Below are 288,358 nucleotides of genomic sequence, written 5' to 3' on the forward strand. Positions count from 1 at the left end.
TGAGAATTCCAGGTATTAACTTGAGGCTAAAAAACAAAACACTTGCTTAGTTTAAAGCCCCCGTTCAGAAGAAAAAAAAATCGTTTGAAAAGTTAACCAACTACTGAAGTAAAAGAACAAACCTTTCGGGCGTTATGTTTGAGTTGACCACAAGATGGGAGCATTCGACAGGTAGTTCCTTCTTTAGTCTGTAGACTGGCAAATGCAATTGATACAAGAACATGTTGGTGCAGGCAGGCGTCTGGATGAATGAATGGACGGACGGACAGAGACAGACAGACAGATAGATAGCAATGGTGTCATTTTTGGTTTCTTTTATTTGAGAAAGAAAGAAGGCACATTGGTAAACCACATGATGATACAATGGCATCTCATATATGAGACAAAGCACAATATTTAAAAGTACAGCAAAACGCTACATCAAGAACTGTGTCATGTTATCAACTCAATGTCAACTGATTCAACATTCCCTGTGCCTACACAAATTACAGTGCAGCAAAACGTAAGGCTCCATCATCCTCATCATCATCAGTGCCCAGGCAGACGAGTTTCTCAGACAGGCCTGCAGCCAGCCTGGTGAAAGGGGTGGTTCTTTTTTCTCAAAAGGTGGACCTTTTTAAAGTTATTTGCTTCATTTTCTATGTAAATTTGTATAATTATAATATATTTTACTTTAATTTTTCTATTAAATACTGCATTTTAGTGACGTTTAAGCATTATTTTTTGCTGGATTAGCCTGTCAGAAAGTCATCATAACCATAGTTTTTGATGTAACAAAAAACAGCAGTCTGTAAAGTTTCAAATTAAAAACTGTTAACAAACTGGCCACATTCAACCTTCCACAGTCTGAATTTGGCCACTTGAATAATAAATTAAATAAGTCAATTTGTTAAGCCATGATTGACAACAATAGTCTAATTGGTAATTAAATAAAAAAAAACTTTAATGTGGGACGCTTTTGGTGCTTCAAACATTTTTATTGGTCTTAAAGTCTTCTTTGATGGGTTATTATTATAAATTTATGATGGCATAGCAGTCAAAATAGGATAAATGTACTTATGTTTGGGACAAATTCTGGAGCTTTGTCAGTGGGAGGTGGGTCTTTTGAACCACCCGAACCCCCCTTGGCTACAGGTCTGTCAGACCCAGACTTTGCTTGAGGAATCTCTCCGAGGATGTTGATCCACACAGTCCTGCATTCAGACTTGAGTTCCTCAAATTCAACGCTTTCGTGTACTTCTTTTTCTGCTGCTCTCAAGTGCCAAGCTGCATCTGAAGTCTATAGAGAGCAGATCTGACTGAGGCAGTGCTCATAGATCCCGACAGGAAGAGGACAGTTAGCGGGACGGTTCCCTTTCCTCATCTGCATATTTTGGGTTTGGCTGAAGCCTGCCGATAAAGAGAGAGATGCTGCAGAACTGAAGCAAAGATGGAGGTGAGGAGACACTGACATACACGAACACTTACCAGAGGATCTCACACACGCCAAAGGAAACCCATTTTGCTCAAAGCTTTGCATATCATCTCGTCCATCATTGGAAATCTGCTCAACGTGATTAAAAGTGGCCTGAAAAACTAGACAAAGACACCAAATCAGCTAAACACATTTTATTTGCCTTGTTTTCTTCATAATGGTTGATATAGCCTCAATAATAAAAAAAGAACAAGCATGTTTTTACAATTAAATCACCTCAATATTTAATTAAGGGATTTATGGAGCATCCTAAAATATTCACTTTTTGTTTACAAAAGGGTCTAATCATCTTCTTTCCTGCCTCGTCCTGCTGTTAACGCACACATGGATCTGATAAAAGGATCTAATTTAGTGGTTTTCGAGCTGTCGCTGAACACTGATTTAACAGAGCCAGATTTAAATCATTACCACTTGTTATTACAAACTAACCACGCAGACAATGGGAAACAAGCAAATGCAACTATAAATCTTTAACAGCAACAAAAAAAAAAAACGCACTTCATGAAATGCTCTGTGTTCCCGTAAATGAAGGCCTTCCTGAAACAGGCTGTAAAATCAGATGAAGGCGGTATTTGTCCCAGAATTGCTTTGCTGACTAACGCTGCTGCGTTCGGTAAAGTTAATGCATATTCCAGCATTAGTGCCAACAATTTGTCAGTATGCGGAAATATTGGGAGTGTAAAACCAGCAGATTGACGAATATCAGTTACCATATTTTACAGTAATGAACGTGAAACAGAACAAGCTTTCTTACCGTTGTGATTTATTGGCACTTCATTAAACTGGTTGAGATTTTGATGTGAGTTCAGGAAGGAGCTGTGTATTTCTGAGACAGACTGGACTTCATTGGTACCACTGGCCAGGTTGATTCCACAAACAAGTCTGAAAAACCCAAAAATAATAATTAAGTTCATTCATTCATTCATTTTCTTTTCAGTTTAGTCCCTTTATTACTCAGGGTTCCCCACAGTGGAATGAACCACCAACTTATCCAGCATATGTTTTATGCAGCGGATGCCCTTCCAGCCACAACCCAACACTGGGAAACACCCATACACTCTTGCATTCACAAACATACACTACGGCTAATTTAGCTTACCCAATTCACCTGTACCCCATATCTTCAGACTCTGGGGGAAACTGGAGCACCCAGAGGAAGCCCAAGCCAATATGGGGAGAACATAAAAAACTCCACACAGGAATGCCAACTGACCCAGCCGGGGCTCAAACCAGCGATCTTCTTGCTGTGAGGCAATTGTGCTACATACTGCGCCACCGTGACTCCCTAATTATCAAATTACTTAAAAATAAATAAATAAATAAATAAATACTTAAGGGTGTAGTTCACCCTCCCCAAAAATTCTGTCATTAATTAATTACGTTAATGTGTTCCAAAACACTAAGACCTATGTTCATCTTCATAACACAAATTCCAATATTTTGGATGAAATTCGAGAGACTAAGGGTCTCAGACCCTAAAGGTCCTGAAACATTCAAATCCCACAAAGATAAAGATTAAAACACTCCATTTGTCTTCGGTGGTCTTCAATCATTCATTCATTAATTTTCCTTAGGGTTAGTCTATAATATATCAGGGATCGCCACAGCGGAATGAACCTCCAACTATTCTATTAAAAATATATTATAAGAATATATTTGTGCACAAAACAGAAGAAAAATAAGAACTTGATTAAGCAGTTTCTTCTCCTCAGCTTTAGTTCAGGGTGTGCATCTACGAGAGAACTGATGGTAAAGGCAAGGCAAGGCAAACTTTATTTATAGAGCACAATTTTACACAACCGTAGTTGATCCAAAGTGCTTTACAATAAAATAAAACAAAACCCTGGCATTAAAAATACAAGAAAAGGAAATATATATAATATTAAAATACAGATAAAAATACATGCATGTCTCATTCAAAGGCAAGAGACTAAAAAAATAAGTCTTTAAGTTAGATTTAAAGCCTCCAATGTAGGAGAAATCCTGATATTAAGAGGGGGACTGTTCCAGAGCCTTGGAGCTGCAACACAGAAAGCTCGATCACCTTTTGATTTGCAGCGAGACCGAGGGACAGACAAAAGAAACTGGTCATGGGATTTTAACGGTCTACAAGCTTAATATGGCCTAATATATGGCCAGGGCAGGTTTGTGCAATGCTTTATATGTGAAAAGATTTTAAAATCAACTCAAGGACAAGGACAGGGGAGATATGATCTCTTTTCTTAGTTTCTGTTATTAATCTGGCGGCTGCATTCTGGTCCAACTGTAACCGATAGATTGTTGACTGGGGTAGACCAATGTACAAAGAGTTGTAGTAGTCTAACTGACAGGAGATTAAAGCATGTGTTACAATTTCTAAATCTTTTTTAGAAAAAAAAAAAAAAAAAAGGTTTAACTTTTGCCACCAATCTAAGCTGAAAAAAAACTGCTCTTCTCAAGTGCATTTACATGTTTATCAAACTGTAAGAGCGGATCAAAGATAACTCTGAGATTCTGGGCGTGATTGTGCAGATTGTCATTTAGGAATCCTAGCTGAGTTTTAATTGAATCGCTGGTAGCAGCAGGACCTAATAATAACACTTCTGTTTTATTTTAATTTAGTTGCAGAGAGTTATTGATCATCCAGGTCTTAATGTCGGTTAGGCATAAGAAAAGGTGTTTTATTGAAAAATCTTTTCCTAGTTTGATAGGAAAATATAGTTGGAGATCATCAGTAAAGAGAAGAAGACAAGTAGTTTATACAGTTTTATTTTGTGCACAAAGGCATTAATGTGGTTAGTTAAAATGACAATTAAACTAGAACCACTAAAGACACATGGACTGTTTACTTTTCTGAGCTTTGAAAATTTTAGAACCCTCGCCATCTATTCAGGAGAGCTATTCTGAGAGCTAATCGAAAATGTGTTAATTTGAGTTCCAATGATGAACGAAGGTCTTATGGATTTGAAAGGACGTGAGTTTGATTCTTTCTAAAGAACTTTAAAATGTTCATTTATGTTCAAAGAGTCACACAAGATAAGAAATTTGAACTGAAGTTGAGAATGTTTGAAGTGGAAAACTTCTCAAGAAGCTGCAAATTGGTCATGCTATATAAAAATAATATTTGCTGTATTTTAAGACACATTCTATGGACACCAGAGTGTTACATTACATGTTGGTAAAAGTGGCATAATGGTCTCCTGTAAATCATCACTAGTTGGTTTGGTAATGGCTTATAACGCTTCAACAAGAAAATTTTATCGAAACATTTCTTACAGAACCTGCACTGTTTAAAAAACGTGGACGTGACTAATGGTCTTTCTAAAAACATTAGAAAATATGGTCTCACAAAAAACAAATAGTTTACATGCAGTACTTAAGCGTTATGGACAAGTGCAATTTCAGAGATTAAAACTGATACACAAATGTTTTTGACTCAAAGTAGGAGTAAAAGTGAGCCCTTTTAAAAGTACTCAAGAGTAGTGAGTAGTAAATATTACACTGTGAAGAGTTGATGCGTTTACATTCTGTAGTGCATTTAGTTATCTTCCTTCCCTCCTTTCTTCCTTCCATTGTTTTTTCGTTCTGTCCTTCTTTCATTCATTTGTTTGTTAGTTTTTTCCTTCATTCATTTGTTTCTTTCTTCATTCATTCGCTCGTTTATTCTTTTGTTCCTTCCTTCATAAGGTCCTTCGTTCATTCATTCATTTGTTCGTTCATTCGATCCTTGCTTCGTTTGTTCATATCTTCCTTGAATCCTTCCTTCATTCATTTGGTCCTTCCTTCCTTCATTAGTTCGGTCTTTCCTTCCTTTCCTCCATTTCTTGTTTGGCCCTTCCTTCTATTCTTCTTTGGTTCCATTTAGTGATTGTTAACGGCTGTTTGGTGATTTCAGTCATCATACAGTCGACATCCTTCATTTTCTCATCAGTTTCTCATCAGGTTTTGGACATCTTCTTGGACATTTATAATGCTTCCAAAAAGTTTGGTGCATTTATAAAGCGCCCATGTCTTGAGGTTGTTCATGATGAGATTTACTTTCTATGTGCGATTTGGACATGAATCAAAGGACTGATTTTTCTACTTTAGCCAATCACCATAGACAAGAAAGTGATGAAGTAATGAATGCAGGTTGAAGGAAAATAGTGGAGTAAAAGTACCGATACGGCACTAAAAATATACTCAAGGGGAAGTAAAAGTACACATTTTTAAAACTACTTATCAAATTACAAGTTCTGTGAAAAATTACTCACAGTAATTGGAGTATTTGTAATTTGATACTTCACACCACTGTGTCCCACAACGTAGTTTAGTGTGTGTGTGTGTATGTGTGTGTGTGTGTGCGTATGTGTTTGAAAGCCCTGCAGTGCTGCCATGTATGTGTTGAGCAAAGGGCCGAGTCCCAGCAGATCTGCTGTCAGCACAAAACTCTGAAAACAGCTCCACTCTTCATATTTTTCCAGCAAGTCTCTCTATACGCTGTAATGGCAGCCAGCTGCTGAACGCACCCTTAGGCTGGAATGAGAGGAATCTTACATGCAGCGTTTCAAAATCCCAATTTGCCCATCACACTGATCTTGCGCTTAGTTGACAGTGTGTTATTTTTCAGTCAGTACACTTTAGTGAAAGACTTACTGAAAGACATTTTGGTAAGACGTCCTGAAATGTTTGAGGAGGTGATTAAATTAGTGAATGAAATGACTTAACTTCACAGCACAGAAACTTTCATGTCGGAAAATATTTAATGGAGGCAACAGTCCCTTTTTTAAAGATGCATGTAGAGCAGAAGTTCTTACTGCTACTGAAGGAGCTCTAAAAGCAAATCAATGTCTTGTTAAGAGAATGTTATTTAATAAACCAGCAGGTGTAAGCAATGAGAGTGTAAGTCAATTGGGTTAATGGGTTGGTACAAGAAATATCATGCATAACTTGTCTATCAAGAGTTTAGACTAATGTTAAGTTTATATACACTACCAACCAAAAGTGTTAGGTCAGTGGGTAGCACAATCAGCTGGGTCAATTGGTGTTTCTGTAAGGAGTTTGCATGTTCTCCCTGTGTTTGTGTGGGTTTCCTCCGGGTGCTCCGGTTTCCCCCTCAAGTCCAAAGACATGCGTTATAGGTGAATTGAATAAGCTAAATTGTCCATAGTGTATGTGTGTAAATAATGGTGTGTGGATGTTTTCCAGTGATGGGTTGTAGCTTGAAGGGCATCCACTGCGTAAAATATATGCTGGATAAGTTAGTGGTTCATTCTGCTGTGGTGAACCAGATTAATAAAGGGACTAAGCCGTAAGAATGAAAAACATGAATGAACATTAGAAGGTATTAAAAGAAACAGTATCTTCTGCCTTTCATATTTTCTGCATCTGTGTTTTAACTGTAAAACAGCAGAAATAAAAAGCCAACCTGTTACATTTACAGAGAGGGGCGTTTTGCAGAATATATCCACTACGAATAATATTCGTTCCATAATCCACTATGAGAAATCTGGTCAACCAAATCCACAAGCAAATTCACACAAAAATGAACCACAAGTCACTTAAAAGCTCACATTTCACAACAGGGTTTTGAAACGACAACAATGCTCAGTAAGCAAAGTCTCCTAAATGCTTATTTTCAGCCAAACAAAATATTTAGCAATGGCCTCAAATTCTGATGAAATGAGTTAGGAAAGATAATTCAGTTTAGAATGTATAATATCATTTAAAACCCATTTGGGGTTAAAAAAGGAGGGAAAGAGAGTTTTCTGTTTTGGGACCACAAACCTACTTCATTATTTCTCTCTCGCAATCAGTCTGGTAGAATATCTGGCATTCGCTAGTGTGTGTGAAGTGTTAAGGAGGTTCTGCTGATATGCTTTGTTATTTGATAAAAACACACTTCCTGTTTACGGCCGACAGAGTTTGTTGCAGTTTTTTTTTCTCGCATCACCTCAAGAATGATTGTTGTTTATGCAAAGTGCGTCATGGCATGTGTTCCTTTTCCGGACATGTCTGAATAAACGTTCAGAAACAAACACCGCCTGTTTGTGGCAAGCGACAGTATAACAAAATGCTTCTTTAACAACAACAATAAATTAAAATGAAATAATGAGAACAGCCATTGCTAAAGTTGCGCAACACCTAGTAGTGACCACAACTTCAATCCCTATGATCTCCAAATTGTCCATATGGCAATACGATTGGATAAACATCATAATGCAAGACATCCAGATCTGATCAAATCCCTTTTTGCATATTTGTGACAGAGCAACAGTAATCCAGAGAGAACTGGTCATGGTTTTTCTTTTCATTTTAATTTTACTGAAGAAACACGTGTTGCCACACTTCCTAATGTCTTGCTTCTCAGGCTAGAGAAGATTTGCTGCCATCTCGTCATTTGTTGCTTTTTTAATGTTTTACATCATAAGCACATGTTGCTAACTGCTGTAGTCGACGCACATACAGTATATGTGCCGCAGATGGAGTCCTCTAGTTAGTGACAAATAGCCAATTAGACTTCAGTAAAATCGTATGGACCATACACAGTAAAATCCTTTGAGTAAAATTTACTGAGTTCAGAGTGTATATAGTCCCTCTCTAAACTGAGTAAAGGTTACTCAGAAGCAAAGATAGTTAATGGAACAGTGAAGGAATTAATTACGCAATGATTGAGTACAGATAATGAACACCTGCTGTTAATAAGCAGAAATCGAAAAGAAACACAAAACTGCATCTACCTTCAGTCACAGCCTCAGATGAAATAAACTGAAATAAAACACAGAAGAAACTCCACAAACAGCAGCTTTACTTATTACCAACCTGTTTGGCCTTATTTCTGCCAGACTCTACAAAATTCCATATAGTGATATTAAGGAGAAATAACTGATTAAGTTATTTTTACACCAACATTAAAAAAACACTTTTTGTTTTAAGATGTCACCATTGAGAAGAAGAGTAGTTGCTTTAATTGGGCACTTTGATTTGTTTTCTAATGTTTGTCTTTTTGCTTGACAAATAGTGTGTTATGGCAAGAACTACACAAAGAGACCAAATGTGACTAGGATAATTGATTCTGTTATGATTTAATTACTGGTCAAACCAGTAGGGTTGGTCTATTATGTTCGAAAGTAACTCTGTGTGTCAAGAAAATGGAACTCCGCAATACTTGTATCAAGTTATAAAACGAACTTAATATCAGTGCTCAGCAATCACTTAATTAATCCTTTCATTGTCTCATTAACTTTAACTCTGATGCTGAGTTACTTTTACTCAATTTAGAGAGGGACCAAATACTCTCTGAACTGAGTAAATTTCCCTCAGAGGACTTTGCTTTGACCTGTCCATGCTTTGTTAGCTAAAAATTAAAGTTATGCTACATTTTGAAGCAGTGGCATTAATACAATTCTATCCTGGGGAAGATAAATGATACATTTTTTTTTACACTTTTTTTTTTTATTCGTGAAAAAGTAGTAATTGAATGTTGACTTTTTTCCTGTACTTGAGAGTTCTTATGTCAGAATTGAAACAGTGACATTTGGGAATTTATAGGTGACTTTATTTATCAAAATTCAGAGTTTATATCTTGTAATTCTGACTTTTTTATCAGAATTGTTACGTTATTTCTTACAATGGAAGTTTTAAATGCAAACACGCAATTCTGAATTCACATTTTGTCGTTCTGAGTTTATATCTTATATCATTATATATTTGTATTTAAAGAAAATCTCAGAACTTTATTTGTGCAACTAAATGCACATCTTAAATTTTTTATGTAGATCTTGTAATTCTGAATCTAAATCATTCTGTTATTTTTTTGAGTTTTTACTGTATTCTCAAATTATAAGTTTATGACTTGAAATTCTGTTTATCTCTTCTTTTCAGATCAGTTCATTATATTTATTTTTTGCATTTTCTAGCTAACAGGTGATCTCACAATCCTGCATTTGTTTTTGTGTTTTTGCTTTTTTAATTATAACTGCAAGTTTATGACACAATTCTGCCTTCCCCCCTAAAAACTCTGAAATATAAATCCAGCTGAAGGAAACATAAAAAGATAAAACATTGCAAATGCCTTTTTAATTAATTTATTCTCTGGTGGAAACAAGCTTACATAGCAACTCATGTCAAAAAATTATTCTTTTAAGGACTTATTTCTGAAAGGAAAGCCAAAACTGAATGTTTCCTCCATGGCTTTGTTTTGCTGTGACCTTTCTCAGCAAGCATACTTTGTTTTTAAAATATCTAATAGATGTTTTATAGATGTCTAAACAGAGTCATCTTGGCTAAAACAAGGCTAAACTTAGGCTGTCAGTGAAAATCTAATAGGCGTCTAACAATAGACCAAAACATCAAATTAACAGAAATGAATGACTACACATATAAAGTCCATCTATTTGGTGACTACTCTAGGTTTGACCTATTCTTAGATGTCTATTAGATTTTCACTGACAGCCCAAGTTTAGCCTTGTTTTAGCCAAGCTGTCTACGTTTAGATGTCTATTAGACTTCTATTAAACACAAAATTGTTTGCTGGGTTGTTTTTTTATTTATTCTTTATTAAGTACAGTAAAAAATGACTGTTATAAATAAATAGTCAGCACAGATGTCTGCTTGTAAAACATATACAGTATTTCTGTAAAGTATGGTCAGACTGCTGACCCTCACCTCGGCTGGCTGTTGATGGTGTTATTGTGCAGGCGGTTGTGAAGACTGATGCTGCTGTGTCTGCTGAGCTGCTCCAGAGACACACTGGAGGATCCTGATAAAGCTCTGCTGCAGGATTCATCCTCCTCTGAGTATACTGTAAAAACAAAAACAGATAGATTACATCCTCTCCCAGACAACAATGCAATTAGAGAGCAAATTGAGACTTTAGGTCTCTTATCATGTAAGATTTATTTAAAATACATAATGATAAATTCAATTATTGTGATAATTTTTTTTACAGAATTTTTACTCAGTCAGTCACTCACTTTCCTAGTTCTTTTTTTAAAGTTTTTATTTCATCTTTATTGAATAGGACAGTAGGGTTGAGACAGGGAAGTGTGGGGAGCAGAGAAAGGAAAATAAGATCAGCGAGGGACCTGAAGCCGGAAGTCAAACTCAGGTTGCCGTGAGCACCTTACCGCTATATGTCAACACACTTAACCACTAGGCTATTGATGCCGACTTATTCTCTTCTTTTATTAGTGGTCACTGCAGCAGAATGAACCACCAATAACTCTGGCACGTTTTATCATCATATACTGAATTTTTATGAAATAATATTTTAATTAATAAAAACTTGACCTGGGAAAAAGCAATATACAGTTGAAGTCAGAATTATTAGTCCCCGTTTATTTTTTTCCTTAATTTCTGTTTAACAAAGAGAAGATTTTTTCAACACATTTCTAAACATTATAGTTTTAATAACTCATTTCTAATAACTGATTTATTTTTTCTTTGCCATGATGACAGTAAATAATATTTCACTAGATATTTTTCATGATACTTCTATACAGCTTAAAGTAACATTTAAAGGCTTAAACAGGTTAATTAGGTCAACTAGGCAGGATAGTGTAATTATTGTATAATGATGGTTTGTTCTTTAGACTGTTTAAAAATATATAGCTTAAAGGGGCTAATGATTTTGATCTTAAAATGATGATAAAAATATTAAAAACTGTTTTTATTCTAGCCGAAATAAAACAAATAAGACTTTCTCTAGAAGAAAAAATATTATCAGACACACTGTGAAAAATTCCTTGCTCTGTTAAACATCATTTAGGAAATATTTAAAAAAGAAAAACCAATTCAAAGAGGGGCTAATAATTCTGACTTCAACTGTATGTGACCCTGGACCTGAACCTGAACCACGAGGTTGAGTAAATAAATAAGCTTCCCATTGATGTATGGTTTATTAGTATAAGATTGTGATTTTTTGCTTTAAAACAAAACAAAAAAACTACCAAAGAAAATCAAATTATTTAGAAAATCACCTTTAATGTTTTTAACAAATCACATTACCAATGAAAAATGTTTTAATATTTAAAGAAGGAATTGCAAGGTGATTATTTCAACCATGTTTTTTTTTTATTATTCCTACAAAAATTGGCATTGGCGTTGGAAAAATTGTTGCAGAAAAATAAAATCACTGGGTTCAAAAGGAGAATTTCAACTAGTTAATTTGCTTTAAAATGTAAGAAAAATGAACGTACCCAAAAGCAGGATGGTGGCTCAGTGGTTAGCACCGTGACCTCACAGCAAGAAGGTTGCTAGTTCGGTTTACCCTAAAGTCCAAAGCTATACGTAGGGCCAGACGGAATCTGCGGACGTTTTTTGCTATTTCTGCAGAGAATTTTGATAAAAGTCTGCGTATTTCTGCAGAATTATTTTGGAAGTATCGTAACTAAAACCTTATTATATGAAATGAAAAATAATATCTTTTTTACTTTTATTTAATGTTTAAAATGCAAATCCAATTAGATTCACTTTATTTGGTAAATAAAGCAAGTTTTTCATATTATATATCTAGTAAAAGACAGAAAATAATACTGCATTGTACGTAAATCAGATGAAATTTTTCATATTAGTCAATAATATTTCTGAAATTAATTAAAAAACTGAATATAGATGTACACACATTAACTCAAGTGAATAAGCACAATTAATGATGGGATAAAAATCTGCGGAATTTTGCGCATGCAGATTCCGGGTGGGCCTATAGCTATACGCTATAGGTGAATTGAATGAACTAAATTGGCCATAGTGTATGAGTGTGTGTGTGAATGTGAGAGTATATGGGTGTTTCCAAGTACTGGGTTGCAGTTGGAAGTGCATCTACTGCGTAAAACATATGCTGGAATAGTTGGTGGTTCATTCCACTGTGGCAGCCTCTGTAATAGAGACTAAGCTGAAGGAAAACAAATAAATAAACCCATAGATTTCTCCCCTGCTAAGGATACCAATGGCTACTGATTACTGAAAAAACTTCTTTTGCGCTCAACTGGAACTTGCATCCACTTGAAGGCTAGTAAATTTTCTTTTTGGTGTGAACTATCCCTATAATGCGAGGCAGTGGCGCAGTAGGTAGTGCTGTCGCCTCACAACAAGAACTGGTTCGAACCTCGGCTCAGTTGGCGTTTCTGTGTGGAGTTTGCATGCTCTCCCTGCCTTCGTGTGGGTTTCCTCTGGGTGCTCCGGTTTCTCCAAAAGTCCAAAGACATGCTGTACAGGTGAATTGGGTAGGCTAAATTGTCCGTAGTGTATGAGTGTGTGTGTGTGTGTGTGTGAATGTGTGTGGATGTTTCCCAGAGATGGGTTGCGGCTATAAGGGCATCCTCTGCGTAGAAACTTGCTGGATAAGTTGGCAATTCATTCATAAACAAAAAAAAGTTGGCAAAATTAATAATTAAGGGACTAAGCCGACAAGAAAATGAATGAATGTATCCCTATAACTTCAAATGTTTCTGATCAAAGTCAGATTAATCCTGCATGTAGTCTGATGTTGATGTTAAACATCTCTTAAAGTCAACCTTCACTCAAAACACAGACGTATTTCTTTCATGCTCATCAGAACGAGATGACAGAAATCTCTGCGGCTTCAATCGCCTACCACTACTCTTAGTGAGCAGTCTCGGTCAATTAGTGCGGACTGGCCTTGTGGATTTTCACTTCAGGTGTTGACTAAAGCAGCTGTGTGCTCTCTGACAGCTTCTTGACTCCGTCTCAAGCATCTGAAGGAAAGGCAGCTGGAATGGAAAAGGCTGAGGAGTGTGAGAGACATGCGTGAGGTGGCCGTTTGCCCAGTGACTGGGCAAACACTGCTCTTTTGAGGCCGTCGGAGCAGCTGATGTCAGAAATAGTGCGTAGTGTAAATGATGGGTATAGGGACATGAGGAAGGGAGTGGACTGGACTGAACACTTTCTGCCCTGGACACATCTGTAATGCTAAATGGCATGTTCATATAAACATTTTTTTCTTTCTTTTGTGCACTGGTTAAAATAGACAGTGGATGAAATTATGTCTGTGTGTGGGGAGTTACATAGCTTTATCCATCATTTGCATTGGGTTGGTTTATATACTGCTGTTAAGAAATATTGGGACAGTACAATATTTGTATTCAGCGAGGACGCATTAAATTAATAAGGTGTTTATATGATACAATAAGTTTCTATTTTTAAGAAATGCTGTCTTTAAAAAAAAGTATCAAAGTGTACACAAAAATAATATAAAGTTCTTCTTAAATTAATAATACTAAGAAATAATTAAACAGCACCCAAGATACAGAAAATTCAGCTTTGACATCACAGAACATCACATGCTAAAATATATTAGGATGTAAAACATATATAAACACAACAGTTCTGTCTGGTTCTTAAATCTGACTGGCTGATAGCCATGCAATATTCTGCAAATAACAGCACTCGTACAGCCTCTTCACCCTTGTGATTTACTCCACCCACATACAGCGAAAATACAGTTTCACAAATACTGCAGCTGTTGGACAACATAATGTACTTTTGAGGCTTTTTTTAAGTCTATGATGTAGTTGTTTAGATTGCAACTATGGAGTTTATTTATCAGGATCGTGCCTATTTTTTTTTTTTTTTTGAAAAAAATTAATTTCTGAGAGGTCATTAGCCTGTCATTGAGCATAGCAAAGATGGTTGATGTTGTCCATCCATAAAATGGGGACAGAGACTGTACAATAAACCCTTAGAAGAAAACAAAAGCAGAATTTCTAACTACAGCTGATCAAATCATTATTAAACTGGTAAAGGACTTTCTAAGTTGATCTCTCTCTTTTTTATGTTTCAGTGCTGTATTTATAACATTGTAATTTTAGTTTATTGAGTGTGAGATGGGACTCGCATATCAGGAATGTGTCTATTTTGTGTTGGCCACTCTTTGTATAACCCTGAGTTACTTTTTGGTCGGCCATCTGTTTGTTTCTAATGAGTCTCCTGTTTATGTTACTGCAGACTAGTTCAGTAAACAAAAAGAAAGAAGAAATGCCCACATGTGTTTAAGATTTTTCCTTATCACAAACACAACAGCAATCTGGTAGTGTTTGTGCTGCTTTGGCTTTTTTGAGGTTAATTATTGTAATATCCTGATTGCAACAGAGAAATACTGGGAAATCTCTGTAGACTTAAGGCATTTCATGCCATTCAGCCTTATAATCTTAAAATGTGAGCAAAATCACCTGTTTTATCATCACTTTAGACATTATGCTAAAGAATCATTCAAATATTAGCTTTAAAGTGGCGTTGGTGAAGTAGCAATGGTTTCTGCTGTTCTGATGTCAGTGAATAATTAGCGGAAGAAAGTAGTTCCTCAAAAAAAAAACTAACATTTTTGAGACTCGCTGTGTTTGATTTTCTTTTTGTACACACACGATTATGCTGTCGAACTGTTGTATAAATGCAATATCACGCTTGTAGCAGTGCGATATGGCTGTATATCATCACTGGTGGGACACTAAGGCATGCCTCCCACCAGTGCCGATATATATAGCTACAGTGCACTGCTACTCGTGTGATATTGCTCATATTTTTCCATACTGGGATTGGCTGCTGCTATTATCCGTTGTGCGTGCGTATTAGCCTCAATGTACAGTACATACTTGGAACTTTAACTAGTGCACAGTTGGCAGCTTGTCATAACTTTTCCGTGCAACAGAAATGCGGCTTAGAGAAGCCTTTACGATTTATTTACTGTGACAAATTAAAGCGCAGTTAATAGTGAAATCAGCTAATCGTTGCATCCCTATTAATTATTACAGTGCATTGTACAAAAAGCATTTTCTACAAAACATATCAAAATGTTTTCGGCTGTCCGCACCACTCGCTTATGGTAACTCACGCTCTGCGCAGCCTCTGCAGTTCATACTGAATTGAACAGACAACCGTCACTTCATAGCTATAGCTGCCTTTTTTGACTGAAATAAATTTATTTCTATGTCTTGGTCACACTATTTGGAGGGCCAGAACAAATTGCCTCGGGGGCCGGGTTCGGTCTGCGGGCCGCCAATTGAATAGCCCTGGACCACAGTCTTGCATTTTTTCAGCACCGAGATAGATGGTTTATTTATGTTTACTTAAGTACAAATATGTTTATTTGAAATGGCCAATTTATCTTTAGTAACTTCACATGTATGTTTATTTTCAAGATTTTATGTGTTCCCCATTTTGAGATTTCACTGTTTATTTTTTATACAATACACTAGGAACTAGTGTACTTTACTTGGCTTTTAAGTAAAACAGAATGAGTATTGTAATAAATCGCTTTTATTTTTTTTCTCCTTAACCTCTTGCTGTTGTTTAGAGAATTTTTAAACAATGCAATTAGTAAAGTAATATTTTCTGTATTTTCAGATGTATTATATGAGAGACTTACTATAGCTTTGTTTAGCAAACAAGTGATTCAAATTGAAATAAAAGTTGAGAAGTTATTTTATTTTTATTTTATGTGTAAGGTTTTCAGCTTCAAAATCATTTCACATTAATCTGTGATTTTTATTTACAAAATTCTGCATAAAAAAGAAATAAAAAAGCTGTCAGATTCTGTCTGGCCCTAAAAATGGCCTTTAGATTTAAATGGCAGTGCTTATATATTATATATATTATGCTGTACATTTTAGCTTATTTTGCCTGATATGATTCATTTTATACTAAATTGGAAAATGTAGTTCAAAGTTATTTTGTATTGTATTTTTTGTTGCATTTTTAGATTTGTATTCTTTTTTTTTATCGTTTTTGAGGTGAAACTAGCTATTAAATTTAGAGAATTACAGCAAGTTTTCTAAACAACAAAAAAAAAATAATTGAAATTATCATTTCAAACTGAACAAAAACTAGACAATAATTATATAGTTTTTTTAAACAGCAAGGCTCAAAATCGGTCAAATAATCGTGTTAGAAGAAAAACTTGGAATCTTCATAAAAATATTTATATGCATAAAAGAGCTGCTAAAATGTGTGTGAATTTCTAACCAGATGCTGTACTCTTTTTGATGAAGCTGGTTAGTTATAATGCCAAGATGCAGCATCAAAAACACAACATGCTGGTTATTTCCATCTGGCCCACATTCCTTCCTCCAATTTTACAGCAGAAACTGGCAAAATGTCTCTCATTCCTTTCATAGTCAATAACTCAGTTCAGGATAGACACCCAAATGTCAGGAATACACATACCACTGAAGCCGTCCTGATGGATCTCAGTGAGAGAGATGGGACACCTGTGCTCAGGGCTGCACACTGAAGGACTAGAGCCTTGAAGATGCTGCAAGTCCACAACATCCTGCTCCACTGGACTGTGCAGCTGGACCTAGCAAGTTGCAGAAAACAAGCTAAATTCTCACTGTTAATAACTAAACACTGTAGAATATTTTTATTGATCAATAAAAATGAGTTATCCTCAATTTAAGAAACAAAACATTCTCCAAGATCTTTTGATTGTGTATTGACTGGGTTTAACAACTGGGTGCTTAGAATATTTACAAAGCTAAAACAGATGTACATGCCAAATTCATAAAAAAAAAAACAAGTTAACAGCTAGAAATAAGCCATCAAGTAGTGTTCAGAACTTTATAAGGTAAACACCACAAGACAAATGACATGGAAACTGGCAGCCTACATGGTTGCTTCAGCGAGAACATCTTGGCTTTGTTGTGCACAATAAAATCAACACCTTTTCTGAGCAAGTTATTTTAATCAAGAATTATCTACAACAACAACAACAGAAGGTTATTGACCAAATTTAGCCTTTCATCTATAAGACTATAATCTATCCTGTGACAGCATTTGGAACTAAAGTCAAAAATGTGCATTAGGCAACATAAACACCGATGATATTCACTGCATCTATGTTTATTACAAAATTAAAGATACAATGCACCCATAAACTATTCATGGCGCTTCACTTTTTCCACATTTTTTTATGTTACAGCCTTAATCTAAAATTGATTAAGTTCTTTTATTTCTTCAAAATTTGACACACAGTACCCCTTAAGGACAAAGTGAAAAAACGCTTTTTTGAAATTGTTGCTAATTTATTAAAAATAAAAAAAGCTGAAAAATCACATGTAGAGAAGTATTCACAGCCTTTGCTCTCTAAATTGATTTCAGGTACATTCTGTTTTCACTGATCATTCTTTAGATGTTTCAGCAGCTTAGTTGGAGTTCACCTGTGGTAAATTCAGTTGATTGGACATGATTTGAAAAGGCATACACTTGTCTATATAAGGTCCCAGGGTTGACAGTGCATGTCTAAGCACAAACCAAGTATGAAGACAAAGGAATTGTCTGTAGACCTCCAAGACTGTAGACCTCTGAGGATTGTCACAAAGCACAAGGCTGGGGAAGGTTACAGAACAATTTCTGCTGCTCTGAAAGTTCCACTGAGCACAGTGGCCTCCATCATCCGTAAGTGGAAGATGTTTGGAACCACCAGGACTCTTACTAGAGATGGCTCCCTTAGTCAGGGAGGTGGTCAATAACCCGATTGTCACTCTTTCTGAGCTCCAGGGTTCTGTGGAGAGAGAAGAACCTTACAGAAAGACAACAGCAATCCACCAATCAGGTCTGTATGGAAGAGTGGCCAGACAGAAGCCACTCCCCTCCTGGAATTTGCCAAAAGACATCTGAAGGACTCTCAGACCATAAGAAACAAAATTCTGTGGTCTGATGAGACTGAAATTGAACATTTTGGAGGCGTCACATTTGAAAAAAAAAAACAGGCACCGCTCATTACCAGGCTAATACAACCCATGCAGTGAAACATGGTGGCAGCATCATGCTGTGGGGATGTTTTTCAGAAGCAGAAACTGGAAGACTAGTCAGGATAGAGGGAAAGATGAATGCAGCAATGTACAGAGACATTCTAAATGAAAACTTGCTTCAGAGTGTTCTTGACCTCAGACTGGGGGGACAGTTCATCTTCCAGCAGGACAATGACCCAAAGCACACCCCCAAAATATCAATGGAGTGGCTTCACAACAACTCAGTGAATGTCCTTAGTGGCCCAGCCAGAGCCCAAACCAAAATCCTATTGAACATCTCTGGAGAGATCCGAAAATGGCTGTACACCATCGCTTCCCATCCAACCTGATAGAGCTGAAGAGGTACTGCAATGAGGAATGGCCAAATATTCCCAAAGACAGGTGTGCCAAGCTTGTGGTATCATATTCAAAAAGACTTGAGGCTGTAATTGCTGCCAAAGGTGCATCAACAAAGTATTGAGCAAAGGCTGTGAATACTGATGTACATATGATTTTTAAGCTTTTTTATTTTTTCAATAAATTTGCAACAAATAAAAAAAAACTTTTTCATGTTGTCATTATGGGCTTTTGTGTGTAGAATTCTGAGGAAATAAATGAATTTAATCCATTTTGGGATAAGGCTGTAACATAAAAAAGGTGGAAAAAGTGAAGCGCTATGAAAACTTACCGAATGCACTGCATGTGGACACATTTTCTGATGATTTTAACTCTATGTTTATTAAAGAAAATGAATTATGACAGAAAGTATAAATCTATACAAGTTTACTCAAAGTTTTTTTAGAGTTTTTAGAAATAAATAAATGCTGCTTTTCCACTATTAAGCCAAACGGTTCTCTTTACTAACTGTTTCTTTCTGTGCGGATCTACACCAGTCACTGGATACGGTTTTATTTTACACTGTGCTACTGATAACTGGGCTCTCTGTTATAAAAATGCACCTGCCATTGCTTTAGTTATGGAAATGAAATGTAAACATAAACAGTGATACTTCTGTTTTTGGGAGTCTGTTATTTATACTTTCTTATTTACTGTTGAATAACAGGAAAAAAAAGAAATGGTTTCTGCTTAGCCAGCTATAGAAAACCTGGCAGCCAGGAAACAGAGTGGCTATGTCATATTCACATGCACTCTACCAGCACAGCTCAGTTATCTAACAGTGACTAGAAGTCAGAGCAGAGAACGAGTTGTAATTATGGCTTGCAATTTAACTGGTAATGTACCTGTTCTTAGTGGCTACAAAGCAAACAATTAGGTCAAGCGTGCAAAAATCAATAGTAAATTTTATTCAGTTAAAGCAGAAAAATTAAAAACTCACTGGTTGGGTTAAGGTGCATTATGGCATACCTGGCCATTTCAAGTCACAAATTTTAATCATTATTTTGAACAAAATTTTGAAAAAAAAACAAAACAAAAACAAAGCAATGTTTTAACAATAATTGTGTCGCCACCTACTGGCGTAATGTTGTAATTGATCAAACATCTCTATCCCTTGAGGAAAAGTGTGTTCCTGTACAACTGGAGAGGCTGCAGTTTTAGGACCACATTTCTATGACCTTTTAAATTATGGCCCTACCCCATCCCTGCCCTAAACACAACCACTCTCTACTGGACAGATAAGGATGACACACATGATTCAGTGGCGATCCAAACACCAAATTTAAAAGATTTATTCACCCAAAAATAAAACAATTCTGTTTTCAATTATTCATTTTCATTTCATTTCAACCCCTGAGACATTTGTTCATCTTTTAGAAACAAATTCAGATATTTTAGATGAAGACTGAGAGCTCCCTCATCCTCCATAAACGTTCAATGATCACGACACATTCAAAGTCTACAAAATAAACTTAAGACGCTGTCTAAGCTGTCCTTGTCACATCAGTTAATCAACTTTAATCATACAGCTCTTCAAGAACCTTTTGTGCACCAAAAATTAGGTAAATTTGATTTTCATAACCTATATCTTCTGCGACAAGTCAGAGTTGACCATGTATTGCCACTAGAGTAAGCATAATGCAGGAGACATAGGAATATTTACAGTATTTACAGTCATATTTACAGTTATTGGTTTATGAAAGGAAGTTTTGACAAGGTTTTAGTTCATTTTCTCCACTTTGAACGTCTTGTGTTCATTGCTGTCTATGGAGGGTCAGAGAGCTCCCGGATTTCATCTAAAATCTCTTAATTTGTGATCTGGAAATGAACGAAGATCTCAGGGGATTGAAACACCATGTAGATGAGGCAGCTTTAGTCATCTTTTAATGTTAAGCTGATCATCGAGATTACGGTTATAGTAATAGGTGCAGCCCAGATTAACTTTTCTTCATTGAGGCTGACTCAACCTTCTGAAGTTGACTCATCTGAGCGTCAGCAGAGCTGGTGAGCATGTTTGTTATTTGCATGTCACATCTGGCCTCTTGAGGAATAGCACTGCTCTGCTTATTAACTGTATTACTGGAACACATGTGTTCCTGCTTAGACTGCCAAAACCATGGGAATACACAAAGATCTCCTTCATTCTCCTTTGTTTGGAAAGCATGAACAGCCCATAAAACAATAGGCCTTTTCATCAAAGATCTCCGGGATGAAGATTACCGATGGAGTTACTGCACTAAATGATATGGCTTCATTTACCAGGTCATTAAGATCATTTAATTAGTTGCATGTTGTGTGTGGGTTAGTTTAGGTTATTATGTTACAGAGTGATGCTGAGCTTGTTATAAGAGTCTCAAAACTAACTAACAGTTGAAAGTGTTACCTTGTCTTGTGCCTGCAGTGCTTTGCTGGAGTGGACTTTGACGTGTTTGCGCAGTGAGCTGGGATCAGTGTAACGTTTGGTGCATCCTGGAAGCTGACAGGCATATGGTTTCTATAAAGAGTGTTGAATAAAATAATAAAGCAAGAGACAAAGAAAAAGCCACGAGGGTAATTAGTTTTTGAAATGCATAACTTAATGATTTAGAAACAATAGACTGAAGATGAATGACAATGTAAATATATAAGAAATGCTATTAAAATATTATTTTGTATAAAAAATATATATTTTAAAAAATTGGAGTGGTCAAACATGACATTTTACAACCTGAACTAACCTTTGCCATTTCATAAAGTAAAAGCACCAATTATTAAAACCTTGGAAGACCAAAAAAATCTAAACTGAACTAATAATGTAGGACTTAATTAAGGATACATATTAAATCAAGTAATTTAAAATGTTAAATCAAATGTTATTTGTAAAACCTATATTCAGTGTTCGCTGGCTAATAATAAACACAAATCAGCCAACATTATATCTTTTTAAAATTAGTGTAAAGATTTTCCATGTGAAAATTTATAATTTGAACTGGTGACCAAATACACTTTTTTTATTGAGCATATAATAAATATTTCTTTTTGCAGTTTTTATGTATGTTCAACTGTTTTGTATCAATTTGTTTTTTAAACTGCGTCACATTTAATTTGATGAAAACATTTCAAACATATATGTTCTTCAACAACAAACACTTCCGATCTGGTTTTACAATCAGGGCTGAGATTGAAGCTGCGGTCACACTGGACCTTTCTCCCCATAGTCTTTCGTTCATATGCAAGTGAGTGTAGCAGACCGGAAATGCAAGTTCGAGCGACAAGTTTCACAGTTCACTGCGTTGCAAAGTTCAAGCTTGGTGAACTTGCTGAAATCGCATCACTTGACTTTGTGAGTACTCTTCAAATGATTCTTCATCATCAAATCAGCAAGACCTATTTCTGAATGATAACAATGATACTGAAGGTGAATACAGGATATTCAGCTTTGCTCTCACAGGAGCACATTTTACTTTAAAATATATTTAAAAATAGAAGAAAACTTTTTTCAATTATAATCTTAAAATATTGTAAAACCTCAAAATAATTAAGGTTTACTCGTTAAGATTTGTTTTAAATTTATGTTTTTTTTGTTCATTATAATAATAGTTCAACAACATGTTCTTCTTGTTTTTAGCTTTATATGCCAAACAACATCTAAATTCAATTTAATTCCAACATGAAAAACATCCTCGAAACACGTTACGAAGATGAAGAAATATTTAACCTTTTAAACTGAAAGTCTTTAACTTTTCAAAGGTTTCACATGGCAGCATTACACAAACCCTTCAGCGGATGTTCTGCAGGTGCAGAGTAATACACACACAAAGAGGCTTGGTAAATATTATGACACCGTCGCATCTGTCCATTCTAATATTAATCACATGTGTCACCCTCAGCTACACAACTTTGAAAACAGCACGGACTAATCAATAATGTCATCTCTCCAGCTATGCGCTCCTTACATCACACGTTTCAGCTGCGCGTTTAAAAAGGGCGAGGAGGAAAAGTCACTGCTTTATTGGATAACTTTCCCAGGGACTGCATTAAAAACACAGAGGGACACAATGATATCACTTACACAGATGTGCTCCAAACATCTACATAATGAATTGTGATATTTGCATGGTTAACAATTAGAAGTGCTAAAAAAACTTACTGATTGGGTAAAACAGTTATGGGTGAGCTGGATTTAGCAAATAAATGCAACAAATTTCAGATTTTACTTAGATTACATACAAAAATTGCCTCACAGCAAGAAGGTCGCTAGTTCGAGCCTTGGCTGGGTTAGTTGGCATTTTTGTGTGGAGTTTGCATGTTCTTCCTGTGTTGGTGTGGGTTTCCTCCGGGTTCTCCAGTTTCCCCCATAAATCCAACGACATGTGGTACAGGAGAATTGGGTTAGCGAAATTGTCCGTAGTGTGTGTAAATGAGTGTTTATGGGTGTTTCCCAGTGATGGGTTGCAGCTGGAAGGGAATCTGCTGTGTAAAACATGTGCTGGATAATTTGGCGGTTTATTCCGCTGTGGCGACTCCAGAATAATAAAGGAACTAATCTGTAAAGAAAATGAATGAATAAATTATGCTACTTTAAAGGGGACCTACTATGCCCATTTTCACAAGATAAAAAGTAAAATGTAAATTAAGTTTTTAGTCAGTGAAATTCAGAGAATTTAATAGCTCTTGCTTGAAGCCTGTGCATCTCTTTCTCCATTCACCATGCTGGAGAGGAACATACTGCGCAACAGGAGCGCAGAGTGGGTTTCATTGAATATAGCTCTCATCTGATTGGCTGAAAGGGTACGAGTTGCCTGCTTCTGCCAGGACAGTCAAAAATACACACACACATATCCAGGGGGAGTCGTACGTTTTTGTGAATATAAATGAATATTTTACGCACATGAATTTGGCTATGCATGTGTACATCCAGACTTTTGCGTGAATTTCTTTTAAATCTTATCTGACTCCATATTTCAGAATCACTTAGCGACAAATTTTCAAAAAAGTGACTAGCGACAAATCTAGGGACTTTTTGGGTGTTACCGGAGATTTCTTTAGACTCTCATGTGTCCATACTGTACCGTTCCTAGTCTTCTCAATGACCTGCGGGTAATGCCGTTGGCCCCTCCCCCACCTCAGAGCACTCACAGGCTACCCAGTCCCTGTACAGCAGTCTCTCCCACCTGCAGCCTGAGAGCAGATCACTCCTCTGCGTACCGATGGCAAATGATTTAGCACTGCGAGCGTGAGATATTTCCCTTGTATGGTCAAACCGATCTGCTTCTCCTTTAATTTAAATTTAACAATTTAGTTTGACCATTTATTCATTTCTTGTTCACAATCACAGATATTTTAGTGACAGTTTCGGATCTTGTTTATTATGTCTGGGAGATTACTGCAAATTCACTACACATCTATTTTTAAAATACATTTTCGCTGCTCAATGTGTGCAAAACAACAATCACCAACCAATGAGAGTGATTGTAAACATAAGAAAGCTTATTGGCTGAAAATATTGTTGAGAGCTAATAGTTTTGCTTTAACTTGCGAATGGTGAATACTATCCTGTGTGCACACAAAATCCACACAGCTTTTGCTTGCATTCAAATTCTCTCTCTCGCTCTCTCTCTCTCTCTCTCTCTCTCTCTCTCAATTCAAATAAAAAATTGCTTTATTGGCATGGCACGTTACAAATGTATTGCCAAAGCGGTAATAAAGTTACATAAAAATAAAAAATATACATATTTAATAAAAAAAACTGTAAACAGTAATAGCAGTAAAAAAAGAAAAAATATATAAACATATTATAATTAAATAAAAATATAAATAATATATAATATTATTCAATATATCATATTATTATATCCGCGCACAAGTTAATGCCGAATCCATTAAAATAAATACCAGAACAAAATGCGAATATCGGACATTTTTGAGAACAGGATCTAGCAAGATCCGGCTCAAATTAAGCACTGGATTAACTGTATTCAAACAGCAATAAATGTAGTTAAATTGGCATGCATACAGAAAGCATAGTGCAAATATACATACCCCTTTATTAACCATAGGCTGTTGAACAAACAGAAACGGTTGGACGAGATGATGTCAGTAATATGCAAATTGACGTATGACGTTTAGTGACTTTTTGAGCAGAGCGTAGCGCCTTTTCATTGAAAATAGTTGGGAACACTGCTCCCAGCCCTCATTTAAAAAGGTGGGGCTACAAACGCCTGTGTGTCAGCATAGCAGCAGATTTAAAACAAGACTAATGTTATCTCTGTGAAAAACTGAAAATGTCAAAGAAAGTCGTCTATTGAGAATAAAGTGTTCATTTGTGGATCCTAATACTCAATTATGCTGCCTCTTATTTGCTGACATTACCTTCAGCAGGTATGATGTGAAAACTCTAATGGCGGACGGCTGCCTCTCACTCAGGACTGTCTATGCTAATGAGGAAGAGATGGGCAGGGCTTTTCCCCTCTGATGACATGTACAAAGGGAGAATGTCAGTGTGTTTCTGTTTTGATCAAGTGAAAAAAAAATGATTACTAAAATGTTTACCTTTAGAGGCTGGCTATGTTTACACACTGTTGCCACACAACTGTGTTTAAACCCCTTAAAAGTGATTTTTGCATAATAGGTCCCTTTTAATACCATATTCTCATGATCTCTTACAATCTTTAATGCTATTTGCTTATTTACTTTCCTCCCCTTCACTTTCAGAATTCCTATGCTTAATTGTTTTGTTATGTTTATAAAATAGTCTGTGTAACATGTGTCTGTAAGTGAAAGTAGAAATGTTTGCAATAAAAATCTAAATGAAAAAGACAATTATAAATGTTATGTCTGTCATCAGTAAATGAAACTGCTTTAAAGAATACATATTATGAAAATCTGAATTTATTTTACAAGTTTAAATGCTATAATCGGGTCCTTGTGCATTTGTTAACCAAGAAAATATGTAAAAGGACAATTTAGTAACTTTGCTTTCCAAGGGTTTCTTTGCATGCATGTGGAAAGATGAGCTGTCTAAATTTTGCTCTCCTAGTAACATGGGCAGGAGATTTTGTTATATACCAGCCTTTAATCTGATGGTTGTTGCTTCACAGGCTGGCATGAGCAAGAGCCACTGCGGGCAGAGCTTGTAAGTGCTGAACTGCTTCTCTTTTTTTTCTGAAGTCATTAAAGTGAAAGAAGATCTTCAGACAGATCCAGACTATAATTCCTTACTCTCAATTTAGTGTAAATAAAACCGTGTTATTGTACAGGACCACAATGTCTGGGAAAAAGTGACAAGTAAGCTTCCCCTGCCTTGTTTGTTTTCATTAGTGGTGCACCAGTAAAAAATCTGTGAGTGTATTTAAAGGGATAGTTCACCCAAAAATGAAAATTCTGTCATCATGTATTCACTCTTCACGCGTTTCTAACCTTTAGGAGTTTCTTTTTTTTTTTTAACACAAAATAAGCTCTTTTGAAAAAATCTGAAAACCTGTGACCATTGACTTTTATCACTGTAAAAAAGTTGGGTTCCACACAATCGATTTGGGACAATTTTATACTGTTTATACTGTAATTGTTATTTTGTTATATTTTAATATTACATCTACAGTGCATCCGGAAAGTATTCATAGCGCTTCACTTTTTCCACATTTTTTATGTTACAGTCTTATTTCAAAAGGGATTCAATTTGTGAAAATTCTATTAAAATTTTACACACAATACCCCATAATGACAATCTGACAAAAGTTTTTGAAATTGTTGCAAATTTATTAAAAATAAAACACCTGAAAAATCAAATGAACATCAGTATTCACAGCCTTTGCTCAATACTTTGCTGATGCACCTTTGGCAGCAATTACAGACTTAAGTCTTTTTGAATATGATGCCACATGTTTGGCACACCTGTCTTTGGGAATTTTTGCCCATTCCTCTTTGCAGTACCCCTCAAGCTCTATCAGGTTGGATGTGAAGTGACGGGGTACAGACATTTTTAGATCTCTCCAGAGATGTTCAATAGGATTTAGGTCTGGGCTCTGGCTGGACCACTCAACGACATTCACAGAGTTGTTGTGAAGCCACTCCATTGATAGTTTGGCATTGATATTTTGGCCATCGTTCAAGAACCGTCGCCCTAGTCTGAGGTCAAGAACACTCTGAAGCAAGTTTTCATTAAGGATGTCTCTGTACATTATGGCATTCATCTTTCCCTTTATCCTGATTAGTCTTCTAGTTCCTTCTGCTGAAAAACATCCCCACAGCATGATGCTGCCACCACCATGCTTCATTGTAGGGATGGTATTAGCCTGGTGATGAGCGGTGCCTGTTTTTTTCTAAATGTAACTTCTGGCATTCAGTCCAAAGAGTTCAATTTTAGTCTCATCAGACCGGAGAGTTTAGTTTCTTATGGTCTGAGAGTCCTTTAGATGCCTTTTGGCAAATTCCAGGTGGGGAGTGGCTTCCGTCTGGCCACTCTACCATACAGGCCTGATTGGTGGGTTGCTGCACAGATGGTTGTCCTTTAGTAAGGTTCTCCTTTCTCCACAGAAGAATGCTGGAGCTCAGAAAGAGTAACCATCGGATTATTGATCACCTCCCTGACTAAGGCCTCCCCTCCCCCCACTCCCCATCAATAAGCTTAGATGGCCGGCCAGCTCTAGGAACAGCTCGAGTGGTTCCAAACATCTTCCACTTATGGATGATGGAGGCCACTGTGCTTCCCCAGCCTTGCGCATCGAAACCATCCGACCTCGGAGGTCTACAGACAGTTCCTTTGTCTTCATGCTTGGTTTGTGCTTTGACATGCAGTCTCAACCCTGGACCTTATATAGATAGGTGTATGCCCTTTTAAATCATGTCCAACCAGCTGAATTTACCACAGGTGAACTCCAATTAAGCTGCTGGAACATCTCAAGAATGATCAGTGGAAACAGAATTTACCTGAGCTCAATTTAGAGCTTCACGGCAAAGGCTGTGAATCCTTCTGTACATGTGATTTTTCAGCTTTTTTATTTATAATAAATTTGAAATAAATTAATTTAATCCATTTTGGAATAAGGCTTTAAGATAAAAAATGTGGAAAAAGTAAAGCGGTATGAATACTTTCCGAATGCATTGTAGCGATATGTGTACACATGTATACACCTTTATTCTCTATTATATATATAATTAATTAACCAGATTATTTTTTAAATATTAAATTACTAAATGAATAAATTTTATTACAATTCTAAATATATATATATATGTAATAAAGTTTACGGCCCTTTGGCCGCCGGGAAGAAGGAGGCGGAGAACCGACGCAGTTTTTAAAATATTTATTAATAACAGTGACGGCAGCTCCGTCTAAACCAAATCAAACGGACGGCAGCTCCTCACTGCGCTACAGCACCCGCGAGACCTATATGAGACGGGCCGAGAGAAAAGGAGATGGAAAAAAAGGAGGAAAGACAGAGTTGGGGTTCGGTTCTCCAGACACGCTGCCACTCGGTCCTCCACCAGCTGAGAGATGCGACGATGTGCTGGGAGCCCTGTGGAGGAATCTATCCACCCGTCCATCTTCTGGCGTCCGGCGGCGGTTTTCCTGGCTGGCTGGCGGCATTTCTGGTCTCCTGCTCCGCTCCCGCTTCGGTGGACGGATGCAGGCTCTGGCATCATGGCGGATCGCGGCAACTCCCCCGGGTTCTGTGGGATGGCTCCCTTCAGCACTTTCCCTTCCGGTGGTGAGCCCTGCGTCCCCTGCTCCTCCCCATGCTGGGAGACGGCAGCAGGCAGATCCTTTCCTCGCCAGCCTCAGGCCGCCTCACGGAGACTACCGTCTAAACCAAAACAAACGGACGGCAGCTCCTCACGGAGACTTCCGTCAAATTGAAAGCAAAAGTAAAATACAGTATGTCCGGGCCCGGTCCTCTCTCGGCTTCCTCTGCCATCGGTCCTCCTTTTATGGTCCAGAGCTCCTTCCGTGGGAACCGAGGCAGGTGCACACCGCAGGTGTATCCACTTACGCGGTGACCTCACCCCGTTCCACCGGCTCTCGGCCACGCCCCCTCGCCACAATATATTTTTATTTAAAAAATATTAAATATATATAAATTATTATATAATTGTTTTATTTTTTACTTTTTTTTACTATTTACTATTTTTTACTCTAAAATACTATTTATTTAAATTTTATTATAGAGAAATAATACAAATGATTGTTTTTCAGTTTTTTTGTATGTTTTTTTGAGAATGGTCGTACATACCGTGTCCAGATGTGTGCGCTGATGTTTAGCTCGATCGCTAGAATTGCTGAAGGCCTTCAGACAGCCAGGATGCTGACAAATGTAGGGCTTCTCTCCAGTATGGCTGCGCAGGTGGATCTTCAGGTTCTCCAGACGTGAAAATGCCTTATTGCAGCCTTCAAACTACAAGACATCATCAAAACACATTGGAATATTAAAACAAGTAATCACAAAATTTGAGTAAGTATACATATGCATGCAAATAATCTCTTCTGCTGTTGTAGTGTAAGCAGGGATTAATACATGCCATTCCAGTTAATATGGAGATTTTAAAGAGAAAGCACAAGGTTTTGCTTAAACTGTTTGGTCAAACTATTACTTACTGTTACTTGATCTCTGAAGTCAGTTTTTGTAGAGGATGTAAAAAATAGTAGCATGGAAATTGAATTGAATGCACAAAAATGACACTATGAAACAGGATGTTTTTACAGCAACAGCTTTAAAGGGTTAGCTTAAGCAAAAATGAAAATTCTGTTAATTAGTTATTTATGCTTATACCATTTGATACCTCTAAAATCTTTGTTCATATCCGGCACACAAATCAAATATTTTACCGGATTTCACCTAAAAAGGATTTTAGATGAAATCCAAGGGCTCTCTGACTCTCCGCAGACAACAACAGTCCCAATATGTTCTAAAAGTAGAGAAAAGGAACCAAAAGCATTGTCAAAACATTCCATGTGACTTCTGTGGTTCAAATGTAATCATACAAATCTCCAAGGAGCCTCTAAAATGCCATGTAAAATTATTTTATTTATGTTATATAATATTATGTGCTTGTGTCTTCCACATCAAATTGGGGTGCACGTTTATACAGACAATTCTAGCATGCCCACAGTAAACACGCACCCTAACCTGACACAGGAAACATGGATGAATTTTTTTTCTGTTTTGGTGTACAAAACAGTTCTTGGAGCTTCATGTTATTATAGTTGAACCACAAAGTCTGACGGAATGTTTTGACAATGTTTTTAATTCTTTTTCTGGACTTTTTAGGATCGTTGCCGTCTATGGAAGGCCAAAGAACTCTTGGATTTTGTCTAAAATATCTCAATTTGTGTTGTGAACATGAACAACGGTTTTAGGGGAAGGGGTAAGTAATTAATAACTGTACTTTGATCTATAGGTGAACTAACCCCTTAAGCCCTTAAAAAAAAAAATCTTAGAAAATTATAGATATCAAACCACGTAAAAACTGTTCAAGCTCCTTTAGCTGTAAACTGCAAGTGCTGTTTGTGTTGTCAGTTCATGCACATTTATATGAGGCCAGTTGTGAAGATCTGCGCAGACACACATGCCACCCGGCGGAGTTTATTAAACAGACATGTTCAAAGCTGGTTCCTGTTAGAAAAAGGCTCTGCTAAGATGTTTGAGTTGGAGAAAGGCCAGCGAGGGAGTCAGTAACAAGCCCAGCTGATTCAAGGTGGCAGCCGCGGTCATGCAGACTTTTGGTTGGAGCAATTCTGCAAAATTATAAAACACATTTTGGCCGTCACAGGTGTGATGTCATGATGAGGTTATATGAAAAATAAATAGGGTTTCAGTAATCATCCTCACAAATATGAATTTATGACTGTAAGCTTTAAACTAAGTATGATGATGTTTACTTTTGTTCATTTAGCAGACATATTCATCCAAATTAAATATAATGTCAAAATACTACAAATTAGTTATGAATGTGAATGAATAACATCCATATTAGTCTTATATATAATATAATATAATAATCTTAAATAAATAAATTATAGCATAATTTTTATAAGAACTTCAACAGTTAAAAACTTTTTACAAAGTGTATGTATGCATTAAAGATGTACAATACCAAAAATGATACTAATACAGATATTTGAGGGTACATTAAAGGATCAAACCAACAATATCTCCCAAATAATAGTCCACCACACTATAAAGTAAAAATAATAAAGAAAACAAGCAAATACACTCACCGGCCACTTTAATAGGTACACCTGTCCAATTGCTTGTTAACTCAAATTTCTAATTAGCCAATATCACATGACAGCAACTCAATGCATTTAGGTATGTAGACTGGTGTTGGAGATCAAACCGAGCATCAGAATGAGGAAAAACGGTGATTTAAGTGACTTGGAGCGTGGCATGGTAGTTGGTGCCAGACAGGCTGGTCTGAATATTTTAGAGACTGCTACTGGGATTTTCACGCACAACCATCTCCAGGGCTAACAGAAAATGGTCAGAAAAAAGAGAAACTATCCAGTGAGCGGCTGTTCTGTGGGCACAAATGCCTTCCTGATGCCAAAGGTCAGAGGAGAATGGCCAGACTGGTTTGACCTTATAGAAAGGCAACAGTAACTCAAATAACCTCTCTTTAAAACTAAGGTATGTTGAAGAGCATCTCTGAACGCACAACACATCAAACCTTGAGGCGGATGAGCTACAGCAGCAGAAGACCACATCGGGTCCCACTCCTGTCAGCTAAGAACAGGAGACTGAGGCTACAATTTACACAGGCTCACCAAAATTGGACAATAGAAGATTGGAAAAATGTTCCCTGGTCTGATGAGTCTTAATTTCTGTTGCAACATTCCGATGGTAGGGTCAGAATTTGGCGTCAACAACATTAAATCATGGATCTACCCTGCCTTGTATCAATGGTTCAGGCTGGTGATGGTGGTGGAATGGTGTAGGGTATATTATCTTGGCACACTTTGGGTCCATTAGTACCAATCGAGCATTGTGACAATGCCACAGCCTACCTGAGCATTGTTGCTGACCATGTCCATCCCTTTATGACCACAGTGTGCGCATCTTCTGATGGCTGATTCCAGCAGGATAACACGCCATGTCATAAAGCGTGAATCATCTCAGACTGGTTTCTTGAACATGACAATAAGTTCACTGTACTCAAATGGCCTCCACAGCCACCAGATTTCAATCAAATAGAGCACCTTTGTGCAGCAACTGTGTGATACAATCATGTCAATATGGACCAAAATTTCTGAGGAATATTTCCAGTACCTTGTTGAATCTATGCCACAAAGGATAAAGGCAGTTCCGAAGACAAAAGGGGGTCCAACCTGGTACTACTAAGGTGTACCTAATAAAGTGGCCAGTGAGTGTAGATCAAATAATATATTGCATCACTAAAAAGAAACACATTTCTTATTTTTATTTGGCTTGTTGTGAAGGAAATGAAACACAACTCCATTAACGTATTAAATGATTATAGTTGCAAAACACGATTATCTCTGCCTACAGTAATATCTTTGAGCATGTTTTAGTAATAAGTGCTGACAGATTTTCTATTCTGCATCATATTATTATTATTAAATAAATAATTTTTGCCTTTCCCTCACATTGCACAAGGATACTTAAAATCATGGTTGTTGAATACCTAAAGAACAAAAAATTAAAGTTGCCTTGGAAAGAGGTGATCAAATTTATCTTTGCATAATATTTATATCCGAGCAACTCTCACGGAGGCAATTTGTAACGGAACTATAAACAACTAAAATGTCTAAATCTCTCAAATCTGCAATTCATCCATCTCTGGAGGTGAAGAGAGATTGAGTCCACATGTCAGTCTTTCTCTACTTTCCCATGTCTTACTTCAAAGAATTGGCATGGCTTAAAAGAAAACTCTTGTGTTTTTACTGATTAATACTTACTACATGTATTAGCTAAATAACAGCTCAGGGTCAGGTTGTTGTGCAGCTCAGGAAAAAATTCTGGCATACCAACTGAATCTAAAACTGTGTTTGACACTTTGATGTTCATTAACTATATTTCCACCCAAACATGCCAATTAAACGTGTGTGCAAAACTGGAATGTAAGATTTTTTTTTCAAATAAAGCACCTTTTCCATGCTTCGAATCAAAGAGAACTAAATCAACACTTCCAGATGAATTGGCGGCAAATATCGGCAGGTAATATGAAATTTCCTGCAATATGAGAAGCCACTGTGAATCTTTCTTCTTAAATAATAAATTACTTGCGCCTCAGTGAGACAGTGAACACATAGTGGCTGTGTTTCGAAGTTTCAGACCGTTCTTTGGACATACATTTACACAACAGTGAAATTTTAAAACTGCTTAATTTTATGAAAACCAATTTAATATTGTTTTCATGTAAACTACAAAAATGTGATATTTTGAAAACTGTGACATCAGATTCATGAGTATTATGTGTTCAGTCTATTGACACATGTACTTGAACACCAAAACAACAATTGTAATCTACAGGATCTTATGTGCACAGACGTGAACCGTTTCTCTATAAGAGCAATTCCAGCGTTATGGATGTGCAGTAAAATCTCCTAACATAAATTCACATAGAAAGTATAGGTTAGCATTATATTGAAACATGGTTTATATTTTCCAAAACAATTAACCACTGAATTATGAGATCAGAAAAAATATCAATCATTTTTATATTTTAAATGAGAAAAATAAACATGCATTATGGATGTGACACCCATAAGAAGATAATAAAGTCAGCTGAAAGGTCCGTTGGTGTCAAAATGACATCTATTGAGGAACTGTATCAACAATGTTGTCTGTCTAGGGTAAATAGCATTTTAGGGTTCCAAACCACCCTGGCCATAGTCTGCTCACGCTCATGATGTCAGGCAGGCGTTACAGAAGCCTGAGGAGCAAATCAGTGCGGTTTCATGATAGTTTTTATCCTGTCAGTATAAAACTTTTGAATAACACTGTATCTTAAATAATATTGAAAAGCAAGTATGTAATAATAAATCAATAAATAGTTAAATTAGCACAAAATGTTAATATTTTAACTATTATAGCAAACTCTGCAATAGTAACTTACGTATTAATTTATTCCCTTCTGTGTTTTTTTTTAATTGGGTTACATTTTATATAGCACTATTTTGAATATTTATGAAATTATAAAAGCTTATTTATTATGTTAGGTTTTATAGTGTTGGATGTTTTTATGTTCTTGTTGGGTCTGATGCAACGTAATTTCGATCTGCATTACAATTTATTGTGATGTTTTGAATGACAAACGTAAAGAAAACAAAAAATTTGCGAGTTTACGGTATACAACATACTTTGTTAAAAATGTGAATTAAACTGCACGACCCAAAAGAAATAATGCTAATCAAAAGGATAAAAGTTGGCTCTCTATAGACTAAAAAATATTTTTTAATTTTTTTTTTTTTTTTCCATTGTTATGGATGTGACAGATGTGTAAATGCAACTTTTGTGACTTTGGTAAATCTAACATAACTGTTTGAAAACACTGATAGAGACATTTTGGACTATTGTAACAGTACTGGAAAATACAATCCTACACAAGTTTCACTATCTTGGTGAAAATTACCTTTTTTTGTTATGGCATGGTTGACATTTGCATGGAATTGCTCATAAGTGACACCACTTACTGGCCTGGCATGCAAATAACAGCATTTTTAGTCATTTATGTGGATTTTTGTTATGTGGTTTTTATAATGCCCATATCTATACTTAAAATGTTGTTGTTTATTAAAACTTTGCTGTACATGTTGAGGTGTAAACATTACATTAATTTGTAGTTGATCATAACCTCAAATGTTCCATGTTCATTCTTTGTTTTTGTTTCTTTACAATAACAAACTGTAGTTTTTACTGCATTTTTCAATCTAGAATGTTCAACCCTCTTATATAGAAAAGTGTTAAACATTCTAAATAGACAACATTTACATTTAGTCATTTAGCTAGCAGACGCTTTTGTCCAAAGCGACTTACAATTGAGCATGCAGACAAGTGTGGTTAAAAATAATTTGTGCAAATACTGAAAAATGAAATTAGTTTATTTACTCATAATTCTCTTCTATTCTCTTCTAAATTGTTGTTTTTAAAAGATGACTCATAGATGTATAAACATAGAGGTCTTGACTAAAACAAGGCTACATTTGGGGTGTGAGTGGAAATCTAATGCCCATCTAACAATAGTCCAAAACAACAAGATTAAACAGAGTTCACATGTGTAGTTAATGATTCTTGACTAGTCTAGTTTTTGACTATTTTTAGACGTCTAATAAACGACAGCCCAAATTTAGCCTGTTTTTAGCAAAGAAAAATGTTTGGACGTCTATTAGACGTGTTTTAAACACCAAAAAATTGTATGCTGAAATGTGTGTCAAATGATAACACAAGTGTGAGGAACTTTGTTTGACCCGTTTTTGCAATAACACCACATATAAAACTTCCTAAAGATGACATCAGGACAGCGTTATGTTAACAATACACACCCATACACACACACAAACACAAAACCTGAACTTACCATGCATTTGTTGGGCTTCTCACCAGAATGCACTCTCATGTGAATGAGCAGTTTGTACCGAGCGTTAAAGGGCTTGTGTCGACGAACACATCCTGCCCAAAAGCAGGTAAATTCCTCCCCTTTCCGCTGATCTATGTGGATCTTCTCGATGTGCCTCACCAGTTCTTCTCTCTGTCCATAGGTAGCCCTACAATCCATCCATTTGCAAGGCTGCTGTTCACTTAGATGCCCGTTCATTCCCTCAACTCCACTCAATGCCAAACTATTCTTGAACTGCTCTTTTGTCTGAAAATGGTGAAAGTTAAGATGCTCCTTGCAGTCACTGCTGCGATACTGGAAAAGTTCTTCCTTGTCTAGAAGCTTCTTGCTACAAAGATGAAACTCAGCAGTTGGTTCTTGCTTAGGTGATTTTGGATACAGGTGTTGCTCTGGAGGCTGTGCTGTGCAACTGTAGAGAAGCTCCTGGGTCTCAGGTGGACCACAGAGGGCTGAAAGCGATGGAGAAGTCAAGCACAGCTCTGACATGGAGCCTGAAGAGTGACTGGAGGAAGGGGATGAGAAGGATGGAGAAAAGGCACTGAAAGATGAGGGGGACGGGGAAAGGGAGAATAAGCTAGGGGATAGTGTATCGCCAGTGTGCGAAAAGTTACAGGATGAGTCAGTCTTTATGCCACTGATGTACGATAAAATGGCTCTTTCTGTGGAACAGACCAAATCCAGATCATCTGTTGCTATTGATGCAGGAGATTCAGACAAGCTGCACATCTTCAGGCCTTCCCTATGAATAGTTTGGTTCAAGGAGGACAGGTATTTTTCATCGTTGCCAGACTGTTCAGGCTGTGCAACCGCTGGGCTGAGAACTGCAGACCTCATCACATTGCTGCAGCTGCTTCTCTCCCTCTGAATGTGGATCATCAGACAGCCAAAAATTTATTTAGGGGTATCGCAGACACTTTCAGTAGTGATACAGCTCTGATTATTCCCAAAGTACCTGGAAAAAATGTTTTAAAAGGGTTGAAGAATTTGGACAGTAAATTCAAATGAAAGCTATCAGATGACGTGTGTTTGCGGGTGACCTTTTGAGGAACTGATTGACTGCATTCATCATCTAAATTGTTCCAGAATGCAAATTTCTGTTCTTTCTCCCATCGCTGCTTACTGCAAAAGGAAAGAAAATAATAAAATAAATAGGCTAATAATTACAACTATAAATAGTTTCATAATAAAAAGTAGAACAAGAAAATGAAGTAGCCTCTTACACTACTATTCAAAATTTTTACATTATATTATTCAATTTATTCATCAAGCATGCATGGAATTGCTAAACATGTTACATGTGACAGTAAAAGACAAATTTCACAACCAAAAATATATTTTAAATAAAGGCTGTTAGGTCAAACTTTCTATTCATCAAATGGTCATAAAATCACATCAGGATTGAAAAAAAATTCTCCAAAGATAGACTACTAAGATCACTAAACTACAAATGCATACGAAAATAAATAAATAATGTATTAAATAAATATAAAAATAAACAAACACACAAATAAATAAATAATTTAATAAATAAATGATATATTAAATAAATATAAAAATAAAAACACATAAATAAATAAATCAATAAATAAATAAATAAATAAATGATGTATTAAATAAGACGCCGTGGCGCAGTGGGTAGCACGTTCGCCTCACAGCAAGAAGGTCGCGGAGTTTGCATGTTCTCCCTGCGTTCGCGTGGGTTTCCTCCGGGTGCTCCGGTTTCCCCCACAGTCCAAAGACAGGTACAGGTGAATTGGGGAGGCTAAAATTGTCTGTAGTGTGTGTGGATGTTACCCAGAGATGGGTTGCAGCTGGAAGGGCATCCGCTGCGTAAAAACTTGCTGGATAAGTTGGTGGTTCATTCCGCTGTGGCGACCCCAGATAAATAAAGGGACTAAGAAAATGAATGTATTAAATAAATATAAAATAAATAAATGGACAAACAAATAAAATATAAAGCAAAAATACATGCAAAAAATAATAAAGGAAAAATATAAACCAATTAATTTGGGCTTAAACTTAAATAAAATACAAATAAAAACTTTTTTTAAATAATTTATTACTTTATTTTTCTATTTTTGTTGTACATTAATTTATATATTTATGCATTTATTTATTATTATAATTTATTTATTTATTTTTTGCAGGTTTGGTCCTCCATAGACTGAGTTCAAAAGAACAACAAAATTGAGAAACCCATATGATTCCATTTAAGGATTTTTTTTTTTTTCGTTTTAATATCACCACAGACTGCCAAACACAGCTCTGTAATCTGACTGGGAAATGAGTACTTATTTAGTAATAAATATACTTGTCTTCATTTCCAGGGCACTTCTATTCATTATAAACACATTATGGTCATATTATGAAATCTGCCATGGCGAGACTCTATTTTGGAAAAAAAAAGATGTCTTCATATGTTTGTGTGTGTATTAAGCTGCGTAATGCTGTGGGCCAGACTTGTGGCTGGCATATTTATTGTCTCCAGAACGGGTATGAAAAGGTGACATAAACAAATCTGCTTTGTAACTGAGCTGATTTATTAGCTCGTAGCAGGTGTCTGGCAGCTGTTAACCGAGCAAAGGGAAAAGATGTAATTAACTGTGATGTTTAGGTTGACAAAGTCTTGTGTCATTTTCAACTCTGCCACTTTCAACAAGCCAGACATCTTTGAAGTGCGTTCAAGCTAAACTAGCAGGACTATCCATCTCTCCTTACTGCTCATAAAATAATTAATGATGAGACACGTGGCCTTGAAAAGGGAGAAATAGTATCGCTAACAAAATGTACTTGTGGTCATACAGCAGATGCTTTTATTCAGAGAGACTTACAAATGATGAATGGGAGTACTAGTTTAAGATACAAGAGCCAACAACGATGACAAGAGCCAATTAAATATGACAAAAAAAGATTATGCTACAGCTTTTTACAACTTTTTACTCTAAAATATTTTGTACTCAGGGGGTGTTCTTAAGACTGTCATAAAACTTTATAATTATGACACATGAATGTAATGTTATGCATGCTTAACACAACTGTTATTAAGTGTCATTTGCTCAGTTATATCATTTTAGATTATATTGTTTGATATGACAACTTGACAAACATACATCACAACCTGTTTTTCTCTGTAATGACGACTTGATGTTACCAAGAATACATAAAAACTTGTCATAAATCTGTCATTAACATGATTGTCATGAAGCCATTATATCAAGCTTAAATATATATATATATATACACACACACACACACACACACACACACACACACACACACACACACACACACACACACACACACACACACACACACATTTACATTTACATTTAGTCATTTAGCAGACGCTTTTATCCAAAGCAACTTACAAATGAGGACAAGGAAGCAATTTACACAACTACAAGAGCAACAATGAATAAGTGCTATAGGCAAGTTTCAGGTCTGTAAAGTCTAAGAAGGAAAGTATTAGCAGTATTAGTTTTTTTTTTTTTTTTGGGTACAGTTAGTGTGATATTCAGAGAGGCAATTGCAGATTAGGAAGTGAAGTGGAGACTAAATAGTTGAGTTTTTAGTCGTTCCTTGAAAATAGCGAGTGACTCTGCTGTTCTGATGCAGTTAGGGAGTTCATTCCACCAACTGGGCAGATTGAGCGTGAGCTTTCGCGAAAGTGATTTCTTCCCTCTTTGGGATGGAACCACGAGGCGACGTTCATTCACAGAACGCAAGTTTCTGGAGGGCACATAGATCTGCAGAAGTGAGAGCAGATAAGAAGGAGCAAGGCCAGAAGTCACTTTGTAGGCAAACATCAGAGTTTTGAATTTGATGCGAGCAGCAACTGGCAGCCAGTGCAAACGGACTAGCAGCAGAGTGACATGTGCTCGTTTAGGTTCATTGAAGACCACTCGTGCTGCTGCGTTCTGGAGCAGTTGAAGAGGCTTGATAGAGTTAGCTGGAAGCCCAGCTAGTAGAGAGTTGCAGTAATCCAGTTTGGAGAGAACAAGAGCTTGAACAAGGAGTTGAGCTGCATGTTCAGATAAGAAGGGTCGGATCTTTCTGATGTTATAGAGTGCGAATCTGCACGATCGAGCAGTTCTAGAAATGTTGAAACACACATATACTCACACACATACAGTAGAAGTCAGAAATATTAGCCCCTTGAATTATTAGCCCCCCGTTTAATTTTTCCCCAATTTCTGTTTAATGGAGAGAAGATAGTTTCAACACATTTCTACACAAAATAGTTTTAATAACTAATTTCTAATAAATTATTTATTTTATCTTTGCCATAATGACAGTGAATAATTTTTAAAAATATTTTTCAAGAAACTTCTATACAGCTTAAAGTGACATATAAAGGCTAAACTAGGTTAATTAGGTTAACTTCGCAAGTCAGGGTAATTAGGCAAGTTATTATAAGGATGGTTTGTTCTGTAGACTATCAAAAAAAGAATTAGCTTTAAGGGGCTAATAATTTTGTCCAAAAAATGGCCTTTAAAAAATTGAAAACTGCTTTATTCTAGCCGAAATAAAACAAATAAGACTTTTTCCAGAAGACAAAATATTATCAGACATGCTGTAAAAATTGCCGTGCTCTGTCAAGTGATGTTTACTTATAAACAAATTTCGAGAGGATCACGTGCTTATGATTTATCATGGCTGATCTCACATTAACTAATTACGATCATATGATTCCCCATTTACTTAAATAACCACAATTTCAGCCCAGAGTTATCTTCGTATGGAAGAAACCCTCCTTTCCATAGATTGGACGGCACAGGGGCCCAGTGATTAGCACTGTTGCCCCACAGCAAGAACACTGCTAGCTCTGGTCCTTGCCCGGCTGGTGGAAGTTTCTGTGCAGAGTTTGTGTGTTCTCCCTGTGTCCGCGTGAGTTTCCCCGGGGTCCTCCGATTTCCTCCCACCATCCAAAGATTTACATAATTCACAACAGATTAAGCAATTCAGGCTATCGTCTACTCCCTTCCTCCTCAAGTGTTTCCTTATAGCTACCGCAGCCGAGAGTTAGCAATCTACCTAAGCTCAAGCTTCCCTCTCGCTCTACGATCAGGAGGGAGCCTGGGCTCAAGGACACCTTAAGCTCAGAGCTCTCTTCTAGGACAGCATGCCAAACAAGCTTATATTAAATAACCAGCTAAGTGTGAACTCATAAAACATTATTTGGGAAATATTTAAAAAAAAAAAGAAATTTCAAAGGAGGTCTAATAATTCTGACTTATTACCACAACTACAGTGGTACAAGCTAAATTTGTCATTAAAATGTAATTAAATATGACACTAAAAAATTGTTTGACAGAGTAATGACAAATTTAAGATTACATTTTAATGACAAATACAGTTTGTTCCACTGAAAAAGTTATTAGAATAGTTAAGACAAAAAAGCAATGGCCTAACGACAATTATGTTTATGACAGATTTATGACAAGTTTGTTGTCTTGGTAATGTCAGTTTGTCACAACCTTGACAAAAACAGGTTGTAGTGTATTAGTTGTCATAAAGTCATCTTTGCACCAAATGCATAACATCTTATTCAGATTCATAACAAGTGTCAGTCTTATGAACACCTCCTTTAAGAAAAGTGTTACCAAATGTATATATATATATATATATTTTACTCAAACAACAATGGGGTTAAGTTTATACTCCTCACTAATCCTCACATTTTTTTTAATCCAGCACTGCAAAAGATAACATTGAGTAAAAAATAAATAAATACTGAATCTGCACATTTACACTGCAGGGTGTTTTGGCACTAAAAGTAATCCTGGCAATGTGAAATTAATGGTTAATAACATACAAATAAGTATTGATCAAATGTTGTTATAAATAAAGTTCTTGTCAGTCCTGTTCCTTTAATTCAGTATTTACTTAGTATTATGTTCTCTCTTCTGTAAAAATACAACTAAAATGGAAAAGCCATTTTATAACAACATGCAAGTATTCATTATTTTAAATTACCTACACTGTATGTTTAAACTGATCAAATCCAGACAGTTATTTTGTTCAATATAAACTATCAGTTACACTCTCACCCCTGGAAACGGTCATGATACTCTTGCAAAGCATTAGTTACACCAAATAGTACTGCCATAAAACGGGATGCACAAAATGAATGCCTACATCGCCAAGTGAGAATGGAAATCACAACTTTGAAATGTTAAAAACAAATTATATAGAAACTGATGTTCATAACATTGGTTTATAACTGATTCAATTGGCATTGGTTATCAAACAGCCCCAAATCAGAAAAAGTTGGGACAGTATGGAAAATGCAAATAGAAAAACTAAATTAGTGATTTCTAAAATGACTTTGACTTGTAATCTTTAAAGACAATACAACAAACACTATGTGTTTCTCATTATTTTTATTGTTTTGTTTTTTCAAAATAAACACATATTCCAATATTGGTTCTTCAACAAACACCAGTGGAAACTATTTTAACAGTGTCCAGAAGTGTCATTGACTTCACTGGGCTCTGCAACATCTGGGATAGACCCTCACACAGTGGAAACGTGTACTGTTCTCAGATGAATCAGTATTTCAGGTATTTTTTGAGAGAAATGGACACTGTGTGGTATGGACCAAAGAACAAAAGGATCATCTAGACCAGGGGTGCTCAATCCTGTTCCTGGAGATCTACCCTCCTGGAGATTTCAGTTGCTACCCATATCAAACACACCTGAACTAATTAATTAGGACCTGAACACCACTTAATAATTACAGGCAGGTGTGTTTGATATGGGTAGCAACTGAAATCTGCAGGAAGGTAGATGCCCAGGAACAGGATTGACCAACCCTGATCTAGACTGTTTCAAGCAATAAGTGTAAAAGTCAGGGTCTGTCATGGTCAAGTGCCTTTATGCACTTCTGTGATGGCACCATTAATGATAAAAAGTACATATACATTTTGTATAAGCTGCCTTTTACAATGCAGCCCGACTACAATATTAAACCTTAAAGATCTCTTTTGCACAATATTCACCTTTAATACCTCTCTTGCACAATATCCACCATTGTTCAGTCTCATGTGAAAGTACTTGAATAGCCTGTCTTATGTGTATATTTGAGTATCTTATAGTATATGTTAGTTATTCATAGGCTTTTAAAATAGCTCTTAAGTGCTGTGTTGTTTTTATTTATGATTCGTTTATGCAGCACCGTTGTCCTGCGAGACACAACATTTCATTACTCTGTATGTCAACACATGTAGCAGAATGACAATACAGCTCTACTTTTCCAGGGACACCCATGCATATTTCAACAAGACATTACATTCTGACGTGCAAAATGGCACAATGAAGATCCCATACAGTTGCCGGCTTTAAGACTTGTTTGCTGGAAGAATGGGACAAAAAGGGTATGTTCACTCCCTAAACATCGTTTAGGTTTTGTGAAAAGAAATGGCAACATTACAAAGTAGTACATGCTGTACTGTTGCCACTTTTTTAAATGTGTTGCAAGTACCAAAATTAGAATGTGTTTTTATTTTGAAAATAAAAACAACAACAATAAAAATCATGAGGAACACATTAAATAATGCTTGTTGTAAATAATGTTTTTTTTTTATTTGCGTTTTCCATACTGTCCCAACGTTTTTAGATTTTGGGTTGTATTAGAGATAATAAAATAACATAATTTATGTACTGAAAACCTATTGACATGTGTTGCTCGTTTTCTACGTGTAATTTTGGTGTCTACATCATAAATGTAAAAAGTTCATTTAAAGCAAGTGTCTCAAATATGGGTCACTCCATTACCATAAATTAAATGTCAATATAGACATATTGTTGTTGTTTTTTCATACCGATTAAAGATGCCTGGATATGTGGACTATACTGTCTCATTGAGAATATAAACGAACAATAAAAAAGGATCCTGGTGCCTCAACGTTAGCGGCTGTTAGTAAAGCGCTGACAGAAGGATGCACCATTGGAGAACTGAAGCGACCGCACCGGCACCCTGTCAGTCCAAACATTTACAAGCAAGTGCAAATCTGTGAGAAAACTCAGCTGAACTCTGAAGCCAGGAAATTCCACTAAAATGACAGTGGTTGAATCCAAACCACCAGACATGGACATCCAGCTTGTCTGCTGACGATGGAGGACGGACGGACGGTACACGGAGCCAGTACTTCCACACTGCTAACATCTGCCAACAGACCAGACCAGACCCCTTTAAATTACATGCAGTTAATTGGCTTTGACTGGTATTCCTTATTCCAATAAAACTATTCTAGTTCTGGTCTAGTAAATGTCTGTGATTATGGATTTACAAAAGGAAACGATTTCAGTGAAAAGGAACTTGAGATCTGATGAGAAACAATGTAATCAAACTGATTTAATAAAATGCAATACACCAGGTGAAATGTGAGTTAAACTGTAAAACATAATGTATGGGGGGATTTGCGGAGGAACTCATCTGTGCCTTGTTTTAAAATAGGGTTTGTACGCTCAGATTTGTGTACACTTAAATAAGCAGGTCAGGTGAACAGTTTTTCATCTGGCAAAATCGTAGTACTGCAATATCTAATAAAAGTACTGTACATGCACCAAATCCACAAACAACAAAGATGGAGTGTAAAAAATAAATTTTGCATTGTATTCAGATTTTTTTAATGAGTGTATTTGCAAGTTAAACTGACCTTTTAATAGTCTAATCTTGATAGAATGCTACAGTCCACTGATATTATAAACTGACACTACACTAACTGACAAAAATCTTGTTGATCCCAGCTGTAACTTCTAGTTGATCATTTGGAAAAGTGGCAGGAGGAATCTATTGAACTGCATTCCAATCATCACTAATACTTCAGAGGACCTATTGAAACCCACATTGACCCAAGATTCTCACAAAAATCTGTCACGTTTAGTGAAGGAAAAATCATGGTTTGGGGTTACATTCAGTATAGGGACATGCGAGAGATCTGCAAAGTGGATGGCAACCTCAACAGCCTGAGGTATCAAGACATTGATGCTGCCCATTCCATTATAAACCAGAGGAAAGGGAACATTCTTCAGCAGGATAGCACTCCTCATACTTTAGCCTCCACATCAAAGTTCATAAAAGCAAAGAAGTTAAAGATTCTCCAGTATTGGCATGCCCAATAACCAGACATGAACATTATTGAGCATGTCTGGGGTAAGATGAAGGAGGCATTAAAGAAGAATCCAAAGAATTTTGCAAAAAAGTCCTGCAAGGAAGGTTTCTTTGCCATTCCAGATGACTTTATTAATAAGTTATTTGAGTCATTGGGGAGATGGATCCAGTCCTCCAAGCTCATGGAAGTCATACACTAGATTAATTATTTTTCTGCTGCACCATGACTTTATATTCTATACTGTACATTTGATCTGTTAAGTGACAAGACTTTTGCCTGAGCAAAGTCAGACCTTACTGTCCTAATTAAATCATTAAAAATCAAGGCATGATCATATTTTATTTTGGTAGAATAAGCGTAATCTAGAGGCCTTTGCCTTTCATTTAAGCCACTTCTGTTACCAAACGATCAACTAGAAGTCAAGCTATTATTTGCTGTTCCTAAATCTTGGATAGGAGACAAGACTTTTGCCAGGTAGTTTATAAATCCAAGATACATAATCATCTGCTGCTGCTGTGAAAATGAAAAAAGGCATCACCCTTAAACCCATTTACATCAGTTTTTATGCACATCGCATCATATTCACACACGTTTGCTAAATTACCTGAGACCAAATTTGTAATGGTCTCTATGCAACATTTTTATAAAAAGACCCCTGGCAACTGGCCTACCATATACCCTGTCCTCAAGCCAACACTTGATGCTCATGCTTATGTTATGCTTTTGGTTTTTGTTAAGTGATACTTATCTTTTTTTGATGTTAATGTAATGTACGTATCAAGTATCCACAGAGAATAATGCTTTATCTCCAAATCAAAGACCAATTTTTATCTCCAAATCAAAATTTTATTTTGTTTTTCTCCTCTTATGTAGTCTTGCCTCTCCATTTAAGCCCCACATCCATATAAAACCCCCTCCTGTGTTTCCAAGCCTCAGTTCCTTTAAATTTGCCTAATGTAAATAATTCTTTGAAATATGATAAGCCTTTCCCACTGAAGTGAAGGAAGAAAAGTGAATAAAAAGACAAAACTGTGTAAAATACACACGCAAATAAAACAGTGTTCCGAAGACAGGCATTTTTGGGCTTGTTGCTGTAAAAAGATCCAATGGTCCCCCACAGTGCTCTTGTTGGTCTCAGACCATATTTCCCAACATTCCATAAAAGTTTATGGAATCTTGGTTTTTATGCACGATGGCCCAATATGTGAGGTCGGCTCTTTTTAAACGGTTTAAGCTGCAGTCAGCAGGAACGCTAAAGTCCTGTTTTACGGTCCCTGTCAACACGGTCGTGATCACATTCAATTAAGTTTGAGAGCGAACCCAAACCACAGCAATACAAATAGCCTGAGTGGAATAAAGCGTTCAAGACATTTACAGGGACATGAAAATGGATTTGACAGTCACTGCAGTACTTGTTTAAAAAGACAACTTTTTGGAGTATTAAATGGCAAAAAAATAAGACATGTCACTGTAGTGATTTACAACACTGTAACAATAATTTACCACAAAATCACCACAGAAAATATAGATTATAAGACCTGTGAAAAAGCTGCTAGACTGCGATAGATGAAGCTGGATCAGTTACGTACAAGGCACAAAATATTTTAGTCAGATAAACTTATCACCCAATAAAAGTCTCTAAAATTGTGTTGCTAAGAAAATAGTTTTCTTTAAGAGATAAGGTGTAGTACTCTGTGTTCTGTGTATGAGGAAAATACAAAACCTCTGTTAAATGACAGGTTATTATACCAATGCAGTGCTCATGAATACGAGCTCTATGGACACTGATTTCGTTTTGTTTTACGAACTAACAAAAGTATATTTTCATTGCTTGATACGATTGAACCACCCAAGGCATTTAGTCTTAGATTTTACCTATAATATCTTAAAAAAGATGAACAAAGGTCTTAGGGGTTTGAAATGACATGAGGTTGAGTAATTCATAAAGAAATTTTAATTTTTGGGTGAACTAACCCTTTAATTAATTCCCTGGTAATCATTGTGTTGCAAGCATCTCTTCAGCCAAAAATTTTTTAGAAACTCTGTATCATCTTGATACGGGAAAAAGACATGCTTTTCTTTTCTTTTGTAGACATTGTTTTGACTCACTTTACTGTCAAAATTAAGAATCATTTTATAATTCATTTTTTTGTTACATAACTAAAACCAACAGTGTAACAATCAATCTGTTTGTCCATTTTATATCATGACGTGTCAGTTTAAAGCTCAGTAGATATCCAATAAATAAAATCCTGTAATAAATAAATGTACAGTGAAAGAAAAATCCAAGAGGGAAAACTTAATTGCAAAAAAATGGCAATTGCATCTACATTTAGTTCTGCATAAACTGCAACCCAAACAAAGGTGGAAAAGAAACCAAATCCATTCACAAACTCAGCGATATTAGGACTTTTAAAGTAAAAGTTTACAGATTATAACCAGGAATAACACGTATCTTCACGTGGAAACCTTAGTTTTTCACTTTTCTCAAACATCTTGTCAAATATACGTTAAAGTGCACTGTTCTTCACTGACCACCTCACTTTAATATTGTATAATACAGATTTTTAAGTTATCCTAAACTTTTATTTGAAGTAACAGCTAAAGATCAACACAAAAACATGAACAAGGAGGAAGTTAACGTTATAACTAAAGAAATTCAAAGTGTAGGTTAACACCAATGAACGAACATGAATGTTAAAAAAATGACTTGGGGTGCTTTCACACCTGTGAATCGATTCAGTTGTTCCGAAACAGAGATTACAATTGTTACATTGTTGCTCTTTGCTCTTGGAGCGGTTCGCTTTCACACTGCAAAGTTTCTAATCGGACCAAAAGAGCTAAAACAAGTCACGTGCGAGTAAACTCTCCTTACATTGGTCAGAGTGTCAGGGTTTATTTTGCAGCTTCCAGCTCAGCTGTCAGGAGAGGTGGTGGTTAGGTGGTGATTGACAGGGTGCGCGCGACGTGTCTGAGGAGAGACACGGTGGGGAGGGGTGAGAAGGGTGCGCGACGATGCCTATTTGAGGACTGGGAGAGAGACGCGAGATTACCGGGAGATCATCACTCGTTTGCGGGCATCCGGAGACTCGCGAAACTTCCCGCCCTACTCATAATTCTCTCTTCATATAGCCGTAAGCTTATTACATATCCATAAAACACTGTGGTATAACCGCGCTCGGATCGGATCGCTTTCTCACTACAATCGAACCGCTCCAGGGTTCGTTTCAATCGAGCCGAGACCACCTCATTCAAGCGATCTCGGAGCGATTACTTTGGCGCGGAACAGAGCGCGATTGCCCTGTTCACATATGCCAATCGAACCGCGCTAACTGGGCAAACGAGATACGTTCCGAAACAAAAGTGTAGGTGTGAAAGCACCCTTGGACTAAAAAATATCACACTGCTAACGTTAGCGATATCTCTGTCCGAAAGCACAGCCACATTTAATCACAATGTTGGATCAAACATAATTTATCAAAATAAATGATAAAAATTAAACAATAAAACGAACACTATTTTTGTACGGTATGATACGAAGGAAAAAAGTCGTAAGTTCACGTTAGCATCTGCAGCAAACAGTTTAGTTTAGGCTATGCTATATACATTTTTGACGAAATAGCATTAAAATGTTTTATCTAACATTCATACAACAAATATGATGGCTAATTATGGATGTCTGATAATGAGGGATCACAACAAATAAATTACAACTTCAGAGATATAATAATCCTGCAACTTAAGGTTAACTTATACTGTAACGTTAGTAAACTGTCATTATAAACTCACCCGTTGTTTGGAGCACCGTTAGTCCACTGATGGGACTTGGAAACAACACTGGAGTAACTCATCCATCCTTCAGTCCTCCTCAGCGTACTGAAGACCAAACCAATAATCCAACAGCTGCTTCATCTCTTCCTCTTAAAAACCGACACAGTAAAACATAACCGCCTTCTCTTGTAAACCGGTAACGTCAATGTACTAACGTTAGTAGAAAACAGTGACACGCGCTCGTCATCCGTCGAATGATATTAGCGTACTCGACACATAAAGTGTAACGTCACGCATTAAATGAGCCATGAAGACTACTGTCGACTTTATGCACAACACTTTACGAACTGCAGGACGAAGCTACAAGTCTCTAAAATACTTCATGCTTTCCCAATAAGATAAAAAAATAAGTACATTCAATTTATAATAAACGTTCAAACATCTCTTTAGTGCAGAGCCATGTGAGAAAGCAAACAGCGCCATCTGTCGGAAATAATAGGTATTGTACACTTCGCACCTCATTTTTTGCAAACGTTTGCTTAACATTTACACAAGTTTATTAAAAGTGTGTTCAGGTATCTGATCATTTAAAATTTAATATTGACAAAATAACCAAATTGATACTCATGGCAAAAAAAAAATCCAAACACATTCATATTTGCATTTTGCAGCCAGATTAAATCAAAATGAACAGTCCAACCAGAACTAATACAAACATCACTTATACAAAACAACGACGAACAAATAATAATGGAAGATGAAAACTGCAAAAAGGCAAGTGTTCTCCCTTGTTTTTTTTTTTTTAAGAGATTATAAAATTTAAATATGCTGAAAAAGGTGACACTATTTTCATATCATCTCACTCCCCATCATGCTTTTGAAGCCCACCAGACTTACAGACAAACAAAAATCCCCAAACTGTGGAATTGTGTACAAAAGATGTAAAAGTTAAAGAATGTGAATGGACGAGAATGTGAAGTTCAACACGTTTGTAAGGCTTTAAGTGATGTACAGTGCCGAAATTCCATTAATCAATCCTTTGAGTAAAGCATATTGTCTTTTGCATCCTCACACACACGTCTGAAATAAAGATGCTGTCTGCTCTATTCCTTGAATTCCAAGAACTGCTGAAGCCGTTTTCTATGTTCAGTTGAAATATTCACAGCACTGTAAACAAAAAATAAACAGCAAGATTGAGCATAAACATCCGCTGTTGAGTTGTGAAATGGGATGTTCAGGACTTTATTTAAATATATTTTAAAAAATTCCTAAATGTTTTTACTACAAAAGACAGACTTACTTCAAGTGTTCCCCAAAAGTGGTAGTAATCTTGTAGATGGCTGTCTTCAGTGCAGCTCTCAAAGCAAACCTTAGAGTTTTGTAAGTGGAGTCACCCATACTGCAGACGGTCCTCGCTGGTTTGCTGGAGGCATGAGGCAGCTTAAAATGTCTGTCAACAGCCTACGATTAACAACACAGAATAAACAAACTCAATCAGTGTGTCCCCATTTAAACTCAGTCTGTTGTAACACCTTAAATAAATAAGTTTCAACTAATTTTTGGAGAATTATAAAAAACAAAAAGTCCATACATATTGATATTATTAATTAAATAAAATGAAAAATAAATTGACTAAATAAATATTGTTGATGGAAAATTAATATAAAAAAACTGGATTACAGTGTTTTAATACTTACAAATTAAACTGCAAAATGATTTAAGGAAAATAAATCAAATGAATAAACACTGTATAAGACTTTTATCAATGTCAGCATGGTGGTCTTATGTACAACAATTACCATATTTGGGAGTTTGTAGCAGCTTAAAGATTGTAGCCACCAGCTTTAACATTCTATAAATTACCCCTATTTTACCTCAAGCAAGACTACCAAGCTGCTGAGAATGCTGGGTAATGTTGTTTGCACCACTCCAAACTGATCCTCTGAGAAAGAGGCTGCCACCAGATGAGATAGTCCTATACAAAGAAAACATATAACAAATAAATAAAAACAATATTAAATATTAAAGATAAGAATGCAAGATGGCATCTGATAAATTGTATCACTACTTTCTAACCTTGAAGAGCCCAGATATGAGCCTGGCTGTCAGCAAACAGAGCTTGGCTTGAGGCTTCTGGAAGCTGCTCAATAGAAACGATTGATTATGAAAAGCAGCTTGATTGAGACATTTTATAAACTTCAGGGATCTAAAATAAATATTCAAATAAATGTGCGCAGACTCTAAACACCTAACTTGATAGACAGACAGACAGACAGACAGATAAAGTATTTCTGGAATATAAATCCCTATTCAGACAAAAATAATTTATTATGGGGTAAAATCTACACTGTTCCTCAGTGATGAAATGATTCATGATGATTTAATAGGTTTAAAATCTTTGGTATTAACACGGCTAATAGAAACGATCATATACAGGGCTAAGTTTTGGGAGTGAAGTCTGCATATAAATGCAATAATTATTAAAAATCATAATAGACAAAACCAAAAATATTGTATCAAAGTAAACAGATTTGGATTAATGCTAGAGCACCCTCAATTTCAGATTACCCAGTGAGAGTGATCCATGTGCGCTGTCCTTCATTATACTTCTCTTTACACACACCCTAATAATAAACAATCACGGTCTAAACAGGGGTCCATTCTTCGTACGTGAATTACTCAATTAGCTGGATTTAGTTATTGACGATTTGACATGATTCAGGGACGTTTTGATCTTAAAAACTCATCCGAGAGTTGTTGTCATAGCAACAGTTCCAGTAGCTTAAACCTGGGAGCAGGTTTATTTCATATAAACAGGATCAGATCGGCTCATTTCAAATAAGATGATACTGAAAGGATGTACCAAATGCTGATATTTTCTTACAGTAGTAACCTATTAATTATACACACTTGGGAAAATAGTAAAATAGTTTTTAAAAAAAAAAGTTATAAACAGACATTTATCATTTATAATAAATAGTCATTATTTAATAATTAATAATATTTATGTCTATATATATATATATATATATATATATATATATATATATATATATATATATATATATATATATATATATATATATATATATATATATATATATATATATATCTTATGCAATCTGCACTAAAAAAAAAAGATACAAAATGGGTGGTTCTCCCCAAGCGGTTCAAACTGGACATTTATTAATATGGACTTTTTGTAGATTCAAATGCATCCTATTTTAAAGTACCCACCAAGTTTTACAATTTGTGTATGACAATAAACAAGCACAATATTCAACTGTTTTTTGTTTGTTTTTTAAAGGAATAGTAATTTATGCAGTCATGCACATGTTTTGGTAGCTAATATGACAGTGACTTTATGCTTTGCAGAAACTGCAGACACCTTTAACAATAGTAAAAAGGCTTTTTTGACAAAAAATTTATTTAAATTTGTTGATTAAGAAACTTAAAATCGGCCTAGGCTGCTATAATAAAGAAAACCCGCTCTAAAACTAAATAAAATTGCTAAATATCAAAACAAATGTGTAAAGTTATTGCAAATCATATTTAACAAATCATTTACTATGAATTTTATGTATTATATAAATGAATATTATTCAGATGATGTCATTAAGCTGCATTGCTGATAATGATTTCGAGAATAGATCTTTGCTTCACAACACACGCAGCGATCTCAGATCAGTTCATCCTAACATTTTAATCTGATTCACATATTAGAAGAACCAAATTAGCTAGAGACAAGTTAGCAAGATTTATCTTAGAATCATTTAAGCGAGGTACGAAGAACAGACCCCAGGACTCTGACAGGTCATGTGACTTATACTTTAAAGCCACTTTTAATAATAATAATGAAATTAATAAGCTTTTGCTTTATCTCGCTTCATTTCAAACCAGTTAAATTCATTTGTTACTTAAAGTGTATATGATAAGCAAACATTGTTGTTTTAGATAAAATGTACTTTTGAAGAATTGTTTTAAGTGTATAATATTCTGTTGAAAATAAATAAATCAAAACAAACGTACACAAAACAAAACAAAAATACCCATTTATAATGCATTTAAAACCTGCTGATATATTTCGAGTATATTAAGGTAGAAAAACAACTATTTTGCAATTTACCGTAAACACAGTTTTGATGCAATGTGATTTATTTTCCAGAAACTCGGTACAGAGACACACTAAAAGGTTCAAAATGAAGACCTTCACCTGACAGCTCAGGGACAGAAGATGTTATAGAACTACAACCCACAATAAATTAGGGATGCACCGAAAAAAAAACAACAGAAAACAAAAACATGCATGTCTATTTTTTCTTTAAAATGATTAAATAAGATTAACTATACTTGCCAAGTTAAATAATTACTTGAGAATTGTGTACTTGAGATTTTTTTTACATTTAATTCTGTTAAAAAAATAATTAGGGGCACATGTGTTGCGATATGAATGTCACTATATGAATCTGTGAGATTAATTAGCAATTTATAATGATAAGCTTAATTATGAATACAAGACCATAAACTAACATGTAAAAAGAAATAGCAAATTTATAGTTTAACTGTTTTATATTAATTTATAGATTAATATTCATCATTAAGCCTGTTAATATAAATTGCTAAACAATGTCACAAATTTTCTTTGTATTAAAATTACATAATGAAATGCAATATTAGAATTGTTACATATGCATTTTCTGTTTTTGACCAAGTCCATATTGAGCTTTTTGGATTTGGTCCAGAATTTACAATTCAGTGCATCCCTAATACAGACCCAGTTTATCCACAGTTTTTATATATCATAACACACCAACAAAAATGGACAAAGGCGGATTTTTTTTTATTAAGCAAGTAAAAAGTAATTTTGTAAAGCAATTTATAAAACGTCATTCTTTTATTAACTTAATACTGTGTGTAAACGGAGTCGTAATTACGTAACACTACCATCTAAACACAACTAGCAGTGCAGGAGAGATTAGTGGTTGTTGGTGCTAATTTAATCATGCAGACACATGCATTAATGATTTGCGTAACTAAAAATCTGTCATTGAAGCAACATGTGGCCGCAGAACAGATCCTTCGTTCAGATAATGCATGCTTAACCTTACCTTGTTAAATAAATACACTATCAGCCCCCGCTTTGCCAAAAAGCTTTTAACCTGAGCAGAACAATGGAGAGTATGACAGGAACATGAGTTAACAGGTGTCTTCAAGTCATGTAATGCTATCACACTGAAATGTGAACTGTCTTTCTTCCCCAGCAACCGAACTGGACACTCAAAAACCTTGTCTGTTTCGGTTCCTATGGATACACATGCTTGGAAACCAAGAAAAGCCTATAAAATAATAAAGGCTTCATGTTTAGATGGAGATTTTACCTGCTCTTTCCTGTTCTGCAGCCACTGGGCCAGAAAGCTGGGCTTCTGATTGGCTGCTGGAGGACTGGGAGAAATGGCAGGAGAAGCAGGAGGACTGCCATTGCTTTGGGATTCTGAATAACATTAAAAAACATGCTAGATTACACTATGGCACAAGGGAGAGGTATTGCTTAAAGGCGTGTACATTTGTTTGGGCTTCTGACAGTAATTTGAGTAAAAACATTACTTTACAGCATAATACTAATAAATATTGCATTTGATTATGATAAATAGTAATTAGCAATAATTGATAAAAAAAAAATGCATAAAACATTTTCATGCTTGATTGTAGTTCCATATAAATACAACTACAATTTTTCAAACATTAAATGTTACTAGAATGTCAAAAATGCAGGGTTCCACATAATTCACTCATGTTATCCCAAAACAAATTGATTAAGTCAACTTAAATTTAGGTGGACGGAACATAAAATAATTAAGTTGTTTAAAAAAAAAATCCAAGAATAGTGCTGTTTTACTTCATTTTAAAGTAGTTTGAACAAGCAGCAAACTAATTTGTGTTTACTTCACTTATACTATTTTTTTTTTACAAAACAGCTCATCAACAAATCAAAGGGTGCATTAAGAATTACTTTCTATTTGTAATTTATATTTTTATATATTATTATAACAAAAATTACATAATTATTTCACAGATTTTAATACTCAATTAACCCACAATTATAATACTTAATTAACATGCATTATTTTATAGTACTTCCCATACAAAGAAATGCATTTCAGTAAGATTCACAGACAAAAAATGAACAATGCACGTCTAACAACATCAACATCAACTCATCCTATTATTCCTTTACCTATGAATAATTGTGATTGTGACAAATTAAAATATCTTTTCAAGCACAACTTAGTGAAATTGATGCTTTTTTCATTGATTTCAAAACAAAAACTAGCACATATTACTTTTTCTTTCTTTCTTATATATTGTCATCTTTTTGTTTCGCAAATGAGGAAGGCTTGCTTCAGTTCGGCTTGGGTTGCATTTCCACCGCAGTCTGGATATCCTCTACCATAATGCTGCCATTTCTGGTTTCTTTTCTTATGTTATAAAAGTGTTTTAGTTATGCGAACCTACAATAAAGCAGTGGCTACTGCTGACCATTTAAATAAAGTGGGTTTAGAGTATCATGTCGTAAAAATCCAGTGATGCTGGTAGTGATGAAACTACCAGACCCATCAGTGATTTATTTATTTTTTATTTACTGCCACATCATGGCAATATGGATATACATAAAAATATCAAATGATAAAAACAATTTGTAAATTACAAAAATTTGTATTACAATAAAAAGTTACTTGGACAAATATGTAGGATAAAAATGAATAGAATTTACAGAAAAATAAATTCAAAGTTATAAGATTTTTCAGCTCATTTTTTAATAAATAATTAAAGATTCTTCCTGATGGTAATTTTTAAAAACTGTTCATCAAAGTACTCTCCTTACAAATATTTTGTCTTATGGTATCCAAAAAAATATGTTTCATGGGAAGAGCAGCTTGACAGTAATTACATTTAGGTGGTGCTTGGGTTGTTATTCAGTAATTACAAATGAGTCAACCTAGAATTGCCAATTCAACATCTAGTATAGACTGTTCATGCCTGGTCTCAAATTTACAATTTGCAAAGTGTCTTTCACTTATTTTCAGGCAAATTTTATGTAATCTGACCAATCAGTGATGAGCAGTGTGTATACATGATATTTTGGTAATTTTATGGCTCATCTGGAAACCCACTCATGGTGGTGGCAGTAAAAAAAAAAAAAGTTTCACACATGTTTGTAGTATTAGGTATTAGGTAAAGAGTGTAGTGGAATAGCATCCTAATGTGTGCCTTTCCAAAGCAAGCTACACCATACCATGTGCTGGAATAGTGCCTTAAACTTTTACAGAAAGCATCTGGCTCACCTGTAGAGGCGCTCCATAGTTTGGGGCCTCTTCTCATGATGTGTGGACTTTGCACAGTCCCAAACCAAGGAGACTGAGGATCCTGTTGGCCAACCAGACGTCGAATAGCAGGGGAGCAGAAAGGGCTGTCAACATCCGGAGTGAAAGGAGCAGTCAGTGAGCTGTGCATGCCCCCAACTGAAGACTTAAACACTGAACCAGGGGTCCTTAGAGGAACCGTGGGTCGAGGAGTCTCAGGAACATCCTCCATTCCTGACAACACTACAGAAGAAAGAGCGAATAAATAAATCAAATCAGCCTTTAGTTGGTCACTGAGGGAGGTACAGGATAATGAGCAGATTGTGAGAGGTTATATAAGATTTCTTGCCTGAGCTGCTGGAAGAGGCTGATCTGGTGTCACTGCTGGCAGACTGAGACTTGACTCTGCCATTAGAGGCCACTGCATCCTGATGAGCCACCAGTCTCTGGGTCAAATCTCTCAGTAAACACAGACATTCCCCACTGATGGCGTTCCAGTTATGAGGGTGACCACCTTCACAGATAGGTTGCATTGGTTTACCAGTGACATAAAAGGAATTTACAGTTTAGACTTTTGTTTTTAGAAAGGTTTTAGTTTGCACCTGGCTGACTCAGACTGAAAACCTCCTGTCTTCGTGAGGGAGAATGCTGTGACAATAAAGCCAGGTCTTGCAGAGCCAAAAACTGAAACAAAAAGACATAAACAAGAATATAAATCATCTGTCAATAAGCCTTAGTTATTAACAAACACATTTACAAGACATTACCATTTCAGAAAATAAATTATGTCTGTAAATCATATCATAAGTTAAAACTGCATTTTTGAATGAACTGATAACTACATGACACCGAATATTTACAAATCTTTACAAATTATTTGAAAAATGTATTACAGTGATTTCAAATAAAATTGTATAGATTTATTATACTAAACATTGTGTTTTTAATACAATATTAAATGTTATCACTTAATTTATTATACTGAATATAACAAAATATATTTCCCAGAGATGGGTTGCGGCTGTAAGGGCGTCCACTGCGTAAAAAACTTGCTGAATAAGTTGGCGGTTCATTCCACTGTGGCGACCCCGGATTAATAAAGGGAAAAAGCCGACAAGAAAATGAATGAATGAATAACAAAATGTATAAATCCAACTAAAACAGTTGTCATAGCAAACAACAATAATTATAAACTTCAAGGCTGTATAAACTTTTAAAGGGGTTACAAACTAGTAGCAACATATGGAAAAAGCAGTACATAAATAATACTGTCTTTTTCATTTAGGCCACTTTTCCACTGCATGATAAGATATGGTTTGGCATGACACAGCTTGGCTTACTTTATATTTCCACTGCTGTTTTGTACTGCTGTTTTGTTTGTAGGTGGTCATTAAAGCTATAGCTGCACCACCTTTACTGTTATGACTGCCTATGACTTTCATTCCATACATTTCCATTCAGCTCTGATTGGTTCCAATGCTTGACTCCCATAAAATAATGTCTGAACGTCTTTTCCTGACCACGATGCTGCCATATCAGGTGTCTTTTTTTGTAGTGGTATAAAAACGATTTAGTCATACAAATCAACAATACAGCAGTGGCTGATCGGTCTACTTAAATATAGAAGTTTTAGTGTTTCATGTCGCAAATCTAATGATGTATGAAGCAACGATACACTCAGACCAATGATCAGCTGTGTGCATTCTTGGCATGGGCTAGTTTCTGACGATATGATAAACTTGGATCAAAATATCTAAATATATAATACAACTAAAATAAGTTCTTTTTAAATGTCTTGGTAAAAAAAAATACTTCTCCCCATTGAACATGATAGTTTATTTTAGGAAACATTTATAATATTTTAAAACAGCAAACAAGTGAGGCTAAATAATAAAAAAAAATCATTGACCTCTGCTATCTTCATTAGTTTCAAAGTCACAGATTTCTTTACAAAACATTAAAAATACTACATATACATGAGGAACGGTATAGCAGAAAATTTTACCCGTTTTAAAACCTTGACTTTTTCAAACCATGGTAAACCTTGAAACCGGTTTTCATATCATGCCTAATGTATTCATCATGGAAAACTTATACCCAACAGAACTGTGCTGTACCATGCAGAGAAAAAGTGCATTTAGCAGGAATGCAACAGTGTACACTCTAGAAGCAAGTTTTTTTTTTTGCATTATATAGAATGCAATGGAAACTAAACTGCAGCATCAGTACTGTAAATAAATTGTTTTTTAAAAAAAAAAACTAACCTTCATGACTAGAGTGCTCTTTTCACCTACAACTTTAGGCAGGCACCGTTCTGCATCCTCAGAAAACGTGGATTGCACTGGAAAACTGTAGGCCTGAAAATTTACAAGTAAAAAATAAGCAAAATTTTCAAAATGAACTTGAGTAAGGTAAAATGCTCTGAAAAGTACAAAATTTAACCTCCACACATTCCCATACCTCTGTGGCATAAATCCTGAAGATAAGCACGATGAGGTACCAGGTGAAGTACAGGAATGTGCCACTGATAGACAGGTGGTAGAGGAGGGAGAAGTCTAGAAGTCCAGTCAGTGAATCCAGCGGTTGGAGAGAACTGTAAAATAGCAACAAAAAAAAAAAAACAAAAAAAAAAAAAAAAAACGGTTATATGAAAGTATGTTCATCTCCATTTGTTTATTAATATAGCAAATATCCCAGTTATTATTACTATTAATAATATATTGAGGCTCTACATCTGACCTGTCTATTGGTAGATTAAGTGTGCTGGAGATCCAGGTCCTGGGAACATACCCTAAGAAAGTTAAAGCGACATTAAAGAAAATCAACCATAGAGATTAATTTACTTCAAATGGGGAAGAACTTTTTATGTAACTTACCGAAAAAGAAATAAAGAGCAGCAAAATTCCTGGTTGAATATAAAGACTGAATAACACTGCACTTCAGCAGCATTGGCAGACAGCCCTTGAACTGCGGGTATTTGTATTGCTTCACAAACAATGTGAGATGGAGGAAGAAGATTTACATTGTTAACTCATTAACGGAAGAATAAATGTAGATCTTTATATTTTAGTACTACTAAAAGACTAAATCAAATATTAGATATAATATCTAATAGAATGAATTATATCTATAATAGAATTGTCAAACACACTATACAGTATAACTAGTAGATGATTAATACATTGCAAGCACAGAAAGCATTTAAATTTGAACAATTGTTTAAACTAGAGCTGGGCCGATAAACAATATTATATCGAATCGTAATAAAATTTATGTCACTAATGTAAGCTCTGGACTTTGATCCAAGAGTCAATCACACAGCAGAATTGTGCAACAATGGAAATCTAAAAGTGTGTTAATATTAGAGATTTTTCGCCAAAAAATTTTTCGCCACTGAAAATTTAGACCGAAAATGTTACGCAGGGACCCTGTCGTTTTTGTGACTTCAGTCATTGTTGGGGTGCCCTTTTAAATGTGGAAGCATAAACAACTTATATAAAATCATATATCGTTATCGTTTAATATAGAAAATAATTATCGAGATTTAATTTTTGCCATATCGCCCAGCCTTAGTTTAAACTACAATATTTTAAGTGATAATGTTTAAAATTGCAAATACTGGCATTTGCTATAGGTTTTGCTGCTTAGTCAATAAATAATTCCGTTTTTTATACAAACTATTGGTACAAATTTGTACGTAAATAGTCATTGCTTACCCACTTTTAACAAAATAGTATGATAACATGCATTTTAAACATCAAAAATATATCATAATTTTAATAAATATATATTAGCCAACCACCAATTATGACAAATGAGCAGTCAAATACTTACTTGTATGGGTTGAAAGGAAACATAGTACATGTTTTTAACCACTCCCAAAAAACTATGGCTGTATCCCATGAAAGCCCCAGCCAGAAGAAGAAACAGATGATACTCGTTCAGACAGGTCAGCACGTCACCGCTACAGAAAATAAACAGCATTCATTATTAACTTTGTTATAAAAAAAGTCACAATGTGCAACAAATTAAAAAACCAAACTGCAGACAGAGAACCCATTTCATTTGCATTGTAGAAGTGCACTTGGCCTATTTAAGACTGACCTCCTGGCAATTTTGAGATAGGATTACAGACTCAATTAAAACAATTTAAGATAACTACAGGCATTTCAATCTCTTCGGTTTGCCGACAAATTATTTAACGAACGCAATTATTGAAAGACAATCTACTAGACATGTTGTATGTGGGACAAGTAGAATCAGGTCAAAACCCACCTCTCGTTTTGCATGCAGGGAGTTCCAAGAGTGCTGTAACGTCCGCTGATGATGACAGAAGCACACCACATTACCAGCATGCCCATGGAGGAGTAAACCAAAGAATGGACACATTGAAGTGGGTGAAGCACCGTTCCCAGAAGAGCCACACGCGAGCATGGAATTGAGGGAACCACTTGAGGGAGAAGAGAAAAAAGTTAATTAAATGATTAGTATTAAAATACAATACTTGTTGAAAATCCAAAAGTGAAGACAAATCAAGTTTGTTTACTCACGTGTGTAAAACTCCAGGTTGAAAAAGCCAGTGATCAGAACCACGGCACACAGCACCATCAGGGAAAAGATGGTGCTGGAGGCCGTAAGCAGATTTGTGCAATCTGAAAACAAGTTTTGAGATGCTGAATAGAGTCATTCAGAGCTTAACTAAATACAGCCTACAGATCCATATGCATGTGAATTTCTTTAATTATCGGCCTAATAATAAAACTTTCCTGAAAATATGCCCATCACAAAAATCAATATATCAATTAGTCGCACAACACATGGACAGGACCTTAATAATTTTCAGTGATGCAATACACATTGCCCATACTAGCAACATTTTAGCTCATTGCACAGCCTCTGTCATCTCATGTGATCTCTATTAAAGGTCTCAGCGTCAGTATGGTTAAAAAAAACTATAGTATTTACTATAGAATTATTTACTACAAATAATATAATATATTTGTGTGCCTAATAGCTGAAAATAGATCTGGTAGAGGATGTGGCCTGTTCGGTGTCCTGTGCCTCTGTAAGTCTAAATTGACTGTTAAACAGGGTACTTGGTACCTTGCACTTTTTGTTGAATGTTTTATTTGTTTAGGAAATAGAAGTTTTCAAATTCTCATTCCAATGCCTAATTATTAAAGTTTCTATAATTGTAATAATTATTCTTAAGAATTAAATATTATCTGTTCTTTGTAAGAGTGTACTTCCATTATGATGCTATTATTCGCTTGTTAAGTTGTGACGTACAGGTGACGAAAGGAATACTGTTTCCAGGTCCAAGCCGAGGCTCAGTTGAATAGAGAAAATACTTGATTATGGTCAATTTTTAGTCATATCAAACAATAAAGTGTATTTTATATAAACTCATGGTGTACACAACAGTATCTGGACTTGCTGCATCACAAATACCAAAATTTTAATACTTTATAAAATAAAAAAAATGTTTGCTTTGTAAACGTTTATTATGACCATTTGATGAATCTCCCTATACAGTTTGATATAGCAGTTGGACCAGGAAGCTGCTTCGCGTGACATCAAACTTAACAAGCGGATGTTCATACTTGCATTATATAATGAGTGGCATCAATTGATTTTAAAAGAACAATAATATTGTTTATCACAATAAATTTGACATCGTGACAGGCCTATCTGAAAACCTGTTACACATAATCTGTCACAATTTTTACAAATCTTTTAGATAATGAAATTTTTTGCATAATAACGTCCAAATTATGGTGTAACTTTAAATGTTTAAGAGAACCATAAAATACATTATCATTTCACTTGATTATTAAAACAATTAGGAAATAAAATTGTATACTTTATCCAAATTGTCCGGAAATAATAAATACATTTCATTGATATAAATTACAAGAAGGTTATAAAACAATTTAATGTTTGCTACTGTGAATATATATTTTTTAAACTCACTGAGCTTTAAACTTGTTTAAAGTCACTTGATATTCTCCTATATTAGTATATCAAATGTTTATTTCATACACACAGCGCTTTTGAAATGATGCCATAGAGAAGTATATTGGGTTCCTCCAAGAATCTTTCAGTAATCAGTTTTTAGTTTATAGGATGAAAAACAAAACCTTTTAATGGTTCTTTCGATATTGCAAGTTCTTCATTGAACCATCAATGCCATTACACAACCGTTATTTTCGAGAGTGCATGTCAGAGCACAACGCATTTTGTGTAACGTGCTTTGCGGTCAGATCTTCTGCTTTTATAAATAATGAATTCACATATCAAATCCCAGTATCAGTGACCACATGTAATCATGCGTTTTGTTAGACACTCTTGATCTTTTCCTCACCTGAAATCCATTGTATGGGGTGAAACAGACTGAATCTACTCAAGAGCACAAAGACTGCAGTTGTGATGGGCAGGAGAAGAACTGACCATGCAATACTCGCCACCGCTCTCCAGATCACAACCTGAAAATAAATAAATAAATAAAATAAGATGAGACTTTGTTCTGGTAACGTACATTAGTGTTTTGATAAAGCTTTGTTTGTCAGCTGCTTTCAAACACAATTTGCGTCTGTTGTTATGGCTTTAAAAATGTAACTAGTTTTCAACAAATTACTAATATTCAATACACTATCAATTTACCAGAAACAAACTATAAGGTACTATAACAGTACACGGTGATGTGATGGTGCCCAAAAGTCTGCGACTAAACTTGTAAAGTTCCTAACGCTAGTTGGCTACCGTTCAGTTCTTTCAATACGGTTTATACTTAGCCAGTTCTTACCTTTCTTATAAACCAGCAATTCTGTTTCATGGAAAACATTTTGACATGCTCGTTTCAATTCTGTATCACCAGAGTAAAATCCATAATCAACATGGCAAAAGTGAGAGCAGTGCCCGCGCCACACATTCGAAGGACCTCATAAGGACCATGGCGAGGGCGTCCGACTAATTGCCTGAGTAAAACCACACAAGTATAATCCGTACAGAGATTGAATTGTCATGTGCTCACCCTAAATAACCATTCTTTCAGAACGTTGAAAATATTGTAAAAAATACAAAGAAAAATTTTAACTTGCGTGTTTTGTTCATAAAATGGAAGTCAATACTAATATTAACCAAAACAACGTTTGTGTTCTGAATAATAATAAAATAAATCACACAAGTTTAAAAGACAAAATGAATAACCGTTTCTGAATCTACAAATTTGTATGAATTATGTCTTTGAAGCAGTGGTTCTCAACTTTTTTTTTCACTTCAAGGGGCCTTATTGTTTACAAAAATATTTGCCCTTTACTCAATCCGATAACAAATTTTGAGCTTCGCACAAGTAGAGATACACATTTAGCATCCAATTAACCAAATAAAATGACGTTGTGTGTCTATTTTAATGCTTTGTATTTTAAATAATTTTAAAGGGACAGCTCATCCCATAATGAAAATTTACTCATGATCAAGCAGTTAAACGTGTTTAACTCTCATTTTGTTGAACCAATAAGATAGGATTTTGTAGTAAACAACGAATCGTTGGAAAGCAGTCGATGCTGCTTTCCAACATTCTTCAGAATATCTTTTGTTTTCAACAGAAGAAAGAAGCTTAAGCAGGTTTAAAATGAAGACTGAGCAAATGAAGACGGAGTTTCCATTCTATTTGTTAATTATCCCTTTAAGTCATCTTAACACCCCTTGGATGTTTATTGAGAACCACTGCTTTGGAAAAGATCCACATAGAAAAACACAATTTTGGTGTCATTTTTCTTGAACTGGCTAATACCATTAAGCAGTTTACATTAAGAAAAATACATTTAAAAACTGTTTGCATTATACAGGTAAATGTTGTAATTAAAAAGAGAAGAGCTAGAAAAAAATGGCATTTGCCCTTAATGTTTATCAGTAATTCAATGTACACACTGTTTACATCATGCAGTTTTAAAAAACTGTCATAGGAAGCAAATAACGGAGTCAGTAAAAGTCTTAACATAACTGAGTCTGTTTTTGTCATTTAAACATATTAATGGAATAGTTCGACCAAAAATGAAAATTTACTCACTATTGAGCCACCCTCAATCGGTTCTAAATCTTTTTGAGTTCCTTATATTAAAAAAAGAAGATATTTTGAAGAAAGCTAAAAAACCACAACCTAAATCCATTTGAAAAACAAATATAGAAGTCAATTACAGGTTTCCAGCTTTCAGGAATAACATTTTTTTTGGCAGAAGAAAGAAAATTAATAATATACACACAATAAAATAAATTAGATTTATTTACAAAATAAATTTTTTGTGATTAGAAAAAAAGGTTCTAGAGAAGGGTGAGTAAATTATGACACATTCTTTCATTTTTGGATGAATCCTTTTAATTTAAAAGTCTAAAAAAATAAAATAAAATAACAATATAATAGGCTGAATTCAAAGTATGCTCAGTCATTCAGCAGCCAAGAGATGTGCAGCGGCAAAAAAAAGTTTGAGTATTCAGAGCAGGCTAATTAATAACGGTCACTTGTGTATTCCTTTGCTTCATCGGTGTGTGCCGTTTGCTAAAGTGATGTTGCGTCTCTCCAGGCTGGTTCTGCTTTTATCGAGGTCTCGGCGGTTCTTGGTCTCGAAGGCGTTCGTGGGTAAAATCTGAGCTGAGCTTATGGACATCTCTGTCTGGACACCTTTGTGCACCACGGGCTTCTGTCCGGGTCTCTGTGGGATGGCGGGCAGTGAGAGTTGCTCCCGCTGAGCCTTCTTGTCCTCCCAGAGCTTGAGGAGCCGCCGCTGGTTGTTGGTCATGTCCTTAAGGTTCTGCTGCAGGGACTGGACCTGGTCCTCCAGGAGAGTTTTAGAGGTGACGGTGTTCGCTAGCTCAGAAGTGAGCTCGTCAATGGTCAAACTTAATTTCCCCGCTTTCTCGACCAGCGAATTGCACTCGATCTCCTTGTCGTGCAGGTCGTTGATGATGTCCTTCGTGGTTTTCCCGTTAAATTTGGGATTGGCCTCTAAGCCGATTTCAGCCCGCAGGACCTTCACATGTTTCCGCAGCTCCTTGTTGTCCAAAGTCAGCTGCTTGAGTTTTTGTTTGAGCGCTTCTGTGGATCTCATCCGAGAAGGGTAATCCTGCACAACTGGAGTGGCTGCACTTTCAGGACCGCATTTTTAGGACCGCATCTTTAGGACCCTATTTTTTTGTGACAGCGCCAACTGTCGGATTGGATCAAGGATGCGCTAATGGACGACACGGATTACAAGGAAAGTGTAAGTACCGATTTTCTATTAAGTTTTATTTTAAACTGTTAAAGTATGTGTTTATTTTGTAATGCTGCTGTTTTATACTGTAAAGTTATGCAGAAATGCCAGATTAGCCTGCATGATTTACCCCAAGGGTCTGGGGACTGGGACAAAAATGTTACGTGACGAGTTTTTTTTTCCAGAAGAATAAAATATGATAATAATAATTATGGATAATTTTACACAGCCAGAGTAAGAGCTGCTATAACTGTTAATAATTTTCTAGAGTTCGTTTTCTAGTTTGATTAAATGCTACGACGATCGTAGTTCGTGACCATGGTTTATTGAAACATTGTTGATTTAATGGCTTGTTGACTTAACGGCGGTCTAATACGCTTAGTGACACATGCATTAAACTAAGATGGTAAAAGCACGTTGATGTGAGAGTTTCAGATTTATCTATATTTTGCTATATTCGTGTAAAAACCATTACTCAACGTTGTATTACATTAGCACATAAAAAATTGTGCTGACTGCCTGTTAGCCCCACAATGTGTTATTAGCCTGATGTTTTGTCATCGTTTTACAGTGATGAATGAGATGTTTGACGGTTTTAAAAGTTAGGCTTATTCTGCAGGCCTTAACCATATGAAGTCTCATATCTTTAATGTATATCAGGTATGTTTTACCTGGCGAATAAGAAGTGATGGCCAATATGATTGGATTGCCTAGGCTCATTGTAGGAAGAAAAGAAAACAAACTACAGGAATATTTTCATTGAGGTTATCGCAAACTGTTGAGTTACACTTTATAACATCTGCATACTATAAATAATGTATTAAGCATTTAATAAATAGTTAATTTATTAATATTTTATTTGTTTAGCATTAACTCTACATTTAATAGACATTGATAAGCAGTTTATAAATACAGTTACAAATGCTAGCTGTGTTCTTGAGTTTATAGCATATCTATGATGAAGTGCAGCTTATCTGTGGTGTTCATTTTCCAGAGGAATGTCTGGCCAAATAAGTATATAAACTGCATGCTGGGTGCTACTCATTTATGAACCTATGTAAAATGATTTGCTGTTCTGTGGTGGTATTTTAGTCCATATTTAAATGATTTTATTTTATTTTTTTCATAGGACATCGTACATGATCTGGGTGTCTTGAGGAGCTTGTCTTTGGATGATGCTGAGCAGGTCTTTCTTTCTGGTAACGGTTATCATTACAGGTCAGAATATGGTTAATTTTGCACAATGCTCAAAGAGCCTTTTTGTTACTGGTATATATGTTAACTCAACAGTGATTGTTCTCTATTGCAGTGAAGTAAAATAATTTAACAGACAGATTGACAAACAACTGACGAAAGAAGAGAGACCATTCAATAGGTGGGTATTGCTCTTATATACTAAAAAATATGGAGTTGGCAGTAAGGTTTCCTGTTTGGTTCTCCCAACAGTGCATATATATATATATATATATATATATATATATATATATATATATATATCTGTGTGTGTGTGTGTGTGTGTGTGTGTGTGTGTGTGTGTGTGTGTGTGTGTGTGTGTGTGTGTATATTATAGCTAACACTGTAAAGCAAATGTTTGTTACTATACCACTTATATTAAATATTAATCTAAATTTAATTGCATAACAATTGGTTAACCTTTTGAGTTTATATACATGATTTTACATATTCAAGAATATCTATATACATTCATTTTTCTTTTCGACTTAGTCCCTTTATTTATCAGGGGTTGCCACAGCAGAATGAACCGCCAACTTATGCAGCATATGTTTTACACAGTGGATACCCTTCCAGCCGCAACCCAGTACTGGGAAACACCCATTTACACTTATATACTTGAACATGGGGAGAACATGCAAACTCCACACAGAAATGACCACTGGCCCAGCCGGGGCTTGAACCAGCAACCTTCTTGCTGTGAAGCGACGGTGCTAACCACTGTGCTGCCCCATGTGCTCTATGCGGGTGAGTGGGATTGACAAACCACCTGGAGGACACACTCTTGCTGTCTTAATGCACCAGACATTTTGTTATAAATAATCATGTGCGTTTCATGTTTATTTATAAAACTGCTAATTTATCTCATAGCACTTCATTTTTGTCTTGATATTTAATATCTTTTGTTTAAATACACTATGAACAGCAGCTGTGCTAATTATTTTCCTTGTTCCCTATTTCCACCTGGGGATATTTATCTAGAGGCCTCTAGAGATCGCGACCTGTGAAGAGATGATGCCACCATAGAGGACTTCTAAATGTATCCATAATCCTGAAACAGACCGTATCATGAGCAGATGCAGTGGTGGTCATGGAGAAGTGGAGAGCATGAGACTGATTAATGAAAGACCCCAGTGACAGATGAGTGCCCGCATTGATCCTGTGGTCCAGCCTGAAAACCCGCTGGTGCCCTACTCACACCAGCAGCTTCTCCACGATGGACGCCCAGTGTTCTTCAGCCTCCAGCGCTTAGACTGCAGCTCTGCACGTGAAGTGTGGCCAGAAGAGAAATGGTTGTGCCCACAACTGAGCCTGGTTTCTCTCAAGGTTTATTCCTTCACTTTCATCAATTTGTAAAGTTTTGTTCCTCCACTGTCGCCATTGGCTTGCTTGGTTTAGGACTTGTGGAACTGTGCATCGATGGATTTGCTTTTCAGTGTTTGGACTTTCAGCAGTGAAAACTAAACCACACTGAACTGAACTGAATTTAATAAATGTTAAGCTGCTTTGACACAATCTACATTGTAAAAGTGCTTTAGAAATAAAGATGAAATTAATTGAAATTGAATTGAATATTCAACACGTTTCCATTTTTCTCAGAAAACATATTTATAAAGGTGCTGTTGACATGAAATTTTCACCAGATGTTGATAACAATTTGTAAAGTAATTAGATTTGTTTTATATTCATATATTTTTTTCTTTGGTTTCCAGGTCAATAGCACCTTTAGAAATATGTTTTCTGAGACAATTGGAAACGTGTTGAATATTTATTTACCCTACTGTGTGTATGTATGTTTGTATATATATATATATATATATATATATATATATATATATATATATATATATATATATATATATATATATACATACATACATATACTTGAACTCTCTTCTCTCTCATTCACAGGAATAAAAAATTGAATGCAGCAACTGAATAAACAGTGGGGTCATTTTTGTGGTTGAATTGCATTAATACAGAAAGACTGTGTGGATATTTATATAAATGTACATTCTTGAATCATTCTTGTGTCTTGACTCTCTAAAACCTTTACAACCTGGTATTAAATTAGTAACTGCAAATGCTGATCCCATTTGATTTCAATTTATTTTCCCTAATACTGAGCCAATTAGTTCAATGTAATGGGGTTCATCAATATACAGTATTTTTCAAGGAATTTAAGACTTTTAAGGCACTCAACTCTATTTATTCATTTATATTTTAGGTGTAAATTCATTTGTTTCATTTTAAAATTGTTATTTAAAGCAGGCGTTTTACACTTTAACCTCTGGAAAAAAGTGCCTGAAAACGGGTCCTAGAAATGCAGTTTCACTATGTCATCCAATCCGGTAGGTGGCGCTTCCGCAAAAAACTAGGGTCCTAAAAATGCGGTCCTAAACATGCGGTCCTGAGAGTGCAGCTACTCCAGTTGTGCAGGATCATACTATTGTCTCATCCGAGTCTCGTATTGTCTCATCTTCTCCCTCATGGCGTTCTCGCGGTGCAGAGCATCGTCTCTCTCCTTTCTGCACTTTTCTAGAAGCTTTAAAGTTTCGTATTTGGATACCTTTTCCGCTTTAGCAGCCATCATTCATGTGCTGTCTTAAATGCAATATTGAAAAGCCATAATAACAGGTCGTCAGGTCAGAGCCTCTTTAAATAGCTTTTCCATTTGCAGGTCATTAACGCGACAACGTCAGCAGGTCCAGCGCTTGCTTTTTAATCCAGCGTGTAAAGGGAAACAGTGAAGCTGACATTCCTCCACAAAGGTTACAGGTTTGGGAGGCTGCTTCAGTGTAACTCTAAGCTAAGGCTAGAATGACCCTTAATTAGGACACACCACACATTGGCACAGTTTCAAGTGACACAATTTTTCTATTTTGTTAATTGGAAAATGTAGCTCAGGCCATTTCATAATGCCAGTGCCAACTTTAAGAAAATCATTTATCTAATTAATCTAATGAGTGTGAGGAATAAAGGTGAAAAGTGCACTGTCGATGGTAAGAGGAGAAGATCGAAACGTTGCACTGCATCAGATCCTGACATCAAGACAAGATAGATTTTATCTACGACAATAAACCTTTGTTCGTTAATCTTGAAGATGCTGAGGATGAAATCTGCACCCAAACCCACTGGATATCAAATTCATCATTAATCACTGAGACTTAATAAATGGAAAATCATTCTACGCCTGGCACATGCTCAGCTCTTTGGTTTGTATTTGTGTGCGTGTGGGTTTAAATGGAAAAAAAAAAAACTGCTGAATATTTATTACATGACTATGGGATACAGATAATTCATTAATTAATTTTCCTTCGGCTTAGTCCCTTATTTAGCCACAGTGGAATGAACCGCCAACAATTCTGCCATATGTTTTATGCAGCGGATGCCCTTTCAGCCGCAACCCAGTACTGGGAAATACCCATACACACATACATACGGACATGTGTATATATATATATATATATATATATATATATATATATATATATATATATATATATATATATATATATATAAATATAGCGCATGTGTTTAGATTGTGGGGGGAACCGGAGCACCTGGAGGAAACCCATGCCAACACGGGAAGAACATGCAAACTCCACACAGAAATGGTAACTGGCCCAGCCAGTTTTTTTTTCTTACTTGCTTTATTTAAACTAGAATAAAAGCATTTTTTTTAAATAAAAAAAAAAATTAAGGTCAAAATTATTAGCCCCTTTAAGCTATATTATTTGATAGTCTACAGAACAAACCATCGTTATATAATAACTTGCTTAATTACCCTAACCAGCCTAGTTAACCTAATCAACCTAGTTAAGCCTTGAAATGTCACTTTAAGCTGTATAGAAATGTCTTAATAAATATCTAGTCAAATATTATTTACTGTCATCATTCATCATGGTAAAGTTAAAATAAACCAGTTATTAAAACTATTTTGTTTAGAAATGTGTTGAAAAAAAATCATCTTCATGAGGAAAAAAAAAAGTAACTGGGGCCAATTATTTCGACTTCAACTGTATGTATGCATGTATGTATGTATATATGTATGTGTGTGTGTGTGTGTATATATAAGCTATACAGTGCTCAGTATATACAAGTACACCCCTCACAAATCTTTCTTTTAAATTCATATTTTTAATAGGAAGCAATAGAATATTATGTTTGAGCATTTACATCAGATTAGTCAGTACTGAAGCCAAATCTGGAGCTTATAAAAAAAAAAAAAAATTACGATAACGGTCCAAAATCTAGTACACCCAAATTTATGTTATAGAAAAATACTAAACAAACTAAAAAGGAAAAATTAAGAGAAACAAAAGTTTAAAAATTTTGTTGAAATTTTGTAGGTTGTAATTTTTTATTTTCCCTGAATTTATTTGTATTATCTTTCAATTTCTAAATATGTTTGGTGACTAAAATCTTTTGGTCTACTAAAATTTAAATAAATATATCTGTTTATTAAATATGTTTTGTTTAAATGCACCAAAATACATTGTCTATATTCACTAAGAAATAAATAGGATAAAAATAATCATTTTCAAAATGGGGTGACATTCTTAAATTGTAAATATATATTGACAATACTTTGAATATTTTGAGAATTTGTTTGTTAATCCATTTGCAGATCAAATACATTTTTTGAGCAAAGATAAATTATTAATAATTGTATAAAAATAGTGTATACAAATAGCATGTGCTCAGTATTTTGTTTTTTATTTGTGTGTGTGTGAGATTTTAAATAGAAAGAAAAACTACTGAATCATAATAACAACATGATGTCTTGGAATACAGTTAAATGTTCAATTCATCTAAAAGTATCATGTTGAAAGAAAATGCATAATTAAAAATCCCAATTCATACAGTACATAATTATAAAATAAGAAGAACAAGAAAAAACTGCCGCCATAGAAAACTGGGGTTTCTACTTAAACTATCTTTAGTGCATTATTACTGCATAACATATTGTCATTTCTTTTTTTATATGAACTCATCCCTTTTTCCCTCCACCACTGTATAGTACTTCAAAGCATTAAACATTTTAAGCACATGTACAAGTTCCAAAGTGCTAAAAAACAGTAGAGTGACCTTTTGAAACCATCTCAAGTTCACAATTATCGCATAAATATTTAAGCCACAGCTATATAGTATATACATGTCCTCGATTTGTAACAGTAACATGTGTCTGCATCTCAAATCAGAAAACATCAAACCTGCTGTAGATGCCCATCTCTCACCGTCCCTGCTCACCTACATACATTAACCAAACCATTAAAAAAAGGCATTACCTTCACCGACTGTAAACTGAAGAATCCAGACGGCTCATCTCATTATCAAGATACCTGATTCTCTCTAATAACGCAAGAGGAGACGCTGCAATTACAGGAGAATAACAGTCTCTGGAGGAGCACAGATTATGCACAGGAAGTTTTGTCTCAAGTTAACAAAATGTCTTCTTACCAATCAGCGTCTGCAATATAATGACACTGAAATGTCATTTTATTGCGATTAAAACTCAAAAAGTATATGCCCCCTCATTGAAGTCCTGTGTCTACCCACGGCTGTGGTTCAGTTCGCCTTTGTGAATGATAAAGTGCTGCCGGCTTTCAGAGGCTCATTGTTGTCCGCTGATGGATCTGTCTCGTATGTGCTGAAGAAACAAGCCTGCAAAAAAGAGAGAGGGAACAAATCTTTCATACTTTGACAGTCCTTTTGTTCCTTAATCTCAGCTAACATTGCATTCCCTAATTAAATGAATGTAATTGAAGGCACACGATAGCGATGAGGATATGGTTGTGTTCACAGTCTGGCATATGTCCAAGACAGTGGAATGACTGTGTTTCCAGGAACACACCACTCCAGTGGGAAAACTGACACCAACCTGTTTGATCCTTTGAAAAGATCAAGAGTTCACCAAAAAAAATCCGCAAGTGGGTAAAAACCTTATGCTGTTAAACACTAGAGAAGATATTTTGAAGAAAGCTGAAAAACTGTAACCACTGAGTTTTATAGTAGAGAAAAAACAAATGCTATAAAAGTCTAAATATTTTCTTTTGTGTTCAACAGATGAAAGAAACTCTTAAAGGTTTGCAAAAGTGAGTAAATAATGAAAGAATTTTCAGTTTTGGGTATACAGTATAAGTAAATGAAATTACCAATATTTATTTTTTTATAATTTGAACATTCTTTAAAACATTTGCGATAATTTAATTGCATAAACCAGTAAACACCATTCTAATGATTTTATGCAGGATATTTTAATAAAAAAAATCCTACATATTGTACCTTTTAAATATACAGTCTGAAAAATGTGCATGAATTATAAGATTAGCAAAAATCTGTTAAAAATACAACATTTAGATCTGTTTGTAAATTATTTGTTTTACTTTATTTCCCAAATGATCTTTAACAGAGCAAGGAAACTTTCACAGTATGTCTGATAATATTTTTTTTTCTGGAGAAAGTCTTATTTGCTTTATTTTGGCAAGAATAAAAGCGGTTTTAATTTTTTTAAAACCGTATTAAGGTCAAAATTATTAGCCTCTTTAGGCTGTATATTTTTCGATAGTCTACAGTATATATTCACTATTCGCAATAATATTTTTCAAATTAACAAAAAGCTTCTTAAGTTCTAACAATAAAAAAATTTAGTTTTCCACCACATTTCCCCTTTCCACCAAAAATATCCTACAAAACTGAGTAGTCTATTCAAACCTTTAATAATATTAGTCACTTAAAAAGGGAGATCACTAAGTTTGAAAAATGTAACTATAGGTTTTCAAATCTTACGAAAAACAAAATTGAATAGAGTACTAGATCATAAACATACATATGAACACAAAGGTATCAATTAATTTATTTATTTGCCAGTATTCAAATCTATATTGTCTAAACATTTTCTAAAATAGGGTGGCTCAGTGCTTAGCACTGTCACTAGTTCAAGTCCCGGCTGGGCCAGTTAACATTTCTGTGTGGAGTTTGCATGTTCTTCCCATGTTGGTGAGGGTTTCCTCCACAGTCCATGTACAAGACATGCGCTATAAGTGAATTTGGGCAAACAAAATTAGCCTTAGTGTATAAGTGCGTGTATGAATGTGAGAGTGTATGTTTGTTTCCCAGTACTGGGTTGCAGCTGAAAGGGCATACACTGCATAGAACATATGTCGGAATAGTTGGTGGTTCATTCCACTGTGGGTCATTCCCCTGATAAATAAGGAACTAAGCCAAAGAAAAATGAATGAATATTGTCTAAAATAAACTAAACTTAGCTAGATGAGCTTGCACAATATATATTCAATATTTCCTGATATCCAGTATAGACTGACACGGATTGATCAAATAATTAACACAACCAACATACCTTGCAACCAACTGCCAGAAGGACATGAAGAATGACGATGGTGGATAAAATGGCGATGATGATCCTTGGTTTGTCCTCTCTGATGGCTGGCCAGAAGGTCATCACCAGCACAGATCCTGACAGACACATAGCTACAGCGATGGAGCACCACCTCAACCCTTCACTCGGTATTATCCACACGATCTGGGTTTTATTCAACACACAAGATTTATTTCATTTTATTATTCACTTTTTAAAATAATAAAATGGTGATCTCAGAATAAATAACCAAAGATTTACAATAAAAAAATATACATAATAAAAATTATAAATTGTATTAAAGACATTTCTGAATAAAATTGTTGTCTATTTACAGCAAAACATTGCAGTGCGGTAAAAAATACTTAAAAGACAATACAAAAGACTGTTAATAAACTCTATTAAATAAGAATGAGCATGCGTGAAAACAGAAATCACGTGCCAATTATGCACGGATTATATGGATGCATATATTATGACTATTCTCACCACAGCAGGGATGTAGATGGAGAGCGAGTAACCGTACACACAGACTATCTGCATGAAGGAGTAGGACACCAGGCTTGCGATCGTTCGGTTTCGCCAGGTGAGAAAACCCCATAGAGCCAAAGGTACTAATAATGCGTAGCTGTAAATTGCTGTTGCTGCCATGGTAACTAAACAAAAATTGAAATAGGAGTCATTTTTGACAATAGTGACAATAAAGAGTTGAAATAAATGCTGGTTTTTATTTATATTTATCAAAGTATCCTGAAAAAATTGTTATAGTCTAATAGTCTCAGTTTCCCTTAGAATATTAGCACAACTGGATACATCAATGATAATGATGAAGTTTTTTTTAATAAAACATGTGACAATGAAACCTGTAGTAGGGGCTGCAGGAAGTTAATAACATTGGCAAAATTACCAAATGTAATAATAATTAAATATAAAATATTATTTTAAAAATATAATAAACTAGAAAAGGTTTTCTTTAAATAGCGGTCATCTTTAAAATATGTTAAAAAAGATCCCTAAACATCTGAACTGTGTTTTTTTTTAATCGAATGTAAAGTCTTTGTGTTATAAATGTAAAATGTAGAAATACGCAATATTTTGTACCATTTAAAAAACAGAAATTGCTTCTCACTTTACATAACATACAGTACAACGTAAAATAATAACAATATAATATGATCAATTAATAAATAAATGAATTAAATCAATTTTGGAATAAGGCTGTAACGTAAAACATGTGGAAAAAGTGAAGAGCTATGAATACTTTACAGATGCACCTCATTTCAATCAAAATGTCACAAACCTTTCCCAAAGTCGGGCACATATTTGTACTTTGGCTGACCGTGGTGCCTGAGAAAACTGGAGATGTTTCCACTAATAGCAATGGCAAATACAAGAGTGGCACAGATCCAGAAAGGTCCTGTAATAACAACATGTACAAACATTCAGAAACGGCTTTCTTTCTGCTTTAGCCAGTTTTAGTTTCATTTAACATACCATACAGGTCTGGATTACTCCGCAAATAAACCTCAACAAAGTTTCTTCGAGGCCACGGCACAACCGAACCAAGTATTCTGCTTTTTACCTAAAAATAAACAAACACAAGTAATTTTTATATTGTTTGTGCTTCAGTAACTTCACTATAATACTAAAATATTACTTGTATTTAACAACACAATGAAAGCCCTTTTACATTAAAATGCCAATTATTATAAATATATTGAAATGGCAAATTCTGCAGTAAAGATTCAGATCACTCACCTGATGAGTGTCCACATCAAATAATGTTTGGTAGTACTCAAATGTCCAGAAGGGTGCACTTTTTCTTTCACCCGACAGAAGCTGTTTGACACAGAAAGTCTATGATGATGTGTTTGGACAAAGGACATTTTTCACAGTGGTTTTCCACTGACCTTGGTTTTGTCGCTGTTTTCCAATGGATCATCCTCTTCCCCCTCAAAGTCTGTTCCAGCAGCATTTCTTTGTTTTCGTGATTTGATGGGGTCATCGATGGTCACTGTTGTGCTTTCTTGGGTATTTTGGGTAAAGTCTTGATTATCCTCAAATTCTAGCACAATAAAGAAAACAAGTTGGGCAAAATTCAAGATAAATAAACAGATTTCACACTTCCATGTGGGTTTTAAAGGAATACAATATAATAGAGTGATTCAGTGAATATATTTTATATTTGAGGGATTCACCTTGAAATTGCAGAAGAAAATCTGAATTCGCCATCACAGATTTAAGTGCTCTGTGAATGCAAACATGCAAAAAAAAAAGAAACAATCTAATTTGATACTGTGATATTGTAGACTGTTAAAAGCATAGTTTAGTCAGAAATTACATTCATTTCTTCATTTTGTATTACTTTGTTAGAGAAGGATTCATTAGGCAGAATTTGGGGGACTGGCTATAGAGTCGCTATTTACTTTCATTGTATCCTTCATCTTTGTGTACATGAAGAAAGATTACGAGTGAAGTACATGTCTTTAAGCATAAAGAGTTATGAACCACAGACGACTTACCTCTGTAACCGACGTGTATTGATCACATGTATGTCAGGAGTGCGTGTGTACAACCTGTTGACAATCAGACGAATGCGGATATTAAATCAGAGACAGAAAACTAGTTAGAATTGCGTTGTTTTTCGAAGCTGCACTTTATCTGACGCCTTAACACACATATAACTACAATACATAGATGTTGTGATGATTTGGTCGCGTTTTGTTCAACTTACCAGCCAAAGCTTCTTAAATGTTTCAAGATTTTAAAGTTTGTTTTGAATGTGTGAAGTTTGAAACGCGGAAACAAGCAATGCCAGCGCTGCGTAACAAAATAAAAGTCTTTAACGTTACCTAACTGGTATTTTTATGTGAATTTGGGGAACTTTTCTTCTTCTTCTTCTTCTAATAATAATAATAATAATAATAATAATAATTATTATTATTATTAACCTCTAATAATAACAACATAATGGAAGACAATATGTCTCCATTAAGATCCTTCAAATGATTAAATAATTCAAATGATTACATTAGATAGAAAAATGGAGAAAATGCAAATAATAAATAAAAACAAAAGAATAATGCAAGTAAAAACAAAAGTAACAAAAAAGTACACAAAGAAACAAAAATAAAGGAAAAACATAGTAAAAAATATAGGGGACTTTGAAAAACGGGTGAAAAAAATCAAATTTGAACCATTTGAATGATAAAGCTAAACACGTTAAATGAAACCACTTGTGAAACTCCTGTAGTAGTGTTATTTAAAGATTTCAGTGATCAACTTTTATTTAGTGATACACTTTTATTTTGAAATGTATATAAAACTCGACACATACGCGGGATGAAGGATGAAGAGCGCGTCTCTTTCAAATCTACATTTTACAAAATACAGATACTTCGTTCGGTAGTACTTTAATGCTAATAATACCTATAAAATAGTAACTAATAGTGCAGACTTTAGGTTTTGGTTTAAGAGAGCTGGTGAGGATGTATTTAGGCGAGGACTGCGGCGCTGTGTATGTGAGAGAGAACGGAGAGCTGCGGTGCGTCTCTGCCGTCAAGACCGTAGATCCTCCGCCCCAAAACAGACTCTTCACCCGGGACTTCACTTTTCAGCTCTGCATCGACACTTTACCCTCCGCGAGCCGCGCGGAAAGAAGAGACCACTTCATATTCACCTACAACAAACAGGGCAGCCTGCGCTACTCGGTCAAGACTTTATTTGACATCTCTCTGCAGTTCATCGCTGACCATGTCGAGCATGTGGACTCACTGGTGGGCTTTCCGGAGCAAATGGCCGATAAACTGTTTTCGGCCGCGGAAGAAAGAGGCAAATTCGCTGAGCTTCGCACTGCATCCAGAGCTCTGCAGCTCTTCTGCGAGGCCTATGGAGAACTAGTGCTCAAATCCCTGTGTTTGAGGAACAGGTGACCACTGTCAAGTGCACACCACATCATCACATGGCTGTGTGTTTATGCGCAGGGAAGGGTACAAGTGCATTAACATTTTGTTTCAAATTGCAAATACTTGATTTATTAAATTTATTTAATAAAATACTGGCTTGAGAAATTAAATTAATCAAAATAATCAAAATATAAGGAAGTTGTTATGCAGAAGACAAAAATACAAGCAATGAGTTTTAAAAGTGCAGTGTGGTACCAAACAAATAACTAATAGTTTTATTTTTGATTTCATAAAGTATCATTTTCAAACTATATATTTTCACTCCATAATAGGGCTGCATGATATCAGAAACATTTGACATTGTGATATTTTGTTTTGCTGCGATCTATATTGCAATATGAATACAATTTCACCAGATGTAATGGCTCTTTTTGGAAAGAATTTATTAAATTTGACTGATTTGGGATTATTCTGAAAAATTATGAGAATTATTCTGGATTATCATTGGGAAGATAGAAGTGAAATATTTTACATCCCAGTATTCAGGCACAGAAATTGAATAATCAAATGTAAAATAACAGCAGTTAGTCTTTATTGTTTAAATAATTCAATATATACATATTTTTTAGTTACAATAACTTGTGCTTGAGTAATTTTAACTCTGTTGTCTGAATGCTTACACAGTCACTGGCTGCTCTTAAAAACACATGCAAATGATAAACTTTCACTTCATTACGGTTTAATCCTTCAGTGAATCCATCTTCTGGTATTCCTAACATATAAACTCAACAATGCACAATTTTGCTGCAGGAAAAAAAAAAAAAAAAAAAAAAAAAAAAAAATATATATATATATATATATATATATATATATATATATATATACACACACACACACACACACACACACACACACACACACACACACACACAGAGTATGTTTGTTGCAGGTAAATGAAATTATAGTAAGTATTGAAATGATTAAAAGTGTGAAGTTTGTTCTGTATAAGTGCTGTTCAAATGGATATTTATGGCTCAGTCCAGGCGAAAAAAAAAAATTTAGTATAATTTACTTTAAAATATGTATTGTAATTGTAATTTAAATCTAATACAGACACAAGTTGATCAAATGCAACCACAGAAAGAAACACTTCACATTTTTTTTCTACATTAAATAAATAGATAAATAATTCAAATAAAAAAAGCTTAAAATCTCATAATTGACAAGTGTCTGCCTGGTCTCATCTTAACATTAATCGATACAGTATATCAGCTTGCTGTCATTTTAAAATTGATGCACGAATCCAATATACTGATCCATTTTCCATTTCTTTTTTTTTCTTTTTTTACTTAATTTTATGTATATTTGACATTCAAAACGAATAAAAAAAACTGAATTAGTGCATTCTGACTGTCACAGGCAGCTTCAGATGCCAGACACTGTAAAACCACTACCACTTTTAATTTAGTCTGATTCAATTTTAAAGGATGTCACAACACTTTTTAAAATTACATTATCATAATTCATTAGTCAAAAACTATACTAGTCTAGTATGCTATATTCACACACACAAAAAACTAGATTAATAAGCCTAAAGTCAAAATACAATACAAAATACATGTTCTTGACTACAAAACCAATAACAATCAAGAGTAATAAAAAGAAATTCATTGAAATACTGCCCATCTCTATTCCATAATCAGAAGCTAGACAGATTACTGCAGTATTATTGTGTTTTCAGGTACCTTTTGATATCAGAAAGGCTGGAGGAGATCAGACAGTTTCAGAGTCTGGAGTGTCTGGATCTTTATGGATGTAGATTAGGTGACAACCATGAGCTTTTTAAATACATCACATCTGAAGCTCTCAGCAGGTATGAGCAACACATAACTCTGTTCACTGCAAAAACAGAAATAACATGAAAGATAATTGTTGGGTCTATATTTTGCTCTCTTTGATGATGAAATCTCCTTTATTCCTCCCTTTTTTTCTGTAGTCTTGTGAAGCTTTTTATGGGTGCGAACTGCCTTTCTGATGCTGGCCTGCAGAGACTGACGGCGCCGGTGAGGGTGATGAAAAAAGGCCTAGAAAACCTGCAGCTTTTAGACCTTTCGGGTAACTTCATGCATTTGGAGTCTTTTCATCCACACTTGACCTTCTGTTATTAAAGTACACATGAAATCGAAACTAACCATATGATTTTATTAGCTCACATTGCTAGTATTCTGAACAATTCATTACGAAAAAATAATAGTTAGCTCTTGTAATCATTAATTGGGATGTGAAAATGCACTTCCTGTTTTTGTCAGTGAAATTGTCTGATAACATACTTAATCACGGCCCTTCAACTGTCAGTTTTGACTACAAACATAAATGGTGAGAAGGAGGTGTCTGTAGCTTATAATAGTTCTCCCCAAACCATTTTGCAGATTTAAAAAAAAATAAAATGCCTACTTTACTACATCCAATCAGCTCACAGTAGAAAAACAAGCCACGCCCACTGTTTGCTCATTTAATATTCCGTTTCTCTAGGAACTGTATAGAGGACGAAACCTGCCAAAACAATAAATAAATAAATGTGCAAATATATGAATAAATGAGTAAATTAATCCATACATTCCTGCATAAATAATTTATTCATTCCTAAATAAATTTTAAATATTAATAAATAAATGTATATTAAAAATACACAAATGTATGCATTAATAAATATTTAAATAATTAATTGTGCGGGCAGGTAGAGAATTAAATAACATACACGAATGTTGAGGGAATAGGTAAATGCTAAACTGAAAGTTCATTTCCCCAACCCCTCACCCCCCACTGAGTGATTTTTAGAAAAAACTTTGGATTTTTTTTCATTAGCATGTTGACCTGAGGAAGAGTAAATGCGCAACTACGTTCAAGAAATAAACAAACATTTGAAAGGGCGGGGAAAAAAAACTTTCAGTTTAGCATTTTCTTTTTCCCCCAACATGTGTGTAATTTTTTCAATTATTTACCTGCCCACACTTTTAATCATTTATATATTTATTTATGCAGGTATTTGTGGATTTTTTACTATACATTTTCTTATTTATTTGCATATTTATTTATTGTTTTTTTATGCAGGAATTTGTGCATTTATTTACTCATTTATATATTTGCATATTTTTTATTTGTTGTTTTTGCAGGTTTCATTCTCCATAAACTTCGTCACAATACGGGGAAAAAAATGGTCGCAGCTTCTGGTTCATGTGAACTTAAAAGACTGTCTATTCTTTTCTTTACTCTATTAAAAAAGTATTTGGCCCTCTATTTGTAATAGTATTTTACATATTGCTGTTCTTTTGTTGCTTTAATTCCGCGGGGAAAAAAATGACATTTTGTAGTAATGATGCGTTAAATTGATCAGTTGAAAACGAATACATTTCTAATGCTACAAAAGGTTATCAGCATGACAAAATAAAAGTTAAAAACACTTCAAATCAAGTTTTCACCTTATGAGGCCCTTCAATTCTCAGTCGTTTAGAAAAAAAAAAAAAACACTTTGAAGTGAATCAAAAGGTTTTTCAGGAATGTCATAAGACAAGAATGGGTGTTTAGTAGTGTTAAGACAACTTCGATAAAAGGTTTTGATTCACTTTAAATTTTGAGCATTGTGGTGTTTTTCACCATGTGGTTCTAGGAAGAAATTATCAGCTATAATAATGATAATGATAATAATAATAATTACTACTTGTATAGAAAAACATTGTGGACCAGAAAACAGTAAAAACATTCTTTCCATTAAAGAATGTATCAAGGCCTCCAGAAAAAAATATTAGGCAGCACTAATTTTAATTTCAACTAATTTCAAAATCGCTAGAAATAAGAAGAATAAATAATTTCCTGAACAACAACAACAACAAAAATATAGAATGACTTCTAAAGGACAGTATGACACTGAAGACTAGAATAATGAAACTAAATAAATGAACACTGGAATAAATTAGATTTTAAATGCAAGTAAAATCTAATACTGGATATCATTTGGTTTTTATGCAATTGTATTCTAATTTACACACTTGTGTTTCTGTTGATTAGAGAATCACATCACTGAGAAAGGGCTCAGATATCTAACATGCTTTAAAACACTACAGAAACTAGACCTATCTGGAACAAAAGTGATGGTAAGACATTGAAAAAGAGAACCTCATTGACACTGAATGGGCTGTTGACGTTTTCCTAAAGGTCTTCTATGATCATGTCTTGCAGATGGACGTGTCCTTGAAAGGTTTCTTCCGGATGATGGGAATGGCCCTCTCTGAGACTCCTCTGATGGACTTCACACACACTGCCTGCAAAACAGAAGGCTGGGCTGAACAGGTAACAAATGCATCGTTTTATAGTGTTGCTGTTGTAGAGGTTTACACTGGGCTCTTGTGTCACTGTTTACATCTTTAACCAGGTAATAAACCAATGGGAAATCACAGCAGCAGAAGTGCCAAAGAAAGACCCCAAACCAAGAACAAATGCCCTTCGTTTCTGTAAGTTTATTCATATTATTTATTATATTTGACTTTATATATTTAATATTATATTTATTTCATTTACCCATCCATCCATCTGTCTATTTATCTATCTGTCTGTCTGTCTGTCCGTCCATCTGTCTATCTATCTATCATCTATGCATCCATCTGATTGTCTGTCTATCTATCTATCTATCTATCTATCTATCTATCTATCTATCTATCTATCTATTTGTCTGTCTGTCTGTCTGTCTGTCTGTCTGTCTGTCTGTCTGTCCGTCCGTCCGTTCATCTATCCATCCATCCATCTGATAGTCTATCTATCTATCTATCTATCTATCTATCTATCTATCTATCTATCTATCTATCTATCTATCTATCTATCTATCTATCTATCTATCTATCTATCTATCTATCTATCTATCCGTCCGTCCTTCCGTCCATCTATCTGTCTGTCTGTCCAAAATACCATAGCAACACTAGCAATCACCCATAATCTCATAACTGGTTAGCGGTCACATAGAATATCCTAACAACCACATGGCAGTCAGTTTGAACTCATTTAGTCATTTAGCAGACGCTTTTATCTAAAGCAACTTACAAATGAGGACAAGGAAGCAATTTACACAACTATAAGAGCAACAATGAATAAGTGCTGTAGGCAAGTTTCAGGTGTGTAAAGTGTAAGAGGCAAAGCATTAGTAATATAATTTTTTTCCCAATGTTCAGGCTAGGCAACATTAAAGTTTGCCCTTCATATGGTTTTTTCCTTTTTTTTTCTTGTTTTTTAGATGGAAGAGAAAAGTTTGTCAGAGAGATGTTAAACTCCTGGTCTGAAACAAGTGACGCCACAAACAAAGATAAAGCTGTGCCCATTCACTTTTGTAAGGTTGATGATTGTGTGCAGAGTTCACCTTCAGGGGAGACACATTCAACACACAAGAGCAGGAAGAGGAGACTGTCAACAGAGGAAGAGCAAAGTGCAGCTCCAGTGGCAAAGCGTCTGCCTCTGTCTGTGGAAGATTTACATCTGCTGAATAGTTACTGAGTGGAAACACACAGTCATGGGATGTTTCTGCAGCGCTGTCCTCTGTGAGGAAGGTGACACTGATGTGCTTTTAGATTAGATCATTTACTATTAAAAACGGCTGCTTTATTTTTGTACATAAGTCTGCATTTCTTCAAGCATGTTCAGTTGATGCCAAATATGGATTTATGGGAAATAGTTTTGGCTTATAGCCATGGGTGTAAAAATGTACATGGTTTAATTCATTAAATGGTGCTTCCATGATACTTAAAACTAATTAAGAGTTGAAATTTTAAAGCTATATGATAAACGGTTAACAAAACAAAAAATTACAGCTAAAAAAAAATAAATAAATAATAATAATAATATTCTACCTCATGTTTTCCCAAATGGCATAATACATTTAAAGTAAGTAAAGTGAGTGTGTAGGCATGATAAATTGTTAGATGGATTTCTGAGAATAAGGAACTTAGAGAAGTGTGTCTTGCCATGCTTTCTGGTTTCAGTACTCTTTAAAACTTTGAGCATTCTGCTAAATTAATACCAAAACATAGATAAACAGTATTTCTAATTCAATTAACTTTCAAGACGGCATTTCATAGCCTCATATGAGGATTTAGATATTTGATGTCCATTTAAAATATATATATATATATATATATATATATATATATATATATATATATATATATATATATATATATATATAACATGTAAAAATTTAAAATCATGGTGCTGTAAAGCCTTTAGAAATGGTCAAAAGTGACCCCGGACTGCAAAGCAAGTGTTAAGTTTCACATTAAAAAAAAAAAAAAAAAAAAAAATTTATATATATATATATATATATATATATATATATATATATATATATATATATATATATTTTTTTTTTTTTTTTTTTTTTTTTTTTTTTGCCAAAAATCATCATAATATTTAGTAGAGAGCATATTTCATGAAGACATTTTGCAAATTTCCTACTGTAAATTTAATTTTTATAACTAAAAACTAAATTTAAAGGCAAATTTCACTCAAATTCCAGATGTACAAATATCATCCTATCTATTAATCTGTTAGCTTATTTATTCAGCTTTCAAATTATATAATCTCAATTTCCAAAAATGGACCCTTATGACTGGTTTTGTTGCCCTGGATGACATATCAACACTTGTAACCAGTGTTGTTACCAGCATTGACATGCCAATTGTTGGTTTGTCTTAGGGCTGGGCCAATGAACGATATATTGAATTGCGATGAAATTTATGTCAATAACTGATAAGCTGTGGACTTTTTTACTCTATATTGATCTAAGAGCCAAACACATAGCAGAAATATACATCAGTTGGAATCTAAAAGTCTCGATATTATAGATGTGCTGAAGTTCCGGCCGCCGAAAATGTTACACCATTAAATGAACCTTATCATTTCTGTAGCTTCAGTCATTGTTAGGGTTCTCTTACATCTGAAAACATTAACCACTTATATCGAAATATATATCCTTGAATCGTTATCATTCAATATGGAAAATAATCAAAGAGATCGCATTTTTGCCATATCGCCCAGGCTTAGTTTGACTTATCGAAACAAATGACAAAATACATGCTAAAAAAACAACCGCTCCTGAAATTACACAATAGGCCAGATATCTCCCACTTTTAATTAAAAAGACAAAATGATGTAATGGTTTTCAGTAGGTTTGTTTATTAACAATATCAAGATGACAAATCTGAGAGGTTGCAAAATATCACATTGCCTATTACTGACTTCCCTATCCCTGTTTCTATGACAATTTGCATTCCCTGCAACTATAGCATAAATCAAAATGTTAATGTTTTTCATTGTGCAACACATCTTGAACCTTAAATCACAAGCTGTTACTGATCACACTGAGAACACTCAAGAAGTGATAATAAAGGAAACCAAAAAGTCTTCATCTCTACAAATGTGTAGTAAACAGGAAAAACAGATCCTACCGAGCTTTCCGTCTGATAGGTAATGCTTTTAAAGTGCCAAAACGCCAATAAAATATATTCCCCATATACCCATATTAAAGCAAAAAAAAAAATCACAACTTTGACAGGAAAAGTAGCAAACATGTACCAGGAGCCTCCAGTTTCTTTGGATGTTGGACTAGTTAAATGCTAGACTGATTCAGATTGACCTTTGAAGGGAGAGGTCCTGCTTGCTGCTCCTCAAAGCCAGGAGATCTGATGATGACCAGAGACGACGGCAGATACGGGCTCAGCTTCTGCTCCTTCATGTACTCCATGTCTCCATATATGCTCAGCTTCTGTTGAAAAGAGGAGAACATTTAGACTCTGGGTTTCAATGTACTAAATTCCCATGATTGATCTTTGTTTAACAATCATTTCATCGATTGATCGTAAATTTTAACATTGTGTCTGCTTTAGTGGTATGTTGTCACCATTACGATGATGATGTCGTTTAGTTACTTGCCCACCTCATCTGTCTTTATTAACATCACATGGAGAAAATTTCAGTATTTAAGTATTTAATGTTCATGAGCTAAGTGTTCGTTAAGTAAAATGACATGCTAAGCCATTTCAGATATATCGCAATCTGATAATGTGTTCCACAATGGATTCAATGCAACACAACATAGCTCAATGTAACAACATTACGTAACAAAAACAGAGCAATTCAACAATGCAATGTAACAACCTAACATAAGCTAACCTAGTAACATAAGGTAAAACTGTAAAAAGGAAATGTAGTAACTCAAGAAAATGTAACATAAGGTAACGTAGCATAAGGAAACGTAACCTAGGCTAACAGGGTAACGTAACATAAGGTAATGTAACAAGGAAACGCAACATTAGGTAACGTAACGTAAGGAATTGTAACAAAGAAATATAAGTAATGTAACATTGAAAACATAAGGAAAATTAGCGAGGAAAAGTTGTAACCTACGATAACGTAACATAAGGAAATGTAACAAGGTAATACAACATAAGGTAACATAACAAGGAAACGTAACAACGTAACAACATTAAAAAACGAAACAAAGTGTAATGTAGCATATGGTAACGTAACATATGGAAACAACATAAGCAAGCGTTACATAAGGAAACGTAACAAGGAAATGTAACATGAGGAAAAGTTGTAACAAACAATAATGTAACAAGGAAACATAACATAAGGAAAAGTTGTAACACAATAACGTAATGTAATAACATAATAAAGGTATTGTAACAAAGAAACATTACAAGGAAATGTAACAAAGTTACGTAGCATTAAAAAATGTAACAAGGTAACATAAGAAAACGTAACAAGGAAACATTACAAGGAAACGTAACAAAGAAAAGTTGTAACATACGATAACGTAACATACGGTAACGTAACAAGGACATATTGGAACAAGGTAACATAACATAAGGACACGTTGCAACAAGGGAACTTAACAAGGAAACATTGTATCAAGGAAACGTAACAAGGAAACATAACAAGGAAAAGTTGTAACATGATAACGTAACATAAGGTAGTGTAACAAGGAAACGTAACAAAAGGAAACATATCAAAGTTACGTAACATTAGAAAACGTAACAAGGTAACGTAACAAGGAAAAGTTGTAACATCTTAACCTAACATACAGTAACGTAACAAGGAAACATTGTAACATGGTAACAACATAAGGAAACGTTGCAACAAGGTAACATAACATAAGGTAACGTAACAAGAAAATGTAACATAAGGAAAAGTTGTAACATATGATAACGTAACATACGGTAACGTAACAAGAAAACATTGTAACACGGTAACATAACATAAGGAAACATTGTAACAAGGAAACGTAACATAAGGTAAATCTGACAAAGTAATAAAACATAAGGTAACTTAATAAGGAAACGTAACATAAGGAAACATAACATTAGAAAATGTAACATAAGGAAGAGTTGTAACATACGATAACCTAGCAAGGTAACGTAACAAGGAAACAAAACAAAAGAATATAATGCAATTGAACACAATGTATTGCAACGTAACAATGTAATGCTACACAATTCAACAATGTAATGTAACGCAACAATATAATGCAACACTATGCAATGCAATATAACACAGCAACCCTGGACAGTAACGTAATGCCCATTCTGTTATTCCAAACATAGAATCAGAGTTTCAAATAAACTCGTATGTGCTTAAGCTTCATTTTACCCTCGAATCTGCTGTAAATGTTTTGCACAAATAGACAAACCAGAAGAATTTAGGCGCCGTTTACACTAGTGCGTTTTAGTTTTAAAACAGCGTTTTAGAATGAAAACGATCCGCGTCCACAATCGCGTTTTACCCAGCGTTTCTGAACTGCTCTCCGTCCTGAAAACGCACATCACGTGACCACACAGACACTCTCTGGCAAGCGCTGCAGCTCATCTACCCAGATGAGAGCTCTGCTAGTCGGACTTCTCATCAAGCATCTACCGCTGGATCTAATATCTCACTATATTTATTAAACGAGATATTTCATTCATCTTGTTGTCTTTATCTAACGACATATTCCCTGACTTTGGTCATTAGAATCTTACTTTTTCTCAGGTAACGTGTTTTGGCTGAGCGCAAAGATAAGTTAATGATTGATGAAACAACGTAGCCTATTCTGTAAATTGACTGATCGCTTGCCTTTATTTCCTATAATGTATAAACTTATTGTATGTTATACTTTTATAATGGCCATTATCGATTATTAAAACTGATATTTAGCAAAAGAGAGGGTGTGTTTCGTATTTTCACTGAAATTGAAAGGAGGCAGTTGTTATCGGCTCCGTTTTGTTATAAATATCCACACAGTGAAGATGACGCTCATATATACAGCACGGCGCCTCAACATTTCTGCAGTCTGTTAAGTTGTTAATATTAAAATAAAAATAGGCAGTTCCTTAAATCATGTATACAATTTATTGTTGAGAAAGTGAAACAACGTAGCCAGGGTGATGTGAATGAAGTTATAAAGTACACTGTTCCCTTTGAAGATTTACCCGTGTCCTCGGTATAGTCTGTTTTCCATATCAAACTGAGAAGAAGAGACTGCAGCCTTGATCAAACTTGCGAAGTCTGAACTTACAAGGAGAAAATGCAGGACTGAACTGTGTGTGTTAGGCTACTTAATATTCAGGAAAAGCCCCAATCAGAGAGGCGAATGTCAGCAGCCCCGTCTCCGTTTTCAGATGTCTCCGTTTTCCATTATCCACACTGAGACGGAGCAGCAGCGTTTCAGAATGAAAACGGCCTCTCCAGCGTTTTCGAAACGCTCCGTTTTCGGCGCTCGAGAACTCCGGCGTAGTGTGGACGGTTGGCGTAACCGTAGCAAAACTTATGCGTTTTCAAACTAAAACGCATTAGTGTAAACGGGGCCTTAGACAACTTTTTTCACATCATCAGTATGGAAAACTGAAATAAAATCTGACAAGAACCTAAAACTTTGTCTGAACAAATTCATCCAGATAATGTCAGATAACTTTGATCGAAATGTAATGCATTGCAATCAGCCAAGAGTAATTCAGACAACTACCAATACTTTGTTGTTCCTCAAAGACAGCCTGCAGTCTTTGCTGTCAACTAGATTCATGCAAACCCGAACTTCAACATTTTCTCAGACTCGCTTTTCTCATTTCTCTTCACTTCCTGTTGCTATTTATTCCACTCTATGAATTCTATCCTCGCTTACATGAATCAACTGTAGGGCCCTGCACCGACTAGTAAAAACATAAAAAATGAGAGCTGGTGTCAGAAATATTTTTGAGTTGACTAAGCCACAAACTCCTCTGAATTATTTACATTATTGACATATTATGCTTAACCAACCATCCATTAGATGTTGTATTATCAATTAATCAATCATCAAAGTTTCCCTTGTTTCGTTCCTAGTTTAGATACAAACAGAGAAATTGCACCAGAGTCCATTTGAATCCAATCAAAAGCATTTTACCTCAGCAGGGACGTATTGCTCTGCAGCAGTGGACACTGTGGCACAACAGATCCAGATCAGAACCAGCACAGACAGAATCAGAGTGGTGGTCAAGATCCAGCCGGGCAGCCACGGGTTTCTGCTGCACACAAGATCAAGAGGGTTTAGCTTCAACAAGAACAACAGACTGCAATCATTAATAAGAGTTCAGAAAATCCAAATGGAGAAGAAGAGGCCAACCTTGAGAGACAGCCGAAGAGATTGCAGTCGTCCTCAGAGCCACTTCTGTCCATGAACATGTCTCTGTCTCTCTCCTGAATGAAGCTCCGAGGGTAGTCTTTATAAATGGGGTTTTTCGCTCCCTCATCTATAACTGTTAAAAACACAGCGGGTCAGTTTTGTGATCCTGAAACACTTCTTTGGAGAATGATGCTAAGAATGTGTAGACAAAAGGTGACAGGTTTTAGTGCTCCAGTTATTCATTTACATATTTAATAACATCACGTTTAGGGGTGTGCAAATATGTATCGTCTATGATCCTTTTGTAATGGATGTTTTAACGATATGCAAACTGACATATAAAGCGTCTTTTATTTAGTGAAAAACAAAGTACTAAAACATTCACTGTGTGAGGAAGCCCAAGCTAAATTACTCTATAAATCCAGTTCTCAAAGCAAAATTATCTCTGGATAATGTCATTTTTACACAAGCCGGAATATTAGTGCAGTCGCAAGTTGTTATAATTTTTAAAATAAGTTATTTTTATAGAGTACCAGTACTGTCTGTTTCTTTCTGTTTTATCAAAAAGAATCATTAGAATAAAAGCCGAAGCAGAACATTTGTGCATTTCAGAACAAATCTTAGATTTTGAGAATCTACAGTTACCAAAACCCGATCCGATACTTCTATGATACGTTAATAAAAGAATAGCAAAGAAAAATTTCCAGGACGCTTCTTATTTTTTTTATTTAATTCATCTTATTTTAAACCTTCAACAACTCTGTTAACAAACAGCACTTCTGTGAGGTAGCTTGAACAATTCTTCACTTCTATATTTTAGTGCAGCAGTAAATATATAATAAAAAAATCTAATATAAGCACAAATAGCACCTCAACTTAAAATACCCGGCAAGCTGCAGGCAATCCCAAGTTTACAGATTTTACAGTTTGCAATGGCCATGTTGTCATCATCAACTTTATAATACCTCCAGAACGCAGACATACTCGCACTTTCCACTTCAAGCTGCTTCCGTGTTCTACTTTGCTGCCGGCATTTAACCAATAGCGTCTCTGCAACAAAATGATGTCACGCCCCACGCGTTGCTGCTTCAGGGTGAAGTTACGAAAGAGGTCTAACTCTGTGCCACAGCATAACTATAGATGTATTAAAAAAATAATGACATACATATACATACAGTTGAAGTCAGAATTATTAGCTCCCCTGAATTATTAACCCTGTTTATTTTTTCCCCCCCAATTTCTGTTTAACGGAGAGAAGATTTTATCAACACATTTCTAAACATAATAGTTTTAATAACTCATCTCTAATAACTGATTTATTTTATCTTTGCCATGATGATAATACATAATATTTTACTAGATGTTTTTCAAGACACTTCAAAACAGCTTAAAGTGACATTTAAAGGCTTAACGAGGTTAATTAGGTCAACTAGGCAGGTTAGGGTAATTAGGCAAGTTATTGTATAACGATGGTTTGTTCTTTAGACAATCAAAAAAATATATAGCTAAAGGAGGCTAATAATTTTGCCCCTAAAATGGTGTTATAATAAAAATTAAAAACTGTTTTATTCTAGTCGAAATAAAACAAATAAGACTTTCTCCAGATGAACAAAATATTATCAGACATACTGTGAACATTTCCCTGCTCTGACTTCAACTCTAAATATAATTCTATATTTATTTGAGTCCTAATTTTGAGGTAACGTCCGATTCCGATCAAATCTAAAACCGCGTGATTGGGCCCGATTTCCGATCACGTGATCAGATCTTGACATCCCTAATGGCAATCATTAATGTTAAAGACTGAAAACATGTGTGATGCAAGTGCTTACAAGTGTTCTGTGGCTCCTCTGTCTCGTCTCTCTGGAACTCAAACTGAGAGATATACTGGACTTGCGGCTCAGACTTGAAATGACAGAAAGAACAAATCCTGATTTGATATTTTCTTTTCCCAGACATAGGCATGAAAATTAACTTTCTATTAATTATTTTAGATCAAACTTATTTCAGTTTGATTTCAATGTAAAATAAAACTAATGTTAAAATAAAAACAGATTAAAAATGAAGACACGCTTCATGGTAAGAACAGTGAAAGTAAAAGAGGTGTATTATATAAAATCTCACTTATATTACTATAAATAATTATGTATTATATTAATATTACACTTATTAAATTACTCATGTACAATATCTAAATTCTACAAAACTACAAATAAACAGATATATAGACATGACTCAAGGGATAGGACTCAAGGGATGAGCAGTAAAAGTTGAAGAGGTATTATATCTGACAATATTATATACAAATGCATTTTTTACAAAAACAAACTTCACTTTTATTGTCTAGATTTAAATGCAGAACTACAAAAATAAAAGATTCCTCTTGTTATTGTTTGAGGGAAGAGCAGTAAAAGCAAAAGAAGTATTAAAACTGACAATATGATATAAAAATGCATTTTCATTTCAACACACAGCTAACAAAAATAAAATAAACACAATGCCTGTTATATTGTTATATTGCATGCACGACAGGCAAACTTTGGCCCACAGCCCTCAATTTCAGCATCTCAGCCTAATATACTCGTTTAACACAGTCTAATAATAAAAAGACATAAAATTATCACCTGGAAAACGACTACTTTGCCATCATCCGCCTGCAGGTAAAATGTCCAGGATGAGGTGATGAAGCTGTGGGCTTGGCTCATCATATCCTCCCAGAAACCCCTGACCAAAGTCAGCGGGTACAGCAGATGGATTTTGGGCATCATCATCGTCAACTTCTCATCCGAAACAAAAGAACAAACATAGGATGACGTCAGACTGCACCTGGGTGACGTGCAAATAAAACAGATCACGCAAAGGCAATTTTTGACAAAGGTTTTTCACACCTGCTCCATTCTTTGTTCTGCAAATGGCTGTTGATTCTGGCATCCTAGATTGCAGGCGTACTGCTCGTCTGACTGGCTGTAGGCTTCACGACAGGCTGCAGAAAGTCAAACACATTGAGTTGAGTTGGTTCAGTGACAAGTTGTGTATACTGTTTACCATGGTACATTAAATATACAATCTGAAATCACATGCAAGTATGACTTCAAAACAACCTTAACATTACGTATTTGACTGTGAACACTGCTGTACTTTGATTGTCTTTGGCTGATAATAGTATTTCACTATTTTATAGTTTGCAAGACCTCTTAATACAGGAGAAATTCCGAGTGAATATGAAACCAAACTTATCTCAATGTCAAACACACACAACTGTTTGCACAACAAACTGGCAGTTTTCAGTGCTATAACCCTACCTGACTCGCACTCGGATCTGGTTTCGTTGAGATCTTTGCTGTCACCCACAAACTGGCAGATGGAGAAGAGGCGACATCCTCTCTGACAGGCGTACAGCGCCTCCTCCTACCGTAAACAAACAGGCCAAGTAAACAAACACAAGCGTCCACATCCGCTTTTCTCACGGCTGTTGGTCAAACTTCACAAACAACACACAGAATATTCACGAGGCAAACTAACGAATGCCTCAAAATCTTAACAGCGCGTCGGTGTTGTAAACAAGCCGACAGTCTCGCACTCACCCGCGGATAAGTGTGCAAACTGTAAGTCATCTGACATGTTTTATGACAAGACACAGTGTTTCCCAAAACACCATCGAAGACGTCGGCAGATGCAGATATGGCTGTAAGGATGCAGCAGAAACTCATCAAAATCCCGTAGGACTTTATTGCACTCATTTTTGCGATTTAGCAAACATCGACTAAACGACTCTTCCTTGTTTGTGTATCTGCGGAAGTGTCGCGAGATCGACTCGAACGCGCTTCCTGGATTGTCACACTGCGCATGCGTCGTGAAGACATTTAATAAGGTTGTTTTGGACATGGATTTAGTTTTTTTATAGCATATTTGTTAGTGAGCCTTTTCTACTAGTAAACGTGGTTTTGTTAGTACATTAGTTATTGTGTTGACAAGTTTAAATATATTTTACCTCACTTGTTTTATATGGAACAACACTATTATTTACTGGGGGAAATATTTTGAGCGCTGACACTTAAATATAAAAACATACTTCTTAAAAAAGTGAACTGTTTTTTAAACCTCTGAATCGATCGAAACTCTAGGCATACATTACTGATCTAAATAATGTACAAAACATCTCAAGTGGCCTACATGCTGCTGCTGCCGCCGCCTGCTGGTCAAAACCGTGTAAATGCCACACATAGTGTGCATGAAAGCATAGCATAAAACCCAGAGTTCGATTAGTTTCTTTATAATTCAATCAAAAATATTTATAATATTAATATTTAGTTTTATGGGGATATTAAGTACATAGTAATTAAAAAAATAAAGACTGCAATAATAAAAAAAAACATTTCATTAAAAAAACTTGTCATTGATATTTAAATATTTTGGATTGCAAAAAAATAATTGTCCTATTATGCAGTTACCACAATTTTCATTGCACACTTATTCATTTTGGTCTCTGTTCTGCTGTCATTTATTGCACATTTAGAATCTTTGCTTGCGAGTTTAAAAGTTTTTAAACTATGTATGCCAGAGACCAGGGTTAATTTTGTGTCTTTATTATTCAAACATATAAAGTTTTTGACAAAAATTAGGTACATTGTAATTAAAATATGAAAGATTTAAAAAAAACAAAACAAAAATTGTGGTAACTGTATAATAGGACAATAGTTTATTTTTTTGCAATCCAAAATATTTTATTATCATTGACATGAGTTTAATTAAGTTTTTTTTAATTGCAATCTTTTATTTTTTTTAATTACTATGGACTTATTTTCCCTAACACTGAATATTTTTGATTGAATAATAAAAAAACAAAACTTCATAAAAACCCACCTTTACAAAGATTTTTGCCTATACTGTTAAATGCATTCAACTGTCTGTATAATATAGGTGCTTTAATATATACATTTAGCAGACAGATGCATTAAAAGCGTCTTAAATGTGAGGACAAAGAAGTACTTCAAATAATCAGAGTAGCTGTATATATGCTATGCCCCAGCATAGGGTGTCTAATTCAGTTTGTCAAGCCCACTCATCTGCGTTTGTTTTTGGGGTACTTGTCTGAACAAGCCATTTCATTTATACCAACAGAACATTTCTAAAAAGGATCAGAATGTCACAGCTGTGATGCTCGATTTCATTTACTGCAACTTCAGTTTTTAATCATTGGTTCTAAATAAAGAGTAGCTACATCTAGGGTTTACACAATTGCCTATTATGAATATAATCTGGATCTATCTACATGCAGTAATTTTCTTTTATATTATGTTGAGGGTCCCATGGGGAAGACCCAAAAATAAGTTTTTTGGAGTTTATACCATCTTAAACGGCACCTATGATAAATATCAACTTTTGGAATCTGTTTGGATATAACTGTCTGCATGTAAAGTGTGTCCACTGTCGTATTGGAGTGATATAAACACAAGTCTCTTTTTAAAAATTTCCTGACGTTAAAATAGGACCCAAATCCCAGTGATTTTGAGGCCCACCACAATTTGACGTAGGAGTGTGGTTTTCCCGACCCACCAAATAGATTGACAGGTGACAGGTGGGGGGGCAGTTGGCGCATGTACTAAAGAGCGGTGTTGTCGCACGCGTACTCAAGAGCGGTGTTGTCGTGCGCGTACTGAAGGGTGGGACCGAGGGTGTGTCGCGTCGCGGGGGCACTTTTGATCATTTTGGAAGGGCACTTTCTATCCAAGACTAAAAAGGGCATGTGCAGTGCACAGGTGGAGCCCTATGTGTGCACATGCCTGATCATGGCTGCATGGTGTCAGTAAATGCTAATATGTGTGTGTGTTTTTACTGAAACAGGCATTTGTGTGAGACTCATCATTTCAAAAAGGCTTGAATAAACTCCACCATCAATACAAAAAATAAACTTACTTGGTATTTTTGACTAATGAGCTGTATTTCAGCTTCATCCCTGTTACTGTGCTGTTTATCTGACCTAACCCACAATGAGAAGCAGATATGCATGTGGGAACGGTGGGTGGGGAGAAGCAGCTCATTTGCATTTAAAGCCACAGGCTACAAAATAAGCTACACTGTACTCAAGACACTAAAGAGGGCAAATTCTGGAGGCTATAATAAATGATCTGATGGGTATTTTGTGCTGAAACTTTACAAACACATACTAGAGACACCAAAGGCGTATCTTACATCTTGTAAAAGGGGTAAAATAGGTGCCATTTTAAAACTTGAACAGCTTAAAATGGGTTAATTATTACAATAGGTTTAAAAATGCGACTTTTTATTCGGGATGCACTTACAAGCAAAAGGCAAGGGAGTCACATAAATTGTCTTTATTGAAAAGCAAACATCTATACAACTGAAACTTACACTATTTTAATTTAAGTCAGTTTCATGGGATCTAAAAACAATGACAAAAAGGAAAAAAAAAAAAGAAAAATTTTCATATTGATGGATGACTGCCCCAACCCCTGCAGTTATTTTGTTTTCGGACACATGGAACATCAACGGAATCTCCTAGATGATGTCATAAAACAGCCTATAGATGAGCCTTGAACACTGTGTGTGAATGAGATTCAAAACCAGGAGGGCTGAAAGAGGGAATGTCCCTCACAATGATTTGCAGGACAAATTTGAGGCACAAAAGACAACCCAGGCATCATTTGATAATCTCTCAGTGTTTGCTCTTTTTGGATTTTTTGTGCGAGCGATGGGGTGATCGTGACCGCGATCTGGATTTCTTTGAGGCTTTTTTGGGCGTTCTTGATCTGGATCTGCGCGACCTCTTGGGGGTTCTTGGAGGTGAAGGAGATCTGAAATCACATTTAAAAACAAGACATTAGGTTGAGTGTAACGAGGTATATGCACAGCTAGTGTTTTTCAGCCAATGATGACTATTTTCCATTTTATAAGGCTCCATTTACAGCATCGATGTTGTAATTTCATTCAAATACATTTAGTTAAATAGACTTAAGCATTCATTTAGTTGATCAAGCATTAAATGAGATGAAAGACTGTGTAATCGCTAGCACCATCAGGATCAGCAGACGAGCGCAGAAACTTCATTAAAAATACTGGGGTAAAATGAAATCATATTTTAAAGACCTGACGGGGGAAAATTTAATGCAATGCTTCTAGTCCGGTCTGAGACCCACTTCATATCGTATATCTATCAGTCAGAGAAAATTTTTAAAGAAATCAGACCTGAAGTGTGGCAATTTTATATCAGAAAGACAGTTCACCGGAAGTGCTAAGGCTGGCTCGCTGAAATTAAAAGTCTGTGCATATAGCCCATTCCAAAACGATGCATGTACTGACTGAGACGGACCAACTCCAACTAAAAGAAATGAAGTTTACCTTTTAGATGACTTGCGGTTGCTTTCTCTTGGAGAGTCTTTATAAGCTGATCGTGAGCTGTCTCTTGTGTAGGATCTATCGGAGCGCTCTGATCGGGGCGAAGGTGATCTGCCCCGTCTGCTGCTGCTGCTTCGTGTCGGGCTGGGGGATGGACTGTGCCTCCGTTTCCTGGTGGTAGAGTGAAACAGCAATGAACGCACTGAAAAATGTCTCAGTTTCACAGGGGAAATATTTGAGATCTCCTCTTACTTTTCTTTTCTACCCGGTGTGGATTCATCTTTGTCTTTCTCTTTGTGGAACACGTCCGATTTCTCTTTGTCTTTTCTCTCCTTTTCTTTTTCTTTCTCTTTGTCTTTCTCCGTCTCTTTCTCCTTCTCCTGAACAATGTGCAAAAACAATGCTTTAAAATAGGGATGCTCCAATCAGGACTTTTGCAGCCAATCCAGAGTACTGATTCTTTGTCATGATGATCGGCCGATATAGTGAACCGATTCTAATGCTTCAAGATTTATAATGCATTGAGCACATTTTCCCTAAGTATGATACTTAAGTGGACATCTTGCTTTAGCTAAGAAAATAAATAAAGGCCGCTGCATGTAATCAGGGCTTGACATTAATACCCGCCAAATGCGGGTAGATTTCAGCGGTGGGGGTAAAAGAGACATTCCCACTAGACACTTTGGCTGGTAAAAATAATTTTTCTGCATAATAATTCTTAAAAGCAGGGTTTGACAATAAGGATGGTCCAATATGCATGCACAGGCGATCTTAAAATTAAGAAGCAACAGGAATGACAAAAATAATTGCGTTTGCAACTTCGCGCAAGCAATAGAAAGCAGGTGAATACCGAATCACTCGTGCTAACAGCTGAGGTGATGTGTGCGACTGTTTAAAACGCGTGCGCGCTCCCATTTCCTTGCGTGAAGCAACTGTGTCTAGAAACACAACTGATGTGACCGGTTCTCCTTCAATTAGAATAGACCACTCATGTCCAAACTCGGTCCTGGAGCGCCTTGCAAAGTTTAGTTCCAACCCCAATCAGACACACTTGGGCTAGCTAATTAAGCTATTACTAGGCTTTCTAGAAACATCCTTGCAGGTGTGTTGAGGCAAGTTGGAGCTAGAATCTGCAGGACACCGGCCCTCCAGGACCGAGTTTGGACACCCCTGGACTAGACAAAAAGGGATGAACATGCACCCACAGTCTTGCTGCTTTCAAGAGTTCCAGATTTGTCTTTTTGTAAGCAGCACCGGTTGCTTTCGCTTTAACCATTCTTTGAACAGATTATTTAAAGGTCTAACATCTACCGTGTGTGTGTGTGTGATCATCCTTTCATTATAACACGGTATGTTTCTTACCAGCTTTCTCAAGCGCTAATATTGTTTAATCATCATTTTTTACAAAACCATTGCTTTAATGGGAGATTAACTCCCCATTTATGTGTAGTTAAATGGTGATCTGGGACATTTAGCCAGGACAGATTATTGTGCATATGTTTTGTTAAATGAAAATATAGTATACAGATATATTTTGCCCGTTTTGATGCATTTAAAAAATGTGGCTAAGAAATACTTGTTTATGTTTGATGTGGTCAGAGATAAATTTAGTAAATCCTTCATTTTGAGCTCTGAAAATGTGAAATAAAAACTAATTGTAATACTATGAAACCATGACCCATTTGCTCATGATCATTGAGCAAGCTCATACACGACACACAAAAAGTTAAATTAATGAGGAGGCATGTGTAGATAACGCAAAATCTAAATCAAGCAATTTTAGCATGTCAAAGTCATATTTATGTGTATAAAATACATTTTCCCAACAATAAAAGTGTGGCTAGTGAAAATGGCAAGTGGCTAGTATTGTTGGAAAAATACTAGCCACAGTGGCTGGTGATCAAAAAAGTTAATGTCAAGCCCTGCATATAATACATCAAACACATCTCTTAACCATTTACCATGGACAGCTTTACAGAAAATAACATAACACTGATATAAAAATCGGTAAGAAAAAAAAAAAAAAAAATCACAAACAATGAAATTTGGAAACATTGCAAATGAAGAAGAAATGAACATGTCTCAATCAAAAAAAAAAAAAGCTTAGAGCACATTTTTGATGCATAAGTCAAAATGCACACATATAAATCAATTACTTTACTGAAAGGAAATATGCCTATAAACTACCGTTTATTGCAACAAGTATATTACAAGTTATATTAGTAACTATTTATAACAAAAATAGACTAATAAAATAATTGTGCCAATAGACTGTATAAACATGACGCAAGCTCATTTGCTCATGCCCCCACACATCATTTACCTTCTCATGTGTTATGGCTGCTGTATAGCATAATCAAAATATACAGGAGCACACAAGCATCTTTCTCTGCTTGTGACCTCATAAAAAAACCCTGCGATCGGTTCATGAGGTCAGCCAGATTGATAAGTACCGATTTAGTCATTACATGTGATTATCAGCCGATATCGATCTTCAGTCAATCAATCGCAGCATCCACAGTTTAAAAACAAACCAACATACACTAAACAAAATGTCAAACAGGAAAGCTGATACTAACCCGCTGTAGTAACTTATCCCGGTAAAGCTCTACTTGCTCCTGAATGCTCTGTCCAGATTTTTTGGGCCGTTTTCCAGATTCAAGCTCATCTTGAAACTTCATGACTTTAAGCTGTAATACAAAGGAAACTGATTATGATCCCCAAACAGATTAAAGATTGTACTGCAGTATGTTTAATGCATCAAGGATTTTAATGTACCTCAATTTCACGTAGTTTGGCACGCTTCTCCTCGCTCGTCTCAGAAAACTTTGCAGACTTTAAATCATACTCTTCTCTAACAGGATTACTGTAGGACTGCTGGTCCGCAGCACTGGAGCTCTTGTGGGAGTTTTTGCCCTCTGCTTCACTTTTTGTGCTATGATAAGAAAGTGACAATAAATTAGCTAAAAACAACAAAAGTTCTTTATGATGCACAAACAAGATTTTTGTAGCTGATACAACTTACAAGTTTTATCCTATTTGATAAGTGAAGAGCATAAATCTGTTGTACAATGATCGTTTTCATAGGTCTTTAATCTTCTCTGATTGATAGCAGTTAGATATCAAAGCTTGTTTTAGCTCACAGTTTTAGCTTTAGCTTGCTGTCTAATGTGCAATATATTTTTTTATAAGCAAGTGTAATTAAAGGTTCAGTGGGAGTTGAATTATTAGTAGCCTGTTCTCATTTACTCCTTTTTCATATTTGGTTTGCATCATTGCAGTGGCTTGTTCTCAGATTCTAGTTGTATGACAGGATATTAATTAAGAACATTATGATGCAATTTGTGAATATTTCATTGTTTTTTGAGACCTAATAACAAAGGCCGCATTTACACTGCACTGTTCAAGTGACTCAATTCCGATTTTTTTTCTCCCATGTGGCACAGATCGATATGGCCCATGTACGTGTAAGCAGGAACAAATCACATGGATTCTGATGTAGTCAAATCAGATTCAGGCCTTGTTCATATGTGGAAATAGATCTAATAATAATCAGATCTGTGTTCCTGTGTCTGCAGTGTAAGCAGGTAGATCGGATTTTCACCTGTCAATGCGAGTCGTGCGTCATTAAAAACCATAGCGAATGACGTCAAGTCTGACCCTTTAATTTCAGAACAGACTTCAGTAGAGTCCCAAACCATAAATCTTACACACAAGGACTTAAACAGCTTTTATATTGTCATATGGCACAGGTATTTAAGCGAGAGAGCGCAATGTCCGCCACGTAACCAGTATAAAACTAGTGCACAGCTACATCACGTGCATAAATCATGCCATTAACATTACATTAAGACGCCTAAAGGTTTAAAAAAGCCTATATATCAAAATAATCTTTCTGTCTCAAACTATAGTAAAACAGCTTGTCAAAAGCTGTGAAAAGATTACCTACAGGAATAGAGAAAAGAGCACTCTTTAATTATCAGCTGTTAGTCAGCGTTGTCTTTTTTTTCTGGTCATTTTTAAAAGATGATGTAAGCAGGCCATCAAAAAAATCGAATACAGTAACAAAATTGGAATTGAGCATCAAGATCTGCAGTATAAATACAGCCAAATTTATGTCCATTTGGTACATAAGACAGAGTATCTCTAACAAAAACCAACAATTACAGTTCCCACACCTCAGTCACTTTGCAATTTTGTGATTACTACACAGATAACTACAATGTTAAAAGGACATCTGCCTTTTTCAAGCTTAGTAAAACTTACCTTGATTTACTTTTCTCAGATTCTTCTGGCAGATCAAAGATTTCCCATTTTGACGTGGTTACAGCTACAAATAAAGAAAGAAGGGAAACACATTTATAATGTGTATTCCAGGAGAAAATGAAAGATTAAACAATGTGATAAGCGTCATTTGGACTAACCTTGAGCCTCCAAAGCAGCACCATCCACTGCCTCCCATTTTGATGGGGCAACCTTAAAACCTGGTTTTTGATCCACTGAATAAAAACAACAAAAATAACATTTGTCCAAGCAATATTTTGCAATAAATGAACACTCTGCCTTTCTTTTACGCTCCATGTTTTTCATGCTTTCGATTGATTTTAGAAATGCAGATTAAAATAAATTTTAATGAAACCTCAGAAATTTCTGTCTACATTTTAAGTTTATATAACTAAAACTTGAAATTTTCAAAAAGGCATCATAAAAAGTGGTCAAATTCAAGTCTAGAAAATTCACTTAATATGATTTACAGATGCAAGTAGGCTAAAACACGTGTTTACCTCTGAACAATGATTGACACACTTAGAGCACATACTTTTGAGGCTAAAATGAGGTTTGTTCTAGCTCCTGAATCAAAAAGGCTATAATTTACATTAGATTTTATACTGAAAATGCATAACAATACCAGTTTGCCACAGAGACTGAAAAACAGATATTTTGGACTTTATTAAAATACCTTAAGGGGTTAGTTTACCCAAAAATGAATTACTCAATATTAAATAAATAAATGCTGTTATTATGTAAACCACCCTTATGTTGTTCCAAACCCCTGAGACCTTCGTTTGCCTTTGGAATACAAATAAAGATATTTTAGATTAAATCCTTAATATACAGCAATGATGGTCCAGGATTGTTTTAAGTCCAGAAAAATGCCAAAAACATCCTCAAAACAGACCACATGTGTCCAGTGGTTCAATTGGAATATTATCAAGCTAAGTGAATGCAAATGGGCTGCATATGGGCTGTTTGGAAGAAGGATATTTTCTGGATTTTGAACAAGTCAGAAGTGTTTGAGTCTATGGAGGATGATAGAGCTCTCAAATTTAATCTAAAATATCTTAATTTGTGTTCTGAAGATGAACAACAGTCTCAGGGGATTGGAAGAAAATGAGGCAGAGTCAATAATATACAGTTGAAGTCAGAATTATTAGCCCCCGTTTAAATTATTATTATTGTTATTATTATTATTAGTTTTTTATATTTCCAAAATGTTTAACAGAGAAAGGAAATTTTCACAGTATGTCTGATAATATTTTGTCTTCAGTAGAAAGTCTTATTTCTTTTATTTCAGCTAGAATAAAAGCAGTTATTAATTTTATTAATATTAAACTCCATTGACCAAGGTCAAATTTATTAGCCCCTTTAAGCTAACTTTTTTCCCGACTGTCTACAGAACAAACCATCGTTATACAATAGCTTGCCTAATTACCCTAACCTGCCTAATTAACCTAGTTAAATCTTAAAATGTCACTTTAAGCTGTATAGAACTCTCATGAAAAATATCTAGTCAAACATTATTTACTGTCATCATGGCAAATATAAAACAAAACAGTTATTAGAAATGAGTTATAAAAACTATTATGTTTAGAAATGAGTAGAAAAAAATCCTCTCTCCGTTAAACGGAAAATAGGGAAAAAATAATAAACAGGGGGCTAATAATTCACGGACGCTAATAATTCTGACTTTAACTGTAACTAAAATTTTTGGGCAAACAAACCCTAATACATTTTAGTGGGCTGAACTATCCTTTTAAGTGTACTCTGTAGTAGTAAAAGTAATAATAAAAAGAAGAATAAAAGATTTGGCCAGGAAATGTCAGCATTCTTACAAGGAACTCCATCCAGATCATCATCTGCTCCTTTAATGGGCATTCCATCCAGGTCATCCATCGATGCACCATCAATTGGGGCTCCATCGATGGGCATCCCATCAACGTCATCCAAAGGAGCACCATCTAACTCCTCCTCCACAATCGGAGCACCATCAATGTCCTCCACCTTTTCTGGTAGCTAAGCAAAAATGCAATAACCACTTAATCATTGAGCACATGTTAGATGAGACAAGATAGCTTTCTTAAACTCTAGAAATGATAATTCAATCTAACCTCTGGCACAAGCTCTTCAGGCTCCTTTTCAGGATCAAGACTGACCAGTCCTAAGAAAATGTTCTGAAGTTTGATCAGAAATGGATCAGGATAAACTGCCCATTCTTCCCACGCACGGAAACAGGACATTACTCGTTGCTGTAAAGACAGAAATCAAAATTAAGAAATTTCCAGACAGTTTAAAGTGTAGACGAAAAGTGTGTTAAATTTAAGAGACAGACCGCTTACCTTAAAATTTTCTGATTGTAAATGGCCCTGTATTGTCTTATAAGTAGCATTTAGGTCAGAAAATATCTGACATAGTTTTGTTTCAAAGCTGTAAAGGAAAGAAGACAAAAAACATTGAATAAACAGACAAGAACAAGTAACTTAAATTGACACTTAAATATACTTACAATTTTCTGTAATAGGAGGCATTAGTAACTTTTGCAGATGAGTTATAAAGCACATCCGACACCAAATATAGCCTTGCAATCTGAGGGAGGACAGAAATGCAGATGTAAACAAAAGTTCCGCAATGCAAGCAAAAATCTATTAATGTTAATTCTGCAGCATAAGGGTGACCTTCTTTGGCAGAGGGGTTTTGAGTATGGACAGAGACTCTGCGATGCACTCCACTATCTCCTCAGCCGCATCAGCATGAGTGAGGCAGAAAAACATCCCGCCTGCAATGTCACTCTTCCTCGGCGTGAGACCCCGAAGCAGCTCCTCTAATTTATCCCTTTCCCTGCAGCAGATTAGAATATAAGGTACACATGATCAACTACATGACAGCATCATACTAGAATTCGTAGGGTTCCCAGGGGTCATGGCATTTCTGCCATATCCTGGAATTTTAAAAGGTCTATTACACACATAGAATTTAAAGGAATTTTGATATATATATATTTTTTGTCCAAATCATAGAACGAGAGACATATATATTAGAGATATTTTGTTAGTGGCTATAAATTGGTTTTCATTTATACAATCGTTTCTTTTTTTTTCTTTTTTTTTTTCAAAATTTGATCAAAATGTCTGTTCCATTTTATTCTTTTCACACTAAACAACCAGTAGTCCCTTAAATAAAATGCAACCCTTAATGCCAGGATAATGTGAATTTTAAGAGCTTTGTCTTTGACCACATCAAAAACTGGGTGTTAAAAAGTAGAAAAAAATATATAAATGTAATGTTTATAAAACCAATACCGTGCTATCAAATATGGGAGAGAAAGCACTTCACAGCCACACAACCAGTACTAACAATTTAACTTGTTTAACTTGATAATTTTTTAAGGTAAATTATCAATTGTTGTTCTCAATAGATGGCTATTAAAATGATATTTCAAGCTAAAACCATTTTAACATTATATAATTATATGAACATTATTTTAATATTTTATTATTGATATACATGCACAACAGCGGCCTGTTTTCCATTCATTAGATCTAATAGAAATTTAGCTATGTAGTCAGTAAAGGTAGGAATTTGATATCTGGTATAAAGTGGGATCCCTGAATTCAGTATTTACAAATAATCAACCAAGACAGATTTTGATGCACAGACATACTCGTCCTTCAAGGAACCCTTCTTGCAGATTTCTTCGTCGTCGTCATCCTCGTGCTCCTCATCTTCAGGAGTGCCGTGCAAATATGGGTTGAGAGGAGGCGGTCGCCAAAGAGATCCGTTCTTAAACATCCTAAAGTCTTCTGTTTTCCATTTTGTTGGAGATTCTCCCTATGAGTAGATTATGTTGAAATTGTACAACTGGATACATTTTGATACATTTTTGACAGAAGATCAAAAAGAAATGAGACTAACCTGTAAAATGGTGTACAACTTCCAGCGATAATAGACATGTGCTGGACTTTGATTTTCAAATAAAAACCTGTTGAATTCACACAAACGCATTTAGAAAACAGACTAGACAACTGTGCAAAATATACAGTGAGGCCCATTTCAGACTAGACATCAGAGTATAAAAACTTTTTATTAACCCTCTTATTGACCAAAAATGCCAATTTCAACTGTAGGGGGAATTGTTGATTGATTTCGTTAGGGTTGATTTCGTTAGTTTAAAAATATATATTAAAATGACCCCAACATTAGGCCTGTCACGATATTTATTTTTTATTGTATGATAAGATTGCGATAAACATTATTGTCATTTTAAGACCATTTAAAGCCACTGATTATAAAATGCCAGAATACCAATATAATAGCATCATAAAGCAAGTACACTCTTTCAAAGAATACATAATATTTTATTTTCAAGAATATTTCATTTCATTATGGGGTATATGCCGAGCTAGTGTGTTTCCCATACTGATAAACCTCTGGTGACCTGTTATTGTAAGTTTTTTTTTTTCCATTTTATACGGTTTCTTTTACAGCATCAATGTTGTAACGTAATTCAAATATAATCCGTTAAACAGACTTCGGCATTCATTTGGTTTCTCAAGCATAAAACAAGGCAAAAAGCCGTTTACTCGCACATGCCCGTCAGAATCGGCAGGCTAATGCAGAAGCTCCATTAAAATTAATGGGGTAAAATAAATGCTCATATTATAAAGTTCTGGTGGGAAAAATGTAATTTAATGCAGTGCTTCTTGTACAATCTGAGACCCACTTTATATCTGATATCCCTCAGCCAGTGATTTGATATTTGTCACTGATTTTTAAAGAAAATAAACCTTAAATGTGCCGAGTCTGCATTGGCATACAATTCACCGGAAACGATTAACCCAGGTTACTGGCAAATTAAAAGTCCTATTAGCATGCTTCGGCATATACCATATTGTCGTTTTAACAATTATGAGGCACTGGCATCAGAATGTGCAATCGTAATATCCTAAACTAAAAAAAAGTTAATAAAATAAAAGCGCAAGGTAGAAAGTAACAGGCTGTGAGATCTGCTACCATATCTATTTTCACTTGTGGGACACCCACACGAAAATATAATATAGTCATTTATATTAAATAAAATACTACAGTGATTTCTTTATCCATACTGACACTGTTGAGATAGAGAGGCTGTGCAGCTAAAATGTTGCTAGAATAGTTTTTTATATTGCAAATGTTGAAATCACCAAAAATGATTGAGGTCATGCCCATGTGTTGTGCGATAAGTCGATATATTGATCATTGTGACAGGTCTACCCATAATTAAATGGGGGGGGGGGGAAAAAGAGCTATTTTAATATTTTCATGAAGGCTTTACATACAGACTTCAAAGTAGGATACAAAGATAATCTTAAGGGTCAATTTTGACCAACCAGATATAAAACCATTTATACACCACCACACTCCAGCACACACAAATAATCTGCTGTTTTGACCTTTATGAATACTGTCTTGCTAAAACCTTTGCATGAATATGCAGGTACATTTAACAATCGAAAATATAAACTACTTTACTTTAAATAATGAAAGGTGCCCACTGATTAAATAGTGATGAAATACTGCACATTAATGAGGGAAAATCTTATTCACAGTTTTTATTCACACAAACAGTTTGTGATTTCTTCATGCAAAATGAATTTGGGGATTAAAATGACATTTCTGGTGTTTTATTTTAGAGGTTTAGTGAAGGAAGGTCATGTTTGATTCTTTGACAAATGGAAGATCCAGACCACAAGATTAGATCAATCATGTAGAAACAGTGGCACAGACCACAGTCCAATTTTTGCTGTGATTTTTTGATGCTAACTCTCTTCTGACATGTCATTCCCTCCAGAATCACTCAAATCAGGCTCACCTGTAGAGTGGATTGTTGATTTCTCTGTTCATGATCATAGCTTCAAACATAGGGCCCTCACGCACCACAAACTCGATCATTCGGTGGATGAGAGAGAGCAAATTCCTACGAGAAAAACACAGTTAAAGCGAAACAGATTCAGCGCCATCACCAGCCACACCTAAACCACTACTATATATGACATTTGATGAAATGCAACATTCTTGCACTTACTATGAGCCATAAAGATGTTTGAGCTTTTAAGATTTAAAACTGACTGCCAGTTATGACAGCTTGTAACAATCAAATCATTTAAATCCTCTCTATATACACACACATGTGAGTCTCAGCCATAGCATTCTGCCCTCATAAGTTAAAACTGATTGTGCTACTAACTGTGAGGCCGAGTGTTAAGTGAACTTTCTTGCTTTTTTTCACAATAGACAAGTGTGAATGGAAAGGGACAAAATCATGTAAGCTCTTCTAGTTAAGGGATGGGGACAACAACTGGCTTCCTGACTGGCTCGTGAAGTGGCCGATAAAAATCAACAGATGATGTTTTTCAAAATGTACTGAAACACAGATCACAAGTATTGGAGCCGATCATACCAATGTCAGGCAATCATTCTGTATACTTTCCCCAATCCATCCTGTGACGCTTTTCTGGTCCCTCGCTGCTGCAGACAGTTCAACTTGTGCTGCTCACCAAGGCCAATGTCAAAGGTCACTTAGACTATGGGGATCAGGCGTCGCTTTTGTGCCCTGCTACTAGGGCAGCTGAAGTGAGCAATAGCCAGAGGACTGGATTTTGTGTAACTGACACTAGATGATTGTGTAGTGTTTAGCTTCTACGTTAGGAGTGGTGTAATGCATCAGATCTGATGTAGTGTGGTCAATAAAAACTCTCTTGGAAACTAGTGTGGAACAATCTGTAAAGCATGCTGTAACATTGACATCTAAAATAATTCCTTGTAAAAGTAGAATTTGGTACTATAGAAAAATAAAACCTCAAAAGTTTATGTAACATTTCACCTAATCAAAGCAGAAAACTATTGTGTAATCTTAAAATCTTCATGAAAACTAATACCAGCATTGATTTAAAATAAAATCTTTTCAAATAAGAAGTCTTAAGGCTGACTTATACTTTCGCCTGGCGTTGAGATTCTCCACTGAATGAGCGTGCACCTCACAAAACGGATGAGGCTTTTATACTTAACGCATTCGCTGATGAGATATTTTTTAAAATGACAGAGGCAAGGAAACCCTCCGAAAAACCAGACAGATGAATAGAAGAGTAATAAGTTTCCTGAACTATGTCATATTTTTAATATAATTCAACTTCTTTAACTATTTTTTATCAATCATTTTAATGATTATAAAGATTTTTATAACCGTTCAAAATTTCTACCAATTTAAGTTTATTAAAATAATAAACAACATAACATAGGTTGCTTTTTTATTATGGCAATAATAAAAGCAAAAAAAGCATACTTACTAAAAAAATACTGAGGGTTTTTTAGATTTAGCCCACTCCACAATTCACACATTACTGTCTGGCTAGGTTGTGTCCTCTACTTACATGCTAAAAGCCAATAATGGCCCAACATTCCTGACCATTAAAAACAAAGCCCCAAAAATAGAACATCAGTATATTATAAACCGATAGGTTCAATTGGCCATCTGGTTACCCCTATTATCAGGCATGGATGGATAATAAAGATGTCTGTACAGGTGTACCTGTTTCAGACAAAATCTCTTCAAAGCGATTTATATTAAACTCAAAATAATAGCAGCGCCACGCGAACTGTTCACTCAAGTCACCATACGCATTTAAGCAAACTAACCGATGCGTAGAGTATAAACCAGGCTTTTTTTTTTAAATCTAGCCCCAATTTTTTTGTCTACCAAATCATTAATTTACATAACTCCCTTTACTAATTTGAACGTCATTACCCGAGCAGTGTGATGTAATGTCTTAAATAAATAAAAACAATGAATGTATGTGTTTTGTATTGTTAGTAGCTGTACATGATTTTCATGCAAGGCCTCAACTATTGCTCACTCAAAGCAGCTTCTGGTAGCATGGATACGGCCAATCGTTCAAACTACAGAGATGGGATAAGTTCTCTACATTTCATAAGAATTTGGAAAAAAAGAAAAACATGTACCTTTCTGTTGGGATAACCACTTTGACTATGGCTTGCGACAGAGTCTGGATATGAAGTCACATCAGATAATAAACATAGAATATATGTGAGTATTGTTAAAAAGAAACAGGCATAACACTAAATGCATCATAAACTCCTACAACAACAAACGTGTTCTACGGTGTCAGTTTTAAAACTTGACTGAACATTCCTTAGAGGAGCAAGAGGCAGTGAAATCATACATGGTCTGAATGATTTATAAAATACTAATATCTTAATTTTAACAGTATCAATGCCATTATAACTTGTATGTTTTGTGCAATGAATAATCTACACGAAAACACTTACCGGTAAAATCAGCATGGTACATTCATAATGTTTATAACTAATTCATTTTATAATTAACTACAATTGCACAATTCTATGGCCAAAATATATATACTTTTGATTAACATTAGATTTAAAATCTGCACCTTCTCCACACACACAAATACATGTAAGCAAACGTTCCTAAGAAAGTCTTTTTTTCCTAACTACACTCATGACCATTCTAAACAAAATCGTTTTGTCCCACATATGCCAAGTTACCTTCTCAAACTCCTCTTTGCACTTTGGAGGGGGAGGCATGGCTGCGTTGGGGTTCTTTAGCCTCTCTTTGGGCTGGGCATTGAAGGGCAGGCCAGAGGGTGGAGGCGGAAGGGTGTGCTCCATCATTGAAGGTGGAATGTATATTGGATGAGGAGGAATTGGTACACCTTTGCCCCATCCCAGTTTCATTTCAAAGTTCATTATCATTTTGCCTGAAACAGACACCATTTGCTAAATTAATTACTGGTTTCAAGAGACAAGAATGAGTAAAATATGCTAAATGACTTTAATACATAGAATTAACTGGTTGGTATGGATTGTTTATAAGTATATAGTAATATCAAGTTTTGCCATATCGTCCAGCCCTAATTTAAAAACAGTTTTTTAAAAGCACACATAAAAATTGCTGCAATTAAATTTATAATACCATATATATAACTAGAAACCAAAACTTTAAAGTGAATGGGGAAAAGAACTTGATTTAAATTAAATGTGTGAATGAAGCAGATTTATTCTTTATGTAGCAACTTCTTGACTCTGAAATCCTATTGCAGGATTTTTCAGAAATAATTTAAAAAAGTGCATTGGCATGCTGACAATACATAAACAAAAACACATGCCCTTAATTAAATCAAAACCACTGATCAACAACAAACAAACGCATTACATAGTTTACATCTTGTCATAGAAAAAAAATTTCAAACACTTGTTGCCCCAAAATAAAACTAACAGGCAAATAAAAGCACCAAACATCAGATGACTTGGCAAGTTGTTTTGGTTAACTACAGGCAGATTAGATCAAATATATTTACCATTTAAATGTTTAAGTGCACGTTCAGCGTCTCTCCTCGTCATGAAGGCTACAAAGCCACAGTTCCTTTCTCTGGCCCTCTCCTCATCAGTCCTAGGCCACATGATTTTCACACTGGCTAAGGGACCATACCGACCAAACTCCTGGCAGAGCATCTCCTCATTCATCTGGAATGGGAAAGAGTGTTTCAGCATTGCAAACTGGGTTTGAGAAAAAAGCTAACACAAGCATCTATAAAGAAAAAAAAAAGAACTTTACCTGAGGATTTATGTTGCCTAAATACAAATTTGTTGTTGTTGGATCTCCAACGTCATGTGAGCCAGGAGCAGAATCATCCAAGACTGAAATGCAAAATGACAACTCTAAAAAACAACTGATGTTTGACCCATCTCTTCTTCCATGATGGGATACATAAAAAGCAAAATGCTCATTGCATTACACAGTATATAAAACAAAATTACCACTGGACGGACGGTTTCTTCGTGAAGAACCATCCGCTAAAAGCAGAAGAAAAGCAGTGTGAATTTTGTTTCCTGACTATAAAAAGCGTATACGCTGCCGAGTTGTGGCAGCGGCCAAGACATGTGGAAGGGGCGAAAACTTGACTGGGTCTGACTCCACGAGTGAACACGGGGGGGAAACGGACTGCTTTGGTGGAGGAGAAAAAAAGAAAAGGAGAAAGAGAAAGAGAGAGAGAGAGAGAGAGAGAGAAAGACAGAGATAAAAAACATAACTTACAGGATCGCCTTCCTTCCGTTGTGGGAAGAGGCTCAAAACGACTGACTCGACCCTTCAACCTGTGACGTTCATCACGCTCCTCCTGTATCCTGAAAAACAAAAGATTGTTTAATAAGATGATCTTTATTTCAGCACATTAAACAGGCCTTTATAGTTCATTCGTCAAAAGCACTTACTGTTTGAGTTCTTCTTTGAAGAGCTCAAGGTTGCTCTTTTTCTTTTCTTTGTCTCCCTTTTTCGATGCCTAGTTAATGAAAAGAAAAGCTTTATAAGACAAAACAGATGCTTTAAAACAAGGTCATATGAAAATAAATCACTAAAGACTCACATTGCGTTTATCTATTGGTAAAAACTGTTGTGGGGTTTCCAAAGGTAAAAAACTTTTAGCTTCCACAATCCTTGATTTTGGTTTGTAAAGCTTTCCTTTCTTCTCATCGGCTGCCGCTTCCTCTGTAATAGAAACGTAACCGATATTAAGGCATTGACAATTATGAGGAATAAATATAATTTGAAAAAAACAATCAAACATATAACATCCCATCACTGTAGACTTTGACCCCAGATTAAACAAAAATCATCTTTTAGGTCACTACAGAAACATTCACATAATAATCCTACCTTTCGTAGCATTAGCAATCCCACCACGTACAAAAGTCTTCACTTTTCCTTCACCTCCCTCAAAGGCAGCAAGAAATTCCTCATAGATCTCCGCAGCTGCCCTTTCATCCTCCTGTGAAAACGTGTCAGAAGTTTATCAAACTGCTATAAGGTAAACTTGTGGAAAGTATGTGAGAATTATCGGGATGCAATGCTGCTTCTTTTGTCTATATGCAATATGACATGTCGTTTATCTGTGACTTTAAAAAAATGACAACTGACTATTAGGGCTGAGAAATATATTGAATAATCATAAATGTGCAAATCGGAATGGTTTACAGTAAACCAGTGATTTAATACAGGTATTTTGTATTAAATGCCTCCATTTCCAAGACACTATATCTTATTTACGACTTTAGACTTGGTATATCTGCAGTTTTACATTAATGTGTGTCTAAAACCAAACGGAGTTGACTTGCTGGTTTTCTTATCCAAAAATCTGTCATGATTTTAGTATGGATGCTAAAATATACCCAAGCAAACAATGTTAACAGCAATTATACTCTGCTTCAAGTGTTTTTGTTTTCGCAATTGTTCAAACTTGACGTTTTCAGGATGATACAACTATACTAGTAATATAGTTATGTTCATCTAAACATAAGTGTGGTGATGACATTAATATTTGTTAGTTTAAGTTGTTAAAATGTCTGCTTTGTTTTATGAAACAGCAGAGCATGCTTGGTCACTTTCAGAAGTTGTAGTGATGCTTTATTTTTACGTAAATAATATGAATGATATATAGGTTAGAACATTTAAAAATATATATATATTGCATATCACATTTCTTTATTATTGCAATATTAAGCAACCAAAAAATTTAGGTAAACCAAAATTGGTCATACGCAAAAAATAAGTTTTTCTTTTATTGTAAACCAACACCATGACGACTTCTAAAACACTAAAGCATGGCAAAAAAAACACACTATACCTTTCAATATTTCAACCAAACTAAACAAATATAAGAAGAAACATGAAGATCATCACTAGAAAACTTAAGACAAATTAAACTGTACTGAAATATAATTTGATAACTTGATACTTCAATGAAAGCGAATGGTTACAGAGAATAACAAGCCATTGACAAGTGCATGCTAACATTTTGACTGGTAAGACCTTACTGGATCTCTTTTTCTTACCTTCTTCTTGATTTCATCTTGCTCTTTTTTACTTAGTGTTCTTTTTGCAACTGCCATCTTGCCAATACTGAAAGCCTTTAACTTACTTTCCAATAAAGCCTGCATAAAAACATATAAACAATGGATTATATACTGACAGGCATAACATCACTTGTCTAAAGATACATCTTTAACTTCTAATCTTATAAAAAGAGATGTTAATACATTTCTATAGTGCCTAAAACAAAGGAAAAACAAGAAATTGTGAAAAGTATTTATTTAAGGGTTTGTTCAACCCTTGTGCACTGTTCAAAATGTACTACCCTTTGTTATGTTCGGTATAAAACGTCCATTGAACTAAACTGCAGTAAAAATGCATCAAAAAAAATATTTTTAAAAGTTTGCATAAATCTATTAATCAACCTCAGTCCTGCTCAAAACAACTTAATTGTTTTGAAAGTTACAGGATTTTAACTCTTTAAATGCCAAGTTCACAAATGAGGTCACTGATGAAAAAAAACACGCAAATTGCCGTATTTTCTATAAAAAAAAAATAATAAAAAAAGTAGTTGTGAGCTGGATAAACTTTTACCTTTTATTACAGTCTTGAACATGTGAACTATTAGTACTAACATTAGCTGGTTGGATTTTTATTTTTCCACCCTAATTTACCGTTGGTGGCTGTTTTTGCCACGTTGACTTCCATTATCACCAAATTTGATGGAGCATAAACACTTTGTTTTTATTTAAGCAATGTAGTTCAGAGATGCATATTTTGATTTTCTCAGACACATCAAGGTAAGTACAAACGTCACTAACACACACCTTATTTGCTGTTATACTCCATATAAAACCCATAAACTAAGCTTTTTTTTGCACAGGCCTATCTAAAGGGTTATTGGTGCCAAATGATGATCAACAGTAAAAATTACAAATAGTGTCTCTTCCTAACAGGGAAAACAACCAATAATCAAAAATGCATGATTATATGGTGTTATGGTTTTGTAATAAAAAAATGTGGTTATAATGTAAGTCAATAGGGCAAAAACAGTAAATTAGGAAAAAAAAATTAAAATCAATGAATCAAAGGCAATGTTGTTTTACATGTCCAAGAATTTGATAAAAGGGTTGAAAAAAGTCCACAATTACTTTTCATATTGAAAATACATCATTATGTGTGTTTCTTTCACCAAATCAGTGACATCATTTATGAATTTGGCAATTAAAGAGTTAAAAAAATGTAATATTCCAATCAATTTAGTAGTATTGATCAAGACTGTTGCTTAACAAATTTCGAAAGCATTTTAAAAAGACTTATCTAATGCATTTCTACAGCAGTTTAATTTATTGGATGTTTTCATCGCAAACATGACAAAAGCGTAGTCAATTTTCTGAAAATAAGTGTCAAAACAATATTTGTCACCAAACATCATTCTGCTAGCTGAAACAGAAAAACTTATGGCCAAATTAAGACTCAAAATCCCCCAACAGTACATAAGGGTTAACTTCTATGACCAGCCATCAAGATTGAAAACATTAATTTATCAGAGTATCAAAAAAAATATGAGCTGAATTGTCTTTTATGAGTACTGTTACGACTAAAAGTACAATATAAATGACAACAAAAACGTGTATTTACAGTATCTCAGGGTATTTGACACGTTCACGTGACTGGCAATATTGGTCACTATGTAGCGAAACTTGTTAACGTTAAGTTAGCTCTTCAAAGCAAAACTGACATCTTAGCACAAATGTAAACATGCAAATTCGCGAATTTGATATCCACACAGCATCAACAATTCTTATCTCCTATTTAACGATACATGTGTGTTCAAAACGTTCAGAAATCAATACAATACTGTAATCTTCATAAACACTACGTTCCGTGTTAGCATTGTCATCACACAATAAAAACACAGCAACTTCGTTCATGTTCTGTGTTGGCTTCAAACGTATAATAACAAAAAACAAGCTTAGTTAAGTGTAGCATATGTACCAAACATATTTTAGTATATTGCAGATCAAATCTGTGCACCGCCGGTGTCTAGCTAACAACACTGCTAGCGAGTTAGCATCACAACTGAGCTGCTTAATGGACCTTTCTCAAATGCCAGAAAAACACACGACTCAGTCAATCACATAATTATTGAGCGTTTCGTATCATAAACCAAAAATATCGATTTTAATATGCTAGAATAAAACGTAAAAGTGATAAAATACCTTAGAGTTGCCTTTCTGGGCCCCACCTGGCGTTTTGTCCGCCATTTTGCCCGACACTGTGAAAGCGCGTGAGGCGCGTTCTCTCTCTCTCTCTCTCTCTCTCTCTCTCTCTCTCTCTCTCTCTCTCTCTCACTCACTCACTCACTCACTCACATACACACACACACACACACACACACACACACACACACACACACACTAAAAAAAACAAGTCGATTTGACATCTATATCAGAAGCCGATCTTGTGTGTGACTTTAGTCCTCAAATCTGAGCACAGACTGTGTTGCACAAGACATTGAGTTTCAGAATGTATTTTTAAGGGATTGTTTTTGTGCATGCTTATGATACTGGTTTTAGCTTGTTCAAACTGGTGTTCAGCTGATTTTAACTTCTAGGTTAAGAAGACAATATACTGTATATGGGCAAGCCTACATCATTTTGCCACTGTTGCCAACCATTGTTGTGTTAAGTTCTAACTTGGATGCAGTAAGATACAGTTCTGCATAAAGCAGGACTCTGGTGACTCAGCATGACGTTTTAAACTTTGCATTGGGCATTGCATTAAATTTATTTGACAGTTAACCCAAAAATTAACATTTACTTATATTTACTCCCCATCAGTTGGTCTTAAATGGTTATACAAAAAATAAAAAATGAAGAACATTGGATAGCCACTAACATCCACTGAAATTAAACAAATAGCCTACTATGAAAGTCAGTTCTACTAGCTTCAAAATATCTTCGTTTGTGTTTATCAGAAGAAAGAAACTCAAACAGGCTCGTGACAAGTGAAGGTCGAGTAAATGATATATCATATTTAAGTGAACTATATTTAGTCAGGTAGTACTGTGTAAATTTATGCAAACTCTATTAATTAGTTACCGGCCAAATTTACCCAAATGTGTTAAAATAAAATGGACTTTTAGTTACAGCTAAAATGGATTCATAAATATGTTTGTATTCAATGTGAGTTTTTCCCTGACTGTTTATGTGTGCGTGGTAATGAGGCATGTATAGGCCTATATGTGTACATGCAAACATAGTTGAGCACACATGGCTCACACATAAATTGAAAAGACAAAGGGTGAAAGAGACATTTTGGAAGAAGTGATAGGTGTTGAAGTAGTCTAATGTTAAACGTTAAGAGAACAATGTCCACCTGTTCTCCTGTCTTAAATGTTTTTTGTTGGAACGAGGTGGTGGTTGTTTTATCTCCTATGGTTTTGCGTAGTACTTTCAATTTTGTGATGTTTGTTGTAATGATTAGATACTGTTGTAATGATTGTTAGATACTTTACCCAAAGTTGTGGTTCCTTTTTTATTATCCTATTTTAGATATTTCTTCTTAATAAAAAATATAGGTAAGAAAAACTGATAAGCAGCATAAAAATGTAGCCTTTCATGAATCATTCAACTTATGAACCAGTTTGCATTACATTGCTGATCAGAGATCACTCCTACATTTCACACATTGGAAAAGCAGAAGCAGCTTTTGAAGAAATGTTGCAGGAACTATTAAATCATAGTTGAAAGGGTGACAACTCTTTTTTTAATATTTATGAAAAAACTATATTTTTTGTAACATTTCTAACAGATATTCTATATCATGTTGTATTGTTTTTCACTGAATAGATAAAAGGTAGACATAAAATATGCTAGAATATTGCTAACCATGCAGTTTTTTATGAGTTTTATAAAAATGGGGTTTATGCTGAATAGCTGATTTGAGATCACTCCTCATGTTCAGTGCATTTAAGCAAATGAGAAGCATGTTATGAACATGTTGAAATGACTGATAAATCCTTCTTGTTGATAGCGAGATGTATTCTGGAATTCTGTTTATTCAGTTTTAAGCAGTAGGCCTACTCTCTAATGTTAACACGAAGACTTTATTTGTTACAAGAATTCTAACAGAAGTTTTAGATTTGATCACATTGAGATAGTTGTCGTGAGGCTTTTTCGCCAATAGTTTATGTTAACATGTCAAAGAACACTTGAACATGTTTCTTAAAAGAGTCCTGTTATTAAATGAAAACAACCACCAAGTCAACCCTAAAAATGCAGAATAGCTCTAAACTGATAGATATTAGAGATGGACTATTCATAATATTGAATGTCTCAGATTTTTATTTAATGTCACAAAATTGTGAATACTTTCATAATCACAAGTGTGTCAATTCAGACAGATTACAGAAAAGCTTATTTTAGCAATCACCGATCACTAAACTTTAGTAATCACCATTCACTATCAGTCTGACAGTTTAAACAGTGAACATAAGAATGCCTCTGTAAAAAAAGAAAACAGCTCAAATTTGGGGTAAAATATGGACAAGTCCAATCAACGGTTAACTTCATTTCTAACCAATTTTAGGTGAACTGGTTGTATTTGTTTGTATTTAACTAAAATTTGGTTTACAACATTTCAGAGTGTAGTAACATAAAAATAATTTCACAACAAATGTACAGAAAACAAAAACAGTAGATATAAGTCATATAGAAGTTTATATTTGCTGAAGTGTAAATGGCTGTGCTGTTGGCATTCACCGCGTGCCTTAATTGAAATACAATAAATCAAGGTCCACTGTGAACACGTACAGCGAGAGCCTAAAATGCAAACAGAAATTCTTCTGTGTGATGAATATCTAAACACCAATTGAAAAAAAATCTACACACATTAAGACTTGAATCTCTCTCTCGAAGCAGATTCTGAACAGAAGTGTTTTTTTTTCTTTTTCTTAAAAGATCTATTGGTATATAAATCTCATCCTGGTGAAATAATGCTGAATGTTTCCTTTTCCACTGTGCCTGCTGACACTGGAAGCCTGATGGACAAAGCACAACAGCCGGAGGCAGTGCTTTCAGAATGCCAGCACATCCAAAGGGATCACAAACAGCCTTCCATCCTTCTAGTGTAACCTATAAAAAAAATCAAAATCATAAGAGTTAAACCATGATGGCAACCAGGCCTATTCGACATACAATGCTCAGATAATAACGTCGAACACAAGACAACACTCGCGATGATGCCCTAAATATCTTCCTTATATGTATACTCTTAGAATAAAACCACACATTGATGTAGTAATTCACCCATTATATCATACTGCATAACATTGATAAGGTTATACATTTTTAGTCGACAGGCAGCATCCGTGTTAAATCCCCGCACCATCACTGCAGCATCCCACAAGGGTGGATGAAACTGATATATTATACGCTCGTTTCAGGATTAAGCACTTTTGTGTACATACCTCCACGAAGCCATGCAAACTTGATCGTGTCGCTGCTTAATATTAAAGCGGGCTTTCAAATGAATGACGAGGAGCCAAACGACATATAAATATGGAAACTGCGCCGAGCGCTACATTGTAAAAGGGAGGCGCGTGACGTCACCATGCAGACAGATGTTCAATCGCTGCGTCCTTGAGTTTAGCTATCGGCTATGTTATGTTAGCCACAAAATTAAGTGCCAAACAATTGATTTATCGATTATAGTAACATCTAAAATGGTAGGCGAACAGATGATTTTTCAAAAATAAAATGATAAATTTTAAGATTTAAATAGCTAAAGCGTAGGAAGACAAATAAAGCCATATCAAAGGTGATTACATGTGGTTGATAGTCACATTCAAGTTGGGAACTATATATATATATATATATATATATATATATATATATATATATATATATATATATATATATATATATATATATATATATAGCTATATAATTATGTTCATTTTCCCCCCTAATTTCTGTTTAACGGAGATATTTCTTCAACACATTTCTAAACATAATAGTTTTAATAACTCATCTCTAATAACTGATTTATTTTATCTTTGCTATGATGACAGTAAATAATATTTATCAAGATACTTTTCTAGACACTTATATACAGCTTAAAGTGATATTTCAAGGCTTAACTACGTTAATTATGTTAGGCAATTAGGTAAATTTTTAAATTTTATTTAATGTTTTATTTGATCCATGTTAGGGTTCTGTTTGGTGGCTACTAGGACATGAGTCAATGCTTTTTCATTCAAGAGACTAAATTAAAAACTTTGAACGAGCCCCAAACCTACACAATGCTTTGTTTAATATATGTTGTTGAGTAATAGATATGTATTAAATAAAATATTATTATTATTTTTTTATTGGTTCTGGATTTACCCCAATCAAATATAAAAAAAATATTACAAACTTTATTAAATATATTATTCAGATTCTTTTCTGTTAACTGACATTGTTTAATATTTATTTATTTAAATGTTTCATTTGAATGATTCATTTCTAAGATGCTTTTAATTTTTATTTTCATTCATTCATCCAATTATCTACCCATTTATTTATTTATTTTTGCTCTTTTGTGTATAACAATGTTAAACAAATTTATTTCCAGAATAATAGTAACTTCGTAATGAACTGCAGGATGATAAATTAATTCATCGATCTCCTTTACTTCCTCCTAAACATCTGGAGGACGCACGTAGCTATAGGCTCGTTGGAAATGTGCCATAGAGGCTACTGTGTGTGTTTTTTAAGGCGTGTGTCTCTGTAAGGCTGCAAGTGTGAGAATTTAGTTCAGTGAGCTTTCTTGGTTAATTTTTGACGAAACTTGACCTGTACAAAGGTGAAAAAAGCATAGACGAGTTGTGATTTTCATGTGAGGGGGCTCATTTCCTGCCCCTTTTTACGTAAGACTGGACTGCCGCTCTGAGAACAACATGACACTGGACCGCCCGTCGCAGATATGAAGTCCGAAGAAGTAGACGAGACTGAAGAATTAAACAATTTACCTGTTGATTCCTCCCGGATTGCACCATATTTGTCAGAGTTGAAAGAAAAAGCAGAGGCAGAATTGCGCATTCGAGACTTGGACTTGTCGAAAACTTTTTTGATACGGTTTTTGCAGGCGAGAGACTTTGATGTGGCGCTGGCGCTCAAGGTTTGTAGGATTATTGTTTGACATAAGCGATAACGGAACGCTCATATTAATGTGTAATAAAAAGATGCGCGTGTTGTCTGCAGTGATAGTGACACCTTTGGTGATACGTGATTTGATTAGCAATAACATTTAGCTACTGGCGACAGACCAACTGACACACTTTAGAATAATATGACAAATAAAAAGTTATTTTTCAAGTTAATGGTTTCTGAGATTGGGTTTAGCTTGCTTATTTAAAACCCTCTATATTATGCGTTTCAGTTATTTCATAATTAGCAATCATAGGTCATAAAGATAATATATTTTTTCTCCTATAGTTACAAATTGTTAACTCAGTTTAATGTTGTAAGTTATATAGGTGAACATATATTTGAGCTCAGAGTTGAATTTACTCATAAAAATGATTTAACTGCATGTTTGGAACTGTTTGTTCAACGAAAGTAAAAAAAAAAAGTTTTGAGAAGACTTTGAATTTTGATTTCTTCATTTAAGCGTTTACCATGTAAAAAATAAAAAGTTGAGTTAACTTAAAATTTTAAGTTATTCCATAAAGTATTGCATAAAGTATACTTGACTTAAAACTGACAGTCAACTTAAAAAATAATTAGGCACAACTTCAACCACTGAAGCTTAATAAACTGAAAATTTATTTGCAGCTGGTTGTTAGTCTATTGTATACTATATTTTTTACAGTGTAGATAAGTCTTGCTTGGTGGGGTTTGGGTCCTGTTTTTCGCACATAATATAAATCTCACCATACTGAACAACCTCAAGTCATGTGCGCTTTATAAATGCACCAAACCATTCGCTAGTACTAAAAGTGTCCAAGAGTATGTCCAAAATCTTTACACACAATGACCTAGAGACTGTTTAATCTGCATGTCACTGTTGAGAAGATGGCGGATGTGGCCAAATGGCCTTAAACAATTATTAAATTCACTACAGAATGTTACGTTTACACATCCCTGCACAAATTGCAATGTAAACACATTTTTCACAGCGTACTCACTACTCACTACTCTTAAGTACGTTTTAAAAGGGCTACATTTTACTCATACTTTCAGTCATATTTACAACAAATACTTTTACTCTACTTGCGCTACATTTTTGGGTAAGTAATGGTACTTTTACACGAGTATGATTTTTCAGTACTCTTTTCACCACTGGTTGTCAATTACTAATTTAATGTATACAAGTGGTCGATTTTTCAATCGATGCATACATAATATCAATCACTATGAGCCATGTATCTGTTATTTATGTTCCATAAATTTCATTTTCCTCCTGATATTTTTTCTAAAAATATACAGGACTGTTTATTTCTTACACATTTGATGAGACTGTATCATACATATTCATAGATTTGATTGTTGGTAATTCACAGCTGTTGATTAACTATCATAAATGGAGACAAGAATGTCCAGAAATAACAGCCGATCTGCGTCCCTCATCCGTCATTGGACTTCTCCAAAACAACTACCATGGAGTTTTGAGATCGAGAGATGATGCTGGAAGTCGAGTTTTAATCTATCGGATTGGCAGGTACATACACAAGCAATAATTCAAAACTTTTCTCTGCCCTTAAAATATTGAATATTACCATTTTCCAAACTCTTTTTTTAAGGTAAATGGAACCCCAAAGAGTTCACAGCCTATGAGGTTTTTCGTGTCAGCCTCATTACGTCAGAGCTGATAGTTCAAGAATGGGAGACGCAAAGAAATGGACTCAAAGCGATTTTTGATCTCCAAGATTGGTGTTTTGCTCATGCTCTGCAAATAAATCCTTCTTTGGCAAAAAAGATATCCTCTGTTCTTACGGTAAGTGTCTATTTATACATTTGCCCCTCTGACATACAGTGGCTTATAGAGCTCAAATGTGCTGCAAGAAAACACATGCAAATAGAAAAACACCAGCAAAAATTGGTAAAAGAGCTTAATTTGTTGTGCATGCAGATATCCTGCCCTGCAAAAACTCATTTTGGGATGTATCAAGCCCCCTATTGATTCAAGATTATCTAAGTGTGGCGGGATGAAACGGTTTAAGAACAGAATCCTGACAATTTATGTGTTCAAAGCCCTAGGATGCATCATGGCAGCTCCAATGACCACGCCAATTTGCACTAGATGTTCTTTACTGTGCTATTTGTGTAATTTATAGCTTACTATATCTTTACATGTGAGCAACAATCTGTTGCTTTCACTTTTCACCTCTTGCCTCCATAATTTCTGAAATATTGTATCTAGTTTGTTGGCATCCGTGAGCTACTATATGCAGTAGAGGTGGGATGTCTGTGCATGCAAATTTGGACAACGTGCAAATACAGAAACTCTGTGCAAATAGTGCAGACCAAAAAAAGTCATGAACTTGACTGCTTCCTGTTTAGGTATCAGTGAGGTTTTGAGACAATTTGAGAGGTAGCTTTTATGTTTAACGGTCTCATGGTTTCTTGGACTCAGGTTCACACTTTCGTTGTGGTCTGTGAAATTTGTGGTGTGTGTCTGAAAACAGTTGGTTATCAATGTATAGTTGTTTTGTAGATTGTCTTCCTCTTATAGCTAGCTTTTAAAATTATTATTTTTTAAATAAATCAAAGCATTGAATGAGTTAAAAAAATAAACAAATTAAATATGAAATTTGTTTTGCAGGATTCCTTTCCATTGAAAGTGCGTGGCATCCACTTGATAAACGAGCCAATTTTTTTCCGTCCTGTCTTTGCTATGATCCGACCATTTCTTCCAGACAAAATCAAACAACGGGTTAGTATTATTTAAATATACGTATAAGAAGACAAAGGTGACTATAAATATATATATAAATATATAAATATAATAAATATATATATATATATATATATATATATATATATATATATATATATATATATATTTACACAGTTGAATTATTTGCCCCTCTTTGAATTGTTTTTTCTTTTTAAATATTTTCCAAATGATGTTTAACAGACCAAGGAAATTTTCACAGTATTTCAAATAATATTTTTTCTTCTGGATAAATTATTATTTGTTGTAATTCAGCTAGAATAAAAGCAGTTTTTAATTTAAAAAAATTCAAGGACACATTATAAGCCCCTTTAAGCTATATATTTTTTCGATTGTCTATAATTTTGACCTTAATTAAAACATTTAAAACTGCTTTTATTCTAGCTGAAAAAATATATTTATACACACGCACACATACACACACACACACATACATATATGTATATATATATATATATATATATATATATATATATATATATATATATATATATATATATATATATATATATATATATATTTTTTTTTTTTTTTTTTTGCTGAAACCCTTATGCTTGGTGGTGATTCATAAAATGCAAGTCAACTGCTATCGGCACTTTGCAAGTGAAAAAACATGTAGAGGCTATACAAATCAGTAATCACATGACTAGTGTTCTGGTAGCTGCTGACTTGCATTATATGAACCAACAACACCATGGTTTGAGCAGAAATGTTTCCTTAATGTCTTACTGAGGCAAAAAGATCTACGTTAGATGAATGCTCTGATGTTCAAAGTAAATTGATAGAATTCTATGAAAATTCTCTATTAAACAGTAATGTGTTCATCACATATGCTGACGCCACTAGGACTGCACAATATATCGTTTCAGCATCGATCTCACAATGTGTGTATTCGCAATAATCATATCGCAGCATCTGAAATGTGGAGTTGGGATTATTATAGTTCATCAGCAATGAAGAATGTGCAGTTTTTACTTTTACATTACATTTATTCAATAATAGGGGCAGATAATAGATAGGGACAAAATAGTGAAATGCATGCAGTGGCTCTTCACGTAATGGCGGATTGAACATATTAATGTTGCCATTCTAAGAAATATATTTGCTGGTCATAACAGAAATACATCTTATAAGTTTTTGATGCATTTTCCCTCTTTATTTACAAATATCATAATATATTGTGGATGGCTTTTTCTTGTGATTTATCACTGATATTTTGATCTATCATTATCGTGGGCAAAACATCATGATAATATCATATTGTATTACTGTACTTGGATATCTGACTTCTTATTTTACTTTTATCTTTACTCTATCTTATTTATTTCTTCTTGCAAATTCACTCCTTTACAAGATTATTCCAATCAAACTTAATGATTTTATTACTAATAGAACTATTCAAGTCATCTGCCGAAATTGTATTGATAGAGCAATATAAAATAAAATATTGCAATGTCAGATTTTTCTAATATCGTGCAGCTCTAGATGCTACTAACTGTTGTGTTGTTTGCCCTTATAGATTCATATGCATGGCTGTTCATATGCCCGAAGTCTCTGCAATTACTTTCCAAAGGCAGTACTCCCTCCTGTGTATGGAGGAACTGGACCCAGCGTAGATGAAGTGTGTCAAGAGTGGACCGAGTACATCATGCAGTCTGAAGACTATCTGCACAGGCTCTCTGTTGACTTAGGTGGAGAAGGAGGACATGCTTCTCAGTCATAAAGTGAAGGTGTGAACCATCACCTCATCATTTCAACATATGTTGAACATTTTTTTATTTGGGTTTTTTCATATTGGACATGACTGAATGGTGCAGCTTTTTTAAATTGTCTGTGTGATTAGCTTTTAAGATATTCCAAACTGGAAGAAATAACATTCCTGTTTACTTAGTTTGACTGAGTATATATATTTGGATAATAATGTGATGTATTGAAGCACTTGATTTGCTTCTGAAGATGTGATCTAGCATCAGATATCAAATATCAGATGTTTGTTACCTTTAGTATAAGGTTTCCACAGTCACTTGTAAATAGCAAAAGAACAATGTAATAATATTGTACATGACTGAAATAATAAGTGCCTTCTGATCTGTGATGGTGTTTATTGGCATATTTTTATCAAACTGGACATAACTCAGGATGTTACAGGAGTTAATCAAGGATTAACTGTTTGTTACACCTCAGCTGTTAAAAATCAATGGATCTGTATTGTAACAATAAATTGCAGCTATTGGTAACCTTTGTTGTCTTTTCAGTCTACCAAGTGGGATTGTAAAGTGGCACTTTGCTCTATTGCCTTCTGCTCCGATTCTTAAACAAACAGACCAATGACCTTACTGGAGCTCTTCATGTTTACATGGTTTCTATAAATGTGACTTTCTGAAACCCTGTTTATAATGCTGTTTGTTCAATTTGTTGCACCCTTATGTCAAAATATGTTTCACATGGCAGAAAAACTACTAAATAATCTACGCTAACATAATTGAATATAATCGTGTTGACTCGGTGTTATACTGTGAATAATTATCTCCTTTGTATTATACTTTATCACAATGATACAAATATATTCGCAGACACATTATTTCACAATGTGCTAAACTTAATTAAAGCTGAAACTGGACACTTTCAGAGAACATTGTGTGATATTTGTCCCTGCTCATTTCGCAATCTAGCTTCTTCAGCATGCCAAGAACAAGTGGGTGGCTTTGAACTACATTCCTGTCATTATTATGTGGTATATTATTTACCATTAACATTTAAAAAAAATCAATAAGAAATTCTTCAAAACCATGGCATAGTAGTCTAATGGTTAGAGACATAAAAAACACTGAATATTCAGTCTCCATTAGCAACTAAGATAATATTACCTTCGTATAACCATGGTGTTATTGCATAAGGGCCGTAATCCCATGTTGCTCATTTGGGACTATCTGTGCAAAAAGTTGTTTACAACTGGGAGGAAAGCTTATTATGTTATTCTTGATTTTTGCATGTGTAGTAGTTTTAATGTTGATGGGAAAAAAACAATTATTTGCATTTCATTATTGCATTAACTTTACACAATTTCCACCAAATCACACTTGAACCAATGACAACACATTATGCCCTATTTATGTCCTGTACTGTATGTACATTGAGGTATATTTTTAGAAAGCGATGTATGCCCTCTGCTGGTGAAAATACACAATACTATAATTTTGTACAACATATCCCACAATCAAATTGAAATATCTAAACAGTTAATGCGAAACCCTTACAATAGACACCCTGAAGATTTACACAGCACTCTACCTACTTGGTTATACATGCTTCAGTAAATCAAGTTTCTGAATGTACTTAAATTACATTTTATTAATAAAATGTATACATTTTCAGTGTTTTTGAGAATATTTATTGACTATTTTAGGGGTTACTGTAGGTAAACTTTACAAATTATGTGTCTAAGCTTTCTTTTTTTAAGCTACATGCAGATATAGTTAAAGACAGAATTATTAGCCCCCCCCTGTTTATTTTTCCCTCAATTTCTGTTTAACAGAGAGAAGATTGTTTTTAACACATTTCTAAACATAATAGTTTAAATAACTCATTTCTAATAACTGATTTATTTTATCTTTGCCATGATGACAGTAAATAATATTTATTATTTTTTTCAAGACACTTCAATACAGCTTAAGGTGACATTTAAAGGCTTAACTAGGTTAATTTGGTTAACTAGACAGGTTAGGGTAATTAGGCAAGTTATTGTATAATAATGGTTTGTTCTATAGACTATCAGAAAAAAAGCCTAAAAGGCCTAATAATTTTGACCTTAAACGGATGTAAAAAAAATTTAAAACTGCTTTTATTCTAGCCGAAATAAAACAAATAAGACTTTCACCAGAAGAAACAATATTATCAGACATACTGTGAAAATTCCATTGCTCTGTTAAACATAATTTGGGAAATATAAAAAAAAGAAAAAAAATTAAAAGGGGGGCAAATAATTCTGACTTAAATTGTAAACAGCTATTTTTCAAGACATGTGTTTTGTGGATACTCAAAATGTCTATTGGTGCTCTAGAACCGCCAGTTGAATATTTTTCCTAGCATTGATTAGAGTGATTATGCATTTACAATGGTATGAACTGTTATAGGCCAATGTATATATTATACATTTTTATTATTTAACATTTAAGATATAGATCAGAGAAAGCTATTTGGGGGTGACACCTCCCCATCCTCCCTATATATATATATATATATATATATATATATATATATATATATATATATATATATATATATATATATATATATATATATATATATATATATATTGTTTTGATGGACTTCAGGACAGCATCAGGCATTAATTAGAGGGGTCAATCCCCCTCAAACCCCCCTGTAATTCTCACCCCTGATCTACAATGGCACTTTCTCACAAATGCCAAATGGTGGAGAAGGCCCAAATGGCTCCCATCTCACGTGCTAAAACAAAAAGTGTATTGTGTTGTGTTTGCTGTTTAAAGATGAACCATTAAACAAATGCACTCATAGTTACAATTTGTCTCAATTGATCAACCTTGCCAGTTAATAATTTTTTTATTTTCTATATATATTTTTTTGTCATGAAAATTTGTGGGACAGATTTTTACTGAACTGTTTCACCATGTAGGCTTACTAATGACTGTTTGCAAATCTAAAATAGCTTTGAATACAATTTGATATAATTAAGTCAAAGTTTATCCTCTTTTCATACGCTTGAGTTATGCTACTTTGACCGACATGCAAGCAGTATGGCAGCATTGTTTAGGAGCTTAGAATTTCAGATCCAATAAAGATGTCGTAGCAAATGCCTTTGACAAATCCTTTAGCCTGATGCAAATAAGTACACTTACATATTTGATTCTTTAAAAGCACACTGAATTTTATCTTTAAAAGCAGAGGATTTTTCATGTTTTGTAATAGACTGAGAAATTAATAAACTTAAACGGTTAATAAAATATTTGTATGCTTTGTTTTAAGTGTAATTTGATAAACATTTCAGAAGCACAAGTCGTCATTCCCGTTTAGGCTTCTCTAATATAAGTGTTTAACGGTTTTAACTTCATGTGAGTGTACACACCTACCATTTCATTGGTTTTAGGATGATGTGGACAAAAGCACAAGGGGTGGAGCACAACATGTAGTCAAGGGAACAAGTTGTACAAAGAAAGCACAAGGTTTTTACCTTTTTTATTTAATCACCTCTATTTTGGACATCCTATTGAATTATATAAGTTATTTAATTGTTTAAACTTAGTTTATTTACTATTTTCTGCAATGTGTTTATACTAAAGGATGGAAGCTTGGATCTCATTTCCAACTTTACAATGCAACACTTTTGCAGACCACAGCCTACTTACCTATATAGGTCACCTACATACGGAGATATTTCGCCGGATATACGCAACTATACAAGTTATGATAATGTTTAATTGTTTTAAATTCATTCACAGCACAGTTATATAGAATTGATCTCGCGATAAGTACAGCCTTCCATCTTGCCACGTTCCAGTGCTGACAAAAAAAAAAAAGCAAACACAACTGGGCGGTCTTAGCTCGCAGGTATCCACACGATTGAATAAGTCATCAGGCACTGCTCGACGATTGGGTGACATTTCCCCTTCTCCCCGCCCTTAGCAGTTTTGACTGAACGCCATTGGTCAAACGCTCAGTCACTCAAAAGGGGGACGGGTTGCTATGGGCCTCGGCGTTTGAAGGCATAGGGATTTGATTTTGCAGGGCATCAGTACCAGAACTGAGGCTGGAATTTCAGTCAGTTTATTTGCTGCAGACAGAGAAACGTCGAAGAGCTACCACTTAAAATGGCCAAGAAAAACGTAAAAGGACCAGTTAAGAAAGGTGTGTATGTTTATGCGTTTTATACCCCTTCTAGAATACGTAGAATTTAGCGAAGGCCTGAGAGTTAATCAGGCGGTAAAATTGATTTTGTTGGTTTAATTTTGTGTGCACTCATAAACGAGGAATAACAACATTATCTCAATGTATTTGTCGACTAGTTGTGCAGTATAAACTACGCTGCTTTCGTTTTCCTGCAAATTCGCTCTACATTCCAAGCAAGTCACAACTTCCCCCCCAAACGTTTAAAGAGGGGTGTATTGAATTCTCCAATCATATTTGTGCATTTGCAAAATTGTAAGAGGTGATTGCAGAACTTCTGCGAGATTTTAGCCTTGTGTTCGCGAGACCCACGGGGCCTTGTTTATCCTTCTATTTGCCTAATTCCCGACATCATCAAATGACCTATATTTTCAGATAAATGTTTGCTCATGGCTAGAGTCAAGAGTTGCCCCGGTACGAGCTCTCATATGTTCACGTGTCATTATTGGGAGATCGTGGGAGGGGTTACACGTGGCCTCTGGGGTCCCATCATGTCCCCACAGACTGTAATTAAAAAGAAAGTGCCACACTGCAAGACCCCACTGCTGGTCAACAACGTCCGGTGTTAGCAATCTGGCTACTATTGTAGACTTTAGTAACTGCGTGATTATTATGTAAGCGTGGTATATTAACTAGTGGGCTTTTGAGGGTTCATGAACCCATTTAGTGAAATTTTTACACACGTAAGGGTATATTTAAAATAGTAGTTTAGAGAAAATAAATCTACTGTAGTAATGTAAAATATTATCATTAAGAAATGTTAGCAGTAAATTGTAAGTTACCATATCGTATTCAATAAAATATATTCATGCTACAATACATTTATGCTCTAGAATTGTCATTACATTATATATAACGTTAGCTAATAATTCTCTTACTCTTTAGTTAAGTATTGCGTCTTGCTAGTCTGCACTTTCTATTTATGTTCCTTAACGACTCTTCATGGTAAAGCCAATTTTGTTCATGGAAAAGCTTAATTCATCATGTAGGCATTTTATTCATGTGTTATAATGGTGGCTATTTTCAAGCTATTTCAAAGGACGGATGATGCATGTTGTTCTATCGTTTGAAGAAATTACATTATGAACTATGAAAATTAATAAATCAAAATGGCATGAAACTTTTCTCATCTGAGAGATTGTGTAAAATGCTGTGTCAGCAGTACTAAGCATACCACCACATTTTCTTTGTTAAATTGATGTACTGTATTTTTTTCTTATGAAACGGTTTTGATGAAACGATAATTATATTGACAGGAGCCACACCCATTTAAATGTCTACTGAACTGTTAACAGTTTTACAACCACTATGCTTATATTTTTGCATTTATAATGTAATGCTTTGAAAAGTAAACCAGCTGATCATAACGTGATAAAATGGGTATTTTTTATCAATTGTCACAACCATTCCTTTCAGGAAGTTTTTCAGCCGTACAGAAAATATCTTTCAGAGTTCCAAAGAATTGGTAAAGAAACAAGTTTGTCATGATGTGCTTGCATTTTTTTAACCCAAGCATTTAACCATTGATAGTGAGATTTAGCTTAAATAAACGTGCATGTGTGTGTGTGTGTGTGTTTGTATTTTGGTATTTAATATACATTAAATACAAATTACATTTTATTTAATACAATGTAATTGTATTAAATGCCTGAATTTTATAATTGTCTATGTCGTACAAGGTTGTTTACTAGTAAAAATTGAAATGCCATTAGCTTTCAAAGATTGAGCAATGCATTTAACAAGAAACATTGGTCAGTCCAGATGGATTGGCACTAATATGTATACATAACAATGCATAGCATTCAAAATACTCTTTAAATGTATTTTAATGGCTTAATGATCTTAGATATTTGAACTTCTTTTGGAGTTTTGACTTTTTTTATGTAATGTTTTATTCTGAATAAAGTTTCGGTTTGCTGGTTGTGGTATGTGCTGATAAGATCACAGAAGGGGTTAATGTCCACAGTTGGTTCCTGACCAGACAGGAACTGCTTGCTTTATGCAGTGGCGTGTGTATGTACAACCGAAGAAGAGAGGGTAGTTCAAGGCACACATTCCATGCAATGTTATGTAAGCTGGACAATGATTGTGCACGACAAAGGCATAGTTGAAGCAACAGCAAAATCTGTGCTGGACTCACAAACGTGTATGGTTTGAAGCTCTGTTTTTCATAAGCAGGTATAAATGGGGGAGGGGAAGATGTTGATTAGCATACAGTGGCAGCCATTTGACTATCTGCAGCTTTAGCGATGAGTTGTGTGTGTGTTTCTTTAGGGGTGTGTCTTGTTATTTCCAAACATTGCTTGCAGATTTGATCTGTCTGAAAGATTCGAATGGTGCATTGTTTTCACTGTGGCAAACTTTGGAGGCTTGATTTAAAAGAAATTTAGTTTTTCAACACTGACCGTAATATAACATAATTATAAATAATGCAAAGAGTTTTTTTAAGAATGATATCAGCAAATTAAAATGGGTTCTGGTGGATAAAATAAAAAGACTGGCGCAATGGCTTTTGAAAGGGTCATTTAATATAATTAAAACTGGTTATTTTATTAGAATAAATTTAGGTAAGGTAATGTTAATAAGGTAAAGTTTCTGTTTTTAATTATTTAAAAAAAATATATTTATAATTATTATTATTTTGATTATATAAACTGTCACCCCACATTTAAAATTCACAATTGAAAATTATGTGATGTATGCAAATTACAGTTTGTCAGTTTAAGTTCAGATTTATCAAAAACATATATTTTAGAAAAATGTCCTGAGTACTGGACGACAACAGTTCATGGATTAAATATGTGATTGTTGTTTTTTTTAAGTGACCTCAAAGTCTAACAGTAGTGGATATGGTTTTAACAGTGTATTGTTTGATTTGAAATGTAACAAAATAAAAATGTGGCTATGTATTGCAATATAATAAATAGGTTTATTAATGCAACGTGGAATTCTGATTATGCCAAATTATATGCAAATAAAATAGTCATTCATTCATTTTCTTTTCGGCTTAGTCTCTTTATTAATTTGGGAATTAATAGTGGAATGTACTGCTAACTTATCCAGCATTTGCTTTACGCAGCGGATGTCCTTCCAGCTGCAACCCACACTGGGAAACATCCATATGCATTCATTCATACACACACATACACTATGGTCAATTTTAGCATACCCAATTCACCTATATCGCATGTCTTTGGACTTGTGGGGGTAACAGGAGCACCCGGAGGAAACCCACGCGAACACGGGGAGAACATGCAAACTTCACACAAAAATGCCAACTGACCCAGCCAAGACTCGAACCAGCGACCTTCTTGCTGCGAGGCGATCATGCTACCCAATCCGCCACTGCTTTACCCATATATTTTTAATGGTAAATTTAGATGTGACTATTAAAAATGGTTGTCTGTATGTGGGCAGCATATGTGTGTCTAACATAATTCATAAATCTGCTTCAGAACCATGAATACTTGCGTCTACAATGCCCTGTGCATTGGGTAACAGGACCAAGTTCAATACTAGCATGTCCATATCAAGTTTAGCATATTATTAGAACTTACTTAGAACTAATATTATTACACTAAATAATAAGTATAAAAACTATTATTTGCCTGCAGCTAGCTCTTTGCAACTCTCACATGGTCACCCACTGAAGCTAAGCAGGGCTGCGCCCAGTCAGTACCTGGATGGGAGACCGCATGGGAAAGCTAGTTTGCTACTAAGTGGTGTTAGTGAGACCAGCAGGGGGCGCTCAACCTGTATTCTGTGTGGGTCCTAACACCCCAATATATTGATACGGACTCTATACTGCTCAGCAAGTGCCATCTTTCAGATGAGATGTAAACTGAGGTCCTGACTCTCTGTGGTTGTTAAAAATCCCAGGATGCCTTCGCGCCGCTCGCCTTCGCAAATAACTCTGTCTCCTCTCCACCAATCAACTGGTGTGTGTAGTCTGACGGATGCACTAACCCCCCCCCCCCCCCCCCCCCAAAAAAAAAATAATTGTGTAAAGTGCCTAGACAAGCGCTATTTTTCTTTTGAGAAAATTAGAGTAAGCTTTTTTTAAAGGTACCTTATTTCATGATCATTTAAGCACATTATGACATTTACACTGACAAATAATGTCAGATTGAGGCAGAGTTGTGTATTCTAGCAACACATTTGCTTTGGTTTTGGCAAGTTCAACCAGAATCTATTGCTAACCTGTTTAGAATTTCATCAAGAAACTCGGGAGACCGGTCATTTGCTCTTTGTATGCAAAATAAATAGTCAGTGAGTTTGCCAAGATTTACATGCTACTCTGCCTGGAGGCTGAAAAAAAAAAAAAGAGCCATCTAAAGTTTTGCATACCATTAAAACGCACATATGTGATAAAGCAGTGCATCCTTAAATGTCTGCTGCTCTTTTGTTAAGTATAGTAATTTGGGTGCCCATTTCTGCTTTCAAATGTGACTAAGAACAGCAGGATGGAGTGGGATTTGCCTCTACCCTTTCCTATGAGTGCTTTTCTGGCTTTCAAAGGGACGATCTAAAAATAATCCATTTGCTGGTCGCGTTCCATATTAAGTTCCGGCTCAATTCACTGGGAACAAAAAGGCAGGAGTACTGCTGTTGTACAGGGGTTCGGGGTAGGTCTGGGGTGAAAACGCTTTCTTCTTCCCTACTTTATCTGGAGGGATGGGGGAGCCCAATGCAGAGGTCAAGGTGGTGAATGAAGAAGCTGGTATAGTATTTGGAATATGTATTTTATTTGGTTACGATGAGAGATGACATTTAACAAATCATAGGGGTGTGAGAGAAACACTTAACATAAGAAATTAAATGCAATCATGTTTAATAGTTCTTTTTTAGGTTTCATTTGTGCTTGTATACAAGCAGTAACAATTTGATGATATTTTTGGAAATTGCTTGGGGTTAAGTGAAATTTTGAATTGAGGAAAATTTGTGTTTTTATTTATTGTGAAATCACGTTCATTTTGAAACACCTGTTCAAAATGTAAAAAGAATGTATGTGTTGTAATACTTTAGTGTTTTTTTTTCTGTTTGTATATCTGTTACTAACTTTTGTATTGTGTGTGCGTGTGCATGAACCAATGTGTGGTTTGACCTAGCAGAACTTAGCGGACAAAACACCTGTTCATTCTTCCTACTAGAGTTCTGAATGTAGATGTATTTATAAATCGCGCTTCCATGAGGAGTGTCAACAGACCTCAGAATAACTGCACTCTTTTAGACTTTTGTCACCTTGTGATTATTATGAAAAATTCTACCCATTTAAGTGAACCTTTCTTTAAACCAGAAATAATTTAATCTCATATGTGTATTTGAGAACTCCTTGGTCTACAGTAGATTTCTAGCTAACTAAATTTTGTATTCTGTCAGATAGTGGCCTTGAATTGAAATGAAAAATAGTACATTAGTAGCAAAAGTGTAATGTTGCTGTCAAATGCATGGTTTGATTCTAAGCACGTGTTTCTAGAGGGCTTTCCTCTGCTGCGTTGATTTTATGGTGTTAAATTAATTGGTACTTAACTTTTTGTTTATTTCTACCTGACATTGTGCATTTTGTCCTTCAGAGGCTAAGCCACAGCAGGCACACAAGAATGGGAAGAAGGCAGAGGTTGGAGGAGGAACCTCTTTCTTCACCTGGTTCATGGTTTTGGCTCTGCTGGGTGTCTGGACCTCTGTAGCTGTGGTGTATTTTGACCTTGTTGACTATCAAGGGGTAATCGGTGAGTTTTGGTTTTGTGTTTTCAAACTTGGTGTATATCTTTTAAAAATACTCTTACATAAATGTGGTGTGTAATTGTTTTTGTATATCTGGCCTTAATTTGCATGCAGCCAAAGCAAAGGACTTGCGCTATAATCTTTCAGAGGTATTACAAGGTATGACATCTAAACTGGTGGTTATAATCAGTCACTACTCTAAACCTCATTTCATTGATTGAACCTTTCATCTTCCATTAAATGTAGGGAAATAAAGTAACGCTTAGTTTCTTTTTTGTTTTTGCTGTCAATTCCTCCCCTACTGTGTGTATAAAGTGTATATTTGTATTATCATACACTTCTGATAAAACGTTTGGGGTTCGCATTAAAAAGTTAGTTCACCCAAAAATGAAAATGAACTCATTTATTCTCCCTCATGTGGAGACCTTTGAGTTTTTTGGCAGCACTTTAGTTTAGGTCAAAATTGACAGTATTATAAAAACTAGGGCTGGGCGAGTTGGCCTGAAATCGAAATCTCAATTAATTAAACATTTTAACTCGATTACAATTAATGAACGATTATTTTATTTATTTATTTTTTTGTCATCATAGTTCACTGATACGTTTTTTGACAGTAAATATGCTCACATATTACAAGTGAGAGATTTCTGAATGAAAGGTGCATTACTTTTTAAATAATTGAAGAAAACACACACTATCTTCTGTCTATGATTTTTTTTTTTTCATTGAACATCTATGTTGAACAACTGAAATTAAAGCACACGTTTCCTAAAACCAACAGTCAGTTTTTTTCTTGTAAAAAAGTGAAAATAATAACTTTTGGAAACAAAATAAATTATTTTCAGTGTTTTTCATAATAAAAGTAGAAAATAAGCAGTATCTCTTCTAAATCAAGTAACTCTTGTTTATTCTATAAATAATATTTTAAACATTTGCATCTTTTGTAAACAAATATTTTAATGTAAATAATTTTAATGTAGTGGATAATATGCCATTTTAGTGCAGCTTCCAATCATCGTCAACATAGTCCAAAGTAAGGCTCAAGAATAGGTCCTACTTGACTCAGATGTGGCTGCAAAATAGCTTCAGAAGAATAAATCAGCCACAGCCTTTACCAGAGCGGGCTCACCTGACATGTAGGGAAAGTAAGAGGAAAAAATCCTGAAAAAATTAATTGATTATAGGTTCTGAATGTTGATTTCGATTACTTTTAGATTGATCACACAGCCCTAATAAAATCATAAACTAACACTACTAGCTTAACAAACTACCAATTAGCTGTTTATTAATAATTAGAAAGGTAGAAGTTGGGTTTAGGTTTTGGGTAGGATTTGGGATGCAGAATAACTTTTATAACTACTAATGAGCAGTTAATATCTTCATAATAGGCAGGCAATAAGCCAGTAGTTTAATAGCATGGATTTTAAAATTAAAAGTGTTACCTTTTTTTTTTTTTTTTTTTGCTCACACTCATTTGTCACGTCATTTGTTCAAAGCCTATTTGAGTTTTTGCTTGTTTTCTGTTGAACCAAAGGAAGATATTTTTAAGAATGCTATTTGTTGGCCCCCATCGACTTCCATATTATGAAAAAATACTTTAGAAGTCAATTGGTGCCAGCAACTAGCAGTTTTTAAAATACCTTCTTTTGTGTTTAAAAAAAAACTCAAATAGGTTTTGAACAAATAAAAAGTGAGTAAATAATGGTAGAATTTTTTTGGTGGGGGTTGTTCTTATCCCTTTAAGAATATGCTTTGAAGACATTAATACTTCTGTAAAACAAATACCTCAAGTTGACATTAAAACATTTATAGTGTTACAAAAGGCAAATGTTAAATTGAGCTTTTTATTCATCAAAGAATCCTGAAAAAAAGACGATGGATATTTAAATTTGTAATTAATTTCTACAATATCATTTACTGTAGTTATTGATCCAATAACTACAGCAAATTGTAAGGACACGGCACCTCTTCAAAATATTAAAAACTCACCCCAAACTGTTAAATGAGTGTGTATGTTTGTGTATATATAAAAGTATCATATACAGTAATAAAGATTTTTATAACTTTTTAAATATAATTTCTTAAAATAATATTAAGGAGATGTATTGGTTTAAAGTCTCTTGATAGATATTGTTTTGACAAAGTGGATCATACACAATGCAAATCATGACTAAATCAGATTTACTTGACTAGGTAAACTTGTATCCTATGATGCTGATGGCGATGGAGACTTTGACGTGGAAGATGCTAAAGTACTACTAGGCAAGTGTGCTGATTCCAATTCAATTCTTACCAGATTATGTTTTGCATGACTGACTTTGGTTGACTTTTGTGCTGTGCAAAACTAAATAAATCAGATGATGCACATGCATGGTGCTTTTTCATGCATTTGTCATCGTTTTAATAAAATAATTTTCCATTTTAAAGACTAAGAGAGGATTGGCTTTTATTGCATGAGATTTTGTATAAGATCAGCTTGCTAATAATGCATTTCAAGGCAAAGTTTGAGAGAAAATAAAGCCTTTTGCAGGTAATATAATAGAAATAAATAAACCATTAATCAAAAACAGTTCTATTAGTCCCTCCCATGCATGTCCCTATCCTTCTATACCTCCATCTTATGCTTTAATAGCATATTTACCCTCTTTTTTTATAGCACTGAATCCTTATCTACTAAACCTTGCAAACAACCTCCACCCTCTCTCTGTGTCCTTGCTCTCCCACTGTTCTGTCTTTCCCTCTCTTTCTCTTTTTTTCCTTATTTTCCCATTTGCGTAGGGCTGACCAAAGATGGCAGCAAAGAAAACTCAGACTCCCTTGAGGAAGTTCTCGATATTTTAGCCGAAGAGGGCACTGATTGGTTTCAAGGTTTCTTCACCTTCCTTTATGACGTTATGAATCCTTTCGAAACGCTAGAGGATGAAGAAACCGAGGCAGCAGCGGAGGACGTTGCTAGCGCGTCACAGACTGAAGGGGTTCAGGGCCAAAAGACATGCGTTATTTTAGGCCTTCAAAATCAGTAGTCACGTTTTTTACCGCGATTGTGACAGAAGCACTTTATTAGAGGAAGGACTTGATTCTGTTCCTAACACTTGAAGAAATCCGCTGTTGGGAAGATCGCCAACAGTCACTTTGGGACCTGCGAACTCTCGAGAAGATGATGTCATTATGAACATTTTGTAAATATTGGACTTGGCTGTTTCCAGTTACTAATCTTTTGACCTTAGCTGCTGTAAGTTTCACCTTTGCCGCATGCATAAGTTCCCTTATATCATAAACGGCAGTATGTACTTCTGTTTGAGCCTTGCAATTTAACACTGTACATGTGACTGCTTATGATTATCATTTTTATTTTGTTTTTAGTTTATTTTGAGAAGCTTTTATTGCACAACAATTGCATTTTGGGGTGATCTGCATCCTCAGCAACTCAGTGGAGATACATCTATTTGGTTTTTCTGTTTACTATTTTGGTATAGCTTAGTAATACAGAGAACAGACAGATTTAAAATTATGTTGCTAAGTTTATTTTTTCTCATGCGACTTGCCTTTGCTTTCTTTCATCAGAGGGTGTTTTCACCTGGTATTAACAGACTTTTTCAGGTATCTGATCGCATATAATCATCTGAGACGCATTACGGTTTTCACCTGGTATTAATGAGTTCTAATGTTGTGACGACTTGTGTTTAGTCTTTCCCCTCTTATTTCGCCACGCTCTGCATCACTTTGGCAGGACCATAATCCATGTGTTGTAATACAATTTAGTGATGTATGAATGCTTTTGGTGCTTTTTCTAACAATATATCCTGACATGATTGTGTTAAGTCAATTAGAAGAGAGTTTGTGGCTGTTCAATCACGTTGAGGGGTTGTTTACACATAATTTCAGCCAAAAGCTGGAAAGTTTTTATAAGTATTGCCTGTCCGTTTTGTGGATGTTCAGTGTAAACACCTGAAAACAAGTCTTTGAGAAAGTATGCATTGTATGTCTGTAGAGGAGTGTAGATTTAATGCAAGCGCAAACACACGTACACAATAATGGCAAAGTATGTGGTAGTGTTGTTGCTAAGGTACTTTTTTTACTTTTTACTTTACTTTTTGTAATTCATTAAAATCAAAATAGTGTCTTACGGCGCATGGTAAATTATACACACGAGTGCCAAGCTGCCAGTGAAATTACTTCGCTTCTTAATACTGGCCTGGCATGCCATATATTTTGTTACACCGTTGTTGTGTAAATATTATTGTTAAAATTTGCGCTACAAAAACAATACGATAAAATGTTTTTCAACTACCTCTGGAAGTGGTCGAAAAAGGAAAAGCTAATAATTATATAAACCATATTTGCACTTCTATTTGGCATTGTACAGTTGCAATTGATTTTAATACCAGGTGAAAAGGGGGTCAAAGATGTAGAGAACATTGATAGGCTTAAATATTCAGTATAAGTGTATCTCAACTTTCATGCTGTATTACCTCAATTAGCAAAGAAGACTGGAAACTTTTACTATAGACTTAACTATTTAACTGCACGTGTGTTTAAGAAGTTAAGAATAAGTTCTCTCAAGTGGCTCTGTGTAGGAACGGGTCCTGAACCCCAGCATTCTGTCACTGTCAACAATCAGTTCCTACCTGCCAACATGCAAGTAGTGTCAGACAAGTACTTGAGAGGGCTACGAGCATTAATAAATGATCACAAGTGCAATACCTACCTACCTAGTCATTTACAAAATACCAATTCAGTATTTATTCTAGTGCTTAGAATCTAGGCATGAGCCGGTAAAAGATTCTGGTCATATGATAACCTTAGATAAAACTATCAGGGTTACCCTAAAATACGATCTTTTTAAATGTCTGGGTAAAAAAACAAAAAACTTTTTTCCCCGTTTGAATTTATTACATTTTATTTTGAGAAACATTTAAGATATTTTGGAACAGTAAACATGTCAGGCTAAACAATTAGCTTCCGTTTTTGGCGGTTTTACAACCTTGACTTTTCTAAACCGTGGTATACCTTGAACACGGTTCTTGACCAATGTCTAGTAGAATCACATTTTGATAGTTAGAAATATTACTTTTTTCTTTCGTTCTTATTTAAGCACAGTTTCAGTGTTTGTTTTGGAAAATTAGCAATTCGGATTACTTGCTTTAATTATTTTGCCATTGTTGTCATGTTTTACTTTTATTGTGGTGTTTGGATTTTATATTTGTGTTGATATGATTGAGACTACTCAAATGCTGTATAAATATAGCCACTAAGAGAAGGTGATGTGAACTGTGACGACATGCATTTAGGTTACAAAGATTTTTCTACTAGAAAACAAATCTTTTGTTGCGGTGCGTTGTGCACAATTAATAAAACAATAGATTCAGGTCAGATGTGGGTAAATAGACCATGTTTTTGACATCTGGGGTGTCAAAGACGTGTATAAAGAAGACCTCAAAGGCAGGACCTGCATGATGCAATTGTTTTAAATGGCAGCCACTGACTTTAATTTGTCTCTCTCATTTACGTTAGATGAAAATTCTAAAGAAGTTTCCAAGAGGAAAGGAGGTATTTTGCACACTTGGTTTGAGTGCATGCAGCAGACTAGCCTCTAGTGTGGTTTGGGATTTTGAAAGGTTATCGGAGTTTACTTGACTGACATGTTTTTATTTGCATGGCTGAGCTGACATCAGATAGTTTTAACTACAAACTATATTTCTGTTTAACCAAGGAGTGTTTAACAATGAGACCTCTTGTAGTTAATATGTATAAGCTTGCATGGACTATTATGACTTGACAGAGCTACATGCCCATGTAAGACGTGTGTATACTTTCTCCAGGCTGTTTGCAAACATTATAAATGAACTGTGAATTTGTCATGAACATACCCTGAATACATAATCTTCTAACGTAATATGTAGACCAGTGGTTCTCAATTTGGCAGATAAGTATTTGAGTGACTAGAGGATAAATTATATTAGGTTTCGGTTTATTTATATGACGATATAGATTAACTTTCCCTCAAAAAAATTCTGGAATTAAAAAAAGTATAAACTGGCCTGGGCATTTCTAAAGAAGCGAAATCTCATTCTTTATGCGCTGCATTTAAGAACTTCCTTGTTCAAAAGCAATGACCTACTGTGCCTGTTTGGGGTACAATTAAATGTGGGTCAAATGCCAGACAAGAAGCACTAGGTCAAATTGCATTGTGCTGTGCCATGTATTTGAAATATAAACACAATATTTTGTGGATTGGGTTTCTGTAGTTTTCATAAGGGTAAGTTTAATTTATTTTTTTCTTATTTTTTTAAAGACCTTCAAGTATCTTCTTGATCTAAATATTTGATACAATTTTTGTAATATCGGTTCAAATCTTTAGCTGTTTAATATTCTCCTGAAGTATGTTTAATCAAATCAAGTTTATGCTTTCAAAACTGCTTTACAGTGATGCTAAGTGCAACAAAATTGCAGCATGTCTCTAGTTTACATTAGTCTTCATACAAAGCTGCTAGATAGCGCCTTTAAGTTGTGCAGTGCATGTGTCACAGGATTCAAAAGTGGAAGTCATCAACTTTGGAATTGGTAGCGGTTTCATGACGCACACATGACATGACTACACATCATTAGGGGTGTAACGATACACAAAAGGCACGGTTCGGTTCACGGTTTTGGAGCCACGGTTCGGTTCGGTACGGTTCGGTTTCTGTTTGCTGTGGGGTTAGGGTTGATGTCATGTTAACAGCAATGCTAAGGGACAATTCACTTAATAACAAGAACATCTTAACTTTTTCTTTATTAACTTTGTCATCACATTTTTAGTACAGTCAGGATACCCGAGTAAACAACTAGAATTAAATAAATACCTCCAATATAGACCAGTCAGAAAAAAACTATTCTCTTTAGTGCAGCCATCTTAACTAAGTAAACTAAAATTAAATAAATAACTGCAGTGTAGACTAGTGAAAGATCTTCTTCAAAAACACCATAATATCCACATTCTCCGATGAGAGGCTTGATCTCTGTGCAGACACAGACGCTCATTTTTGATTATATGGTTTCATTTAGATAAATAGGTTTCCGTTTAAATTAATAAAAAATATACATATACTGTGTTTGTAAAGTGTTTTTTCATGACATATTCACCAGTAAAATACATTGCGGTTGTGTCTGAAACTAATGTTAGGGTTGTAGCCGGCAGTATGTTTGCCTCCCGATCTCTCTCTCTCTCCCGCTCCCTCTATGCCGGTCATTTATGCACTGTAGGTCCGCCTTCACGACAGCTGCTGCCTGTCATTTCTGTAGGTCCGCCTTTTTGACAGCTGATTGGTCAGGAGACCGATCTATCATCATTTTGCTTAACTTTCGTTTGGGTAAAATTATTTTGCATTACTTTTGCCCACTTTAAGAAATTTTGTGAGGTTTGTACATTTTTATTTCAATTGATTTGTATATTATTTTTTACCTCCGCTCCTTCCCGACAATATAGCTGCTCAATCTCCTCAAGTTCAGTCTTAGTGTAAGGTGGATAGGGAAAATGTCATACGATTTCCATTTTGCAAACACGTAGAAAATGTATTGTTAAAGACATCAGGTAAGAGGTGAAGGTCACCTTTGTTTATTTTATTCAGTATAGGGAAGAATGCGGCGCACGGCGCTGAAGATCTTTTTTTCTTTTCATCAGTTTTAGCGAGGTAAGAGGGGTTATTCATGAGTTAGAATTGTTTTATTATATTTATTTATTTTGTTTGTCTTCACTATCACCCCCTTGCTTGAGTTTAACTAATTTTTGTTTGATACTTTTGTTTGAATTTGTTACTTTATTATATTATTTTTATTAGTGTAAATATTTCTCTTTTTTGTATATTTGGGCATTATTCTAGTTTTACTTTTGTACATTAAATCACTTTTGTTGGCAGTTCTGTTGCTTACAACCGCACATTGGGAAATTACCACAATTTTTAAATGTTTTTCCTTACAAGTAAGTTTCGTGAAACAGTTGAGACAGACAGGCGTACGCTTTGTCTACGACACAAATTCTATTCCTGTACTCAACTGGAAAACCAAAATGTTTCCACACAGATGACTTAAATGTGTCTGGGGGATCTGCAATCTCAGTACTATGTAAAGCAGCCATCCTGCGTCCAGTAGTAACGAGTGTGATGCTTACTCGAGTCACATGACATAACATGCACTAAAATACTAACTTTAGAATATAATATTTAGAACAAATCCTCATCATTACTAAAACAATTTAATCAAATGATATTAAAGATGTGTTTAAATTGGTTCAATTAGTTAGAGACAAGTGACGTCAACCTCAACAATGGGCAGCACGGGGCGTGAGAGTACCGCGGTACGCCACGAGAGTTTCGCGATACGTATCGTGGTTGGTGTATCGCGATATTTCGGTTCGGTTTTAATATCGTTACACCCCTACACATCATTATTGTGCTAAATACATAGTGCATCCTTCACATGTATGAAAATGGGGAAATATAACAAATGAATTGAGTACTGCTCATTATTAAGCATAGTGTACACTGAAGGTGCCACTAGCTACGTTTCCATCCACCTATTTTTATGCGCATTTTGGATATGCGCATAAAAAAAACATTCATTAGAAATGCCAAGATGCGCATAGATTTTAAAAATGTGCATAAAAAACGTATGTGCATAACTAAGTAGGATAAACCTTTTATTCGATGAGAAAAGATGTGCATAAACTACGATGGAAACATTTTTACCAATCAAATCCCAGGATGCGCATTAAAAAAAAGTCAACTGAATTTGTTTTAAGAGATCATGTGATAGTTAAAATGTGTGCGAATGGACAATCCAGCAGGCTGAGCACATTGTAAAGAGCTGAAATGTTGTTTTGGTCATTCTAATACGCCATAACCATTTTAGTATTAGTGTTATTATTTTATTAATGATCTCTAGAATAAAGAATGTCTGTGCTCCGTGTTTCATGCCTTCAAACGTCTCTGCGCATTCACTGCACATCAAGATTGCCTTTTGAGGCGCAAGTCATTTATTAAATAAAGAAAAGATTCATGCAAGTTTAGTTTTTATTGTTTATATTTGGTGCAAGTTAATCAGGAAGTGACTATTTTGTTCTCTTTGACTAATTAGATGGAAATGCTGCTTTATTCGCACGTCTTTTATGCAGCAATCCAGTTTTGCGCAGTTAATTCGCATTTTGGATGAAAACATAGCTACTGATGATGATGATGATGATCCTCACTGTAGAAGTTACCCTTATGCTACACTTTAAAATGCACAAGTAAAATAATTTTCATAAAAATAATGCCATGATGATGTGAATTTAAGACTAGCAACTTTTAGTTTAAAACCTTTTTAAGCCTCTTTGAACTACTTAGCTGATTATATTCTGATTAAAAACTAAGGAATACTCCATCAGCGCAGTTAAAGGAACCTCATCAAATTGAACAAAGTCACATAAATCATCCAGCTGGCTAAATACAACTGTCAATTGTAGCTGATTTTTTTTTTTTTTTTTAAAGTTTATTAAGAATCACAGTTTGTGTTAAACTTTTATATAAAAACAACAACAACATAGTAAATTAGCTTTTTCATAATATCTACAAACACAATAGTCAACATTTTAAAGTGGATCACCACCATTCATCATAGTTGTCATAAAACTATTGAACAACAATTGTCCAAGGACAGTTTTGAAAAACATTTTTGATTTACTTTGATTGTTGACTACTTTACATTAGCCTTCAAAAACAGGACAATAAGGGGAGACTTTGACTTGAATAAGTTGAGAACTGCTGGTGTGGAGGATATCCCAACAAACTGCTGATGACATTCTGATGTAAACTGATTTACATCATTCCAACTAATTGCGTTGTGGTTTGAGGTGTGTGTGCGCATGTATGTGGTGTTCGAAATTCAGTTACCATTATTACATCATCAAACAAAGTTTCTCCCCAGAGCTTTCCCACGCCAAAGATGTTGGTTTGAAGCTAAGGGAAGCTCTGAAACAACAGCTCACCATCATCCATGAAAGAGTGGAGGCCAGGAAAATAGCTAAATTGGCACTAGCGGAAGTCAGAAACATCTTAGCCAAAGAAGAGGAAGAGAGGACCTTAAACCGCATCAGAGAGGAGTCTGAAGCCAAAGCTTGGGAGAGAGCTGAAGCTCGGCTGAAAGAGGAAGGAGAGAGAATAGAGAAAGAGGATGTGGAAAAGGCCATGGAAAGAATTAGAAAGGAGAAAGAGGAAAGAGAGAAAATGGCAGAAAGCGAAGAGGCAAAGAAGACTAAAAAAGTGGAAAATGATGAGGTGAAAGAAAAGCCAGAGCTTGAAAAGAAATCCATGGAGAAACCTGTCAATGAAAATGATGATGGTGGTGGTAAAAAAGCTGAGAAAGATGGAAAAGGTAAAGAATCCAAGAAGGCTGCAGCTAAAAAGAAACAGTAGAGAGCTAAACGCCAGATCATTTTGTCTTTGTGTAAAACTGGTTGGTCTCAGTGCAGTCTTCTGAGACTTATTGAAGTCTAGACCTGTGAGAGATGATCAGTGAGGTGAAAATGAATCAAATCATTGGGTTAATAATAGCGGAATCACAACAAGGTGCTAAATGCTGATTAGCATTTTTAATTTATCTTAAAATATTTTGGTTTGAGGGTTGGATCTTGGTTTGCTCTTGAAAGTAGTATGTAAAGTGTAAGATTTCATGTTTCTTATTTTGTTCATTTACTAGTGTTGCTTTACTAAAGGAGAATATTCTTGTGTTATCAATAAACCATGTATCCCTGGGTTTGTTTTTATTAGTGCTTTTGAGTGTCTTTTCTTTGTTGATTGATTATAAGATCATATTTACAGTCTTTCTTTCCCACAAGAATGCTTGTCTCTCTTCTAATACTCTATAAAGTCTTCTATAAATATTCCCTTTTCCTCTCGTGTGTTTCCCTCTTGGTCTGTTTCAAATTTCAAACACATTCCTTTGTGTCTGTAAGACAAGGGATAGAAAAGAAATCTTCAGTGCAAAAGTAAACCAAATGTCATCAGCTTGTTAATTATTACACTATTTAGTGTAAAAGCTCTCTAGTCCACTTCATAGAGCATTGTGCTCGTTTTATGTGATTTGTGTTCTACACTACCTCATGAATGCACATGCACATGTAAAACCCTCAGGACTGAAAGATAAGCTCACCGTTGAGACCAGAGAAACTGTCCAGTCTGCCACCCCTGAACCTGTGGAAGAAGGTAAAGTAGAATTATACACGGGAGCTTTCTTCAATGAATGTATTCATACTGATTTTATTATACAAAGATATGTATGCATAAGGAACTGATTTATAATATTAATAGACATTGAAAAAGTAGCAAAAAAATATTTTATTTGACTGCAAGGGAGATGGATTATCTTGCAGGGCTTATAAAATATTAACTGGGTTTAAAAGACAGTGATGTGCTAATGGATAATTTGTGTATAATATCGAAATTATTCTGATTGACGCATGAACGCTTTTGTACCTGAGGCCAGTTATAAACGAGTCTTGCCAGTTCTTGTGTAACATGGCGAGAGAAATTGCATAGACCTGTTATGAATAGCAGACATGTATGACTGAACTTGTATGAATGCCTTACTAAATAATCATCATTCTTTCAATCCTGAAAAGCAAAAGCTGTTTTCTTCAAGCTTAATAGTTTTGTTTCTTAATCAGCTCTAGATGCTATTGTGGAAGAAGAGATTCAAGCCTACGAAGCTGAAGAAGCAGCTCAGTCACCACCAGGTACAGTCTTTGTGATGTCATTTGAAATGACGATCTGTAATAGTTGCTATTTGTTGGCTCATAAGTGTATTGATGTATTCCTAAATAAACATGCATCATTTCATATGCTATTGCTCAGGGGTGTTCAAATCCGGTTCTGGAGGGCTGGTGTCCTGCTGAGTTTTAGCTCCAACTCGCTTCAGCACAATTAACTGGAAGTTTCTAGTATATCTAGTAAGAGCTTTATTTGCTGGTTCAGGTGTTTTTAATTGGGGTTGGAACTAAACTCTTCGGGCTTCCATACTATATAGGAGACTGAAATAGTATGCAAGCCAAGTAGTATGTCCGAATTCACAGAATTCGAAAAACAGTATGCGAGAAGTACCTGGATGACCTACTAATTCCAGCAAGATTCTAAATGAATGGGAGTGAAGCGATGCAACTGATGCAGGTAGGTCACACAAGGATGACAAAATGGCGGATGTAGTACATCAGAGTTTCATTTATGCTACTGACATTCATACTGTATTGTACACACTTTTCTAATGGGAGAGTAGTACATTTAAATTCAAATGCAGTACCTACTGAGTAGTAGGCGATTTCGGACTCAGCCCAGGACAGTTGCCTTTCAGGACTGAGTTTGGACACCCCTGCTATAACTAGATCTAACCACTACATGGCCACAAGTTCTAGCCACATCTCCCCACCAATTACATTAAATATGAGGGGCTTTCGCACAGGAGGATCTTTTTCACAGTTCCCATACCTACCGTGTTAAAATAGCAGTTTTTTTTTCCACACCACAGGAACTGTGAACAATTTTATTTCTAGAAATGCTCTTGGGGAGAACTGAATTATTATTTTTTCAATAGCAGGGTCTAATCCAGCACTATATGAACTACAGTGATGTAAGTGTATAATGATTTGTCAAAACAACAGCAAAGTGTTTTGATGTATTATTTACATTTCCTTTGTCTGTTAAGCCAGGTCATCTTTATTTCTGTATAGCTTTTTACAGTATTGTCAAAGCCACAAGAAAAAAAAAAAGCCAGTAAAAAGCCATAACATTATGTCAGGTTATAGGATGTGTTCAGCATATCAAACAGGCAGCAGTAGTTGTAGTAGTGGTAGAATGTTAGGGTAGTTAAAGTTATATCAAAACTGATTCAGTTTGGCTTGAAAGAACTGTCAGTGTTGAAAGACGATCCACTGAAGAGCAGCTCCACCGACCCCAGTCAAGCTTGTCTGTAATGTTGTGGTTTTCTCACCTCAATAAAATGTAACACAACGAGTTTTTATAGGCAAATACGTTCTAAGTAAGTCACATAACTTGCACAGCTACGTTCATTCTCCATTACCACGAAATGCTCAATAAAAACTGCCTGAGTTCAGGGAATCCTTTATCTTCCAGTGGTTATTTTGAATGGTGTGCTTTATCACTGTTGTCTAGTTCAGTGTTTCTCAACCACGTTCCTATAACCATCAACACTGCACGTTTTGGATATCTCCTTTGTCTGTCACACCTATTACAGGACTTTCAGTCTCTACTAAGAAGCTGATGATCTGAATCAGGTGGGTTTGGTTAAGGACACCTGGAAAATGTGCAGAGCTGGCGGTCTTCCAGGAACGTGTTAGAGAAACACTGGTCAAGTTTATGTCTCAAAGTGTTCTTGATTTACATTTACATTTAGTCAGTTAGCAGACGCTTTTATCCAAAGCGACTTACAAATGAGGACAAGGAAGCAATTTACACAACTATAAGAGCAACGATGAATAAGTGCTATAGGCAAGTTTCAGGTATGTAAAGTCTAAGAAGGAAAGCATTAGTAATGGAATTATTATTTTTTTGAGTACAGTTAGTGGTAGAACCAGAGAAGCGATTGCAGATTAGGAAGTGAAGTGGAGACTAAATAGTTGAGTTTTTAGTCGTTTCTTGAAAACAGCGAGTGACTCTGCATCCATTCTGATGCAGTTAGAGTTCATTCCGCCAACTGGGCAGATTAAATGAGAGAGTTCAGGAAAGTGAGTTCTTCCCTCTTTGGGATGGAACCACGAGGTGATGTTCATTCACTGAACGCAAGTTTCTGGGAGCGCACATAAATCTGCAGAAGTAAGAGCAGGTAAGGAGCAGCAAAGCCAGAGGTCGCTTTGTAGGCAAACATCAGAGCTTTCAATTTGATGCGAGCAGCAACTGGCAGCCAGTGCAAATGGATGAGCAGCGGAGTGACATGTGCTCTTTTAGGTTAAAAAAAGACCACTCGTGCTGCTGCGCTCTGGAGCAGCTGAAGACACTTGATAGAGTTAGCTGGAAGCCCCGCTAGTAAACAGTTGCAGTAATCCAGTCTGGAGAGAACAAGAGCTTGAACAAGGAGTTGAGCTGCATGTTCAGATAAGTAGGGTTAGACTTTTCTGATGTTATAGAGTGCGAATCTGTACGATCGAGCAGTTCTAGAAATGTGGTCAGACGTTTAGTTGCCCCATCCATCTGGATTGAAAAGTTATGGTGTAGAGTCGGGTTGGCAAGGTTAAGCTGAAGATGATGATCTTTCATCCAATATGAAATGTCCTACAGGCAGGCTGAGATGCGAGATGGTACCGAGGGATCATCATTAATGACGATGTGAATGCAACAAAGAAAATGGTGTCATGTAAATTGGCTTTCAGGGATTGAAATCTGGTGACCAGTTTCAATGACAATTCCTGTAATTAGTCTGTAAAGGGGACCATATTTGCATCTACCCATAGTAGCACATTACATAGTTTAATAGATATTGCTAAACATATGTTTTCCCTTGCAGAAGCTGTGGAGGAGGAGCCTGTTGCTGAGGAGGAAGAACCACTGGCAGTAGATGAAGAGCCTGTTGTTGCAGAAGAGGAAGTAACTGAAGAGGAACCAGAGGTTGAAGAAGACCTAGAAGTTCCTGAGGAGGAACCTGAAGTTATCGAGGAAGAGCCAGAGCTCCCAGTTGAGAAACAGACTTTTGAGGAAGCAGTGGAAGAACTTGCAACTGAAGAAGAGGTCGTAGCAGTTGAAGAAGCAGTAGAGGAAGTAGCTCCTGTGGAAGAAGCAATAGAGGAAGAGGCTGCTCCGGTGGAAGAAGCTGCTGAGGAAGAGGCTGCACCAGTGGAAGAGCCAGTAGAAGTGTTTGAAGAAGTTGTACCAGTGGAAGAAGCAGTTGAGTTGGAGGAAGAGGCTGCCCCAGAAGAAAAAGAATCTGTGGAGGAAGCTGCACCGGTGGAGGAAGCTTTACCAGCAGAAGAAACTGCACCAGTAGAAGAAGCAGTTGAGGTTGAAGAAGAAGCTGTAGAGGAGGTTGTAGAAGCAGAAGAAGCTGTTGAGGAGCTTGAATCGGTTGATGAAGTTGAGGAAAATTTACCAGTAGAAGAACCAGTGGAGGATCTTGAACCGGTAGAAGAACCAGTGGAGGAAACTGAACAAGTAGAAGAAGCATTTGAGGAACCTGAACAGGCAGAGGAACCAGTAGAAGAAATAGTAGAAATACCTGAAGAGGAAACCGAGGAGTCAGTCCCTACAGAAGAAACTGTAACGAAAGAGGATGTTACAGAGGAAGTGGATGAGCCTGTTCAGGAAGAAGAGGAAGAACAAGACTTTACAGAGGAGGAAGCAGAGGAGGAAGTTGAGGTTGAGGCAGAAAATATAGAAGAAGAGGGTAAGTTTGACAGGATAATTATAATTTGGATTTAATATTGCTCGTTAATATAAAACATTACACAATTTATAGAATAAACTCTGAACAGATGAATGTTTTTTTTGGTTTGTTGTCAAATTTTCTGTCTTGTTACAGAATATGAAGCTGCAGAGGAAGAGCAGAATGAGGAGGACATTCCAGGTTGGTCATTTAATTTGTTTCTATGAAGCATATAAAGAGTGGGAAGACTTGCTCGTGTAAAATCCATTCAGAAATTTGTCTTGAGTCAAGTAATCCATGTTCAGTGTCTAATTTGCTATTCTTTCTATTTTGTTTCCTTAACAGAGGATATTAACCAAACAGAAGAAGAAATTGAAGTAGAGCACACAGGTAATTTTTTTTATTGTTATTAGCCAGAGATCGGCTATACGAAATGTAGGTGACTTGGAAAATGAGCCCTTTCCAAAAGAAAAAGTGGAGAGTGTCTAGTTCATTTCTATATTAAATGATCTTTAAATGTAAAAAGTCCACACCACAACTTTAATGATAAATGAATATGTAGAAATAATATTGCTAGAATTACTTTGTGCAGATTCTTTTTCCCCGGTACATTAGCAATAAAACACTGATAGCCAATCAGAGGCCATCCTGTTTTAAAAAGCCTGAGCATATAAACCGTAGCACATTGACTACATGGAACATAATCTTTGTTGTTGTAAACAGGCCTTAAAGGTCTTTTTAAAGTTTTTTTTAAATTATTTTTTTTTATAGTTATCCGCATATCTATTGACCTTATTCTAAAATGCGGAAGTGCACCTGTTTTCGCGATTGTCTTAGAACTTCCGATTCAGTCGCCTATGGGAGAAATGACTAAGAATAATAAACGGCAGAAAACGGTCAAACTACTTGCTCTACAAACAAATGTTTGCATGACTATACAGACCAAGTAGAATAATATAATAAGAAAATATCAAATTGCAACATCAAGCAGCGTAATGAGCAGTTTTTAACGTCAAAAAATTAATGGAAGTGAATGAGACCGGAAGTCTCAAGCCAAAAAGATTGAGAGGGTGCTCGCTGCAGAGCCATTTGAGGAGAGCTGAGCTCCAGCGAGGGGGAGCATGAGCTGTCGCTCCTCCTCCTGTAAGCTGTTTTGATGCGTACACCAACCCCACCCCTAACCCTACCCCCAGTGACATCACTCGTAGAAGAAGTGCAAAAAAGGTGGAGCTCAAGCTTAAGCTCCCCCTCGCTGGAGCTCAGCTCTCCTCAAATGGCTCTGCAGCGAGCACCACTTGAAAAGATTCAAATGGCAGCGCCGGTTCGTCGGCGGAGAATAAGGTCAATAGGCTAGTGTGCTCCAAAACAGTGACAATTTACTTTTCATTTGAGTTCACTCTCAAATCACTCTCACTGAAAGAGTTGTCATAAAATAATGTCAAATAATAGCTATTTGACTTTTTTTTTTTTTAAGATGGAGGAGCTAGTCTGTCCCGGTCTGTCTTTGTTTTAGTTAGGATTACATCAAATTTAAAATAAAAACTGCATATTTCAAACCACCTCACGGGGCCAAGGATTAGTTTACCAAAAAATTAAAACTCTGTTATAAATGACACACCCTCATGTTGTGTCAATCTCTTGAGTCATTTGTTCATGTTCACAATACAAATAAAGATATTTCAGATGCAATCTAAGAGCTTCCTCATCCTCCATAGACTTAAGATTTAAAAACAGACAGGGATGAAACAGATCTGATAAATGGGTAAATAATGTGAGGGTGGTCTTATTTACACTGCATGACTCCTGATAGATTTTTTATTTTTTTTGGTATAAAGCAGAAAGGAGGGATGAAGTCAGGGAGGTAGGACTTAATAAGCCTAATTCTTGGCCATGATTCCGGTCTAGGACAACACACAACAGATAATTCTATAAAACACTCTATTTTTGTACTTTATTTAATTGTCTATAGAATTTCATTCTAGTAAAATTAATATTCATGCAAAAGATTTATTAAATTGTTATCATCACTCCAGTTGTGTCTTAAGATTGTTTTCCAGTTACATTTAGTATTAATTTCTGTTATTTATTTACAATAATAATAGTATAATAACTATTACTGTTAATTATTTATATAATAAAATAATATATATTATTATTATTTCGTTTTTTTGGAAGGGTGCTGTGCCCCAGTAGAACTTTGTCTAGCAACATCCCTGGTCTATATTATTAGCCCCATTAAGCCATATTTGTTCTTGATTTAACCTGGTTAAGCCTTTAAATTGCACTAAGCTGAATATCAGTACCTTGAAAAATATTCAGTAATCATGGCATCATGGCAACGTTAAACGAAATCAGTTATTAAAAATGAGTTATTAAAACTATTTTGTTTAGAAATGTGTTAAAATATTTCTGTTGAACAGAAATTGGGGACACCAATATACAGGGGGGCTAATAATCAGCAGGGCTTATGATTCTGACTTCAACAGTATATCTGTTAAGTGTGTTTCATGTCAATGATTATGTCTTTCACAGAAACATAAAACACGGGACAGTGTGTAAGATGGAGAAAGTACCAGCACCACATGGCATTCCACTGGAAGTTTGCAGCTGCCAATTCATGCCATTGAGTAAAATCAGAGAACACTCCAATTACCCTTTCATTTCCCCTGAATTTAGTTTTTTTTGAGACTCAAGCCTGTTTGTTTATTGATGATGCAGTACAAATGTACATTTTTGTGAATGTTTTGTCAACTTTTGTTTGGTGGTTTGACTCTTAAACTTTTATTTTCCTTTTCCAAATCCCTTTTCATTGTAATTCCAGACAGCTTTTCTCCTCTAAACTCTTAACATAGATGTGAAGTAGCCATTTTGTTGAACGATCATGGATGAAAGTTTGATTACAGTGTCCTATCCTGTGTGTACAAACACAGTCATGTTGCTTTGTAGCTCAGAGATCTTCACATTTTACATCTCTCTCTTTCTCTCTCTGGTAAATCCATTTGCTTTAATGTGAAGGTACTATGCAAAGCTGCACTGATCTTTTGCTATTTTTTACCCTTAGGTTTTGTACTACCAATATGTATTGAGTCTACATTTCCAATGTTGCATATCAAGGACATGTTTATGCTGGCAGGTTAACCAAGATAATTGCTACGTGAACTGTGTGTATTGGGGTGAATGAGCGTGCATGCGCATATTTGTGTGTCAATATGAATTTCCACTTTTAACTTTATGCGAAACAATCATTTGAGCCATTACTGATGGTGTTTTCTGTGTGTACGTTCAGCATTTTAGTACCTCTGTTGATATGTTCCTCAATACTGTATTGTGTGTGTGTGTGTGTGTGTGTGTGTGAGTGTGTATGTGTGTATTTCGTTAAGAAGAGAACTTTTCACTTTCTTCATATTTAAGCCATGTCAGATTTCTTCGGTCTGCCCCATCATCAACGTTTTCTTGCGTGTTTTGTAGGCTCATGAATTGATAAGCTGTTTCAGGCGCTCCAGCTGCTGTGTAGTATGCATACAAAACAGTATTGTTTAAGGAGGTTGCCATACTACGTGATAGATGCCCACCTGAATATGGAGCAACCTACTTGACAAAGTGTTTTATTTTTGTAGCAGAGTAAAGATTTTTCCAAGTGCTTTTTTCCCCTTAAGTCACTTTGTACTAAAGAATTAGTCGAAATGTCACACAAATGTGTGTTGAATTGTCAGTGCATTTATTCTGACCCTTTATACTGTTGTGGCACATCTGAAAAATACACTTTTGTATTACATTAAGACGTGGAAATGGGTTGTCATTTTAATATTCTGAAAAGAGATTATTTTGGATTTACTATTAACGTTGTCGACACAATGTGGCTTTCACCATTGATGCAGAGTAAATGTGTAGAAAACTGAAAATAGGTTTGGTCTTTTGAAGGAAACCGAATTCTGGCTCCTGAATTGTTTCACTTAGGATTCAGTTTTTTATATATATATATATAATGTTGTGTGTTACACTGTGGTTTTATGGGGCCTGCCAGAATAGATGTTGTTTTTGTGATAGACTTTAGGAAATGCTGCAAACCTCAACCTCTTTAGTAGTTTCATAACGTTTAAAAGTAGCTGCAATATTATTTTTAGTTTATTTCTTTCCTTCTTTTTCTACAACACTAGAGGGTGCTTTCAACCCCTGACACTTTTGAAGTCAATGTGAATTTTTAAAGTGGTATTAATTTGACTTTTTTCTTTTCATTAGGATTTTTTTGAATTTAGAACATTTTTGGTGTAGTAAAACAGTGAATTTTACTAGAATAAAGAAGTGTTATATTCTCAAAGCCATATATGAAAGGTTGGATATAACAGCCTTTGTGTGGGTCGTGCTTTAAGGGACAGACAACGCACAACCAGCAATAAAAATTTGTGAGAAGGTGTTTTTTTTTTTTTTTTTTTTGTAATAGAAATCCACATATAAACAGATAATGTTTACTCAAGGCTCTCTACTCGGAGGTTTACATGAAATCCTGCTGTATAGGCTAACTCTTTTTAAGTTATTGAGGCATTGCAATTTTAGGGAGTTTTGGGTGACCTTTCACAAATCTGTAAACAACTGTAAATGTTTGGTTTGAGCGCTGCAATAAAGGTTGGGACAACAAGAGTTACATGGTGTTGCTCGCTTTTCTTTTACTTCAGGAAAACAAAACCATCTATTCTAAACCAGTTAAAGGAGGATTAAGACCTACTATTCATGTGGTATTCACAAGAATAATGTTTTTATTTGTGATGGCAATTTGGTTAATATGCATGTTATTATTTTCTTTTAGTGAGGGATTTTATATTTTCTATAGAACACCAATTGGATGGTAAAAATGTTATATAGCCTATTTCGATAAGGGTAAAGTTAACGAGGACAACCCTACAAAAAATATAAAACGGCTTAAACGAACCTCAGCTGGTTTTAGCAAGTCAACCAGCCTAGTTTTGTAGGGGGTTTGGCCATTTCTTTAGACATTTCCAGCCTGAGATGACCAGCTAAAACCAGCTTGATCAGCCAATAAACAGGCTGTGAGACCAGCCAAAACCAGCTATGTGCATCATCTGGTCAAGATGGTTTTAGTTTTAGTTGGTCATTTTAGCTGGCCTGACCAGCTAAGACCAGGCTGTAAATGGCCAAAAAACCCTCTAAAACCAGCCAGCTTAGGCTGATTTAAGCAGTTTTCTTCCCACAGGGAATAAAGTACAAAAACCACGGAGAGAAAAATGTTTGTAGCTGTGAACACTTGACACGTGCTCGTCAAAAAAAAAGAGAAAACCTCTTTGCTTCAGTTTAAATAATGAATAGTAAGTATTAAAGAATAAAATAACTAACCTAGTTGTGTCAGGCGATCGTGATGCTTACACAATGCGCATGCGCATTAACATTAATACGAGTTATACGATAGCTACTGTATTTCAACACACTGATGGTAAACAGGACATTGAAACGTATAGTATAAGCTACACATATACAGAGAGGATATTTCTCTATACTAAATGCTTAGGTGGTTTTCTAAAAATACCCAGATAACGTAGGGTTAATCTTCTCTGCTCCTCCAAGAACCCGGAAACACAACAATCTGACAGCCTGTCTACATTTCGCCGGTTGGTAAGCATTTTCTCTCCGTATTATTATTATTATTGGTTGTGTTTCAACGAGTTAGTTATGTCACTGTATTTGCGCTTCCATCATAAAGCAAGTTTAGCATCGATGTTTATATTTGGCTTAATTATAAAGGTATAGCAATGAACCGAAGCAGATTTGTACAGGAGGATCTTTACTATCATTAGCCAAAGCTCATCTGTGTTTTGAATGAGAGTATGCTTGTGCAGTTCAGACATGCACTTCAGGAGCTATAAAATATTATACATTTTGTGGATTTTCAGGGTGTTTAGCTTCTAACAGCTTAATGTTGTAGGTATTTATTTTTATTAAAGGTAACATTACAACATTTTTATTTTATGTGTATAAAAATGATTTTCCTTGATAATTATTTATTAATATAAGCCCTTTATATGCATCCCTAATGTTTATATATAAATGAAAAATGTGCCAAAGAAAATTTTTTTTTTCTTGTAGTACATGAAATGTTTTTTTTTATGGTTGTAGCCTCAACAGTGTTTAACGGCACTACTTTTTATTTTATTTTTTACCAAACACTGCTATGAAAACCTAAAAACCTTTAGGTTTTTTTAAAACCTTTTAAAGGGAGCCAGTAGTGACCAATATTAAGCATTTAAAAAGTCAACAATAATAAAAAGGTGACATGAAACTGTCTAGAAATTCCTTTAGAAATGATTTATTAATTAATTCATCCCCAGTTTTTTATGTAAAGCCAAAACAACGGCTGAAATCTTTACAGCAATGTGAACATTAAGTATGATTCATTTCAGGTTGGACTTGTCGGACATTTTCCGACGAGGGCTGCAAATTAGCCTTATGCTATATGCCCCATGTACACAGCATCAGTTGTCTCTGTATAACAATGTCAAGTGTAATGTCCCTGTTAAATAACTAAAATAAACAAACAGAATAGTGTACATTCTTCATTATCTTGAATTTTTCAGAACGGAATAAAAAGTCAGTGTGACAGATGAATTTGACAGAATGTATAATAAAGAAAACAAACTGTTGTGGAATATAGTCAAATGAGGATTTCTGTTAAACATTTGCTGTTATTACATTGCATCTAATGGAGGGCATCCAGCATTAGACATCATTCAATTCATTCAAAATTCATTATTGGGTGAATTATCTCTTTTACATAAATGAGAAATAGATAAAATAATACTAATAATAGTATCATGATTTTACAGCTGATGGCAGCTATTATAATGTAAATCAAAGCTGCCATAGTACTTTTTTTTTTGCTTGGTTCTTCAGTCAAAGAACCAATTAGGGGCCCAGTTATTTATAGGAATAACTCTATATAAGGAGTGTGTGCAGGGATTCAGGAACTCAGGGAAAATATGGGATTAATCAGAAACATAAACTGCCTTCTCAAACAAAATAGGGTTTTAAAAATGAACTGTGATCTGAATTGATTTACATCATTATGGTGTTTGTGACTGCAATTTAAAACTGAAGAGAATAATTTTTATTTATTTTTTTTTTAGAAAGGCATCCTAGAATATAAAGGCACAATGCCTGACCTTTGGCAGGATGCCATGGACCATGCTGTAACTTTGGCCAGAAAAGCAGGAGAGGTGAGATGTCATTGCACTTTTAAAACATTTTTTTGTTGTGTTTTTTTGTGCACTGAAGTCTTACTCTTTCTTTCTCTCTCTACCAGATTGTGAGGGAGGCTTTGCAGAACGACCTGAAGATCATGTGCAAGAGCTCATCTGTTGACCTGGTCACCAAAACAGACCAGAATGTGGAGCAGCTTATTATTACGTCAGTGAAGGAGAAGTTTCCTGAACACAGGTATTGACTTGAGTCCTTTATGCTAATATTAGATCACATTGAATCAACAGTAAAGAGAACGCACAGCATCTGCTTCTGTTTATTGTAGTTTCATTGGTGAGGAGTCTGTGGCTGCTGGAGAACCTTGTGTTTTGACTGAAAACCCAACATGGATTGTTGACCCTGTGGATGGGACCACTAACTTTGTGCATGGGTAAGATTTTATTTACTGATACAGAGGGGTCTAAAGGTATAAAATAAGCAATGTATTTTATGAAGCAGTTGTTACACATTCAATGTACTTATTATAGTAATAAGAATAAATGATTTATAATTACATGCAACTAACATCAAATCCTATTCCATTCATCCTAATCCTAACCACACAGTTCATGTGGTTAATAAATATTACCAAGTATTATATGCATAATGATTTTATTAAATGTAATTAAATCTCATTTTAATATTACAACCTTAATTGGCCAAAATTATTTATTCGTTTATTATTTATTATTTATTCGGCTTATCCCCTTACTTATTAGGGGTTACCACAGTGGAATGAATTGCCAACTATTCCAGCATATGTCTTACTCAGCAGATGCCCTTCCAGCTGCAACCCAGAACTGGGAAACGGTCATTATTAGTTACTCTCATTTTTTATATATATATATTTTAGGGGATTTTCACCTTTATTGTATAGAAAAGTAGAGTTGAGACAGGAAAGTAGAGCAAAGAGAGGGAAAGATCGGCATTGGACCTCAAACTGTTAATTAAACTCGGGCCACCATGAGTTATATATATATATATATATATATATATATATATATATATATATATATAATGCAAAGTATCACATAATGATTTCCATACGCGAAAAGTTATTTAATAAAAATGACTAGATTCTTTATTTTTTGGGGTGTGAACCAACCCTTGAAATTACTTTAAGCATTTGGAGTGAGAAATCTGATCAACTGCATATTTTAGATTTTTCCTGCTCTTCTAGAAAAAAAAAAGCCATTTGAAATAAACATTTTCCTTTGTGCAGATATCCATTTGTTGCCGTATCCATTGGCTTTGCTGTCAACAAAACGGTAAGCATCATTTCCTTTCATATGTGCTCTCTTCAATTTTAGAATTAGGAACACAAAAAGTGCCACCGCTGCTAATGAATCTTTTGAAATGTGCACTGAGATGAACACCCACTGCACCCACTTTGTTTTCTTGCTCATTTATCAAGCATTAGGAAGGTTGTAAGTTCATGCAGTTTGAAGAGCGTCAGTCAAACTGTCAGTGGTTGTTCTGTTGCAGTTAGAGTTTGGTGTGGTTTACAGCTGTATAGAAGATAAAATGTACACGGCTCGAAAAGGAAAAGGAGCATTCTGTAACGGGCAGCCGCTGCAAGTGTCGGACCAAAAAGGTAAGTATTATTCTGAGCATTCTGATAGAGTTGATCCAGTTTCTCTAACTGTTTCCAAATCGTTCAACAGAGATCAACCAGTCAATCATCGCGACAGAGTTTGGCTCTAACAGAGATCCTGAAAACGTTGAAAAGATTTTCTCTAGCATGAGGAAGATCTTGTGTCTGCCAGTTCATGGGTATGTAGCGTTTCTTTAAATATGCAAACTTTTTGAATTACTCTTAAATGTAGTATTATCCTACAGTATACAACATAGTTTGCAGTGGTGTACAAATACTGTAATGTGCATCAACAAATACCTCTTGAATGTTCATTACATTTCCTTCTTTAGGATACGTGGTGCTGGATCTGCTGCCATCAACATGTGTTTGGTGGCAGCTGGTTGTGTCGAGGCCTATTATGAGATTGGGATCCACTGTTGGGATATGGCAGCAGGAGCGGTCATCGTTTCAGAGGCCGGAGGAGTTCTCCTGGATGTTGAAGGTAACGAGAGCTTTTTTTAGTTTGAGCATGTTACCTTTGTTTCTGGGGAGCCCTGAAAACAACTTAAAAAGCTGTATGATGCACTCTAGGCCAGTATAGTTGGCGATGATACTGGAACACTACATACAAAGAGGCAAAGAACCACCCAACTATTGATTATTCCTCTTATTCCATGGCCATTCGCCAAGTTATAGACAAGACAAACCAACTTTGCAGCTCATAATTTGACTGAATTATAAACAGTTATGACATGTTAGATGACATGTTAGGGGGGACAGAGAGTCAGCTTCCTGAAGCTGCCTTTTCACTGCACACGATAAACAACAAGCCTGAAGTCATTCATTTCCAATGGAGAGTAGTCCGGGAATAGCGTGGAGTGTCTATTGTCTTCTTATACGAGAATTTGGATTCGATTTAAGGGCATCCGTTGCATAAATCATATGCTGGATAAGTTGGCAGTTCATTCCTCTGTGTCGACCCCAGATTAATAAAGGGACTAAGCCGAAAAGAAAATGAATGAATAAATAGGTTTTTTTAAAATTGTCTGTTGTTTTATGTGAAGTTTCACAAACAAATTTCAAGAGGAGCATGTGATATGATTGACAATCGGATTATTCCAAATTTAACATAAATATCCAGCCTAACTTTTATCATTATATTCATTTTGGAAGAACCCCCCATCCATCCCTTCTCCCTCTTCCACAATTCTAGCTAAGGGCAACACGCTGGCTTAGTGGCTAGCACTGCTGCCTCACAGCAAGAAGGTTGCTGGATCAAGTACTTAGCTGAGCCAGTCGGCACATTCTGTACTCTGGTTTCCTCCGACAGTCTAAAGACATGTGACACAATTGAAGTAAATAATAGTAACAGTTGCAAGCACTTTATGCATAAACACTTGTGCGGTTGGCGGCCTATTTCCATAGAGCCATCTTATTTATCATGGTATAGGCTTAACAAATCAAGGGAGCTCTCGAGAACTACCTGATCTCGTATCCCTCCTAACGCTCATTGACCAGGCGTAAGCCTCGGGCTCATCTATGTCCAAGATCAGGTTCTCTCCCTGGACAGCATGCCAAACCTGCTAACATAGTCAAGCATTATCTAAGTGTGAACTCTTGAAATATAGAATATGTATTGTTAGAAATTATATTTATTACAATTAAATGCAATTGGGCTGCATGGTGGCACAGTTGGCAGCACGTTCGCCTCACAGCAAGAAGGTCACTGGTTCGAGCCTCGGCTGGTTTAGTTTCTGTGTGGAGTTTGCATGTTCTCCCCGTGTTCGCGTGGGTTTCCTCCGGGTGCTCCGGTTTCCCCCACAAGTCCAAAAAAACATGTGGTACAGGTGAATTGGCTAGGCTAAATTGTCCGTAGTGAATGTGTGTGAATGAGTGTGTATGGATGTATCCCAGTGATGGGTTGCAGCTGGAAGGGCATCCGCTGCGTAAAACGTATGCTGGATAAATTGGCGGTTCGTTCCGCTGTGGCGACCCCAGATTAATAAAGGGACTAAGCTGAAAAGAAAATGAATAAATTTCAGATGAGGTTCTCTCCCTGGACAGCATGCCAAACCTGCTAACATAGTCAAGCATTATCTAAGTGTGAACTCTTGAAATATAGAATATGTATTGTTAGAAATTATATTTGTTTATTACATTTTTGTTTATTAAATTTAAATGCAATTGTCGCATATTACCGCATTTATATTGTCACATTGTTTTGTCCTCAGGTGGACCGTTTGACCTCATGTCCAGAAGAGTTCTAGCAGCCAATAACAAAACGATTGGAGAAAGAATCGTTCAAGAGGTTGAGGCATTCCCTGCAGTTAGAGATGATGCACCGGTTAACCCCATCAAATAAAGCTCTTTTGAAGAAAAGCACCTGTGCTGTTCAAATATGCCATTAATACATTTAGATTCACTAAACATTCTCTGCCACCTTTTCTATGCTGCATAAATGATTTGTTTCAAAGTGTTGAAAATATATCAGATTTCTGTGTACAAACTGAAGGTTTAATTGCCATTAAATAAATTTAAAGCTTTTTACTGGTAATATAATTCACCTGTGAAGCAGTCATAGCTTCATCAATAAACATCGGCTACTGGTTTTCTAAGCACCACACAGTAGTAAATGCTATTCCTAAATGCATTATTTAATAGCCAGTTTCAAACAGTAATACCAATAAATTACCTTAAAGTTACTATTATACTTTATTATAGTAATGCTATTAAAAATACTTCCAAGTTATTAATAATGCACAGTACACGCAGACAATGACGTTCCATAATATTCGTGAAAGCAGTGCTTGCAGGTAAATTCAACAGCGATTTATCATAAGCATTTTATAGATAATTTTATAGATCTGCAACCCATCACTGGGATAATTTTATAGATTAATAAAGGAACAGAAAAGTTGTCAACTTAACAAGCAGTTACTAAATGTGTCTGGACAAAGGATTCAAAGGCTTTTATTTCTGTGTCGGTCAGTGCATCATCTGATTGGCCTACAGATAATGTCTCATTTGAATAAGTTCTGAATGTGTACATGCTCATATGCTTGCTATTTCTTTTTGTGTTCACGCACAGCAGAATCCCAACAATTCGCCTTATGTTATGAATATTCATTTTATATACTTATTTTTTTACAAGTTACTTGTTACAACTTGTCATTCCGGAATATTGCCAGGACTAGTGCCTGTTAAAACTAATTTACTTCTCTGGAAAACACTAAATATAATACTGATAATACTCAAATAGCCACTTTCTCTTACCTACTGAAATATGGATGTAACTTGAAGAAAAAGTGTTGAGCAAACAAACAACGACAAGCAGAGTGATTCCAGCGAACAGTCTGAGTGGTGTCAGCTCTCCTGCTCAGCCAATACAAAACACTGAGGAAACATTTCTGGCAGCTGAAAATAAAAACACACACATACACACAAACCTCGATAGGCTGGGTGTTAATATTCGAAACAAACAAAAAATGAGACTGTGAGAAAATAAAATGTTTTATATTCACAGTTATTCACACAGTCAGATATCCGCAACACGTAACCTTTCACACGTCTTACAGATCATGCTAATACCCATTTCACAAAAGTGCAAACTTGTGCTCTGTATAACGCATACACTGTATAAAGCCCATTTAATATACAATTAATACAAAACAGTTAAAACAAGCATGAGTAGATCCTCACTGCTAGAAGTTAGAGAATCAGACTAGTTTTGAGAGCCACAAGCTTCGACAGAAGTAAGTTTGTAGAATAACTATGACATGCAAACCTCAGTGCTTGTACTGTAAAAACGGATAAAACTCCCGCGTCACTGCTTGTTGCTCCATACCTGTTTAAGCATAACGTTCAATTTTTTTGGGGGAAAATCAGCTCCTCTAGAGATATACAGTTGAGTTATGCCATTTTTTTCCATTCAGCCGATCTCTGGGTCTGGTTTGAGCACTTCTAGCTTAGCTTAGCATAGATCATTGAATTGGATTAGACCATTAGCGTTTCACTTAAAAATGACCATTAATAAATAATATTCCTATTTGGAAGCTTGATTCTTCTGTATTTACATTGTGTACTAAGACCGACGTAACATGAAAAGTTGTTATTTTCTAGACTGATATGACTAGGAACTGTACTCTCAATCTGGTGTATTAATCAAGGAAATTTGCTGCCGTACCATTGTTGCAGCAGGTGCAATGATACCACGCAGCGCCTGAAATTAGTCCGCAGCACCAAGATGTACACTTGCACAACCAGTTAGAATATGTGTAATATCATTACGCCTGCTGCAGTCATGGTATGGCATGATGCTAATGGTCTAATCAGATTCAATAATCTATGCTAAGCTAAACTATAGTAGGGTTGTAAAATGAGCATATTTTGTTGGCGCCAATAGCTTAGTGGTTAAGTGCACCAACATATATCACTGAGGTGCTCAGTGCAACCCGAGTTCTAAAAAAATGATTATATGCAGTGCGTGTGGAAAGTAATCTATAGCGCTTCCCTTTTTCCACATTTTTTTATGTTACAGCCTTATTACAAAATGGATTCAATTAATTTATTTCCTCAGAATTCTACACACAACACCCCATAATGACAATATGAAAGAAAGATTTTTTGATATGTTTGCAAATTTATTAAAAATAAAAAATGAAGACAAAGGAGTTGTCTGTAGACCTCTGAGACAGGATTGTCTCGAGGCACAAGGCTGGGGAAGGTTACATAAACATTTCTGCCTCTCTGAAAATTCCAATGAGCGCAATAGCCTCTATCATGCGTAAGTAGAAGATGTTTGGAACTAGAGCTGAATCCCCATCTAACTGAGTGATCGGGGGAGAAGGGCCTTGTCAGGGAGGTGATCAATAACCTGATGGTCACTCTGTCTGAGCTTCAGCGTTCTTTTGTGGAGAGAAAAGAACCTTACAGAAGGACAACCATCTGTGCAGCAATCCACCAATCAGGCCTGAATGGTAGAGTGGCCGAACGGAAGCCACTCCCCGCCTGGAATTTGCCAAAAGGCATCTAAAAGACTCTCAGACCATAAGAAACAAAACTCTCCGGTCTGACGAGACTAAAATTTAACTCTTTAGACTGAATGCCAGGAGTTACTTTTGGAGAAAACCAGGCACCGCTCATCACTATGCTAATACTATCTATACAGTGAAGCATAGTGGTGGCAGCATCATGCTGTGGGGATGTTTTTCAGCAGCAGAAACTGGAAGATTAGTCAGTATAGAGGGAAAGATGAATGCAGCAATGTACAGAGAAATCCTGATTGAAAACCTGCTTCAGAGTGCTCTTGACCTCAAACTGGGTTGACAGTTCATCTTCCAGCAGGACAATGACCCAAACCACATCACCAAAATATTAATGGAGTGGCTTCACAACAGCTCGGTGAATGTCATGAGTGGCCCAGCCAGAGCCCAGACTCGAATCCTATTAAACATCTCTGGAGAGATCTGAAAATGGCTGTACACCATCGCTTCCCATCCAACCTGATAGAACTTAAGAGGTGCTGCAAAGAGGAATGGCCAAAATTCCCAGACAGGTGTGCCAAGCTTGTGGCATCATATTCAAATTGACTTAAGGCTGTAATTGCTGCCAAAGATGCATCATCAAAGTATTGAGCAAAGGCTGTGAATACTGATGTACATGTGATTTTTCAGCTTTTTTATTTTTTATAAATTTGCAACAATTTCAAAAACTCTTTTTTCACTTTGTCATTATTAATCCATTTTGGAATAAAGCTGTAAGGTAAAATGTGGAAAAAGTGAAGCGCTATGAATGCTTTTTGCATGCACTGTATATGGATATTTATAAAAATGAGCTCATTTAAAAAAAAGGGGACTGTTCCTTTAGATTAGAGTGAGGGAAAGACCCCATAATGTGTTGAAAATCAGCCTAGTTTGATCCAGAGCTTTGTAACCTTATCACTGTTAACAGTGAGATCAGAAATGCATATGAAGTCCCAGTCTCTCTAAGCTCTTCAGTCGGTCAGCAGCAGGAGTTGTTGTGAGTCCTCAGAAACTGCCCGGTTCAGGATGGAGTACCATGGAGCCCCGGCCTCTGGAGGAGAAGAGGGAGATGGAGTGGGTGGAGCAGCTGCTTTCAATCCAGGAGCTGCACCACTGCCCAGAACCACCCGCTCCTTTAAGATCTGACAGGAAACAATGTCTTTTATAAATCAGGCAAAACAATTGACTGTCATACAGCGACTAACAATTTCATTATCAGTTGTCACAGTGTGAGCTTAATTGTTTAGTCGATAATTAGGCAAGTCAATTTTATGATCTAAGCACCTTTTACCATTCCAAACCAGATCAATCTTAATGACTACTGTTCTTTTTAGGTGCAATCATTAATAAGTGAATGTAATTGGTAACAAGGGATGAGAGTGAAAAAACGCCCCTAAATAAAATATAATTATTAACCCTTGTAGTTCTTAGCTTACAGTTTGGTATTTTTACTTGTATTTTATTTAATCTTTTTGGCCATTAATGCAGGCAGCATGCATTTTGGTAAAAATGTTTGTTTTTTAATAACAGGAATATGAACCTTTTCACCCTTATTTGCTTGTATAAGTGATTATGCTCAGGACCTTTAGAACAAAAACATCTATATCAGAAACTATTAAAATGACAATATCCCAATGGTACTTTAGCAAAAAGCCGTACATTTATTATTAAAATGTTTCCACATTTTAGTCAAAAAAAGACTGGTCTGTCTGTTACCATTTTAACCATTCTTCGCCTTTGCCTTTAAGATATTTTTCTTGGCCTACCACATCTTTCCTTCACAAGAACTGCTCCTGTGGCCTTCCATTTTCCTACTATATTTCTGACTGTGGAGATACTTTAAACTTTTGTGATAGCTTTTTGCATCCTTCTCCTAATTCATAATAATGAATTATCCTAGTTTTTAGGTCATTTAGGAAGTTTTTTGAGTTTTCCATGTTGCTACTTTCAGGTTCACAATAAAGCTGCGGTCACACTTGACTTTTCTCCCCATAGACTTCCATTTATACGCACGCGAATGCGTCAGACTGGAAACGCAGGGTCAAGCGTCAAGTTTTGCAGGTTGCTGCAGTGCAAAGTTCAAGCTTGGTGAACTCTGAACGGCAATTGCATCACTTGACTGCGTGAGACTAATCGAGGATCAAAACAAGACCTCTCTAGACAGAAATTTAAAACAGAGCAATCGCTCGCTTTTTTTAATGTCTAATAATCTTGTTTAATCCCTCCCCTTTTTGCAGTGCTGTACGACAGAATTTCGCACACACAAACTCTAGTGCGACCGCAGCTTCAGGAGAAGAACAACCAGCAATCAGCTATCTTAAATATCCTTTTCCATGATTGGTTGCACCTGTGTTAGGATTGTTAAGGTTCACCGAGTTAAGCTGCGGTCACATTTGAGCGAAAATGGGCAAGAATAAACAAGATGATTAGACATTTAAAAAGCGAGCGATTGCTATATATTTTAATTTCTGTCCAGAAAGGTCATGTTTTGGTCTTGGATTGGTCTCATGCAACCATGTTATGCGATTTCGCAGGCCAGAGTCTAGCAAGCTTGAAGTTTCCAGTGCATCGAACTGCGAAACTTGTCACACAAGCTTGCGTATGAATGGAAGTCTATGTGGAGAAAAGTGCAGCTTCGCTCAAATCAACTTTGGGTTGTGATCAATCAGCATTATGTGACTACAGGTTTTGAAATTCACACAAAACAGAGGGCGCCCAAACTTCTGCACAGCAGTTTAATTTCATACATCTGAATACTGCTACACTGTAAATTACTATCTGAAAAATATGACATTATATAGCTTTCACTAGAAAGCAGATAGCATTTCACTGTGATCTTCTCTTATAAAAAAAGAGCACATTACTATGCAGAAAAAAGAGGGGTGCCCAAACTTTTGCATAAAACTGTAGGTTATGTTTTTGTGTGTGTGTGTGTGTGTGTATAAATGTTTTGGGACATTTCTTCCAAGATTGGCCTGCAAATCAACAAAACAATCCTTTTTCTAGTATTCTGCTTTTAAACACTGCAGTCTAAATTAATTAAAAATATTGGGAATTATTGGTATGGATATGAGAATTGTATGTATATAAAAATGTTTGGGTGGTACTTTCTAAATAAATAAATAAATAAATAAAAAACATATAATTAATGACTTACCCATGACTAATAATGCAAAATAATAAATAATAATAATAATAATAATGAGCGATGCGGTGGCGCAGTGGGTAGCACTTGGTCGCTGGTTCGAGCCTCGACTGGGTCAGTTGGTGTTTCTGTGTGGAGTTTGCATGTTCTCCCCGTGTTCGTGTGGGTTTCCTCTGGGTACTCTGGTTTCTCCCACAAGTCCAAAGACATGTGGTATAGTTGAATTGGGTAGGCTAAATTGTCCGCAGTGTATGTGTGTGAATGAGAGTGTATGGGTGTTTCCCAGTGATGGGTTGCGGCTACAAGGCATCTGCTGCGTAAAACATGCTGGATAAGTTAGCTGTTCATTCCGCTGTGGTGACCCTGGATTAATAAAAGGACTAAGCCGAAAAGAAAATGAATGAATGAATAATAATAATAATCAAATTAATTATGTAAATGAAGCTTAGCCTTTAGTTGAAAACAATATATTTATCGTTGATGCTACAATAGTGGCATCATATAAACAAACAGTATTTAAAAAAAAATATTGTGAATAAATATATTTTAGGAGCTATCATCAAGAATGAAGAAATCGGTGTCAGTGAAACTACAAAATCTAAACATTTCATGTTGTTATTTTTTGATGCGCGTTTCAAGATGTAAATCACACTAAAAAGTAAAAAAAAAAAAAGTTTAAAATGCCCACAAGGAGGAGGCAACGCCATAGCCAAGGCCACCGCAGAACTGCAGTCTATTTGCAGTCTCCAGAAGAACACTGTGTCAGATTCTTTGAGACTTTATGAAGATAAAGAATCCTGAAACCTCACAAACTGAAGTGTCAGAATAAAATAGATTCTTTTTGCAGGTTGAACCTTTCAGGGTGGGAGATGGTGGCATCAGCACCATTTTCTGGTGTCCCACAGTTTGAAGAATTTGTCCTCCAGAATCTGGCAGTAAGTTTTGACAGTTCATTTTATCTCGTACCCTGGAAGGTCTGCCTTTCTCATTGCTAGTATCAGCTCCATGAACACCATGATCTGTTGTCTGACTTGAACTAGTGCTGGTAATTCAACAGTCTCACCCTCACACTCTGTCCATAAAATCTATTTTATGACACTTCAGCTAGTGTTTCTTTTTAAGTCTTATTTCAGGATTCTTTACCTCAGCAAAATCCCACACATATAAAACTCCAAGTAGGTTGTAGGTCTATAAAAATAGTGGCAATGAAGATTATAGGATTCTTGCTGGTTTAAAACAAAATGTTCCAAATCAATTCTTGAAATTTAATTTATACATACCTAAAATAAAAATCTACTTTGTATGTTTGTATTTATATATACAAATTTATTAGTGCTGGACAAAGATAAATCACGATTAATTGCATCCCAGATAAAAGTTTGTTTTTACATAATATATGTTTGTGCTTTAAATCTCGCTCATAAGTGTAACAAATCACAAATCTCACGATTCGGATCACATTATGGTTTTTTAGTCAGAGATTTTTACCATTTTTTGGATCAGCCAAAAACAGAGAAGACAAATGTAAGTTGTTTTTTATTTATTACAAAAACAGTACTGCAAGTCACTTTTGGTTTTAACAAACAGAAATGAGAATCTGTCATGTTATTTCAAATAAATTTAAGAAATATTCAGCTGAATAAAATTATATCGTGACATATTCAGTACCTTTGATTTATTGTAAAACCTTGAAAAAACTTAGAATAAACACGCTAAACAAATAATTTAGTGTGAAAAATTATTTGCTACTACTACTGTTTCTGATAACGCTAAATGTGTAAATCTAACATAATTTGTACAACCCAAATTAATTTGTCGTCTCATTTTCAAAAATGATTCAGTTATTCACTCATAAAACTTCATGTTTCATTGGTAGATGTCTCCCTTCTGTAGAATTTTTTAGTGGCATATTTTTGATGGCTGGTTGTCGCCACCTACTGGTTAAATAATCTAATTGCTGCCTACAACTTTCATTTTTGAGTCAAGTTAAATGCATGTGATGATGATTTTAATCTTTACCATAAACATCAGTGGTTGTATCTAAACTATAAACTGTTCTCTCCCAGTACTTCTGCGTTATTTAACTGTTTGCAAACTATTCATAAATAATTAAAAAGACTAAAGACTGAATCTCATTCTTGATTTTTGAAACAGATTTGAATGCAGTGATTGGAATGATTATTTAACATATGCAAATCACCATTATTTTTTATTTGTTTTGTGTGGATGTTGAGATCCTAATCTTTTAATAATTAATCGTGCAGCTTACACTGATTGATGCAGGTTTAACTAGTGACTGAAAACACCTTTAATAACCTAAGAAACCCACCACATCCTGAATAACCTACCACATCTTCTTACATCATCATTATATTTTACAGGAAAGCCTAAATGCTTTCATACATGTGATCTGATTGACACAAGAGGTGATCTCTTTGCGATAGTTACAAATTTTGGATTAAATTTCTTTTTCACCCCCAACACTCATATATCAAAACAAAAACATTTACAGATTATTAGATATAAGTTAAATCATAAATCTAAATATATAAACATATACAAAAACATATAATAAATCTACACAGTGAACACATTGTGTAAATTTAAACTTATTTTGCATGAGATGAATCGTCTGACAGCATCAATCTAAAAACTAATTCATGGGCCATTTTACTATATAATTTCTTACAATATAATTTTCTAATTTTGAAGTGTCATATAATAAAGACTTTGCATATGAATACTATTAGAATTAAAAATGTGAGATATTTACGAATGATTATCTTGTATACAATAGTGTAATGTTTATGTAAATGCAATCTTTTATTTATAATGACTTTTATAATGTAATGCATCATTTCAGCATTGCACTGTTCACTGTTTTAGTCATATTACTAGCGCAGCAGACCAAATACAAAATTCTATTTGTGTCCAACCATTTTCATAGACAAAATGAACACTGATATTTTCCAACAGCTTTTCTCATGTCAAACTATTGTATGTAAATATAAATTGAACTTAGAACATATCATTTATAAGTCAGAGGAACTAAACATCCCACTTAACCCTTCTCTTTAGTAAAGTGAATGATTTAAATCCAGCGAGCACTAACCTGTCGAAGTCTGTCATCGTACCGCTGATCCGGCTCCAAAGGATGTCTTTCTGGAAGTGGCACTTTCCAGCGGTCCATTTCTGCCCTCAGTTCTGCCCCATCTAACAGTACCACAGGGTCCAGTCCATTGCTGTTTATCAGCTCCACCAGAACCTCTTTATAATGCAACCTGAAGGTGAGAATATCTCTGGGTTTTTGCTTTATTCTCAGGAGAATATATTTCACAGAATGAAGGATTAGCAGAGCTAGAATGCCTTACGTGCAGTAACCGCTGTACTCTGGGAAAGCTTGTCGTCCACATGCCTCTTCTTTCACAGCTCCTGTTTCCTGGAATTCCATTACACCACAGATGCCTATGAGGGACACATTTGAACATTATCTGAACTGTCAGTAAGCATATAATTTTAAATAGAAGTACTTATAAAGTGAAAGTTCACCCAAAATGAAAATTCTGTCACTGTTCCCCTCCACTTTTCAAAACCTGTTTGACTTTTTGTTGTACATAAAAAGTATTTTGAAGAAAGTTGCAAACTGGTAGTTTCAATAGCCCCTTTCACACATACAGACATTTCTGGAATATTACCAGCAAATTTCCAGAAAGGGATAATGTGTGAACAGGCCCTTTTTAAAAATACTGGTAAATTTGTTTCGGCAATTTTCCAGAAAGTGAATTTGTAACATTAATTTGCTGGAATTCTGGCTGGAAAACTGCAGGAAAGAGTGCGTCCATGATTAGAACGCTCTGACGTGAGACATCTACTCCAGCAAATCAGAACACAGACACATTCACATCCGAGCTGTTTATGAAAATAAAAGCCTTTGAAGGTTTTTCCAGACACATCAGTGTTTCCTTTAGGTTTTTTTCCAGCTGTGGCGGTAGACCTTTTACACAAATTAACCAACTACCTACGGCGTTATTTCAATGACAAATGGAGAAATGGTGTAAGAGCAGTATTACAAGTTCAGATGTCATTTACGTGTATAATAAACCGCTGTTTGTTTACCTTCAAGCTCTGCTTCAGCTGTTTGACGCATGTGCACGTGAAGCAACCGGTGAGCACCAGCACACACACATATTATGTACATCTTGACATGTGAAAGTGTTCCTCTATATGTTTTCATCAAAGTTGTTAACAATACTTATCCATCCACAGAACTTGTAATGTAGTCAAGTGTGTAAACATTTAGCTGCGGTTCGCGCTTCTGCTTTTGGATGTCTCCGGGATGAATGCATGAATGCTAAATGCTTTAAATAAAAGTGAAACCATCAACAAAAGCCCGACCCTTTCTATGTTGTCGAACACAAGCACACCCGTTTAGAGCTCATTTCTGGTTAATGATGTCAGAATTTACCTGTATTTTGGAAAGGATGTGTAAATGGTCTTTTCCAGAAAAATTCCAGAAATGCTGTGTCCGTGTAAACACCTTTTTTTTTTTACCGGTAAATTGATCCAGAGATTTTCTGGATATTTAATTTGGAACCTCTTGAAAACAAGTTCAGGGTGAGTGAATTTTACGTTTTGACTGAACTGTCCCCTCAAGATACTTGAAATTCAGTAATATTGTTTGTATTTATTTCATTGACAAATAAATTTTTTTTACAGACTCAAAGTTTCATAAATGATGAATTTTGCAAATTTAGCACAGTTAAAAAAATGATCTGAATCAACCTTGAACTGACATTAGCTGGATAACAAAACTAGAGCTGTAGGCAGTAATAAGTTGTAGGTAGTAACAATGCTAGGTTATATAAGATTATATCTATTATGCTAGGTTTACATAAGATGTAAATGGGATGTGTATTACATCACTCTCTCTGGATTACTCACATAATGTTTTCACCTGATATGTATTTTCATTCATTTATTCATTTTCTTTTCGGCTTAGTTCCTTTATTAATCCAGGGTCGCCACAGTGGAATGAACCACCAACTTATCCAGCACATGTTTTTACCGCAGCGGATGCCCTTCCAGCTGCAACCCATCTCTGGGAAACATCCATACACACTCATACACTCTACGGACAATTTCAGCCTACCCAATTCACCTGTACCGCATGTGACAGCACTACCCACTGCGCCACCCGACAGGAATTTTCAGATCAACCTAAATGTTTCGAACTTGTGCAGGAGACGCGATTGAGGCAAATTCTGTGCATTTATGCTGGTAATTTAAACAGATCACACATTACACTGTGACGATCGCTACATGGACCACACAATATGAACTGAAATAACCAATTGGGTATGAAGAATAATTTTTTATAACTTTGTGGGATACATTATGAAGTGATACATTGTTTGAACTGTTTGTTCAACCCTGAGACTATAAAGTTTGTTGTTTTTCTACAAAAAAATTAACTGTTACAAAAGACCGTGAACATGTTTTCTACACGTTTCACACTCAACATTGACTGTGAGGACTTTAAAGTGAATTCTACTTACTTTGAACATTTATTTGTGTTTTATTTTTATTTAACATTTGTGTGTAGCTGGTGATGATAAAGCACCATCAGATAAATTATCAGTTTAATCATTTTTGTTATCGTACTCCATTTGGTAGATTTAGGTCTACCTGGCGCCCAGACAATTCAATTATTAATATAAATTTAGGGTTTAAATTCCTTTTTTGTAAATTCAGTCAGTTTCATTAAAATTGTAGTACACCAGCGCCACACTGCATCATTTGCCCCGCCCAGTAGAAATTGTATTCTATTTTTGGATTTGAATTGAATTTGTAGGTAATCAACTCATGGGAATGCTTGCATTCACATATGGTGTGAATCCAACATTACATTTCACATACTATATAATGTATTTAAACTAGAGCTCTCGATTATGAGAAGAGTATGGGTATTCTCTCCTGAATGAATTTTAGGCTTAACTTTTAACAGCAGATGGCGCTCTAGGACAGTTTGAAACCAATGAGGAGCTTTAGGAACCATTTAAACTAGCTTTTATGTCACAAAATTAATGTAATCGCAGCTCAATATGAACACTCCTGTAATTCACTTAAACATTTTATGACTTCCTAATGATTTTTGTATGTTTAGGTGGTATTGGTAAGAAATTGGATGCAAGCAGAGTTTGGCTGTAAAGTATAAAACGCCACTCGGACTACTTTTTTAAATACTTTCAAAGTACTTTGACTCATCCTTTACATGGATTTAAACAGAATGATGTACCCCATTCATATCAGAAAACATGATCAACATAAAAAATTTAAACTATATATAGAATATAATAAAATAATGAAGAAAATATATTCAGTTGACCACTGATTCTCTTATTTCTTTGTTAATTAGTTTGTATCTGCATTGCATGAAGTGCTATATAAAGGTAACTTGATCTGACTTTAGATATAGGCATACAAACTGTACCTTTAGAGTGTCTCCCCATTGGATGTTTGGGGCTAAACATGAGCGGATGTGATACTCCATAGCGCTGAAAAACAAACAAAAAAAAATATTTAACAGGAGCAGGATATGATGGTAGTGTCCTGTTCATGCTAGATCACAGATAAAAGTTCTGTCACCTGCAGCAAGGTACGTAGTCGCGGGACGCTCCAGTCTCTCAGATGATATAGGCAGTTTCGAGGATGGTGCGCATGTAACCCTTTAGCTGCGCACTCGATGGAAAAATTACAGGTCTGCAAAGACAACAGATGCTTGTTATTTGGTACAGAGCTCTGTTAACAACAATAACAACTGCTGAGACAAGTAAACTCACAGAGCCTTGTTTAAACGGCTGACTGCAGCCACCACAGAATTCATGCTGGCACTGAGTGCATCTGAAATGCAAACAGCCTCCTCTGGCCAGGAAGAAGCGGAATTTGCATTTTGGGCAGTCTAGAAAGAGGCAAGTAAAACATTACAACCTGGGAACAGCTCCAGTTAGATACTTTACAGCAAGAGTTTGTGTTTCACCTATTTTGTTCCTGCTGAGGAGCTGCTCTAGCCTGGAGTTTTGGTACTCGGGGCTGTTGAGTTGCTCCCACTCTTTAAACTTCTCACATGAGATTCCTTCATGCTGTGGAGCCCACTGGAAAACAAGCATCCAAGAATAAAACAGCATCTATAAAATATGAGAACTGCCCTCACAATGCAGAGGCCCAATAGTAAGAATTGTTTAGGTCAGATGTTTACTTGTCAGGCAAACATTTTATCATTTCTATAATCAATACTGATGTGGATTCTTAATTCTGAGGATCAATCTTTTCATATTTGAGGTTTTCTGTTGATGTGTGATTTCACTAAACTTGTGTAATGCACCTGACGTTCAAAAAGCTGTGTGATTTGTTCACATATTTCAATTTCTTAGCTTTCAATCACTGTATTTTTTTGCATTGTCGTTCTTTAAGCAATGTAAATACGTTTTTATTGGATTTCTTTCACTTATATGGCCAGTGTTTCTCAAGTTATAATATTAAAACCCTCCTTAAGTTTATAAGTTATGTTTAAGTTAATTAAGTTTGTTTATATATACACAATGTTAAAGCCCTATGTTTATATTAGACAGTTGAAGTCAGAATTATTAGCCCCCCCCTAAATTATTAGGCCCCTATTTTTTCCCCACTTTTTGTTTAACAGAAAAAATTTGTTCAACACATTTCTAAACAGTATAGTTTTAATAACTCATTTTAATAACTCATTTCTAATAACTGATTTATTTTATCTTTGCCATGATGACAGTAAATAATATTTGACTAGATGTTTTTCAAGACACTTCTATACAGCTTAAGGTGACATTTAAAGGCTTAACTATGTTAATCAGGTTAACTAGGCAGGATAGGGTAATTAGGCAAGTTTTGTATAAAGATGGTTTGTTCTGTAGACCATCGAAAAAAAAATATAGCTTTTAAAATGGCTTTAAAAAAACTAAAAACTGCTTTTATTCTAGCCGAAATAAAACAAATAAGACTTTAAAGTTTCAAAAAAATTTTTTTATTAACTTACTCCAAAACATACAGTAAAATACTGTGAATATTATTTCAATTTAAAATAACTCCCTATTTATCTTAAACAGAAATTTACCAAGCTGAATTTTTCCTTCCATAAAACATTAAGGAAAAAAGTTTTAACATTAATAATATTTAAATTAGCAACTAAACATCTTAACTTTTGCTTTTGATCAAAGTTAAGAAATACAATTTTACTAACCTCAAACTTCTAAACAGTAGTGTTAAAAAATTAAGTTCAAAAGTTAATATTAACACAAAACATAAATGTTTTTTATGACAACTTAAGGACTTTGGTCTGAAGACTAACTCAGCGTTTCTGCAGGTTTCACCAAGTTAAATTTAAAACTTTTAAAGACATTTTAAGACCATTATGAATGAAGTTTTAGACTCATAAAGGGCTAAAGGCTAAGAAATTTTTCATTTTGTTCACTTTTTTATTAGATTTTTATTTTCCCTATCAAAAATGATGATTATAATTTAATGCATTTAATAATACAATAATAAATGAATAATATATTTTTTTATATTTTAGATATTTCTTAGCAAAAATATTTTAAATCTTGTGTAAGAACAAGCAAGCTTTATCTGTATCCATACACTTTTTTCCAACACAAACTTCTTATAGCAAACTTCTTATATTCTTAGATATATATCTTATGTATATATATATATATATATATATATATATATATATATATATATATATATATATATATATATATATATATATATATATATATATATATATATATATATATATAAAATATGTACAATAAACAAATTTAAACGTTGGAAAACTATAATTAACTAAATCTATGCACAACAATCTGTCCAGGTTTGTCCAGGCACTTTTAAACAAATGTTACTGTAAGGAAAATAATTAAAGCATTATGCTTATTAGAGTTAAAATAATAATTTAGAATGAAAGGTTTAATGTTTTTTTAGATGGATTATTGGTGATTGTATGGTTTTTGGCCAGACTGGACGTCTATACACAAACAAAGGAAAATTAATACTTTTTAAGGCCTAAAATTTTGATTTTAAAATTTAAGAAATTTTAAGACTTTTGAAAACTTTTTAGGTCCCAGTGTAAACCCTGCTAAACCAACAATTGCACAAATTAGATATAGTTTTAAACATCAAAATCCACACTACACCATAATGACAATGATACAGAATAATAATATTGTTGAAATCACCTTCAGAAAAAAAACTTTTTAGCTGATAAATGATAAAATAATTGATAATTGATCCGAATCCACCAGATTTTAAATTGCTCGAGCATTAAAGCAGCAGATGACAAAACTGTAGTGCTTTCTTATAATATGAACACTACCATGTGCTGCTGCGAATGCCAATGTGGTTATACCTTTATTTATAGTTCTTGATGTGAAAGCATACAGTATGATGCAAAGCATAACACAGCATTTTGTGAATGCAGAACCTACCGGCCTTTTACACTTAAAGCATGTGCTTTTCCCACAACTGGGGCAGTCCATTCTCAGCCTGTCTGCTTCATGAAGGAGCCCAAAGCAGCACTAAAATACAAAACAGTTACAGTTTGACCTAAATATAAACAGACGTTTATAACATTACACTAAAGTATCTTAGAATGGTGAAACGTACATGTGCACACCAGCGGAAGTTGGGCATTTCCTGCAGTGCTCTGTCTCGAAGTTTCCTCTGAAAAAGCTCATGAATCTGGGAGTCCAAATAATACCTGATCTACACATACAAAATATTTACATTTAGTCATATGCCTTATTTAATTTCATATGGGATTTGACAATAAATCAGAAACAAACAACAAAACAAATGTTATGTTTAAAGGTCAACATCTAAAATGTGCAGCTTTGTTGGATGTGTGATCTAATTTCAAATGTTTAATTTCAGACGTTTTTAATGTCTAAAAATGAATGGAAGTGAATGAGACCGGACGTCTCGAGCCAAAAGGATTAAAATGGCTGCGCCCGCTCGTGTACGGAGAATAAGGTGAATAACTTTAAGTCTAACATATTAATTTCGATTTTAGAGAGAATTTAAAGAGCCCCACACCTGTGTGTCCAGTAGACTGAAGTACTCCATGGTGTCCTCCCTGCGGCCTCCTCGTACATCAGGAAGATTACAGAGAGGACACACAGCATGAACTATATTCTTCTCCTTAATGACAGAGGAAAAGTACTTCTTAAAACAGCTCTCACAGAACGTACAGGAGCAGTGTGTCATGGTGACCATCTGAGGAGGAGAACACAGGCAGATACTACATTTAGGACTGAAAGAGATCCTGCTGTGTATTATTCACTTGTGCATGATGACCGGGTTGCCTTCACGGCTTAAAAACTTACATAATTGTTAACTTATAAAATTAATAAAAAATAAAAACTTTAAAATAAAAATTTAGAAATATAACAATAAATACTGATTAAAAATGAATAACGGTTAAATAAAGTATTATTTTTAATTTTATATATGTATATGTATATTATATGGAAACGTATGAGTAGCATAATTCAATTCAAAATGTAATATGCAAAATGGCAATGCAATATGTTAAATGGCAATGTATTTCTGTATTTGAATTAGCATTTTCCAAGACATATGAGCAATGTTTGGTGCAGAATGAAAATGTAAATTAAATTACATTGTTTGCATTTATCATTTCAAACACTGTTTTAATATGTAAATTGTATCCGCATTTTAAAGCTTTATAAGTTGCAAAATTAAATTGAAAATGCTATACACAAGCTGAATTTGATGTGAATAAAGTACAAGCAGAAACTGTAGCAAAATGATCATTTAAATGTTATTTGTCCTAAATGCATTTACACTCACGTCTAGGAAACGCAGGATTACATTTTCAGCATAACAGCATGGGATGTGTGTAGCAAAATTAATTCTGAAATGTAATACGCAAAACGATAATGCAATATGTAAATGGCAGTGTATTTCTGTATTTCAGTTAGCATTTTCCAAGACATATGTGCAATGTTTGCTGCAGAACGAAAATGAAAATGAAAAAAAACATAATGCATTTTCATTTAACACATCGCGACGAATGAAAGCCGATTTGAAATGAAATGAAACGAATGAAAGCCACAGACGGCTGCCGTTGCTGCAAGGCGGGTTAAGTTATGTCGTCACAGCTGCAGCGAGGACTATTTGGGACATTTGGCAGCATAAACATGGCGAAGTCTGTTCCTCAGCGGCTTTGTGAAGCTGCACGAGCCCTCGAGCGTGAACTAGGAAATACTTTAGAAAACCAATCACCTCCTAGCACAGTAAAGTTGGCTTTAGGTTTGATATTCGCGCATGCAGTTTTAGGGATCATCTGCAATTTACATCAACAGAACCAAAACGCAGAGTAACACAAAGCAGAAAATTTCTTTTCTAGAAGATTCCAATAATGTACATGTATATTAAAACCCTTAGATAAATGGAGTTTAAAAGCATTTATTTGAAACCTAATACTGTAACAATGAAAATGCCTTCCTTGTCAATATTTTTTCTACATAGTTAAAAAAGTTTTTATATAATATTTTAATAAAATATATTATAATATAACATAATATAATATATACATTTTATTTCAAATAAAAGCTTATTAATAGGGTATTAATAATTATTATTTATTAACAAAAATAATCATCCAATGCATAACCAATAAAGGTAAAGTTTAAAAGTGGTTCCATATTTTTTTTTTTTTACATCAAGACTACACTTAATATGTTCTTCTCACCCTGTTGAAGGATACTTGCTCCTGGCAAATAGGACAATCGTGGCAGAGATATTTGAGAGCAGATGGAAGATCTCGGCACGACTGCACTGCTTCCAGCACATCTGTGGAGCTGAAGCTGCATCCCTCCAGACTCATGATGCTCCTAAACATTTCAGCCTTGTCACCTTGGATGCCACCTGGGATCTAACGGTAGATTCTTTGTTTAGTGCAAAGAATAAGTAGAGGAGTGGGGAAAAACTGGTCAAATAAACATCTTGATTTGAACTCCATTTACCTCCATGTCCTTAAACTTCTTCAGCTGAATAGAAAAATGTTGTTCATTGATGCCAATCTTCCTGTCAGGCTGCTTCAAAACATGCTCTGCATCTGGGAAGAAAAAGCATGAAAGTGTTTAAATAAAAAAGTATTTTTTTATATGAAAAAACATTATTACTTGTAATAAAAAAATTGCAATCTCAGTTCAAACACACATATTATTGTAAATTATGTTCATTAAACCTTTGAAGACCACAGTGGTAAATTTAAAATTTAAATCGTTTTAAAACGTTTGATTCATAATAATAACAAACCTAATTTTTATAAAGCACCTTTAAAAGTAGCATCTCAAGGCACTTTACAGATATAAAATGTGCAGCAGTAAAAGATACATACAGGATGAATGCAAAAAAAATATTAAAAACACATAAAAGAAAGATAAATCTAATAATCAAATAAAAGCTACAATAAAAGAGTATGTCTTAAGTAATGATTTAAAAATTCTAAGGGATTCTGCACTGCGAATATCAGAGAGGAAAAGTTTCACAATTTGGGTGCCAATAAAGAGAATCCCCAAGCTATCATAGATTTTAGCCACGTTGACTGAGCAGTGAAAGAGCAGCATCAGATGAGAGTAAAGCACGTGTAGGGGTTTAAGAAAATAAAAGATCAGATAGAGAGAGCTTTTAGAGCCGCTGTGATGGTTACAGCAGCTGCAGTCTTTAGTTTTAGTATTACTATTTCTGTCAAAAACATTCAGATTACCACAGAAATATTGTAAAAGTTTTTTTGGTGGGGATATAAACATTGAATTTAGCAGTAATATTAACAATCCTTTTTTAAAAGTAATTTGATGTTTAAAAAGAAGGTTATACCTTTTACATTGTTACCTCAAAAGGTGGAGATGAGCAACCACTAAAATGTATTTATCACTGAATAATTCAAGAGATTCTTCAAAACTACTGGTTCCTCATCTTCTTTACTTAGGCAACCGATTTGAATTCTCAAGACAAATACCTTCTCAAAGTGTTATTGGTTGCTAGTAAAAAAGCTACAACTAGAATCCACCAACTGTTCTCTAAGACACGCTATGAATAAATTCTATAGGAATTGGTCAGAATGGTTATTGCATACAGGTAAACGAATAGTGTATAAGGGTTCTTTCACACTTTGTCCAATTGCCTGGTCCAAACCCAAGTTGGATTCTCCCCCCTCGGATGGTTTGTGTTCACATCGCCTTTTTTCCTTCTGAACCCCAGTACACTTGCGACATCTTGCTGCTGTTTTGTGTACAGCTGTTGCTAGGTGATGGCCATGAAAGTAAAGCGTCAAAATGGAGACGTATGCATATCATGGTCATTATGCTTTAACAAATCTTTTGCTTTTGTTACTAAAACCAAAATACAGAGAGCCACTTGCGTCTATCTGTCGCACAAAAAGTTCATAAAAACATTCAGAACATCACACGATGTCTGCAGAACTCGTTTTTGGTGGGGAAAAACAAACATTATCACTGTTTGCAGTGGGTCGGTCCCGGTTGTCGCCAAGGCAGGTGATATACAGACATACATGCACACATAAATGAATGTTATGAAAATTAAAGTTTGTTGTACAGTTGGAGTTACAGATGGCCTGATATAAGATTTTGAGGCTGTGATAACCTTGGATAAAAATATTCCGGTTTCACAGTATTATAATTACTTCTCAAAAATATGCTTTTTTTAACATGTCTGGGTAAAAAAAACAACAACTTTTTCCCACTTAACACAATATATTTTATTATAAGAAACATTAAAAATATTTTGGAACAGTAGCTTTTGATATGGAGGGTTTTTTTCTGCTGGAGATATTGTTGCCCTAACAAGCTAAACAAAATAGTGGTAAAAAACACACACACAACCCCCCACCCCAAAACAAAACAACAAAACAAACAAACTTGTATATACCATAGGAACGGTATAACAGCATATGTTGGCAATTTTAAAACCTTGACTTTTCCAAAGCGCAGTTAACCTTAAAACCGGTTATCGTGCCATGCCTACTTGGTGGTTTACTTCTGTTATTTGCTGTGATTGCAATCATATCAGAAGTGAACCGCACCAGATTTGGCACAAACTGTACCCTAGATCACCTCTTTCGGGCCGGACTCATGTACGGTTTGTGGGTGCGCACCTGAGTTCAGTAGACAGTGTTCACACAAGCTAAATGTATCGTACTCTGACGTCAAATGAATATGGGTGTGGACCAAAAATAATACTGTGAAAGCACCCTAAGTTTGCAATGAGTGAGCCATGTTTCTTGTTTTCCAATATGTACAATTTGTGAGGTATTTACTGAGCATTTTGGACATACATCTGCAGCACCATCAATACCATCATTTAATTTTTTATTATTTGTTGCTGATCATATTCATTATGCTAAAGGAAAGGGGCTCAAAGGGATTGTAAACCCTATGAAATATGTAACTTTATAACCATCATCAAACAGCATTAAAGTGCGAGAATATTGTAAATGCTGTATGTGACGTCTTTGGTGATCTGTTTGTACTCTTCTTTATTTATTTAATTGTACTTTATTTGACTTATTTCTGTAAAAAAAAGTTGTACCTGTATGTTGAAATTGTTCAAATAATTGAAAACAAAAAGTAAAAATATACTGATTCCGTACAGTATTATGGATCTATCAAAATGAAATAAAAAAATAGCTACATTTATATTATAATATAAAAAATCCCATATCACCTCTCCGGTTTCTGAAGAGCACCCAGGCCTGGTCTGGCTGTGCTGCAGGGTATCTGATGTCCAGAACCTCTCCGCCTGCATTGTGCCTCCTCTGGAAGTAGATGGTGAGCTTATTCTTCATCTTGCTGGGAGAGACGCCCACAGGAAGTCCACTAACCACTACCTTGTGATGCTCATCTGCCAAACCTGAGTGAACCCTGGCACCACCAACACAATCCTGCCACGCTCCTCCAGCAAGAACAACATCTTCAGGAGAAAAATTAAAGCATTATTATTATTTTAAACAAATGCTGTGAAAGGAACACTATTACAATCTGGAAATATTATTTAACGTTCAAACTTTTTTTAAAATTTCAAAACATAAGAAAAGATTTTAAGCAAAATGGAAAATTTAGAACTCAAGATTCACTCTGTGAAAAGTATTTTAAATCTGGACAGAGTTACCATGGAAAAGTACTTATGTTGCTGTAAATGTGGGCTCCTCGCCGTAGTTAGCAGTGTTATGCTTCATATCACAAAATGTACAACAGTTGTTTGACAGTTTGACTATATAGTCAAATCACTTTCTTTTCTAAACAAACACAAACACATACTATGGGAAATGTTTAACAGACAAGGTTTCATATTTGGTGACATGGTAGAATCAGTGTTGGAACCATACACAACATATTTTTTCTTAATATTTAAATGGGATTTGGTTTTTGAATATTGTGTAGTGTATATTATTTGTACTGTATCACATGACTTAAACGTTATATGCAGTTTCATATGTGTAACATGTATGCAGTGAATCAGAAGAAAGAGGAAGGGGTTTGTTTTTAGCAAGTCTTCTTAATTGCAAGTAGCAAGAATAGGACATAGCCTTTTAAAAAAAAATCTTTTTCAAATATTCCCTAACAAGTGATGTTTAACAGACCAAGAAAATTTCCATAGTATTTCCTATAAAATAATGCATCTGGAAAAATAAATATTTATTTTATACTTGCTAAGATAAAAAGCAGTTTTTAAAATATAAACAAATATTTTAAAGATTAATATTGCTAACCCCTTTAAGATTATTGTTTGATTGGCTACAGACAAACCGCTGTTGTCCAATGACTTGCCTAATTAACCAGAGTAGTCTACACTGTAAAACCTAAAAAGTTAAGATAACTAAAACCAATTGAGAAAACCGATAGCAACAAACCATTTAAGTTCAAAAACTAATCCAAATAAGTACTATGAACTTAAACCATTTGAGTAAACAAAGCAATTTGAGCACAGTTAAATCCAATAAACGAAAAGAAGTCAAACCAACTGAGTACTGTAAAACCCAATAAGTTAAGGCAACTCAAACCGCTAGAGGAAACCGATTGCTACAAACCATTTGAGTAAAAAAAAACAAAAAACTAACCTATACGAGTACTATGAACTTACTCTTTTTAAAGGTTGCCGAAACCCTCAAGTACTATTTTGATATTTTAACAGATTTGTGTGTGATGAGCATCAGTTAGGACAATGTTAGCACCTGTCAGCTTTAATTGTGGGGAAAACTGGATAATTTTGAGCTTTTGTCAGCTAAGTTCAGCTTCCGGGTTTAAAATGATTTTTGGGGCGGGATCAAAATCATCTGCGTAGCGATGGTGTCATGGCCCTTTAAGCAGAAGTAATGAACTAATTACTTTCTTCAACACTGAGTTCAAAACTCTTTTCAAATTAGTAGATTTAACTTTCAATTAACTACACTCAATTTATTTGATCAAGTTGACTGTTGGATTTTAGAGTGTAGCTAACCTAATTAAGGCTATAATTTGCACTTTACTACTATCTGCTAAAGGCACGCAACACTGCCTTCAGATCAGGGGATGCACAGGCCTACAGCACTTCCAGGGCTAATCTGAAGAGGGGCATTAAAAAGGCCAAGCACTGCTACAAGCTTAAGCTAGAGGAGCCCTTTTCCAACTCTGATCCTCTGCGCATGTGGCAGGGCATCCAGGCCATCACCAACTACAAACCCAGCCAGTCCACACCCACAGCCACTGACGTCTCCTTCCTGAACGAGCTAAATGACTTTTATGCCTGCTTTGATAGAGACAATAAAGAACCCTACACCAGGATAACTTCCTCCACCGACCACTCACCTATCACACTCCCCTCCTCAGAAGTACACACGGCACTGAGTCGTATCAATGTGCGTAAGGCTGCTGGACCAGACGGTATTCCTGGGCATGTCCTCAAAGTATGTGCAGAACAGCTCGCTGGGGTATTCACAGACATTTTCAACCCTGTCGCTCAACCTAGCAGCTGTGCCAACATGCTTTAAAACCACCTCTATTGTGCCAGTGCCCAAACACTCCAGCCCAACATGCCTGAATGACTACCGCCTGTAGCACTCACACCCATCATCATGAAGTGCTTTGAGCGGTTGGTCCTGGCACATCGAAAAGACTCTCTGCCACCCACACTGGACCCACATCAGTTTGCCTACCGTAGCAGGAGCACAGATGATGCAGTCTCTATAGCACTGCACTCTGTACTCACACACCTGGACAATAAAAACACTTATACACGAATGCTGTTTGTGGACTTCAGCTCAGCATTCAACACTGTCATACCCTCCAAGTTACTGATCAAACTAAGGAACCTGGATATTGACACATCACTCTGCAACTGGATTATGGACTTTCTGACTAACAGACCTCAGAATGTTAGATCAGGTCACATCTGCTCCACCACCGTCACACTCAACACTGGTGTACCACAGGGCTGTGTGCTGAGCCCCTTCCTCTACTCCCTTTTTACCGTTGACTATAGGCCTGTTAATAGATCCAACACCATCATCAAATTTGCAGATGACACCACAGTGATTGGTCTAATCAGCAACAATGATGAGACGGCCTACAGGGAGGAGATACAGCATCTGGCCACTTGGTGCACCGACAATAATCTGCTCCTTAACACCAAAAAGACCAAGGAGCTCATTGTGGACTTCAGAAAGGGACAAACAGGCTCACATGATCCCATCCACATCAATGGGATGGCCGTTGAGCCTGTCTCATCCTTTAAGTTCCTGGGGACCCACATCTCAAAGGACCTTTCCTGGACCACCAACACCTCCAGCCTGATCAAGAAGGCTCACCAGCGCCTATTCTTCTTAAGGCAACTGAAGAAGAACCAGCTTTCATCAGCTGTCTTGGTGAACTTCTACCGCTGCACAATAGAGAGCATCCTGACAAACTGTGTCACAGTCTGGTATGGAAGCTGCTCTGTTGCTGAGCGTAAGGCACTGCAGCGGGTGGTAAAAACTGCCCAACGCATCACAGGGACCACACTGCCAGCCATAGAGGACATCCAGAAGAAACACTGTTTGCGCCGAGCACGCAGTATTCTGAAGGACACCTTTCACCCCGCTCACAGACAGTTTTCTCTCCTGCCCTCCGGCAGGCGCTTCAGGCTCCCCCGGACAAAAACCAGCAGACTGAGGAACAGCTTTTTCCCCAGAGCTGTCTCCCTCCTGAACTCTGCCCCACACTGACTCTTTTGCCCCCCACTGACTCTTTTGCCCCCCCCAATACACCCCCCACTCTCCTCTAACTTAAACTCCTCGCAATAACTGCACTGTTTAACACTTGCACGTTTAAAATTTGCACATTCACTGCACCACATTGAACTGTTTACTTATTGAACTGTGCATACCCACTGCTTATGGGCATTTGTAATTATGTACACACCCACTATACATATACACTTATAATCATGCTTATTTATCTGCATACTACTGATTATTAATAGCAACCTGTACATATATTCACATATTGTTACATATACACTTGTAATCATGTTTATCTATCCCTGTACATATATTCATATATTGTAACATATACACTTGTAATCATGTTAATCTATCTGCACACTACTGATTATTAATAGCAACCTGCACATATATTCATATATTGTAAATCTGTTCATAGCTTATCCAACCTGTATATAATGTTCATAGTACATTCATCTGTAAATATCACCATAGTTTTTCTATAACTGCACTTTATAACTTATTCCTGTATCCTGCACTGCTGGTTAGACCTAAACTGCATTTCGTTGCATTGTACTTGTACATGTGTAATGACAATAAAGTTGAATCTAATCTAATCTATCTTGTAAATAACTAGTAAAACATGATGTACTCTCATCATGACAACATCTAAATAAATTAGTTAATAGAAATTAGTTATAAAAATATTATGGTTAAAAATACTATTAAGTAAAAAAATCGTTACTCTATTAAACAACACTTGAGAATTTTTTTAAAGGAATTAAAAAATGTAACGGCATGCTAATGACTACAGTTGAAGGGAGATGTACATGTACAATTTTGTGTCAGAATATTCTCTATTTCAATGTTTCTCAACCACGTTCCTGGAGGACCACCAGCTCTGCACATTTCCCAACACACCTGATTCAGATCATCAGCTCATTAGCAAAGACTGAAAGACCTGTAATGGGTCAAACAAAGGAGGAATCCAAAACATGCAGTGTTGGTGGTCCTCCAGGAATGTGGTTGAGAAACACTGCTCTATTTGATTACATCATTCACAATGGATCAATGGGACATAGATATTTTCTATATGCTATTAAACACAGTCTTGTACCTTCTGCTTTCCATTTAAAAAAATATATGTCAAATATTTATAGAAAAAATACTTCCAAAATGCATGTTGCTGTAAAAGAGGCCAAATCATCAAAGATAAACCTTCATTTAAAATGACAAAGATTGTCATTTTGTTACCTCTAATTCCTCACAAGCTCAAAAACACTACAAAATTTATTGTGCTGTTATTTACCTTGCTCCCTGGTGTCCAACTGGTACATATTGATAACTCTTTGCACATGAAGGCTTTTGAACATGTCGTCAATGTCATCTACATCAGAAGTACTGCTGGTGGGAGCTGAAGCAGAGATCATCTTTAATTAATTAGTTTCATTTAAAAACAAAATTGACACACACAAACACATCAAACACAGATTACCTGAGGCTGGCGTGATGAATGGGTTTGTTTGGTGGCTAGTCTCTGAAGACTGAGCCCCAAACGTAATGCCAAAATCCAGCAACTCTTGCGTGTATGATCTTCTTACGCCACTCATCTCCATTTCACTGACTTGATTCAGGTTCATCTGGGACTTTGTACTCTGGGGTAGGGCTAGCAAAGGAAACCTTTGCGTTAGCCAGGAATCAAAAATGAAAGTCTAAAACATTACTTCATGGCACTAAAGCAAAAAAAAAGTTGAAGCTGTAATGAACGAGCATGTTTCCTGCTTGCTATTTCCAAGATAGAGATTCCAGCTTTGTTCACTGATCTGTGGTGATAAGATGCAGATTTGAATCAGGCTGTCATTTAGCAACATTACAGAGCAATTAAGCAAATGCCATCTCAAAGGATCTACTATTTACTGTGAATAGCTTGTACACAGCAGGGTTTAACAGTATGCACTGATCTTTTCTACTGTTGTTGACTATGCAGGAGGATTCATGGGCATTAATTTGCATTATTTAAAATATGTTGAATTTTTTATAAAGCTACTCTGTTTAGACAGTAACGCACAGATACCGATTGTCCACATTCACATTAAACAGCTTTGAAGCATTGATGAATAATACTGTTTTGTTTTGAAGAAAGAAACAATTACTCAAATTGAAACCAACATGGAGCAACATGTTTATGATAAATGGCGTCAAGTAAAAATTATGCTCTGGAATTTAGTGAAGTAAAAGTTTGTCAGTATACAGATTTTATAATAATGTACAGATACAGAAAATGTACTTAAGTACTATAAAAACATTTTATTGTTATTATTTGCCACTGTTCTGGAAACAAAACTAAACTAGATGATAAAAATTTGACAAAGGCTTGAAAAAACCTAGCCTGAAAGTTTAAAAAAAGTTTTGAAGCGGATTGAATATTTCACCAGCTACTAATCTAAGTCAGTGGTTCCCAAAGTGGGGGTCGAGACCCACCCGGGTATTTTCTAAAAATCAAATTAATTTTATTAAACTATTAGAATTACCATGTTTTATCTTTAACCTACTGAAGAACAAAATAGTGATTACATTGTTAACATGTAATACTAAACAATGAATAAACAACATGCAAATTAAAAGCCTTTAGATTTGTTTGCGACCCCTTGGTGATTACGCGGATTATTGCCTTTATACAACAGTTAGATGGCATAATTGTGTATATAAAAACAACATCAACCATGGAGAGTCTCCAAAACCCTTTTGTATAAGGAACTACTTTCTTCCGCAATGGCTTCAAATCATAAGCTGACAGTTAAACAGCTGAGCAAGCATCTTTTAAACTTTAGATCTGTAGTGTCTGCTTTTTGCTGGCTGTATGTGGTCGGAGTAATACACTAAGGGAAAAGAGGCTGTACGGGTGCTGATATTACTTACATATATCACAGCTATCAGCCAATCAGATTCGAGAACCAGACAGAACTGTCATATATATATATGATTGCATTTAAAGGAATTAAAGTACTATTAAAAACTTTTGCAGCATCTCAAGGATACTTAAACGACACAATTTTTTCCATAAAAAATAGAAATCTGAAGTAGTGAACAAGTCTTCAGAAAAAAAATCAATATTTACTGTTGCAGACATGCTGAGGCACAGATGAGGACAACACTCCATGTTGAGCTGTTGACGTCTTCGGTATTGAACTGTGAAGTGAAGACAACATCAATATCACTGACGGTGCTAAACTCAGAGCCTGCATCTGAAACTCAAACAAGCACTGACCTGCCATAGGAGGATACAGGATTGGGTTGAACCAGTTCAGCCGGCAGGTGCTTTGTTTGTGGCGTTTGGGCTGGATATGTGGCAAACAGAGGAGTTTCACGCTGGAAGGCAGCAATCATCTCCTCCAGGACAATTGGCAAGTTTGACCACCCCTACAAACCAAACCAAACATTCAATTCAAGAGTCAAATATACAGCCAAACCAAAACTTATTCAGACACCTTCAACCTTTCTGGTATTATATCAATTTATTAACTACAATTTAGAAAGTGGGAATGAAATATGATAAACTGTGTCTGACAAATTCATCTTGATAATGTCAGATAGCTTTGATTGAAAGGTAAATTGTACAATAGATTACAATCATTCATTCATTCATTCATTTTCCTTTGGTTAGTCCCATAGTCCATCATAGTGGAATGAACCGAAAACTATTTTGGCATATGTTTTAAGCAGTGGATGCTCTTTCAGCAACAACCCAGCACTGGGAAACACACATACATTGTCACATTCTCAAACACACACTCATACACTATCACCAATTTAGCTATTTAATTCACTTATACCGCATGTCTTTGGACTGTGGGGATAACTGGAGCACCTGGAGGAAACTCACACGAACAGAGGGTGAACGTGCAAACTCAGCACAGAAGATAACAATCAACCAAAAAATTATTCAGACATCTCTAGACAATATTGACCCAATATTAATACTTTGTTGGGCTTCAATAAGGCTTTTCACACTTGAATTTGTTAACCCCAGGTAATCCTAAACCCTGGATAAACAGAATCCTGGTTTATCTTTAATCATATTTCATACTGCTCATACAATACTTGGAGTTATCAAATAATCCTGGTTAGTTATTAACTTTTTACACTGTACATTCTTAAACCTTATGTTAAGGCCGCATATATGAGATGTGATTGGATAAATATCTTTGGAGATTTCTTACTATTGAAATTTTTATTTAACGTTACCTCTCACCGACTGGTGTTGTGCATTTTGTGACATGATTCTTTCGGATTAACAAATGTGTTAACACCACTTCCATATCACAAGTGTGAAACATGTCTTTAACCGGCGTTAAAAGCTGTGTTTAGAATGGCGAACGCTTACCTGCAGCACTTTGTGCTGCTTTTAAGTCCATTCTGTAGACCATTTTGAGGCATGTAAATAAAAACAATGGTGCCAACGTACTTCCTGTTTTACATTTTTAATTATTATGGCTTCCGACAATGCAAAAAAAAAAAACATATATAGATAAATAATGTTAGGATTAAATTGCCTCTTGTTACAGTTATTAAAATAGTTTGACAACAAGCAGGAAATGTTCATGCGCCAATGACATGGCCACATTGAAATGGTCTATTAAAAAAAATAATATCACTTTATTTTCCAACACGCAGTTACATGTATAGTATCCTGCACCCGCTGGTAAAAAGAAAATGTAAAAAATCTGGTGCCCGAATCATTTTTGGTTTGACTGTACTAATGATTAACTTCAAGTAAGTAAACATTTAATAACTGACCGACTGACTTACAATCTTCCAGTTGCTGAGACAGTGGAGAAGAACTCGACCATTGGCATCCACATTGCTGCTTTTAGTGTTGATCACCATGGAGGGTGAAGGGCAGACAAAACACCTAGGTGGGTTTTTCGGATGGGTCTCGTGGATCCAGATGCATACTGGAATATTGTACTTGCCACCTTTGTAAAAATGTGAGACATATTTTAACTGTTTCAGCCAAAAGAGGAATTGAAAAAAATAAGTTATATTAAAGCTACTCAAACCAGCTACCTTCATATGCGACAGGAACTGTGCCACCCAAATAAACCAACTTCTTCTTATCGTTGTTGGGATAGACTGTAGAAAGAAAAGAGACTTGATTTTAGGAAATACATATGCAAGAAAATGTTTAATTAATGAAAAAACAAATATATAAAATGAACAAGAATGAATTTAAACAATTCGTTTAAAATAGCAAATTAATTTGAAAATTAAGCAAGTGACTTAATGAACAAATTATGAATTAAAAAAAAATCTACAATTTTACTCATACAATATTATTTTATATTTGTTGAACTGTTAAACCAATATCACATTTGTAATGTGTATAGAGCAAACGGAACTGTTGTTTGTGTGGTTTTACTTGGTTTTAAATAGGTATGTATCCTATTTATAAAAACTCCTATTGTATCATCAACACAAGAAATACAACAGCAAGAGCAATACAAAGGAAAAAGTAACTAACAACTATGAAATGAGGTGGATGCAATTTAATAATGAAAGTAGTTACATTGGAATATGTTGTGGGTTTCTCTGAGTAAACTTTAATGTAAAATAACATTTAAAAGAGGAAGTTTTTGGACATCAACATATTGTTTACATACAGTGTGCAAGGATGTTTTAGTCATGTTTTAGTCAGTTTAAATGGTTTTGTGTGTATGCAGATATCTTTTGAGATGACTCCTTGCTTACAGTATTTATTTTTTATTTTTTTAGAAAAAGGCAAAAAAAAAAAAAAGATTGGATAGAAAAAACTTTGGCTTGGTGTAGATGCAGCCTCTGTCTCATGGAAAGAGGGCTTTGCAAACCTGACAGAACCTGGCAGCTTTTAGATCCAGAATTGTGATTGGATGACAGTGTGAAGGATAAATATTTTACCATGATAATTAATTTTCAAAATCAATTGCAGATTAACCGAGGTATTGTGCTAAAACATACAGACCAAACATCATATACTTGAAATCAGAATTATTAAAACTCCTTTGAATTTTTTTTTTCTTTTTTAAATATTTCCTAAATTATGTTTAACAGAGTGTTACAGTATGTCTGATAATATTTTCTTCTGGGGAAAGTCTTATTTGTTTTATTTCGGCTAGATTAAAAGCAGTTATTAATTTTTTAAACACCATTTTAAGAACAAAATTATTAGCCCCTTTAAGATATATATTTTTAAGTCTACAGAACAAACTATCATTATACACTAACTTGCCTAATTACCCTATCCTGCCTAGTTAACCTAATTAACCCACTTAAGCCTTTAAATGTCACTTTAAGTGGGGGGCGAAAATTCAGGTGGGCTAATAATTAAAATTTTAACTGCACACACACACACACACACACACACACACACACACACACACACACACACACACACACACACACACACACATATATATATATATAGTGCCCATTTTTGTAATGTAATTTCCTTTGAAGTGTGAAGATCTTCCCTTATTTTGTGTTTTCAAGACACAGTAAAAACTAGTTGGACGAGTTGGTGACAACAAAATGAATTAGGTTAGTCTGTTATGCAGATATTGTACTTCCTCTGTAAATAACAATTATACTCATGCAGCTCCTGAGTGAGAGAAACTAAGTCTATTTTCTACACTTTGATCTTCTACAGTTTAATCTTTAGGAAAAGGCAGCTTCACCTTGTCTGTTGTTATTGTTCATTTAGAAACTTGATCCAATTGATGTGAACCTTTTCAAAGGTTGCTATGAAAATCAGTGATATTGTATGAGCATTTCTCCTTTACTATCATTAAAAACATCACATTTACAGTTGACCTTGTATGTGTGAAATTATGGGCACTGAGGTCTCATTTTTTTGTAACAGTGACTTTTTATTTACAGCTGAAATTTGGTTCTGATAATTCTTTAAAATGTAAGTCTGTGGCTAATGGCCCTTTGAGAGTCAACAACAAGCACCACAAAAAAAATCTGATAGAGCAAATTGCTGTGGCTTCTGGTGATACTGACATTATGGTCTTATAAAGAAAAAAATGACTGGTCTGAGTAAGAAAATGAACATTATATTCAACATTAAATATTGATGCTCCATAAGGCAAAATTAAACTCAACTGGGAATCAAGAAAACTCTGCACATTTTATGATTCTCTCTTATCTGATGCACACATAAAGTTCAGTTCACACACACACACACACACACACACACACACACACACACACACACACACACACACACACACACACACACACACACACACACACACACTAAAGTGCAGAGAGGCGGCTCCCCAGCCAGGACTGAAGTTGAGAGCTGCTTCTCAAGATCAATACATGTTCATTGGGCTCTGCTGCTATACCACTAATGTGCTTTCAGAAAAGAACTTACGATAATAGTCCACGTATAACTGGAGATGTGGGAAATCTGCAGACAAATTTCTGATGTCTTCAAGCACTTCATCTGGGTAGCAGTAACTACACTATTACGAGAAAATGAAGACAGTGATGAGTAAACAAGATGATCCTGAGGCAAATCAACTTCAAAATGACATAGTTCCCATATAACATGAGACCAAATTAAGTTAATGTTACCATATTAACATGACCATGCCTACCAACACCATAAAGACAATCATAGGATATACAACAATACTCTGGTAGTCTGCAATTTAATCACCACTACCAAAAATAAAGTAAACAAACTGACAGCAGGTTCTGAAACCAGACCCCCATATTTTCTCACAAGGGTGTTTATCGTGATATTTATTACCGGACAGCTATCTTTTCTCGTACTGAAATATCTAGTTGAAAATGCCATCCGGCAAAGTTTTCATCTTAATACTACACTACCGGTAATTAGCTTGTTAGCCCAAGAACCAAGCTGCCTCGCTAGTGTTGACAGTAAACCTACCTCGAGAAGTGTTTGATAGTTCAGTTCTGCTGAAACGCGCGACATCCTCTAACAGCACGAGCACTGCTCATGCATTCATCGTCAAGTAATTTTACAATATGAACGGGAAATCATATCTGTTGCGTCTTCCATCACTTAAGTTTACATGCCATTCAGTCAGTTTTGGTTTCTTCAGATCATGAACGTCGCTACGTCTCGTTACTGAAAGTTCAAATCTGGTCTCAGCAGTCCGCCATATTGAGTGTGGCAGGAAAGAGCTTTTCTTTAGTGTTTTTGCTGTGTTTGGTGCGTTTTTGAAATGTTTGTGGGTTTGCTGAATTGAATTTGGGTTCCGGCCAATGACATGGAAAACGAGCTTAAATGTAAGTACACTTAAATACATATTCCTGATTACATAGCCTAATATGGTAGTAAACAACGTTCTTTGCTGCAGTACCACTGGATGTCAGTATAAGACATCAAATCTCCCCTTCACTGCACTGGCGCTGCATCCATGTCCTTCACCCAGAAGTACAGTACCAACAAATGAAAAGCACTGAGGAATTTACAGTCTATGGTTTATCTGTTATGTGGGTTAACTGTTGGTTTTACTATTATTTAGCCATTTTTTTCTCTTCAGCGTACAAAACTTTAGAAATTGCTTTATTTTATTCATCAAAATGAAATAATTTATTTTATCACTTTTAGTAAGCATTGTGAAAGAAGTATTTTATTTACATCGCTGAAAAACAATCATTATGTCATTTTATTCATATTTGACATTGATAAAAAAAAATTGTAGCTATGTGTGTGTTTGTGTGTGTGTAACCTGAAGATTCTCAGTTTCGTGATTTACTAGATAGGCTATGTGTTTGTGTAAAATGTTAAAATTTGTTGTATACAACGTTCTTGTAACATAAAAAAGATACTATTAGCTTTTAAAACAAATGGAGTATTTCCCAGAGATGGGTTGCACCTGGAAGGGCATCTGCTGCATAAAACGTTTGTTGTTTTAGATATTAATTAGGCACAACTTATACATTCTATAGTAAGTACATGTGTAACAAGAACAATGTCCTTGCTGTAACAGCAAAATGTCCTTGTTACCAGGCATGCTTTATCTCAAAGATTAATGGTCATGCTTCTTAAAACCATGTAATTGCGTTTCCGAACTCGCCTTCCTTCATAAAAATCTATTACTCAGATATTCTGAGAAAGAAATCATCTGATTCAATGGCCATCTCATGGTTTCACAGTGACAGACAGCATCCAGAATTTAAGCTCCATGTAGTTGGCCAAAACAATCTCAGCTATCCTACCGAGATAACACAGACTAATTTCCAGAGTTATTTCCCATCCTCCAATTTCTTTTTTTTTTCTCTTTTTTTGTGAACCCATGAGGTGACCAAGAACACCGTGCAGAGTGGGTGGACAGACAGGCCACAGAAAGGACTGTGATTTATGATGGAGAGGTAAGATTAGAGACACAGTGAAACGAATGTAGTTGTCACTCAATTGTGATGGCATGACCTGGGTTTCTACTGATGACAATGTCTACCTGCCATGTGTGATTATGCTATAGTGTGAAGGTGACCCCCATGAGTATGAGCAAGTCCTCAAGCTGAAAGTGGGCCATTGAATTGTGGAAATAGGCTTTCTGATTAGTGTTATTTTTTGATTTCTAGTATTTTTTTCCTGTTCTTTCAACCAGATGTTTTTAATATATATGTCATTTCATACCACATGTTTATTGTATCATATAATCTAACTTTTTTTTATCAATCATGGCATTGCGTCAGCGGTCATATATTTTCTAATATTTGCTTTGTTCTAAAAACTGCATGTGTCCATAAAGCATATGTTCATACAACTGCACTATATATGCAGTACACTGTTTATGAATATCATTATAAATTGCAATAGTATGATAAAAATAGCATGACATGCATAAAGTACAGGGTGGGCTATAGAACTTGTAGTATGGGTCATGATGACAACAAATTAAATAGATGATAGCGAAATTTCATATTTCCCAGGTGAACAAAAGGTGGTGTTTGAAATTTTGACTTTACTAGGCAATGGAATGACTATATACTTGTATTACTGAAGTCTCTAAAGATGACAGTAAATATTTCCCACTTCCAACATTAATAGTAGGCATTGGTTATGAAAAACAGTTTTAGGAAAATGTATTTATTACCAATTTTTTATGCTTTGATGCACCCTGTGCAACCAAATTAGAATGTGACAGCGTTTGCCAACATTTTTTTTCATCATAATTGGTTTCCAAAAGTTCTTTTTCAGTTTATTTTTCTCATAGAGGCTTTAAAAACACAGTGCAAAATTAGGCACACATAGCAATAGAGACTATTTACAGTAAGTGAAATAGCATATTTTCTCAAAAATACAATGCTGGTTGAAAGTTTGTGAACCCCTTGCATAAAAACCGAAAATGTGAATAATTTAAACAAGATAGATCATACAAAATGCATGTTATTTTTAATTTACTACTGTCCTGAGTAAGATCTTTTATATAAAAGATATTTAGCTCACATGACAAAAGCATAGCTAAAATTATTAAAATAACCTATCTTTTAATACTGTGTGTGGGTACCTTGTGGTCTGTCACTGGATTTCTTATTATGTGATGGTTGTTCACGAGTCCCCTGCTTGATCTGAACAGTTAAATTGCCTGCTGTTTTACCATGACAAAAATCCTCCATGTCCTGCAGATTCCTCAGCTTTCAACATCTTTTGCATATTTCAGCATCTTTTGCATATTTCAACCCTTTCCAGCAGTGACTGTATGATTTTAAGATTCAACTTTTCACACTTAGGACAATTGAGGGACTCAAACACAAGGTTCAAGCAATCACTAATGCTCCAAAAGGAAAAAGGAGGGGGGTGAAAACTTTTAAACAAGATGAAGAAGCACTACTAAATTAATTCACAGTGTAGTTTGAACAGATTGTATGGTGGAATCTTTTCATAAGATTAGCTTATTACATTCTTTTGATTTATCATTTTTTTTAACCACAAATTCCGCTGTTGAACACTTTTCTGAAACGTGAGTTTAGAATATGAGCACTGATAGCTTTCACAGAATAGTATCCCATTGATTATAAACCTTGTGGTTGTTGTTCATAGTAAATATGTCTTTAAATATGAACTTTTTACATTTTCGTTAAAAATCTATTTCCCTAAGAAGAAAATGAATGGAGTTGTACTTCCAGAATCCAACTGTTGCACTATAACTGGAAGTGACTGATCGGAGCCTCACACATTCAAGATAAAAATGGCCCTGTCTGTTCTTACATTAAAAATAAATCAAATGAAACCTTCTACTTTCATGTCTCTCATATCACATTGCGAACTCGTCTCATTCGAATGCAGCTCACGCCATCTTACATCTGTCACATCTGTTGTGATCTTAACATGTGCTCCTTTGTTCATGTGTTGTTTTCATTGGTTCAGTCTCTAGTCAGGTGGGACCTCAACTTGTCACTGGTTCATTTTCTTAATTACTATTAATTATTAATGTAGTCTTTGTTGCTTGTCCATAGTGATGTCCGATGCTGCTCCCTATCTACTATAGTGCACTACAGTATATTGGTTGGTCGTTTACTTCTTCTAAGCTACTTTTAATTAGGTTAGTCAAGCTTCTTTATGTCAAGTTCATGTCTGTTCTAGTTTGTGGTTTTGCTTTTTTGTTGGAGGGCTGAAATACTGTTTTAATTGTTAGGATTTTCATCAAGATGATCAGGCAGACTAGAAATTCGTAGAGACTTGAAAGTTGGAGGAATGGAAGTACCCACCTGTCTATAACATCAAATAGACTCACCCTAATAAGCTGAGTGTGGCACTACAGCATAATCACTCATAACTTCTAAACTGCTCAGCAGAGACTCTTTTATTTTATCATGAAAATCCCTGGCTCAAGCTGAACTAAAAAAGGCTATAAAGTTTTTGATCACAACAAATAATCTGATATTTAGATTTTTTTTCTGACAAAAACCCATTTTTGTGAACTACTTTACTTTTCAGTCTGATTGGAATATTCATGACAGGGCAGAACATGTTGGAAATGGATGGGGCCAATTTTACTAATTCTTGAACAGAATGAAAATAGGAATACATATGCATGAGCTAAATCTAAGGTCATGGTAAAAAATAACAGGGAATACCCCCCCCCCCCCCCCCCACACACACACACACACACACAAACACAAATGCCATGTTGTCATGGTTGATGACAGCTTTCTGAGCTTACTAGGCACCTACTAGCCCATATCTATCAGCTGATAACCACTGAAAATGGCCATTTAATCGTTTGATAATATTTGAATCGATTGATTCAAGCATATAAGACCAAGTTAATGAATGCCAATTCAGAGCAAAACTCACTAGGCCTTTTTGACTAATTGCCTTAAAGGTCTGTGAAAAATTTGAAAGAAAATGACCTACATTATGTTTTAAATGTGTGCAATTGATTGCATGTTATGCACAAGTGGATGCTAACACTTAATCTTTACATGTTAGATCTGCTAATTGGAAAATTTTTGCCTTCAGAGCCACGTCTGCCAAACAAACCATTTGTTACATATTAGAAATTATTGAAAAAGTCCTATTTTTTTTCAATTGACCTTAACCGCAATAAATAATTAACAAATAGAGGGAGAATTTGACAGCAGTAAGACAAGAATTTGTAGATTTTAGACAGTAATAATATTCTCTCAGATGTAAATGCTGTCACTGTCACTTATCAAAAGGTTCATTTTACTTGAAAGGGTCCAAATTGGTATCTTTATATTAGTACCCAAATTTGAATCCTATCCAAATTTGAATCCTATCCTTACGAGTGTAAGGTAATTTAGACAAATGGACATGGGCAAAAACACCCAAAATGACTATAATTTCAAAGCAAAGGTTCAATTCCTCAAATTTCATCCAAAGAAGCTTTTTTTTATCAAGGTCAGCCAATAGGCGGCGCTATGAATGTTACAACGCAAAGAAATGTTGTTTTATGGCAAATTATTTGAAAAAGAAAAAAATTATTTACTTTATCACTGATTTAAGTTTAAGTTTTAAGTGGCTTTAAACTTATAGTTTTGCTGTAGTATCTGGTTTAAGCCTGGTAAATAAACTGCACTTTGGTTCTTTAACAGTAGCTTATTGTCGATGGTGATGTTAAAATGTTGTTGGAAGACTTCATTTTTATTATTAGGCTTCTTCAATATTGTTGCAGTATTCATTTTAATTCACTTCATATTTTTGTATGTTGTTATAGACCATTGATGCTTTTAGATAATGATTTAGATTATTTAGATATTGATTTGCAATATTTTAATTGTTTTATGTATCCACCATCCGTATTATCTGTATAATAAGCTGCTTGTTATAAGAAAATAAATTTGTTCAGGCAGAAATGTTTCGCTCTGTGCCGGGGTGTATTTTGTGATAATGACCAACCGACTGTCCATTGTCCCGTACGTATTTCAGCACATTAAAAACATCAGTGAGCCCGCTAATAAGATTACTTTCCTCAAGGCGTTTCCAGGACACCATAAAGGTAATAGTTTCCCAGACACACTCTCAAAATCTTTGTGTGAATCGCCAGGCTGTAACATAACAGCTTTCTCCAGCCAAGGTGAGATGGTCTCCCAGGTCCAGTCCTCATTGTGCCACTGCCCTACTTCCAGACAATGGAAGCACACTTCATTGCACAGGCTCTCCATGCATTTCACTTTGGCAACAGCAGGCCTTCTTTGCCATTGCCCCTGGAGTGAATTTACCCCAGCTGTGCATTAAGCCTTGCAAGTCCCCCTCTCTCATCAAATACACACGTGCACACACACACACACATAACCACAAAGTGCACACACAAGGCTTGACGGTCTTTATTGGTTGTGGGTTAGGCTGTACACAGCTGCCGTGCACATTGAAGCAGGCTCAAACAGACCGATGCTGTCTGAGGGCCCATCTGAAAACCTCTCTGAGGTTCAATAAGGGCGACATTACTAGCAGCTAAGTCTCTTTGTCGCATGGAAAGTTTTCCACATGAAAGTGGGCATGCGTTGCATACTCCTGCCTGGAAGGATATAAAAGTCCCACAGGCATCAAGGCTCCTTTAAATTAGTAGGCGTGGAAGACTTTGCGGGCAATGAGAAGGAAAACGATTGGTCCCATCCAAATGGCTCTAATTAAAACCCGGTGTAGGGTGGAGGGCTGTCAGGGTGGGACTGTGAAGTAAAGGCAACCCAATTGGAAAAGTGGAAAAGACCTCAAACTTTGCTTAACAAGGCTTTCGATCCACAAGGTTTAAAATATGGGTGATAGAGTTTCATGCATTGATTTATTATGTAGTGCACAAAGACTCTACACCAAATGTAGAGAAACGCCAAAGTTGTGCCAACTTTTGTAGAAAACAAGTTTAGAAAGCAAGTGCCAATTTAAAATCAACAGAAGAGAGAAGGCCACCATGATTACGTTCTCACTGTAAAAGTTGTAAATAATCCAAAGATGATTGAAGTGTTTTACAAGAAAAATCTATTTTAATATTTCTACTTCAAAATTTCTTTTTAAATTCTTTGTTACTTGGTGATTCTTTGTAATTAGTCTAATTGTGAAAAGGGATTGCAATTTCAATGTGAAAATGCACCAAATCTTATTCAGTATTGTCTTGTTTTTTGGTTAGGTCTGTATATAATGAACAGCCTTTCAAAGAGTTCCCCCTTTTTTAAACAGAGGCCCTTTCACATGCAGCACAACGTTATTACAGTGAAGTGAATTGCAGATGATTGGTGCTTTTATATCAAAAGCAAAAGCATTTATTGCTTTTGACAAAATCAGGCCTGCGTGATAGGTGGCGCTGGCTGAATTTATACCTGGTAAAATTATTTTCTTTGTTCTACATCAGTAACACAAACTAACATGGTGACATTAATACAATATCAAACTTGCCACTGACTCTCGTTATCTGTACAATTCTTTGTGACAGAAACTTTTTTCCTGGATGTTTTGGAAGTTGTATTCAAAATACACTTTGCTTAGAATCCTGAGGAGGCATGTGCCACAGAAAGGATGTGAGCGCCCATCTGTTTTCAATGTAGATAATCTCATGTCATTTACCCAGTCATTCTGCTTTGATGGCTGAGGCACTGAAAAATAATATCTTGATCGATTTGACACTATCCGGTTGTTAAGTGTGATGTCACACCAAGTAGCTTCCAGGTCCTAGTGCCACATCAAAGTGTATGATGCCTAATATAAGAAGGCCAAAAAACTGTTTTTTTATTAAATTCTTAAAATATTGGGTGAATTGAACAAGCTAAAGTGGCTGTAGTGTATGTGAGTGTGTGCAGAACTGTGTGGGTGTTTCCCAGTGTTGGCTTGTGGCTAAAATAGCATCCGGTGTGTAAAAGATGTGCTGGATAAGTTGGTGGTTTATTTTGCTGTGGCGACCCCAGATTAATAAAGGGACTAAGCCGAAAAGAAAATGAATGAATGTTAAAATATAGGTGTCTGTGATGCAGCATGATTTTATATAAAATTCACTTTGCGGAAACAGTATTTCATATGTCACGACTAGCAAGCAGATAAATTGCGGATACTACTGAGATTTTAGGCCATTTTCATAGGTTTCAGATAGCAATTTACATTCTGAATTCAATAGGAACACCAGAGACCCGAAATGAAAACCATAATATGGCCAATTATATGCAAGACTTTGGTTTTCAAGAAAAAGGGGACACTGAAAGCATGCGCAAAAAAGAACTTGATATATGTGCATTGGAAAAATTCACTATTGTCTAATAAATGTGCCTTTTCTCTCCAAATATTGATGAGTAATAAAATGTCTTTGTACTTAATTAAAGTAGACTTGACTTTAAATAAGAAGTGTAATGATACACAGAAGTCACAGCACTTGCTTTTTTTCCTCTTTATTCTGGACAAGCAGAAGTGTTTAATTAGAATGATATTCTGTTTACAGTAGCAAGTTGGCATGACCACTGTTTAATTTGACATCAACATGGCAGTGGAGGCACTTTTTAGACATGTTCTGTGTGAATGGCCCCCGAAGTTGTTGCACTGCTGTGGTCTTTGATGAATGGGACATCTGGATGCAGTTGGAGTACAGGAACCGAAGCGTGACACCTGTACTATGACAGTTCAGGACAAATAAGACTACACCTCAACTTTAAATCCCTGTATACATGCACAAAATAATGGGGTGTCTGTTGTTTTTGCTGTCTTCAGTAGTTTGTTGTTGTTCCATCTTCTCTATTGCTTTTCAGACTATAAAACATCAACCTGGTACAGTGTTGACTCCTTGTGGACAAAATAAGTAATGCAAAAAATGAAATCGCACACATGAAGAGGTCATAAACTGTACGCAGAACTAAAAATTTAAATTCTCATCACAACCAATATATGCATAATTTGGGCTAGCCAGGCTATTTGCATATGTAATCGTGTGTAAATGTCTGTATGTTGTTGGGTTTCTCTATGTGTGTATTTACCAAAAGGAATTTAAATGCATTTTTTGTGCTTTTGAACTGTTGAAGGCTAAAGAGGGCTTGTCAGATCCACTCCAGCCCGGAGAGGGGGCACTCTAATGGGGTTTGTCATCTGCTAATGATAGCTCACAGCCGTGTGCCGCCAGAGGTTTAGGGGAGCTTTGCAGGAAGGGAAGGGATCCATAATGATTTGGCATCTCTTAATGAGAGCCAGTGGGCATCCCTGACCAGTGCTCAGCTTGCTTTACTACAGGGAAAAGGCGAGAGAGAAACCCCCCACTGGAAAAGAGCAGTCGGCCGTTAACCCTTCAGCCTGCCACAGCACATTTACCATCAGCACCTCTTTAAATCTATCCACGCCTGCATTAACCCTCCAACCATCTGCAAGTGCACATTTAACACAAGCTATGTTATTAGGTCGAAAAAAAAAAAAAAGCTATGGCATTCAGCCCGAAAAGCCCACAGCACAGTAACATTAGGCCCGCTGCCTAAAAAACATCTACTTTAGGTTTCACATAGCAGATGGTTAGCAGTTAGCTGCTCTTTGATATGAACAGGTAGTGTATTATTAATGAACAAACTTGTTAAATGTCACTCTAGATGTTTTGCTCCCTATTGAGAGTAGAATAGCACCATTTTATAATTAAAAACTATGGAGAAATATAAAACGATTCATTTAAGTTTATTGGTTGCATGTATATAATAGGGTTGGGCGATGATGACAAATTTGGCATCGTACTATGTCTAATGTGAAACATCACGATGAACGATGTCATCTTCGTTGTAGACTGTGTTGAATTATTTATTTATGAATAATTAATTAATTCATAACGAATTAATTATTTGTGGCCTACCGTTTCAACTACCTAATCCACATGGTTTTTGTTTTACCAATAACCACATTATAAATAAATAAAGATTTGTTAGACAACAAATTACCACCTGTCAATCACTTTTTCCACAGGAATCTGGCATGAATAGGCAGAGTGATCTATGTCGATATAATGTCGTCTTGGTGGGTAAAACATCCAACAGGAACCAACCTAAAGAATCTGAGGTTTTCGTCAAAATGTGGAAGTTACAAGCGTGAAAGTCAAAGATTGAAGCAGTGTACTGTTAACTGATAGATTTAAAAGTCGAAGAGCCGTTAGATAGAGACAAGATGAATTAAATATCACATTTAACAACTATAGTGAGACGCGATCCAGCGGTACATCCTTGATAAACTGTCTGACGTGCACTGCTCTCTGGGGTTTTTTGTGCTCAAAGTACCTGCTCCTGTTGATCACTGGATATTAGATGGCATGTATGCTGCAGCACATGACAGTGTGTGTGTGTGTGTGTGTGTGTGTGTGTGTGTGTGTGTCATCATGTGATGTGCATTTTCAGCGGTGTGGAAGGAGGGCTTTTCAGAAATGTTAGATGAAACACCAGTGTGGACGTGGATCGTTTTCATTCTAAAATGCCAGATTAGAACTAAGACTTATTAGTGTAGACTAAAGGCTCTTACACACCGGGGTGCTTTTTTCATTTGCAGTTATTGTTAGCGTTTTTTGAGACGTTTTTCCAGTTTTTTTTGCTGGCGTCGAGCAGAAGAGTATGCAAAATCACTCCTTGACGTTAAGGCGGCTACACACCGGGGCGCTTTTTGTTTGCGTTTATCGTTAGCATTTTTCAAAAAGTTTTTCCGGATTCAAACCCAAGCGATTTTTCACTGGCGTCGAGCAGAAGAGTATGCAAAATCACTCCTTGACATTAGATGGTGCTACACAACTTTAAACTTTTGACACCTGCTTGTAACACAGAAGAAAAAGGCAAAAAGTTGACACCGTTGTTTTTATGGATGGTTCAAGTAGCAGCTTCAGCTCTAGCAATGAACAAATAATTATTGTTCACCAATGCAATAAGTAGCTCTACGTTCATATCGTCTCTGGGCATCTTCTTCAATGTGCACTCGCATTGACAATTTTGCGCTTGAGCGCCTCCAAGTGCTGTTTTACTGTAACTTCAGCAGCTCCGTGCACGTGAACAAAAGTGCCTATCTAATTGTCGGAGAAGGTTTCAAAAAAAAAAAAAAAAACTCCAAAAAAACAAGCATGAGGCGTTTTAAAAAAAAATCACATTGGTGCCCTTTGTTTAGTCACGAGGCCTTAAACGTTTACAGAAAAAGTTAGCAAAAAGCGTCCCGGTGTGCACGGGCCTTTAATTTTTAAGTTTAAAAACTTTATTAATTCCACCAGGGGCAATTAGACTAGGGTAGTAGCATTTCATGATACAACAAACACATAAAAGACCAATCACCTACAAACAGTATTAAAATAACACAATCCAGCATGTTCATAATAACTTCATAAATAATACTTAAAAACATAAAAAAAGACCAATATATTAAAAATGTACAGCTGTTAGAAGAGCCTTTGATGGTTCTAAACCTGCAGAGGGCAACAGAACAAAAAAAGGCCTTTGTGTGTACTTTTGTTTGTACTTTTGTGTGTATTTTGTGTGTATCTTTTGCAAGCGAGTTGCTGCAGCTGGGGCGGGATGAAGGATTGTGATACCCAGTCAGCATCGTGATGTCTATTAGCCATCCGCGATGGAGGACTGCATTGTCTATTGACCCAACCCTAGTATATAAACAATATATTACAAGTTTATTGCAAAATGTGCACATAGAGTGTACATAGTGTAGATTTGCTCTTGACATTGGTGGGGACATACATCCCTAGAGCGCATGTATTGCGCAAATTCTTTTTTCGATTTTAAAAGATAAATAAATACTTAATAATATGAATTTAACACTTAATAATACAAATAACAATCCGTCCCATGCTGCAAAAGTCAATTTACATGATTTGACTGCAATTGGTCTCGAGGAGGTATGAGAAATTTAGAGAGGTGTGAGACGCAATTAAACTGTTTTCTCCCGATTATTGTTTTTCATAATAATGGAGGCCAAAATCGGTTGATTAAATTATTGGTAGGGACATTTCAGGAATTGGTGGATATTGGTGGAGACACATCCTATCCATCCATACCAATTCTTGCCCATGCAAAACTATGTAAGTACAAGATGCTAGGTAAAAAATCTTTTGTCATGCTTTGCTTGCGCTAAAGAGGCTGGCATTTTTTCATACTCATTTTTCTGCACAATTTCTTAAACATGCTTCTTGACTGAATATGAACAAATGGGCTCAACAGAAGCATTTAAAACAGATTAAAAACTTTGGAGCTTACAAAAGGTCTGTCTTTAAAGGTTTATCAATTACTGTTAAAAATCAATTTGGCTATGGATAAAAATTAATGAAGCTTTTACTTCCAGAACACGACTGTTCTGCTCTATTTCACACCAGTCTGTTGTTATTTTTTTAGTCGAAAAGCATTCTTACATATCTTGACCAATACACACTATAAAATACCCATTAATAACATTTTGTTATTTACACTTCTTTTGTTTGCACCATAGGACCCTGAGCTCTGTTCCGTCAGCTTTGATGTTGAACATGTAATTCTACACTGTGACTTATTGACATGTTGAAACATTGTATTGTATATTAAATGATTTATGTAGAAATAAACCCATGAAATAGATTATTTATTATTTATTTGTTAATATTTTATTTATTTTTAAAGTGCACCTTAGCCATGTGTGTTTTGTTTTTAAAGAAATAGTTGACAGTTTCCCATAGTATATAATATCTAATCTAATTTACACTGGAAAGATTTCATCAGAGGCTCACCCCAAATGATGCAATACATATGAATGGTGAAGTTGAGGTAGAAGTTGAGAACTCTTCTAAAGTTAACATTGTTATTGTGTTGTAAAAATGAGCATATGCATCTGAAAGCCTGCCACCATTTTTGTTATTAAAAATGTCTTCAGTAGTTTACAGGATAAATTATTATTTTTTTTTACTAAAATATAATTATAAATCATAAATCCAGTAATAGATAATTTTCAAGTTGCATATTATTTATTTTCAAGGCACTATATTGGATTATTTGGATATTATTTTAATATATTTAGTTATTGTTTTATTGGTTATAACAAACACATATGTATGCCTTTTCATTAAACAAATATGAATTTAATAAACCTTTATTATTTTAGGAACAAAAACTTCAATGACATTGGCATTTTATAAATGGAATGAAGAACATTGATAAAACAATCTCTTGAAAAAAAGAACAATGGAACAACACCATACACATTCAGCATACCTAATGTCCTATCTGAATCATCTGGATATCAGATATATTGCCATGTATGAACATATATATAAAATTATATATAATATATAACGTATACACTCACCGGCCACTTTATTAGGTACATCTTACAAGTACTAGGTTGGACCCCTTTTGCCTTTAGAACTGCCTTATAGTCCTTTGTGGCATAGATTCAACAAGGTACTACAAAAATGTTCCTCAAAAATGTCGGTTCATATTGATGTGATAGCACATCCGTGATGTGAATCGTTCGTTGCACCACATCCCAAAGATGCTCTTTTGGATTGAGATCTGGTGACTGTGGAGGCCATTTGAGTACAGTGAACTCATTTTTATGTTCAAGAAACCAGTCTGAGATGATTCACGCTTTATGACATGACACATTATCCTGCAGGAAGTTGCCATCAGAAGATAGGTACACTGGGGTCATAAAGGGATGGACATGGTCAGCAACAATGCTCAGGTTGGCTGTGGTGTTGACACAATGCTCAATTGGTACTAATGGGCTCAAAGTGTGCCAAGAAAATATCCCCCTCACCATTACACCACCACCACCAGCAGCCTGAACCAATGATACAAAGCAGGATGAATCCAGGCTTTCATATTGTTGATGCCAAATTCTGATCTTACCATCCGAATGTCGCAGCAGGCCAGGCAACGTTTTTACAATCTTCTACTGCATTATTTTGGTGAGCCTGGGTGAATTGTAGGCTCAGTTTCCTGTTCTTAGCTTAGAGAAGTGGCACCTGGTGTGGTCTTCCGCTGCTGCAGCTCATCTGCCTCAACGTTGGATGTGTTGTGTGTTCAGAGATGCTCTTCTGCATACCTCGGTTGTAACGAATGGTCATTTGAGTTGCCTTTCTATCAGCTCGAATCAGACTGGCCATTTTCCTCTGACCTCTGGCATCAACAAGGCATTTGCGCCCACAGAACAGCCGCTCACTGGATATTTTCCCTTTTTCAGACCATTCTCTGTAAACCCTAGAGATGGTTGTGTGTGAAAATCCAAGTATATCAGCAGTTTATGAAATACTCAGACCAGCCCGTCTGGCACCTACAACCACATTCACAGTCACTTTTCTTCCCCATTCTGATGCTCAGTTTGAACTGCAGCAGATCGTCTTGACCATGTCTACATGACTACATGCATTGAGCTGCCATCATGTGATTGGCTGATTAGAAATTTGCATTTAATGAGCAGTTGGAGAGGTGTACCTAATAACATGGTAAACATATATGTGGGTGTAAACATACTTATTTTTTTTTTTTGATTGAAAAACTATGTGTAAATGGTATTTTTTGCTATATTTTGAAGTGTATGACACACAAATAACCTGTGACAATTTTAATATATGTAAAATCCAAATATGAACTTATATGCCATGTGATTTGCATGTACTTTTTTCATATATGTTTCTATATAGGTTAAGGGGCAGATTTATATAATATACCCTACTTGGGTAAGAAAATGTAACCCATTTTATTGGCCAATCAAAAGCCACCAGAATGCAGGATTCCTCTGTGGAACTGTGCCACCCAGCGCTGCCCGTCAAACCCAAACACTGTTATCAAGCTCTGAACATGGCATTGGGCTATTGTATCACTGAAATCATGTGGGTATATATCTTCATTCTTCCTCTTTCCGATGGTTTTGTATGAGGAGTCAGGCTCTAAGTGGGTTTCTGCAGTCACCTGAGAGTTGAATGAATAAAATATGCTATATATTGTACAAACTAGGCTACAGACGCTATTGCATCACACTTTACTGCAAGCTTTCACAGAGATAAAGCGCAGCTTAAACCATGAAGCCGAGTAGCACCGCTGCCATTTGTTAAAATATAGTAATCACGATTTGAACTCCGGAGACCTGGGGCCATTTGTAGGTTAATTACACGCTGGTAAAATTAAAATGAGCTCTGTTGACCAAAGTGAATCGTGTTCTCCACTGGTGCCTTTACTTAGGAATGCTGTATATTGTGCTGATTACGTTTGTAAAACACGCTGATAATATCAGCCAACATTTATGTAACAATGCTGTAATATTTAACAGAAATAAACAGTTTTAGTCTGAGAATTATTACTTACACCTGCAAGAGGTCATTGACTTCATTTTAATGTATGATGTTGTCTTACTTATTATACTAACCATTTGTTTTGTTTTTTCATGTATATTTAAGTTAATCTATAATGAAAACCTAAACTTCTGTATGTTAGCACATATATTTATGAAAGATCAATGAAAGAAAGTGTGGGATTCAGTAATGTTACCACTGATCTTTCTGATGCTTTAACTCCTTTAAGGAAGAAGATTGATGCAGTGGGAACAAATATTTTTGAGCAAACATTACTATCACCAAAACCTTATATTTTGAAATTTGAATCATCCAGTATAAAAACTATTAGTAAATGATAGTTTTCTGTGTTGTGTGATTTATGTTTTTATTTTCTCCCATTTATTTTCGGTGTTGATCTGTCTTCCAACAACTTTTAACCTTGAAAGGTTTCAAAAAAGGTTTAATTAGCATTTTTTAATAGTTTAAAATGATGTGTTGTCTTGGTTGGGGTTGCATATTATGGGACAAAAACCTTGTAATAAGCTGCCCGTACATTTTTTGTTTCTTTCTTATTTCCTTCTTACTTATTTCTTTCTATATATATTATTTACTATATGTTATATTATTTCAAATGACTAAAAATGTCAATAAAAGTCATTTTGTTAAACTGTAGAGAGCAGAGATTAAGGTTCCATAATACAATTCACAACTGTAATTAAACGGAAAACACTTGTAAATCACAAAAATACGGAAACAGTTTTTCCACCATCACCATCTCTATTAAGTGTTTGTATGCACACCGTTTATAAACCTATTTGGGCTTGTTTTTTTTGTTCTTGAACTTTTGTTCTCAGCATTTTGGAACTGCAAGTTAACAGAATTGTGGTTCTTGCCTCACAATTTTACCTAAACTTAGAGTTGTTTAGATTTTTATTTATTTATTTTTTTTTTTACAGTTTATCTTGTCAATCTGAGAGAAAAAAAAAAGACTCATTGTGAATCTATTTCAATTTTGAAAAAGAAGATATGAATTCTGAAGGGGAAAATAAGCATTGCAAAATATGAGAAAAATAAAGTCAGATTTTGCATTGCAATGAGAAAGGAAATCTGGATTGTAAAATACAAACTCACTGTCTCAAACACAACCTTGAAAATTATGACAAGAAAAGCCCAAGACAAAATCTGAATTTACAATATATAATCTCTAGATTGTGAGAAGAAATCATACTTACCATGTATTTAAATGATTTGTTTTATTTAGTAGCGAAAGCAATAGTTATTTAAGAGTAACTCTCTCTAGTGGCCCTGGTAACTCTGGATGTGATGCAGATATTCAGTATCACCAGTGTTGTAATAACATAGTGTCCCATACTGAAATCTGATCTATGGCAATATATGCAAATCACATATATAACATACAATTAAGATTTTCACTTATTCATTCATTTTTCTTTGGCTAAGTCTCTATTTCAGGGGTTGCCACAGCGGAATGAACCTTCAACTGCTGGAATAGTTTTATGCTTTACGCAGTGGATGCCTTTCTGGCCAAAACTCAGCACTGGGATAGTGTATTTACCATTCAAAAACATGATGTAGAATATGGCAATATCATCACCTTGGAATTATAAGGTTTTGCGTTCTGAATGATTTTGAGGTAATGACATTTGAAGTTTTTACATTCCATATAGCAAACAGTATGTGTGTAACATTTGTTTTTTTTGAATAAAAAGTCTTAAAATGTAAACATGTCTTAAAAAACATCCTATAATGCAAATAAGTTATCATTTAATAAGAATATGTCAACAACTCAATTGACAAAAATGTCAGATAAAACCATATAATTCTAAGGTGACAAAATGTGGTAATGACATAACACACAAGTTCATTATTGGATTTCACATATATAAATTCTATGAATGAATTGTATTTTTGAATATTACAAAAATGGCTTTACATATATATTTTTTCAGACATTGCAAAAGAAAAATTGTATATATATATATATATATATATATATATATATATATATATATATATATATATATATATATATATATAATTTTTTTCAATATTTAGAAATTTAAGTTGCATAGAAATCTATTGTATAAATCTAAAATACAAATCTAAACTCAAGTGCCATATACTGTATGTAATTTGCAGATTTCTATATGGGGTAACTGGACTTACCTTTTAACATGCATTTGCTACCCAGAATCTCTTAAGTGATTCATGAAATATGTCCAAGTCATTTAAATTTTTTTTTTACCATCATTTTTATTAGCTTTTTTGAGTTTTACTCATTATCATGATCAACTATAAAGAAGAATTTCATTGACTTGTAATTCTTCATGCATCAGGTGACTGAAAAAAACAAAAAAACAAATAGGCAGCACAGTGGCTGGGTCAGTTGATATTTATTTGTGGAGTTTGCATGTTCTCCCCATGTTGTGTGGGTTTCCTCCAGGTGCTGGGGTGTCCCCCATAAGTCACTGAAAAAAACATTTCTGCAAAATTGTTGCAAGCAATTTATATGGGTTGAATTTAAACAAACAAATACAATTTAGTAATGATACTTTTTTGATCATGAACATTGTTCATGAACATCAGATTTACTAATTTTTCAAAGCTAAGTGGTTGTAAACCGTTTATTTGGACTGAATTTGAACAACCAAAATAAGTTGAACATTATTACAAAATTCAATTTGTTTAAATTCACGGCAAATAAAAGGTTTATAACCACTTAGCTTAAAAAAAAATTGCAAATCCAAAAAATCATTTTTGAATAATTTTTTTTCTGTGAATAACAAAAAACAAATGCTAAATTTGCAAACACACAAACACAACGGTTGCCATCTTTTTACTATCAGCTTGGAGAAAACTGAAAATGGTGTTAAAGCTGATTTGAACCATATTCCGCTATGAGTGAGATTACATTGAACTGCATCATAAATCATAGTTCAATTTGGTGGTTTCGCCAATAAAAATGGCAGTCCTTTCAGATCTTGTGATGGACAGGTTCAATTTATCTGTTAGTGCAGTGGGTGTCATAGATCTAACATAAAACAGGATCGCAATAATACATTTTAGATAAATCTTCATTATGAGTTAGCTGCTATCTAAGCATGTACGCTTTCATGAAAATGGCGTTAAATGAATTTATAATGAAGATTATTTGAACGTTCTTATAAATGTGAAGGTTGTACCAAGGTAAACACTGCAGACAATGTAAATATTAATCCCTTCTGTATTTCTGTATTTCTCCTGGTACATTATTTCTGCAGATGAACAAAACAATTATTAGAAATGCTGGACTTCTACTGCCTTTGAGAAATAAGAAATGCACTTGGGAAATCAAAAGTGTGTATTATTGTTATTAATGTTATCATTTATATTTTCTAGCATGCACATTCTCGAGGCATGATCAAGTTAGTTATCTATGGCCTCAATTTAAATGATGAATCACCTCTTTATAAGCTAGTCTGCGTTTTTGCCATGCGTATGCCTTGCTCCAGTCCAGGAAACCTGAAACTGATCAGGATTTAATCAAAATGATTTTTAATCAGTATTTTTTTTTTAACTCAATGCTATGTAAAAAGGGATTTAAATACTGGTTTTTGGACAGGAGTTAATTTAGCATACAACACACACAATATTAAATTTGATTCTGCTGCTTGAATAAACATGGGCAAGGCAGTGACGATGGCAGAAAAGCTGAATTTTCTATAGAAATAATGCTGTTTTTATAAAAGTATATCCTGAACCTGATTGTAGACAGTAAAGATGATGACGGCTCTGTGTTTTATGACTTCATTATAAAACATTAATTAATAGAAAGTAGATATGAGGTATGGGAATAATGATTAGTGAATAAAGAACCACTGGACACCTTTTTATAGCAAGATCGTGCTCACGGGTTTCCAAGGAGCATTGTTTAACAACTATGGTTGGATGTATCATTACCAAAAAATATGATCAATGCTGTGTTTTTTGAATCAACATTTTTTTTGCACTGAAAACAAGCTAAAAATGCAGTGAATATATTTCATGCTTTGCACTTTATTTCATGATATTTTGTTAGGTGGATTTAGTGATATATTCATCTGAACAGAATAATTTTTTAACTAGAACTACACCAGTGTTTTACCACTACTTTCCTGCCTGATTTGATGAAATGTTTCCAAAATGTAAAATACTGTTATGGCTTTTTTATTCTCTTTTCTCCATTTATACTATGTCTATCTGCTTTAACACAATCACCATTGTAAAAGTGCTATAGAAATGATGACATTTTTTGCTATTTAATTTTTTATTATGTTCAGTCCACATAGATTTCTAAAAAAAGAAAAAGTAAAAACACTTAAAGGGATATTCTGCCCCAAAATTAAAATGCTGTGATTATTTACTCACCATTTACTTATTATCAATACTTTTTATAACCAATACATTTAATGATTACCAGTAACCCTTGTTACCAATGTTTTGCAGTACTAACATCTACACATACCTTTGTCACACAGACAAAAGCACAAACAAAAACATGTGGGGATGAGAAAGAAATATGAACCTTATGGCATTCATTCATTTTCCCTCAGCTTAGTCCCTTATTTATTAGGGATCGACTGTTTCGGCATATGTTTTATGCAGCGGATGCCCTTCCTGATGCAACCCAGTACTGGGAAATATCCATACACTCATACATTACAGCCAATTTAGTTTATTTAATTCACCTATAGCACATGTCTTTGGACTGTGGGGGAAACCGGAGCACCTAGAGGAAACTCACATGAACACGGGGAGAACATGCATAGAAATGCCAACTGACCCAGCCGGGACTCGAACTAGTGATCTTCTTGCTGTGAGGTGACAGTGCTAACCACTGAGCCAGTATTTAATATTAAACATCATAGTAACATGTGACATTAAATTATTGCAACAAACATTATTTATTAACATTAGATATAACAGAAAAGTAGGTAATTGAGGAGAAAACTAAAAAGAAACATATAATGTAAAAAATAAAAAATAACATAAAAAAATGCAGTCTCATGACGGGAATTCTAGAAAAGTGAATTATATTTATTCACTAAATATAGTAAACATTACTATTAACCAGGTTATACTGTAGTATGTTTACAGTATTATACTGTTAAAATCACACTCATTTTTAAAGTTCTTAATACAAAGAAATTCAATTTAAATGATTTAAATGTTTTCCTCCAATTTTGAATTCCTTATGTGCATTTTATGGTGTTTTAGAGATTATTGAAATGTCTGTAAACTAAATGGATAATGTCCTGAAACAAAATGACCATCTCCTTTTCCAATCATTTCCTTACAGTGCAAGAAATTACTCTGTAACCCGTCTAAGTGCTTTGCATTTGCATGAATTACAAGTGATTTCAATTTCAAGACAATATTAATCTTGAAACCAATATATTGCTTCATGATTACAACATTATAGCTGCAGGCTAAGTTGGTTTATCCAGATTTAGTATTTAGCCTCTAAGTGTTGATCTGTCCTCCCAACAGTTAGATCCACACTAATCAATCTTTCCTCCTCGGTCAGGGTAATAAGCATTGATTGCCTTATTTGCAATCCATTTTAATTTGAGATGATTTGCTGCATTTGAACATGGTCAGCTTTCACTTCCTCACAGTTGTTAGAAAAGGAAAGGCATTTTATGTTACTCAAATGGGTGAAAAAGCTCAGCATACACAACATCAGCATCAACGACTCATATATTAAAAAGTTAACGACTGCATTGACTTATACTCGCATTTTATCTTGTAGAATGATCAGCAGAATAACAAAGTCACACAGTTTCCCCTCAGAGATCAATAAAGTATCTTTCTCTGTTCTCTCTTTTTTGTGCGGCTACAATTTATTGCTGCTACAGAACACACTGGCTAGAAGTTGGAGTACTATTAATACCCTTAGTTTGCTGAATGGTCTTTGAGTTTAATATTTCATTGATCCCTAGGTGGCTTACAGACATGAAATATCCTGGGTTTCCATGGTGACCTACCACCCTCATCCTGCAGATTTGATGGCGGAAACTGGGCAAGTCAGCAGCAACTTCTGCAAAGCATGAGCGCTCACTCTACCCGAACTAAGGCAAGGTGGCTCCATTCTGTCCTATAATGCATTTATAGCAGCAGTCGTTTAGGAAAATAATAACTACAACAATGAAGTAAATTTATCAGAGCTTCCCTGCTGCATCCGGAGAGTGCCAGGTTTATTAATTTAATAACTCTCCCTCTCTCTGCTGATTCAGGGTTGCAGTGGGTCCTCTAAACATCTGTAACCCGCCGTTCTGTTGGCCTCCTGCACCTCTTCAGCTCATCCCAATAGGATCTTATCACTCCTTGCTGGATTTTCTGCTCACAAAAGAAAGCATTAACTCTACCCTGCACGCTCGTGCAGAAGAGACAGAGGTATTCCTGAAGAGAAATGTTTCCTTTTCTTATTTCCAAACCAGTGTAGTTAAAATGCAAAAGATGACCAAAATGTGTGGTTAAGAAAGCTTACTTAGAATTTTTGCTTGGCACAATAATCCCTTGTTGATGGTGCTGGCAAAACAACAGCAAAAACAACAACAGAAACAACAACAAAAACATACAAATGCAGAAAACATACCAATTGGAATCTTATGGGCGACGCAGTGGCGCAGTGGGTAGTGCTGTCGCCTCAGAGCAAGAAGGTCGCTGGGTCGCTGGTTCGATCCTTGACTCAGTTGGCATTTCTGTGTGGAGTTTGCATGTTCTCCCTGCATTCACGTGGGTTTCCTCCGGGAAGGGCATCCGCTGCTTAAAAATGCGCTGGATAAGTTGGCGGTTCATTCCGCTGTGGTGACCCCGGATAAATAAAGGGATTAAGCCAACAAGAAAATTAATGACTGTATAATGAATCCTGAAAAAAATGGATCAAAGTTTCTACAGACAAACTAATACCTGTAGAAATAAATGTTTCCTACATTTATTTTCTCTAGAACAGAGACACCAAAGTAGGACCCGCTGGCAAAAGTTGGTTCATGGTAATCTTTGATTTGGCCCGTCATGCCTTCTGAAAATGATGGGGAAGTGGTTGGGGTGAATGCCTTTGACAGTGATCGTCATTTTGAATTTAACAGATCTCTTTGTTTCTTTGTTTTATTGCTAAGCTACAACAAAGCCAACTAAAGTTAAATGATTTAATTAAATATCGTAAATGAATCAGACTATAAAATGTATACTGTCACTTGACAGATGCACAAGAAATCTGCGAGGAAATCAAAGTAAGCTTGACCCTGTGTATTCAGTATTGAACTTGCATCGTAAATGAGATTGCTTATGTTTTACTGTAATACGTTTATTATAAAATGTTGAAAATGATACTGCATTAGTCAATAAAAATGATTGTATAAAATGTTTTAAAAAGAGGCAACTTTATTCCATATGCACCAAAAAGAAGTTCCAAAAATCAAGGTATTGCGACACAAGCACATTGGAAAAAATTTGCCCCGGATGTACATTTTTGAGATCTAAAAAATATGAGCTTGTTGGTACATACAACATTGGCATATTCTAAAAACGTATACCCAATATACATTTCTGGAGAACGTGAATTATGTAGCCAGAAGTACATATGGCTGCATTTTGTCTTTAAAACAAACGCTACAGGGCGGTATGACGTCTTTGCTTTTCTCGCTTACCAGCTGAACGCTTACCTCCGTATGGAAGGCTTTTCCATTGTTACCAGTTTGTAAGGTTGCTCTTCATGTACATTGGCGGACTAAAGACAAAGAGTAGAGTTGACCCCCACAATATGGTTTGAGTTCGGTGAAGAAAGGTTCCAGAAAGTGGGTAAGACAAAAACAGAAGCCAAAAAATAAAATTAACAAGTAAATAAAAGGGTGAGAATGTGGTAAAATCTGAAAACCTTTGCTTTTTAAAACACTGCGGTTTAGTGTAGTGGGTGGGCAGGTCTGTGATTTTTAAAACACTATTGGTTGGGTTTAGGATGGGGGAGGGTGGGTGTATTGGTCGGTTGGTCAGTCAGTATGTTTGTTAGTCAGTCAACACTGGCCTCTGGTGGATTTTCGTATGTGCAGCATGTGCGAATGGCACTCGTGAGCGAAATATGAGATCTGAAAAAGTATACGCTACGACTTTTGGTGGATTCACGAAAACAAAAACAGCAAAAAACATAGCTCCTGGTACGTATTTTGTGATTTCCAGAAATATATATATTAAGGTACCTAATCAGAATGAGCCTGGGTTGGGTACATATCGCTGCATTTTATATGTAAAACAAACCCCTATGAGGCGTTACTGCTGACTTCTCATTTCCATAAGGACATTTTTTCTAGCATGATTGGTTTGCACATGGCATCAGAAGGTAAAGTGGACAGAGGTTCGAGTCTGGTGAAGGATGGTTCCAGAAATCAGGAAAAACCAAACCTAATAAAAGCAGCATGTGATCAACTTTTCTCTTCTAATTTGCTTTTGAAAACAATTGGTTGGGTTTAGTGAAGGGGGCGGATGGGTCAGTGAATATCAAGCTGATATAGTGTGCACAACGATGCTCAAGATGAACGTTTTGCATACATCGGCCTCATACACCATACATGGTGGATTTACATGAAATGGCATGTCTAATGGCATGAAATGCCCCAGCAACATTTTTGTGATTGTCAAAAATGTACACACCACCTTCTAGGTGATTGGTGAAAAAAAAAAAAAAAAAAAAAAACGGCAAGAAAACATAGTCCAGGGAACATATTTGTTGGTTCTCAAAAATGTAGTCCTGGGCACATGTTTTCAATGAGCCTGGGTTGAGATATTATTGAGATTTACATGCCAGCTTTTCATATATCCTGCCATATAGCAGATCATTCGTTAATGGTTACATCTGCTATGTGCGGTTATGACAACTTTCTACCATCAAAACTAATTTCTTTCCAGTGTTTTTATTTGTCAGTATAGTGACTTGGTACATTTTGTCACATTAGAAGGGCATCTCTTCTGCCTTTGTGTCCAACAGACTCATACAGGAGTGTGTTTCAAGATCTAGTATGTAAACATCTCACATCAGCAGATAATCACTAGAGTTGAACATTGAACCCAGGCAAAGTCCCACAACTCAAGATTTTATTTTCAGAGTGTTAGGCAGATAAATGTGGGATAAAACAGCGTTAGACTCCTGTAGTGTGCCTCACTCTGCATGGCTTTAGTGTTTGAACACACACACACACACACACACACACACACACACACACACACACACACACACACACATATGCACACTTCAGAATATGTTTAGGACTATATTTAGGGCTCGGCAAGTTACACATTTTTTTAAGTTATTTTAAAGTTATAATTTGTATAATGATGATCTCAGAGACTACTTGCTACAGGGCTTTCTCTTCCACCTCTAATCAGCATACCATATGAACAATCCTGAAAGAAAATCCCAGTGGACAATCTTCATTACGGCGAAATGCTTTGTAGATGTTGTGAGACATGTTTTCCATTTTTACGTGTGAAAATGCTTTGTAAGCCCTGCCCATGAGTTTCTTCTTGGTTTGTAAACCGATCACTAAGTTGTTAGTGCAGCTCGTTGTTAGCACACTTACATGTTCACAGCACAAGGGCTCACACAAGGGCTTTTCACACAGCGGTAAACCATGCATTATCATCATTCGTAAATCCATTTTTAGTCCTGGTTATAGGGGAACTTTTCACATTTGCAGTTTCAGAAGTGGGGTTATTAAAACAAAAAAGTTTTAATAGAGGAATATGAAGGCAGGTATAGTTGCTATTTCATTGACAAAAAAGCCCATTGTCCACTTTCAATAGCGTTAAGATGTATAAAGAACTGTTCACATTTTCAATTTTAAACCAAGCAGCTTTTCTGTCAGACAAATTTTCATGGCCAATTTGAATGATGAGGACACAAAAGGACACAAAATCTGTTCTGAGACGTTTTTTTGCCCTCAAACAAAATTGTATTTCTATTGTAATGACTAGATCTTGCTCACAAAATAATGCCCACTGTTTGAAATTACAGAATTGGTGGCACTTTTGGATTAGAGCGCATCCGCTCAAACCGACTAACAAATAATAACAAATCATTTGAGATAAAAAGGATGTCCTACAAATAATCCTTATCCGACAGTGTGTCCTCTATCAAGCTGTTTTATCCATCTACAGGAAGAAAATAATGTAACGCTTGGCATTTTAATGTGACATTGGTATCATAAGAACATCAGTGACAAAATCTCTTCGTTCCACTTGCTGTTTTTTAATTTCTCCTGATTGTTTTCTTTTGCGCTGTATTATTATGAAAAAGACAGCAGACAGTAGCGTGCTGCTCTTCTGTTTTTATCTCCAATTAAATCATGCACACTTTTCTCCCAGTGTTTCATGCTGTGCTTTAAACCATATTTGTCTGTCTCACCTATTAAAGTAAAAACTTCTAATCCCTGTAGTGTTAGTATAGTTTACTGGAACAGCTGTGAAGTACAACATCTGTCAAATGAGAAAACACACTCCTCTACAGTTATTTCCGGCCAATAAATGATAGAAACCCAACAGGCACAGGACGTCAGATTGACGTTTGACTCCAACATTGTGAGGATTTAGCATTTTGGGTTGAAGTTAAAATCAGGATGACGTCGGAACCCAACGTCAGAGTGCAACATTGGACAGATATTGGATTTTGGTCACATTCCAACGCAACCTAAAAACAACCAAATATCAACGTCCAATGATGTTACAGCTTGACTATGTGTGGATGTTACCACTATTATGTTTATAAGATGTTGGATTTTGGTTGCCATTATTAACGGATTCATGTGTTAGATTTTGGTCACTTTCCAACACACTCTAGCTTGCATGGTTTGCGATTGGTAGAAAAACGCATCGATGGATTTGCTCTTCAGTGTTTGGACTCTCAGTAGTGATTTTTAAACCACACTGAACTGAGCTAAACTGAACTGAACTTAAACACTAAAAAACTGAACTACACTGTTCCAATTTACTATGACCTTTTATGTTAAGCTGTTTTGACACAATCTACAATGTAAAAGAGCTACACAAATAAAGGTGAAAAAAATAAAATAAAATCAACAAATCTGACGTCGTTATTGGACATCAAAATAATGTCCACATGGAGATAAGCGTCAGCTGGTAAGCGCAAAATGGAACTGCGTCACACCACCCCGTAGCGTTAGTTTTAAAGACAGTCATATACGTTCTTCTGGATGCATAATATGTGATCTCTAGAAATGTACGTTTTCAGTATGAGCCTACAGTATGTTGTAAATAAGGATGCCAACTCAGAGTTTTGAATTGTGCAATGTGAAACCAGCCTGATCTCATGAGAAAATTGAACTAATTTAGATTTTGCCAGATTAGTGGCTAACTCATACAAATGTGTTGTTTTAAAAAGGAGGCGTGGCATCCAACCCCACTCCTAAACCCAACTGTTATTGGGGGATAAGCAAATTGTACTAAACTGTAAATCAGATCGTACAAATTTATACAAAATATCCACTAAATCAAAAAGTTACGAATTGCCACGAAAACGTGTTGGTGAAACGGCAATACGAATACGAAGAATCAGTTGTTAATATAAATGAAGTTTTTAAAAAATATTTCTGTGCAGAAATTTGTTACAGATCTCTGAATTAAAGCTGAATTAATTCGAGAGTGTAGGAGTTTACAATTTAACACAAAATAAAAACGATAGCTTAAATACCATTTAAGATTTACAATCAAAATCAAATTACAATCACTTGTTTGTAAATAAAGCTACAGCAGGTCTCTCTTTCAGTACATCCACTAAGTTAAGTTTATTTATGGACTAATTTCGAGAGATTCACATGCTTATGATTGCTTGCAGGCGGCCCCGCATTATTCAATTTTTGATTCACTAATCAGAAGATTCCTAAGCCACTATAAATACCCTAAGTTCCATATGACAGCCATCTTCCTTTTGAAGAATCCCCTACTCCTCCTCCTTTAAAAGATGGGTGATAGGGTGGCCCAGTGGTTAGCACTGTTGCTTCACAGCAAGAACATCTCAGGTTCTAGTCCTTACCAAGCCAGCTGACGTTTCTGTGCAGAGATTAGACATTCTCCCCATCCTCACATGGGTTTCCGCTGGGTTCCTCCCACCGACCAAAAACATGCAACTTAAAGGGTCACGAAACACCAAAACACATTTTTTGAGCTTTTGACAGTCGTATATGTGTCCCACACTGCTAAAAACACTATTAGGACACCTATATTTCACTAAAAAGTGTAAATTGGTTGTTTTTGCGTTATTTCAAGCAAATTCGTACTTCCTGTTTGAAACGAATTTTTGAAGCTGCGTCACGGCCATGACATAATAGCGTGTATTCCAGCGTGCAGACTGGGCGTCTGTGCCTGAGTGAGTCTTATTACGTCTTACAGTGTGATACATTAATGCATGAGTAAGGCTTGGTTCAAACCAATCAGCGCGCTCTATTGTGCAACTTCATTAATATTCATTTGTGTCACTGTGTTTACACCACAAAGACGCCACGTTGTGTTGGCAAAACAAGCATGAAGTGTTGCTTTTATAGTTTGCTGCCGTTAAGTTTCGTTTTCATTTTCTCTCTGTGAGAGCTTATCTGGATCACGTGTGGATTAACAGTGTACGCGATGCTCGACAACAATAACTTACGCGTCTAAGGAGGATTATTGTTTACCTGAGAGCTGTTCTCATCTACAAACGCTGAAATCTGGATTTGCTTGTAGTATTCTCTCCATAAAGACGCGGCTCTAGTTGCTGGTGATTGTCCTGTCTCTACAGATTTGGTAAGTGAGCGACCAGTGCTCTTTGTTTATTCAGTTTTTTCGTATCGAATTAAGTTAACTATTGCACTGAGTGCAGAAATGTTAGCACTGCATTTAGTGACCGGAATAACACACGCGGCTTTCTGACGCTACCTGCCGTGTGCATCTAAGTTTCCGGGAAATGCGGAGTTTTTTTTTTCTCTCATTCGCCGTGCGGTATCAAACATTGCATGAAAAATACACGCTTAGAGCAGCTCCTCGAATCAAATATCTCGTTTGTCGCGAGGGGCATGAATGAATTCCCTGAATGAAAGAGCCAAACTGCAGTTAAAGTCCAACATTTATTAATTCAGCAAATAATTCGACTACAGATGTCTATGTAGGTTAAACACCATCGCTTTCTTCTGTCTGTGTGGGTGTGTATTTTGACTCTAAAACTCGCGCGTGCACAAACAGACACTCCCACACCATCCCACTTTAGTTCCTCCGACACTCCCCCCTAAACAGAGCTGGATACGCCCACTTTCTGACTTTTTCGAAAGTAGAGGTGTGAAAACACCCTGCTGAAACGAGGGGGTTTCATGGCCCTTTAAGTTAATTGACTAATCTAAATCGGCACCATAGACATGATCCAAGTAGTTATCTCTTAAGAGCAACCACTATCTGTTCATTAGCTACTACAGCAGGGGAGTTTCGAGATCTACCTGAGCCCAAACTCCCCTCTCGCCTTGGAAACGGTAGGGAGCCATGGGCTCGAGGATCTTATGAGCTTGGGGCTCGCTCCCAGGACAGTATGCCAAACAAGCTTTATAATCAATCATCAGCTAAGTGTGAACTCCTGAAAAGACAGAACATACTACTTTATAAATTGTATTGTTCCTCAGTCATCTAAACATTTACATATTTTTTTTTCAATTATATTACTGAAATTAATAAGCTGAATAAATATAATAAATGTCTGCTTATGTGGAAAGCGATCCACGAAAAGCTCGGTCCATCTCTACTTCTTCAAGTTTGAAAAGCCCTACATATATGTCATCGGTTTTTTGCTTTGCTGAATTGAATTTTTCCCCCCGTAGAAGCATTAATCACCACAGGCACCAGACGAGAGGAGCAAACTCTGCTTGTTTGTTTTTAGTACTTTTAATTTCCCGACACGAAACACCAACCTGCCATCCCTGGCGGAGTGGCTTTGGTGAAAGGTGATTAAAACTTTTCTTCTCCTCCAGCTTCCATCATCCGTACAGTCTCTCGGTGCCGTCCGGCCCGTTTCCAGAGGCTTGGCCCTTCCCACCTCAGGGAATCTGCCATAATGAGATTTTACTCACAGGCCAGCGCGGGGATATGTGAGAGGAGGCCAGGCTTCATGGAAGGTGAAAACAAGAGCATTATGAATTTCTAATCCCTGATACATTATTCATTCATATTACAAACCCAGAACACAAAGGCGGGCAGGAGAGCACTCACTTCAAACGCTTCTCTGATATCTCGGTGTGGGTAACCGTTGCGTTCTTCAAATGAAGGCAAAGTCTTTAAAATGCATATATTAACGTCTGAAAATAACCGGCGCATGCCATGTAGCTCTGCTCCTGTAAAGGGGGATGAATGGAGTGAAACAAGAAGGGGATGAATAACAAGAGCTAACACATCTGTCAGGAATGCGATTCTGCTGGAGAGGGATAGATTCAAGGAGATTTTTATTGAGTTCTTTTATCTGCTCTTTCAAAACGGTCAGATGAAAGAACTTGTATTTTTTTACCTCTGCCACAATCCTGACTTAGCATAGCACACATGTCGTTTCTTTTTCTTTCTTTCACACCTACAACAAGGAATATAAAAGTAGGCTCACTTTTTTGGGGGTTGAGAACAGTTTTTCGAAATCTTACAGCCTGCAGGAAAGTTGATTTTGTATGACTGTATGTCTGTGCAAGACTGGATTTGGAACATATTTGAAATAAAACGTAACATATTTGAAGTAATGATTGCATCATTAAAAATATTTGACATTTTTTTTACTATCCTTTTTAAGTATTGCTTAAACCATAATTGTTTTATATAATAAAAAAAATGTACAATAAAATAAAATATAATAAATAATATAAAAAGCCTAAAAAAAATCTGCATAGGATCATTCTACGCCTATACCCCTATATACATTTCTGGAGATCACAAATTATGTAGCCAGAGGGATGCATGGCTGCATTTTGTCTTTAAAATAAATGCTATGGCGCGGTATGATGCCATTTTATTTCGCACTTACCAGCTGAGTGCTTACCTCCATATTAACGGCTTTTCCACTGTTACCAGGTTGTCCAGTGGCTCTCCGCATCGGTCAGCAGACTTGAGACACAGAGCGAAGTTGACCACGATGACAAAATTCAAGTCCGTCAAAGAATGGACAGAAAGCAGGTAAGACAAAAAGAAAAGCCGAAAAATAAATTAAACATAAATAACAGTGTGAGAATGTGAAAAAATCTGAAAACGTAGTAAAAATCAGACGAGGACTCTTCTTTTTCAGGATTGCTTGTTTAAAACTATCAGTTGGTTTTAGGGAAGGGGGTTGGCAGGTCAATCTGTGGTTTTGAAAACATTATTGGTTGGGATAAGGAAAGGAGGTGGGTGGGTCAGTTGATTGTCAGGCATTCAGTAGACAGTGGCCTCTGGTGGATTTACATGAGAAAAGCAGGCGCGAATGGCACCTGCAAGACAAATTTGAGATCTAAAAAAGCATACACAGTGCCATACTTGGCACTCTGCAGAAATATATATAGCAGTAAGTTTCCAGAATGAACCTGGATATCCCATGATGATGATGATGATGATGAGCCTTTATTTGTCAATGTTACATGCAGCGAATTGGATCCATCCGACCATACACAAACAGGTCAGTTAAGAGGTAGCATAGAAACCATAGTTTTTATCTAATAAAAAAAATATATATAAAAGTAAAATATAGGCGACATGGGTAGCCCTGTTGCCTCACAATAAGAAGGTCGCTGGTTCAAGCCCTGGCTGGGTCAGCTGGCATTTCTGTGTGGAGTTTGCATGTTCTCTCCGCATCCACATGGGTTTCCTCTGGGTGCTGCACTTTCCCAAAGACATGTGATATAGGTGATTTGGGTAAGCTAAATTGTAGTATGTGTTTGAATGGGAGTGTATGGGTGTTTCCCAGTGATGGGTTGCAGCTGGAAGAGCATCCGCTGTGTAAAACATATGCTGGATAAGTTGGTGGTTGTGGTGACCCATGATGAACAAAGGGACTAAGCTGAAAAGAAAATGAATAAAAATATAATATATAATTCTATAACAAACTAAAAACAAATAAAATCAAAATAAATCTATTATTTTTTATAAAGGCTAAGCTGAATTTATTTTGAGATTATTAGACTTTTGCATATGCCAGTAATCCGAAACAACATTTATTTGGATCCAATATTGATTAGTGTGCAGTCACATAAAAAACCTACCACTTTCTCTCTCACACACACACATACATAAACGTTTACAATATATACATGGAAAACAAGCTGATTTTCATGCCCAAATAATTATAATGACAGATTCTTTTGGCTTGCAATGTTTAAAGACAGAATACAGGAAAAAGTTACATTTTGAACCCTTGCCAAAAAAATGAAAGGTGTTAACAAATAATTTATATACTTTTTTAAGCACCACTGGATTTAAATATTGCTCACATTGGTCACACTTTACAATAAGGTTTTATTGGTTGATGTAAATAACTAATAAATAATGTTAATGTAATGTGCTAACATGAACTAATAATGAATAATACTTGTGCAGCATTTACTAATCATAGTTCAACATTTACTAATGCATTATTATCATCCTAATTTAAGCTTGTTAACATTAGTTAATGCACCTACAAACCAATTGTGTAATCAGTTAACAAACTATCAACAAACAGCTTTTTTTCATTAACCAATGTTACCTAACATGAACAAATGCTGTAGTAAATGCACTGATCATTGTTTGTTCATGTAAATGCATTAACTAAAATGAACTAATACAACCTTATTGTAAAGTGCTTCCCTCACATTTTTGTCTTGAAGGTCCTGATGTTGTGTAAAACAGATTTATGAAAGTAAATTTGGGTGACACATTACGGGTTCTATTTTGACGGTCCATGCACAGAGCGCAAAAGGGCGCAAAGCTTTCAGGGCGTGTCAGAACGCATTTTTGCTACTTTAAGGACGGGAATATCCGCTTTTTTCGCCATGGTGCATGGTCTAAAAGGGTTGAGTTTATTTTCTTAATGAGTTATAGGTGTGTTTTGAGAATAAACTAATTAGAGCCTCATCTCTCATTCACTTTAAGAGCCAGCTGCGTCGTGCCATAAGCACACTTTGACATAAAGTAAGTTCACTTTCGCTTTTGCTCTCGTGGATAGGGAAACCTTTACCCACAGACATCAGTTAGCCTATAAATAATTAATTTCGTTTGTTAAGCGCAAAGATTTGTTTCAAAACTATTTCTTAATTCAGTTCTAATTTCTAGCAAACGAATAAATGAACAATAATAACCAAGTGTTGTCAAAATACTGAGTTATTTACAAATACACCTGCCATGCCCCATATGGTCTAAAATTTTAAAGGTGGACAAATCTAAGCTTGTTTTTAATAAAACAAATATAAATATGGATATAATAAATAATACTGTTAATAATAATAACATTATACAAAAGCAAATTGAATGAACTGAAAAAGCCTCCCGAGATGAAGAAAGTAAGGCAGTGGTTTTTTAAATCTTCATATAGCCTAGAAATTTATTTATGTTTTGTAATATTTTAATCATTTATATTTATATCCTGTATATCCTTATTATATATATATATATATATATATATATATATATATATATATATATATATATATATGTATATATATATATATATATATATATATATATATATATATATATATATATATATATATCCTTAAGATATTATATATTTTTCATATGTAAAGATATTTGCGTATTGCTCTGCATCTTGTTTGTAGTGTGTAAGCCAGGCGCACTTTGCGCCAGACAATAGACCGACTTTGTTCTGGTCTAAAGATCAGACTTTTTACAGTTTCTCAAAATAGCAACGCGCCAAAACACGCCTGCTTTTTTAGACCAGAACGCCTATGGGCGCACATTTGAGCGCAAATGCATTTGCTATTTAAACAGCGTGGCGCATCACCTCAAAATGACCCTTGCGCCGAGCTAAAAGTAGCAAAAGAGTATTGCGCCGTGCCTTGCGCCACATTGCGCCTGGTGTATGATAGGGCCCTACATTTTCAGTATAAATGCACTTTTTTTATTTGCCAAAATATTTGCTGTTTAACAAAACGGCATACTTTATGTCTTACTTTATATTAATAATTGGTATATCTTAGCATATTGGTAAAATGTTTTATTTTAATTATTAGCATATCACAAAGTGCTTATAGATATTCTTCTCATAATTGAATTTGAAGTATCACATATTTGCAGATATCAGTTTATTGTGAATTTAAAAATTAGGCGTACAATATGCCATGATGTATTTGAAAACCATGGCAGATACTGTATAAATGTTGACAAGTTGTTTTTAAAATGAGGTTAAGGAGTAGATAAAAAAGGACCAGACTGAATTATGATCAGTTCAAGTTAGATTACAGCTTCTAAGTAAATTAAATAAATAAATAAATATATTTCTCAGATGAATTTCTAATCAGGTTTACTTTTCTCTTTATCTCTCTTGCCAGAAATCAAATATTTGCTCTTTTAGTTTCCAAACAGAAACAGATTAATTTTGTTTTTATTTATATTCCTTTCATCGCAGGTTTAAAAAAACGAAAAGGCCAAAACATCTTTAAAGTACTGCGATGGAAATGTGTGCAACATAATGAGAAGGATGAACACAGACATGAGTGGTGGAACCCTTTGAGGTTTCTCTTTGAATAACAAATCCTACAGCTTTCTCACACATTTCATATCTGATGAGAAGATTTAGTGATCACAGTTATTGATTCCAAGAAAACCAAATATTTTAATCACCTGAGGTGATGATGAATAAGCCTTTGATGAAATAACACAGAGGAGATAAAAGTGTCGTTTTCAGAAGCTTGCTCTTTGAACCCGACACAAATAAGAAATAAACAAAAATAAAATAATAGTTTCTTCAGGTTTTGTTGTATTGTATTTTAATTGGTGAAAAATATACAACAAATTTGATAATATTGTGGGTTAACAGTGTAAATACAAAGCAATGTCTGTTTGTATGAATCCATAAAACAGACTGTATGTGCAGTATATGGTGATATCACTCACAAGCACATGGGAAATTCTTGGAAATCGCCAAGAAATGTATTAATATAATTTTGACTTTTTTGTGAGTTTTTACTTTACAACGTCTAAAAAATAATGTTTTGTATAGTATGAGTGTATGTAGTAATAAATTCAATTTGAACAAACACTACCTGACAAAAGTCTTGTTGTCAATCCCAGTTGTCATTTATAAAAGTAAAAGAAGGTATATTTTTTAGATAAATCATTTGTTGAACTGCATCTCAATCATCACAATTACACCAGAGGACCTATTGGAACCCGCATGGACCCAAGATTCTCACAGAAATCAGTCAAGTTTGGTGAAGGAAAAATCAGGGTTTGGGGTTATTTTCAGTATGGGGGTGTGCGTTATCAAAATACTTGTGCCTTCCATTACATTAAAAATCACAGGAGAGGGCAAATTCTTCAGCAGGATAGCGCCCCTTCTCATACTTCAGCCTCCACATCAAGGCTCCTGAAAGCAAAGAAGGTCAAGGTGCTACAGGACTGGCTAGCCTGGTCACCAGACACGAATATTATTGAGTATATCTGGGTTAAGATGGAGAAGGAGGCATTGAAGATGAATCCAAAGAATCTTGATGAACTCTGAGAGTCCTGCAAGAATGCTTTCTTTGCCATTCCATAAGACTTTATTAATAATTTTATTAATAATTTATTTGAGTCATTGCAGAGATGTATGGATGCAGTCCTCCAAGCTCATGGGAGTCATACACAATATTCATTCTTTGTCCACTGCACCATGACTTTTTATTTCTATACTGTACATTATTTCTGTTAAGTGATAAGACATTTCTCTAAGCAAAGTCAGACCTTACTGTTGTAATTTAATAATAAAAAAATCAGAGATAATATTGGTAAAATAAGCATAATCTAGAGGCCTTTGCCTTTCATATGAGACACTTTTGATACCAAATGATCAACTAGAAGTCATTATTTGTTGTTGATAGGCGACAAGACTTGAATAATCATACTCAAGGTAAAGTACCATTACTTTATTATTTCATTAACATTACTACATTTTTGTAATGTAGAAGTGTCTGTTTTAAATACTGCTAAAAGAATGAGTAGATGCAGGCATTCTAAAACTACTCAGAAGTAGTGAGTAATGATATGAAAATGAATCCACCAGTTGGCGCAACAAATCAAGCTCATGCAGCACTGATAGACAATTTCTGCATGTGTTTGAAAACGTAACATTCTGTAGCGCATAATTTTTCTTGCGAGTGCCATTCGCGCCTGCTCCTCTCATGTACGTCATACTGCCCCGTAGTGTTCATTTTAAAGACAAAATGCAGCCATTCATACTTTTGGCTACATATTTCGCGATCTTCATAAATGAATAGGGCTACGTTTTCAGAATGAACCTACAGTATGCTGCAACCATGTTTTGTGTACTTGCTATAGTAAATAAAATAATAAAAATAAATAAATAATTATATGTAACTCTCATACTAATCCTAAACATATAGTAAGTACATGTAATTAATTAATGCTACTCAGTAGTTAAATGAACAAATACACTGTAACAAGGACACCTTAAAATAAAGTGTAACGCTTTTAACCATTGTTTGCTTTGCTTGCTGAAACTATTTTGAATGAGCATCCATCTACGACTCCTCCCAATACAAACACATCATATTCATTTCTATACATTTGGAAGCTTTAGCGGTGACAGGGGGATTTCAAAAACAGCACAGCACACAAAATGAAAAGCAATAACTAATAATAAAACAACACAAACAACTTCGGAAGTGCTCCATCCACAATTAATGAAGCATGTAAAGGCTTCCATGTTTCTCAAAGGCCCCTAATCGCATTTTGTGTTATAAGATGTTTACAGTTTGACGGCTAATTGTGACCATCCTTTGTGTTAATCTCCCTGGTTATTGCTGTCTGTCTGTTAATCCCTTGAAGGAGGCCGGTAGATGAGGCGTGCTTTCAGGAGCCCCTGAGGGCTTGCTAATGCATGCTGATGACTGCACCTTGACAACACCTCCACAGGACCCTTCTCCTGTTTGGCCTGATTTAATTCTATTAGTAGACAACGGAGAATGGGTGAAATGGGGGAAGAGAGAGAGAGAGAGAGAGAGAAAATCGGGAGGAAAAAAAATCAATTACTTTCAGACGATCTCAGAGGATGCCGTTACACACCGTCAAATGACTCTAAGCCAAAAGCGCCGCATTTTGTGAGTGATGGGTCTTTTGTTCTTCACTTCTGCAATCTTATTTGCCTGAGTGAGACATTAAGTCAGGTCATTGGATGCAGATGTGTTGTGCAGCAAAGTGTGAAAAGAGAATCTTAGGGGAGGAAAGGCCTCCAAGAATACTGCCGAAAATATGCCTTCACACACACACAAACACACGTATCGTCACCTCATTTCAGGAGGTTGTCATACTGCACGCACACACACACATGGGTAGATGCACAAATGCAAACATCTACAGATTTTACACACACACATTTTTTTGCCACGCTGACAGAGAAGTGTGCTCACATCTGTTCCCTATGGCTGTCAATCATCGTGTCAGGACTCTGAAATGTCTCATCCATCCAGACCGCCTGCACCCATAGACTTCCTCCTGAGCAAGAGACGGCTGGTCAACTGTCTTGGGGGATTGAAAAACTGAACTCCGTAGGTGACACCGTGTCCATAAGCATTGACTTTTCAGAAAGTGGAATGTGGAAGAATATTTGGGGGTAAAACTATATCAGAATTCATGACACCAAACTTAGAACTTGTGAAGTCAGAACTCAGATTTGTGACATTTTTAACAGGCTGTGTTCTCTACTTAATAGAGATTTTGTTGTTTTCAGTTTGTTCCGCCTCTGTTTTTGACTCTTAGATATTATCTTCTAACTGAATAATAAACAGGTTAGTGTATGCTCCATTCAGTTATTTCCATTTCTGTCAGGTTTTCCTTCCAAAAGCCCTTTCCAAAGCACTTCAATTTACAGTATACAGTGCTCAGCATTATTAAGTACAACCCATTTTGAAAATAAATATGTTTTATCAATTTCTCAGTGAATATAGGCAATGTATTTTGGTATATTTAAGATTTATTAAACAGATATATTTATTAAAATCATATTTTATTCTCCAAAAATATTTAGACATTGAAAGATAATACAAATGTTCAAGCAAAATATAGTAAAAAAAAAAAATTACAACAGACAAAATTTCAACCAAAGTTTTCCATTTCTTTTTGCTTTTCTTGATTTTCCCCCTGTTTAAATTTGTATATAATATTTTTCTATAACATATATTTTTGGGCGTACTGGTTTTTGGACTATTATCATGAGTTATTTTGTTAGATAAGCTCCAAATTTGGCTTCAGTACTGACTAATCTAATGTATAAATAAATATAATATTGTATAGCTTCCTATTAAAAATATGGATTTAAAAGATAGATTTGTGAGGGGTGTACTTGTATATGCAGATCACTGTATTTCATGTTTTATGCTTTATTGTAGGGATGTCGCGATTAGGTTTTTTTGCCCTTAAGTTTGAGTCCAAGTCATTAGATTTTGAGAATTTATCGATATTAAAAAATGATCCAATTCTTACAATACACAAAAAGACTGTAGACATAATAATAATGAGAGGGACTGAGCACTGAGGTGAGTTTCTTGAATGGAACTCTTCCTTACAGAAGATATTTTATGAGTTCCATGTAGCCTACATGTCTGTCACCAATCTGTATACAGTAATTTAAACACCTTTCAGTGTTTATTAAACTTTGTTAAACAACTCATTTGCTTATTATCTTTTTATTTTAAAGTCTTCAAATTTGATATTAAGCCTTGAAGAACAAATACTCAATTTAATTCATGGGGAATATAATTCGATAAATATAATTCAATAATTCATATAAAGCATATAATTCAATAAATAATATTAATTACAAAAAACTAACTGCACTGGACAAAATAATTAACAAAGCCTTGTATGCCTAATTTGAGCAAGAAAATATTCATCTTAAAATATTAAATAAATGTTATAGAAAGCAAAAATGTAACTCTCAAACATCAACATATTGTTACAACACCAGTTTTTATTGTTTTAATTAAATTAAGAAGCAGACTGATTGTATTTGTTAAAAAAGTAATGCTTTAATTAATGATCTGCCTGATAGAACTTTATTATTCCAAGCTGAAAATGACTTTTTAGAATCTGAAGATTCGGTCTGCATTTGCCCTGTTTGTTTTAAATTTGAAAATGTAAGAGAATTTTAATAATTTACATTAAGAGTAGATTTAGGGTCTCTGTCATGTTAATGTATGAAAGAGAACTGTTAGACACATATTGTTTACTATATGGAATGCAAAATATTTGAAGCTCAATATCTCAAAATCATTTAGATCACAGACAGAAGCTTATAATTCCAATGTGATGAAATATTAATTTACAGCGCGCTTCTAAATTTTACAGTATTGATGGCAATTTTTACAGTAGTGCAAAATTTACAAGCGCACTGTAAATTAACAATTACAACTGTGCAGTAGTTCAATTGAAATTTACCAAAATTGCCAGTAATACTGTAAATCTTACAGCGTGTTTTGACAGTGCAGATATTTCCAGTGCAAGAGTTTATCAGTTGTACTAATAAACTCAAGAATACAGTATAATAACCATTCATTGATTTTATAGAATAGCATTTTAGGTCTTTATCAAAACAAGATGACCTAATTTTATGTTAGCTGACTGAGATGACAAAAAAAGTCTTGTCTTTTTAGATTAACAATGAGGCATGTGCACTTTTTGAACAATAAATGTATAATGCTTTTGATGTGCAGTTTGACTGCCTTTATATTAAACATTCGATTATTTTCCATCTTGATCTCTGCATTCAGTCGGTGTTTGTTGTTGAGGGCTTGGGTCTTATCAGGCTGGGGTAAAGGGCAGGGCAGGGATGAGTAGACTGGTTGGATGGCTTTTTTTTCAGCTTTAAGGACTTGACAGCACTGCAGCAGGTTGGAGTGGTTTGTCGAACGGTTGGGAGTCATTTGCTGGGAGGACTTGTGACTAACAGGCACAGATCCCTCAAGGTGAAAGTCACAAGTGGGGCTGCCAACATGAAGTGACAAGAGGGAGCCCACCCATAAATCTGCTTTTCATTTTAATTAGCCTCAAAAAGCAAAAGAGGGCAGAGGAAAGAGAGACAGCAACAGGGATGAGCCCCTTTCTCCAGGTCATCTCAACACTTCACTGCTTCAACTCTGATCAAAATGAGGATTTTTGTGGTTTTTGGCTCATCGGTTTATCTTGGGGTCATTTAGGTTTTTGTGTGGACCCAAATGTTTGTATTAAAAGGGTCATAAATCCAGAAAAGAGCTGCAAACTGCTATAAGCATGTTTGCAAAACACAAACACACATATAAATGCTCAGCCTTTTTTGTAGTCTGCATTAACACACTGCTATATACACACTTATGTAATACACTTGAAGACAAAATTATTAGTTAAATCTTTTTTCAATATTTCCCAAGTGATGTTTAATGAAGAGATTTAACAGCACATATTTATATGATAGTTTTAATAGCTAATTTGTAATATCTATTTTTTTGCCATGATGACAGTACATGATATTTTTCTAGTTATTTAGGCATAAAGCCATGTAAAGACTTAACTACTATAGTTAAGTTAACTAGCTAAGTTAGGTTAATTAGGCAAGTCATTGGGCAACATTGGTTTGTTTTGTAGCCAATTAAAAGATTAAAAATTCTACAAAAAATGAAAAAGACCCCATGATTCACTCACCCTTAAGCTTTCCTATATGATTTTCTTCTTTGAAGCTTCCAAAAGCACAGAAATCCATCTTAAACTAACCCATAACAAATATCTTATGAAACAGGTCGATGTGTTTTTGTATTTTGTTGTTGGATTTTAACAAATATTGACGCAATGTATTAGGATGATGAACATGAAGATGATGATTATTTACTCTGGTTAAAACAAATATGGTTGTGCAAAAAAGCTCAAACTCTTTTCTTACAGTGAAATCCTCTGACCTTTTAACTTCACGGTTTCTACTTTACCGGCATTTAGTTAACCTTGTTCGTCTACTCACACTAGATATTCCGCTACAAATGCATCTTAAATCATACATATCATATGTGAGGTCAGAGGTCAGGCAAGAAGTTGTCGAGATTATGCATTCGGTAACCACCGGAAATTGTTTTGATTTGAGTGTAATCAAAAAATTATAAATATTTTAGTTACAAAACAAATTCATTACCTTGATAAGACATGGGGTAAACTGTTGGTGGTGTTTGTGTTAGTTTGATGACAGATATGTGTGATTTTGGAAGCTTAAAAAAAGGACCAATATCCAATACCATTACTACCATTACACATTACAGTCACCAGTGATCTAGCTACTGCGGATGGCTTGATAAATACAAATCCTCCACCAAACAAACTAAAACTCCCAGCATGCACCACACACACACACACACACACACACACACACACACACACACACACACACACACACACACACACACACACACACACACACACACACACACTATTTCCTGATCTCGACTGATTGCAAACACGCAGAACTGAAGCTGCTCAAGGACACATTACATGGACTGCGTCCGAAACCACCAATTACTCAGTAGGTACGCATTCGAATTTAAATGTACTACTCGACTGTTAAAAATGTACGTTCTATACAGTATGAATGTGAATAGTAAGACTGGAACTTAGACATACTGCATTCGCCATTTTGTCATGATCACGTGACATACCCATGTGAGTTGTGTTGTTTCACTCTCATTCATAAATTCTCTCATGGGGCATCATGGGATAAAGCAGCGTGCATTGGATGCACACTTCAGAATCTCTGAACACTGATTTTCGAATTCTATGAATTCAGACATACTACTCGGCTCGCATGCTGTTTTTAGTGTACTATATAGTATGGAAGTATCCAATCTCGTACACAGACATGGACTTTATATACTCCACACATGCACACACACAGTGCTGAGTCTTGTTAATCTGTAAACATTACAAAGCCTTTTCCTTGCTTTTTTTTTCCATGTCATGTTTCCAGACCCTTGCCTTGTTGATTGATTTTGATGTTAGCTGCCTAAACCGATCTCTTGCTTCCTTTTGTCTACTCTTTTGGATTGCCCTTTATGATGCTGTTTGCTCCTGTGATTGACCCTTGCCTGCCTGACCATCCTCTGTTTAAATAAAGACACTGCAATTGGATTCTCAACTCCGTTGTCATAACTGTATTTTAACAACTAGTGATGGGCAAAGCTTAGCTTCATGAAACACTAAAACAGTTGAAGTAAATGTGTCGAAGCTTTGAAACGTTTCAAAACCCTTTCTGCAGTAACACGTTGTGATTTTTATGTATTGCTCTGGAAGCAAATTGAGGTATTAAACCCCACAATGTAGAGTTGAGGCTTCAAGTGATTTAGTGAAGCGTTAAGAGTTCTTGACTAGCATGCAGAGATAATCCAGGGTTCGAATCCAGGGTGATGCAGCTATCGATGATACATATTTTTAAATGTTTTGTTCTTGTAACGTGTTTTGTTTTAACATTGGTCTAACATCCGAATGAACACTTTGTGAATGAATATGTCTTGCTTTGGTCATAAAAAGTAACATTATTAAAATACATCAAGTCATAATTTCAGGGTATTTGTTCAAACCCAGGCCATTTGCAGCACATTAACTCTGTATACTTACACAGTCCCCTAGGCTACATGAGATACAGTTTTTTTCTGACCCTGACAGTCATACTCAGAATTGCAAAGTCTTGAAACTCTTCTGAAATGACTGATGCTTTGAATCACTTTAGTGAACCTGGGTCTTTCAAATCACCTTAGTCATGTGACCTGAGTGTTTTGGATCATGTCTGGGTGCAGTGTTTCGACACTTGCGCTTCAGGAGCTCGACACTGTGTCGAAACATCAGTTTCCCGTCAGCCATTCGTAGTTACAACACAGCATGCAACACAAAAATTCTCCAACTGTGTTCATCTGAAAGAAAATAGTCATATACAGTACACTGAGGTTTAAGAGTGCCTAGAAATACAAATACATTTATTTTTAAATTCAGCTCTACAGAAATATTAACTTAAAACATTCTTATTCAACAATTCGTCAAAAATCCAAAACATTGCTCCCCATCTTCACATACTAACACCGAGCTTAATCACAAGAAAATAACCCAAAACATCTACTGGTGAGAAAATAAAAAGGAAAGCATTTTAACATGCTCATTATATATTCACACATTTTATTCGGTCCAGTCTTTTTCAGCGTGTCACTGAGCTGAGCTTGACCTATTCATCAGGTCTTCAAATATTCATTCTGCGGTTGGGTCATATACAGTAATGAAGCATATCTGGCATTTTTGCTGTGGGTGTTCAGGGGCTCAAGCACACTTGAGATCGGTGGGATGATGTATAAAATGTCACAGGCTGAAGAGTACGTCATAGCAAAGCAACGCATACTGTCATGAACTATTAGACCAAGCATGTCTGGTTAATAATTTGTAGACAGATGAATCATCAGTTACTATGGTCCTTTGCCTTATTAAAACCGAATGGTCACAGGATGTAGATTCATTCATTTTCTTTCGGCTTAGTCCCTTTATTCATCAGGGGTCGCCACATCGGGATGAACCGACACTCAAAACTCAAAGATGAAAAAATTAATTAAGATGCACCAGTTTTCTTTTACAGTTAAAGGAAACTAATGCTAACATTGTTATCATACTGTCAGGATTCTGCCACTTCCGTCTTGTTAATTCTTGTTTAGGTGGCAGAGTCCAGACTCTAGTTCTGTCTTTTCTTGTATGTCATGCTCAGCTCGAGTTTTCTGTCTTGGTCTGTGTCTCTTGTCGTTGTTGTGAACGCATGTGCTCAAGTGAGCTGCACATTCATTTCTTTGTAGAGAGCACATGTGCGCTCTCGAGGAGGCTCGGTTTGTGCGTGCTTGCTTGCTCTCGTGTTTGTGTTTGTTTGAGTGGTGTGCTCTTCTATTCTCAGTGCCTCAGTAGTTGGTTTCGGTGTCAGTTGGTGCTGGGATTGGAACCTGCACATCACATGTGTGAATGCATGATAAGTGTTTAGTTTATCATGTTCTCCTGTCTTGCTTTCTGTCTCCTTTTGGTGTTGTGTCACATTACTTGGTGTTTACATTGTGGCCACGTGCTTTAATGTGCAGTTAATGAGTTTTCTCATTTGCTGTGTGTTCAAGTCTCGCTTTATATGAGCACAAGGCTTGTGTTGTCTCTTTGTGTCGCTCTCCTGTCAATTGTCTAGTCCCACCCTTCTTGTTATCCCATTATTAGTTTATTCAGTTTGTTTGTTAATTGTCTCTGCTTATAGCTCCCTCTTGTCTGATTTCCTGTGTCAGTTCATCGTTGTTAATCATCTTGTCCTGTCATGTCCAGCCTTGTCCAGCCCTGCTTGCCAGCCCAGTCTAGTTTGTTTTTTGCCTTTTTGTTAATGTTTCATAACCTTTTTAAACACTTTTCTCTTTTAAGAATATGGACCAAAATATTGATGACTCATCCTACATCACATAGATATTTGTCCAATCAAATGCTGTCTAGTATGCGTATTCCCCTTTCGCTTATTGCATTCAATTACAACAGATTTAAGACAGAACTGTTTTTTTTCATGCATTGCTAGAACTAATACAAAAAAAAGTACAAATCAGCGCTGATGAAAAAGGGTACAGTAACTCACCAGTTGGCTGGGAACACATGGGGAGAGTTAATTTTGTGCTCTGTCTAAAGCTCCTACAAATTCACATCTCATTTGCTGGCTAAGAAATTCACATCTTTGTGGATAAATGGGAAAAATGAATTCACCAGACGCAGCTTCACCCCATCACTATGTTGTTTGTGAGGTGTTTCATTGGCTATTATTTGCTTACGACTCTCAGATATTTGTCTCGGTCCTAACAAGCACATGGCAGTTTTAGATGTTTAGAATGATGGAATTTAATTAAATGATTTTGTTAATATATTAATAATAACGACAAGGCTTAAAAGCACCAAAGGACTGTAGCACAGGTTCTGGTGTATTAATCATCATAACTGTTCTTATGAAGAAAATAAAAAAAAACTTTTTCTCAAAGTCTGTCCTAATGAATAAAATGTATATTCTGGCTGTGGGAATAACTAGCACAGAGAGAGGCTAATTTATTGTGCGTTTTAAAAATAACCTTGTTTTGAGCTTCCTTATGAAAACAACAAATCAAATCAGACTTTATGCTGGAACGGATGGAAATATGAGACATGAAAGCCGTCATTAACCCCGTGCAATATTATCAATCTATGGAAATGTTTTTCATCCAACCTGTTTAAGTCATCCATAATTGTAGAAACATTCAGTTTTCTGCTTTGTAAATTTAGTATCATTCAATGTTCTTTATGCCTTATTAATGTCACATTTAAAGCATGTGTGAAATCAGAATCGACAGTATTTATTTTCTTTTTAATATGCAACCGGTCTTATCGTAAATGATTCATTCATGCATACATAACTGCAATGCAAACAAATTTAGATCATCTAAGGTGCTAGCTCATAATTGCAAATACAAGATGTTATTTTTACACTGACTTAAGCTCTACATATGGGCCGAGAAATGTTGCAAGCTACATTCTCAGCATTCATTGTCACTCATAATAAAATAAAATGCTTTGCTGGGTTGGTTATTAATAGTTCTATTAACTGAATATTTTGGGTTGTTCATGTTTTAATATGTGATTAACAGTATATCTTCAGATATGGTCAAAGAGGTTCATTGTTCTGCAGAATTTAGCACAAATCCTGATCAAACTCATCAGCCTGTAATTCAATAGTTTTGTGAATATTTGCTGATTCTCCTAAACCTGAAATTTATTTTCTTTCTTGGGCTGCGTGGTGGCTCAGTGGTTAGCACTGTTTCCTCACAGTATGAAGGTCGCTGGTTCAAGTTCCTGCTGGGCCTGTTGGCATTTCTGTCTGGAGTTTGCATGTTCTCCTCATGTTCATGTGGGGTTTCCTCCAGGTGCTCCGGTTTCTCCCACAGTCCAAAGACATGTGCTACTGTAGGTGAACTGGATGAACTAAATTGGCCATAGTGTATGAGTGTAAATGTGTATTGGTGTTTCCTAATACTGGGTTGCGGCTGGAAGGGCATCCACTGCGTAAAACATATGCTTAAGTAGTTGTCGGTTCATACCGTTGTGGTGACCTTTGAAATAAAGACTAAGTCAAAGGAAAATGAATGAATTTTCTTTCTATTTGTATTTGGTATGGTACAAAATATTACTATTTATTTCTCCATAGTCAGGTCTCTCCTGGTCCAAAAGTATAGTAAAAACTAGATTTATTTATATTTTATTTATTTGAAATAATTTTTAATAGATTTTTTTAAATAAAGGATTTTTTTATTAGCAAACTTTAGTTTATTTTTTAAAATAGTGTTATTTAAAATGTTTAACTATAGTTTGTTCAAAAGATTAGAGTGTTCTGTTGGTTCCCCTCTGCTAAAATAAGTGTGATAAATGTGTCAGGTTAAAAAAAAAATGCTAATGCAATCAAAAAGTCCTAAAATCTGTATTCTAAGCAGTGCTTGTAAAAATGAACAAAACTCCCTCAAAAATTTAAGATGAGCTTGCAAAAATAAAATTTAATAATTCATAATTTAAAAATAAAATGATGCTGTGTTGATCAGAAACACACAACAGCATTACCATTATTTTTGTTAGCAAAATTGACAAAAAGAGACAATATTGTGTGTGAAATATATCATTAATATATTTAAAGGACCACAGACACAGGGTAGAAAGACAGTGACTGTGTTTACATGGACATCACTAATCAAATTGTTTGACAAATTATTAAGTGGTGGACTTTAACTGCAGTTTGGCTCTTTCATTTAGGAATTTCATTTATGCCCCTGAATGACAAACAAGATATTTGATTTGAGGAACTGCTCTAAGCGTGTATTTTTCATGCAATGTTTGCTACCGCATGGCGAATGAGGAAAAATAAACCCTCCGCATTACCTGGAAACTTGCACTCGGCAGGTAGTGTCAAAAAGCCGTGTGTGTTATTCCTGTGTCAAAATGCAGTGAAAATTTAATTATTTATTTATTTATTTTTACAAATTTTTGAAAATTGCAAAAGAAAAAGTCCATGCCAATTCTAAAAGTTATACAAAATCTCATACGGTGCAGTTTTCCCTCAATAACTTAAATTTTAAGGGCATATAATTGCTATTTCAGGCTTCATCTGGCTATTAGTTGCTCAGCACCATTCAACTCTGCACTGAAAAATTACAATTATTTCAATGTATTATTTTTTTATAACAAAACAAATTCAAATAATGACTTATGTAAATTGACAGCCAAAGTTGTATCAATGTATAAGGACACATTTATCTCTGACTTAAAATGAGAGAGCTCCACACACACCACATACATCAGATCCTCTTTCAATTTTACATCAGAGACCAAAAGTTCATCCAAAATGTGTTTTTTCCCTACCCAGTACAGTGTACTTCTAGCACAGAGGCGTCTGTTCTCGTCCGCTAACATCATCAGAAGGTGTGGGGGGTGTTTGACTTTGTTCTGGCTCACCCCAGGAGTGCTCAGCTGCAGAGACGCGCAGGTGTGACTCAGAGAAACAGTCCTGCTGAGGAGCTCCAGCCTGATCAGCCCATCCAGAGCCTGGCACTCGCCAACTCGCTAATCTCACCAATGCCCCCTGGTGCTGTTGCCTGGTAACAGAGCAAGCTTGGCTGTCTCTAATTAGCTGTTTGGGTGAGTCACATGAGCGACAAGTAGATGCCAAGATAACGCACTCCAGCTCTGCTCTGACTTTAGACCTTCAGCAAAGGCAACCTGATATGTACTATACCTGCAGCTTTAACTACACATTTGTGGGGGTTTTCACGTGTATGTAAAGTGATTGTTACGAGCATTATTAAAAAAATAAACGAAAATACACACGTTATTTGTTCACCCTCAAGTGGTTATAAACCTTTAAAGTTGCTTTATTCTGTCAAACACAAAAGAAGATATTTTAAAGAAATCTTGGGAAGGTGGTTTAGGGGCTGGGCGGGGTGGAATTGAGAATGAACGTGAAGAGTGGGGGGAATGGGGTGTAGGGTTCATGGACGATAGTGCAGAGGGTGGTGGGAAGGTCTAATGTCTCTGGGCACCCCCTAAATGTGTAAATACGGTCTAGCGATGCCCCTGGGAAATACTATAAAAGTCAATGGTTACAGGTTTTTAAACTAAATGGAACATTTTTTCAAGCTATCATTTTTGTGCATAACAGAAGAAAGAAGCTAGCTTTGAAACAAGTAAATGTGAGTAAATGATAACATTTTTGTGTTAACTATCCCTTTATTTCAGACTTTACTTTAATTTATTTTGCATCGGAAAATATTAAAAGGCATTTTATTTATAATTTTTTTTTGTTTGTTTATGATTTATTTAACATTTTTATATTTTACAAACATATCAAACAACCGTTATAGAAATAAAAATAGAAAAAATGATGACCCTTCCAAATATGGTCAATAAGGACCTTCTGATTCTAGGGGTATTTTGCAGAGCAGGGGTTTTTAAAGTGTGAGGTGCGCCTCCCCTGGGGGGCGCCAGAGCATGTCAGGGGAGGCGCGGGAAAAATATTAAATAATAAAAATATAATTATTAAGTTTAATTATTATATGTATTTTTTATTATATTTAATTGTTTTAATTAAACAAAGCTAAAAAAAGAACACATCAAAAATAAGAAAACCTTTTTTTACCCAGAACGCCATAGCTGTGAATTCGCTTCTGTTTGGCAAGACCGCCCAGGGGCGGACTGGCCATCTGGCAATTCTAGCAAATGCCAGAAGGGCCGGACCATTTTTTAAATGTGGGCCGGTCAGCTATTTTTATTTTATTTTATTTTTTCATATGTATTGTTTTTTAAATGCATTCAGCTTTTATCTCGTGCGAGATGTGAATATTATGATGATGATGATGGTGATAATAGTAAGAATAATAATTAATGTTAAGCATTGGCCCAATCGGCAACAACCGGCTGGTTTCGAGATGGGCAGACCCAATCTGAGGTTACGCAGACGTAATCAAAATCTTGCAAGAATGTCAAACAAACAGTAAGTCCAACACAAGCTAATTGACAGAGATGGACCATTAAAAGGGAAAGGATGTCAAGTCAGTCATTGCCAAATACATAAAATTTACTGAACTAGTCTCGAAAGGGGGCAGTGCAGTGGCGCAGTAGGTAGTGCTGTCGCCTCACAGCAAGAAAGTCGCTGGTTTGAGCCTCATCTGGGTCAGTTAGTGTTTCTGTGTGGAGTTTGCATGTTCGCGTGGGTTTCCTTCTGGTTTCCTTCACAAGTCCAAACAAATGCTGTAGGTTAATTGGGTAGGCCAATTGGGAATTGGATAACCCAGTAATGGGTTGCAGCTTTGAGGGCATCCACTGTGTAAATCATATGCTGGATAAGTTGGCGATTCCCAGGTTAATAAAGGGACTAAGCCGAAAAGAAAAGTAATGACATGATTGCATATATAAATGGGTTGTTTTTGTTCCAGTCATACACATTAAATGTTTAAATATCTCTTAAATATGGTACTGCTTGTATAATTTTACTATCTGTACACCAACATAGTAGTGAATGTGCGTGTCCTTGGGTGGGGCTGTGTCGGTGTGGTAATGTGGGCTGGTGTGGCTACAGTGCCAGGGCTGATTTTTAGTCCCAGTCCGCCCCTGAGACCGCCAATACAGGTATATGCCTGTTGTAGAGCAATGAACACTATTTTATGGTGTCTGTATTTTATTGTCCGTAGTGTATGTGTGCAAATGAGTGTGTATGAATGTCTCCCAGTACTGATTTGGAGATAAAAGGGAATCTGCTGTGTAAAACATATGCTGGATAAGTTGGCGGTTTATTCCATTGTGATGACCCCTGATTAATAAAGGGACTAAGCCGAAAAAAAAAAATTATGAAAGAAAAATTATAAATACAAAAAATAAAAAATAAATAAAATAATAAATAAATAATAATAAAAGTAAAATAAAATCTAATTACACAAATAATGTCTACATTAATGCAACAATCTCAATGTTACAATTCAAGTAATGAGAGATTACAAACTGATGTACAGTACTAAATTTGTCAAGAGCTAGCAAGGGTGATCAGTCTAGATCCAGCTGGAGAGTTTCAACATAAGAAGAAATGGTCTTCCAAATTTTAACAAACGTTCTGTTATGTTTTCGAAGGGAGTATCTAATCATGTCTTTTCACAAAATATGAAACATTTTTTAGCCACCATAAATGCGAGGGTGGCTAGGGGCTCTTCCAGTTTACACAAAATGACACACCTAGCAAGCAAAGTGAGAAAGGCCACAACGTTTAAAAAGTAACTGGGTACTGTATATTTATCAGGCATCACAGGCCAATAATAGGTGATGGTGCTAAATCTATAGAAGTAATGGCTGAAAGAGAGAAAAATACTAAACCCTAAAATGAGGAAAGAGCTGGGCATGACGAGAACATATGAGTTAAATTAATGTGCCTAAATTCAGGGGGGGATTTGAGGTAAGCGGCCGCTTTGGGCCCCATCTCTAATAACTCCCCAGTAGAAGTATAAATTATATCTAAACTATATATATAACATCATTTTTAAATTTGTAAAACACAAAAGTCAACTTTATCAAATAAAATGAGTGTTCTACTTATTTAAAACAGAATTTAAAACAGTTTTGAACCCAGTATTGTAGGTAATTAGTTAATTAAATACCTCATTACTTAAACTTAAATGAAGTAAGTTCACAGTACTTATATATTTTTTGTAACTCAAATGGTTTGTGGCAATCGGTTTCCTCAAACGGGTTGGGTTTTACAGTAATTGGTTTGAGTTCTCCTCATTTATTGGATTTTACTGTGCTCAAATTGCTTTGTTAACTCGAATGGATTAAGTTCACAGTGCTCATTAGGATTAGTTTTTGAACTTAAATAGTTTGTTGCAATCCCTTTCCTCAAATTATTTGAGTTACCTTAACTTTTTGGATTTTACAGTGTATCATATGCTGTATGGTAAGACTAAGCAAATTTTAACGTAAATAAATATTATTTAGCATACAGTCAAATAGTGTAATGTTATTTAATAATAATATTACGAAATAAAATATCCATCATGGAGCAGTTCAGCAGTCAACTGAAAAAAAAAAATTTAGTTGTAAATTCATTTTACATTAGAAAATAATAATTTAAAATGTAGATAAAGAAGATTGAGTGATAACCATGTGTTTCTCAAATAAGTATAAAGTTTTAGGTATATATATATATATATATATATATATATATATATATATATATATATATATATATATATATATATATATATATATATATATATATATATATATATATATATATACAAATGATTTTTAACAGAGCATTGTCTGATAATATTCTTTCTTCTGGAGAAAGTCTTATTTGTTTTATTTCTTTTATTTATTATTGTTATAAATTTTTTATTATTTTTACTTTGGGACAAAATTATTAGCCCCTTTAAGCAATTTTTCGATAATCTACAGAACAAACCATCGTTATTCAACTTGCCTTATTACCCTAATCTGCCTAGTTAACCCGAATTACCTTTTAAGCCTTTAAATGTCACTTTAAGCTGTATAGAAGTGTCTTGAAAAAAATCAAGTAAAATATTATATACTGTCATCATGTCAAAGATAAAATAAATCTGTTATTAGAAATGTTTTTAAAACTATTATGCTCAGAAATGTGCTGAAACAATCTTCCCTCCATTAAACAGAAATTGGTTTAAAAAATAAACATAATTACAAAGAAATAAAATAAACAGGGGCGCTAATAATTCAGGGGGGCTAATATTTCTGACTTCAACTGTATATATATAAATATAAATATTTAGGTCTCACGTTGGACTTTTAATTTTAAAAATAATATAAAAAACTTGCTACTAGACTGAGATTATATCTATGAAAATTGTATACATATCAGAGATTCTCTGACTTTTGAGGCATTTATGTATTTAAATACTATGATTGTTCCACATTTGTTGTACTGTATAACAAGCTGGTCTCAGGCATATAAATCATCTTTTACAACGTTGGATTTATTATACAAGAGAGCACTTAAAATTCATGATAAAAAGCCTTGGTTGTACCATCACTGCAATATTTTAAAAAACATAGTCTCTTAAGTTTTGATAATATTATTAAATATTTCAATATTTGTTTTGTTTTTAAAATTATTCACAATCTTTCTTCTCCATCGTTGAATCTTTTTTTAAAATTCTAAATTAGAGAAAACATTGCGAATTACACATCTATGGTAAGAGGGAAATGTACTGTGCCTAGACGTATGACCTCTTCTGGTCCATCCTCTTTTATTTATGAAACCACAAATAAATGGAATTTGCTCCCAACAGAATCAATCACATGTACAAATTATAAGATGTTTTCACGCTTGATTAGGAGGATGTTTTTCTCAAATCAAATTTGTACACACTGAGTGAGATGTTTTTGATTAGTCAGTGTTTAAGTTTATATGCGATTTATGCCTGTATGTTTTAAACTGACTTTTTAATTAATTTGCATATTATTGTTTTAATTTTTACCTGCCCAGGGACTGCAGGTGGAAAATAGCAATCCTGCTACAACCTGGCACCTTTCCTTTTTGAGGTTAATGTAATTTTTGTGCATCTCCCTGTGAAAAAATAAATAAATAAATAAAAATAAAAAAATAAAAAAATAAATTCATTCATTCATATAACTAACAACAATATATTGATACAAATTGACTAATATTACAAAGGGTGCATTTCAGGTACTGGGCTACCCTTGGCTGGAATTGCTTAGGGCCCCAAAATCATTAAATCCACCACTGCCTGAACTCGAATGGCATATATATCACACTTAGGATCAATAGTTGGGTCGATTCATTCAAGCCTACATTTCAACCAAAGGACATTTTATTTTTGATTCTTAAATTAATAAAGTGAATAAATGAAACCTCTGATTTCCAATGCTACGAGGGAATTTACTGCAGGCACCACAATGTTATGGCAAAATAATGCCTTCACATTAGAGCATCAACTGCAAGCTTGTTACAGTTACTGTTAGACTGTAGAATGCCGCTGCTGTTCAAGTTGAGCTACTTTGTGAAGATGCCCAAATTACACACTGTGGGTTAAATACTTCATGACATTCAAAAAATTCATTAAAATCAAATCAAAGCAGGTAATTTCCTGTCCAAAAGAAACTATGTAACCATGGCACCATTTTCAAAACATTTGAATGTCACAGTTGCCTCCAGAGTAGAGACATAACAGCAATGTTAATTCTTTTAGATGTTGATTCATGCTGTTTTTTTCTTCTTATCAGTTTTTGACACTTTTTCATTTCTTCCTTGTCCTCTGTCGGGCTGTGTCAGGAGGCTCTTCTGCTCAACAAGGCTGATACAATAAAAACAGCACGGTTGTGAAATATTATTTAAATGTAAAACTTTTTACATGGAAAAAAGTTAAAAAATATATTTAATTTTGGATGCAGCAAGTTGTGCGTTGAATTAAACAAAACATTTTGAAAGACTGTGACAATACTTTATTGAAAATATACAACAGTGCGTTTACTTTTAAACTTTTAACAAGCTAAAATTATGTACAGTATAATGTACTGTATATAAAAATGTACTGTTATGTTTTCACATTGTGGTGCTAACAGTGACCTGAGTTTGATTCCTGGCTCAAGTTCATTGGTCAGTCCTTTCCCTTCTCTCTGCTCCCCATAATTTTCAGCTGATTTAAATATGTTATCACTCGATTGAATGGGCATTATCAGTGATTATCAACTGTTAGATATGGCCCAGTAGGGGCCTTCTGAGCGTACCAGTAGTTATTATCCATTCATTTGGTTAATCAGCTATAGATTACATGCTGCTGTGGCCGGAAGTTAATGAGAAATTTCCATATTGTTTATAAAATTTCCCATTAATTGTATTTTATTAATGTCTACCCCTACCCCAACCCTAAACCCAATCATCAGATTAATGTAGAACCAGATCTGTATCTGGAGTCTTCTCTATTAGTACATCTGATTGACCCTGTGGATGGATGATAACAGCCTTCTGAGCCTACTAGTAGATGCAGAAGGTCCCCACTGGCCCATATCAGCTGATATCCACTAATAATGCTCATTTATTCGAGTGATAACATTTGTATCGGTTGATAATTTCCTGCCAATACTCTCTATTGTCCTATACACTAAAGATTAAACCCCCATAAAAAATCATTCTAAAAATCAATAATCACAGCCCCATGTTTAAAATATAAAGAAATATTTACTCATTTAGTAATTTTATGGCCCTAAAATTAGTGTGATGAGCATATAGTCACATTAAAACGATCCTTTGTGTAACTGTTAGCTATTGTATTTCAGTCCTGAAAGGGTTTGGGGGGCTAATTATTGAAAGTTATACCCTTCAACACTCGGGACTGATTGTGCAGCCGGTAATTACAAGTGAATGGCTAGAATGGCTATAAATAGCCTGATTGTGGTTAATTGGTGGCCAGTGAAAGGGATGACATGTTTTATTTTCACCCTCCACCAAATAACCTGTTATTTTATAAAGCCAAGATATTTCAGCTGCTTTATACTCCAATAATTCTGGTTGTGCCAAAACTGCCAATCCAAATTTGGGTCAGACATTGTGATCAATTATTTGTTTATAACACTACACTACAACATTACATTGTTTGTCAGTTGCTGTAGGTCTTTTCCTGCAATACTTTATCTTGCAACATACCCAGGTAGCAAATAATTCTGGCCCAGATTTGGCATAAAGCTGGCACAGCAGGCAATCGTCCAGCACTGGCATACAGCATGTAGGCCACACATGGCCTGGATTTGGCAGAGGTGGCACAATCTTTAAGGTGGCACATAAGACTTGGACCAGACCAAATGAAGTATTTGCCTAAGTATTATACAAAATGTATACATGGGCCATGTAAGTTTGGCCTATCTTGATCAACTTTTAAAATACATTTAAATATTTTTTGAGTAGAGAAAAAAATTCTACCAATTGTGTTGCTTTAAGAAAAAGCACTGATTTTTAAATTCACTGCAGTCGTGACAAACCAAATCTCTGGCCCAGTTTAGACACAGTTATGGGTTATTAACTTGGCTGAGATTTGGCCCAGATATTGTCCATGTTTGGCTCTTGTATGGAAGCCAGACCTGCAGAATTCACTGCAGCATATGGGCCAAGCAAAAACTCAATGTGTGGGCTAGATCTGGGCCAGAGAAATTTTGCTACGTGGGTATTTGCATTTAAACTGATGTAATAATCTTTCACAACTCTGTAAGAAGTAGGAAATGATGTCACTGTTTCCCACTTATAGATCTGTAGCACTGAAAGGTGTGTGAGTTCTTTTCAGACCAAACATATGCTGATATAAAAAAGAAGTTCTTATACAAAGAGATAATTTATCAAACATAAAACTGTCAACACTGTTATGTTCTTTAGATGTTTTTTTTTTTGGCTATGTTTGACAAAACAAAATAATTTTGTCTGCGTGTGACCAGTGAATGGAGAAAGAACTGAAGACAGAATATCACTGCAATTGATTATTTATTGCCCATGTTTCCAGTGAAAACAAGTGAAAATATTGTACAGTGAAAGAAAAATATTTACAATAAATATTTGATCATTTACCTGTTGGAGAGAAGGTCGTTAGAGGTGCTTAAATCAAATAAATCAATTAAAAAAAAAACTAACTGTATTAAACAAACTAAACTAAATATCAAAAGAAAAACATGAAAGGAAACATCTACAACTTATTAAACATCTTAACCAAACTACTCTAACCAATAAACAAAACATACACAAAACAGCACACTCTCCTGAACCTAATGAAATCATACAAAAATTAAACTAAGTGTTGTAAATGTATATCACATGACTTGCTCACTTCTACACCCTCTCCGAGGTATTACTCAAAAAGTATCAGTTACTGAAGGAGTTCACAAATAAACACACTGACATTTCAATCTCTAAAGATTTTAGACTCGAGTATTTATCACAACCAAGCAAAACCACATTCTCTCAGACTAGTGCTAGCAAGAGAAACTGTTTTCACAGAGACCCACACAAGTCAAAGAAAGAGTGATAGGGAGAGAGAGAAAGAGAGAGAGATCCCCACTGCAGTTTGGGCCGGCTTTTAAACGCTACGCTAACCAGCGATTGGTGGCGTGAACCCAGTGTCAGCGGCTAACGTCATCAGCTCAAAATGAGGATTCTCCAATGCCCTTAGTACCTGCAACACACGTAAAACAATACACCCACATACAAACAAAAATGCACAGGCATAACCCTAAAGTACGTTTTGCAGGGGAATATAACGACCACATTATCAAAATAAACACAGAATTAATCACTGATCACACATTTTGTTTTAAGGTGCCATAGAATGTGCTGATACCATTTGGTAAATTGTGTATTATATTGTCCGAAAGAAACTATAAACAAAAGATATGTCGCTTCGGTAAATGCATCATTTCTGTAGAAATGGTTTACAGGTCCATTTCCAACACTAAGAACTGGACATAATAAAAAATAGTTGGTTTTGACCATATTTGGAAGGGTCATGAATATTAATGAGCACTGACTCAAGCCTGTCCAGTAGAGGTCACTAACGGACTACTAATTTTATATGCTTTTAAAGATGTGCACGTAAGCACATGAGAGAACAATGCTGTCTGAGTGAAGCAACAGGAAGTGAATGTGTTGCTAATTATCTTTGTTTGGTGGATTTGTGCGTGTAACAAACAGTGAGTACATAAATGTTTATGTACTTTATATATACTGAGGCAAAAGGAGTGAGTTAGAAGAGCATTTATACTGCTTACCTTTACTATATTGATGTTCTGTGATCTCTGTGATCTCCTTCTGCAATGACGCAGCAATGATTATCTGCCACTAGTTTGATCCACATGTCGTTACTGTGGTTAATAAGTTACTAGCATTGTGTATATTGTTCAATTTCAACCTGCTTATGTTATATTAGTCAGAATGTTTGATTATATTTGTAGCATAAACACCCAGTTGACAGTAATTTACACTTTAGAACATATTTCTGTCAGTGTGTAAATACATTATCCATTTACAACTAACTACTTACCTCTGTGTACTAATTTGATCCAATTGCACTACACTGTAAAAACCCAAAAGTTTAAGGTAACTCAAACCATTTGAGAAAATCGATTGCAACAAACCATTTAAGTTCAAAAACTAATCCTAATGAGTGCTGTGAACTTAATCCATTTGAGTAGACAAAGCAATTTTTAGCACAGTAAAAGCCAATAAATGAAAACAACTTAAACCAACTGAGTACTGTAAAACCCACTGTGAACTTATACTCCATTTAAGCTGAAGTGATGAGGCATTTAATTAACTCATTACCCTCAAAACTCTTTTCAAATGAGTAGATTTAACTTTCAGTAAATTTTGCGTTAACTATACTCATTTCATTTGACAGTGTATTTTTAATGTTGTATTACAGATGTAACTTGATTTAATATTGTTTATTGTTATTCATTTTTGTAGAACCACATCTCTAATCACCAGTGTGGAATAAAGCAACTAAAGTTAACCAAACCAGATTCATGCATTCTAACTGATGCACCACAGCGATCATCACCTTTAAACTGGCAACTTAGTTGAATACTTCTCAACAAGCACTGCTCTGAAGCTCCAGCAACTCATAACAGCAACACAGGCTCATTCTGAAAACGTAGCCCAATGTTCATTTCTGGAGATCACAGAGCTACGTATGGCTACATTTCGTCTTTAAAATGAACGCTATGGGGCGATATGACGCCATTTATTTCCACGTTTATCAGCTGTCTGCTTACCTCCATGAGGACAGCTTTTCTGCTATTACCAGTTTACCCTGTGGCTTGCCTTGAACACTGGCGGACTTGAGAAGTGGAGAGGAGTTGACCACAACGACAGGGTTCGAGTCTGGTGAAGAACAGTTCCAGAAAGCAGGTAAGACAAAAGCAAAAGCCAAAAGATAAAAGTTAATCGATGCTTTTGAAGACACTATTGGTTGGGTTTATTAAAGAGGAGTGGGTCAGTCGATCGACCAGTCAGTCAGTCAGTTGACAGCGTCCTCAAGTGGATTTACGCAAGATTCACACACAGGCACGTTTAAAACAAATTAAACGATTAAACAAAATATTTTTACAAATTAAGTAAATTTCTTGTCTTTTAAACTGAAGTGAGTTTTGAATTGCAAAAAGCAATGATTCTGTCGCTTGTTTGTTGTTGCTGTTTTTTTATTTTTTTGTGAATACTATATTTAAATAGAGCAATATTGGGTAAATTTTGGGTTTAAACAACTTAGCATTTGTGTCAAGAAATTAATGTTTTAGTGCAGAAATCAATGTTTTAGTCTCTTGAAAAAGACATGTTTTTCTCCCTCGCAGACCTGTTCGTCTTTCTAATTTTTGGAGGTGATTAGCTCAGAATAACTCAAACTAAAAAAGAAACAGCTCCTCCCCTTCAGATCATTTGCATTGTTAGGTTAAGTTTATGTAAAGCATATGCAACACAAGAAGGAAATTCTCAGTGGTGACAAAGGAATGACAGCTTTTTAAATGCTGGATGTCATTAACAAACACATCCCTTTGTGGCGCGAGCTTTAATTGCTCGCACAAAAGCATCAGGAGAGTGAAAGAAAGTGTCCAGGCTCAAACTGTGCGCCGTGTGATATTCAAATAATGGGGTGGTGCAGCCATGTGCAAAAACAACATCAAAGAAGCCTTTCGCTCTCTCTTGTCTTTCTTCGCGCTTCTCTCTGTCAATCTATTGTAAACTTTTTAAAAAGCAGATGTATAAAAATAAGAGCACAGTTAACCGCTGCTGGAATCGCTGGCTTTCTCTGCAACAGACCTGCTAAATGTCAGCAATGAAATCAGCTGCAGGAAAAGTGAGTTGAGCTCCTCGCATTCAGGTGGAGAAACATAACTGGGTCATTCCTGGTATGCTGTATGTTTTTATGTTGCTGTTACAGATGCTGTGGTAGTGTATAAAGGTTTAAACTCACAGTTCCAAACAGTAGAAATGGAAATGTTGTGGTAGAAGTTGGTTTGTCTCACATAAAAATATATATAACAAAAATACACCCAGGCTGATGAAATTATATAAGTTAATTTTTTCGTCTTCTTTATTACATGTTATTAGATGCAGGAATGCATGAATTTTAAAATTACAGAAATTATTATGACATTTTGTAGTTGTTTAAAGTTGATTTTATAACATTTGCCATAAACATAAGCTAGTAATAGCAATGGATTTTTATGCTGTAACTTTAGTTTGTTTTTATCATGGCCATAATCCATCCTCTCTGTGGAAATGACATTAATATGACAAACATGTTTTGTATTCATTTTAACATTATGTTCTCACTGCGTATTCTGTATTTCTTTAAATAATAATAATAATAATAATAATAATAATAATAATAAAAATGTTCATTGATTGTCATCTTCCAGAAAGTATTTACTATGTATGATATATATATATATATATATATATATATATATATATATATATATATATATATATATATATATATATATATAAACACATTTTAATAAGAGCAGTGCATTTGTTTTTAAATATCTGTTGATAATGTTTGCTTGTCAAATGTAAATTATCCACCCCTTCTCATCAAATCATATATATTATAATGACAAAACTAAACTGAAGTTTTAACAAATATAATTAACTCCTGGCTGACCCGTCATGTAAACTGACAGTTCATCGCTGACATAATGCTAACTTTAGCTCTGGGTTTTAGTCCCGTTCAACCTCCTGTTAATCTTCCTGGCATTCTGTAAGTATTTAAAAACAATCTGCTGTAACCTTTTGAAGATGAGACACTGCAGGCAAAAAGATGGTCTCATTTCATTCGATTTTTAATAGTTTCATTTATCAGACTTTATCAAATTGTGTTCATAGAAGTCGTGTGTACATACATACATATATATATACACAAACACGCAACTACACCATAATTTGGTTTATAAAAATTTTCAATTAAAAAAAAAAAAGCTTACTTAAATTTAATAAAATTGTTAGGTTTTAAGAATAAAATACTGCCATCTGAGAAAAAGGTTTAGATTTATTGTTAAAAATTATTACCACAAGGAAATTACCACATATCTTAAGCAGGGGAGCCTATTTAACTATAAAAACCCATTCATTTTCAGGTTCTATTTCTTGATGCTTTAGAAAACTTTACCTCAAAAATTGATGACATATGTTTTCTGGAAATATATTTAAACATTCTAAAATACACAAAAACTATATTTTGCTTTTTTTTATGCTGTCTGATATATTTTTAATTGTTTTCGCAAAACAACTGCCAATTTCAATGCGCTAAAATACAAAAAGCCACAGACAACTTCACATGCATGTGTGTGAGAGTGACACACACACACACTCCATGTTGGTTTTTGTGCTTTAGTATTAGTCCTTCATTTATTTATGAACTTTTTTTTCAGATTTATACAATGTTTGTAGAATTGTTTTTGGCAATTTCTATAAAAATGTTGCAGTCATATGTGTGTATGCGTGAACACAAGAGATAAAAATTTTGTTCTCTAGACCCAGACCTGTGCAAAAATGATAAACATTCCAGATCCATACTGGGTTTGAAATTTCTTTTGAACAGATGAGTTCAAAAGTCTTTATTTTTATTTTTTTACTTTTCCTGTTCATTTTCAATGTGGGGTCAGTTTGACACCAACGAACCTAAACGGTGATTTTGTGTGTTTTAAGGAAACATCCATTAGGGTCGCCCTGACACCATGGGCCAATTAAGGGTTAATAAAAAAGTGTCTCATTACATACATAACATTTAGGAAAATATGTCATACAGAAAACAATCTGTGCAATCTGTGCAATTCTTAACCTTAAGCTATTTTTAATTTATTTTATTTTTTACCTTTTTCACGTCTTGCCTTAAAGAGCAAACTTTCTAATATCAAAAGCTCCACTATATTTCTTCATGTCCATGCGAGTCAGACATAAAATCAATGTGATCAGTTTGTCTCGTAGCTCAGACGTGCTGTATTTAACATTTCCTGATCAAATGTTCAGATTAACAAACACTTCTTCAGATCATTTCAGATAAAGCAGCAGAAGAGGAAGACGAGTGTGAGCCTGACAGAATGAAAGCATGGAGAGAGTGAAGCAGACGTGATGAGGATGAAGGGAAGCGGGGGATCTGATGGAGACGGTGGAGGATGGAGAGCAGGTGACAGGTGATCCTCCTTCTTCTGTGAAGAAAAGCAGACGGGGGAGACGCTGGGGACTCTGCACTATTTGATCTCCAGCAAACTTTCTGGTCCGAGCAGAGGAGGAGAAACCGCAAGAAGAATGAAGCATTATCTCCACATGTTTGTACTCTCTGATCCACAACATGATTGAAGAACTGTACTAATAATATTCAGTGTTAGTTTTTTAAACACACTTATAGCTTGTTGATTACCAGAAGATCTAGTTTTGATTTGGCTGAAATGCATTTACAGTAATACATAATAATAATACAATACAGCAATATAATATAATATAATGTAATATAATATAATATAATATAATATAATATAATATAATATAATATAATATAATATAATATAATATAATATAATATAATTTAAATTTTGACAAATTTTATTTTCAATTTGAACTGTGAATTCATTTAGCATTTTATATTGCTGCATAAAAAGCATCCGTACTTGGCCATAAAGTCCTTTTTTTTCACATTAATGTCAATGCAGCAATGCATTTTAAATAGTTAAACTAAACGAAGATGATTAAAAAAATAATTTCTGTTTTTTTTTTTTCTATTTCAAGGTTTCAGTTTTAAGTTAATGCAATTTAGTATGACATACAATCAATTTCTGGGCAATTGTTTTCTTATACTGTTTTAATTTATATTAAATTCAAACTTTTTTTTATAACATTACAGCAGTTTTAACAGTGATTATCATTGTAATTATCATTAAAATGACAAAATATGAAAATGATTTAATCTTGTTGTTACTTTACATAATGGGCGTCTCTCTTTCTTTCACTCTCTCTGTCTCTCTCAATTCAATTAAATTCAGTAATTATTTTATTAACATAATAAACGAACAAATGTATGGCCAAAGCATATATGAAGTTTACATTAAAAAAAGAACATACACATTTAATAAAAAAATAGTCTACAGAACAAATCATCGTTATACAATAAATTGCCTAATTGCCCTATCCTGCCTATTAACCCAATAAAGTTAAGCCTTTAAATGTAACTTTAAGCTGTATAGAAATGTCTTCTAAAATATCTAGTAAAATATATTTACTGTCAGAGATAAGTCATTAAATCCATTATGTTTAGAATGTTAAAAATGTGGGGAAAAAACAAAAAGGGGGCTAATATTTCTGACTTCAACTGTATATATGTATTTTATAAAAATATAAATAATTTATCATATTATTCAATATATTTTATTATTCAATATATCATGTTATTCATATATATCAATAAAAATAATAATAGATACAGCATACTCTTTCTCTCGATCCCTCTCTTTCTGACTATAGTTTTAACAAAACAAAAGCATACTTGCATCTGTTTACACAGAACATCCAAATATTTTTCTTTTCCAACTCAGTTTTGTTCAGCGATTCTTTCTCATAAAATATGACAAACATAATTTCACGATAATAGGGTAACGTCATTTTTAAGTGACCTAATTAAACAGCATCTGTGACAAAATATTTAGGTTATGTTGTGTTAGTTCAATATAATTTGTCACTATTTATTCACCCTTGTGTCATTCCAAACCTGTTTGCTTTCCTTTTTCCCACCAAGCACAAAAGTCAGTGTATTTTAATGGTATTGACCTTCACTGATTTGTATTGCAGTAATAAACGAATGAATAAATAAATAAACAAATATCTGTTTGCTTGCTTTTCTCATTTATGTCTGCGAGCAGTAAAACAAATTGAAGTCATTGTCAGTGGTTATCGAGAACAAGGCACATTTGCGCACTATAGACATTCGTTTGAAAATGACCTGGAAAACTTCTTTAACTGTTTCATTTATATGTGTTTGTGTAATGTGAGATACGCAGAGTCTCATGTCTGTCTGTTCCTTGTCTTCATTAGGACTTGGCCAAAACAGCGGTCGGCAGTAATGATGTTTTCATTTGGAAGTTTATATAATTAGCTTATGGCTATTATCAGTTGAAGAGAGAAAGTTGGCGAGGTAATGAAGGTCAGTCGTAATAGTAGCTGTAGGAGTGGACCATATTCCCTCTGTTTTTTTGATGCTTGCCGTTTGTTTGATGAATGGACCTTATTATAATTTAGACATCTGATACATCTGGGGGAGAAAATGCTTTATGCTTCACTTGATCAGTCCAAGGCATCTGTTAGGGGACAAAAGTACACCTTTCTTCTTATGGAAATGTTGGGTCGTAATGTGGGAGGCCTGAGAGCCACATAGGCCATGTAGTTTAATGCGCACATGATAAAATACCAATTTACTGTACACTGAAAAAAAAATCTGTACAATAACAGTAAAATAACTATATATTTTATCCGTACTATACGAGTAACGGGTGTTTTTCCATTTCTATACATTTTCGAATTGCATTATGAGAAGGGGATCGCAGATCCGTCAGGTCATTGACTTTCGCTTTCAGATTTAAAGGGCTAGCATTGCACCAGACTCTCGTAAGTGGTTTCGTTTGAAAGTGTAGAATCTATATTTTTAGCACGTATGCATCACTTTGGTTTTTATCCTACTGTACAAAAGTTATTTACACTTAAATACACAGTATTTTGGATACCCGAGCTAGGTATTTTACATTGGTTCATTTTCATATTTTTTTATATGACACATGTACAAGTTATAGCTTAAATGAAAGCTCTAGCCGGTGCTAAAACAGTTCTAGCATTCTTTTTACTGAATTATATTGACATATCAAACAGTTGTTGAATCAATTGTGGTGTTTCCATGGCGCAGAAATGTAAACAATACATTCATAATCAATAAGCAGCCCAAGATAGCACAGACAGCTGTCATCTCTCACCTTATGCTGTGCCCTTCAGGGCCATTCTCCTCTGTTTTTGAGGTGATGTGCATAAGTAATCCTTTTTTATGTCTGATGTGGTCCAAATAAAGTGAATTATGTTTTATCAAACAAAAGAATAGTGAAATATGAAAACAATGATCGGTCCCTGTGGCTTGTACAGCACCTCTCATCAGTTGGAATACAATAACTTTTGCATAGATTATGGTAGAGACATTTTTCTTTTTTCCTATGATTACAGACATGTGCAGGAACCACCAAAATTAATTACAGCGCACTAGACCACACAGAATCTAAAAGGTGCACTTTCAAATTTGAGTTTATAAAACAAAAATACAAAAAGCGCCTCTTTTCTAGGTGTTTTTTATAACACAGACAACATATACAATTTTTTTTAACACTTTCAAAAGTATTTTATGAAAATTTAAAGGGTTTTCTTTAAAACGATACCAATTTTTTGTATTTACACCTCTGCATGTGAATTTGGGAAGCTTTTAAATTTGGGTAGGCAAAATTCAGGCGGATATCCCAAAATAACAGCAGAGTTTAAGTGGTTAAAAGTTTGCTTTAGTACCATTATTTTAAATGATTATTGTCTTGTCTGAACAAGCCATTGAAAATACAACAGTGAAATACATAAGATATTGTTAATAAGAACAGAACGTTTTCAATAATGTCAGGACGGCACCCTCACTATTCTATTCACCTAGATCGCCTCTATGGATGCGTTGTGTATGCTACCAATGTAATGCTTTATTACAATGTTTTTATACATTGTAGAAATTTTTAGAATATCTCCTCAGTTTCCATATAATATGTAATGTATTTCACGTATGTCTATCAATTATTTAGAGTTAGTATCTGACATAAAACCGCACTGAAAAAAGTGCCAGGCGTTGGCTCTGCTTCAATGAAGGGGCATATGTGAACTCACTGTTATTCTTGTTCCATGGTTGCTCTTCTTCTACATAGGCTAACATTACTCAAGAAAAGTTCAAGGAGTCTATCATTTTATTCTCAAAAATTTCTCAAAATTTGACTTTTAATCAAAAACATGAATTAATAAATATTTGATGATCAATGTTGGAGCTAAAGGCTTGCTTCAAAGGACGGGACAGAACATAACTCAATCATTTCAAAGCAACTCAAGTCATTTCAAGACTTCATTTACAAGAAAGTAAGACCAGTGTGCAAATCCTGTTTGAATGTGCGTGGGCGTATGCGAGTGTGTGTGAGAGAGAGAGCATCCGCTGTGGTGTTGTGTCGCTTGTTATAGACTGTCTTTAGCGTCCACCTGGTGTTTGTTTTGGGTAGCATGATGAGCCACTGTACATTTTACATTCTTATTTGGCCCAATATGTACCTGCTATTAGTATAGAAAGAATGCTGAGATGAGATATGAAACACAATCGGTAGTTGGCAAATATATTTTGTTCCTCATCAGTCACCATACGCCACTGCTAATTTATTTATAAAATTACCTGAGAAAATGAAGACAATTTCAAAGTAACTGCCACTCATACAACATGTCTGATGGTTCTACACAATTTAAAAGCACAGTATAACCCTTCATGACTTCTACTGTCAACAAGCTAAAACATCATTTTTTTTCCCTCTAAAAATGAAATCTAATATTTAAAACAAACTCAAGGTTTCATGTGTTTGTTTTGTCATGGTTACTGGATGAAGCACTTGCTAGTGCACATAATCTATATGTATTGTCCCTTGTGCCTATTGTCTGTGGCATTGTGTTACTCTGTCACTGCAATTTCTAAAACCTGGACGTCTCCACCAAGGTTACCTGGGAAACTATGTTTAGTTCTTTCTCTCTGCCCTACAAAAAGGAAAGAAATGACAATAAAACCGAGTCTGACTTTGACATAAATGGTAAAAACAAGATGGAGTCAATGCAAGAGAGGCTTTATATTGTAAACTGGGAACACAGGGTCCTTTCACGCACAGATTTAATATAAAATAAACTCCGAAACCCCACTGGTCTCCGACAGCAGCATCTCTTGGTTAAAATCTGCTCTATTGTTTTCCAGATGCACCTTTTTCACTCGATGCGTTCCTTTGTTTCCACTTTCCCCGTTTCAATAAAAAATGTTTTCTTCATCAGCAACTCTGATTGAATCATGTTCAGCTCCAATAACCAAGCAGAAAACGTGATGGTGGGATGACTGGAGGGAAGGAGGGGGCTGGTTTGGGCTTCAGAAAGACAGGAGGAAGAAGAGAATGAGTTTAAAGGAGATTCACACTGAACGGCTTCAGACCTTTGTGTTAGTCTTTCTCCTCAACGCACAACACATCTAAAGCTCTCGTCTGTCGATTAGAGCTTTTAACCAGATGAACTACTTACGCAAACTCTTCCTCCGAGATCATTAGGGAAAGTTGTAATATTTGCCCATATTTTCTCTGATTTGAACAGGAAAGCAACGTATCTCAGAGATTTATGTGGGGTTGGGAGTGTCTATAGGCTCTTGCTTAAAGAATTATATGAGTAATCACTATATTTGTGAAATAAATATTGTTCTGTAATTCTGTTTAACTCAAATGAGCTAAAACAACTCGATTCTTGCACATTTTGTCAAGTATTTAAAATTAAAACTATCTGTCAAAAGTTTGGGGTCAGTAAGATTTTTAAATGTTTTAAAATAAGCATGTCCTACTCACCAAGGCTGCATTTATTTAATCAAAAATACAGTATAAATTGTAAAATTGTGAAATGTTATTGCACTATAAAATAACTGTTCAAAGTTAGTCAATAATTTAATTAAATAATTTATTCCAGTGGTTTTATTGCTGAATTTTCAGCTTCATTACTCCAGTCAGTCAAATGATCCTTCAGAAGTCACTCTAATATTAATTATTATTGCTATTAATATTACTCTTATTCTTATTATTAATGGTAAAAGTAATTAAAGCAATAATGATTCGAGTAATACTTTCATTTGAAACTACATGTAAGCAGTTATTTAATATTTTAATAAATATTGAACAATAATTTTTTTTTATACATTTAATAAACACTGTCTTGATGAGCAGAATCATTTTCTTGAAATTAAAAAAAAAAAAAAAAGCTGAAAAAACTGACCTCAAACTTTTAACCGGTAGTGTATACATAAGATACATAAGAAAGAAAGAAAGCAATCTTTGCAAATTTTTTTTTAATGGTTAGATTACTTAAAATGTTTTAAAACGACTAAATTCTTAAACATTTTTAAAAAAGGGAAAAAACTTTTCACTATATTGAAATAAATAATAATAATAAAATAAATAAAATGCTCAACCTGAGGTCTGTGTGGATTCCAATGCCCCAGTATATTGATGGGACTTAATACTGCTCAGTGAGTGCCGTCTTATGGGTAAGACATTAAACCAGGGTCATTAAAAATCCCTTTGAAAAAGAGAAGGGTTTAACCCCAGCATCCTGGCCAAATTTTCCCACTCTGTCCGTTATGGCCTTATAATCATCCCTATATTATAATTGGCTTCATCACTCTGTCTCCTCTCCACCAATCAGTTTGTGTGTTGTGGGCAGTCTGGTGCAATACGGCAGTTGTCGCGTCACCCAGGTAGATGTTGCACGATGATGGTGGATGAGTAGATTCCCATTAAAAACTTGTAACCTGCTTTAAATGTCCAGAAATTGTAAGAAAACAACATGTTTTCTGGCTTTGTTTTGTGAATAATATTTGCAGACGGAAAAGCCATTTATCAGTTAAATTGGTAATAACAATAATTTTTCTCATAAATTTCAATCACATAATATTTCTGTCATTTGTATTTTTTTCGAATATTGGACTTAATCCTGCAAGCACAAACTGAAACACATCACACAGAGGTTATGTATGTATTAAGTATTGGGCAACTGCAGCAACAACTGCAAACAACATAATCCATCGTGTTTGGATTGATTACAGTTCATCACCGAGTAGCTTTGATCTCAGCACACAATAAACATAGACTGCCTCTAAAAATGTTTTTAGCTTACATAGTTTTTTCATCTGTAATCTTAAAAATAAAATAACAAGCAGTCAGTTTAAAATAAAACTCAGAACCGTGATTCAATGCTAACCACGTCAGCCACTTAGTAGCCAATGTACTGTTAATAATGTTAAAGAGGTAAAAATATTGTAATAATTGGACTCTTACCCTTACTATTTTGTTGGGAGTGCAGCCGCTGATATTTAAATGTTTCTGTATCATGTCGTTCTGTGTCATGTTGCGTTTGGTGCAGACAAACAAATTGCTTGTCGCTGGAATCTTGTTGTGTTGTGTGTATTTAGGTCACAGCGTTAGGTAAACAATTAATCTGTGGAAGTAAAAAAAAAAAGTTTGTTTTCATAATCTTCGATTAATGTCTGACCATTTGGTTCCATGTTTGGACTGGCGGTCCTTTTCTGATGTTGTCAGTTTGACAGCTGCAGCCACAATACTCTTAGCCATGCCCCTCTTACCATTAGTTTGCTTTAAAATGATGTGCAAAAAGATCTCCCCCTACTGATGTTCCTTTTAAGTAGGAAGTACATCAACATACTGAAATAACTTACGCTGTACACAAATTTTAATTTGGCAAAGTGAAAGTGAGAGAACTGTGCTGCTAGATTGACATCAAATAGAAGAAATCTTTGTGGAGTAGCCTGTATGATGTTCTTATTCACAAAGCGGTGTGGGAAATTTTATATGAGTGTATATTTTAATGCAACCAGCTAAAAGATTTCTTATATTTGAATTAGATTTGAAATATAATATAACAAGTAATAAATTATATTCATTATGCATTATATTTCATTGTTATTAAAGATTTGTTCATTTTTACATTAGAATTTAGGAGTGCAGGGTTGTTTAGTTGCTGGGAAACCACCTCCACAGCCTCAAAACTACCTCAGCACTAATCTACTTATCTATTCTTTTAATAGTCAATAGACAATTACAGAGACATTCGTAATTTATGCGGCTTCCTGATGACCAGAATGTGAGTCGTAGACATCACATGATGATTGATCACAGTGTAGTCTGGCATATTTGGTACCCACAACATGACAAGATTTTATCTAGACAAAATCGCATGATCGGACACAACATTTGTTGTAATGCCAAAAAGAATATGGGTTAAGATCTGGAATTTACACTGCTAAAATTAGACTTGTTAGGGCTGTTTTCATTTCATCTGAGGCACTTCCACTGTATACGTGGCATGGCTAGCAAAACACTGGGTAGAAAATGTACTGTTGCTCCTCTCAAGACACGCAGGCTGCATCAGAAAACACATACTTCCATTGCAGACCTGATTTCTGTTATTCAGATGGAGAGACAGATATTCATGGGAAAGTTCTTAGCTGTTTTGGAATCAATTCTTTTAGACTTTTGCATAAATTTACAACTCAGTTGTCACCCAGTAATGTTATTTGTTTGTTTATTTATTCATTTATTTGCCATTTTATACATTCTTAACATTTCTTAATTCCTTGTGTGTATAGTCTGAGCCATATTCTGTTTATCTCTATAAAAAATTAATAAGATTTTCCACACTTACCTTATAAATAGGAGTTAAAAACAATATGTGACAAAATAATTTTTATCAGACTTTTGAGTGCTTCACAGCTAAAGGTCCAATTTAGAGTTCATACAAAGGTGTTCATACTGTGATTCACATTTGGTGTAAGGGAAAACAGTATATGTGCATTGAGTGTGAGAAGACTTTTATTGCAGCTAAACAATTAAAACATCACTAGATGATCCACAATAAAGAGAAACTCTATTACTGTGTTTTACGTATAATTACAATAATATAGTATTATGTGTAGTTTGAATAGTTACAGTAAGTCATAGTTAGACAGGCATTTGATATTTGGCATTACATGGCTTGTAATATATGTCTGATATTAGGTCTAACATTGCCTCATCCCCTAACGTTGACACAATATTGCATCAAGCAATAAAATATGTAGTGTATGAATGTGTACTAACCAACTACAACTTTGTATTATGTTAAAACCGACAAATTATGCTAATTTAGTAGTACTGCAATACATTCAGGCAGGCTTTCACTATCATTAATACATGCATTTTGATTCTATCATGGATCTTTTATTTTAAAAAAGTTACCATTCATGCAGTGTGTAACACATTTCTAAGTGAATGAAAACATCCAGCTGAGTTTTAAATCTAAAAGCGCATGCATAAGGTTATTCACTCTCAAAACTTCTCCATATGCACACTTGTTTTGTTTTTTGACTGAAACAGCATGCTTTGAAAGAATCAATTAAATGAATGATTCAGTGACACAATCATAAGATTTAAAAGATTTGTTATTACATCTTATTTTCAATATAAATATCATAACTTTATTTATGCAACTGTTACTGCAGTGCAAATTAAATAATGCCATCTTTGAGCACCATTAAACTCTCTAATAGGGCTCCACAATTAGTAGAAGTAGTCCCCCTCCATGATCTTAATCCAGCATCTCTACGATTCAGGAGAGAAGCTTAAAGCAACATGGACATGGTCAGACAACAAATGGTCTTGTAAGACTCACATACTATAATTAACCCCAAAATGTCATTTCAGTTTCGGTTTCATAAGGTGTAATTAACCCAAAAATGTGATTCCGTCCACAAAATCACACGTTTGTTTACTACAGAGAGGACACACGCAAGCTCACGAGTGATGTCTACTTTAGTGAACAGAAAATGCATAGGCTGTGAAAAAGTTGTAAATAGCATTCAGTTTGCTGCACAGGGGTGCGTTTCCCAAACAATGATGTTACTCGCAGCTGAACTATCATAGAACAATGCATCGTTTGGAAAAAGAATGATGTAGTGACGAGTGTTTCCCAAAGTACATAATTTCTCTGTCGCAGATCCATCGGTTTAACCATGTTATAACGTAAAACGCTTATAATGATGCTCTAAACAGGGCGAAGTAACTACTTCTTTAGAGAAGAACCCATCATTTCTTTGTGCAAATTATATTGTTTTACACAAACATATTAGATTTGCTGAAAACAAAATAGGGCACGTATAGGGTCAATGCTTCCTTTACAAATATTATTAAGAATATGACATGTCCTATTCTAAAACATAAAATCACTTACAAAAGCAAGCACGTATTCTAATTCCATATATAATCATATGAATAACAAATAATGAGGCTATTTATTATAAAATGAAATGTAATATTTATTATGTATTAGAAATGAAAAAAATCATACTTTAATAATAATATTAATAATATAAATGATGATCATTATTAAGTAGGATATAGTTTATTTATTTATTTATTTTTAGAAAAGTCTACTTTTAAACCACAGCAGAAAGTTCTAACCAGCAGGCCCATGTCATACAGTACAGATACTTAATTAAAACCTACTATAAATTAAAAGAATTAAAGTATGCTTTTTGTTTTCACAAGCTTTGGCGTTAATGACGTCAATGTTTTTAAAGTGCTCTGCAAAGTGAGCACAATTGTAAACATGAAGATCGCTAAAACTGAACTGTAAAAATAGTTTGAAAGCAAGTTACACCTAAGAGAGATGACCTTAATAGTTTTTTTACGTTTAATAATTCCAACTTTGAACGATAGAATGTTCTAAATTAATAAGGCATAGGGGGATAAGTGGGTTTCCAACTCTAGCTCATTTAAATGATCATACCGTGTTTTAGAGTTATGATTATGACAAGCGTCTGATATGTTTTTTTTTCTTTTATAGCAAAAAACAGAGTGTTGTGGATGAAAATAAATGTTTAACAGTGTCAGTATAACTACTCTAGCCTGTATAATGTTGAATATAATGCAAGAGGGAATCTGATAATGACAAATGTCTCCTTTTACCAGTGAAAAAATGTCTAATATTATTGTCAATGACTGGTTGCAAGCATTTGTCTCAAATATAACAAGTCAACTTCAGACTTAAGAATATTTGTATATATATTCATTGAACTTATATTATGTTAAACTGACTTAAAACAGCTTGCATAACAAAATTAAGTGAGAACATGATTAACTTAGTTTAATAAGTTATGATGAACTAAAAAAAATTGTTGTCATGACTAATTGATCATATCACTTACAAAAAAACAAAAACAAAAACAATAAAAATAGACTTCTCTATTATTTTAGCCAGAATTGTGCAGCCTAACTCTTAATTTTTTTCTGTTAACAGATTTGATTTTGATTTGGAACAAAATACAGTAGTAATAAAGTATTCAGAAGAAAAGTCGTTCGTCTCATTCAGTTGTGAATTAGCACAATACTTTTGAAGCTAACACGATGCTTCAGCATATACAGTATTGTATCCAAACCATGTCGAGACAACCCTCTGTGAAAGCAGTATTTCTTGTGCAAATTGTAATATAATTTCAGAGAGTCAGTCTGTTAACTAATTTGTTCAGCGATTATATGGAGTAATCACAGCAAAACTGTATTTGCTGAGCAGCGGGTTTTAACACAAAGGGCAAACGGCAAAGAATTTGGTTGGAATTCATCATCGACACATCTTAATGAGGAGCATTAATAAATGAGGGGAAGCGGCCAGAGTTCAACAATCTCTGCATAATGATACGAAGAGCAAAGAGCTTCCTTGCATTCCCATTTGAAAAATTAAACCTCGCCAAAATCGCTATTTTCCTTCAGGCGGCTCATTAAACGTGTTGCTGTCCACCTTGCTTGCTTTTTTTTTAATCAGCCTCCCTCTGTAACCGACCCTCAACAAAAGGGGGGTGGATTTGAGAGGGCGCCATCAATGAGTGTCCCTTCCCTACAGCAAGGAGTTTCACTGGATGAAGCGTCTGAGTGCCAAGGTAATTAAGACTCTTCTTGCGACTGCAGACTTTAGTGGACTCTTCAGTCATCTCAGGAGAAGTGTTACTGAAGTCAGGAGAACAAATTAATCATGGTCAATGTCAAAAAGAGAGTGCTGCAAACATTGGCCTTGCTTTTAAAGTTGAGTCATCAAATGGGTGACGTAACACTGCATTTACTTTATATTGAATGTTCCACGCTGAAAAGTGACCAGGTACGGGAGAGATTTCTAGGCCAGTGGTTCATACTGTATATCATTAAAATGTACTGCTCAGAAAATATGAGAATTTCTAGTTTTGTGAGTTCTAATGCTTTTTTAAATTGTAAAATAGCAAATAAGGAGTTTTTAATGACTGTATACAATGTTTGGTAACACTTCCGACTCTTGATTTACTAGTAATGCTATGATCAGACTGCAAATTTTCAAAGTAGTCATGTCACAGATGTTTTGACACTGCATGACAATCTGGGGTAGCGTTCCGTCAATGCTGTGTTTACACTCAGGGGGTGTACAGGGGGTTTCACACCGCATGACTTTAAAATAGGAAGAATTGCCGACAACTTTATCCAAACCCCGTCTCACAAGCAAACACACGCAAGATGTGACAAGGAAACGTTCGAGGTTACAGAAGTAACCCTTCGTTCCCCGAGGAGGGGAACGGAAGTGCCATGAATGGGAGGATTCGGATCAGAAGCCGCTTATCTGGAGAGTATTGAACGGGCCAATGAATGAAATTAATTGGCAGCGTAAGCTTGCGCAGGTGTGCGACATCTGCAATCATCTCAGCATATAAGCACACCTGAAGCCAGCAGACGCCATCCTTTTAAGCTGAAGAGACTTTCAAACAGCTAAGGGACAGTCATTATGGCGACGGAATATGGCACTTCCGTTCCCCTCCTCGGGGAACGAAGGGTTACTTCTGTAACCTCGAACGTTCCCCTTCGGTTGGGGAACTTCAGTGCCATGAATGGGAGAATATGGAAAGCGCCATAATGACTGCACCTTACCAACACCCCAGATGAGGAGATAGTCAAGCAAGCGTGACGCACCCACATCATGGGGGGCGCGGTCCTCCAACGTGTCCCTGGCCCTAATTTATCCTACTTCAACAGAAGTTTTACGGATTTAGATATATTTTTTGGGAAGTCGTGAGCATCTAGATAATTCTAGGAAATACGACAGTACGTTGGGAAGCGTGCAATCCCGATAGGGAGGACGCTGCGGAGGCCATCCGTTACCCAAGGGGGGGATAGATGGCAGAATTTACCTATGGACTAGCCCTAAAAAGGGGGAGTACGCATAGCAAAGAGTGGTTAGCGGAGAGGGAAGACAGGGGTCCGCCCAGGGGGGGGGACTTAACCGTGGCGGAATAAGCATATGGGATCGCCTAGTGGGGATCACGCATAGCAGGCACCTATACCCAAAACGCGGGCTGACCAGCGGGCAGACCTACAACGTAGTGGGCCAGCAAGTGACTCCTCCGCTGAGTCAGTGCTGGGGGCCACGGAGGAATCTGCAGGGCTCACCTGACGGGGAACTTTACTGACAGATAAAAAAGGCGCACGTACCTCCGTGTTAGGGAGAATGGCGCAGCAAGCGTGTTTCAACACCCTACCGAGTTGTCTCCTCAATCACCAAAGGGTTACCTAATACCCTTGAGGAAACCGGCTCCACTCGCAGATTGTAAAACCTTGCAAATGTGTTGGGTGTCGCCCAGCCCGCAGCTCTACAGATGTCTGTTAGAGAGGCGCCGCGTGCACGCGCCCAAGAGGATGCAACGCTCCGAGTGGAGTGTGCACGTACTCCCGGGGGACACGGCTGACCTCGACTCGAATAAGCGAGTGAAATGGCATCCACAATCCAGTGGGATAATCTTTGTTTCGATACGGCACTTCCCTGCTGCCGACCGCCATAACAGACAAAGAGCTGCTCAGATGATCTAAAATTCTGAGTACGGTCCACATAATGCGCAGAGCGCGAACTGGACAAAGTAAAGAAAGGGCTGGGTCTGCCTCCTCCGGGGGCAGCGCTTGCAGGTTCACTACCTGATCTCTAAAGGGGGTGGTAGGAACCTTGGGCACATAACCGGGGCGGGGTCTCAGGATAACGTGAGAGTAATCCGGCCCGAATTCCAGGCACGAGTCACTGACCGAAAATGCCTCCAGGTCCCCGACCCTCTTGATGGAGGCCAACGCAACCAGCAGAGCTGTCTTCAGGGACAGAAATCTTAGAGATACTGATTCGAGTGGCTCAAAGGGATCGGATCGCAGACTCGTGAGAACGAGGGCGAGATCCCAAGAGGGCATGAGAGGGGGGCGAGATGGATTAATTCGCCTAGCACCCCTAAGGAACTGGATGACCAGGTTATGCTTTCCCACGGTGCCGCCAGCTACCGCGCTATGATAAGCGGAGATGGCGGCCACGTAAACCTTGAGAGTGGAGGGCGACAGCCTGCTGTCCAACTTCTCTTGAAGGAAAGAGAGCACAACACTAATCTGGCAATTTCGGGGGTCTTCTCTGCGAGAGACGCACCATTCAGTGAATAGACTCCACTTCAGGGCGTAGGCGCGCCTCGTGGAGGGGGCTCTAGCCTGAGTGATGGTATTAACCACCGCAGTCGGTAGGTTACCTAAGTCTTCCTCGCGTCTAGGGACCACACGTGGAGGTTCCAAAGATCGGGGCGAGGGTGCCAGATGGTGCCCTGTCCCTGAGAGAGTAGGTCCTCTCTCAAAGGGATCCGCCAGGGGAGGGCCGTCGCGAGGAGTGAGAGCTCTGATATCCAGGTCCGGTTGGGCCAAAGGGGCGCAACTAGCAGAACCTGTTCCTCGTCCTCCCTGACCTTGCACAGAAACTGCGCGAGCAGGCTCACTGGGGGAAACGCATACTTGCGCATGCCCCGAGGCCAGCTGTGGGCCAGTGCATCCGTGCCGAGAGAGCCCTCGGTCAGGGAAAAAAACAACTGGCAGTGAGCGTTCTCGGGGGAAGCAAACAGATCGATCTGGGCCTCCCCGAATCGCGCCCATATCAGCTGAACAGACTCGGGGTGGAGTCTCCATTCTCCAGGGCGTAACAGCTGTCATGAGAGCGCATCGGCTGCACGATTGAGCGTGCCTGGGACGTGAATGGCGCGCAGCGATTTCAGCCGCGGGTGACTCCAGAGGAGCAGACGGCGGGCGAGCTGAGACATGCGGCGAGAGCGCATACCCCCCATGCGGTTGATATACGCCGCCGCCGCCGTACTGTCCGTCCTGACCAGCACGTGTTGCCGCTCCAGCACCGGTAAAAAGCGGTGGAGAGCGAGGAACACTGCCAACAGCTCTAGGCGATTGATATGCCAATGCAGCTGGGCACCCTTCCAGAGGCCCGCAGCCGCATGCCCGCGACACACGGCCCCCCAACCCGTGTTGGAAGCGTCTGTTGAAACAACAACATGGCTGGACGCCTGTCCTAGAGGCACACCGGCCTGTAGGAACGAGGGGTCGTTCCAAGGGCTGAGGGCGCGGCGACACAGCGCAGTAACCGAGACCCGGTGTGTGCCCGCGTGCCATGCGCGTCTGGGGACCCGATCGTGAAGCCAGTGCTGAAGTGGTCTCATATGGAGCAACCCGAGCGGCGTGACGGCGGCTGCGGATGCCATATGCCCCAGGAGCCTCTGAAAGAACTTCAGTGGGACCACTAGTTTGCTGTCGAGCTCCCTCAGACAGTTCAGCAACAGGCGAGCGCGTTCCTCGGAGAGGTGCGCTACCATGGTGATCGAGTCCAGCTCCATCCCGAGAAAAGAAATCCTCTGCACGGGGGCGAGTTTGCTCTTTTCTCGGTTGACCTGAAGCCCCAGTAGGCGGAGATGCCGAAGCACCTCGTCCCTGTGCATAATCAATTGCTCCCGCGAGTGGGCTAAAATCAGCCAGTCGTCGAGATAACTGAGTATGCGAATGCCCGCGAGCCGAAGGGGCGCTAGGGCACCCTCCGCGAGTTTGGTGAAGACCCGCGGAGACAGAGAGAGCCCGAAGGGGAGGACCTTGTACTGCCACGCTCGACCCTCGAACGCAAACCGCAGAAATTGGCGGTGGCGTGGAAGAATGGAGACATGGAAATACGCGTCCTTCAGGTCTATGGCTGCAAACCAATCCCGAGGACGAACGCATTGGAGAATGCGCCTCTGCGTGAGCATTCTGAACGGCAGCTTGTGCAGACAGCGGTTCAAAACGCGCAGATCTAGGATTGGCCGTGACCCACCGCTCTTTTTGGGTACGATGAAGTATGGGCTGTAAAACCCACTCTCCATCTCGGCTGGAGGAACCGGCTCGATTGCACCCTTCGCCAGGAGGGCAGCAATCTCCTCTCGCAAGACAGGGGCGGACAGGGGGTTGACCCTGGAGAAATACACGCCCGTAAACTTGGGGGGCCGTTTCGCGAACTGAATCGCGTAACCGAGTCTGATTGTGCGTATGAGCCACCGCGAGGGGCTGGCCCGCGCTAACCAGGCAGGCAGAGCCCTCGCTAATGGAGTCATCGCTACAATCGCTGACGTACCAGCGGTGGGGCAGCGCGGAGTGGGTGTGCTGATCCGGGAAGCACGAGGGTCCCGCGGAAAAGCTGGAGGAGAGCGATTCGCTCTGGCTCCGCACCCTGACTCCGGAGAGGGGGCTGGAGGGCTGAGGGAAGGGAGACCGTCCCCCCAGCGCTCGTGAGCCACTGGCGAAGCACGTAGAGTCTGCGAGCCGGAAGGCAGCGCGTCCCGGACTGGCAGAACTCGTGCAGTCACATCCGGGGAAGGGAAAAAGTGCTCTTTTACTGATGTTTTGGTGGCACTGAAAAGTACCGTTGTTATCGGGGCCCCGCCCTCCAGCGGGGAAAGAGCAAGTTTCCTCTTCTCCGGATGGCCTGTCTCAGGGACGCTTCGCGGTCCATTTACCGGACTTAACGGCGCCCTGGGCAGGAGGGGCTGCCTGCTTTCGAGGTGAACGCCGCGCCCGCTTGGCCGGAGGCGCAGGCGGGGGCGGGGCAGCACTCGTTGGCAGGCGCCCTCGGCGAGGAACAGCGGAGGTGGATGGCTCGGCGGGCGGAGCGGGCTTACGGCCACGCCGATAAATGACATTGCCCATCGCATCCGACTGCTCTTTCACCGCCTTGAATTCCTGGGTGAATTCACCGACGGTGTCGCCGAACAGGCCAGCCTGGGATATGGGCGAGTCAAGAAAGCGAACTTTGTCAACGTCGCACATATCGGCCAGGTTTAGCCAGAGGTGGCGTTCCTGAACCACAAGTGTGGACATCGTCCTCCCCAGCGCACACGCGGCGGACTTAGTAGTCCGAAGAGCATAGTCGGTCGCGGTGCGCAGCTCATGTAATAAGCTTGGGTTGGACCCGCCCTCGTGCAGCTCGGCCAGCGCCTGCGCTTGGTAGCGCTGGTAGGTGGCCATCGCGTGCAAAGCAGAAGCAGCCTGGCCCGCAGCCTTATAAGCTCTGGCTCCGAGGGAGGCAGACAACCTACAGGCTTTGGACGGGAGGCGGGGCAAACCCCGCCACGTAGAGGCGCCGCGCGGACAAAGATTGACCGCGATAGCGCGCTCCACTGACGGGATCGCCTCATACCCCCTGGCAGCTCCGCCGTCAAGGGCAGTGAGGGCGGAGGCACTCGCAGCACGGGCAGAGAAAGGTGCCCTCCAGGACTGCGTGAGCCTACTGTGCACTTCCGGGAAGAAGGGGACGAGAGGCTTCGAAGGCTTCGCCTTCTGGTCCTCTACGTAGCACCCATCTAGTCGGTCCGGCCGCGGAGCTGGGGGATAAACCATCTCCAACCCCACGGCCGAAGCAGCCCGGGAAAGCACGGCTAACATGTCCGCTTCAGGATCCGATTTGACAGCGCTCACCTGCCCGGAGGGGGCGAGCGGGTCCGGATCTTCGTCGGACAGTGAAAGCCCACCCTCCGATGCCGCGGAGGACATCTGATCTCCGGTGTCAGCGAGTGTGAGAGCTACCATCTGGTTAGACGGATCACTCTCACCACCCGAAGCTTGGATGGAGCGCCGTGAGGAGCGAGAGGTCCGCGAGCCCGTGGGCGGCGGATTAGCTCCCGCTGAAACCCTCAGATCTGCCCGAGCGCCCGCTGCTTTTTTAGAACAGGAGGCAACTGGGGTGGCTCGCTCTCTTGCGAAAGTTAGCCGCGATCTTAGCTGTGCAACGGTCATGGCATCGCAATGACGACATGAACCGCCCGCGAGCACCGCATTAACATGCTGGACCCCCAAACATGCAATGCAGTGATCATGTCCATCATCCGGAGACAGGAAACCCCCGCATCCAGAAACGCACAGTCGGAGCGCCGTCCTGAAAAGGACGTGCTGCACGACTGTGTTGCTCTTTTAGGAAAGTTGCAACTATACGCACCGCTCTGGAGGACCGGACCCAAAGAACCGCAGGCAAGGGAGTAACCCAGCTCGACCGTCTGCCACCGCGAAGACCCACTCTGGACCGGGAGACACACTCGTTCGCTCTGAAGTGCTGATCAGCAAGAGGAACCCTCATCGACTCACTCAGAAAGGATCTGAAGCGAAAAGGATGGCGTCTGCTGGCTTCAGGTGTGCTTATATGCTGAGATGATTGCAGATGTCGCACACCTGCGCAAGCTTACGCTGCCAATTAATTTCATTCATTGGCCCGTTCAATACTCTCCAGATAAGCGGCTTCTGATCCGAATCCTCCCATTCATGGCACTGAAGTTCCCCAACCGAAGGGGAACAATGCGAGGTCACGTAGTATATCTTTTGTAATTAACTACATAATGAGAAAGAAGCCTTTAGTGGGGTAGAAAATGTGCTTATTTTGCTCACCTGACTTTTGAAGAGAATCAGCAATTTCTCCTCAACTTTATTTATTTTCCGACCCGGTTATAGTTTTGCTCAGATGACACGTCAAACAGACACGTGTGCCCCTGCCAAACGTCCACTAGTTTTTCCTCCATTTCTAGTGTCCAAGTAAACTGAAAATAAGCACTTGTAAGTTCTCCTTCAACATCCTGCTGCTGGCCTGCTGAGACTCATACTAGAGGATGCTGCTCTCTGATTGGCTGTAGGTAATCGCGGATGTTATTTTCAATCAGAACATTAAATACGGCTAGGCATGGGCCGGTATAAGATTCTGACGGTATGATAACCTTGAATATATATATCACGGTATCACGGTGTCACAGTATTGTGCTCACTGCTCAAAAAATCATATTTTTAAATGTGCGGGGTAAAAAACCAAATTTTTTTTTCTTTTAAAAACAATATATTCTTTTTTTTGAAAGATTCATGATACTTGGGAGCAGTAACCACACCAGGCTATATAGTTCAAATGAATCATTGACTTCTGCTGTCTTCATTTGTTTCAAAACAGCCTGATTAATCAGCAACAGGCCCAGATATCTAGCATGCCAAATATTTAGTGGTTTGATTCTCTCAGATTGTGTCTTTGATAGTTTACACTGTGTGATTGTTACGCACATAAATAAGCACTGATTTGCTAGTGATTTCAGGCATTTGTCTGCGATTTCTCAAAACCTGTCGGCGAGTCAAAATCGGGGCTAAAATCAAGAAGTCTGAACTCGGCATAAGTTTGTAACTACACCTTGAAAAATTACTGAGTTGTTTTCAACTCAAATTTGTGTAAAATATTTGACATCCAACCACTGGATTAGTGGGTTTGTTCATATTGCTTGGGTTGGCACAATCTTTTTTTGTTTGTGTGTGCGTCTGTGTGTTAGTGAACAGTGTGAGTGGATCATGTACAGTTTCAGTCATCATAGGTTTATTCTAAAAACGTACCCCTGTATACATTTCTGGAGGTTGCAAATTATGTAGCCAGAGGTATGTATAGCTGTATTTAGGTTTTAACGCTACCAGGCTGTATGACACCTTTCCTTTTCACACTTACCAGCTGACCAATTATCTCTGTATAGATGGCTTTTCCCATGTTACCAGTATGTCTATTGGCTCGCCGTGTACATCAGGATTTGAGACGCAGAGCAAAGTTGACTGTGATGACGGAGGTGGCTGAATGATCAGGCGGCTAGGAAGGCTTTTCTTTTCTGGATTGCTTTTGAAAACACTGTCGGTTAAGTTTAAGGAAGAGGGTGGTACGATGATCAATCCGTGATTTTTAAAACACTATAGGTTGGGTTTACGGATGGGGTATGACGGGGCATTGGTCAGTCAGTCAGTAAGCTGACAGCAGCCTCTAATGAAATTACGCGAGAAGAGCAAGTGCAAATAACACTCACGAGAGAAATTTGAGATCTGAAAAAGTAGAATAAAAAAATTTAAAAATAAATAAATAAACTGCAAAAAACGTAGCTCCCGGGACGTATTTGGCGCTCTTCAAAGATTCATAATTAGAATGAGCCTGGGTTGGTTTCAGTCACTCAAGTGTCAGTAAACTGTTTAATATCTGCAAGCCATTTATTTTGATGCTCCTTCAACAGTCACTTTATAATTGTACTTTGTAATTTGCAAGTACTTAAGCAGTTACAATAATTTGTAGTTAATATAGAGTAGTAGAGTTACTTATAGTCAACAGAATGTCTAATAGCCCATTTCCACTGATAGGTAAGGTACGGTTGCGTATCGTACCACTTTTTCGGCACCCTTTCGAAAGGGTACAAAACACGAGAAAGGTACCAAAAGGTGGAGCTACATGCGCAGCTGAACGCTGATTGGTTACAGAGATACATCACGAGCTCATGTGGAGCAAGCCAGAATGAAACAATGGAACCACCATGTTTTAAATACACAGCCGAGACATTACGTCGTAATACTATATGCATATAATAACAAGCCATGGATTAGCCAAGCTCAAACAAACCTTGTCATTGTCTTGATGTCCAGCCACAAAACCAAAAAGAACAAAATCTGCCGTGTCCTGTTGTTGTTTTACGAGGCCGTCTAAAAGGGCAAGCGGTTTTCGTTTTCTCCAGAGAGCTCGCGTTCGCGCCTGTATTTGATATAAAAAACTTTTTGAGCTGATGACAATAACGTGTGTGTGATTATTGAAGTGTCTTCGACATCTAATCCTTTCAGAAAAGAAAAGGATAAACACAAGAGTGAAGCGCGAAAAAACACAGGAGCAAATTGTTTCATTAACCTGAATCATGAACAAACTGCCATGTTTATCATCGCATTTTAGACTATTATGAACACAGAATGACAGAATTACTCTCTAATAGAGGTTACATGTGCTAGTGAAGATTACAGACACAGATAAGAGGTTTGCTCTCACTGTGGGCTTTGTTGCGTGTTGTTTTTGAACCCAAATAAGGACTAAATATATACTGTATGTCGTTTTTTTCTGTGATAGGTAACATATTGGAGACTGTGAGGGTCTGTATGTGTTCATATATGTTGCATTTATTTATTTATTTATTTTATATAATTGCAGACGTTACAGCTATTTCACACTGTTATTGGTCTGTAGTTATAAACAAATAGAAAAGTTAGTAATAAACATTTAGTATTTACATGTTTAAAGCATCTGTTTTGTGAGAAGTGCTTCTAATATGATTTGTGAACAACCTGTACGGCTTTACTGTAGACATTTATTCGAACGAGAATGATGTTGACTGAAACTCTCTGTCGTACACCATGCCCAACAAAAGGGTACCTTTGGTAGTGGAAACGCAAGCCTGATAAAGGTGACCCGTAATGACCTGTTCTGTACTGTACTGTATCAGTCAGTGGAAACGGGCCATAAAAGGGCATTTAAAAAAAAAGTGTACACTCAAAAAAATGCATTGTTTGTGATGTCTAATTTAATTTTGACTCACATTTCCACTCTTTTGAATTGTATTATTTTTTTTTTATTATTTAAGGCAAATAGAACCCAAGGGCAAAACTAATTCTGAACCAATGATGTTGAATAATTTTAATTTGAATTACCATGTGAATTAATCTTGCCTGGAACACAGCTCACTCTGGTGGAGCCAATTTATCTTAATCACTTAATTTGAACAAACAGATCTTTTTTGTTGTTGTTATTTATTGCAGTTGAAAATAAACTTAAAAATCAAAAAACCTTATTTGAAACAATTCTAAATCAAACTTCAAACTAAGTGAAGATTAAACTCTGTCAATTTGTTTTACTGCTTAAATACTTTCATTGTCAACAGTTTCTTGGAGTCTAAGGTGATTTAAGGGCCTCAGGATGTTTGGATTTGTTCCGACATTTGTGCTTATTTCTTTTTCTACCCATGGATATCATGTAATTTAGTTTTAGTTTTAACTGTGCTAAACTGATATGCAACAAAGATGGTTATACAGTATGTATGTTTGCCTAAATAAAAAAATAAATTATGCATGATTGGTATGTTTTAGGGGAAAAAGAAGTCACACAAACAAATAACCTACCTTTTTCCACTTCAGGTGTCATTTCACTTTCATTTTTTTTAACCAGAGTAAGAAATTAGGCCTACGATCAGAAATTAAGCTAGTTGTAGTGTGTCATGACAAAACGCTGTGTCATCACATTCATTTTCTGAGATCATTTTCTGCTGTAAACAGAGACAGAGAACAGCGAGAAGCATCAAGCACACTCAGAGTCACTTATAAACAGCTTGAGGACGTGCAATTCATCTTAAGCAGTCTGGTTCAATAAACTGATCCGCTCAAGTTCCTGTACACAGTTGTACCGTCTATGGCTTTATTTATAGTGAAATAAATGTTTCGTTTAAAGGACAGTACTCCAGAAATGCATATGCTTTTGTCATAATTTAACCATGGTGTCAAAGCACAATATTATTACCGATTGAGTTTTATTCTTGTTTTATAATTAATGTAAATGGGAATTAAAACTGTTGGGTTATCGTCCTTCTTCAAAGTATATTCTTTCGGTTCCACAGAATAAAGAAAGATTAATGGCTTTGGAACAAGTGAGGTAATGTTGGTAGTATTTTTTGGTGAACTATCTCTTTAATTAGTTCATTAGCTAATGAGTAATTCTGTAACCGCAAGGGAGTCGGGTTACAACGGAGTGAGAATCTATGCCTGGAAATTTGGTTGATACAGGCGGCAGGCAGGATAAACGATAAAACAAAGCAAGGGTCAAAACATGAAGACACTAAACCAGGAAACACTTTGTACTGTTAGGGGGTGTGAAACCAAGAAGGCACAGCAATGTCTGTGCATGTGTGTTCTTCATTGAACTTATGTTTCAATACGGATGTATGCTTATTTTCACGATTGTATTAGAACTTCCATTTATACTTCCGTTTATACATGAAGAGTAATTTCAATATGGTCCATGTAATCAATTTTGAGCAGCCCCCAGCCGTGTGTGTGTAATCACCAGAGAACCGGCACAGGTGTGTGTGTAAAGTGCCTGAAGGGAGTTGTAGTTCATATGGTGCACTTATGATGGCACAGTGCAGCTGATTGACATTGCCATCAACCAAAATGTGATGGTGTGGTGCAGCTGATTGACATTGGCATCATCCAATCGCCACGTAGCACCGGCTAAAGGTAGAAGCATTGTGCTCCTGATAATGACTTTTCATTTGTTTGAATGGGCCAACGTTAAGTCTTGCTTTTGGCGTTGTTATAGTGCAATGTGTGGCTGTGGCATTTTTCTGGGCTATAGTGGCTGGATGACTGTTCACCGTTGCAGGTACGTGATGGTTTTTAACTGGCTGGATAATGGGGTTTAGCAGCATTTAATCTGCGTTTCTCATGCCATACAGATATTATTTCCCGCACATCCCTGTATTCTCGTACCTGATCAACACGTACTCGTAAAGCATCTGATTTGTGCGCCATTGGTTAGTGAGGCACTGTTATGATTGGTGTTATTTAAATGTTATCAGTGTTAAAGTGTTATTATTAGTGTGACTCAGAAGTCATGTCAAAGCAGTCAGTAAATCAGCATACAGTACTATCATCTCAAAAACATAGCAAGAATCAGATACTTTGTTTCCAGTGAAGACTTAGAGAAACTTGTTCACGCTTTTATCAGCAGCAGGGTGGATTACTGTAACAGCCTCCTCACTGATCTCCCTAAAAAGACAATCAGACAGTTACAGCTCATCCAGAACGCTGCGGCCAGGATTCTGACCAAAACCAGAAAATCAGAGCACATCACACGTGTCCTCAGGTCTTTACACTGGCTCCCAGTTACATTCAAAATAGAGTTTAAAGTATTATTACTTGTCTATAAATCACTAAATAACCTAGGACCTAAATACATTACAGATATGCTTTCTGAAAACAAACCCAACAGATCACTCAGATCTTCAAGATCATATAAACTAGATATTCCAATAGTTCAGTCAAAGCAGGGTGAATCAGCTTTCAGCCACTATGCCCCTCGCTGCTGGAATCAGCTTCCAGAAATGGTCAGATGTGCTCCAACATTAGGCATGTTTGTTTATTTGTTTTTGATGTATTTATTTGTGTTACGTTAGTTAAAAGGCTCTGTTTTTGTTTTGTGAAAATTATTTCTACTTTGTGTTTCGTTTTGTCTCCAATTTATGCAGAGCATTTATTTTGTTTTGTTACTTCGATCTTCTTTTGATGGGTTTATTATGGTTTTCATTGTTATCATTATTTTGATGATGATTGTCAATTGTTGTCTGGATTCAGAGTGTGTATGTGAGATGTTGAAATCACAGCTGTAGTTGTCTCTCAACCAGATCACCTGATTGACCCACTTATTGATGTGCCCTTAAGTTATATTCAGTTATTTACTTTAATTTTGATTTATTTCAGGAACTGAGGCCTTTCCCAGTGGATGACTGGTATTTTCCAACTGGTGGTGGTGCTTCTTTACCATGTGCTGTGGGACACTGAGTGCTTGATAGTGTGATTTGAGTGCCCTGTGTTGTGTGCGTGTGCTGGGGTAAAGTCAGTCTACTTGTATCCAGTCAGTGGGAACCTCAGTCCTGTGGTTTTGATTTTGTTTATTTTTTGTTATTTCCTTGTTTTATTTAATAATATGAAGTGGGAGTTTTTGATGTGTTTTTAAAAACGAGTACATCTTTACACTTTATCAAAATAAATATTTTTTTACTTTTGTAATTACCCATGTCTCTTTGCCTTTATGAGGGAAACGAATCTGTGTTCCTTCTAATTTAGTTATTTCCCTGGGTAACTCCCAGGGTGGCGTAGTCGGTCATTTTTATTCAAAGATAGTTATAACCCTCTCCCATATCCATCCCCTCGTCACACACTGTAAAAATATTTTATGTTTAAATAAAATACAGAAATTTACCAGAAATGTTAAATTAGGGACATTTCTGTATTTTAACACCTGTTATTTTACAGTAAAATTATGTAATTTAATGGCCGTTTTTTAATGTTTTTTTATGGCACCCCAGCTATACCCTACTGCATATGTGCATTTTTGGGTTAGAAGACCTTTTTAGCTGTTTTTGTTGCCTGTGTCCTAAAATGCAAATGAGTCTTGTGTTTATATCACTTCAATATGACTGTGAACACATTCACACAGTTCTGTCCAAACAGCATCCAAAAGTTGATTTTGCATTACAGAAGCCCTTTAATAATGCTGCTATATAGTGATTTAAAGTTGTCATCATTTAAATACCCTTTTGTTGAACTCTGAGATGGTTTGGAAATATGTTTGTTACCATATAGTTGATAGCAACTACAACTTCCATTGAAAATATAACTAAATATAGCATTTTTCAATGAAAACAGTGCTTTAATAAATGTACAATTTACCTTCTAAATTTGTCAGTTTCATGGATTCTAAAATAATTTACTATTTCAACTTGTTTTTTTTTATTACTATTCACATGTTTTAAAAATAGGGTATTAGGTTACAGAGCAGCTTCAAAAGTGTAGCAAAATGTCAGCATGTGCTCAGTGAACTGTATTTTCCCCCAAACGGCATGATAATACAATAGCTTATAACTTAGCAATCTGCATTTACAAAGTAGCTTCTCCGGCACTGCTTGTCAGACAGTGCCCTGGGACTTAATGCTGAACAATTCTGTGCCTTTTTCCAGATTTGAACTGCACACACAACATGCATAAACGAATAATAGAAATGCTTTACAACACATTACGTGCAACGCATTGTTAAGAGATGCTTAACAAAGAACTTGCATTATAAATGATAAAGCCGGCTGATCACATTACAAGCAGAAGTCATAGGAAGTGTCAGCAGTGAGATTTATATTATGTCCTATAATCATTCAAATACTACTGTACACTGATGACTTAATATATGTTTACATTTTCATTTTATACATTTCAATTTCATATACATTTCCACTTCATATGGTATGGATTATGAGCTGTTTAATTATGGGGACCAAAAAAAATCTAGACAAGGTCAAATATCACTGCAATTTATTTACTTGTGAATTGACAACATGAATACGATGACTACACACACACACACACACACACACGCACACGCACACACACACACTGAGACTGCTTGACATTTATCTGAATTTGTTTGGTATGGGTTTGAAGGATATAATCATATTTATTTTATTATTGTTTTATTTTCTGATCATATTTCCATCACGTAAAATAAAAATGTCATTTTATGTAAATTTGGCCATAAATTGACTATTGTCATTTGCAGAAAATAAAAAATTCATAATAATAATCTTTTATTTTTTTCCACCAAATATTACACCAAATATTGATTTACAAATATTTCTAAGCTTTTCTAAAATTAAAACAATGACTTTGTGTTGTCTAAAAATAAAAGAGCTAATAATTCAGGGGGGCTAAACATGTTTTAATTTTTTTAGTTTTTGGGGATAATAATTTATGGGGGATAATAATTCTGACTTTAACTGTATATATATATATATATATATGTATATACATGATATATATATGTATATATGTATATATATATATATGTATGTGCATGAAATGTGTAATAACCAGACAAAAATTTGCAAACATTTCTTTATCAGCATCTTACCTCGTGAAAGAGAAATTAACATTTGACAATATAGAAAAATATGGTTTCTTTTGTAAAATTAACAAACTACACAAATTAATGTTAACAAACATTTTGTAAAATAATAATGAAGAAACAAAACTAACACAAATTAACAATTGTATTTTAACAAACTAACATTAACAAAAATTAAGAAATACTAAATTAATTCACCCATTGCATTAGCTAGTATTATTAAGGCTTAGCAAGTAATTTACAGTTTTACACAATGTACTGCTTCCACACATTCTGAAAACATTGTCACGTTTTTTCAAAACTTGTCAGAATGAAGCATTTGCATTAAATGGCAAACACGCCTTTCATAATAGTAAATGTTTGGATAAACCATGTAAACAGTGTTGTTTTAAATGGAAAGCTCTTTGCTCTTTCTTGTTTCTACCTTTCAATACAATATTCTACAGCGAAAATAATATGCTGAGAAAACAGTAAACACCAACGCAATGAAGGAACAGAGAATATTTATTAGGCCAAACACTAATTAATTAATTTTTTTTTTTTACAACAAAAACATATTGTGTGTAAAAAAAAAAGTGAAAGCATATTCTCCAGAATACAGTAAAGAACACAATGGTTTGTGTGTAGTCTCAGGGGAGAAGTGCCGTTGCCTGGAGAAGCTTTACAAACTAAGGGTACATTATACTTTACAGCACCAGGCTGAGAAGAATTCCTCTAATCTTTTCTAAAGAAAATTAGAATTTAGGATTCAGAAAATGTGAATATGCGGGTGGCACATTTTTTTGTTGGACCAGAACAGCCCCCTGTCCTTTCACCTTTAACTATACTACGGTAGGCCTATACTGCAGTAATGCAGCAATTGGTTAGTGATCAGTTCAGAAATTAGTGTTTCCACATTTGAGCAGTTTGTGTGTGTGTGTGCACGTGTTTGTGTGTGTGACCTTGTGAGTGAGTGTTGCATTTTGATTAGATGGGTTTGGAAAAGAAAAAAAGTAGCTTCCTCTTAGATACTTGTGTTTTCAGAAAATAAATGTGTGTAGTGTTTTGAAAAAAGAAGTTCAGGGCTGAGAAATTATTTATAGTTTTGGAGATTTGCTGTGCAGTTTTGCATTTTCAGTGAGAGGTTTCTGAGATTGTGTGACGTGAAAAGATTTTGTGTGTAAGCAGTTGGAAAAAAATTCTGTAATAAATTGTATTTTTGATTGCTTTATTTTATGTGAATCAATAAACAGCCATGTACTGTCCAAACATGAACACTTTACTGACCCATAAGGCCATTTACACTGACAGACGACATGCCAATTACAACATGATGAAAGTAGTGCATCAGTATTATATTATTAAACTTTCTTTTTTTAAATAACCGCAAAGTAAGCACTTCTTCAAAAGCAGTGTCTACTGAGAGAGCGTGTGATTTCGGACACAGCAGTGAATGGTTTTAAATGTGTCCCAGGTTTCTCAGTGCAGTCAAGCACACAGGTGCAGCGTGAGGGAGTTATTGCAATTAATTAAGCCGGGAACAGATGAACCCTGTGTGTGTGCCCTAAAGTAAGTGTGTATGTGAGGGAAGGCGCAGAGGAGTGAGCACTAATTAATTAAGTCAGTTTTTTGCCGAAGTGTAATCAGATGGACCTCATTAAGTATGCAAAGCCCACATTCAGAGTCAATCATGATATCCTAACCTGCGACGTCCAAACCATCCATTAAAAGAAGTTTCACCAGGATGATCCCACTCCAACTGTGTGCACGCAAAAGTGTTGTTGTAATTATTTCATTCTGATGTTATTCTTATTTTTTTGCAGGGCAATTTAGAATTTATTTTAAATAGCTATTTTATTTAATGTTTTCTTAATTTATAGTTATTTATTGATGTCATTAAATATAATGTTTGAAATGTTAACATGACTTAAATGTTTCATTTAGTAAATGGATGATCAGGACATGAAATTTAGCAGATTCTTTTACCAGATGTTATTATTCGATTGAATGGACATTATCAGTGGTTATAAGCTGATAGATATGGAGCAGTAGGGGCCTTCTGTGTCTTCTAGGCTGTTATCATCAATCCACATGGTTAATCAGCTATAGATCACATACAGTTGCGGCTGGAAGTTAACAAGAATTATTTATATTACTTATTAAATTTCCCATTAATTGTATTTTATTATCATCCATCCCCACCTCAACCCTAAACCCAACCATCACAGTAATGTTAAAACAGATCCAAATCTGGAGCCTTTTCTATTAGTATAGCTGATTAACCATGTGGATCGATGATAACAGCCTTCTGAGCCTACCAGCCCCTACTGGCCTATATCTATCAGCTGATAACCACTGATAACACCCATTTAATTGAGTGATAACACTGGAATCGGGTGCATATCTCAGCTAAAAGGAAGCAGGGTACGATCATTCTTTACATTCTTTTAAAAACATTCTTTAAAAGTTGTGTAAATGTTAAAAAGTGATTATTAAATTACATTTCTGGTGCATTCTTGAAAGGTAAACTTAAAATAGTTAAATTAATTAATATAATTGAATCAAACTCTGGATTTTATATAAATGGAGTGTTCTAATAGCATTTTAAATAACAGTATGAAAATGGTGGCACAGTGGTTAGCATTGTTGCCTCACCGCAAGAAGATTGCTGGTTTGAGTTTGGCATTTCTTTGTCGAGTTTGCATGTTCTCCGTGTGCTGGTGTGGATTTCCTGATACTGTAAGTAAGGGACTAAGCCGAAGGAAAATGAATAAATGAATAACATTCTGAAAACAACTTATCATGGAACTGAAAAGTTTTTGAAAAATTTTGAGTGACACTATTATAAGCAAAATAGAATGTTAATACATCAACTTAAAAACTGGATGTTTAGAATATTCTTAGAACTTTCCACAATAGTAGCTTTTGAATTTACTTAGAACATTAGAGAAATGTTCTTACATGTAATATGGTTAGGATTGAATGTTCTAATATTGTATTAAATAAGTTCAGAAAATTTTAATGTAACATGCGTCATGAAAACATTTTGAATAATGTTCTTATAACAACAAAAAAGAACATACACCCTCTAAAAAATCTGGTTATTTTGAACATTCCAATAGCATAAAAACTTTATATAACTTAATGGGAACAGAAAGTTATTAAAATCTAAAATTGTAAGCTGGGTTTAAGCTGGTCCAGTGACAAGCCAGCCTAAATGAAAAGTAAACAGTTTCTTTTGTTGGACGTTATCAAGTTGTGTCTGTAGACTTCAATTGTAACACTTATTTTTAATGCTGCTTTTCTGAAAAATGTATTTTTTTTCTACTCCTGCACTGAATTATAAATCAGCCTTTCAGCAGCACTTATACTAAACTTCACAGTGTTATTCAAATCTGTAATCTAAAAGCTTTTATAGATACATGTGCATGCATAAATTGGCTAATTAAATGAAACATTTATATTTTAAAATTATAAGGAATTCTCAAAACTACCAAGATTCTGTAAAATCATTGTCTAATATGTTAAAAAATAATTTGGCTAACACTTTTATATAACAGTCCATGAGTGAATGTATTATTACTAATATGAACAAACAATTAACACAAGTAACAATTATTAAAATTAAAATGATTAATACATTTAAAACTGTACATTAATGATATTTAAGTTAAACAACATTAGTACTTGTTAGGGTAGCACTGTGGTGCAGTGTGTAGCAGAATCGCTTCACAGCAAGGTCGCTGGTTCAAGCCTCGGCTGGGTCAGTTGGCATTTCTGAGTTTGCATGTTCTCCGGGTTCTCTGGTTTCCCCCACAAGTCCAAAGAACATGTGGTATTGGTGAATTGGGTAAGCTCAATTTTACATAGTGTATTTGTGTGAATGAGTGTTTATGGATGTTTCCCAGTGTTGGGTTGCAGCTGGAAGGGCATCCGCTGCGTAAAACATATGCTGGATAAGTTGGCGGTTCATTCTGCTGTGGCAGCCCCTGATTATTAAAGAGACTAAGCTAAAAAGAAAATGAATGAATTAGTTCTTGTGTTCATGTTACCTGTCAGGAATCCTTCAGATTCATTCACTGCACCTGCACAGCCCCAATCACCAGAATTCTAATCACCTTCACCTGTCGTTCATCACCCGCTCACACTACATAAGCCTGGAACATTCATTCATTCACTGTTTGATCTACTTGTAAGAACTCTGACTCATTTCTCTCCAGCTCGATAACCCTTACCAGTTGTTGTATCCTGTTTGCCAGTCTGTCTGTTCACCAATTTGCCTGTAATCCTGACTGTGATCTCAACCTTTGATTTCTGAACTCAGTTTACCTCCATCACTATTATCTTGTTTCAGTTACCAACGTAAGTTAAGTCCTGTTTGTTTGGTTTTCTTCTGTTATGTTAGTATTGATGATATTTCTGATCTGAACAACCTTCTTTATATTGTTTGTGTAAGTTATCATTTGAATATCCTTTTCTCTCTTAATCCACCTTTGTCCTCTCTCTGATCCGTTACATTAACACATTACTAATTACATAACTAATTATAACAAACACAACTTTGGATTTTAATAATGCATTTTTGGATGTTGAACTATGATTAATAAATGTTTTACAAGGTTATTCCAGCTTAGTTAATGTTAGCAAATACTTTAACTAACATTAACTAATGGATCATTATTCTAAAGTGTTACCAAATTTTGTATGTGACTTCATGTAATGTTCAGATATTTGTGTTATAGCACATATTTAATGAAAACTGACTCCTTTGTATATTCAGACTAAAAAGAAAGCTATTTGTAATATATTATAGATAACACCATATACTGCAGGTTACTGATTGCTTCAAATGGTGAACTATACAATGATAACTATTTGCTACATTTTTTTTATACTATTCACCTGCAGTGTCTTGCCTTGAAAAAACACCAGATTCTTCCAATAACAATGTATATTCTGCAGCTCTGCAGAATACTCAGTCAGTCATTCCTTTCAGTGGTCTGATTTTTCAAAGTGGTTATCTATGGAAAACACTGCAGTGCTTCTCAATCTGAAGATTGCATATCCTGACATCAAGCTCTGTTGAAGGCCATCTCAATTTGAAGTGCCCTTGAAGAGCAGCCTTCACTTCGAATCCTTCATTTAGTGCATTTTTAAGAATGCATCACGTCCTTCATGTTCTCCAATCACCCACAATTATTTTGCACATATTTCAGTTAATGAAAAGATTCAGGAAAATGAATGAGTATTGCTCATGTTCAAATTTAATATAACTGGTAATGAAGAATTTATGTTATGCTTTTTGTTTTGCTAAATTAATCACAACACTATGTTTTTCAAGATGGAAATAATTTGGGAGACCACAAGTGGTTAGTGAATATTTCTATTCATTTATAATTTTTTTTTACATTAAATTCATAATTTTCTTTGTACATTAACTGCAAATGCTTTTGCAGTCTATAAATAATTAACCCAAATTCGAAGAAAATATGGTGAGTTATAACTTTTTTTTTATTATTTTTTTTAGATTGGTCCATATTTTTTTTTCAGATCTGAGTTTAAAGAATGCAGCATCTTTATTAGACCACTCAATCTGATTTTAATCTGAAATATAATTGCTACTGGTTTGCTGGATTGTATGAAAATGAAATAGTAAACTTCATGAATTAACCTCCATTTGCAATATTAGAGAAATATTATTGCATGAGAATTAGGGCTGGGCGATACAGCACAAAAATCACATTAAAATGATTTATATATTTCGGTATTGATAATTATTAAACTTTTTTTAACAATTTATTTAGAAATTTATAATTTTCTTTTATTAATTTAACCATTTTTATTTTACTAAGATTAATAATGCAAATAATTATAATAGTCAAAAACAAAAAAAATCTTATATCTTATGTTATATTATATCTTATAACAAAACAAGAGGTGCTCGTGGCTGGGATACACAAGAAAAGAAACCAAAAAGCCACTCCCTTTTACCTAATACATCATTTTTATTTAATAATATAGTAATAATATTTAACAAAGTCAGGACCTTGGTTTAATGTCTCATCTGAAAGATGGTGCTCACTGAGCAGCTTAAAGTTCTAATCCATGTAATGTGGTGTTAAAACCCACATAGACCAAAGGTTTAGCGCCCCGTGTTAGTCTCACTGGACTTTTAGCAGCAACCTAGTTTTCCCATGTGGTCTCCCATCCAACTACTGGCTGTGCACAGCCCTGCCTGGCTACAGTGGGCATGTAGAGTTGCTGAGAGCTAGCTGCCAGCTACAATTAGCTTACAATCTCCTCACTGTTGCTGTTTTTTTTTAAGGATTATTAGGATTCTTTCCCAGGTGTGCGCTAACACCTGGGAAAGATTAACATTTTAATAAAACATACATTTTAATAAAACTATAGCGATTCACTGAACTTTGTTACAGTGGTCCCTCACTATAATGCGATTCATCTTTGTGGCCTCAATGTTTCGCAGATTTTTTTTTGCAGCGTACTGTGTTCTGCGGCCTGACTGGCTGTATAGACAATTGTTTAGTGTGCATGCAGCTTGTTAAATTTACAGAAATCTTTGATCGCTAGCAGTGTGACTCTGAAATGCTGTACTGTATGTTTGCAAGCTTTTTCCCCACAATGTCGACAAAATGTTCTGCACCATCGAAGGCACCTGCGGTAGCAACCAAAAGGCAGAGGAAGATGCTAACCATTGCACAAAAAGTTTAACTTCTGGACATGCTAAAGGAAGTTACATGGCTGTACGCAATACTTTGAGAGTGTTTAAACATTAGAAAAAAGTGTGAAAATGTTAATGCATGTCTGTGAAAAGTGTGTAGTGAGGGGTTTTACAGCCTTAAAACATCTATAATAATTGTTATAAAATAAAGCTGACACAGATTTTGCCTATTGGTTATTTTTAAAACGTAACTTCCACGAATAACAAGAAAACTGCAAATGAAATGATATGATTTAAATCAGTCAGCCATCAATTTATTAAAATAGCTATGAACTGCGTTGATATTGTACCCACCAAATGTTACATTTTTGAAAAAAAAAAGTTATTAACAAATACTAAGCATGAAGCTTTAACTGAAGCCAAACCTTCACTGGGACATACAAGGATTGTATGAAAATATACAAACAAGATTTTTAAAAATACAAATAGTCCACAATTTGCTAAAATAACCTTGCCATGAGATTGTTATATAAAAAATTATTACTTGAAAAACAAACAAACAAACAAACAAACAAACAAACATACAAACATACAAACAAACAAACAAACAAACAAGCACAAACAATAAGCACTACTAAAAAAACACTGGAGCATAATCAGATTGTGTTAAACATAGCTTATGCTGTAACAACACAGCTGGCACACAACATCTTAAAATGTTAATATTAGGTTAAATTTAGGTTGTGATGTCAAGTGACCAAACGTCAATGTCTAGCCAGCATCTAAGGACAACGTTGTTTTGACAACCAATAACTATGTCATATGACATTGACATTTGGTTGATTTTAGGTTGTGTTTGAAAGTGACCAGAATCTAACGAACCAACATCTTAAATCAACAACAAATTGACATCAAATACTGACATTTTATTCGTCAGGTATGGCAACCAAAATCCAACCTCAAGCTGTAACGTCATTAGACATTAATATTTGGTTGATTTTTAGATTGGACATTGGACATCGATGTCAGCCTGATGTTGGGTTCTGATGTCAAGCTGATTTTTATTTCCAAACAAAATGCAACTTCCCCACGATGTTGGGGTACAACGCCAATCTGACGTCATGTTTACTTCTGTGCTTGCTGGGAATGCATTACCCACCAATTGATTAAAAATGTTACATAGAGATGCAAAAAGTTATGAGTGTTTGGATAAATTATTTTTAGCAAAAAAAAAAAAAAAAAAAAAAAAGCGTAATCAGGTTGTATATAAACATTTTAATAAGGCTTGGACCTAATTTAGACCCTCTTTATATTACACATAACTACGCTACTTATATTTAAATTAATCATTTCGTGATTTACATGGTACTGTAAAATTACCTGCATGTAACTACATCTGAAATTAATTTCTGTAATTATTTATATTACACTGTTGACCCATTCCTTACACACTGGACTTTTCTCCTCATAGACATTCATACGCACGCGAATGTGTCAGACCCAAAGCGCAAGGTCATGCGGCAGGTTTTGCAGTCCGCTGCGTTGGAAGGTTCAAGCTTGGTGAACTCTGACCTGCAAAAATCGCATCACATGATTACGTGAGACTTTTGAAATGTCCAATCATCTTGTTTAATCCCACCCCTTTTTGTGCCGTTGTACTACAGAATTTCGCATTCTCAAACTCTAGTGTGACCACAGCTTTGTCCGGCCCTTAAATCTACCCAATCTACTACCAAACCTGCCCCTAACCTTACTTGTATTTCACATAAGTAGAGTTTTGCAATACATTATGAACAAATTGAAGCAAACTGTACTTATTTTCTCATGTGAGTACCTAGCAATTAAGGTGATTTAATATAAAGTGGGAACCTTTAATGCTGAGAAAAAGTCAAGCCAAGAAGCCACTGTATAGGCTCCAGTCAGCCTCAAGAGAACACAGCCTTACAGTTGACAATATATTACATCATTCTTACGGGTAATTGAAAACTACTTTCATGTCCTTCATATCACACATGGCCTTACTCTGTCTTGTATCATACAAACGCAACTGTTGCCAACTAGCACTGCACCTCAATTAAACCAAAAATTATAGAGAAGTTCACTTTTATCATTACTGTAATACTGCCGGCTATTATTGCAGGCCTGCAGGGTTTGTTTAGGAGTAAGGTTTATGGTTTATCCCCATGGCTTCGCTTTTTTGTTCTAAGATTTCAACAAGTTCACATTTGAGATGCTGTGTGCTTCTCAGAGTAAAAGAACAGATGTGTTTTTAGCCGGTCATAACGTTGTTTGCTGAGGTGCCTTAAAACACCTGGTGTGAATATTAC

General features: G+C 35.7%; 11 protein-coding genes, 2 long non-coding RNA genes and 1 other non-coding gene across 44 annotated transcripts; 5 read left to right on the forward strand and 9 right to left on the reverse strand.

Moving 5' to 3' along the window:
* Nucleotides 1-302: 302 nt before the first annotated feature.
* Nucleotides 303-48,478, reverse strand: glis1a (GLIS family zinc finger 1a). Of its 4 annotated transcripts, XM_073926168.1 has the most exons (11): nt 48,033-48,478; nt 43,157-43,294; nt 36,165-36,246; nt 35,089-36,079; nt 28,785-28,946; nt 20,957-21,067; nt 16,613-16,745; nt 10,100-10,235; nt 2,229-2,356; nt 1,468-1,575; nt 303-1,389 (listed from the first exon to the last, which is right to left on the reverse strand). In XM_073926168.1, exons 4-11 carry the CDS (start codon nt 36,001-36,003, stop codon nt 1,280-1,282), a joined length of 1,803 nt encoding a protein of 600 aa, XP_073782269.1. In that variant the 5' UTR covers nt 36,004-36,079; nt 36,165-36,246; nt 43,157-43,294; nt 48,033-48,478; the 3' UTR covers nt 303-1,279. The 4 variants fall into 4 exon arrangements, with proteins under 4 accessions (XP_073782269.1, XP_073782259.1, XP_073782279.1 ...); XM_073926158.1 differs by lacking the exon at nt 43,157-43,294; XM_073926178.1 differs by lacking the exons at nt 35,089-36,079; nt 36,165-36,246; nt 43,157-43,294; nt 48,033-48,478 and adding an exon at nt 30,078-30,286.
* On the reverse strand, nt 48,323-62,291 carry ndc1 (NDC1 transmembrane nucleoporin). Of its 2 annotated transcripts, NM_199943.1 has the most exon segments (18): nt 48,557-49,181; nt 49,315-49,475; nt 49,889-49,989; nt 50,091-50,154; nt 53,123-53,173; nt 53,393-53,505; nt 55,358-55,618; nt 55,725-55,889; nt 55,978-56,059; nt 57,640-57,732; nt 57,836-57,968; nt 58,115-58,166; nt 58,252-58,360; nt 59,210-59,339; nt 59,651-59,825; nt 59,926-60,027; nt 61,740-61,860; nt 62,181-62,291. In NM_199943.1, coding segments are annotated over 18 exon segments (2,016 nt in total). In that variant the 5' UTR covers nt 62,220-62,291; the 3' UTR covers nt 48,557-49,117.
* Nucleotides 62,292-63,733: 1,442 nt separating this feature from the next.
* Nucleotides 63,734-68,553, reverse strand: zgc:113691. The gene is given in 2 exon segments (NM_001012493.1): nt 63,734-64,487; nt 68,323-68,553. Coding segments are annotated over 2 exon segments (702 nt in total). The 5' UTR covers nt 68,450-68,553; the 3' UTR covers nt 63,734-63,912.
* Nucleotides 64,592-67,424, forward strand: LOC101883238 (uncharacterized). 3 transcript variants are annotated; one of them, XR_011006584.2, is made up of 5 exons: nt 64,592-64,635; nt 65,756-65,844; nt 65,936-66,001; nt 66,352-66,606; nt 66,841-67,424. It is a non-coding gene; the product is annotated as an uncharacterized lncRNA (long non-coding RNA). The 3 variants fall into 3 exon arrangements; XR_012392225.1 differs by having other exon boundaries at nt 66,421-66,606; XR_012392224.1 differs by lacking the exon at nt 66,352-66,606.
* Nucleotides 68,554-70,557: 2,004 nt separating the features above from the next.
* Nucleotides 70,558-76,040, reverse strand: yipf1 (Yip1 domain family, member 1). 3 transcript variants are annotated; one of them, XR_012386804.1, is made up of 11 exons: nt 75,975-76,040; nt 75,763-75,816; nt 75,439-75,488; nt 75,151-75,305; nt 74,999-75,079; nt 74,735-74,822; nt 74,541-74,657; nt 73,730-73,896; nt 73,223-73,405; nt 71,323-71,526; nt 70,558-71,235 (listed from the first exon to the last, which is right to left on the reverse strand). XR_012386804.1 is itself a non-coding variant. In NM_001003991.1 (10 exons), the coding sequence occupies exons 3-10, from the start codon at nt 75,470-75,472 to the stop codon at nt 71,431-71,433; spliced, it is 921 nt and encodes a 306-aa protein (NP_001003991.1). In that variant the 5' UTR covers nt 75,473-75,488; nt 75,763-75,816; nt 75,975-75,998; the 3' UTR covers nt 70,560-71,430. The 3 variants fall into 3 exon arrangements, 2 of the variants coding, with proteins under 2 accessions (XP_073772055.1, NP_001003991.1); NM_001003991.1 differs by having other exon boundaries at nt 70,560-71,526; nt 75,975-75,998; XM_073915954.1 differs by lacking the exon at nt 75,975-76,040 and having other exon boundaries at nt 70,558-71,526; nt 75,439-75,524; nt 75,606-75,818.
* Nucleotides 76,041-76,531: 491 nt separating this feature from the next.
* lrrc42 (leucine rich repeat containing 42) lies at nt 76,532-82,799 on the forward strand. Its single transcript, NM_199747.2, has 7 exons — nt 76,532-77,168; nt 78,887-79,018; nt 79,142-79,260; nt 81,211-81,296; nt 81,382-81,492; nt 81,575-81,653; nt 82,427-82,799. The coding sequence occupies exons 1-7, from the start codon at nt 76,729-76,731 to the stop codon at nt 82,681-82,683; spliced, it is 1,224 nt and encodes a 407-aa protein (NP_956041.2). The 5' UTR covers nt 76,532-76,728; the 3' UTR covers nt 82,684-82,799.
* A 1,541-nt stretch (nt 82,800-84,340) lies between these two features.
* On the reverse strand, nt 84,341-92,614 carry tmem59 (transmembrane protein 59). Of its 2 annotated transcripts, none has more exons than XM_005163400.5 (8): nt 92,407-92,614; nt 92,125-92,230; nt 91,711-91,805; nt 91,447-91,599; nt 90,655-90,727; nt 88,823-88,955; nt 88,604-88,721; nt 84,341-84,949 (listed from the first exon to the last, which is right to left on the reverse strand). In XM_005163400.5, exons 1-8 carry the CDS (start codon nt 92,560-92,562, stop codon nt 84,794-84,796), a joined length of 990 nt encoding a protein of 329 aa, XP_005163457.1. In that variant the 5' UTR covers nt 92,563-92,614; the 3' UTR covers nt 84,341-84,793.
* A 2,528-nt stretch (nt 92,615-95,142) lies between these two features.
* Nucleotides 95,143-114,636, reverse strand: u2surp (U2 snRNP-associated SURP domain containing). Of its 6 annotated transcripts, NM_001197074.1 has the most exons (26): nt 114,560-114,636; nt 112,361-112,459; nt 111,186-111,297; nt 110,896-111,017; nt 110,744-110,811; nt 110,568-110,656; nt 110,291-110,326; nt 110,088-110,170; nt 109,831-109,996; nt 109,019-109,230; nt 108,452-108,495; nt 106,305-106,409; nt 104,369-104,435; nt 104,118-104,284; nt 103,132-103,294; nt 102,963-103,042; nt 102,796-102,883; nt 102,568-102,705; nt 102,292-102,472; nt 100,603-100,677; nt 100,445-100,508; nt 98,957-99,113; nt 98,758-98,868; nt 96,431-96,558; nt 96,182-96,349; nt 95,143-95,637 (listed from the first exon to the last, which is right to left on the reverse strand). In NM_001197074.1, the coding sequence occupies exons 1-26, from the start codon at nt 114,602-114,604 to the stop codon at nt 95,499-95,501; spliced, it is 2,907 nt and encodes a 968-aa protein (NP_001184003.1). In that variant the 5' UTR covers nt 114,605-114,636; the 3' UTR covers nt 95,143-95,498. The 6 variants fall into 6 exon arrangements, 4 of the variants coding, with proteins under 4 accessions (NP_001184003.1, XP_005163458.1, XP_073776046.1 ...); XM_005163401.4 differs by lacking the exon at nt 110,291-110,326 and having other exon boundaries at nt 114,560-114,619; XM_073919945.1 differs by lacking the exon at nt 108,452-108,495 and having other exon boundaries at nt 114,560-114,619.
* Nucleotides 114,637-116,668: 2,032 nt separating this feature from the next.
* Nucleotides 116,669-117,961, reverse strand: LOC137487470 (uncharacterized). The gene is made up of 2 exons (XR_011006067.2): nt 117,811-117,961; nt 116,669-117,475 (listed from the first exon to the last, which is right to left on the reverse strand). It is a non-coding gene; the product is annotated as an uncharacterized lncRNA (long non-coding RNA).
* Nucleotides 117,083-117,164, reverse strand: mir124-1 (microRNA 124-1). The gene has a single exon (NR_030059.1). It is a non-coding gene; the product is annotated as a microRNA 124-1 (primary transcript).
* A 1,274-nt stretch (nt 117,962-119,235) lies between the features above and the next one.
* Nucleotides 119,236-124,910, forward strand: ttpa (tocopherol (alpha) transfer protein). The gene is made up of 5 exons (NM_199731.2): nt 119,236-119,504; nt 120,889-121,042; nt 121,129-121,322; nt 122,151-122,261; nt 123,802-124,910. Exons 1-5 carry the CDS (start codon nt 119,310-119,312, stop codon nt 124,003-124,005), a joined length of 858 nt encoding a protein of 285 aa, NP_956025.2. The 5' UTR covers nt 119,236-119,309; the 3' UTR covers nt 124,006-124,910.
* Nucleotides 124,911-128,012: 3,102 nt separating this feature from the next.
* On the forward strand, nt 128,013-153,948 carry asph (aspartate beta-hydroxylase). Of its 11 annotated transcripts, none has more exons than NM_001256603.1 (10): nt 128,013-128,165; nt 133,778-133,933; nt 134,043-134,087; nt 136,122-136,190; nt 145,076-145,147; nt 145,609-145,677; nt 148,455-149,327; nt 149,463-149,507; nt 149,652-149,696; nt 151,839-153,948. In NM_001256603.1, the coding sequence occupies exons 1-10, from the start codon at nt 128,129-128,131 to the stop codon at nt 151,844-151,846; spliced, it is 1,419 nt and encodes a 472-aa protein (NP_001243532.1). In that variant the 5' UTR covers nt 128,013-128,128; the 3' UTR covers nt 151,847-153,948. The 11 variants fall into 11 exon arrangements, with proteins under 11 accessions (NP_001243532.1, XP_073768362.1, XP_068079102.1 ...); XM_073912261.1 differs by having other exon boundaries at nt 128,028-128,165; nt 148,458-149,327; nt 151,839-153,944; XM_005163382.5 differs by lacking the exon at nt 128,013-128,165 and adding an exon at nt 132,819-132,924 and having other exon boundaries at nt 151,839-153,944.
* Nucleotides 153,949-154,729: 781 nt separating this feature from the next.
* On the forward strand, nt 154,730-160,670 carry impa1 (inositol monophosphatase 1). 4 transcript variants are annotated; one of them, XM_068223779.2, is made up of 9 exons: nt 154,730-154,931; nt 156,444-156,529; nt 156,616-156,749; nt 156,838-156,942; nt 157,774-157,819; nt 158,037-158,145; nt 158,216-158,324; nt 158,478-158,629; nt 160,359-160,670. In XM_068223779.2, exons 2-9 carry the CDS (start codon nt 156,467-156,469, stop codon nt 160,487-160,489), a joined length of 849 nt encoding a protein of 282 aa, XP_068079880.1. In that variant the 5' UTR covers nt 154,730-154,931; nt 156,444-156,466; the 3' UTR covers nt 160,490-160,670.
* Nucleotides 160,671-161,624: 954 nt separating this feature from the next.
* On the reverse strand, nt 161,625-192,729 carry si:dkey-181m9.8. Of its 4 annotated transcripts, none has more exons than XM_073926274.1 (22): nt 192,543-192,729; nt 192,021-192,111; nt 189,674-189,739; nt 189,416-189,582; nt 187,875-188,026; nt 187,725-187,795; nt 186,102-186,272; nt 185,916-186,020; nt 181,259-181,341; nt 181,096-181,186; nt 178,374-178,465; nt 178,100-178,282; nt 176,419-176,598; nt 175,990-176,088; nt 175,812-175,901; nt 173,330-173,444; nt 173,133-173,251; nt 172,939-173,052; nt 172,784-172,847; nt 169,665-169,758; nt 169,406-169,574; nt 161,625-164,290 (listed from the first exon to the last, which is right to left on the reverse strand). In XM_073926274.1, exons 1-22 carry the CDS (start codon nt 192,585-192,587, stop codon nt 164,120-164,122), a joined length of 2,532 nt encoding a protein of 843 aa, XP_073782375.1. In that variant the 5' UTR covers nt 192,588-192,729; the 3' UTR covers nt 161,625-164,119. The 4 variants fall into 4 exon arrangements, with proteins under 4 accessions (XP_073782375.1, XP_073782374.1, XP_696033.5 ...); XM_073926273.1 differs by having other exon boundaries at nt 189,404-189,582; XM_690941.11 differs by having other exon boundaries at nt 181,096-181,341.
* Between the last annotated feature and the right edge of the window lie 95,629 nt (nt 192,730-288,358).

This window comes from Danio rerio, chromosome 2 (assembly GCF_049306965.1).
Source record: "Danio rerio strain Tuebingen ecotype United States chromosome 2, GRCz12tu, whole genome shotgun sequence".
Lineage (NCBI taxonomy): Eukaryota > Metazoa > Chordata > Actinopteri > Cypriniformes > Danionidae > Danio > Danio rerio.

What these genes read in the sequence shown, in the direction of transcription:
- glis1a (XM_073926158.1), bottom strand. Translation starts at nt 36,003, where the DNA reads ATGATCCACATTCAGAGGGAGAGAAGCAGCTGCAGCAATGTGATGAGG. An exon ending in AGAAGCCCAACAAATGCATG is followed by an intron (nt 28,947 to 35,088) that starts GTAAGTTCAGGT and finishes GATGTCTTGTAG; the next exon opens with TTTGAAGGCTGCAATAAGGC. An exon ending in GGCGTGTGTGAGATCCTCTG is followed by an intron (nt 1,390 to 1,467) that starts GTAAGTGTTCGT and finishes CTTTATCGGCAG; the next exon opens with GCTTCAGCCAAACCCAAAAT.
- ndc1 (XM_009298544.5), bottom strand. Translation starts at nt 62,219, where the DNA reads ATGTTTTCCATGAAACAGAATTGCTGGTTTATAAGAAAG. An exon ending in AGAGCACTCTAGTCATGAAG is followed by an intron (nt 56,060 to 57,639) that starts GTTAGTTTTTTT and finishes TTTTTGTTTCAG; the next exon opens with TTTTTGGCTCTGCAAGACCT. An exon ending in TCATATCTGGGCTCTTCAAG is followed by an intron (nt 49,990 to 50,090) that starts GTTAGAAAGTAG and finishes TTCTTTGTATAG; the next exon opens with GACTATCTCATCTGGTGGCA.
- yipf1 (XM_073915954.1), bottom strand. Translation starts at nt 75,625, where the DNA reads ATGAATCCTTCTCTAACAAA. An exon ending in TTTTCTTCTGCAATTTCAAG is followed by an intron (nt 75,306 to 75,438) that starts GTGAATCCCTCA and finishes TTATTGTGCTAG; the next exon opens with AATTTGAGGATAATCAAGAC. An exon ending in TTGATGTGGACACTCATCAG is followed by an intron (nt 74,823 to 74,998) that starts GTGAGTGATCTG and finishes GTTTATTTTTAG; the next exon opens with GTAAAAAGCAGAATACTTGG.
- lrrc42 (NM_199747.2), top strand. Translation starts at nt 76,729, where the DNA reads ATGTATTTAGGCGAGGACTGCGGCGCTGTGTATGTGAGAGAGAACGGA. An exon ending in TCCCTGTGTTTGAGGAACAG is followed by an intron (nt 77,169 to 78,886) that starts GTGACCACTGTC and finishes TTGTGTTTTCAG; the next exon opens with GTACCTTTTGATATCAGAAA. An exon ending in ACATCTGAAGCTCTCAGCAG is followed by an intron (nt 79,019 to 79,141) that starts GTATGAGCAACA and finishes TTTTTTCTGTAG; the next exon opens with TCTTGTGAAGCTTTTTATGG.
- tmem59 (XM_005163400.5), bottom strand. Translation starts at nt 92,562, where the DNA reads ATGAGTGCAATAAAGTCCTACGGGATTTTGATGAGTTTCTGCTGCATC. An exon ending in CAGAACAAAGAATGGAGCAG is followed by an intron (nt 91,600 to 91,710) that starts GTGTGAAAAACC and finishes TCGGATGAGAAG; the next exon opens with TTGACGATGATGATGCCCAA. An exon ending in GCAAAGTAGTCGTTTTCCAG is followed by an intron (nt 90,728 to 91,446) that starts GTGATAATTTTA and finishes TGTCATTTCAAG; the next exon opens with TCTGAGCCGCAAGTCCAGTA.
- u2surp (NM_001197074.1), bottom strand. Translation starts at nt 114,604, where the DNA reads ATGGCGGACAAAACGCCAGGTGGGGCCCAGAAAGGCAACTCTAAG. An exon ending in TTCAAAGAAGAACTCAAACA is followed by an intron (nt 110,657 to 110,743) that starts GTAAGTGCTTTT and finishes TTTGTTTTTCAG; the next exon opens with GATACAGGAGGAGCGTGATG. An exon ending in GCCTCCTATTACAGAAAATT is followed by an intron (nt 102,884 to 102,962) that starts GTAAGTATATTT and finishes TTTCCTTTACAG; the next exon opens with CTTTGAAACAAAACTATGTC.
- ttpa (NM_199731.2), top strand. Translation starts at nt 119,310, where the DNA reads ATGAAGTCCGAAGAAGTAGACGAGACTGAAGAATTAAACAATTTACCT. An exon ending in AGTTTTAATCTATCGGATTG is followed by an intron (nt 121,043 to 121,128) that starts GCAGGTACATAC and finishes TCTTTTTTTAAG; the next exon opens with GTAAATGGAACCCCAAAGAG. An exon ending in CAGACAAAATCAAACAACGG is followed by an intron (nt 122,262 to 123,801) that starts GTTAGTATTATT and finishes TTGCCCTTATAG; the next exon opens with ATTCATATGCATGGCTGTTC.
- asph (XM_005163382.5), top strand. Translation starts at nt 132,879, where the DNA reads ATGGGGGAGCCCAATGCAGAGGTCAAGGTGGTGAATGAAGAAGCTG. An exon ending in AGATGCTAAAGTACTACTAG is followed by an intron (nt 136,191 to 145,075) that starts GCAAGTGTGCTG and finishes TAAAACCCTCAG; the next exon opens with GACTGAAAGATAAGCTCACC. An exon ending in AGAAAATATAGAAGAAGAGG is followed by an intron (nt 149,328 to 149,462) that starts GTAAGTTTGACA and finishes GTCTTGTTACAG; the next exon opens with AATATGAAGCTGCAGAGGAA.
- impa1 (XM_068223779.2), top strand. Translation starts at nt 156,467, where the DNA reads ATGCCTGACCTTTGGCAGGATGCCATGGACCATGCTGTAACTTTGGCC. An exon ending in GAGAAGTTTCCTGAACACAG is followed by an intron (nt 156,750 to 156,837) that starts GTATTGACTTGA and finishes TGTTTATTGTAG; the next exon opens with TTTCATTGGTGAGGAGTCTG. An exon ending in GCAAGTGTCGGACCAAAAAG is followed by an intron (nt 158,146 to 158,215) that starts GTAAGTATTATT and finishes ATCGTTCAACAG; the next exon opens with AGATCAACCAGTCAATCATC.
- si:dkey-181m9.8 (XM_068214002.2), bottom strand. Translation starts at nt 192,587, where the DNA reads ATGTCGCGCGTTTCAGCAGAACTGAACTATCAAACACTTCTCGAG. An exon ending in GACTACGTACCTTGCTGCAG is followed by an intron (nt 172,848 to 172,938) that starts GTGACAGAACTT and finishes TTTGTTTTTCAG; the next exon opens with CGCTATGGAGTATCACATCC. An exon ending in ACGATGACAGACTTCGACAG is followed by an intron (nt 164,291 to 169,405) that starts GTTAGTGCTCGC and finishes GTTTCCTGTCAG; the next exon opens with ATCTTAAAGGAGCGGGTGGT.